Source organism: Narcine bancroftii, chromosome 14 (assembly GCF_036971445.1).
Source record: "Narcine bancroftii isolate sNarBan1 chromosome 14, sNarBan1.hap1, whole genome shotgun sequence".
NCBI lineage: Eukaryota > Metazoa > Chordata > Chondrichthyes > Torpediniformes > Narcinidae > Narcine > Narcine bancroftii.
The window spans coordinates 66,682,052-66,970,409 of NC_091482.1; the positions used below are offsets into that span (position 1 = coordinate 66,682,052).

The 288,358-nt window shown below is 43.5% G+C and overlaps 2 protein-coding genes and 2 long non-coding RNA genes across 5 annotated transcripts in view; 3 read left to right on the forward strand and 1 right to left on the reverse strand.

Annotated features, from left to right (window-relative positions):
- Positions 1–79,646: 79,646 nt before the first annotated feature.
- LOC138749289 (uncharacterized) lies at positions 79,647–153,427 on the reverse strand. Its single transcript, XR_011348538.1, has 3 exons — positions 153,362–153,427; positions 120,919–121,117; positions 79,647–79,733 (listed from the first exon to the last, which is right to left on the reverse strand). It is a non-coding gene; the product is annotated as an uncharacterized lncRNA (long non-coding RNA).
- On the forward strand, positions 108,749–239,600 carry slco3a1a (solute carrier organic anion transporter family member 3A1a). Its single transcript, XM_069910474.1, has 10 exons — positions 108,749–108,889; positions 128,683–129,148; positions 213,436–213,534; positions 214,335–214,604; positions 214,948–215,112; positions 216,962–217,160; positions 219,734–219,872; positions 232,294–232,469; positions 234,017–234,081; positions 237,532–239,600. The coding sequence occupies exons 1-10, from the start codon at positions 108,749–108,751 to the stop codon at positions 237,915–237,917; spliced, it is 2,106 nt and encodes a 701-aa protein (XP_069766575.1). The 3' UTR covers positions 237,918–239,600.
- Positions 239,601–247,118: 7,518 nt separating this feature from the next.
- On the forward strand, positions 247,119–257,411 carry LOC138749521 (uncharacterized). 2 transcript variants are annotated; one of them, XR_011348720.1, is made up of 3 exons: positions 247,119–247,222; positions 250,483–250,705; positions 256,849–257,411. It is a non-coding gene; the product is annotated as an uncharacterized lncRNA (long non-coding RNA). The 2 variants fall into 2 exon arrangements; XR_011348719.1 differs by having other exon boundaries at positions 250,595–250,705.
- Positions 257,412–268,053: 10,642 nt separating this feature from the next.
- Positions 268,054–288,358, forward strand: part of st8sia2 (ST8 alpha-N-acetyl-neuraminide alpha-2,8-sialyltransferase 2) — a 35,138-nt gene continuing 14,833 nt past the window's right edge. Inside the window, exons 1-3 of the mRNA XM_069912180.1 lie at positions 268,054–269,194; positions 276,691–276,750; positions 285,717–285,845. Coding sequence (XP_069768281.1) covers positions 269,097–269,194; positions 276,691–276,750; positions 285,717–285,845 — 287 coding nt within the window. The 5' untranslated portion in view covers positions 268,054–269,096. The remainder of the gene's footprint in view (positions 269,195–276,690; positions 276,751–285,716; positions 285,846–288,358) is intronic.

Below are 288,358 nucleotides of genomic sequence, written 5' to 3' on the forward strand. Positions count from 1 at the left end.
GAGTAGCTAAAGCAGTTACTGGAATATTTGAGAGATGAGCATGGATTTAGTAGATACTTATAGTCCCACACCTCTGTCTCAATACAGCACAGAATGGGTGTTGTTTGTGGTGGGATAGGAAGGATCTCACTGTCCCATGGGAGAAGGGTTCAAGCGGCGATCTGATTGAAGACTTTAGAATTGATCATCACAGGAAATTACTGCCAACTCCCAAGCAGGGCTCATGGACAATTTAACAAGGGGCCGTTCTTTTCTGGCATAATTTGCTAAAGGGGTCTGTCGGGGTAAGGGGCCTATCTCTCCCCAAGGAGAACACTTCAGGACTCCAAACCAGCTGGATTTCCCCTTTGACTTGATAGCACTGGTGTGAACTGACCACCCCTTGTTGAAATGGTGCTGGTAAGGTGCCAGTTTGATGTATCAGCTGAAAATCCCCTCCATCCCCAACCCCTCGCTGAGATCATCACCTAAAATTCACTGGAATCGCCAGACCTTTACATGCCAGTGACAACTCCAACATCACCAAGCAGGGATCATGGAGAGCAGAAGGCAAGAAGTCAAATACAGTTCATTTTCCAAACAATTCATACCAATGTCTTCAATGGCACAATAACTGTGACACAAGGGGTTCTGTATTAAATGATTGTATCCAGGAAATGAAATGTAAAAGAAATATCTGTGTTGTCTAAACGTACTTAGCCAGTCACATATTCACACGTCACTTGTTGCAGTATGAACGTTCCTAATTTATATGTGTCTCAAGATGTGCATGCTGGATTGTAGAGGCCACCTCCTTTTCAATGTTTCCTGCAGGACATGTCGGCCATTGAGAGAGGGGAACATTTTCTACATTTATCCATCCTGATCGAAGCCAATATCCCTTTTCCTTTCAATGTTTGCAATTGGGTCAGTAAGTTTTATGATCACTCATCGGGCAAAAGGCTTTACTTGCGATAGGCATATTATACTCCTGATGCCAGATCGCATTAATGGATTCTCGTTAAGTCTACCCGAAGCCCTGGGCATTGTTGATAAATATATAATGTTGCATATTCACTTCAAAGTGAGAATTTTAAAAAAAAAATTCTTTCACATTTCTCAATTGGATGTGCATTTAATTGCAACCTGGCCCTGTGATTTATTTTTCTATGAGCTTTCTCTGGGTGAAGAAAATGGGGCCATCACTGCTCTGTTTTGGACTTGTTATATTAAAACATAATGGATGTCTTTATTGCATTACCTGGATTTCATTTGACTAGATGAGAAAACCTTCCACCAGTTCAAGTTTATTTATCATCCGATTGTACTAGTAGAACCCAACGAAACAGAGTTCTCCGGTCCTCGGTGCAAAATTCTGCAAACACACGTACAGACATGACACACACGTACAGACAAATGATACATATGCATAGTAGATACATACAAATATTAAAAGAAAGAGATGCAGTAAAACCCCTGACATTTGGAATTCAAGCAACCAGCAAATAAATCGCAGAAAATAAATAGGTAAAAAATACGGAAGTTTAAAATTGGTGCACCTCACTGTTAGTTTGCCGATCCATGCCACACGCAATTTCAAGCAACCGTAAAATTCACTTATCCAGCATCTACCTAATCCCTATAGGTGCTGGATACCAGGGGTTTTACTATAAGTAAAGAGAAGAGTCACAGAGTTTGTATGAGCAGTTCATCAATCATTCAACAGTCTCACTGCCCGTTCCTCAGCATAATGGTTCTGGCTCTGATGCTCCTGTACCTCTTTCCCGATGGGAGTAGCTGGAAGATGCTGCATGCATGGTGGTAGGGGTTCTCCCTGATTTCTTGTCGATCTCTCTTGGCCTATTGTTCATGGAGTCACTGACCCTGTCAACACATTGCAGTAAATTCACTGACTTCCTCATTGGTTGCACATTTCTGTAACCCCCAAGACGTGGCTCTTGTTCAGAAAAACAAACAGCTGCTTGTCCAGTGCATTCCAGTCATAATTTTAAAGACGTTACTAAATTGTTCTCAGGGGAATCGATCAGTTTTACCGCTTGTACCGGAAGTTGAGTTGATGGGTGACAACTGTGATGGGTCAAGAGTTGGATTATCCAGAGGAGTAAAAGATAAATGTGGTGAGTTATTCATCATCTGCTTCCCTTCCCCTCCTGACCCATCTCTCACCTTTGTCCATCCCCAGAAAATTTCAGGGAAGTAGATTTAAGGCAGGGACAAGGAGCATCTGCTTCTCCCAGAGAGTAGTGGATCTATCAAACTCTCTGTCCAGTGAGGCAGAAGATGGTCCCTATTGAATGTATTTAAGATACAGATGGATAGATTTTTGAAGAATAGGGGAATGAAGGGTAATGGGGAACAGATGGGTCAGTGGAGCTGAGTCAATGGCCAGATGAGCCATTTAATAGTGGAGCAGACCCAATGGCTAAATGGCCTCCATGTTCCTATTGCTTAAATTTTAAATTTAATTGTTTAAAATGTAGACATTCAGCACGGTAACAGGCCCTTCTGGCCCACAAGCCCATGCTGCCAAAATACACTAATTAGCCTACAGATCCTGTTTGTTTTTGAAGGGTGCAAGGAAACTGGAGTACAGGCAGTCCCCGGGTTATGAACGCCCGTCTTACGGACAACTCGTACTTACAAACACATTCTGTCCCAAATCGCGCATGCACATAAGGTTACCTCATGAATGCCCCTTCCAGTACGCAAGACATCGATGGAATGAGAGTAAGTGTTAACTTTTAATCAAAATGTTTTCATTTTTTTGTCATAGAAAGGTAAAATATATACTATAATACCACACACTAAGACAAACATTTGACTAACCGCTACTAAATAAGAACCTGTTCTGACTTAAAATTTGACTTGAAGACCGACTTAAGGAACGGAACTCATTTGTAACCTGAGGAGGTTACGGGGAAAAGTACTAACTCTTTACGGACGGCCCCGGATTCGAACCCAGGTCGCCGTCTGCGAGAGTGTCAAGCTCACCGTTGTGTTGTCGTCCTCATATGACTCTCTCCTAAAATCAGCACCTCTCGCCCCTGATGAGGAATCAGCTTCATCGTAAAAGCTATTCCAAAATATCCCATCGGCATCAAGAGAATGAGTTCCTATGATGATAATGAACGACTCTTCACAAAAGTATTTCATTGGGCTGTTCAGCGCCTTGAGTTGCGATAGGACCATGCCTGGAGCATTGAGCGCTGTTCTCGTCACACCACTGGATGGATGCGATTGTGCTGGCAAGAATGCAGAAGAAAATTTCCTTGGATGTTATCCCATACCCCATCTCCTCTGGGTTCCACCCCCCTGCTTCTTGCCCCCGTAAAATCTAATCTTTTATCTTAGATCCAATAGAGTCCAACCCAAAATGTTGTGTCCAGCTGCCTGAACTGCTGAGATGCTCCAGCAATTTGTTGCTCTACCCCGGCGTGGCCATGACTCAAGCACTTCAGTGAGAAGGAGAGGCAGGATGGGTGAGCTTTGTTTCCCCAGGAGCAGAGGAGACGGAGGGCAATCTGATAGATGTGCACAAAACTTTCAGGTTAAGAATTTTGTGTTTCCTCTCATGGTAGGTGTCAGAAATAAAACTTCTCACACATGAGTCTCTTTCAAACTGATGACACGACAAGCTTTATTTACAAGTCTGCAGAGTTGGACTCAACTGGCTTCTCACCAGTTAAGCCCCGATACATACAGTGCATTGATTTTTATACCCTTGTTGTTTGCCCTTCCCCTTCTTATTAATACGGTTTTAATTGGTTAGTATTGCAAAAGCATTCTAAGTACAACTGCATTTTTAATGATCACGTTCGTTACGTACGCTGCGAACTCTACATACACTAAATTCTGTTTCTCACCCTTCTTATCAATCTTTTGTCTCCTGCATGTCTCTCACTATGACCATGAAAAGATAGGTTTAAAAAAACATATCCAGCTGAACCTTTTGTCCTTGGCTGCTAGTAAGCTCCCTGTCCGTTCTGGCTTCCCTTTTTATGATTAATCATCACATTTTAACTTCAGCCATTTTAACCTAAATTCTCTATCTCTAACAGTAGGAGTGTTCAAAACAAGGAGGCATTAGTTTAAGGTGCATGGGTTCAGTCGGAAATTGAGGGAGTATTTTTTTAAATTGTGGAATCTGAATTCCTCTGCCTTATGAGGGAGAGTCTCGCATCCTTGAAGAAGCATCTGGCCCAGCACTGGAAAAATAAGGGCAGATAAATGGAATGGTCAGCAGCGACCAAGGGCCTGTTTCTGTGCTCTACGACTCTGTGTCCAGAGCCATGAATGGTGCTGCTTCAGACAAAGCTGCGGCTTGTGTTAGCAAGAGCTGTGCACCATTGCCACCTGCTGGCGGCTCAGCATTGCAACATCATGGCTGCTCCTCCCATCATTTCCTGCAGGAGTTGGGGACGTTGATGATCCAGCCCGTGAGGAGGCATTAACCTACCGACCAACCACATATGGTTTGGAAAGAAAACCCAGCGCCGGATTCAAACCTGCGCCGCAGCCGCAGTAATAGCATGGCGCTGACCCCTCCGCTCACCACGCCACCACCTTCTCAGTGCGGATGTCAGGATTTCCTCCCTTTCCTGTGCCTGCAATGCACATAGGGACATAGGCTTGCAAGTGATGTATCGAAGCAGGAACTTGCCCTCACACTTGGGCATTGCAGGGAGGGAGTGGATGCTTCGGACAAGGGTCGAGAAGAGAATGAACACATAACCATGTGTTCATTCATTTCTCATCGAGTTCATTCATTTCTCATCGAGTTCATTCATTTCTCATCGACTTCATTCATTTCTCATCGACTTCATTCATTTCTCATCGACTTCATTCATTTCTCATCGACTTCATTCATTTCTCATCGAGTTCATTCATTTCTCATCGACTTCATTCATTTCTCATCGAGTTCATTCATTTCTCATCGACTTCATTCATTTCTCATCGAGTTCATTCATTTCTCATCGACTTCATTCATTTCTCATCGAGTTCATTCATTTCTCATCGACTTCATTCATTTCTCATCGAGTTCATTCATTTCTCATCGAGTTCATTCATTTCTTATCCAATCACACCAGTACAACCTGAGAAATCGGCGTTCTTGGAGCAAAACACTGCAAAGGTGTACACACAAAACACACAAGTGCTACATATGTACACACAAATGTCAAAATAAATAAATATGACTGTTACTGAGCTATGAATGTGTAGTGGAGATAGTGAGTCCGAGGGAGTGACAGTAGATAGATGGCTACTGTTGTCATCTGCAAACTTGACGCCTCTGTTAGAGCTGGATCTGACATTGCAGTCGTGGGTCAGTCATGCAAACAGGAGCAGGTAGAGCACACAGCCCTGCGGTGCGCCAGCGCTCAGCGTGCCACAGCTCCACCCGCACAGACTGCGGTCTGGAAGTTCAGAATCCACTGACAGGATCAGAGGATATGAACTACAAGGTCAGACAAACTTGGGCTGTTTTCTCTTAAGCATCAGAGACCCAGAGGAAATTTATAAAATTAGGAGAAGCGTTGATAAGGGAGATGGGCACACTTTTGCCAACTATTTGATCGTGACTGACTGGTCGGACGGTGACAGGCTCTTGTTGGAGGACAGTAAAAAGTTAATTCGATTGACAACTATCTGACCGTGGCAGGATAGCGGGGAGGTCAGCGCGGTTCGTCAGCGACCCAGGTTCGAATTTGGACCTGTCTGTAAGGAGTTTGTAAAAACTCTGCAAGGGCACATCTGGGTGCTCTGGTTTCCTCCCACCCTTCCAAAACATAGGGGGATTGTAAGTTAATTTGGGTGTAATTGGGCCGCGTGGGTTTAGATGGCTGAAATCAGCTTCTACCATATTGTAAATAAAATTGAAAAATTTCAATTTAAAAAATTTTAATTTTTAAAAATAATTAAAATACATCAATTAAATTGAAAGGCTATTGACTGAGGTGGAATCATGATCGAGTCTTTGACCAGAGGGCTACATGGCAGTGGTAGAATTCTGACTGTGGGCTTTCCCTCCACAAGCTGGCAACCTACTAATTGATGAGGTGAAATTACAATGGACTAATTGGATTCTTCGGGCAGTAGAGTGAACCATAGCAAATCGTGCTTATATGGTACATATTCAAGGAATACTCAGTGGATAACTGGCTGGGAACGTTTGGTTAACAACATTATTCTTCCCTGGAATTGGAAGATGCCTCATATTTGGACTTTATTCTGCAATATTTTAATTGAAGACTGCTCGTGGAAACTGTGACCGAGAAACATTTGTGAGAGCAGTGAGCCATCAGAAATCTGACAGGACAATGGGACCAAAGATCTATTTCTAGAGCCCACAAGATGTAAAGACACAAACACTGAAGAATTAAGGTGAATTAGAGCAAATTGAGCACTGATAAAAAAAAGAGAGAAAGAGAAGCAAGAAAGAGCAAAATAGATAAGAACAGAAAAGAATGGGAAGGAGAAATGTAAACAATAGAACACAATTGAAAAACAATCCAATAACAATTTATTATTTTGAGCACCGATTTTAGTTGCTCCCATTTCTATTCTGGAGAGACACACTTTGCAGGAACATCAATCTTATTACACAGGTTTGACTTGCTGGGGAGAGTTAATTGGATTTTAATGCATTAATTCAGCACCATTTTGGACCTCACAAGGAGGGGTGGATGCAATGTTCATAACGTGAAGGGTAGTTGAATTCAAAACATCCAGCAACTTGTGGACTGTCGCAGGGAGCCAGATAGAGTGAGAAAAGCCTTCCCTCGCACCTTCCACCGGTCGAGGCAAGTGGCCCATTTCAAGCTGTGTGTTACATGCTCGTAAAGTTCTAGCCCATGTGCCCCTCGTGGTTCTGATTTGCAAGACCGTAGTCCTAATTTGCGGACCGTCATTGCATGGCCCTGAGGTAAGAAGACCTTGAGGGATCTTGAAGTAAAAAACACAAAATGCTGGAGAAACTTAGCTGGTCAAAAACAGATATTCAAAGGAATTTCTTTCACCAGAGAGTGTTAAATCTGTGGAATTTGTTGCCACAGGAGGTCAAACCATTTGATGTATTTAAGGCAGAGATTGATAGGTTCTTGATTAGCCAGGGCATCAAAGGTTATGAGGAGAAGAGCAGGCAGTGAGGCTGAGTGGAAAAATGGATCAGCTCAGATTCGATGGGCTGAATGACCTATTTCTTCTCCTATGTCTTCTGGTCTTATGGGTATTAATTGGACACAAGCGAGTGGCATCTGCCTGTTAATTTATCCTCGTGTACTCCACGTCCTTGCCCATTGCAGATTACACTGGACAATGAAGTTTTTGCATCCTGAACACTTCTGGGTGTATTTTATGGACTTTGACATGCTGATCACCTTAAAACTTCCCAATTTAGCACCATTTTTTAAACATAACCTATTTTTGTGATTTCCTGTCATTTTTTAACATGCTTCACAAATACAAAACCATGAAGTGCTGCATGTCAGTGAAAACTTATTTTCTGTGTTCGCACTTGATTAATTTTTTTTAAATTTAGACATACAGCAAGATAACAGGCCATTTTGGCCCACACGTCCATGCTGCTCAATTTACACCTAATTAACCTACACCCCTGGTACATGTCAAGTGGTGGGAGAAAACTGGAGCCCACAGAGAAAACCACAAAGACACGGAGAAAACATACATACTCCTTTCGGACAGCACGGGATTCGAACCCCAGTCCCGATCGCTGGCACCATAAAGTCGTTGCACTGACTGCTACGTCAACTGTGCCACCAGTCAGTGACAAACACGGGTGAAATTTTTCACCAGGACATCACGACCATGGTAAAGCAATATCAGGGCAACTGGAATCCATCAATGCTAGCCGACTACTGTTGGACACTGACACGAGGCGTCATAGAAACATAGAAGATAGGAGCAGGAGTAGGTCATTCGACCCTTCGAGCCTGCTCCGCCATTCAACGAGATCATGGCTGATCTTAAAGTTCAGTGCCCCGTCCCCGCCTTCTCTCCGTAACCTTTAATACCCTTATACTGAAGAAATAGATCTAATTCCCTCTTAAATAGATTTAATGAACCTGCCTCTACTGCCCTCTGTGGCAATGAATTCCACAGATTCACCACCCTCTGGGTCAAGAAATTCCTCCTCATCTCGGTCCTAAAGGGTTTGCCTATTATCCTCGAACCATGGCCCCAGGTTCTGGATTTTCCCATCCTTGGAATCATCCCTTCTGCATTCATTCTCTCCAGTCCTGCCAGAATTTCATAGGTCATCAGAAGCTGAGTTCAAACGAAAATCAGCGGCAAAACAATTTTAGGTCAGTTGAACAAATGCAATGTGCCAGCGTCATTAACCTGCTAAATTCAATAAAAGTTCATTTAATGTTTCTCCAACTTCCTACGTGATGCAGCAAATCTGAAATTATCTTTGTGTTCAGTTTGAAGTTGTCTATTATAATCCCCAATTTCTCTTGAGGAAACAAGCCTTTTGAAAAACATTTGATGTCCAATGTATTAAGGATAGATTTCCTTTCATGCCAAAGGGTTGCAGCTGGTGGGGAGTGATGCAGGGCAGGATGGGTGGGTGGGCTGGTAGCTGGAGAATGCCAGTCGGGTTTTGGAGATAGTTCGAGGCAAGCTGAAGCAAGTTACATGAATCATTCAAACACTGGGTCATTCCAGTTTTTTGACTGATTGGGATGTTATTCATAAAACTGAGTAAATCTATAAAAAGACAAATAATGCATTGGAATCAGAGGCTATGCATTAAAGCTGCACTATTATGGATGTTTGAGAGAGGATCTCAAGATTATAATGGTAATTTATTGCTGTAATCTAGTGAGAAACAAGAAAGGTTGGGGGAAGGAAACAAGATGCACATTTTCCCGCTCGAGTGTTGAGATATTGAGACAGTCCTTTCTGATTTATGGTTGCTTTGAGCACTTAAACATACCCTGTGTTTATTGGCAAAACAGTATCCGTCGTTGACCTGTGTGGGGGTCACACCATTGGAGCTCTCAGCAAGCAGTCCGTCATCTGACCGTGTCAATTTGTTGAGCAAATGAAATTGTTTTCATGGGCTGAGGGAGCAGAACGGCAAAGCAACTCAGTTTGAGTAGCGGTCAGTACAATGCTGTGACTGTGCCAGCCACCCGGGTTCGAATCCAGCGCTGTCTGTATGTCCTCCTGATCATCCAGTTTCCACCCACCTTGCAAACAAGTACAGAGTGCGTAGATTAAATGGGGCGTAATTGGGCTGGTAAAGCCTTCTCCCAGGCTGCAGCATTAAAATTGTATTGGAAGAAACTTTAATTTTAAAAATGTTAAGTTAGGCATATAGCACGATAATAGGCCCGTTTAGCCCATGAGTCCATTCCGCCCAATTGACCTAAAATTGAACTAACACGACACGTCAGTATCATTATGCGATTAAACATACTAAATTGAATTAAAGTTAATTGAATGTTTCTCCAACTTCTTACATGATACAGAAAATATGAAAACGAACATCATAATCCACAATTTTTTTTCGGGAAGCAAAGCATTTGAAAAAACAAATTGTTGTCCAGTGTTATACAGTGTATAAGCTTAAGGTGAGAGAGAAGATTTAAAGAGAACTTGAGTGGCCCCATTGTCACACTGATACACGATCAATTATACAAAGATTGAAGTTACTGGAACTGAAGGGTTTTATGAGCAAAAGATGAGTCCGGCATCCCTTGGGTTACTGGGTCTCCCTGACCTGCATTCGAACTGGGGCCAGGCTTGTGGCATGACAGCCCTTATGGGGGATAAAGGGGAGGAGTCACGAGCCGGCCAGTGAGCAGGGTCAAACATAAGAGGTCATATCATTTGCATACACAAGAATGGTTTCACCACACACACAGAGGGCGATAGGCATGTGGAATGACCGGCAAGAAGAAGTGTGGGTGTGAGGATAGGAAAGAGGGACATGGGTCGAATGTAGCCATTGGGACCAGTTTAGGTAGGAAACTTGGTCGGTGTGGACACACTGGGGTGAAAGGTCCATTTCTCCACAGGAAAATTCCATGACTTCACGCCCCCTCCGTCTCCCCAAAACGCTCCCCGGAGTGTGGTTAATTGTGATGTGGAGAATGTATCCGTTTCTGCAAGTCCCAGAAATGGATTGGATCAGACGTCAGCACAGATCTAATGCAAGATCGTCAAATGGAAACATTGACTCTTTATTTAACGAGCCACTCAGCTCACTGAACTCTTCAGCATTGTGCACTATTTGACAACCCTCAGAGCTCATTTCTTCCCAATGATTCCCTTTCGCCTGCTGCCAACATTCATGGCTCTTTGTGAGGATTGGCCCACCCTGGCCTCTCAGAGATAATCATACATTGTCAGGACCTTGGACTTTGAGAACATGGGACACATAATATGTCTGATTTCCTGCGACAACCCGAGTTAATCCACTAGTTTAATTTCATTTAAACTTCGGTAGCCCCTTTGTAAAACCAGAATCCAGACCTCATTCATCACAACACCATCTTCACAATTCCTAACCTCAACAGAGATGTCGCTGTGGATCAGAAATATTCAAAGGAAAGTCATACCACCTGAATATTTAAAGAACTAACTAAAGAAGTCACAGCAAGTTGTGAGGCCATGGAGATAAGCAGCACGTTTAGGGCAGGGCTTAGCACAGCGCCAGTGACTGGGACAGGGGTTCAAATCCATTTCTGTCCGTAAGGGGTTTGTTTGTTCTCGCTGTGTCTGGGGGCTCTGGTTTCCTCCCACCCTTCTAAATGTACCGGGGATTTAGGTCATTTGGGTGTAAGTGGGTGGCACAGGCTCATGGGCCAGAAGGGCCTGTTAGAATCAGAATTCATCGTCATGACCAAATCACGAAATCAGGTGTTTTGTGGCAGCATCACAGGGGAAACATTCATATTATAACCATCTTATAATATTACCCTAAAAATAAAATAATAAAATCAATAATGGTGCACGAAAAGTAAGGCAGTCTTTTGCTCATTGAATATTAAAGAATCTGATGGCAGCGGGGAAGAAGCTGTCCTTGTGTCACTGAGTTCTCGTCTGTACCTTTTCCCCCGATGATAGCAGAGTGAAGAGGGCTTGGCCTGGGTGGTGGGGGTCTTTGACGATAGAAGCTGCTTTTTTCAGACACTGTCTCATGTCATGTCCTCGATGGAGTGGAGTCTGGTGCCTGTGATGTCGCAGGCTGAGTTAACAACCCTCTGGAGTTTATTCTTGTCCTGAGAGTTGGCGTCTCCGTACCAGGCAGCGATGCAACCAGCCAGAATGCTCTCCACGGTCCACCTGCAGAAGTTTATGAGTCTTTGGTGACATGCCGAACCACCTTAGACCCATCACAAAGTTTAGCCGCTGGTGAGCCTTCTTTGTGATTGCATCAATGTGGAGGCTCCAGAACAGATCCTTGGAGTCGCTGACACCAGGAATTTGAAGTTCTCGACCCTCTCCACTACTGAACCCTCGATTAAGGACTGAGTCATGTTCCCCTGACGTCCTCCTGAAGTCCACAATCATCTCCTGGGTTTTGATGACATTGAGCGTGAGGTTGTTGTCATTACACCATTCAACGAGCTGATCTTTCTCCCTCCTGTACACTTCCTCATTGGCTGTGTGTCTAAATTTTTTTAAATTAAAATTAAAATATTATCAGAGAGGTGAAATAATAGAGGATAGATGCCTCTGTGAACATCTCACCCTTTCACAGAGAGTCAAACTGATATCCATACCCCATGCCTCAATCTGCAGCAGTTCAGGATGCTTTAATACTTCCACTCGCGGGAGCTTAGAACCAGGCAATAAATGTTGGTCTCAGCAACCATTACACTGGCCACACTCCTACCAGACTACTGCAGGGGGCAACCACTGTACCTGCAGGTAGGCAACCTGGGAGGCTGGCCCCACCTAGCTGCTGTCAGTCACCGGCCTGTATAAAGACTCGAGCCGGCCCCTTTGGGGACAGTCAAGACACATGGAGACAGCAGTACACAGAAACCTGGTGTGTACAAGTTTAAGCTCATTAAAGCCTGTTCTACAGTCTGAGGACTTTGCGTCAGAATTATTCACGCAGCAGCGCTCACAGGTGCCCTCATTCCATAAAGAAGTAAAACTTTAACCAATGTAAAGAAAAACTGGCCAAATAACGCTAATCCCAGCTTAAATCTGCTGGCTGCACTTGTACCATTGTTTGCCCCAATGAAATAAATTTCAGATTTATTATCAGATCACATACAACCCTGAGATCCTTTTTTCCTGTGGGCCAGGCAGAATTACCACTTCTTGGTGGTGCAAAAAAAAATGTACACAATGTACACATGAAAACAAATAAAATCATGTAAACAAACTGACTGTGCTAAACAGTGAGGGGAAAAAAATAATGTGCAAAGCAAGGGTCCTTAAATGAGTCCAAGACTGAGTTTGTCGTTGAGGAGTCTGATGGCGGAGGGGGAGCAGCTGTTCCTGAACCTGGTGGTGCGAGTCTTGTGGCACCGAGACCTCTTTCCTGATGGCAGCAGCCAGAACAGACCGTGCTCTGGGTGGTGTGGATCCCTGATGATTGCTGCTGCTCTCCGACGGCAGCGTTCCCTGTTCCTTTAAAGCAGTTAGTTTTCTTTCCACTAATCTATTTTTAACCCTTGTCAGTGTCTCCTTGCAGGAAAACTTTATCATTCACTCTTTATATGTTTCGATGGATACCTGCTGATACAAAAGATAGAATTTTCTTTTTTCTTTAGAAGCAGAGGGGTATGAGACAGTAAGCATCGTTGCCCGTAGCAGCAGGCACTGAAGCCTGACCCAATTTCTTCCTCTCTCCAGACAGATGATAAGCTACTATCTCATACACTGAAGGCACAAAATAATCATTGAGGTTTAGCTTGGAAAGTTTACACCAAAGAAGTGAAATAAAAAGTGACATGTGCCTGTATACACCCGCTGACCTACGTCCCCCATTGAAGTGAATACATTTCCCTGTAAACTCATTTATTCTGAACCATTTTGGCTTGAACCACTATGTTTTCACTGAAAGACAAATCATAACTTATTTTCAGCCTCTTTTGATGCACCACCAGATTACTTTTCACTCCCGTACACATCTTCTAAGCCTCAAGCTAGGGACATGAATTTCTGTGACATTAAGACATTTCCGTAACTCAGTGAAGTGACAGTCCATCACGGTGGAAGTGGGGGCTTTGCATTAATGAATCGCTTGGATGGAGATGAGGTGCTAATAGATGGGACAATTTCTCATTTCTTTTGAATCTATCCACCACTCCCCACTACCATTCATAGATTCCCTAGTTGTAGAATTCCAACGATCCAGCATTTAAGGGCTGTGTTCTTCCGATGACAAACTCAGTCAGGGACTCATTTAAGGGCTCTTATTTGTGCACTTTGTTGATTTTTTTCTCTCTATGCTGCAGTCAGCTTACAGTTCTTTATCTCTTTACGTGTGTACGCTGAACGAGTTTTTTGTTGCACTATCAATAAGTGGTAATTCTGCCTCGCTCACAGGAAAAAGAATCGTATGTGACGTCATGAATGTACTCTGACAATAAATCTGAATTGCATAAATCCCTGATGTTTCAATCCTATGCGTGTTCTCAATCTCTAACATCAATCGTCCCATTCCTTCCCCACAGAAGCCGCTTGGCCCCACTGAGATCTTCCAACAGTTTGCCTTCTGCTCCAGATTCCAGGGCATGCAGTCTCCAGTTTCTCCTGATGTTTCAGGAATTCAGTCAGTGTCCATAACTGAACCAACTCGTTCCCGGTCCAGTCTGTCAATTCCCATCACACTGCAGGACACCGAAATCTTGTGCCAAACACCAATCTGCTGGAGCATCTGCTAACATTCAGGATCGGTGAACAAAACTCAGGCAAGGTGAAGCAATTGAGTTTATTTTGCAACTGTCTGCCAAAGGCTGGGCCAAACACAATAAATACATCACAGTGACACGGCTTATTAGAGCTGGGTGTTCTGTCCGTGCCTCTCACCGTAGGCGAGTGTCAGACTTACTGCGAGGCAAGTTTGAACTGGTACCAGAGTTCTTCATATGCACATAGGTAGAAGGCAAAGGGAGTGAAACAAAAAAAGTCTGCAGATTCGGCCCGGTTAGCATAGCGGTTAGCTCAATGCCATTACAGCACCAGCGATCTGGGTTTGAATCCAGTGTTGTCTGTAAGGAGTTTGTACGTTCTCTCCCTGTCTTTGTGGGGTTTCCCCCCACCCTTCAAAATGTACAGGGGTTGTAGGTTCATTGGGTTATTTGGCTCATGACCTGGAAGGACCTGTTTCCATGTGGTGTGTCGAAATGTAGAATTTATGCTGAGATTATAGCAAATGCATAAAATTGCTGGAGAAATTCAACAGGTTCTGCAGGAGGCAAAGATCTATAACCAACATTTCATGCCTGAAGCAGGGAAAGGGAGTCTGTTTTCCTTCGGCTCCCCATTTCCACAAACTCCCATTGCTACAGTCTAATATGAAATTGCAATCAATTTGCAACGGGATATGAAAGCTTCCTTCTTACGTGGGTGCAAAAGATCCCATTCCATCATCCTGAAGGAAAGTACGGGGCTTACCATAGGAAACCAAGGCAGCGACAGGGAGAACATGAAAGCAAATAGCAGCCAAGGGCTGGATTGAAGCCATATCACTGGATCTGTGAGGTTACAGCCCTATGAGCTACACCACTGAGCTGCATGGAATGTTCAATTTCAGTTCAGAAAATTGTTTATTTTGGCTCTAATAGAAATGAATTTCAGAAGCAGTGTTCAATGCATGTGTCAATCACACAACAGGGGATGAATTTCTAGTTAGCCTACTGTATAAAAAAATTATAGTGTCAAAATAGATGGCTTTGACTAATCTGGAGAATACAGGGACTATTGAGCTTTCACTCTCTCCTCTCACCAGTGAGCAATGTCTTATTTGATCAGATATTAAACTGACCCATTCACACAAAATGCATTGGAAAACAATAGTTGCAGAATAAGTGCAGATATTTACCATATATTTCGGCAAACTTCAGATAAGTCAGGTCCTCATTTTCCCAGTTTTATCACATATCGGGCGTGTAAGTCGACACCCCAAAAATCATGTTGACTGAGCTGTTGGGCGTTGCTGGAGGTGGTTGTTATCATGGATCCTCCAGGAAAATGACAAAAGTATGAGGTGAGTCTTAAGTTAAAAGTAATGGAATGGAAGTGGCCTAGAAATCTAGCAACTGTAAGTTGGGTCCTTTTGTGGTGTTTGGGTCGTCTTATATGTCGAATCTATGTCGAGCGACTTTTTGTTCCTGAGTTGAATTTAAGATCTTATTTTTGTATCTAGAGTATAGGTCGACCTCTGATTTTTGAGTGCCTTTTGAGGGTTTTAAGATTCGACATATGCCGAAATATACAGTAGCTGCCAGAGCACTAAAGGGCATTTTACTGCCTGATGCACATCGTCCCCTTTCTGGACACTGAGCATGATAGGAAAGGTTAATTATCAGGACCATTCCGGTTATGTCGCTGGTGGGACTGTCTGGCAAGATGCAGAGATCCCAAGTTGGTAAGAAGCAAGCACCCTACAGGAAGAGAAGGGTGTGGAATTTGATGGAAAGTAGGAATAACACTTCTGGTCGCTGGAATCATTCAAGGGGTTAGGTATCCAGTAAAAGGCATCATCACATTTCTGGGCAGGAATGAACCAGTTGAACAAAATCACCTCCTTCGTCTGCATTGTCTACACATCATTTCCCTCCCCAAATAGAAATTGTAAACTCAGATTTCATTCTGCTGCCCTCTGACAGATTTTTTTGGATTTGTTTTTACATAACACCTAAGGAATTTTCAGATAAGCATCTCAGCACCCAACATAGATCAGTCATATCTTCCCTCAACTGCAGTTGCAGATTTAATAGAGCAGCAATTTTTGTAAAGAATTTCAAACTGTTCAAGTTAAATTTAGTGACAAACAAGATTTGGATTTTTTTAATAATCAAGTCCAGCTGTGGGAATTGAAATGCTCAACATTGAAGAAGACAACCTCTGGAAACATTGTCAACGTCCCACAACTATCTTATGACTTCTCTTCAATTGTTTTGTATCAGAATTAAAAGGTCTTAGTTGCAAAAGGTTGCATTCCAAGGACCAAAGGTTTTTATATACTGAATAATGAAATGTACGTCAGGAGATAAGCTTACACAGAACATAACAACTGACTATAAACACCAGTAGATACGGGAAGGAAAATCGGATTATTGAAGACAAATGTTGGCTACTTACAATTAGAAATAGCAGAATTTATAATCTGAAATAAAGAAATTGCAATCCAAATAAATTCATACTTTGCTTCTGCCTTCAGAAAGTAGGAGGTGAATAACCCTCCCAAAAATCTCGGTGAACTGGGATTTACAAGTTTCTAGAATTGTTCGATAGTCTCACCACCTGCGGGAAGAAGCCGTTTCCCAGATGGGCAGTCCTGGATTTTATGCTCCTGGACCTCTTCCTAGAAGGTAGTGTCTCAAAGATATTGCGGGCTGGATGGCGAGGGTCCTCAATGATTCTCTGAGCCCTTTTAAGCACCACTCCCTGTAAATGTCATCAGTAGAGGGAAGGGAAGCCCCCATGATCCCCAGGGATGTTCTCCTGCTATTGTACAGAGTCTTGGTGTGACTGCACGTTGAGTACCAAGCTCCTAATCTGAGGAAAGATGGACTTGTTATGGACGGAGTTCAGTGAAGTTTCAGATGACAGATTCCTGGGATGGTTTGACTCAGCATAGAGTTTTACAACACCTTTCAGTCCAACATACCCGTCGCCACTTAACTGTTTACCTAAGCTAGTCCCACTAGCCTAAGTCTGCTCCATATCCCCTAAACTAGTGGTTCTCAACTTTTTTCTTTCCACTCTGTAAGGTAAAACATCATGAGACGGGAATGTGTAGGGAGTTACCCTGTACAGGGCTGTAACAAGAAGGGGAGGTGTCCTTGTACTCCTGTTAGGTAAAACATCATGAGATGGGAATGTACAGGGCTGTAACAAGATGTGAATGCATCCTTGTACTTACAAGATAAGAGAGACATTGATGGATTGAGAGGCAGGAAGCTAGCAGGGAAAGGATAGCAACAGTTTTAGTCATTGGACAAGTAATGATATGATGATGTTCTAAGCACATATCCAAGGGTATAAAAAATCACCATTTTGCTGATAACGGCAGAATGCATTCTCCGACTAACATGGTTAGTCGCAAGTGTTACAATCCGGTAATAAAGAACAAAGAACCCTGATTTCGACTCAGCCTGGTGTTTGTCTCACTCATTCATGAACAAAGCAGACCTAACAACTCACATACCACTTTAAGTATTCCCTATGACATAGGTGTTCTGTGATTAGTAAGGGATTGCTTAAGGTGGGATGGGGGAGGAAAGAAAACGTTTGAAAACCACTGTTTTAATCGTACCTAATTGACTCGTTATGTGCACGGTTTCAGAACTCCAAAGGAAATGGGTCAATGACAATATTTCTCAAGCAAAATATTCCAGTAACTGGGTCTAGAGCAATGGTTCTCAACCTTCCCTTTCCACCCCCATCCCACCTTAAGCAGTCCCTTACTAATCACAGAGCACCGATGGCGTAGGGATTACTGAAAGTGAGAAAGATTGAGAACCACTGATCTAAACATTTCCTGTTCATGTACCTTCTGACGGGAATATTACCAATTAGCGATTGATAGGCAGCTTTATTGGCTAGGATTGGAACAGTCCAATTTATGAGAAATTTGGCCATAATTCCAAACCCTCCCCCCCCCCCCAGAGATTACAAAAAGGCAAGGTTTACTCATTCTCTGAGCAGGTCTCGGAGACCTTGAGACATGGAGTGGATGCATGAAAAAAAAAACCCTGTTCCTTAGCACTGATACCACCTTCCATTCAAAAACAAAATTACAGAGTTATTAAAAATAAGTGGGCAATTTTGTTCTGATTTGTAGCTCTGAGAGCTACTGGAGTGTTTCTAATTGGATTTATCAATTCTTCATTTACTGCATTCAAACCCATGATTTCATCTGAACACTAAACGACATTATTGATGATTAAGTTGAGGTGGCCTAGTATTTGTGATCTTGATCTTTCTTTGGTTTAATCTCTTTCTTCCTATGTCGCTCGCAATAACCATCTGAGAAACTTAAATCTGATTTTGCTGGTGTACTCTATTATATAACATTAGGTCACATGCATGGGCGGATATCGCGGTGTTTCCACTACAAGGCCATAAGACATAGGAGCAGAAATAGGCCATTCAGCCCATTGAGTTTTCCCTGCCAGTTAATCATGAGCTGATCCATTTCCCCACTCCCCAGCCTTCTCCCAGACCTTTGATGCTCTGGCTAATTAAGAATCTATCAATCTCTGCTTTAAATACACCCAATGACCCGGCCTCCACCACCACCTGTGGCAACAAATTCCACTGATTCAACACCCTCTGGCTGAAGTTGTGCCCTATGTCCTAGACTCTCCCACCATGGGAAACAACCTTTCTACATCTACTCTGTCCACTCCTTCCAACGTTCGAACCACTTACTCCTCCTAAATTCCAACAAGTACAGGCCAAGAGCTGTCAACCTTCCTCATATCATAACCCTTTAATTCTTGGAATGCTCACTTGAACCCTCTCCAATGTTAGCACGTCCTTTCTTAAATGAGGAGCCCAAAACTGCTCACAGTACTCTGTGAGGCCTTATAAAGCCTCAACATCACATCCTTGCTCTTCTATTCCATTCATCTTGAAATGAATGCCAGCATTGCATTTGCCTTCTTCATCTTCTTCTCACCTTCAGGCTATCCTGCACAAGGGCTCCCAGGTCCCATTGCATCTTTCAATGCTCTCCCTATTTAGAAAATAGTTGTGAGAGTACAGATCTATCACCAATGTATATAGTGTATGTAGTTACAGTATCTAGACTGTGCTTACAGCAATTGGCTGAGAGCTAAGCCACGCCTACTGTCTGGGCCTTAAAGGGTTGTGTCCCGAGCCAGGTCGGATCATTCCGGACTGGTCGGCCACCTGTGAAGAGCTCCTGTCTTTTGCTAATAAAAGCCTTGGTTTGGATCAACAAGTCTTTGGTTCTTTCGACAAGCTCTACAATTGTCTGCCTATTTTTTAAAAAATTTAGACATACAGCACAGTAACAGGCCTTTTTGGCCCATGATCCCATGCTGCCCAATTACACCAAATTAACTTACACCCCCAGTATGTTTTGAGCAGTGGGAGGAAACTGGAACCCCTGGTGAAAATCCACGCAGACATGGAGAGAACATACAAAGTCCTTACAGAGAGTGGGGGATTCGAGCCCTGGTTCTGACCACTGGCGCTGTAACAGTGCCGCGCGAATCACTGCGCCAACCGTGCGGTACCATCAGATGGCAATAAACCTGAGCTCATGTCTTTAAGAACTGTTAAATTGGGAAATCCATCTGACAGCTCCAGTCATTTATCACTCAAGCCCCTAGTTCAAGAGCCCAGTGAACTTCCCAGTAGTTTTAATCTTGGAATCCAAAGTGATTTAAAAAATTCTGGAAAACAACAAGCACTCAGACTGATTTATTGTTACTGAGAATGTTACTTCCATTTTCAAAGGAGAAGCTTTAGGTGCCTGGTACGGGCTGCTAGAAATACTGGTGGAAGTAGATAGACATGCAGGGAACAGAGGGATGTGGATCATGTGCAGGCAGCAAAGTTTTGGTTTAATGTGGGCACGTTGTTTGGTGCAGACGTCATGGGACAAAGGGCCTGTTGCTGTGCCTCACTGCACCAAGTTCCAGGCCTGAAACACTGGGCACCCTTTACTTCCTACTGATGCTGCTGGGTTCTGTTGCGTTTATTCAGCACATTTGTGTATTGCATCTGTAGAATTTCTGGTTTAACTCCATCCTATGTACTGATGGATCTAAATGGCTCACACTTGTGACAACATAGGGATACAATACGTTTCCGATGATCCGAAAACCACTTATCTGAGACTCTGTTACCCCCCCCCCCCAAAAATTTGGCGGCGACATAACGTCACAAGTTGAAAACAAAATCATCTTTTCTTAAATTTATGCATTTATAGTCTTTTGTAAGCAGAGATCATGTTGTTCTTTTGGTAAAAATTAAACATTATTTCATGCTTGAAAAACCTATTGTTTAACCATTGATACAAGTTCTGCTGAACCTACTGGGCTTGGTTAAAGCAATTTCTCAGTTATCCGAGAAATCCGGTTAATCGAACAACGTCCGGTCCCAAGCGTTTCGGACCACCAAGTGGAATTTGACACGACTGGACAGTATTTAATCAAAACTGTGTATTTCATGTTGAGTGTTAATCAGGCTCCAGTAATCCCCAGTGTGGACACTTTATTATCAGGTAATCAGTGACCTTGCTTTGCAGTCAGCTGGAACGCCTTTGATTTACTCGTAGTAAAGTCGTGCTCTTGCTACCGATCTGATTCATTTGCATAAATGCCAGCACAAAAATCAGTGGCGTGCATGGGTGCCTTTCAATTTTCATAGCTTTTAATAGCTACTTTTGATTCTCCCTCACTCGTGAATATTATTGGCCACGACGCTTTTGTCCAGGAGCGTCGCTGATATCAGGCAATTCCTAATGAAGATCAATCTCTTCAGTGACTGCTGGAGGAAGAACCTATTCCCACAGACAGCTGTAAATGAGAGATTAGAGCTGGTCACATTCACAATGATGCTTCTCCTTTCTGTCGGTTAAATGGAAGATGCAGAGTGGTTCTGCTTGCCTGACAGCTCCAGTGACCCTAGTTCCATCGTGCTGCCATCCATGAAAACTTTGTGACCTCTGCATGTGGTCAAATGAGCTGCCCACTGTGACCCAGGGGCGAAGCTGGGGGGAGGGGGAAGGGGAGTGATCGTCCCCCCGAGGATATTTTTCAGAAGTGGCGCCGTTCCCCTCCTTACCTCCCAAACGCCACCACCCCCCTGCTCCACTGCTTTCCACCCATCGAGCTCCGCCGCCACCAGAAAAATCAGTATGGCTCACCATTCAACCACTGGCTCACCAGTGGCACCTTTTTTATGTGCTCGCTCCCCCTAACCTGGCTACGCCCCTGCTGTGACCCCATCCCCTGGATGCTCTGATTTCCCCTTATATCCCAAAGTTATACCAGTTTGCAGTCAGCTTTCCCGGGTGTGCAGGTGAGTGGTCCATACTGGGGAAGATTGAAGAGAATGTGAGGAGAATAAAGTGGGAAATCAGTGGAAATGGGAGAACATTGGTCAGTGACGGAGTTCAAATCTGGCTCTGTTTGTAAGGAGTTTGTACGTTCTCCCTGTGACTACGTGGATTTCCTCTGGGAGCTCCAGTTTCCTCCCACCCTTCAAAACGTATTTGGATGTAATTGGGCAGCATGGCCTTGTGGGCTGAAAGGACTGGTTAGCATGCTGCATGTCTAAATTTAAAATTTGTAACCATGTTGAAGTTTCATCACACATTAATTGATGAACTTTCCATATTAGATTGCTGCTCTTGAAAACATTCTGGGACTTTACTCTTCTCTCTGCAAATTGAAATCAGCCAAAACTCCATGAACCTTGCCCAAACTTTGTACCGTCTCATTTACTCATCATCAATGTGCTTGTCGACCAAGTTGTTCCTGGTTCAAAATTGCCCATAGAACCCCAATCCGCATTTTGAAATATCTTCATGAACCCACCCTAGTTATCTGTAATCTCCTGTAGCCTCTTTACATGCTGAGGACTTCGCCATTCCTGGACTCAGTGCTATCTGAATTTAATTAAAGTCCCACCATGACCTTGACTTCAGAGCTGGATATACCTTTGCGCATCGCTTCAGCTTGCAGACTTTGCAGGACCACGCCTGTACATAACATTATGGGGAAAAAATATGCCTTTTAGGATGATTATGGGGGATGCCTAAATCTCTGCTCCTCCTGATCCAATCAAGCTTCACTGTTCAAGGTTCCTTTTATTTTGATGTAATAATACATAAAAATGTCATATACATCATACACTAACTTTTAAATTTTTTAACCCTGACCCTAACAGGCCCTTTCAGCTCACGAGCCCATGTCGCCCAATTACACCCAATTAAACTATAACCCCAGTACATTTTTGAAAGGTGGAGGAAACTGGAGCCCCTGGGGAAAACCCCCGCAGACATGGGTGTGGTGATTGGGAGTTGGTGATCCTCCTGACCACTAAAAGGCGTCAGAGACAGAAGGTCCCACCTCAGGTTAGAGGCATGAGGTCATATGTTCTCTTTCGCCTCCCTTACTGATAGACTTTGTGGTTCTCTTGGAATATAAACTCCCTCATCTCCAAACCTTGGCTATTTTCGCTTTCATTTTACCATTCAGGCGAATTTATAACATGAATGTTGGGTACCAGAGGTTTTAATGCAATGAAATGAAACACACTTAAATATAATGAACTAATTCACATTTGTTTCATCTTTCAAAAACTCACTTAACTGAAACTCATGAAAAGATTCAACTTGAAGAAGCAACTATTCCACACTAAGACCTCCAAACAAATCCCCAGTTTGAAAAGTCACGCGAACACAAGGATGTTTATTTCCCTCCAAATTTAATTGAAGAGTATAATTGATATGCTGGTGTGTATCCCTTAAAGATTAACACTCATCAAATCACAATTTGAATAATGAAAATCTATGAACGACTATCAGGTTTGGGACTTAATCACATGATCAACATTAGTCTTTCCCCCAAAATGGAGTTGCTCATAATAAAATGTACAAATGATCAGCACATCCTGAGGAGCTGATGAATGAATCAATTAGGTCAAAGTGATCCTAATTCAGTCATTTCCTGACCTGCATTCCTGACAGCCTCGAGTCCATAATCCATTACTCGGTGACGGGTATTTGTTACAGAGCAAAAGGGTTATGGTGATATAGGAGCCATTTATGATTTTTACACAGAAATAAACCCAAAATTTCTGTTAAAAAAATTACTTTCTTATCTCTGGAGTCGTCATTTACACAGCACTTCTCCTAAGCACTTTTACATTTGCCTTCATGTGTTGTGGAGTTTGTCGGAAGGTCATATTCATTTCCCAGTTTCTTACAGAGTGCCTGCGGTCATTTAGACTGCAGCCACTTCCATAAAAATGTGTTGGGGTCTTGGTGGAAAAATTACGGGATGGAATTTAGCAAAAAAATTCCATCAGGACATTTTTACACTGCCAGCGGAGCATAAAATTTGCACAAATCAAATGCCATTTCATGCATCGTTGAGGGAGCAGAGGTGGAGAGGGTGAGCAAGTTTAAGTTCTTGGGAAGATCTTTCCTGGTCCCAACACACTCATGGCATCACGAAGAAAGCACGTAGGCGCCTCTACTTCCTCAGGAGTTTGTGGAGGTTTGGAATGACATCAGAAACTCTGGCAAATTTCTACTGATGCACAGTAGAAAGTGTGCTGACCAGCTGCATCATGGTCTGGTATGAGGACACCAATACCCCTGAGTGTAACGCCCTGCAAAATATAATGGACACAGCCCAGGACATCACAGACAAAGGCTTAGCCACGTTGGAGAGCTGCTGCAGTCATCAAGGATCCATACCACCCAGCACATACTCGGTTCTCGCTGCCGCCATCAGGAAAGAGGTATAGGTGCCACAAGACTCACACCATCAGGTTCAGGAACAGCTGCTCCCCCTCCACCATCAGACTCCTCAACAACAATCTCAATCAGGGACTCATTTAAGGCTCTTGCACTTTGATTTTTTAAAAATCTCTGTATTGCAGTCAGTTTGTTTACAGTTCTTTATTTGATAACATGTATACATTGTGTGTATTCTTTTGCACTACCAATTAGTGGCAATTCTGCCTGGCCCGCAGAAAAAAAGGATTTCAGGGTTATATGTGATGTCATTCATGTACTTTGACAATAATTCCAAAATCTGAAATCTGAGTATAGTACAATCCTTGAAACTTAAAATTTCCATCTTAAAATCCTATACAAAGGGTCTAAAATTCTTACCTCAGTGACAAAGTCTCAGCGCAGCCGCCATCTTCCTGCCGGCTCCGACGCCATCTCGTGCATGCCCCATTAGTGAATTGCGAAGTCCCAGCGCTCCACCGCAGGGTCCATCTGCCCGGTCCGACTACTGTCCACTCTGTACAAGCTTTAAACAGCCTGGTTCAGGAGCCAACAGTGGTTTATTTTTAAATTTCAAAATAAAATTTAAACCCTTGAATAATAATTTGTGATTAAAATATTGTGATTTGCTTTTAACAGCATCCACTGGTGAGCAGTCATTGCCAGATTTTGGGTGGGGGGGGGGGTCATCTTATTCAAAGGGTATTGCTCAAAACCAACATTTTATGTGGAATAAAAACACACCCAAATGCTGGAGGAACTCAGCTGGTCTTTCAGTGTCCACAGGAGACAAAGATCTATTTCCACGAAGCAAAATGAGCAAGAAACAGGAAATCTCGGATACAGACAGTACCGGCTGGGGGTGAAATCCAGACAACAAAAGGTGATCATTGGATATGATAAGAGGAGAGGGGAGAATTGATTATGTCTGTGAGAAAGGAGACCAGGAAAAGGGAAAGAGACAGAGCTGGGGGAAGGCCACAGTGGAAAAAGTGAGAGATTCGTGGTTTAACAAAACACAGAGAAGTCTACGTTGATGCCATCTGGTTGGAGGGGGCCCAGTCGGAAGTTGAGGTGTTGTTCCTCCAATTTGGAGGTGGTCTCAGTCTAGCAGTGCATGTGACCATGGAAAGACATGTCAGCAAGGGAATGGGATGGGGAATTGAAATGGGTGGCCACTGAAAGATCCACACTATTGGATGGATTTCGGGGTCATCCTAATCATGAGTCACCCCTGTGGTGGTACACCACCGGCCTAATGCAGGGGGCAACCTCTGTACCTGCAGAAGTGTAAGGGGACAGGACAACACCTGGCCGGCTGTCAATCAGTCGGCCTGAATGGATCAAGCCCCACCCGGTCGGGTGTCAGTCACCCCCTGGGATATAAGCCTGTGCCGGCCTCCAGAGGCCTCACTTAGAGTTGCTGCAGCCACAGCCAGCCTGGCTCTGTGGAAGTCTTTGTGGATTAAAGCCTGTTGTACAGTCTTTACCTTGTGTGTGTCTGATTCTGGCTAACAGCGCACTACAACCCCATACATTCCATGAGTTACAGAGAGGGGTGTTGAGTCCCGGTGAGCACAGCTTCTCCACCAGCCTCTTATTAAACCTCAAAATGAAATTAGTGAAAAAAAGTAGCCTGGCATTGAGACATTGTTCTCCAGGTGGGACCAGATGAAGTGGAGGAACAAGGCTATCATATTACCAGTGGTACGGTTCCATCTATAGACAAATTGAAATGGGATCAGTGTCTCTGGGAGGTATGCTTTAGTGTGTCCAATCACTTGACGAGTGAATGAATGCTTTGTATGGAGCTGGACAGCATAACTAGAAGTTGCCCCAATTAATCTTAAGAATGTAATTAGAGCTGCCATTTCATAATGGTGGAGGTCAGTGCCACTGGGCAATCGAAATTGAGGCCTGTTCCTTCCCCCTCCCCCCCCCCCCACCCCCCCACCCCTTTGGTATCGGGATGACGGCGGCTGTCTTGAAACCTGCGGGGACGATGCTACAGATTATTTGCTGCAGATTTAAAACTCTTCAGGACAATATTCATTCAAATGTAATTTTGAAATCTTTTTGCTTATTTTTCCTTTTCGTCCCTTTTAAGCTAACTTGCTCTTTACTAACATTATTGATCTAGTTTTAGCTGATGGTGAATGAATTCACCTTTTCATTTCTTTTCAGACCCTCTGCATTTAATGATCATGAGCTTATTGTTATTCAATGTACCCATGCACTGAAATTCTTACTTGCTGCACCCGGACCAGTACTTTGTTAAACAATGAAAATAGCATACATTAAATTGAGATAATAACTATGAAAATGGATGGATTATACATATTCACAGTTCAAATAGTCCGATGAAAAGAATGGTGGTACAATAGGGTCCTAATTGGCTACAGTGATGCCTGCTCCCACAGTTGTTTCTTCTGGACCTTCACCAGCTGCCGCTTTCAACAATGAAGTAGAGAATAATCTTTCAAGCAATCGAGGACAGGGTCAGGACTCTATGTTAACAGCTCATGCTCTTAATCTCTTTGCTGCTGTAGATTCTTGGGCTTCAAAATTTTCCAATTACTTTGTTTTTACATAAGTGTAGTTATTTATACACACACACACACACACACACACTCACACACACACACTCACACACACACACTCACACTCACGCACACACACTCACACACACACACACACACACTCACACACACACACACACACACACACACACACACACACACACACACACACACACACACACACACACACACACACATATATAAAATCTTTCATGTAGTTTCATGTAGTCCTTAAAATAGACCATATTTTATCAAGGAAGAAAGAGTTAAACATATTTTTTGGAACACAAATTATCAATGTTATCCTCAAAGGGTTAATTTCTCCTTGTTGCTTTAGTAATGAGAGCTACATTAAATTAACTTCTGCATAACTAGAAGTTGCCCCAATTAATCTTAAGATTGTAATTAGAGCTGTCATTATAACTTAGAATCATGCCTTATGTTGAGAATAGTCATCAGATTCAAGGCTGATGGTATTAATCTCGACCCCAGGGTTGCTTTACTCTGTACAGTCATCAGTATTTATGGGGACAGGACAACCGTGCTCTGCAATAAGTCTCTGCTCGTTTCCATTTGATAACATGCACACGGTGGAAAATCATTCAGTCCAGCTCCATTCAATCACTCGTCAAGTTGTGGGAGAGTCAGCCATGTATCTCAAAACACGTAAACTGCTTTGATACATCCCAGTGCCAGTCCAGAAATAGAACTTTGACATATATTCCTTATTTCAACAACTATCCCTCAAATACATTTCATTAGCTGAATAGTTATCTACAATGTCCAAAGGTTATGATAGATGCCATGTGAATTGTTCTTTCTACTTTGATAATAACAAAAAAATCTTTATTATTATAACTTACAATGTGTCATGTAATACTAGGTTGGAAAGGGTTGGAATGGATAGGAAAGGGTTGGATTGGATAGGAAAGGGTTGGAATGGATAGGAAAGGGTTGGATTGGATAGGAAAGGGTTGGAATGGATAGGAAAGGGTTGGAATGGATAGGAAAGGGTTAGGATGCATAAGAAAAGGTTAGAGGGAGGTAACCCATGCCTAGACAAGTGGGACTAATTCAAACAGGGAACTTGGTTGATGTGGATGAGTTGCTTCTAAGACTCTCTGACTGTAACATTGCAGTCCACACATCTGGTTGGACAAGAAGGAGTGAGGAAAAAAGATGTAATCGATGAGCACTGCCAGGGATGACGGAGTAGTGACTCCCCTTCAAAACATCTCTTTCCTCTCAAAGGAAGAGCAAATTTTCTTGCACCATTTGTATGATATGGCTTTGAAATGTAGCAATGCTGTAATGTACAAAATGAATTAGCCAATTTATGTACAGTAAGGTCCTATGAGCGTTAATATGAAAATTACTTAATATGACATAATGTTTTAATGATACTGAATGAGAGATAATATTGGACAGGACACCACCGAGAAACTCATCTATTCTTCTTTGCTATTAGACTAGGGGACCCTGCAATCCAAGAGAGGAGATGGGGAATTAGTTTGCTGCCTTCTCTGAAAGATGGCATCTCCAACAACACAGGAGTCCTCACGATTGTGTTCAGTCTATCTGGATATTATGCTCAAGTCCTCAGAGTGTCGTGGGAGAGAAAGTATAGGGTGGGGCAGTGGAAGCAGTAGGCTTGGATTTGCAAAGGGCAAACAGATATAAGAGTTGCCAAGGTTGAGAGGAGGATGGTTAGGAGATTAGTTAATAGACAAAACACAGAGGAAAAAAGTTTAGGTAATTTCCAACTCAGCAGGGAGGGAGCAACAAGGATCAGTGCTTCATTTTAACTAATTACCTCCATCATATTTACCATGAAAGATTTATAGCAAAGTGCTCCATTTTGCTGACAATGCAAACTAAGAGGGAAAGAATGATAAGAAGAGAATGTGTAGGTTGCAGGAAAAGAATAAGTGTGGGAGGGGAGTGGGGGAAGAAGGAGGCAGAGCCACACTTGGAATATTATAGGTATTCCTGGTCACCCCCATTTCAAGAGAAATTGTAGACTTTATAGACAACAGATCATTGTCTGAAGAGGGCACGCCAGATCATTGAGGAGCCCTTCCACCCTGCACACAGCATCTTTCAGCTGTTCCCGTCGGGGAAGAGAACCAGGAGGATCAGAGCCAGCCCCACCAGGCTGAGGAACAGCTTCTTCCCACAGGCAGTGAGAATGCTGAATGACCAAAGGAACTGCTCACACTGACCCTCCGAGACTCTCATATTCCTTAAACAACATCTATCTATTTTTTTATTTGTATAGATGAAATATTTATCCTGCATGTGTATTATTTGTCTGTATGTGTGTTATATCTGGTTGTTTTGCACCAAGGACTGGAGAACGCTGTTTCATCGGGTTGTACTTGTGCAACAAACTTAACTTTATAAAGGAGGTTGAAGAGATTTACCAGGATGCTGCCCAGAACTATGGGTTCAAGAACAGTTTTTTTCCCCAACAGCTTTTATTCTTTTGAATCTTCCTTTACACCATACCCAGAGCACTACTCCATGACCAAAGACCAGTCTGTGTTTTTGTTTGCAAAAAAAACATAACTGTGTATATTTATCCATCCTTTCAATATCGATTAACATTTTTTCTTGTGTGGTCATTTGTTTATATTTACTGTTTATTAGTGTGTTTTACGTACCTGGATAGCTACAGAAAGCAATAATTTCAGTGCATCTATACATTGTACTTTGTGTATGACAATAACCTTTCCTCATCGACAGCGTCACGCCTGAGGCAGTGTATTCCAGACCACAGCACTCCAGCCAAGCTAAGCACTCCTGCTTCCTCACTGGCTCTTTATTCAATGATCTGAAATCTCCATCCTGTGGTTTTGCTTCCTTCTGCCAGTGGATATAATCACTCCTAATGCTGAGTCTCAACTCAAAGTGTCCTTGCATCTTTTGCCTCCACAGGTACTCCTTGACTCATTGAATTCTGCAGCATTCTGGGTTTTTATCTGCGCCAGATTCCAGCATCTGCAGTCTCTCTTCTCTTCTCCTCACTTGCTTTACTAAAACCATGACAGTTTGGAATTTCTCTACTAGACCGACACGGTTAGCTCAAAGCTGCGATCGGGGTTCGAAATTTGGCATCGTCTGTACATTCTCCCCGTATTTGCATGGATTTCCTCCAGGTGCTCTGTTTTCCTCACAGGGTTCAAAATGTACTGGGGAGGATGCAGGTCAATTGAGTGTAATTTGGCAGCACGGAGACGTGACATCAATCTACTAAGAGCAGCATGGTCAGTGAGGCATTTAGCGTGGCACTAGTGCAGCCCCAATGACCCAGGAAAGGCCTGTTACCATGTCAGCATTTAAATTAAAACTTCCCCCTCATTGTTGCCCTAACCTAATTCAAGCTTCTGGTGCCTCTCTATCCAACCAAATTGGCTTGTCCCTGCTGCCACTCTCCCCTGCATCCTGTAGAGCGCGATGAAAGGCTTGTTGATCCAAACCAAGGCTTTTATTAACTAAAAGACTAGAGTGTATCACATGTAGGTTGCCCAGTCCAGATGATCTGGTCTGGCTAGGAGCAACACTTTACGACCTGCCAGTAGGTGGTGCTACACTGCCAATCACAGTCATCCTACACGACCATCTGTCCATAGACACATTGGTGATAGAATCTGTACTAACACACATCCCCTCAAAGGCACGAACTCACAGATACCCCCGCATTCATCCTGGTGCGTGGCTTGCTGACAGCCCCATAAAAGAAGTATTTGATTGCAGTGAATCGACGTTTGTCACCTTGCTGAGCGTTCAAAGTCAGCTTAATATGCGGTGAAAATTTTGCCCATCTTGCAAGGATCGGAGGAATATAATTGAAATACTTTTAGAATGTTTGACTGGCTCATAGAGCAATGAATGGTACATTAGCTTGACTCAGTGCTTATGGAATACTTCATTGATATTAATGAATCAGTCAGGAAAAGCCATAAACTTGCTTACTAAGGACAGAGAAGGTTAGTTAAAGTCAAATAAATGGTCAGATGGTACAAAGAATAAAGTGTTTCAGTTTATATAATCCCTATTTTAATTGTAGGGTAGGATTTTTTTCTATCACTTCCTGAGCAGCTGTTTTTCATATGCTGGACAGTTTGACTGTGGAAGCCCTCACCATGATGTCACACAATTAGCTGGCGGGAGGGTATCCCTAACCCTAACCCTAATGCTATTACAGCGTGTAGCGCAATCAATAACCACAAGCAGACTCGAAATGAGTGATTAAAGGCCTTAATAACCTGAAACCAGGCACGTCTTTACCTGCTGCTGGGCCAGCTCCAAGGCTGGCATGGAGGGAGGAGACACAGGTTATCAACCTTTATTAGGGGATATTGCGGGGAGGAGTAACAGGGTTGGAGGCGGGCCAGCCTGCACAGTGTGGTGAGGTCACCTCCTGCACTACTGTGTCCCACCACACAGCCCCTGCGACCTGGGTTTGAATCTGTCATTAACGGGTTTGTACATCTCCCCCACGGCCTGCATGGACTTCTTCTAAATGCTCCTTTTTCCTCCCAAGTTCCAGAGACATGTGGGTTAATTTAATTATTTTTTAAAAATTTAGACACACAGCATGGTAACAGGCCCTTCCGGCCCATGAGCCCAATTACCCCAATAACTGACAACCTCTGCATGTTTTGAAGGGTGGAAGGAAAGCGGAGCACCAAGAGGAAACCCACACAGACACGAGGAGAACATACTGACTATTTACAGACAGGACCAGATTCGAATCTGGGTTGCTGGGGCTGCAACAGTGCTGCGCTAAGTGCCTTGCTGACCTTGCCATCCTGAGTAGATTGATTAGTCACGTGGATTCATTTGGGAGGCGTGCGCACGTGGGCCGGAAGGGCCTGTTGGTTTGCTGAATCTCTCTGAAATATGAAATATCGTAAGCTCCAGCAACAATCACAATGGAACCTGGTGAGTTTCTCCAGCACTTTTTGTGCATTAATTACTTGCATATCAACAGGATAGCGCCCAGTTTAAGAGGGGATCAGAATTTCCTGAAGATTGAACTCTCGTGGTTGCCCTTCCTCACCCACTGTGGGGAATGGGCCACGAGGCACGGAGGTAAGAATGATAGCAGCACGCCTGTCTGTGTTGAGATACGCAGCACAAAGTTCAGATTTATTGTCAGAGAATGTGCATGACATCGCATACAGCCCTGAGATTCTTTTTCCTGTGGGCCAGGCAGAATTACCACTTATTGGTAGTGCAATAAAATGTACTCAACTTACACATGTAAACAAGTAAAGAACTGTGCAATTCAGAGAAAAAAAAAATCAATGAAGTGCACATGTAAGAGTCCTTAAATGAGTCCCTGACTGTGACTGTTGTTGATGGAGGGGGAGCAGCTGTTCCTGAACCCGCTGAGTGTCTTGTGGCCTCTTTCCTGATGGCAGCAGCGAGAATAGAGCGTGTGCTGGGTGATGTGGATCCTTGATGATGGCTGCTACTCTCTGACAGCAGCGTTCCCTGCAGATGTTCCTGATGGTTTTTTCCCTGTGATGTTCTGGGCTGTGTCCACTGCCCCTTGCAAGGCAATATGCTGGAGGAACTCAGCAGCATCGGTGGGAGAAAAAGAATGGTCAATGTTTTGAGTCAAAACTCCTCATCAGAACTCCTCAAATGATTTTCAAAGGAAAAAATGCAAAATAAATTCCTGTCCCTAAAGGAATTGGAGAAGATTAAAGTGTTTCTGAGTTGCAGTTTAATACCTTTGACACTAAGTAAGGTTTCATCCTCCTACACTGCATTTAAAGGTCATTTTATTGCTAAATCTGGTCGAGCAGAGCTGCAGTGGCTGCAAAGTAACATCACAGCAGAATGAATTACCTATATTCCCTGCCTGTTTCCACCCTGCCATCGATTTTCCGATGACTGTGCAATCCAAATAAAAGCATCACATTTTCTGCAAATCATTTATTTTAAAATTCATCCTCATGAGTTAATGGGCTATGTTTTGGAGGAAGGGGAGAGATTTTCAGGAGGTCACATGGTTGGATCAAAGCCAGGTGGTGTGTTTCAATCTCTGGGCATATTTTTGCTCTCAACTCGAAGCCAGCAGAGCCTAGTGACACGAGGGGAGGACAAGCTCCCTCAGCTGACCCACAGTCCTTCACCTGTGACTATAGCTGGCAGCTATTGCTGTTCCTTCCTGATCCCAGACCATCTCTCAACCCTGACAATGTCTGTGTGCAATTTCTCTCTGCATACATTTATGGCTCCACTCACATTATCCACTCTTTACACAGGAGCACCCATTCACAACATAAGCGCGCAACTAACCCCCCCCCCCACCCACACACACCACACACACACACACATATACTGAGAGGGACACACACACACACACACACACACACACACAAACACACACACACAGCTATACATGCACACAGACACAGACACACTGCACACACACATACTGAGGACACACACATGCACACACACGTACACACAAACACACACGCATGCGCACACACATGCAGATATGCATGCACACAGACACACACATGCGCACACACACACACACACACACACACACACACACACACACACACACACACACACACACACACACACACACAATGTGCGAATGCCTACATGAACACAAAACTTCCACTCATATACACTTAACTACATGCACTTGCTCAGATGTATATGTAAACATGTGTTTAGATTTCCGAGCAAGCTTTAGTCTGATGAATGTTTTTGGACTAATTCCTCATCAAGGCCAAGGAGCCTTTGAACTCTGGTGGAGAATTGCCAAGTGCCTGATAAACAGAAGGTGAGAAGACCTTTGCCCTTTCACTCAGCAGAAGTGGAGAGTAGAAGGGAAACAGAACTGGGCAGTTTAATGAATCTCTTCTTGCTGGTGTACATTGTGAAATGGCAAATTATATCAGCATATTTATAAACTTAAATTTAATTTTCATGTAAGGAGTACTGCCATGATAACGAGTAACCTTCATGCAAACAATCAAATGTAATTTGATTAGACTGAGAACGAGGAAATCCCAGAGGTACAGTTATTATTTGGATGGTTAATCATTGAGTAAACATGAAAAAAATTAGCTATTAAGCATGATGGATTATCTTTTATTTTATGCAGCAAAAAGGTTGAACTTGGGGAAGAAAATAAGAGGGTCTGTTTCAATGTGTGATGGAAGTAGACATTGTGTCACTGAATGGCAGGGATCAAAATGTCTCAGGATGCTCTGATCCTACCTCAGTGTATACCTGGGGAATGGACTCTCCAGTGCCCAGTTGCCCTGTCTGTCTGGCTAGAAGAGGTCATTTGGAACCTGCGAAGCCACTAATTACCAGCACCTCATGCCACACTGAAAACAGATGTGAGATTAACAGGAGATTACTAGAACACCTTGTGGGAGCGCCCCTTGCCATTATTTTACTGAACAACATTTATTTCCCATAAATATTTGCCTCTGAACTATACATGTTGTCAGGTCAGGAGCTCTAGTGGGTCTGGAATCACGTTCAGGTCAGAACATGCAGCAAAGACTTTCAAGATATTACTATATTTCTTGAAAAACATTAATTTTAGATTTATATTCAAGTTCAAGGTCAAGTTTATCATCATCTGATTGTATAGTATTTTTCCCAGAACCCGGTGCGCACACACACAAAACGCAGTACATAGTCATCCCATAGATACCAAAAGATATAATTTGAAATCGATGTATCTTGTGGTGGCTTGCCCATGCAACAGGTGAGCCGGCTTACTGAGTCATGGGCAAATCGGCTGCAGATTTCGCTCACTGCATGCCTAGTGCGCCTACAATATAAATATTTTGGACTAATTTACTCAGTTACAGGACACTGTTCATCAGTCTTACAGCCTGCAGGAAGAAGCTATTTCCCAGCCTGGCAGTCCTGATTTTAATGCTCCACTACCTTGTCCCTGATGGTAGTGGGTCAGATACTGCGTGCCGAATGGAAAGTGTCCTCTATAATTCTCTGAGCCGTATTTAAGCAATAATCCCAGCAAATGTCGTCAATAAAGGAAAGGGAGACACCAGTGATCTTTTCGTCCATTTGAGATTTGACCATATGAGTGGCAGAGAGGATCACTGAAATATCCCTTCCCCTCATTGATGTGATCTACCAGGATTGTTGTCTGAAATGAGTGCGCAGAATCATGGAGGGCCCCTTTCCACCCCGCACATGGCATCTTTCAGCTCCTTCTGTCAGGGAAGAGATCCAGGAGGATCAGTGCCAGCACCACCAGGCTGAGGAACAGCTTCTTCCCACGGGCAGTGAACATGCTGAATGACCAAAGGAACTGCTAACACTAACCAGCCGAGGCTCTCATTTGTACAAAACAATATTTATTTATTCATTTGTATATACGAATACTTGTCCTGCATATGTATTGTTGTCTATACTCGCGTTATATCTGGTTGTGTGTCTGCATGTTTTGCACCGAGGACCGGAGAAATCTGTTTCGTTGAGTTCTACAATCAGATGACAATAAACTTGACTTGACTTGATAATTATGAATAGAATTTAAATTCCCCCACTACCACCATCAGTTGGAGTTACAGATGTTGGTCAGAGTTACAAATGTTGGCCACCAAACCACACCAGCACCCACTTCTTAATCCAGGGGACATTCATTTTGTCCTTCTCATTTCCCCAAATCAGACAACACACATTTGGCCATTGTCGATAAAGCAGAGAAAACAAGGAAAATAAACAAGTATTCAACAGCGTTAGTTGTATCGAACTGAACAGCAGTGCCAGTACTGACTAATCTCATCTGAACCTCCAAGGGGGGATGAAAACACACAGCCAGCTGAGCTGCTAATTCAAGGTCCCATCCCTGACATTGACTGCATTTGGCTGCCAACCTCACCTTGGGGAAAAAAATCCTCAACTCAGGTAACAGTAAAAGAGAAACCTTGAAGGGCTCAAGCTCTCAATGTTGATAATGAATCTTTATATTTGCTGTATAAAGGACACTGTTTGACCTGCTGAGTTTATCGAGCATTGTGTTTTTACTTCAACCATGGACTTTCGTGTCATCTGCGGGAGGAGTGCAGTGGGAGAGAAAGAACAATCAATGATTCAGGTTTGTGAGCAGCATCTCCAGTATCGGGACACTGACTATCTGTCCTCCGCACTGTCAGTCTTGCAGAAGGCTTCTGACCTGACATGACAACCATTCTTTTGATGCTCCTGCAACTCCTTCTTGATGGTCAAAGATTCTGCATGCTAGATGCAAAGGACTTCTATAATTCGAGCCCTATTTCAACAACGGTCTTGGTAAATTTTGCTAATAGAGGAAAGGGAGACCCCAGTGATCTTTCGGCCATTTTGATGATCCTCTGATTTGACCTCCAGTCCAATGCTTTTCGGCTACCCTACCACGCAACGACGTAGCCAAATAGGGCACTCTCAAATTTGCTCCAGTGGAAGGTGGCCAAGATGGCGGCCAGTATCCTTGTCCTCCTTGATCGCTTTAGGAAGTGGAGGTGCTGCTGTGCCTTCCTGACTAATGAGGAGGTGTGGTGGATCAATGTTAGGCCATCCGCCAAGGAACTTTGTGCTCTCCGCTCTCTCAATGACAAACCATAGACATGTAGTGTGAGAATGGCCGACTTCCATCCTCCTGAAGTCTGCAGTCATCCCCTTTGTTTTCTCCATGTTGAGATTCCAGTTGTTGTTCACACACCATTTTATGAGCCGCTCAACCTCATCTCTCTCTGTAAGACAGCTTATTGTTGCCAATGTGGCCATCAACTGTTGTACTATTGTGGTACGCTGTTAAACAGAATCAGACACACACAAAGATAAAGACTGTACAACAGGCTTTAATCCACAAAGACTTTCACAGAGCCAGGCTGGGTATGACTGCAGCAACTCAGTGTGAGGCCTTGGGAGGCAGGCGCGGGCTTATATCCCGGAGGGTGATTGACAGCCGACCGGGTGGGGCTTGATCCATTCAGGCCGACTGATTGGCAGCCGGCCAGGTGTTGTCCTGTCCCCTTACACTCCTGCAGGTACAGAGGTTGCCCCCTGCAGTAGGCCGGTGGTGGACCACCACAACCATATGCAAATTTGATGATTCTGGTAGAACTGAAACTGGCAGTGCAGTTGTGGGATGGTAGTGTGACCAGTGGTGGGCTAAGCACAGAGCCTTGAGGTGCACCAGTACTCAGCGTAATGGGACTTGAGGTTTTGCTACCAACCCAGACTGGTCTTTTGATCAAGAATCCGGAATCCAATTGCAGGGAAGGGCGTTGAGTCCAAGTGAGGTCTGTTCATTGTAACTTCACAGACACACTGGAGGAACTCAGCAGGTCTCACTGCATCCATGGGAGGTAAAGATATATAACTGACATTTTGGGCCTGAGTCCTTCTTCAAGGTATAAGTTAAAAGCAGGCGGCCCCTGAATTAAAGGATAGGGCAGGGTGGAGACTACCAACCAATCAAGAGATGTTCAATGGATATGAATTGGAGGACAGGAGAGGAAAGGTGTGAATTGATTGGGGGAGGTGTTTGGTTCTGTGAATGTAAAACTGTAGGAAAGTTAGGGAGAGAGAAAGGAGACATAGAACATTACAGCACAGTACAGGCTCTTTGGCCCATAATGTTGTGTTGACCCATATATACCTAACAAAAATAACTAAACTCTCTATCTCATAACTCTCTATTTTTCTTTCATCCATTTACCTGTCTAAGAGTCTCTGAAATGCCCCCATTGTTCCAGCCTCCACCACCACCCCAGGCAATCCATTCCAGGTACCCACTACTCTCTCTCTGTAAAAAAACCTATCCCCGACGTCTCCCCTAAATGTTCCTCCCTTTGCTTTGCACAGTTGTCCTCTGGTGCTTGCTACTCCCACCCTGGGAAAAAGTTGACTGTCTATCTTATCTATGCCTCTTGTAGACCTATATTAAGTCATTTCTCATCATTTCATCACTCCAAAGAATCCCCTCCCAACCCCCAGCTCTGCTTACCTTGCTTCGTATTTCCAATCCAGGCAATTCCCTTGTAAATCTCCTCTGCACCTCTTTTGCTTCCACTTTTTTCCTGTAATGAGGTGACCAGAACTGAACACAATATTCCAAATGTGGTCTCACCAGAGATTTAAAGAGCTGCAACATTCCCTCATGACTCCTGAATACAGTCCCCCAACACACAGACTCCAGTTCAGACCATCGGCAACCTGAACTCCAGACCAACCTCCGATACAATCAGGAAGTCTTCAGTGCCCGAGGCCTTTCTTGCCCTCAGCCCTCACTTCCATCCCGATTCTGATACCTGGTTCCTATGAGCCAGTCTCCAGCAGCCCACAGCCTGTATGGGTCCTTCGACTGCAAGTTGCCAGCACCCGCAGCCTGATCGCCAGCAGACCGCAGACCAGGTACTTTCACTCCCTTGGGTACCGTGAGGATGGTGACTGTTTTGAATCCTGCAGGGACAGTGGAATGCTGCAGTGAGGTGTTGAAGAGGTCCATAGGGACATCATTCAGCTGAGCTTCACAGTCCTTCATCATCCATGTAGTCTGCTCCTGCTGCCTTGCACTGGATAGGGTCCTCCTCACCTCAGTCACAGCTATGCAGACTGCCTGTCAGTTACGATTTGCATACCCTGCCACGTGCGCCTCGTGTAACACAGATGACTGTGAATTCTCTGTGTGCACCCCAGTCCAACCCTTACCCAAACAATTCACACATATAGTGCACAATGTTTGATTCCGTCAATAATCTGGAAGGTGATTCTGATTCTGAAGGTGGCTGACATAAAACCCTTTATCATTTGGACCTTTATGCACAAAATGAAGATAATAAAAAGCCTCAATTAAATTTTAATTTAAAAAAAAATTGTAGACATACTTTACTTTAACAGGCCATTTCTGCCCTTGAGCCCGTATCCCACAATTAAACCCAATTGACCTACACTCGCTGGTATGTTTTTTTTGAATGGTGGGAGACAACTGGACCCCCTGGAGGAAACCAATACAGATACGGGGAGAACGTACAAACTCCTTACAGACGGCAAGGGTTTCAAACCCTGGACCCAATCGTTGGTGCTGTTTCAGCATTGCGCTTGCATTCTGCTAACTATGCAGCCCTTTTATATATTATTTACATAATGTGCGATTGAAAATATTTCACTTTTTAAATGCCTTCTTCAAGCCAATAGCTATAAGTGAATTGGAGATGGCCTTAGATTCTCAGCACACTACATTAAAATGTATTTAATTATGTCTCATTGATAAAAAGTATTATCTCAACTCTTGCATTAGTGACCCACAGTTCTGCTAGCTCAGACATTTCTTTGCCTACCAGATTTTATCTAAATTGCATCTCCTTGCCAAAGAATGGTTCTCTCCGCGCTCATACGTCTGTTCATGGCCTTGTGTACTATCCCACCCTGACCATCCGCAGATTGGAGGAACAACATCTTATTTTCCGACTGGGCCCCCTCCAGCCAGATGGCCTTAATGTTGACATCTCCACTTTAGGCTAAACTTGCTCACCTTTTCTTTCCAGTTCTCCCCTCCCTTCCCCCCACCCCCACCCACCCAGTCATCCCTCCTCCCCCTCATTGGTGCTGTCCCCTCCCTCCTCTCTCCATCTATCATCTCCTGCGTTTGCCAACACCCCCCCCCCTTCCCCCCAACCATTTTGTTCGGATGCCTGCCGGCATTCTCTCATACCTTGATGAAGGGCTCGTCCGAAACGTCGGTTATATATTTTTACCTTTGCTGCACGCTGTTTGACCTGCTGAGATTCTCCAACATTTTGTGTTTTTACTTCAACCAGGATATCTACAGATTTTTGTGATTTTACACAGAACTGCCCTTGAAACATCATGTCACTAATCCAAGTGGAGTCAGTGGGTCTTGGATTCGGCCACTCGGTCTATCAATCAGAGGTACAGGGGTATGAATAGTCAAGGGGGTCTCTTCTTGTGGATCACATTTCCACTACCAGATGATACGCCTGTGCATGCCTTGGTAAGACATGATCAAGCTCCTGTAATATCTTCATCAACCAGTCTTGACGGCCATTCTGGGCAGCACGGTTTTTGTGGCGGTTTGTGCAACTCTATTACACCGCCAGGCGACCAGGGTTCAAACCTGGCACTGTCTGTAAGGAGTTTTCATGTGCTCCCTGTGCCTGCGTGGGTTTTCTCTGAGTGCTCCGGTTTCCTCCCACCCTTCACAAAAGCATACAGGGGTTGTAGGTTAATTTTGGTGGCATGGACTTGTGGATAAGAAGGGCCTGTTACCGTGCTGTATGTCTACAATTTTGAAAAAATTCAATTCAAACCTTTTTTTAAATGCATTATAGCCATTTAAGGAACTGAATGTAGGAATGAACTTTGATTGAGCATTAAGTTTGCATATTACCTCCTGTCAATTAAGCGAGAGGGAAATGAGAACCATTAGTATCAGAAGAAAGTCATCTGGCAAGCTTGGTAATTAGCATGTTTTTCATCTGCGGCCATAGATTATTCAAATCAAATACGAAACTGGGCCACAGGAAATATTTTGTGCTTTGAACACAAGGAAATTCTCCTACAGCACTTCAGCGGAACAAATGTGCCAGGAAAATAAGGTGGGGCATCCCAGAGAGTGGCAGAGAGGTTAGTCTAAGGTGGTCAGTGTGAGCAGGTCCTTTGGTCGTTCAGCGTTCTCACTGCCCGTGGGAAGAAGCTGTTCCTCAGCCTGGTGGTGCTGGCTCTGATCCTCCTGTATCTCTTCCCTGATGGGAGCAGTTGAATGATGCTGTGTGCAGGGCGGAAAGGGGTCCTCAATGATTTTGTATCCCCTCATCAGACAACGACCCCACTAGATCATGTTAATGGGATGGAGGAAGACTCCAGTGGTCCTCTCTGCCACTCTAATTGTCCTGTGAATTGACCTCCTACCAATTCTCTACAGTAGTGGTTTTCAAACTTTTTCTTTCCACTCACATCTTTGGCTTGGCTTCGCGGACGAAGATTTATGGAGGGGGTAAAAAGTCCACGTCAGCTGCAGGCTCGTTTGTGGCTGACCAGTCCGATGCGGGACAGGCAGACACGATTGCAGCGGTTGCAAGGGAAAATTGGTTGGTTGGGGTTGGGTGTTGGGTTTTTCCTCCTTTGCCTTTTGTCAGTGAGGTGGGCTCTGCGGTCTTCTTCAAAGGAGGCTGCTGCCCGCCAAACTGTGAGGCGCCAAGATGCACGGTTTGAGGCGTTATCAGCCCACTGGCGGTGGTCAATGTGGCAGGCACCAAGAGATTTCTTTAGGCAGTCCTTGTACCTTTTCTTTGGTGCACCTCTGTCACGGTGGCCAGTGGAGAGCTCGCCATATAATACGATCTTGGGAAGGCGATGGTCCTCCATTCTGGAGACGTGACCCATCCAGCGCAGCTGGATCTTCAGCAGCGTGGACTCGATGCTGTCGACCTCTGCCATCTCGAGTACCTCGACGTTAGGGGTGTGAGCGCTCCAATGGATGTTGAGGATGGAGCGGAGACAACGCTGGTGGAAGCGTTCTAGGAGCCGTAGGTGGTGCCGGTAGAGGACCCATGATTCGGAGCCGAACAGGAGTGTGGGTATGACAACGGCTCTGTATACGCTTATCTTTGTGAGGTTTTTCAGTTGGTTGTTTTTCCAGACTCTTTTGTGTAGTCTTCCAAAGGCGCTATTTGCCTTGGCGAGTCTGTTGTCTATCTCATTGTCGATCCTTGCATCTGATGAAATGGTGCAGCCGAGATAGGTAAACTGGTTGACCGTTTTGAGTTTTGTGTGCCCGATGGAGATGTGGGGGGGCTGGTAGTCATGGTGGGGAGCTGGCTGATGGAAGACCTCAGTTTTCTTCAGGCTGACTTCCAGGCCAAACATTTTGGCAGTTTCCGCAAAGCAGGACGTCAAGTCACATACCATTTTAAATAATCCATACGCCATTGGTGCTCTGAGATTAGTAAAGGATTGCTTAAGGTGGTATGAGAGCGGAAAGGAAAAGTTTGAAAACCACTGTTCTACAGCAACCGAACCACACAATGATGCAGCCAGCCAGGATATTGAGATTCAAGAGATTACAGGCATGACCTGGTGTTGCGATGGCCAGAACTGAAATGGGAGAGAAATCTTCGACTGGATCAACTTATGGAGGAGAGAGGAAGAAAAGAGGGAAAAAAAATCATACATTATGTTTGCAACATGACTGCAGTGCTTTAAAGAAGCTCTCTGGACATGAGCTCCTTCTGCCCAAATACCCCAGTGAACCTACGCACAAATATTCTGTTCTTAACTCCTCAGAAATTAACATATCCCGTACCTGCAAAACCTGGACAATATTCAGGCAATGTACATAATATTTATACATACAGCAACAGTCCTTTCCGGCCCACGAGCTCGTGCCATCCAATTACACCCAATTGACCTATATCCCTGATAAGTTTTGAAGGGAGAGAGGAAACCAAAACACCGGGAGGAAGCCCACGCAGACACAAGGAGAACGTAGAAACTGCTTACAGACTGCGCTGGATTCGAACCCGGTTACGCTAACCGTGCCACGCATGAGAATGGATCACACAGGGAAAAGGACCCAGGAAACAATTTCAGGGATGGAACCTGTGGTTGTTGGAGAAATTACACCACTGTGTAATAACTGTATGTACTGGTCTCCCTTCCCTTTGACTCCTCCCAGGAGATTCCCTAATAAAGGTCCCAACCCAAGACTTTGACCCCAGATCACTTCCTGCTCAGATCCAGGCCATATGCTCTCTGAGCTCCAGCAAATGTCAACTCTAATAAAAGCCTTTGGACTCTGATCTACTGCCTCGTGGAGTCCCTTGATTGCCCATTAAAACCTACCGAAAGCCGGGCTGTTTATTTCATGAAAGGTGTGGCAATAGCTGAGATGATGAGAATCCCTCCACACTTTAATTCAGCCCTTGGTCAATGTCATGCATCCATTTGCGAGGCAATGAAAATGTTCAAGGAAACACATGGGAAATGTGTGCATCAGAAGTGGACTCATCTATTCTGGCTGATTTTATCTCAAATTCCTTATCATCTGTCTGTATAGATATTACAGTTAAAACAGCAAATCCCGCACCACGGAGCATAAACAATGCTAATTCCTGACCTCACAACTTTATGGATGAAACAAACAAATGGCAAGAATTTAAAAATCATGAATTTAAAATACTTCATGGTCATCTGTAAAGATTTTCTACTCACAGAATAACTTTGGCCTGCTGCTTAAACTAAGCTCATTTCAAGACTTCTGAATCCTTGCTTTCAAATCTGTTCACATTCTTGTTTCTATAGCCACCTCTATTTTCATTATCCTCATGAATATCAGTGGTCACCCAACAACTGGATTCTCCACTTTCCTCTCTGTAATCCCTCCATCTGTGGCAATAATGTCCTCAGTTTTCAAGGCCCTCGGTTATGGTATCTCTTCAGTAAACATTACCAGGTCCATGAAGGGCTCTGACCTCCCATCCCCTGCAGACATCTCTATGGAGCCCTGCCTCAAGAAGGCAGCCAGCATCATAAAGGATCCCTGTCGCCCTGGTCACAACTTCTTCTCACTGCTACCTTCAGGCTGAAAACCAGCACTTCCTGGTTCAAGAGCAGTTTCTTTACAACAGCTAATTGACTCTTGCACCTCCCCTTGGTTCACTAATCATGCACTGTCTGCAATATTACCAGTCAATTTTTTTGCATTTGGATTACTTATGTATTTATTGTTTCTTTCAATTAGTTTGTTATTTACAAGGGCCTGATTTGCCTCAGCAAATAAGAATCTCGGCGCATTTTGTTCATTGAACAATGTATATGACAATAAACTCATCATCACCTCACCAGTATCTTCTCTCTCTTCGTTCTCCTTGTCTGACTGAATTATAATTGTCTTAAAAACACACCTGCGACATATATCGCGATTACTTCCCACTACAAAAATCATTTAAATAAACGATGTACAGAAAAAATGAGAAAAATCAAAAAAACTGATATTCAGCCAACATGACAGCAAACTTTGTGTTCTCGTGTGTGTTAAAAATCTCTCCACATCCAATTGGAAAATATGGGTCTTATTGGCTTGAAGAAGTCTCTGAAGACTTCAGAGGTAATACAAAGAGATTTATTTTAAACATGAAGATACTCATTCCAAATTCTTCAACAATCTAGTCCTTTGGTACTGAGAAAAATATAAACCTCTTTCAATTCTTTATCTCAAATACTCAAGGCCAGCAAACAAATCAAAGAAATTGCTTCAGAAATTGTTCCTTATATTAATACATAATTTTAACACTGACTCAAGGGCTTGGGGAAACTTTTTTTTAAAGAACAATAAAATTTAAACCATAAAAATTGTTCCTTATTGAAACACATTGCCCAGCTCCGTTCTCACTTGTGAACAACATCATCAAATCAATAGGAACAATTAGGCCTGTCCATGATGGATATTACAAGGGGAAAATCAAGCTCCAAATGTTTAACTAGCAACTTCTCCTGGAGCTTATTTAAGGAACTTTCTGTTAGGTTGATGGACATTTCCATAATTCTAATAAGCTCTCCTTTCCTTTCAAAATTGAATTCAGGTTTCTTTCCCTCATGTAACAAACAGGTAATAGGTTGAGAGTAAAACTTGAAGGTCTCCAGACACTGTGATTGAAGTAAAAACACAATGCTGGAGAAAATACACAGGTCAAACAGTGAACTTTATAGAGCAAAGATAAAGATACATAATCAATGTTTCAGATTTGAGCCCTTCATCAAGGGATGAGTAGAATGTAGGTAGGCCCCCAAACAAAATGGTGGGGGAAAGGGACAAGGGGAGGAACACAGACCCACAGGCAGGAGGTAATAGGTGGGTAAAAGTGGGACAGCACAGCAGCAAACGGGGGAGGGGGATGGCTCTGTGAATGGAGAGGGAAGGGGGAGGAGAGCTGGAGGAAAGAAGGAATGGGGAGAGAAGGAGAACGGGGAATGATCTCGCAGAAACCGGAGAAGGCGACGTTAATGCCATCCGGTTGGAGGGTGGCCAGATGGAATATCATGTGTTCTTCTCCAATTTATGGATGGTCTTGGTTTGACATCACATGAACAGACATGTCAGCACAGGTGTGGGGCGTAGAATTGAAATGGCGGCCACTGGGAGATTCCTGTCATTGATGACGACAGAGTGCAGCTGCTCAATGAATCGATCTCTCAGTCTGCGTCCAGTCTCTCCGACATAGGAAAGGCCGCAAAGGTAGTTTGTAAATTTGATGACAAAAGAGAAAATTCACAAAAATAAAAAAACAGAGTGTTATTGGTCTAGGAAGGGGCTCAAGCTGGTCGGCCAACCCTTTCCCACACAGATGGCCCATGGGCTTGGTCTAAGATTTCTGCAGTAAATAAATGAATATTTAAGCTGGTTTGTAAGTTCAAGAGCTGAGAGCTACTGATCTAGAAACTGAACAGTAATGAGTAGCATTACAAGAATTGTCTGACATTATTAAGCCAGGATAGACATTTCAACATCGCAACTGTGAAATATTGTGTTTAAAATAAAAATTGCTTTTATGAAACATTGCCAAATTGTTATTCGCTCTGAGATAGTTTGTTGTGGAAGATTCAGCCCTCGTGGATTGAAGGATTGAAGATAGCATTAATTCTGTTTCATGCTTCACAAAATACAACTGGGATATCTGCCACCTGCTCCAAAGTTTGAGAGCCCATAACAATTTGAATCACGTTTCCCAGGAGAGGAAATGGTCACTGAGGGAAGGTGAGATCAAAACCAGAGGACGTGGGTTGAGGGGGAGCAGGGAAACGTTTAGCGGGAAGATGAGGAACCTTCACACAGAGAGTGGTGGGAGTGTGGAACGAGATGCCAGCTGAATTGTCGAGTCAGGCTGATTATCATCTGATTGCACAAGTGCAATCCAATGGAAGAGCGTTCTCCAGTCCTCGGGGCAAAACACACAACCAGACAGGACACTCATACAGACAAATAAATGTAGACATGATTTTGACATTTAAGAAAAATTTGGTCAGATACATGGATGGGAGGGCTATGGTCTGAGTGCAGGTCAGTGAAATGGGGCAGAAAAATAGTTCGGCACCGACTAGAAGGGCCGAAGGGCCTGTTTCTGTGCTATAGTATTCGATAGATCTATGATTCTGAATGTGGTTTAGCAAATAATTATTTAAGTTTGATCAAGTAAAGGTTAATTTTCTCCAGAGTGACACAAGACAGTACAGAGACAATTGTTATAGATCCTTCTCACTGCAGCACCTCACCCAGATGCACTGGGTAATAGGCTAAGAGTAAAACTTGAAGGTCTTGAAAAGCCAGGGAGATGTGAAATAACCGGCAAACTAACCTAAGAAATGGATCTCGTGCATCAGATGGAGAATATTTGATCAAAATGATGGAACCACATTGGCAATCTTTTTTATACTGTGGAGGAACAGTCATTGCACAAAAATCAGGGAGGGGGTAAGATCGTGGAATGAGGTGGTGGGTGTGGGATTAAGGTCAACATTTAAGAGAAGATTGGATAGGTACGTGGATGGGAGGGGTATGGTTGGGTTGAAGGGACTAAATGGACTTGATGGGCCGAAGGATCTGTTTCTGTGCTGTAGCATTCTATGGTTCTTTGCTTTTGTATCTTATTGTTTTTTGTTTTTCTCTCACCTTATTATTTCCTTTAATTTTAACTTTTCATCTGTGACGAACAAACCTCTTTAATGAAGGGCTCAAGCCTGAAACATCAGATATGTATTTTTACTTTTGCTATATAAAGGATTCTACTTGACCTGCTGAGTTTCTCCAGCTTTGCTTTTATTTCAACCACAGTGTCTGCAGATTTCCGTGTTTTAATTAAGCTTCTTCAAACCTCTCTCACTAGGAACTACCACCATTTGCATGGCAGTGTTTCCTGGTCTCGATCCAGTCACAGGCAGTCCCGTCCCCACACTTTTCTCCACAACTTACTAAGTGTTCACTTTCTAACGTTTTCTAGTTCTGGTGAAGTTCATTGACCTGAAACACTCACACGGTTTCTCTCTGCACTGATGATGACTAACCTGCTAGATATTTCCAAATATTTGCTCAAGTTGTGATGTTACTTGTGTTTTTTTTTCCTGGCTGCAGTCTGGTGGAAATGGAGATGAGCAGCACCGCAGACTTTACCCTGGGCATCATAGCCAATTTTAATGGCAGAGCACTTGCAAATCAGATCACAAGAGTTACCTTCCACTTTGATTCTCCAACCTGCTCTGACCTTCTTCTCCCTGTCCTGCTGTGTTGTTACAGTGAGGCCCTCAAGTAAGAGCAGATCAAAGCCACCAAGCCCCTTGAGCCGACGCATGATCCATGCTCACAGCATCAAGGGTTTCTGGGAGAAGGCGGAGGGACTAGGCCTGAGTGGGAGGATGGATCAGTTTATGATAAAATGGCGGAGCAGTCTTGATGGGCCGATTGGCCTACTTCTGCTCCTTTTTCTTGTGATCTGCCGATCATCTTCCTCCTATTCCACCTGACAACTCTTGCCTCACTCCTCTGCAGACCCCCAGCCCACACCACCTTCATGTACCAGCTCTCTTCCCTCTATTCTCTCAGTCCAGATGCAGGTTCTGACCCCAAAACGTCAACTTCCCTCTGCCCCTGACTCACTGAGACCTTCAGCAGTTCGCTTACTGCTAGTTTTGATCTTCTTTGATTGCGTATTTGTTCCTTTGATGCCTGTGTGGTCTTCCTGTGTCAATCCGTTCCACTGCTCTGCAGGAATGATGGCCAGAAAAACAAAAACAACTTTCTCACCTTTCTGATTTCTTTTTGAATAGAACCACGATACATTTCAAGTCATCAGGAAATTGGAACTTATCTGCTGGTTAGATCACAGTCATATTAAACACATGCTATCTTAGATTATGTGAATTCAAGGTAATAAACTCAACTGAATAGACACACGGTAATGAGATATTTTCAAATCAATTTGCTGGTTGTTTTAAACCCAGAACCTTGGCTATTTACTGCCACGGAGACCAACATCTATCTGATGGTCCTCTTCATGTACCCGGCCAAAGCCATCCCTGACACAGTGACAGCAAAATCAGACACCCAATGCAATAAAATCCCAGGCATCTGGCACCAATGGAGATTGGTAGATGCCAGATAAGTGTATTTTCCGGTTGCCTGAAACTTACTCTTACAATTCCTAACTAATACACCTGCATTAAGTATTAGCAGTTTAAAAGACAAAAATATCATACTGTACTTACACTGAACAAACTTCACTTGCATGAATAAATAAACCTTAAATTATTTTTCTTTATTTTCAGTCACATTCTTTGAAAACATTTAACCGTTACTGCATCTGCAGGTTTCTCCCCCTCCATAGAGCCGCCTGAAAGACAAACAATAACATTATAGATAATTAACCCCTCCACCGCCTCTCCTAAGTTTACAGAAAAAGCCTCTGGCAGGAGCAACTCATACTAAGCAGGGATAAGGAGACACTGTAAGAGAGTCACCCCAACAACGAGAGCGGCATCAACCATCCTGGGTGACGCCATCGCTGTTTCACATAAGACACTCCACTGGTTGAATATTTGCTCTCATCTTCACCAAAGTTTTATTATGTGTTATTTCAGAGAACTTTTACAATTTTAAACATACATATTTTTACCTATTTATTCTTATTTATTGAATTTTTTTTTAAATCCTCTATTTTTTTTGCCGGTTGCTTGAGTCTGCAGGTTGTTTGAATTCCAGATATAAGGGTTTTACTGTATTTCATACAAATTAGCTGCATTTCAGGTTCCCAGAGATTCTGACCTGATGATCTTGAGAGATGATGTGCCTTCATGATAACACATTCAGCATCCCATTCAGTGCACACTTGTACCACTGATGAAGTCAATTCCTCATTGCTGCAATCTTTGGACCCCAAGAATTAACTCATTCACTTCCAGTCCATGTAAAACCATAAGATGGTTTGCCCATAAACAACAATAATCCGGTTGAACGTCAGATCTGCGAAGGGCGATTAATCAAAAACACATTTGTTGTGCATTTTCCTTTTGAAGATTATTTTTGCCTATCCGCCTGCCGTTGATGTTTCTCACATGGTGCTACATTTATAATTCATGCAGCCATCAATTCTACGAACCCACTTCTTGATAATCACAAAGCCAAGATCTAGTCACAAGATTAATATCACCTTGACTGTTGAGCACAACTGTACATAACAAACACATCAGTTTCCAGAAAATTTAATAACTTCTCATACATTCAAATTTGAGCCAGTGGCGTTGGCCCATTTTTCTTCATACATTGAGCAGGCCCTTTGTTCCTGAAAACATGGAGCACCTCACAGGAGAAGACAGAAGAAAGCCTTTTCTGTTTTGGGAAATGCATGGACATTCCTCTGTTTGGGCTCGTCGTACAGGCTTTCTGTTCAATGTTCTGTCCAGCGAACATTCACGAAGTTGGTAGGAAGTCGAGGGCAAGAGGGCACAAATGCAGGATTGAAAGGCATCCATTTAAAGCAGATGCTGGAACCTTTGGCCCTTCTAGTCTGTGCCAAGCTATCATTCTGCCTAGACCCACTGATGTGAACCCAGTCCAGAGCTCTCCATACCCTTCCCATCCAAGTACCTGCCCAAATTTTGAACCTCTGGAATTTGCTCTCATAGACGCCTGAGGAGGCCAGGTTGATGGGTGTATTTAAGGCAGAGATTGATAAGTATCTGAATAGACAGGGTATCAAAGATTATTAGGAGAAGGCAGTGGAGATGGAGAATGGATCAGTTCATGATGGAATGATGGTGATAGCAGACTCAATGGGCCAAATGGCCAACTCCTCCTCCTGCGATCTTATGATAAAGAAATTTTCCAATGAGGACAGGTAGGATGTAGGAAAAATGTTCCCTAAGTTGACACAGTCCAGAAGAAAAGGATACAGTCTCAGGAGAAGAGGTAACTCATTCAGGACTGAGTTGTGGAGACAAGTTTACACTTGGGCAGTAGCAAACTCCCTACTTCAGAGAGCTGTTGAGGCCAATACACTTGATATATTCAAAGGGGAGTTGGATGTGGCTCAAGGGATACTATGGTGAGAGCAGAAATAGGGTGACCAGAAATAGATGGTTGGCCATAATCATACTGAATGGTGGAGCAGGTTCAAAGGGTCTCATGACCTTCTCCTGCTCCTAGTTTCAATGCTTCTACATTTATCATTTAATTGTTGATCCCGAGCAACAGTGCCTTGAGTGGAGCAAGAGAAGTTCCGAATGATTTCAAATCTAATTGCCCTGTAGGATATTCACGTCCATATATTTAATAGTTTTGCATAAAATAAAGTTCTTTCCATTTAAAAGAAAAGGATTACACAGAAATAAATGAACTATTCATATTTGTTTGAGATTTACCATCTCATGTTAGAAGCTGCTGTGCAGGTGATTTGTTTCAATGTATTTCTGATCAGAATGCCCCTTTAAGACAGCTGGATAGATTTCTATTATCTTCTGCTGCTCTGAGGATTTGAGCTTAATCTTCCAGCTTAGCATTGGCTTCTCGCAAATCTAAAAACGTAATAGCCATCCCAAAAATTGTACCCAGCAGACCATAGTGTAGCCAAGCAGAGTAAAGTGAAACGAGATTGACTGACTCCTCATTTATGGCCGAATGATGAATGTTTTAAAAACTCTGTCTGAGGTTCTGGCTTTCCTCTGTCAGGAGAGAGTGGAAAGGTGCTCAGCTGGCCTTACAGGCGTAGCATAGCTGGTCCAGTGATCAATCAATTGATGTTTGTCCACTAATGTGTCCACCTGTCCATCTTGCAACCGAGTTTTCTCTCTCACTTTAATCTATATATTTAGGTTTTTAGTAATTATAAAATTGACAACTCTGGCTGGGTTCTCAGTCTGAGAGGCAGCATTTTCTGTTACAATTAGTTTCCCATTGAAGTGTTTCCAGTGAACCTTTTGCACGTTGAGTAATTTTGTCTGAAATCACAGCAGCATCAATCACTCCTGGATATAAGGTTGGAGATAAATGTCTAATAAAACCTGCCCACTTCAAGGTGTCAAGATGCTTTTTATTGTTGTGGTAATAATACAAAACATGTTTATATACAACACACGATACACTTCAACTTTTGTCTGACGTAAAGGCAAACGCTGCATTGTCCGGCGACCCAACACTGAGAAGCCAAAGCAAGTCCCTTTAGTGACACTGAGTGCCCGTCGATTTGCCTCCAACGCTCCCGCAGCCTCCGCAGCTGCACGTACTCAAACCATTGGCAGCCCGAGGTCCAGACCCGAACCCAGGAAGCCTTCAGCGCCCGAAGCCCTGGGAGATTTCCTTGCCCTCAGCACCCTCTCGAACCCTGGTTCTGATACCTCTCCAGGAGCTGCAGACTGGTACGAGTCTTTGAAGGCAAGTCGCCAGCAGCCCACAGCCTGCGGGAGTCCTTTAGCCACTGAGCCCCTCGCTGGTCCGCTGCTGTGGCCACCTTCCCTGTAGGGTCATCTCCCATACTTCTCCTTCTCAAAAAGGGGAGTTCTCCCTGGTACTTCATACCAAGAAAGAAACTTTTGTTTGGAGGAATCCTTATGTAATTGCAAATAACATTTTTCCCCTTTACAATCTTAATCCATTAAATTGCGCAGAATAATTTAAAATAATGTCATAAGATGCATGAGAAGGGGGAGAGAGTAAGAAAAGGAGAAAGCAGATTTACTTTTAGGGACCATCTTATGCAACCTCAACCAACAGAAACTTTACTCATGAAAGTATATTAACAGTTGTAATTTAGGAAATGAGTGCGGGCAATTTGCACGTCGCGACCTTTCGTTAACAATGACGTTGCAATGAGTAAATAATTGAATTTTTAGAGGAACTCAATAGGTTGAGCACGATCTGTGGATGGTCAATATTTCAGATCGGTCACTGGGCGTCTATAAGAATAAGTTCCCACATTCCGGGTGTCACTGTGTGAACAAAATAGCTTGAAGAATAAATGTCGGTGATATATCTTTACCTCCTATGGATACTGCGAGACCTGCTGAGTTCTTCCAGCATTTCTGTGTTTTTACCACAATCACAGCATCTGCAGACTTCCATGTTTCACTCCTCACAAAATCTCCTGCAGTGCATTGGCTTCTAAAGAGTCTTTGAGTGATTTTCTGCCATATCTTGGCAATTTTCTTGGAGGGAGGATTTGATGAATACAGTAAAACGCCCAGTATGCAGCTCCTATGGGGATTGGTAGATGCCTGAGAAGTGTATTTGTGAACTAACGGTGAGACACGCCAATTTTAAACCTGTATTTTTAACCCGTTTACTTTCCTCGATTTTTTTGCTGGTTGCTGGAATTCTGGATAACAGAGATTTTTACTGTACTTGAAAATCTATCAAGGTAAATGAAGAAGCAAGAGACTTAAATGAACTGCTTGGCTCTTTCAAAGAGTCAGTGGAGGTACAATGCATCAGTCAATAATTCCTTGACTTTAATCATCTCAGTCAGATCAACTATTAAACTGATAACAGGGAACGTAGCAAAGTGTTTTTCATCACAGTGGAACAGCCATTAGGCTTTGCTGAACCACTTGGAGGCAATTAGGAATCAAACGTAGGAGTCACGTAGAAGCCAGACTAGAAAAGAGCAGCAGTTTTCCATCCCTGAACAACATAAGCAAAGCTAATGGTTTTTTAATGACAATCTGGCACTCTTATATTCTCTAGAACTAAAATTAGTCTTTCATTCAAGATTCATTTAATTATTTGAATGTAAAATTCCACAGCTACCACAGTGAGATTTGAACTCATGCCACTCAATCATTAGCCAGGAAAATCTAGAAAAACTCAGCAGGCCAGCAGCATCTGTGGAAAGAAAAAGCAATCATTTTCAAATCGTGGAACCTTCATAAGAACTGTTTTCTATAATTATTTATTTACCTTTGTTAAAAGAATTATTTCTCATACGTCATGTTTTCACTCGTAGGAATTTATAGATACAGGAACCCAGCATCAATCTCGCATCAACCTCTGTCTAGAGCAGCCATTCTCAATGGGGGCCACATTCCATTGAAGGGGGGCTCATGGACTGAAATCATAAAATATTATTCCTTCAACTAGAGGAAACTTCGATAATGATTTAAATGAGAGTTTATGGTCATTCCATCGAAGTGAAATGAGCAGATTCACCAAAGATCTGATTTGCTGCAGGTATGTAAGATATAACAATACAAATTATATTTACCACTTTATGCCCCTTTAAGTCCGCATCGGACTTGTCAGCCACAAACGAGCCTGCAGCTGACGTGGACATTACCCCTCCATAAATCTTTGTCCGCGAAGCCAGGCCAAAGAAGAAGAAAAAAAGAAGAGATATAAAAGTGCAGATAAATGGATAAACAAGAAAATTTGCAGAAGCTGAAGTCTAGCTGAGCTCCGAGAGGATGCTGAGAGGCCTTGGGCTCTGAAGGCTTCCTGGTCGTCTTGGAGGCCTGGACCTGGAGCTTGGGTGGCCGATGGATCGAACAGGAGTCCGTGCAGCTGCAGGACGCTGACGGAGCGCTGGAGGCGAATCCACGAACACCCAGTATCTGCGAAGGGTCCCTCTTTTCCTTCTCTTTCTCTCTTACTGTAAGGGGTACCGACTGGGCAACTCTTTGTTGCCCCTATGGCAGGCAGAAAGCAATTTTATGTAATATTACATATCCTGTACTATTACATGATGACGTTAAAGTGCTAGAGGAATTCAGCAGGTCACGCAGCATCCATAGGAAGTAACAGTTAATTGATAGATACCTTTCAGCCTGTTGCAAGAACTGAGGCTTTTCCATCAGCAGTATACTTTGATGTTTGCAACTAACTGAATGTGTGGAGACAAATGAGCACTTGGCCTAATCACCTTGATGCAACTAAGAGATTACAGACCTTTTTTTCAAGATAACCTTTGGTTTAGCAAAGAAGCAAATAAAAAATAGTCAAACTGGGAGTTGAACGAGCAGGGCTTCTGTATTCTATTGCTGCATGGAACAAAAATGGCTTAGTATCTTGAGTGAAACACAAAAGTCTGCAGACACTGTGATTGTAGTAAAACCACAGCAATGCTGGATTAACTCAGGAGGTCTCACAGTGTCCATCGGAGTTAAAGATGCACAGAGTATAACTGACATTTCAGGCTGGAGGTGAAGAAGGGCTCAGGCCCGAAACATCGGTTATTTATCTTTAGCTCATGAGTTCCTCCAGCATTTCTGTGCTAATACGGGTTTTTTTTTTGTATCTTACCAAGACAAGGATGTCAAAGATTTTATTTTTGCTGTCCACATACTCTCAAAAATGGGAAAGCTAAGAGAGAAATAATGGAAATATCCAGTGACACAATATAACAGGAGATCGTTCAAAGTAAAAGACAAATGTGCGCAGACATCATGATTGAAGTCAAAACACGAGGCTGGAAAACTCAGCCAGCCAAACAGTGGACTTTATATCGCAAAGATAAAGATACATAAGCCATGTTTTGGGCTTGAGCCCTTCATGGGCAAAATGTAGGCAGGAGCCCAAAAAAAATGGTAGGGGGGAGGGGTCAGGGGAGGAGCCCAGTCCCACAGGCAGGAGGAGGGAGGAAGGGATCACTAGCAAATGGGGGGGAGGGGTGGATTTGTGAATGGAGAAGGTAGGGGGTGGAGAGCTGGAGGAAAGAAGACAGAGGGGTGGGGAAGGGAGGGAGAAGAGGGAGTGGGCTAGCAGAAACCGGAGAAGTCGATGCTAATGTCATCTGGTTGGAGAGTGCCCAAATGGAAAATAAGGTGTTGCTCCTCCAATTTTGGGTTTGACTGTGCATGAGTCCATGGACAGCGTGGGAGTAGGGCGCAGAATTGAAAAGGTTGGCCACTAGGAGATCCCTGTCACTGATGCTAAAGAGCAAAGATGCTCAGTGAACCAATCTCCCAGTCTGAGTCCAGTCTCTCTGGTGTAGAGATAGCACCAGATACAGTTCTAACCTTCTGTGATAGTACAGATCTATCACCAATGTATATAGTTACAGTATCTAGACTGTGCTTACAGCGATTGGCTGAGAGCTAAGCCACGCCTATTGTTTAGGCCTTAAAGAGTTGTGTCCCTAGCCAGGTCGGATCATTCCGGACTGGTCGGCGACCTGTGAAGAGCTCCTGTCTTTTGCTAATAAAAGCCTTGGTTTGGATCAATAAGTCTTTGATTCTTTCGACGAGCTCTACACCTTCCTAACTGAAGGGCACTTGGCTGAGCTGTCCATTCAGCACCAATCCCTTCTTCTCTCCCTTAGAACCTTGTAAACTGGCCCTTCAATATGTATCCAATTTACAACATTGGTATTCATGACCAGCGCTCACTCAGTCAGCACATTCCCAAATGACAAACCTTGCCACGTTAAACACAAACAATACATTGCCAACACTCACCCCAATCAGATGGAGCTCATACATCAATTCTTTGCAAGGCTAGTTATTGAATAGCAAACAAAGTCAACATGCTCAGAAATGAGAGCCTATTTAAAGAGTGGAAGAAATGGGAGCAATTTCTTCTGATTAAAGCGGGGCAAGTTCCCTATAAAAAATGCAGTAAATGAAGGAAAGTTTACATGGATGTATTATGAACAAAATAGCTCCTGGTTATTTTATTACTGTCAAACTTGATTGACAGGGGAATTACCCAACATCCACATTTTGCTTTTGGCACTCTCGCAGTATGCAGCTTTCAATTAAATTCTCCTCATCTCTTCTGTTTTATTTTGCCGGTCTCCTTCACAACAGACTTTTTTTGTTCCTTTCTAAAATAATGTGAAATTATTATTCACAATCTCAATGGTAAATATGATACCACAGTACGTGGAAAAACTGCTTGAACCTAACGAAGTATTTTGGGGTTGGAAGCCTCCTCTGCCAGTGAGTGAGTTCAAAGATTATTATCCATGCCTTTCAACCGTGTTATTCCCACATCTGCCATTGTCCAACAACAAGTTATTTTTGGTGTGTGCAATGCCATACTTTTCCAATTGGAAAAAGGGAAAAGTTCTTTCTGCACATGGTTTGAGGTCACAGAGTTATACAGCATGGAGATATTCCCTTCTGCCCAACTTGTCTACCTGATCTAGTGCCATGTGTCTGAGTTCAGTCCATATCCCTCTCAACCTTTCCTATCGATGTCCCTCACTAAATGTCTTTTAAATATTGCGATTGTACCTACTTCCTGCCTCTTGCTCTGACAGCCCATTTACCACCTTCTCCCACTACTGTGTGTGAAGAATGTTCCCCTCGGATCCCTTTTAAATTTTTTTCCGTCTCACCTTAAAAATCTGTGCCCCTCTGATTTTGGACTCTCCTACCTTGGGAAAAAGAGTATGTCTCTTATGACTGAATATACCTCTCCAAGGTCACCCTGTCTTCTTTCTTCTTTCTTTCTTCTTTGGCTTGGCTTCACGGACGAAGATTTATGGAGGGGTAAGTCCACGTCTGCTGCAGGCTCGTTGGTGACTGACAAGTCCGATGCGGGACAGGCAGACACGGTTGCAGTGGCTGCAGGGGAAAATTGGTTGGTTGGGGTTGGGTGTTGGGATTTTCCTCCTTTGTCTTTTGTCAGTGAGGTGGGCTCTGCGGTCTTCTTCAAAGGAGGTTGCTGTCCGCCGAACTGTGAGGCGCCAAGATGCACGGTTTGAGGCGAGATCAGCCCACTGGCGGAGGTCAATGGGGCAGGCACCAAGAGATTTCCTTAAGTAGTCCTTGTACCTCTTCTTTGGTGCACCTCTGTCTCGGTGGCCAGTGGAGAGCTCGCCATATAACATGATCTTGGGAAGGCGATGGTCCTCCATTCTGGAGATGTGACCTACCCAGCGCAGTTGGGTCTTCAGCAGCGTGGATTCGATGCTTGCGGACTCTGCCAGCTCGAGTACTTCGATGTTGGTGATGAAGTCATTCCAATGCATCGGGCACACAGAGCTCAAAACGGTCAACCAGTTTACCTACCTCGGCTGCACCATTTCATCTGATGCAAGGATCGACAAAGAGATAGACAACATACTCGCCAAGGCAAATAGCACCTTTGGAAGACTACACAAAAGAGTCTGGAAAAACAATCACCTGAAGAAAAACACAAAGATCAGTGTGTACAGAGCCGTTGTCATACCCACGCTCCTGTTCGGCTCCGAATCATGGGTCCTCTACCGGCATCACCTACGGCTCCTAGAACGCTTCCATCAGCGCTGTCTCTTCTCCATCTTCAACAAGGTCACCCTGTAGCCTCACATGAAGCCCCAGTCTCTTCTTTCTTAAACATCCTTCAAAGTGTACTTTCTTTTTCCAACAATTATGTGACTCAAATAAACAGATCAAATATTTTTGTACCACTGAAACATTTATTGTTAATAGCAGCATCCATGAATCTTAAAAATTCCTGGAGATTCCAGGGATGCCTTTGTTTAGGCTGTAATGGGCATGGGTCTAAAGCAGCCATTCTCAACAGGGGCCCAACAACCCCCCCCCCCCACCCTGGGGGCCACAGGACGTTTAAGTAAAAGCCTTGAGTTGTTTTCATCCCACATAACAAAAATATCTTTTTTTATCGACAGCAGGAGAGAAGCACAGAAGAAGAATGCTTCACAGGGAAGGGGGCCCATAATTCTGAATGCAGTCCTAAGGGGGCCATAGCCAAAAAATGGTTGAGAATGGCTGGTATGAAGGACAAATCGGCAAATGTCAGAAATGCTGGTAAATACGCAGATTATATGGATAGGTACTTGTACAGTATTGAGGTTTGAAATGGGGAAACCATGAGTCATGGTTTGAATTCATTTTTAAATAAGGAACTTGCACTATAATTTCCAGCTTTTGTCAGAGCAGCGCTTGAACAAATTCCACTGATGAATGGAAAGTGTTTGGTCTGTGAGTTTACAGAGTATCAGAAGCAGATGGGGAAGTGCAGATAACGAGGCTTCTGAGAGATCGATAATAAACAAAACCACTGGCACATTTAACTGGACTGGTTTAACTCAAGGGAAAACTCTCTGAAAGATAGAACATCTACAATAATGGTTTATATTATCAAAACCAAATAAAAATGCTTCCCAAGAAGACAAAACACAGTAAAACCACTAGTATCCAGAATTCAAGTAACCGGCAGCCTGAAGTAACTGGAAAAAAAATTAAAATACATAATAGGTAAAAATATGCAAGTTTAAAATTGTAAAAGTAAATGTTCTTTGAATTAACACATAAACCTTTGGAGGAAGAAGGGCCTTGGTCGGGTTTTGCTCGTACCAGTCATTTGAATAAAGTTGTGTGAAAAAGGGATGGCATCGTCCAGGATGAAGAGGTGATGCTGCTCGCCGTTGGGGCGACACTCTTAAAGTGTCTCCTTATCCCTGCTTAGTGAGAGTCACCCCAATCAGAGGCTTTATCTGTAAACTTGGGGGAGGAGGGGCTATTTATCTATAATGTTATTGTTCGTCTTTTGGGCGGCTCCATGGAGGGAGAGGAACCTGCAGATACAGTGGTAGTTAAATGTTTTCAAAGAATGTGACTGAAAATAAAATGAAATGTTTTAAGGTTTATATAGTCATGCAAGTGAAGTTTGTTCAGTGTAGGTACAGTATGATATTTTTGTCTTTAAAACTGTTTCATTCTTAGTGCAGGTGTATTAGTTAGGCATTATAAGTCTCAAGCAACTGGAAAATACACATCCAGCCTCTACCGTTCCCCTTAGGTGTCGGATACCAGTTATTTTACTGTGTGTGAAACAAAAAGAGCAAGAAGGAAATCTTAAGTCTACAAGCACTTCAGTGTAGACAGGGATGTTGGTGGACACGTGAGAGGGAAGGTAGCTGCAGGAATAATGAGACGAGGAATGGGGCCACTATGCTGGGTCAAATGATCTCCCTCTGTGTAATGTTAATGAAATGTTCCTCCACACTTCGAAATAACGCAATGGGGATCTTTTACATGCATCCAGGAAGTCACTTTCCTATTCAAAACACAAAACTTCCAACAGAGCAGCATTCATTCAAATGTATATGTTTGGCAAAAAAAAGAGAAAAAAAAGATTAAATTGATAGATATTGTGTGATTCTGTTCCTTTAAGCTTGTAACTGGATGAATTCTATTGTCAGTCTTTGTTGGTGATGACTATTCAATGTGCATTCTTTTTACAATTCCTTTCCCCTGCGCAGTAAATCAACCTCCGATCTGTCAGTTGTGGTGTTAATGAATTGCTACATGCATTTATTAAAAGCCAAAATGATTTCAGCTCAGCACGATGTCTTTCAAAATAGCTTGTCTTGGATTAAAATCAATTGCACAACTTTTATATTGTAATGGGAGTTAAATGGAGTGGAACTTGTCCCTTTCCTCATAACGTTTGAAATGAAAATATCGAACATCATTAGTGAGTCAACAGTAGATTGATCCAATATATTTATTTCTTCATCAAGTTAATATTATAACAAGATTCGTCAGCTTCTGAGGGAGGGAAAGAGGCGGGAGGGAGTGACATGGGAGGTGCGATAAGTTATTCAGATCGGCGCAGCCTTTTTCCAAAAGGTGAATCTGATGGCTTTCCGCTCTGTTCTCACTGCTACCATTAGGAAAGAGGTCTAGGTGCCACAAGACTCACACCACCAGGTTCAGGAAGAGCTACTATCCCTCCACCATCAGACTCCTCCACAGTAAACACAATCAGGGACTTGTTAAAGGACTCGTACTTTTGTACTCTATTGATTTATTTCTCTTTGTATTGCACAGTCAGTTTGTTTACATTTCTTTATTCATGGTCATTGAGTACAGTTTTTTTGCACTGCCAATTAGTGGTAATTCTGCCTCGCCCACAAGAAAAAGAATCTCAGGGTTGCTTGTGATTCCATGTGTGTACTCTGACAATAAATCTGACATCTGAAGCTCATGGATTTGAAGGAAAATTAAGAAACAAGATCAATGGAATTTTAACTCGATTATTCTTTGAAATGGACTTAAGGGGCAAGGACAGAACTTGTTGTCCATCCGAAACTGCTCACAGTTTGATGCTGGTGAGCTGATTCTGTCCTCCAAATGCGGCCACAAATTGTAGTGATGGAGCCAAGTTATAAAAGCCAATTAGCCTGGCCTGTCCTCATTGAACTATTACATTCAGATCTGGACACCTCATCTCAGGATACATGTTCTGGCTTTGCAGAACGGGTGGCTTGAATGGGTACTGGGGACTAAAAATTTAAAAAAAAACTGCACATGTCAAAAATCTAAAACAAACCCAGAAAATGCAGTAAATACTCCACAGCTGAGGCCACCTCCGTGGGTAATGAAGCAGGGCTAGTGTTTCATTCTCTGCAATTTCTGTCACCTTTAAAGATATTCCTCCTTGCATCCCCTTTCTGTAATTCAAGTCAAGTTTATTGTACAAGTACAACCCGACGAAATAATAATCTCCGGTCCTCAGTGCAAAAACATGCAGACATACAACCAGACACAACACATACACAGGCAAATAATACATATGCATGGCAAGTATTATATCTTTAAAAATAAATAAATAAATATTATTTAGTACAAATGAGAGTCTTGACTGGTTGGTGTGAGCAGTTCCTTTGGGTGTTCAGCATTCTCGCTGCCTGTGGGAAGAACCCGTTCCTCAGCCTGGTGAGGTTGGCTCTGATACTCCTGCACCTCTTCCTCGATGGGAGCAGCTGAAAGATGCTGTGTGCGGGGTGAAAGGGGTCCTTAATGATATTCTGTGCCCTCTTCAGACAATGATCCTGGTAGATCACGTCGATGGGGGGGAGGGAGATACCAGTGATCCTCTCTGCCACTCTAATGGTCCTGTGGATTGACCTCTGATCCATTTCTCTGATGCAGCCGACCAGGACGAACTTGATCGAACTCCTGTAGAAGATTGACATAAAGGTAGCAGGTAGCCTTGCCTGCTTCAGTCTTCTCAGGCAGTGCAGTCACTGTTGTGCCTTCCTGACAAGTAAGGAGATGTAGAGTGTCCACCATTGGTCACTAGTTAAGAGAACTCGAAAGAACTTGGTGGTCTCCACTCTCTCTACTACAGAGTTATTGATGTGTAGCAGAGGGTGGTTGTTCCTGATCCTCCTGAAGTCCACAATCATCTCCTTTGTCTTGTCCACTCAGGTTGTTCCTCTCGCACCATCTCACAAGAATTTCCATCACTTCGCGACTCGTCGTTGCTGACGAGGCCAACGACTGTTGTGTCGTCTGCAAACTTGATGACACTGTTGGAGCTGGATCTGGTGATGCAGTCGTGGGTCAGTCGTGTGAACAGGAGCGGGCTGAGCACATGGCCCTGAGGTGTTCCAGTGCTCGACGTTCTGCTATCGACCAGGACAGACTGTGGTCTCTCTGTTAGGAAGTCCAGAATCCAGTTACAGAGAGGGGTGTTGAGTCCCAGGCAAGACAGCTTCTCCATCGTATTAAACACCACAGGCCATGCAACACATCTGTTCCTACCTCCAAGAAACGTTATTTCTAGGTGAAGCAATGGTTCAGTTGCACCTCTTTTCATCTCATGCACTGCATTTGTGGTCTTCTCTACCATGGAGAAACCAAATGCAGTTTAAGGGACCATATTGTGGAGCACCTGCATGAAGTCCACAGTGTTGGTGGGGGCTTGAGGTTCCTGGGCCTTGCCATTCCCACTCCCACCCTGATCTATGTGCCTCTGGTCACTGGTACTGTTACAATGAGGCCCAGCACAAGCTGAGAGAACCTGCATCTTCTGTCTGGGCACGTTGCAGCGTTATGGACTCAATACTGTATTCTACAACTGCAGTTCATTGATTTTGTGGTCTGCATCTGTATTTTTGATCTCTATTATGAAACTAAAAATAAAACTCAAATTTCCTTTATGTCGAAGGTTTGAACTGAGTAAGCCTCTGCAACTGATAACTGGAATATGCAGCTCTGAGGAAGATGTAAATACCAGGACCATTTCTCAATCCAAAGTGTTTAAACGATTTGGAATTGTTGGGAAATTTTCCTTCAGAAAGAAGAATATAATTGTTCAGCGTGTAAAACTCTGGAGTCTGCCACCAGTGGAAGTGGGGGTTCGTAATGAAACCGAGGGAGGTGGTTTTAAAATGGGTGGGGGGGGGCTGGCCTCTTCATCTGCCTTTCTCTTTGTTCTGTTAACGGATACAATGCTGTTTCTTCCCTTCATCCTTACTTTCACTCCACCAGAGCTTCCTCAGCTCAGCAATGGTACAATCTGTGATGTAGGGTTGCTGACTGCAGCAAAGGTGAAGTTGTGCAGCCATCGTAGAAGTCGCTGAAACAGTGCGGCGCAATAGCCTTTAAAAGCGATCTGTTAATAAAGACATATTGCAGGAAGCACTACATTCAGTTAAGTGAATGAAAGGTGCCTTACCTGAATACTGCAGGATACTGTGCTATGTAATGAATTGTGACCCTGATCAGTGTTATAGAATATTGTATAGAATTAGAACTCTGTCATTCTATTAAGAAAACTCTGGACAGGTACATGGATGGGAGGGGTATGGAGAGCTATGGACTGGGTGCAGGTCAGTGGGACAAGGCAGAATAATAGTTCAGCACAGGCTAGAAGGGCCAAAGGGCCTTTTTTCTGTACTGTAATGTTCTATGGTTCCAACCTTAGAACACTACAGCACAGAGAGAGAGAGAGAGATTGAGAGAGAGAGAGAGAGAGAGAGAGAGAGAGAGAGAGAGAGAGAGAGAGAGAGGTCCTTTGGCTCATCTAGTCTGTGCCGAACAATTATTCTGCCCATTCCCAATGACCTGTGTTACAGAGTTAAAAATGTGTTTTAATAATTTTTATTCTCAATTCTGCATTTGTGAATTTCATCTCAACAGTTACTTGTATTTGCTGTTATTTTAATAATGTTTCTGGAGGGAATGAGTTTGGTGATGCACACCTCTTGTTAAATGTATGATTATAGCCAGTTAATTTGTCTATGCAGTTCTTAACTCACCCACCAGGTGTCAATGTTTTCACCTTGTCAATAGAGTTATTTTTAAAAAGTTTGAAAAGATTTTAAAATGCAAAATGTTTTCCAGGGCAAAACTTAAAAGCTTTCAGCTAATACTATGTGCAAACTGAGGTGAATTCATACTGAAATGTTAAGATAAAGTATATGTGTGTAGTTGAAGAAAAGGATGAATGGGATAGATTCTGCTTGCTAACTTGCTAAGGGAGCAAAGGGGTGGGGGGGAGGGGAAGGAAGAGAACCCAAGTGGTTGTATTATTTTTGTCTTCTAAAGGGAGCAAATAAATGCTGGAAAACAAATCAGTGAGTCACTTCTTCTATACCCTATGCAAGCCTGTTACACCTGCACCTGGCCCATAGCCCTCCATACCCCTCCCAACCATGTACCTATCCAGATATTTTCTTAAATATAGTGTATGAAGTTGTGCAAGCATGATTGACAGTAAATATATATGTGGACAGTCATTAATTTGAATACAAAGGGTATTAAAGAAAACAGCTGTGGGAATGATAAGACTGAAACTTAAAACGTGTTTTTTTTTAAGCTTTATCCCTAATCTTTCTGAGTACTGATAATAGGCCATTTCTTCAGCTTTACAAAACCCTTGCTCAGACCTTAGCCAAAGTTGACTGTTGGCTGTTCTGGTCAATGAGGGACAGGAAAGATTTGGTAACGCTGCAGAGGACAATCTCCAAGGGTGTTCCTGGGGTGGATTGTTTCAGTTATGTGAAGAGACTTGAGAGGCCAGGTCTGCTCTCCCCGAGCAGTGGAGATTTGGTCATTCAGCATTCTCACTCCCCGTGGGAAGAAGCTGATTTTCAGCCTAGTGGTGCTGGCTCTGATCCTCCTGTATCTCTTTCCTGACAGAAGCATCTGGAAGATGCTGTATACGAGGTGGTAGGGGTCCTTAACAATGTTGTGGCCCACAGTCAACAATTCCGGCAGATTATATCGATGGTGGGGGGGGGGAAACGAGACTTCAGTGATCGGTACAGTTAGCATAGCGGTTAGCGCAATGCCATTACAGCACTAGTGATTCGAATCCACGCTATCTGTAAGGAGTTTGTACGTTCTCCCTGTGTCTGCATAGGTTTCCTCTGAGGGATTCTGTTTCTGCCCACCGTTCAAAACGTACCAGGGTTGAAGGTTAATTGGGTGGCATGGGCTTATGGGCCGAAATGGCCTGTTACCGTGCTGCATGTCTAAACTAACAATTTTTTTTTTAAATTATAAATTTTAAAATTGATCCTCTCGGCCACTCTTAAGGACCTGTGGATTGACCTCCAGTCCATTTCTCTGCAGTAACCGTACCTCATTGTGACGTAGCCGGCCAGGATGCTCTCGATAGAGCTCCTGTAGAAAGTTGAAATAATGGTGGCCGGTAGTCTTGCCACTTCAATCTTCTCAGGAAGTGAAGTTCCTGTTGCAACTTCCAAACAAGTGAGGAGATGTCATGTGCCTAGGACTACTTAAGTGAACTCCAAGGGACTTGGTGCTCTCCACTACACAGTTGTTGATATGTAGTGGAGGGTGGTCGTTCCTGGTCCTCCTGAAGTCCACAATCATCTCCTTCATCTTGTTCACATTGAGATTCAGGTTGTTAATCTCGCACCATCTCACAAGGTTTTCCACCTCTTCTCTGTAGTGCGACTCATTGTTGTGCCCGATGAGGCCAACGACGGTTGTGTCACCTGAAAACTTGATGACACTGTTGGAGCTGGATCTGGTGATGCCGTTGTGGGTCAGTAGCATGAACAGGATCGGGCTGAACACACAGTCCTGAGGAGCACCAGTGCTCAGCGAGATAGCGCTTGACGTTCTGCTATCGACCCTTTCTGTTACGAAGTCTAGAATCCAGTTACAGAGAGGGATGCTAAGTCCAATATGAACACATTAATGACCAACTGCTTTGCCCCTGAAAAAAATGAGACCATTTATTTCTTATTCTTTTTTATATATCTGGCAAATTGAAATTAGAATTAATATAACTATGGAGAAAGCTCCCAGACAACAAAGAAAAAAACCATTTTTTTATAGAAAATAGACCAGATGCACTTTGTAAACAACTCTTCTTCCCCGTCTGGTCTAGAATGTCTCCAATCTGGTGTGCAGTCTTAAATATTACTAAGGTTTTGAGTCATGTGGCTCTCAGATTATACATACATTTTATTAAGGCGGATTGAATAAATCAGAATTTATTGTCATATGTGTTTGTTGGCAGCATTATTGTACATTACAGGTGCAAAAATTGAAATAAATTACATTTAAAATATAGATAGATACATGCATTCAGGTTTACCCCATTTTATGAATATTTGTTTTATACAAAAATTTGCTTTTACGAAGAAACCTGTTTTTGCTCTCTGAAATAAATATGAATGGGTTTTTGCTTTTACGAAACTAGCCTCCAATATTAGTGGATGGGTCTTCACTTTACACCATTTCGGCTTATGAAAGGTTTCCTAGGAACGCTCTAGTTTTGTAAAACGGGGTCTACCTGTATATAGACATACACACAACACACGCACACACAAAAGCTGTTTTTGTACCACTGGGTGTTCATCTTTAGGCTCCCATACCTCTGTCGTGATGGTAGCAGTGTGAAGAGAACATAGCCTGGGTAGTGAGGATCCTTGAGGATAGAGGCTGCTTTCTTGAGACACTCCCTCTTGTCAATGTCCTTAATAGAGTGAAGACGAATGCCGATAATGGCGCTGGATGGGTTCACAACTCTCTGTCGTCATTTCCTGTTCTGTGTATTGGTACCTCCACACCAGAGAGTGATGCAACCTGTCAGAATGCTCTGTAGAAATTAGGCAAGTTCTCTGGTGACATTCCAAATCTCCTCAAACTCCTAATAGGGCAAAGTTGTTGTTGTGACACTATGGCGATTGCAGGAGCTGAAGGACACCACAGCCGCCAACCCTGATGGTCGTTAACGACTGTATTTTTTTTCATATTCAGCGCACCCCTTTAAGGGCATCATAAGCTCAGTCACCTGGTGCACTGTGACGTCATAATCCCTGCCCAGGGCGCGCGATGGAAGGGAAGATGGAGTCAGAGAGAAAACTCTGACGACGCCATTTCCCCATGGCTGCCCGGCCACGTGGCGATACAAGCGGGGCCGGTTCGCCATGAGGATGTGCGCCGCCACAACACCACTCAACTATTGCACTCCTGTATCAGGGTGATTGATTCCCTGTTGAAGCAGGTGGGAACCTCCAACTGCAGCAGTGAGAGGTTGAAAATGTCCGTGAACACTCCGGCTAGTTGGTAGGCGCAGATTTTCAGTACCCTGCAGGGTACGCCGTTAGTGCCAGATGTCCTGCGCGGGTTCACCCTCTTGAAAGAGTCTGACATTGGCCTCTGAAAGAGATATCACAGAGTTGCTTGTGCAGGGATTCTCGCTGGTATAGTTGAATTCTCCTTTTCAAAGTGAGGATAAAAGGTGCTCATCTCATCAGGTATTGAAGCATCACAGCCATTTATGATGTTCACCTCTGCCTTGTAGAAGGCAGTGCCCTGCTAGCCTTGCCATAACTGACGAGTATCTGATTCTCTTTCTAGCTTCACTCGGAGTTGCCTCTTTGCTGTTATGGTACCCTTCCGTAGAGATCTGGATCACTGATCTTAAATACCATCAACCTAGCGAATTCTTCGATTTATACACAGCTTTTTTTGGTTGAGTTACTCACGGTAAACTAAGCACATTAGTAGGGGCAATGAAATGCTACAAACTTTTTGGCCATCCCTGCTGCGGACTTTTCAACTGCATTCATCATGGGAACAGTTCCACAACTGTGCACTCTCTCTTGCAGCAGGCACAAGAGAGAACATTGCGTGAATTTCTGGACAGTGATTGATGGTGTGGATTTTCCAGCAGTGAGAAACTAAGAAAGAAGGCGTCTCAAACCTGCGGCACTGTTCAATATGAGCAAGGCTGATCAAAGCTGCCCCTCTTCTGTGCCAGGACCTCATTACACTCAATTCCTACATCTTTCAAATATTTATCCCTTGCCACCTTAATGACATCTCATAATCTGGCACCTACCACTTCCCTTGGGATTCAGCAGTCCTGGGAGAGAAGGCGTCTCACCTGCATTCTGCTGTCTCATTCTCAATCTGGCTATTTAACTCTAGTATTTATTTATAATATTTGTTTGTTTAATTTACGCAAATTAAGAGTAGGAGAGATTGAAACAAGAGGACATGAGTTAAGAGTTAAGGGGCAGAGGTTTAGAGGTAACATGAGGAGGAACTTCTTTACTCAGAGAGTGGTAGCGGTGTGGAATGAGCTTCCGGGAGAAATAGTGGCGGCGGAGTCAATTGTATTATTTAAGAAAAAGCTGGACAGGTATATGGATGAAGAGAAGGTGGAGGTTTATGGTCATTGTGCAGGTAGGTGGAACTAGGGAGGAGTGTTTGGTTCGGTGCAGACTAGAAGGGCCTAATGGCCTGTTTCCGTGCTGTAATTGTTATGTTATATGTTATGTTAAGACAGGCACAATAAAATGCCTGGTATCCAGCACCTACGGGTATTGGTCGATGCCGAATAAGCGAGTTTTATGGTTGCTTGAGACTGCATGCCAGAGGATGGAGAACGAAGGGTGAGGCCAATGTAGTGGGTCGTATAAATTTTGCTGACTATTCCACGGTAGTGGATTGTATATAAAAAAGGTGATGAGTCAACGTACAGGAGGGAGATTGAAAACTTGGCTGAATGGTGCACCAACCTTGCACTCAATGCCACCAAAATTTACTGTATATAGGTTCTGTGTATATGTATCATTTGTCTGTATGTGTGTTATGTCTTTTGCCTGTGTGGACCAGAGAATGCTGTTGCTTCAGGCCGTACCGCTACAATCTGATGACAAATACGCTTGAACTTGAACAAAAGATGCACAATGTTAATGCTTGCATTAGGGCTGTCCAAGCATTAAACCATGAATGTTGTGGGTTACTTAACTCTGGAGAGGAACTGCGAATCCTACAAGGCCAAATCTTTCCTGCTCTCTTTCAACACAGAACTTTTCCCCAACGGTCCTGCCTCTATGTAATGGTTTCCATTGTCACCCCTGCCAGTCATCGCCAGGTCTTTTTGCTCTGCCATACTATCCTGTGTTCTATGATCAGAATAGTTAACAGGAGAGACCAGCAGTCAAGTCTTAGGCTCCATAGATGCTACCTGTCTTGTTGGAACAGGTTGAGCAGCACCAATGGAGAAAGAGAAAAACCCTTCAGGCTGATGACCCTTCATTAGAGTACAGATCGATGATTCTGGGTAAGACAGTGGTTCTCAACCTTTTTTCTTTCCACTCACATCCCACTTTAAGTAATCCCTATGCCATAAGTGCTCTGTGATTAGTAAGGGATTGCTGAAGGTGGTGTGTGAGTGGGAAGGGAAGGTTGAGAATCACTGCTCTAGACCCAATTGTTACTGAAATAGTTTGCTTGAGAAAAATTGTCATTGGCCCATTTCCTTTGGAGATATAAAACCCTGCACATAACAAGTCAATTAGGTACGATTAATACAGTGGTTTTCAAACTTTTTCTTTCCGCTCCCATCCCACATTAAGCAATCCCTTACTCATCACAGAGCACCGATGGCATAGGGAATATTTAAAGTGGTATGGGAGTGGAAAGGAAAAGGTTGAGAACCACTGGGGGAAGAGATGCAGGAGGATGAGGGAAAGCATTTTACACTGCAAGTGGAAATAATCAGAAGCAAAAGGAGCAAAACTGCTGGAGGAACCCAGGGTCGAGCAGCATCAGGGAAGAGATCCAGGAATAGCAGAGCCAGCACCACTAGGCTGAGGAACAGGATGAAGATGGTGAGGATGCTGAATGACCAAAGGAATGGCTCATGTTAACCCTCTGAGACCCTCATATTCACAAAACTATATTTATTTATTTGTATATATGTATGTATGTGTTTGTGTGTGTGTATATTTGAATATTTGTTTATATGTGGGTTGTGTGTCTGCGTGTTTTGCACTGAGAACTGGAGAACGCTGTTATGTTGGGTTGTACTTGTGCAATCAGATGATAATAAATTGATTTGATTTTGGGTCAAGACCCTGCACCAGGACTGAAGTAGGAAGCTGACCTTCTGTGAATGTGATGGGAGCTGACAAAGTTCGAAAGGAAATTGATAGAAACCTTGACTAGAATAATCTTGAGGGTCCACAGGAACCCAAGCTACAGAATGGGATGGCTCAACATAGACCAAGCTAAGGCTCAATGGGCCAAATGGTTTCCTCCCATAACATACCATAATGATTCTTATGACCAGATATGAATGCATTTATCCATGCAACTTGCAGATATTCAGGAACCGATACCTAAGGGGATTAGTAGATACTGGATATGGGAATTTTTCGGTTGCCTGAAACTCACTTGTGCAATGCCTAATTAACCCACCTGCATTTAAAAATAAACAGCTTAAAAGACAAAAGTCAGTGCAAATGTAATTTGAATAAAGTCAGTACTGTAGTCCTTAATTATGTAAAGTTCACTTTAATCAGATAATTCCCGTAACTTACTAAATTTAAATTTGAACCCCGGTTGCTGGCGTTGTATCAGCGCTGCGCTAACCACTACACTAACCATGCCACCATCATAATTTTACCCCCTCGTCCAAATATACTTGCTAATATACTTAATTGTAGAGCACGTCGAAAGAATCAAAGGCTTGTTGATCCAAACCAAGGCTTTAATTAACTAGAGCATATCACATGTCGGTCGACCAGTCCAGAATGATCTGGTCTGGCTAGGAGCAACCCTTTAAGACCTGCCCGTAGGTGTGGCTACGCTCTCAGCCAATCACAATCATTCTACACTATAGAATTTGTACTATCACATTAATACTAATAAAGATTCTTACTAGACAGGGATAAGGAGACACTGGGAGAGTTGCCCCAATGCCAAGCGGCATCAGCTGGTTCTTCATACTGGGAGCCGCCATTTTATTCAAAAACAACTTTATTGACGCTTTATTCAAACAGCTGCTGGAGGTGGGACATGACTGGGGAACTCCGCTGGCTGAACATTTGCTCCCATCTTCGCCAAGGGGTTGTGATTGCTTCTTTTACAATTTCAAACTTTAATTAAAATTTTTATTTATTCTTAAACAATCGATTTATTTATTTCCTTGAATTTATTTTTGCTAATTGCTTGAATTCCAGACATTGGGGCTTTTGCTGTACATGGTTTAGGGTGGCAAAGTTTATCCTCACACAGTTGAGCAACTTCTAAGGTCAAGGACACTCCCCTTCTAAGGACCAAGTTAAACGAAAGAAGATAGTTTGGAAAAGATCTTCGCTGAGTTGTCACGAACAACCTTCTCCAGGGTAAAACTTTAATGTCTGCAGAGTAACATTCTGCTTTTTACCCTTTGGTTATGATTAAAATCTTTAATAAACAAGATTAGATGAATCCATTTAAAAATCAGGCACAAAATCTGTTTAATTGTGATAAATCTCTCGGCTGCCTGCATTCAATAATATTCCACACAGAGAAATAATAATGAGAAATGCCCAATAATCTGGACTAATCAACCCTCTACTCCAGATGAGATTATTGACAGCTCCTGTTTGGTTCTGTAAACGCCGTGCGCTGAGATCACCGCAGAGTCAAAAAGGTCAAATGGTTAACGCAATGCTGTTACAGCGCCAGCGATCAAGGCCAGAATTTGAATCCCGTGCTGTCTGTAAGGAGTTTATATGTTCTCCCTGTGTCTGTGTTGGTTTTCACTGACTACTCCAGTTTACTCCCACTGTTCAAAATGTACCAGGGCTCGTAGCTTAATTAGGTGTAATTGTGTGCCACAGGCTCATGGGCTGAAAGAGCCCTGTTACTGTGCTGTATGTCTAAAGAAAAAATTAGAATCAGCCTTGACACCAAAATCTCTGTCACTTGATTAATTAGAAAATTCACTGACCAAATAAATCAGAATAATTTTAGTAATTTTAATGGTCCATTTTCCATTGCTTCATTTCATATTCTGTTGGGGTTTCACCAGCTTGTTAGGAAATGGATAATAAATAATTCCTGCACTTCACCCCATCCACTGCCTGGAATCCAAAGAGGACCATTTGGCATTGTTGACCGTAGGAGTCTTCGACAGTTCATAGAATTTCTAGCAGCTCAGGAGCTGAGCCACAATGTTTTTATTTCCTCTCCAAAAATTTACTTTATTCACAATAAATTATTTACTAAAACAAAAACCATTCAGACTTTTTCTGTTTTATATACATTTTTTTTGTCTCTTTCAGAGGTTGTTTACAGCTATTTGTTAATGTACATTTACTTTGTAGCATAAATATCCTTACCTATCTATGAGCTTTTATCTCATGTCCTGAGGGTAGAATCTTTCTCCCAGGTTTACAATGTAAAATACCTATCAATGCCTCTGCTAATTTTATAAACTTCTGTCTCGTCTCCCCACTGGCCTCTGAAGCTCCAGTGAAAACAACCCAAGCTGCTCCAGCCTCTTAGAGCTCATTCTCTCCCATCCTGCACCCTTCCCATCTTGTCCTTCTTGCAATGGACTGACTAGAAATGCACACAAAACCCCAAGTGCAGCCTAACCAAAGCCGGATAGAGTTACGAATGCAGAGTCCTCTTGACATTGAGAGCATATTACAAGGTTAAAGCTGATCTAATGGGTCTGCCTTGGGCAAACTTTCCTCTGCTTTCAAGGCAAGTCAAAAGTGAATACTTTCAGATTCAACTTAACAGGGAATAAGAATGATGTAGGCCCTGCAGTGAGTCAATGCTCCTGCTGTCTGCTTCTACAATAAGAAAATGTACAAAACACACATTTTATTTCTTACAATGGCTTCCATCAGGCTTAAAACACAAAGTCTGCAGACACCGTGATTAAGCAAATACATAATATTGGAGAAACTCAGCGGGTCAAACAGTGTAATTTATATAGTAAAGATAAAGGTACATAGCCAAAGTTCATCGAGGTAAGAGCAAGATGTGGGAAGGCATCCAAACAAGGTGGTGGGGGGAATGGGGCAGTGGGAGGAACACAGTCCCACAGGTGGATAAGGGATGGAACAGGGGAGGGCAGAGGACTTTTTTTCAAAAGGAAGGGGGCAAAGAGGTGGAGGAGAGAAGGCAGAGGGATGGGGAAGAGAGGGTGAAAGGGGAGTGGGCTAGCAGAAACCGGAGAAGTTGATGTTAATGGCATCCAGTTGGAGAGTGCCCAGTACCTTCATGACACCATCAGTGTGTTGGGTCCAGGAATGATCCTCTGAGATAGTGACTCCCAAGAACTTAAATTTGCTCGCCCTCTCCACCTCTGATTCCCAAATAATCATTGCTTTTGACCTTTGGTTTTCTGAGGTCAATGGCCACATCCTTGGTTTTGTTGACATTGAGTGTGAGGTGGTTGTTGGTGCACTGTTCAGCCAAGATTTCTATCTCCTTCCTGTATTCTGACTTATCACCCCTTTTTAATACAACCCCACTTACCGTGGTGTCAGCAGTGAATTTGTAAATGGTGTGGTTGCCGTACCAAGCCACACAGTCGTAGGTGTACGGAGAGTAGAGGAGAGGCTAAGAATGTTCTGATACTGATGGAAATTGTGGAGGAGATGTTCTTACCAATCCTCAATGATTGTGGTCTGGTGATGTGTAAATTTGGAATTTAAATACAGTGGGTATAGAGGCCCAGGTCTTGAAGTTTGCTGATCAGTTTTGAGGGGATGACGGTGTTAAATGCTGAAATGTAGTCTTGATGGATGCATCTTTACTGACTTGGTGTTCTAGGGCTTTGTGTAGAGCCAGTGAGATGGCATCTGCCATAGACCTGTTGCTACGGTTGACAAATTGGAATGGATTCATGTCGCCGCTCAGACAGGAGCTGATATGCTTCAACACCAGCCTTTCAAAACACTTCTTCACTGTGGATGTGAGTATCTCTGGTTGATAGTCATTTAGGCAGGTTACCACACTCTTCTTGGGCACCAGTACAATCAGTGAATCTCACCAGAGTATATATTCCTCACAATGCCGATTACAAACGGTGTGGCCAGTAAACAAGAGATGGTCCACCCCGATGCACAACAAATCTTAGTCGGTAACTTTAACCAGGACAGTCTCAAGAAAACCCTGCCTATCTACTACCAGCCTGTAACATGCTGTACCAAGGTCCAAGCACACTCAATTACAGCTGCACCAAGATAAGGAAGGACTACCATTCATTCCCGAGACTGCAGTTTAGCAAGTCAGATCACCTAGTTGTGCTCCTTCTGCCTTAATACATACAGAACCTAAAAAGAGAGGCTCCGGAGATCAGGACAGCTGGAGGGTAGTTGCAGGACTTCCTCGAGTCAGCGGATCGGGTGACGTTCAAGGATTCAGTGAGGGTGGCCACATTTTATCAAAACAGCTGTGGGTGAGTGTGTCCCCTTCTATAATCATTCAGGGTTTTCCCCCACAGGAAGCCCTGGATGAATAATGAAATCCAGGACACAGGCATTTAAGTCCAGAGATCCAGATCACAACACAAGGAGCAGGTATGACCATCTGCCAAGTGGAGTTTCCAGATGAAAATGGAAACAATGAATGATACCTGACAGCTGTGGCAGGGCTTAAATCACATAACCTGCTGCAAAACCAAATCTTGTGTAGTAGGAGATGGCAAAGCTTCACTCCCAGATGAACCCAATGCCTTCTACACCCAACTTGACCACAAGAACAAGAACCACCATTGCCCCTGATGACCCTCTCCTGTTGTATCCAAGGATAATGTGTGGTGGTGTGATAGTACAGATCTATCACCAATGTATATAGTGTATATAGTTACTGTATCTAGACTGTGCTTACAGCGATTGGTTGAGAGCTAAGCCACGCCTACTGTCTGGGCCTTAAAGGGTTGTGTCCCTAGCCAGGTCGGATCATTCCGGACTGGTCGGCCACCTGTGAAGAGCTCCTGTCTCTTGCTAATAAAAGCCTTGGTTTCATCTTTTGATGAGCTCTACAGGGCTGCCTTCAGTAGCCAGCCAACCAACTCGCAAATGTATTCACGGATACCTTTAACAGCTCACTCCGGCAGGGTGAGGTACCCACCTGTTTCAAACAGGTCTCCATTGTGCCGACACCCAAGAAGAGTGTGGTAACCTGCCTAAATCATCATCAACCAGTTGCTCTACCAAGGAAAGCAAGGTTTATTTTCCAGAGAAAAGTTACATATAAATTACATGGATAAAGTTTATTTCAGTCATTTACAGGGAATGCAGTCATCAGGTTGGATTGGGAGGAAAATTCTGACTGCCCATTCTACACCTGCCATTGACTTCCAACAAGCTTCTGTTGATGCACCTTTGGAAGTTAGTGTGGTACAAGGCGGATATGCCAAACTACAAATAAAAAGGAGAGTTTAAAACCAGGAGCAACATAGAATAATAAACTGTAATGAATAATTCAGATGAAACCACTTCATTAAGATATAGAAATTGCTACCACATCAGGAAATAGGGGGGTGAGTAACATAATGGCATCATTCAGGGAAGATGGATAAATCATGGAACAGGAGGTGATTCAGACAGAATTCAAATTGAAATGAGTGCCTGAACACAATTGCTATTTAGATCAGTGTCTTGATTGACCCATTTATATAATGTAAATTCTATCCAACATTTCCTCAAAACCCCTTTCCATGACTTGATGTCAAACATTGACAGAAAGCATTGCCTTGAAGTACCTTGGAATCATTTGCTACATTAAATGGCATCTACCCTGCTCCTTTAAATTTTAAAATTAGACATACAGCATGGTAAAAAGGCCCTTCAGCCCAGGAGCCTGTGCTGCAAAATTGCACCCAATTTATCTATAACCTCCAGTATGTTTTGAACTGTGGGAGGAAGCCTGTGCAGACACCGGGAGAAGGTACAAACTCCTTGCAAATGGCACTGTAACAGTGTGGCACTCTTGCTATGTTAACTGTGCCTCCTCCTTCCTGACACCATTTTATTCAGGCGCCTGCCTGCTTTTTGGTCCTACCTTGACAAAGGGATCAGGCCTGAAACATTGGTTAGATCCCCTTTCTTCCTATGGACTGTTTTGTGCAGTTTTATGTAAATAATGCATTTGGTTTTTTGGAGAATAATCATTATAGGAGAGAGGAAAGAAAATTTTAATTTATTGAGAATATTTTAACCACTGATACTTAGTTAATTATCAAAGGTTTTCAACTAACAAGGTAGTACAGTGCTTTAGTGAACTCTGAATTAATTTAAATAATCGCTGAGCATTTCCTGCACTGCCTGCTTTCTTGTAGAACATGCATGTCATTAGCTTCCCAATTTATTGTATTGCAATACTGCCCATGGGGAGAAAGAGTGTGAAAGAACTCAAGGTGACATTTCTGCCGCTGAAGTTTCTGATGCATGGTAGTGTTTGTATAGAGGCCTTCTGTTCCATTTGTAGAGTCCAAAACAACATCAAAGGTGCCTTCTTAAATGCTCAGGTTTTCTAAAATTACCTGCAACTTCTAAGTGCCTCATTCCAAACTTCCCAAAATGCTTTTAATATCCGATAAACCATTCTGAAATACAGCTTTATGGCAACCAAGGGAACATGGCAGCCGATTTGGGTTCAGCATGGGAGCGACCAGGAGATCTGTTTGGTTCAGCGTTGAGACTGGTGGGGTGGGGAGATGAGTATTGGCCAGGACACCAGAGGTACCTTGGAGCGAAGCAAAAGTCTGCAGACGCAATGATTGCAGTAAAAGCACAGAAATGCCTGGTTTACAGAGAAATAATGCAAAAGGATCGTGTTCATCCTAAACATTTTGGTGATGTTACCCTCAACAGGGATTGCAGAATCTTAGTAGCCAGTGTGCATGTTCATTTCTTCGTTATTATTTTAATTGCAACTTTGGTGGCTTTGGCAACGTACAATCTTCCTTAACGACTGCAATGATCATCCACGCAGCCACCTTATTCAAAAGATGGCATCTCTCGCAATGCAGCAGTCCCTTACAGCCTAGATCTCGTGCTTAATTTTTTTTTCTTATATGCTGTACAGGTCAAGTACCCCTTATCCGAAATGCTGACTCTTTTCGGCTTTTGGAACAAAGGAACTAAGCATCCCAGTAGCACCAGCAGAATACGTGCATCAACAGTTAAACAGCAATAACAGCGGCCAGCTTTTTGAGCACCAACATGATGCCACAAATGGAAAATACACATGAAATAATGTTTTGTACTTACCAAAAGGATCACTGCTTACAAAAGAAGACCATCTCCCCACTGCCATTGCTGCCGCTACCCAACTAGGGTCCCCAATCCTGTCCGGGAGCCCGAGGCAACTTCTTCTGTGGACCCAGCTTCATTTGGCATCGTCCCGGCCAGAAGCAAAGAATCTGGTTTTTTTACTGCTATTGTAATCAGACTGGTACCAGACCCCCACGTGGAAAAGTCAGGTGTTGAATTTTTTTTCTACCTGTAATGTCATGTCAGCACAAAATAAAAATTTGATTTTTGGATCTTCAGATAAGGGTTACTCGACCTTTATTAAAAAGTTTATACAAAGTTTTTATTTCCAACAAAAAGTGTAAAATAGTTTTGTTTTCTACAGCCCCTTCCTATTTGCAGCATTGGACGAATCTTTTCTTTCTTTGGCTTGGCTTCGCGGACGAAGATTTATGGAGGGGGTAAAAGTCCACGTCAGCTGCAGGCTCGTTTGTGGCTGACAAGTCCGATGCGGGACAGGCAGACACGGTTGCAGCGGCTGCAGGGGAAAATTGGTGGGTTGGGGTTGGGTGTTGGGTTTTTCCTCCTTTGCCTTTTGTCAGTGAGGTGGGCTCTGCGGTCTTCTTCAAAGGAGGTTGCTGCCCGCCAAACTGTGAGGCGCCAAGATGCACGGTTTGAGGCGATATCAGCCCACTGGCGGTGGTCAATGGGGCAGGCACCAAGAGATTTCTTTAGGCAGTCCTTGTACCCTTTCTTTGGTGCACCTCTGTCACGGTGGCCAGTGGAGAGCTCGCCATATAACACGATCTTGGGAAGGCGATGGTCCTCCATTCTGGAGACGTGACCCACCCAGCGCAGCTGGATCTTCAGCAGCGTGGACTCGATGCTGTCGACCTCTGCCATCTCGAGTACTTCGACGTTAGGGATGAAAGCGCTCCAATGGATGTTGAGGATGGAGCGGAGACAACGCTGGTGGAAGCGTTCTAGGAGCCGTAGGTGATGCCGGTAGAGGACCCATGATTCGGAGCCGAACAGGAGTGTGGGTATGACAACGGCTCTGTATACGCTTATCTTTGTGAGGTTTTTCAGTTGGTTGTTTTTCCAGACTCTTTTGTGTAGTCTTCCAAAGGCGCTATTTGCCTTGGCGAGTCTGTTGTCTATCTCATTGTCGATCCTTGCATCTGATGAAATGGTGCAGCCGAGATAGGTAAACTGGTTGACCGTTTTGAGTTTTGTGTGCCCGATGGAGGATGGACGAATGGACGATGGCGGATGGACGAATCTAGGGAACCAGGATTTAATAATCAGTCTGTTATCTCACATTAAATTGCTGGATTCATTTCTAGTCACTTACAGATGACAACATTGGTGTGGATGATGGAAGGCATTTTTGGCCTAGAGTATGCCTTAGAAAAGTTAAAATCCCATGATCCCAAGGTTCTCAATAATTAGAAGTTGAATCATTCATAGGAATATTAGCAAGCTGATTTGGTGAGGTTGAAGACTAAAAAACTGGTCATGAATTCCATTGTGTGCTGTAAATGATTTTTCTTCTATTTTAAGTTCAAATCTTAAAGTTCCAATAAGATTGATAATTCTTGGGGTTAATTAAAATTTCTTGAATATTAATGATTTAATATCTATGATTTGAGCTAAACCAATTGGTTAAACTTGATTTTATTAGGTGGAAAAAAGTTTTACTTTCAAATAGAAATGGCAGGATGGGAAGGACCAAGGATGTGACAAGAATAAAAGTTTATTTTTACCAATCCCTTTCTCCTAAACCACCCTAAGACAATTGAAGGACCTTTAACACTCAATCACTTTCTCAAGAAGAAGGAATTAAGTTCCCTATGTACATGCAGAATCGGAACTTATCATCTTGAAAACGTCATGAAATTCGTTGTTGTGTGACAGAATTTCAGTGAAAGTTACATTTCAAAAATAAATGAGTGCAAGAAAATAGAGAAAGTAAGGTGGTGTCTGGTTCATTGTCCATTAAGAAATCTGAGAGCAGAGGGAAAGAAGCTGTCCTTGTGCCACTGGGTCTCATCTTCAGGCTCCAAAAACTGCTTCCCAGTGGTGGTAGTGTGAATAGGACATGGCCTGTGTGGTGGGGGTCCTTGAGGATAGAGGCTGCTTTCTTAAGTCACCACCTCTTGCAGATGTCCTCATTGGAGTGATGACTGATTTCATTGGCCAAGTTAGCAACACTCTAGGGTATTTTTCCTTTCATTGAGCTTTGGCACCTCCATACAAGTCAGTGATGCAATCAGCCAGAATGCTATCCACAGTACATCTGTAGAAATTTTCAAGAGTCTTTGGTGATATACCAGATCTCCTCAAACTCCTCATGAAGTAGAGCCACTACCGAGCCTTCTTCAACATGGAGGCCCCAGGCCAGATCCTCAGAGATGTTGACACCCAGGATTTGAAGTTCCAGTGCCGATCACTTGATGAGGACTGGATCGTGTTCTGATTTTCTTCTGAAGTCCACCATCAGCTCATTGGTTTTGCTAATGTGGATTGCAACGATGTTGTTGTGACACCGAATTAGCTGATCTCTGTCCCTCCTATCCGCTTCCCTATTGTAGTCAGTAATCCTACCGGCAACCATCGTATCACTGGCAAATTTGTAGGTGGCTTTTGAATTGTGTCTGGCCACACACATGGGTGTAAAGAATAGAGAAGTGAACTAATCACATGTCCTTGAGGAGCACCTTTGTTGATCATCAGTGAGGAGGAGATGTTGTTACTGACTGTGGTCTTCCAATAACAAAGTCAAGGATCCAGTTGCGGGGGTGCAGGGGGGGTACAGAGGTCCATGTTCTGGGTCTTGTTGGAGCGTGCCGGGCTGCGGACTGCTGGAGATTGGCTCAAACTGGCTGGAGGGATACCAGGTATCGGAACTGGGATGCAAGAGGGTGCCAAGGACGTTGAAGGGTTCATGAATATGTCGGAAGTTCAGATCTGGAGCTTGGGTTGCCAATGGTTTAGACTGGATTCCGCGGAGGCTGCAGGAGTGCTGGAAGCAAGTCTGCGGATACTCGGTGACTCTGGCAGGTCGGGGGGGGGGGGGGGGGTGGGGGAGGGACACTCTCTTTTGCTTCTCTCTCTGACTAAGAGGTACTTAGACAATTTCTGCCAGTGGCAAATCTGTCTGCCTTGCAGCAGGCAAAAAGGAATTTCATGTAATACGACACTGTTTTATTACTAAGGTAATAAATTGAAGTTTGAAATAATGGTGTTGAACACTGAGCTGGAATCAAACAAGAGTAGCCAGACATATGTATTGCTGTGGTCAAGGTGATCCAGAGCTGAGTGGAGAGCCAGTGATATTGCATCTGCTGTGGAGTGATTGGGATGGTAGGTGAATTACAGTGGGTCCAGATCTATACTTTGGTACATTGAAAATCTGGTTTCAATTTAGACCATGATCAACAACTCAAAGCATTTCATCACAGTTCATTCATCTACAAGAATTCTTCTCAATCTTTTGTTTGAGACTCAAACTTTGAGCAAACTCCTTCGAGATTGCCTTTAATTACTTTCTCAAATATTCACTGGATATTCATATAAAATTATTCGCCACATTCCTCTTGCCATAAAGAGAATTATTTTTAAGAAATAATGCTAAATCAACAAATATGGATGGATTATTTTGAATTACATTAAGATTAATTTGTGATATGTATAGGATATGACGTGCTTTTTGTTATATTAGTAGACTTTGCATGTAGGATTATTAGGTTAAACTCAATAAAAAAAAGAAAGATGGAGTGTGAGTTGGGGGGGGGCAGTGTGGGTGGGACATTTTGGCCTGTGTAGCAAGTGGGACTCCATGTGGGCCATTTTTGTGCAAATGTTATTTCACAACACATGCATACATTCACTATAAGATATAAATTTCTCGATAACCTGTCCTTCAATGAGCATCATGACAGGAGAGATTAGAGTTGATTCAACAACAATATCCTGTGGTCAAGCTTATTGCTGCCATCAAATATAGAGTTGTCAAAATACCAAGAGATGGATATTCATACTGATCACAGCTAAAGGCAACTAATGATATTCTAGTCACACAATGTGCCAGCTTTATTCCAGAAATTCTAAGGAAACCTTTTTAAAACAACACTCACAAGATTATCCAATTTTTCAGGATTCTCAAGGTTATAAGATCTGTTGTTCGTTTCACCAGCTTTATCATAACAGGACTTGTAGATTCCAAATTCTGAAAGAAAAATCCATTTTTGCTTTTTCACTTCTCTGAAATGGAACAAAAAGAGAACAAAATTATCAAAGAACTCAGCTTGAAGAGGATTTTATTTGAACACTCAATGGGATACAATCTACAAGCCGGGAAGATTGACTTAATCTTTCGAAATATTGTATAGAATCAGGAACTTTACTGCAATGCACCCTTCCCACACAGTCTCCAGTTATTAGTCCTGATACTTCCCAACAGCCCTGCAACTATCTTATCCTTTTTAAAGGGAACCAATTCCAAATTAAAAAATATTACTGAACCAGAATTTCACTCTGATTTATGGATTGTCATTTCAGTTCATCACAATTTGCTACTTCTTTTCACCATCCACCACATTCAGCACTATTTTGCTTTGTCAATCTTTACCTTTATTGCCCTGGTTTAAAAAATTTCTCTCAGTATTGCAGTTTGTTTACATTCATTACCTGTTTACAGTTCATTTGTTTACACATGTACATTGAGTAAAATATTTGCACTACTGCTGATTCTGCCTCCCCCGTGGGAAAGAGAATCTCAGGGTTGTATGTGATGTCGTGTATATACTCTGACAGTAAATCTGAAATCTGCCTCATGCTATACAAATAATTACTGTCTGCCCATCATACCTCCTCAATTAAATCTCTCCCCTTAACCCTCTTAGATCAGAGAGCATCCACCACTTTTCCATCTCACTATACTACCCAAACTCCTCATCCCTGGTATTCATTTAGCCTCTTCGAAGCTGCTCAGGTTGATACAGAATGCTCCGATAGAAGTCTAACCTGTGAAGGATTAAGATTTACCGAAATTAGCTTGTGTCTGATTTAGCAAGTTGGGCCAAAGTGCCTGTTTCCCTTATGGACCTGATGGGAGAAGGTGAGTGGGGGAACATCACCAGTCCCCTCTCTCAGACTGGAGGAGACACAGGCAACGAGGAATTCCCTCACATATTTTCAGAAGGAACTAAATTCAACATACCATAAAGGGTGCAAAAATTATCACTGCCAGTGCAAAGGACAAATGTTCTCTCTGCACTGCAATGCTTAAACACCAGCGTAGTTTAACAGTAATTAACCAGAGGCATCCAGATGGTGCATAATTCCCCATCACATCCTCTGCTACAAGACCACCTGCACAGCTCATCACACATCAATGAGCAAATCCAGCATCCAATCACCCTTCTGGCTTGCCGCAGTGCTTTCAGTAATGTGAAGCTCCTCTTGTGGAGAATTTCTGTCATTCCTAAATGAGTGGGGATTTGCACAGCTGGAGCCACTTCCTGCTAGGCTCTTCCTACAGTGTCCCTGACAGGTCTCCTGCTCCCCTTGGCACATTGGCTCTCCCTCCTGCCACTTATTTCATTTATGTGAAGGCCAAGTCTCTTTAAATAAATCATCTCCTCTGAAGCACCTCCCACCGCAGTAAGTGGCTGGATTCTTGCTGCATGGGGCATTGTTTGAAGTTGTTTTCAACTGTGCCTATTCCCCGAGAACCTCACAGCTCCTGTTCAGTGGATAATTATGGGCATTATCCATTAGAGTACCATCTCAAATAGGTTTGCCCAATGTCATAACTTTTGCCCAATGTCATAACTTTTGCCCAATGTCATAACTTTTGCCCAATGTCATAACTTTTGCCCAATGTATATTCAGCGCAGCAAAGAAGGGGGAAACTCAACTTCCAGGGATACGAATTTCATTAAAAAGGGAAAAAGCCACAAAGCTGGGTTAAAACATGAACAATATAATTAACCTAATTTGACCTAACTTGTGGTCAAACAGATACACGTTTTTGGTGGGGAAGCAGGAGTCGATTAATGCAAAAGAGAATTGCCATCTAGTATTTCTCTACAGGTAAGGTATCTAAAACAATGAGACAAAGAGGCTGAAGAAGAAAGTTCTGAAGCGTGAATAGGCTAATTTCCTCAGGAAGGGCCAACCGTGATTCAATTTATTGTCATTGTAGTAAACAGTTTTGCCTGCTGCAAGGCAGACAGATTCGCCACTGGCAGGAATTACTGAAGCGCCTCTTACAGTCAGGCTTTGACCTAGTCAGAGGGAGAAGTAAAAGGGAGTCCCCCAGAGAAACCGAGTGTTCATAGATTCGCCTCCAGCGCTTCCACAGTCCCTGAAAGCCAATCCAAACCATTGGGAATCTGAGCTCCAGATCTAAACCTCCAACATGGTCAGGGACGCTCCAGTACCCTTGGCACCTCCTCACTTCCCAGTTCCGATACCTGGTACCCCTCCAGCCAATTGAAGCCAGTCTCCAGCAGTCCGCAGCCCGGCGTGAATCTCCCAACAGCAGCCCATAGGGTCCTCGCCTCGAGTCGCCAGCAGTCCTCGGCCACAGAGCTCCCTCACTGGTCTGCTGCCGTGGTCACCATCCTGATGGTCTCCTCTGCTTTTCCTTCTCAGATGGTGCAAGATCTTCCCGTCCTTTTGTCCCCTGCTCCAGACCTCCACTTCCCCTAGAGTCTGCAGACCCACTGTAATTCCTCCAGCATTAGAACAACCTAACCCTCAATTACTTTGAATGAACTTTTGTCATTTCATTTAATGAACCGTGGTAAAATTTGGAAAATTGCATTCTCGTATATGTGTAATGTTGTGATGTAAAATTCAATTGTTCTCCTGCTTTTGATGTCTTGATTAATAAATTGTACATTTCTCATTGTTGTAATGTCATTCAGCACAGATCCATTGATTCAATGCCAAGCATCTATTTACATAAATCTTATGTTAATCTCATTTTATTCTCCACACATTCTCATTGGATTCTATCATTCAGCTCTGTTTTATTGCCAATTTATGGCCACCAATTATCCCAACAACTTAATATACAATTTATCCAAAGAGACTAGTACACACGCGGAATTACTTCAATGAGTTTTAACAAAGTGATTGAACTTTGAAGATGGACAAGACCACTGCTGAGTTTGTTACCATGAGGAACAACTACAAGGTGGGATGAGCCAGTTAGCTATACAAAGGTAGGAGGGGAAAATAATGCCTTTCATCATCTACTGACCACATGACCTGGGTGGACAAAACATGGAATAGGTGCTACCAGACCCTGATAATACCTCACACTCACAGTTAGAGCCAGGTTGTTGACTGAGCCCTGTATCTCACCTCTCTGTAGCCACATCAACTCACCAAAGCCCATCCAATGGGCAGGCCCTCATTTATCAATGGGTCACATTATGCTCCCAACGCAATATCATGTGAAAGCAGAGAGAGAGTAGGGTTTGGGTCAGAATCCAGGCACAATAGACCAGGAAACACAACAAGGAAGTCAGGGCTTCATGCCGACACAGCAAGACTGCCAGTTCTCCATCTTTCTATAGAGTGGAACACAAAAGTCTGCAGACCCTGATTATAAGCACACAGAAAATGGTGGAGAAACTCAGCCGGTCTCATAGTGTCCATAGGAGGTAAAGAGAGATTTCTGACATTTTGGGCCTCCAATCTTTACCTCCTATGGACGCTACAAGACCAGCTGAGTTCCTCCACCATTTCCTGTGTTTTTACTGCATCCTTCCAGAGCCAAGGTTGCAACAAACCCCTTTGCATCAATTCCATAAGTACTCTGATCCCTGGAAGCACACCCTATGAGCCTCACGCGGTATTAGTGTAATCTTCCCTAATGTCGCTGTTTGATTTTGCTCAATAGTTTGACACAATGGAAGGAAACATGCTAATATGAATATGATTTAGTCTAGTTCATTGAGCAATCTGTTGACTTTCGATTTAACTAGGCAGTTGCTATAGCAACAGGAGGAACAGTTTGTGGACTGACTAGCAGCCTATGGTGACTGCAATAAAGATTAATAGATATATCATCCTTCCTCTGAGAAGAAAGCATCACATTTTATGAAACTGACTTAATCACCTTGGCGAACAAACTTGTTTTTACTGTGCATTGCTTTAGTAGTTATGGTATGAACAACAAATAAATGTGACAACATTCATTCTGCATCATGAACACACCCTCCGCTAAGTTTTGCTAACACCTGTAATGTAGAAATGTGAACTCAGAAAAATTGCTCCACTGCCCAGTTTAACAGGAGATAAACGAGCAACAATTTCTTATGAAGTGCAATGCTCCAAGCATACTGTCAAGTCTATTGTCACCTGATTGCCAAGTGCAACCCGATGAAATGGCCTTTCCTCTACAAAGGTGAAGTCTTGCACTTCTGCGCTGTCCATACTCATTCCATCGTCACTCTTGTTGATGACAGAGGTTTTAATCTTATCATTTTGGGCAGAATTCAAGATCAAAATCATCCGTAAAGGAGTAATGTTTTAACTCCCTGTCAGATTCTAAATTGCTCGTGGGAGCAGAGTTGCTAAAAGTGGCATCTTGGAAGAAGCAACACCATCCACCCCAGTTGTGCTGAAGGGGCATTGTATTAAGCAAAACTGTTTAATATCAATGACAAACCAATCACTGAAAGTAATAACTGTTCAGTGCAATTCAGAGTTTGGTTTCAAATAAGAACCAGAGCTATTTAAACTCAAAACAGACCTCCACACCTCAGTGTAAATGTGAAATGAAGCAGATAGAGGGGTAATGGTTATTGATATTAAATATTACAATGTCATTTTACTCTTCATTACTCTGCGTGCTTTTACATTTTAAGCCAACTTTACATAGTTACCTGGAGAACCATTTTTACCAACTTTTTATTTCCACTCACATCCCACTTTAAGTAATCCCTATGCCATCGGTGCTCTGTGATTAGTAAGGGATTGCTTAAGGTGGGATGTGAGTGGGAAGGGAAGGTTGAGAATCACTGCTCTAGACCCAATTGTTACTGAAATATTTTGCTTGAGAAAAATTGTCATTGGCCCATTTCCTTTGGAGTTATGAAACCCTGCACATAACGAGTCAATGAGGGACGATTAAAACAGTGGTCTTCAAACTTTTTCTTTCCACTCACATACCACCTGAAGTAATCCCTATGCCATCGGTGCTCTGTGATTAGTAAGGGATTCCTTCAGGCGGGATGTCAGCAGAAATAAAATGTGATATTCTGGGATCGTTGTCTTAAAAGGGCAATCAAAATCATTAAGGACCCTTTTCATCTTTCAGCTGCTCCTGTTGGGGAATAAAATACGGTATCAGAGCCAGCCCCACCAGGTTGAGAAGCATCCTCTTCCCAGCGGCAGTGAGACTGCTGAACAACCAAAGGACCTGCTCACACTAACCATCCGAAACTCTCACACTCATGAAACAATATTTATTTATTTGTATATATGAGTACTTGTCTTCCATACGTGTTGTTTGTCTGGTTCTGCCTAGTTGTGTGTCTGTATGTTTTGAACCGAGGACAGGGGAATGCTTTTTCGTCGGGTTGTACTTGCGCAATCAGATACTTGATTTGACTTGTAACTGGCGGCACAGATTTGTGGGCCGGAAAGGCCTGTTACCATGCTGTATGTCTAAAAAAAAATAAAAACTGTCATCTGGAGCAAAAAACAATCAAGACATCTTGATGAAGAGTTCCAACCCAAAGTGTTGACAATTCTTTTCTCTTGTTGAACCTGCTGAGTTCCTCCCGCAAATTTTTCTCCTTTACCCAGATTCGACAAACCACTTACTTCCCCATCCCTCAAAGATATTTTTAACGTAATAAATTAAATTGATCAATAATGAAAAATAGTATCAATATTTGAGTATCACCATACTCTTCCTTAAGGTCCTGGTGCCATGGAAATTAATCTTTGATGACTGGAGCCCTCAAGAAATCTTTGATAAATTAACAACTCAAAGTAGAGTTTGCAGGCCTGATTGCATGGCTGCTCTCATTAATTCCATTCTAATTATTGTTCCTTGATCTTTCCCTGAACTCATTAATGTTTCTCTCCTTCCTTTTTTAGCCCCTTTTACAGGCAGCGAGTATTTTGTGGGATTATTACAAATCAAAGGAAGAGCTCATTCCTGCTAATTGGCTCATTAGTTTACATCCAATGGAGGAAGAGTTCCATTTCAATAAATGCAATTAGGTGACATTGAAACAGCTGGTTAGCAATTGGGAAGATGAGGCAAGTGCTTTGTCTATGAAGATGGAGGCAGGGCAAAGGCCTATTTAGCAGCAAGAGGAACCATCCCCTTTCTAGGGTTCATTTCCTGATGGATACTGGCTCCGAATTACAGGTTGGTGGAATAGATTGAGGTCCTGAAATATTGGCTGTCCATTTCTCACTGTGGGTCCAGCCTGGCCTGTTGTGTCCCATGGGCTTCTCTTTCTTTGCTCAAGAGCCCAGCATCTCCATTTCTTGTGTTTTCTTAGCTTTTCAGATTGGGGCTCCACATAAAGGCTCATCACTGTGACCTCACATCTCTCTGTTTGATGTATGTCTTGGTTTGGATGCTGCAATACATCCTCAGACCTGGGTTACACCAGTTATAAATAAAAGTTTCATTATTGTTATTTAGAATGTAATGTACATGAAATTCTTTGACTTATCTTGGCCTACTATAAGGCAGACAGTGAGTTGCCACTTTGTCTAGCGCCCTTCACAGAAACCTACAGCACCTGGTGTTCATCGATGGTCTCCCCTCCCAAGTACCGACAAGGCCTGTGCCTGCTTAACTTCTGAGATCAGACAATTTCATGCATTAGGCTTCTGTATAGATACACAAGGTGGGCAATACATGACTAATGAAGTTGGCTGCTTTGATTTGAATAATGAGTGTTGGTGTAGTTGGATACATCCAGAGAAGTGGAGGTGTTTTACTCTCTGACTTGTGTTTGAGGATGGGATTCAAGCAGAAAGACCAAGAACTCCCAGCCTTTGACCTCTTTCCCGGAGTAGTTTGTTTCCTTGTCCGGTAATCCATGTAATGTAAAGGGTGGCATTTACAAATTGAGCCATTGGTGGCCATCTTGCATTGCACTTCATAAGAAAATGTTGCTCGTTTGTCTCCTGTTAAACTGGGCAGTGGAGCAATTTTTCTGAGTTCACATTTCTACATTACAGGTGTTAACAAAACTTAGCGGAGGATGTGTTCATGATGCAGAATGAATGTCGTCACATTTATTTGTTGTTCGTACCATAACTACTAATGGGACATGGTGTAGGTAAACAAGCCCATACATCCATGCAGGGAGCAGGACAGGTGTACAAGGAGATTAACAAGGTATACACAGGACATTATTTGGTGAGACATAAAGAAGAGACCAGGGAGGACACTATTTGAGCCACTATGCACCGGTCTCAGAATCAGATTTATTATCAGACTACATACATGACATCACATATAACCCTTAAATTCTTTTCCCCTGCGGGCACGGCAGAATTACCAATAATTGGTAGTCCAAAAAAAATGTACACAGCGTAAACAAACAAAGAACTTTAAACAGATGATGAATGTAAACAAACTGACTGTGCAATACAGAGAGAACAAAAAGAAAATCAATAAGAGTCCTTAAATGAGTCCCTGATTGAGTTTGTCATTGAGGAGTCTGATTGTTTGGGGGGTGGGTAGCAGCTATTCCTCAACCTGGCGGTGCGAGTCTTGTGGCACCTACACCTCTTTCCTGATGGCAGCAGTGAGAACAGAGGTGTGCTGGGTGGTGAGGGTCTTTGATGATCTCTGCTGTATTGCGGGAACTGTGATTTCTCAACAGAGAAGATGAAGATACACCAGGACATTGCCGCGACAAAGATTTTAGTGATCAGATGAGATTGCATATGATGAGGTTGTAAGAGTTGGATTTGGCTGGGCGTTTTCATGGATGCATTGATACTAGGGGCTAACTGGCCCTCAGTGCTTTAAATTTCATCAATTCTCTGCCTTCAGCATAGGCTCCGCCAGAGGTTATAAATTTTGTTGTAATTTTCATGGACCATCTGAATATCAATCTCAAGCCTACAAGAAATGGACTCTTCAGTAAGATGATAGAGAATTGAGCTAGGACAATCCCATTCAGTGTGCTAGATGGAATGCAACTCCAACCTCACTGGTTTCAGATGTTGGTCCTGTTAAGGTCTGCTACTTTCTTCATCTCTGCAAACCAAACTGACCACAACTGCCTGAAATCCCCCCCCTTCCTTTCATTGCAATTCTCCAAGCATCTGGTCGCAGCTGAGGTTTCACATTCACGAATCTCTTCCCCCCCACCCCCCCCACCCCACAGGAATCTCAAACCCCACACTGTTTAGTTGGGAAATTCATTCAAATTACTATTTATTCCCTCAATCTACATTTTCGTACATCTGGATTTATTGAGGATAACTCAAAGACCATTAATACTGGACTATTAAGATTTTGCTTCATGAATGCTTTTTGGTATATTTTATGAATTTTGGGCTGCTGATCACAAAAATCAACTTAAATTTCCCCATCACATACCTTTTTTAATATATTGCCTATTTTAGTGATTTCCTGCCATATTTTAAGTCTACTAGTATATTTCCAACAAAGCAAGCTGCTTTGGTCAATCCAAGCATGGCTGGACATGCACTCAGTAAATGTGCTATGCAAATGTTGTCTTAGTCCAGATGGATGCAGACAGGCTACAAAAGCAGCTCACATATACAGATGCTGTGCATTACATTGATTATAGAATGAACACCTATTGATGCACATGTTCTTCAGGCAATAGCATAGTGCCTGTACTTAATAACAGCATTTATTGTCTTCAGGAGAATTCAATAGAGCAAAAATGTCTCGTCTTGGTGCAGTCAGTAACGAAAATGGTGAAAGGCTTCATCAGGACATTGCGACCATGGAAAAGCAGTATCAGGGGAACTGGAATCTATCAATGCTGGCTGACTATTGTTGGACACTGACACAAGAGGCATCAGATGCTGAGTACAAACGAAAATTAGTGGCAAAACATTTTTAGGTCAGTTGAACTGTTGCAATGTGTCAGCGTCATTATGCCATTAAACTCAATGCTAAATTCAATTAAAGTTAATTTAATGTTTCTCCAACCTCTTAGGTGACATAGAAATTCTGAAATTGTCTTTGTGTTCATCTTGAAGTTGTCTATCATAATCTCCAATTTATTTTCAGGAAGCAAACCTTTTAAAAACAATGTTGTCCAGGGTTAACTAGGGCTCTACCTTCTTTGGTTGCATTAACTATTGGATTTTTATTTTGTAGTTAAACAAGAAAATCTGCAAACACTGTGATTGTAGTTTACACAAAAATGCTGAAGAAACTCAACGAGTCATGCAGTGCTCTTCATGAAGCAAAGAGAAAGATACATAACAAATGTTTCTAGCCTGAGTCCTTCATCAAAGCCCCCTGATTAAAATGCTGGGGAGCAGGACAAGGACAAGAGGTCACAGGTGGATATGGGTGGGAGGGCACAAGAGGAAAAAGCTGAGAAGTGATTGGGGGAGGGGATAGCTCTCTGAATGGAGAAGGAAAAGCGTGGAGAGCTGGATGTAAGGAGACAGAGCGATGGGGACAGGGGAGTGGCCTAGCAGAAACTAGAGAACCCGCTGTTAATGCCATCCAGTTGGAAAGTGCCCAAACCAAACGTGAGGCTCCTCCAATTTACGGGAAGACTTGGCTTGGCAGCAAACGAAGCCATGAACAGACACTTCAGTGCGGGAGGTCTGACCTGCTCTTTGTCTGGAATCCTTACCACTCCTCAACAAGTCCAAGTGGAAGAGATCTCCTTTTTTTCTGCATGACCATCCTTTGCTTGTTGGACACCAAGATGAAAATATTTTGTAATATTAACATTCGCTTTTATCAGAAGTAGGCTTGCAAAGCTCTTGGTCTTGTCAACAGTGAGTTCAGCAGTGGTGTCAGGACCAATATATGGTATTCAGTTGTTATCATTTAGCAGCTCCATGCAGAAGCAAAGATAACTTCTAAGAGATCTACCATGTCCTAAAAGTAGATTTTTTCAATGTTCGCTGTAATATCAGAATTGCAACATCTAATATCTACACATCAAGATCCCATAAAGAAGATAATAAGAAAGTGATGGGTGTGAGGTAGGGAAGGTTTAGCTTGTTGAATCAAAATCAGAATTATTGTCATGAACAAGTCACAAAATTCTTTGTTTTCCAGCAGCGTCACGGTGCAAGTATTCAAATAAACCACTTAACAATGATAGATAAAAATAGTCCCCAAAAAGTCAAAGTGAGGCAGTGTCTTTGGTTGATTGATCATTCAGGAATCTGATGGCAACGGGGAAGAAGTTATCTTTGTGCCACTGAGTGCTCATCTTCAGGCTCCTGTACCTTTTCCCAATGGTAGCAGAGTGAAGAGGCCATGGCCTGGGTGTTGGGGGTCTTGATAATCGAAGCTGCTTTCTTAAGACACCGTCTCATGTCCTCGATGGAATGAAATTTGGTGGCTTTGATGTCGCAGGCCGAGTTAACAACCCTCTGGAATTTTTTCTTGTCCTGAGCATTGGCACCTCCATTCCAGACAGTGATGCAACCAGCCAGAATGCTCTCCACGGTATGTCCTGTAGAAGGGCGGCATGGTTGGCATAGTGGTCAATGCAATGCTGTTACATCGCCAGCGATCGGGACCAGGGTTCGAATTCTGCGCTGTCTGTAAGGAGTTTCTACATTCTCCCTGTGTCTGTGTGGGTTTTCCCCTAGGGCTCCAGTTTCCTCCCTCCATTCAAAACATACCAGTGGTGTAAGTTAATAGGGTGCAAATTTGGTGGCATGGACTTGTGGGCCCAAATGGCCTGTTACTGTCTAAAAAAAATTTTAATTTAAAAGTTTTCGAGAGTCTTCAGTGACATACCGGATAAGTTTATGAAAGTTGGCACAACATTGTGGGCCAAATGGCCTGTACCATGCTATGTTCTAAGATGACCATGGCCAGAAAAATTTCTAAAAATGTTGTCCGGTCAGCAGGAATAATGTAGCGGTCTTCTTCAAATGGGTACCACAGTATCTTTGACGTCCACTTGAGAGAGCAGTAGGCTTTGGTTGAACAACTCTTGAAGGACCGCACTTTCACCTGTACAACACTCCATCAGCATGGAGTTCAGTCACTGAAGATCAGACAAGGATTTTGTGAACGTCTATGATTGCTCACTCCATTCAGGCTACCCACTCAGCCCTCTCTCCTCCTTATTATCCAGCCAACAAACTGCCTCCTGATGTCCCCCCACCATGGTGGGACGTTGCCAATTTGAGCAGCTGCCGATTAATGGTTCACATAATTTGCAACAGCTACTATTCTTCCTGTAGATGCTGGCACTCCACTTGTTCAAGAGAAGTGTCACTGTCAAGGAGAACCAAGTCAACAGACATCCTGTTGAGTTGTGTTGAGGGAGATGTGGAACCTGACTGTAATTTTGAACCGAACTGAGTCACATTCAGAATGATTATGAGTTTCTAAGCTGGTGGAATATAATGACACCAAGGTGTGCCAGCTGTCACTTCTTGGTATAAGATTCATTCAGTTTATTTAGAAAATATTATTTGAAACATTTCATGCTCATAAATCTTCTCTTCTCTCTTTGGCTTGGCTTCGCGGACGAAGATTTATGGAGGGGTAAATGTCCACGTCAGCTGCAGGCTCGTTTGTGGCTGACAAGTCCGATGCGGGACAGGCAGACATGGTTGCAGGGGAAAATTGGTGGGTTGGGTGTTGGGTTTTTCCTCCTTTGTCTTTTCTCAGTGAGGTGGGCTCTGCGGTCTTCTTCCAAGGAGGTTGCTGCCCGCCAAACTGTGAGGCGCCAAGATGCACGGTTGGAGGCGAGATCACCCCACTGGCGGTGGTCAATGGGGTAGGCACCAAGAGATTTCTTTAGGCAGTCCTTGTACCTCTTCTTTGATGCACCTCTGTCACGGTGGCCAGTGGAGAACACATTAAATGGGTAAAAGATCCGATTCAATCTATTTTGGACAGAAATCTATAACCAACCTTCTGCTTTTGATTTTTTTTATTTATTTTGAGGCTTCAGTGTGATTTAGGCAATTTGAATGAGTGGGAAAACATATGGAAATATAAACACAATGCTGGAGAATCTCAGCAGGTACTTGACGTAGCATAGATAACCAACGTTTCGGGCTTGAGTCCTGCATCAAGGTACAAACAAAATGTAGGCAGGTGAGGGGCACAGTCCCATAGGCAGGAGGTAATAGGTGGATAAGGGAGGGAGGGGGTGGCTCTGTGAATGGAGAGGGAAGGGGGTGGAGAGCTGGAGGAAAGACGACAGAGGGGTGGGGAAGAGGGGGAGAACAGAGAGTGGGCTAGCAGAAACCAGAGAGGTCAATGTTATTGCCATCCAATTTTAGAGTGCCCAGACGGAGAATTAGGTGTTACTTCTCCAATTGGTTTGACCGTGCATGAAGCCAAGGACAGACATGTCAGCACGAGAGTGGGGCACAGATTTGAAATATTTGGCTGATGGGAAATCCCTGTCACCGATGCAGACAGAGTGAAAGTGGTCAGTGAAGTGTTCTCCCAGTCTGCATCCAGTCTCTCCACAACGGGAGGAATTTCCAAGTGGCCAACCATTTCAACTCTGTGTGCCACTCCCGCGCTGATATGTCTGTCCATGGCCTCGTGTACTGTCAAACCTAAACCAACCGTAAATGAGAAGGAACTGGTTTTCCCAGGGAGTAGTGGATCTGTGGCATTTTCTGCCATAGCATCCAGTGGAGGCTACATCATTAAATATATTTAGAGTTAGTCAGATTTTGACATAGTGGAGGAATTATGGTTAATGGGAAATGGCAGGTAGATGGATCTGAGTCCACGGCCAGTTTAGCCACAATTCTATTGAATGGTGGAGAAGGCTCGAAGGGCTAAATGGCCTGCTTCTGCTCCTATTATTGTTGCGCCCTCCCCCCAACCATTGTGTTCTTCCGAAACGTTGCTTATGTATCTTTGTCTTTGCTATATAAAGGACATTGTTTGACCAGTTTGGTTTCTCCAGCATCATGTTTTCACTTCAATCATGGTGTCTGTAGACTTTTGTGTTTTACTCCTAGTTCTATGTTACATTCTGAGAATCAACCATATTGGTGAGCCTTGGGTTTCATACAGGCTGGACCATGTACAGATATAGCTTTCCTTCTCCAAGGAACCGCATGGGTACCTGGAGCAGAAGGTTCTGACAGATATTTGATGGAGTAAGTAAATTTAATTTTTAAAAATTTAGACATACAGCACAGTAACAGGCCACTTCAGCCCACAAGTCCATGCTACCCAATTTCCATCCAATTCATTTCGAACAATGGGAGGAAACCAGAGCCCTGGGAAAAACCCACAGACATGGGGAGAACATACAAACTCCTGATAGACAGCGTGGGATTTGAACCTTGATCCTGATCGCTGGCGCTGTAAAAGGCGTTGCGCTAACCGCTACGCCAACCCTGCCACCCCAAAGAGGAACGAATGGCAGCACAAAAAAGGTCAGGCACCAGAGAACACAGATTCAAAACCATTGTTAAGAACTGGGGAGCTTAAGGCAACTGAATCGTAATGATCTGGAATCCTCTTCTTGAAAGAGTAGTGGAAACAGACTCAATGTGGCAAAAGTAATTGGATAATGGATAAACATTTTCAGAGTTCCCATTTGAGCTGTGATGGTCACACTTTGTCATTCTAATTGCTTGTGTACAGAAGTGTACAGGGCTAGCGACCCTGTCTTGCTTGCATTGGTTTATACATTGCCAGTCCTCATACATACAGTCCTCTGGTCTGAAATGTCGACCACACTTTTCTCTGATTAAATGCTGCTTGATCTGATGGGCTCTTCCAGCAGATTGTGTTCATCTACATCTCCCCGGTTTCCCTGGTCTCTGGTACGCAGATTTAAACACCCTCCTCCTGGACAATCCCATTGTTCATTCAGCAGGAGAAAATTGCATGTATCTACCAGTCAGGTGTAAAGTGGCCTTGATGTGATCCTGTTTGCTTGAGGCTCTTAATTATTTTGTGATAAGTCATTGCAGTCCTGCTGCAAAATCCCAACAGACAATTTTCCTCACCAAAAGAAAAAGCATAAAACTAGGAAATCTGATCATGAACACAGATAATTAACCCAGAAAAATGAAGGTTTTGCAAACCCAATTTGGCCAGAGAATTAAACATTAAAATGATTCACTATCCCAGGTTTAGTTTAAGATTAAAAAAAATTCATTAATTGCATTCATAATTACCAATTAGATGAAAACTGTAATCACTGGAAATGTTAATCAGATTTGCTATGAAACTGCTCGGTAGCAAAGCTTTGTGTTGCCGTTGACGTAGAGAGGTGTTCTGAGTGTTTGTTGTGAAGGGACATACGTGGTTTGAAGGTTCTTCTTTAGTTATCTGCTGGACAAGTTGTCTTCCACAGATGGGAGGGACTACCCCACCTCATCCATCCTTCCTTGGTTTCCACGCTGGGACTATGGAAAGTTGGCCGGTCACTTTGTGAACGCAACTCACACCAATACACAATACACCTCTCCCTACCCTCCATATACTCATCTACCCTTCCCTCCCTCAGACACGCAGCCAACATATTAAAAGACTCGTCACATCTGAGTCACGCTCTCTAACAAAAATTTGAACAGTACATGGATGAAAATAATGGCAGAGCTGCTGTAAGGGCAGAGCTGCTGAAGGTGCGGACCCAGGGAAAGCAAGGAGTGGAGACCCAGCGCACCCCCATGGGTTCCAACTGCCCATTCCTACTGCCAACAGCTCTGTATAGGCTTCGAGTGGATGCTGGGGCAAGAAGGGCTCCTGAAGGGCCCCGAGCAGAGAAGGTGCTGAAGGCTTCCTCATCGTGTTGGAGGTTTGAGTCTGGGCTCGGGTTTGAACTGAACTGGAGTCTGTGCAGCTGCAGGGGCTGCGGGACTGATGGAGGCGAATCCACAGACATTTGGCGACGGGGGGTGGGGGGGATCACTGGGCAATGCTAATAGTGAATCTTTGTCTGCCTTTTGGCAAACTAAAGGCAATTTCATGTAATGTTACATATGAAGAGTGAAAGGAAAGGAAGGGGCAAAATTGGACATCTCAAGGACCACATGCGAGGAAGGTGATAGTCTGGTTGCACAGGAATCTGACTGGAAGGTCTCCACTCACTGCCAGCCAGGCCAAGTCCTGGTGCTTATTTCTGAGCCGAGGCGATGGGGCATTCTTCCAGGTAACTTGGACAGTCACTCAGGGAACCATCCCAGGTATGAAACACATTGGGTCTAGATCCGAAGCCAAGAGTGAATGAGGAATCAGGAGCTTTGTCAGTCAAGAGAAGGAAAATGAAGATGTGAAAGAAAATTGCCATAATTCAAAATGAGACAAAACAAGAATTTTCAATAGTGTACAAGAAAAAATATTCTAAATGCAGTAAATACAGGAGTTAAAATGGCTGATCATGTTCAACTGATATCTCTCAGCTTTGTGAAGTCTAGCTGAAAGAGATAGTAAGCACGAGTGAGGTATAATTGATTTGTCTTGGTGCTAGGTAACAGTGAAAACAATGAATGAGACACACTTAATGAGCTGGAGGCACAATACAGTGGAATAAAGTGGGAGAAAATTGAACATACTCCACTGTAAGTATGCCCATATGCATTAAGTCTGGTAAGTGCTTGAATTATATTTAATACATGTGCCTGTCTCTCCTTTGGCACCATGTGACAAAAGCAATTTTCCCTCCTCTTTATGTAAAGAATAAAACTAAATACTTCTAATTTAAAAAAAAGATAATAGCCTTTCTGACAAGAGGACATGGAAACAGAAAACACTAAAGATCCAAATGTTTCAATTCAAAGCGCTCATAGATCTGGATCAGAAACGGATGGGGTAAGGTTCGTGGAGAATTGACCAGGGTTTTTAAAGTTACACTTCATTATAGAGACATTGAACCTGTGTTTCAAAGGATGCATTAATCAAAGAGTTATTTCTGGTGGTTTGGATGCTCATTAATGACTCTACTCCAGTCATTCTCCACCTACTTGTGGCACGCTTTAGGACTCTACTTAATTTATGGGCCCCTTCCCTGTAAAGCAGTCAAGTTTATTTAGTTTCTTCTGTACTGCTCTCCGACCGACTACATGAAAAATCATGATTTTTTTTTATAATTTCAGTCCGTGGACCCCCATAAATATGCAGTGGACCCTGGGTTGGGGGGGGGGGGGGGCGGGCACGTGGACCCATTGGAAATGGCTGGTCTACACCATCAATCTCTCCCTCGGTTTCGTTCCTCCACTCCTGAGGAAAGTTCATTGAACGAGAATATTAACCCTTCTTTCTCTCTCCATGGAGCTCGCTTGATCTGCCGAATGTGAACATTTTGCTTCCAGAGCCTCCAGAATTTTAGTCAACCTTCACCAAATAAGGCTGGGAAATAGCTTCAGGTTATGAGATTGATGAACCTGAATGAAATTGAGTAAATTATTCCAGAATATTTGTACATATTTATTTGATGCAACATGTATATATGTGATTGTTGTGTCTTGCAGTGGAAATATATTATGTGTGTGTACTACAGTCCGGAGATGCATTGTTTCATCTGATTATATGTATATATTCCCTTGGTTCTATTAAAGAGGTACAGCCTTGGAGTGGGTCTTGAGACTATAAAATGCTGGCTCAGAGATAACCAAAAGAACATGCAGTATGTTTCTCCAGTTACATAGACCCTGGTGAGACTGCATCTGGTGTACTGCGTACAGATCAGTTTCCTCACTGAGGAAGGATGTACCAGATTTAGGCAGAGTGGAACAAAAGGTTCAGCAATGATTTCTGGCAGGGTGGATTTGCTCTATAGGCTGACATTTCCTAGAGTTTATAATATCACATAGACATTGCCATCTCTTCCTTCCCCTCCACAAGGGTGCGATCTCTGGCTCAGTGAACCATTCCCCTCCCGAGCCCCAGCTAGGACTGTGTCTTGGGGCCCAGAGCCAACTTGAATGATCCTTGACACCTCCAACATTAACCACTTGGATCTATGGGATATGATGTCTATCATGTTCTCCATTCTATAGAAATGCACAGCTTATCATGTTATGGAACAGATCTAAGTCTAAAAAGGATTATAATAAATTGTAATTTTATTGGCCTCAGTTAGTAATTGAGGAGAATCATCCATAAAACACAGCACAGGCCCTTTAGCCCTTAATGTTGTCCCAACCTACACATACTTACCAAAAAAAACACTAAACCCTCCCTAACCTGTAACCCTTTTTATTTTTAATTCCATCCATGTGCCTGTCTAAAAGTCTCTTACATGCCCCTAATGTTTCAGCTTCCATCACTATCCCTGGAAAGGCATTCCAGGCACCCACAAAATGTTTAAAAAAAAAAAAAAAAATCCATTAATTCTCTCTTAAACTTTCCTCCCTGCACTATGTACAAGATGTCCTCCGTGTTTGCTATTCCTGCCCTGGTAAAAGGCTCTGGCTACCTTAGCTATGCCTCCAGAATCTTGTACCACCTTTCATTAAAAGCCACCTCTTATCATTCTTCATTCCAGACAGAAAAGTCCCAGCTCCACTATCCTTGTCTCATAAGACTTATTTTCCAATCCAGGCAACATCCAGGTAAATCTCTGCACCCTGACCATAGCTTCCACGTCCATCCTCCAATAGGTGACCAGAACTCAGAATACACTGGACAATTAAGATTTTGATTCCTGAACATTTTTGGATGTATTTTGTGGATTCTGAGCTGCCTTAAAATTTTCTATCTGGTATTGTTTTTTAGATATCACCTATATTTGTGATTTCCTGCCCTATGTTAAGTCTATTTCAAACATACAAAACCACGAAATGCAGCATGTCGTTGAAAATTCACTTTCTGCATTCGCACATGGATGTCTTCCATGCTGATCTTGGTGCAGTCAGTGACAAACATGGTGAAAGGCTTCATTGTGACCATGGAAAAGCGGAATCAGGGCAAGTGAAATCCATCAATGCTGGCTGACTATTGTTGGACACTGACATGAGAGGCATCAGATGCTGAGACCAAACGAAAATCAGTGGAAAAACATTTTTAGGTCAATTGAACTAACACAATGGGTTAGCGTCATTATGCAATTAAATGTGCTAAATTCAATAACTTAATGTTTCTCCAACTTCCTACGTGATACGGCAAATCTGAACATAACTTTCTGTTCAGCTTGAAGTTGTCTATCGTAATCCCTTTTTTTTTTGGAGAAGCAAACCTTTTGAAAATATTTATTGTCCAGTGTAACAAAAGCTGCACTCTATGAGAGTTTGTAGCAAGGCAGGCTTCCAGCTAATGGGCCTGGCACATAAGGAGTCAAGCTGGAGTAGGCCGTTCAAAGAGTACATCTGATCTTTAATCAAAGCACCACTTCTCTGCATGAACTTCATTTCCTTTGGTTCAAAGTCAATGTCAAAGTTTAAATTTATTGTCAGAGTACATACATAATATCACATACAACCCTGAGATTCTTTTTCCCATAGGCCAGGCAGAATTTCTAATTATCGGTAACTGTGAATTCTTCTCAATAAGAAATATGTCTTCAAAAATGTAATGAAAGAAAGAAATGTAAACAAACCGAATGCAAATGCACAAAAAAACTATTCAGTATTAAATAATGTACAAAGCAAAAGTCCTTAAATGAGTCCCTGATTAAGTTTGTTGTTTTTGGAATGTGATGGTGGAGGAGTAGCAACTGTTCCTGAACTTGGTGGTACAAATCTTCTGGTACATGTACCTCTTTCCTGATGGCAGCAGTAAGAACAGAGCATGTCCTGGTTGGTGTGGATCCTTGATGCTTGCTGATGCTCTCCGACATTAGTGTTCCATGCAGATGTTCCCAATGGTGGGGAGAGTTTTCCCTGTGATGTACTGGATTGTGTCCAATACCTTTTTGCAGGGCTTTCCGCTCAGGGGTATTAGTGTCCCCATACCAGACCATTTGGTATCTGGTTCTACATCTGTAGAAGTTTGCCAGGGTTTCCGATGACATACCGAACTTCCGCAAACACCTGAGGAGGTAGAGGTGCTGACATGATTTCTTCTTGATGGCATTGGTGTGATGGGTCCAGGAAAGGTCCCCCAGGAATTTAAATTTTCTCACCCTCTCCACCTCTGAATCCCCCAGTGATCACTGGTTTGAACACCTCTGGTTTTCCCTTCCTGAAGTCAACAATCAGCTCCTTGGTTCACAATCATCTCTAACATCCTGTCAATCTTTTTCTTAACTATATGCCATGACTGAAACTTCACAGTCACCTTGAATAAAGAATTCCAATGATTCACCCCTCCCTGGGTGGAGAAATATCTTTTCATCTCAGTCACGACTTTTAAGACTGTGACTGTTGGCCCCAGACATCACATCCTCTCTGAATCCACCCTGTCAAGCCTTGTAAGAATTTTCAGTTTTACAGAACATTGTACTCTTCTATGTTCTGTAAAACTGAAAGACAAAGGCCTACAGACATTGTGATTGTAGTAAAAACACACAGAAATGCTCAGTCGGTCTCGCAGTGTCCAAAAGGAGGTAAAGATATATTACTAATGTTTCAACCTGAGCCCTTCTTCCAGGAATAAGCAAAGAACATTAAGGTGTCAGAATAAAGACTTGGCGAAGGTGGAGTTCAGACCAACAAATGGTGTTAATCAGATATGATAAGAGGAGAGGTGAGAATTGATTTTGTCTCTGTGAGAGGAGGTAGAGAGAAAAGGGAAGAGAGAGAGAAAAACTGGGGAAAGGTGACCGGGTATGAAGAAGAGGGGAGGGTTTAACGGAAGCTGGAGAAGTTGATGTTAATGCTATGCAGTAGCCGTATGCCCAAGTGAAAAATGAGGTGTTCTTCCTCCAATTTGTGGGTGGTCTCATTCTGGCAGTGGATGAGACCATGGACTGGGAATGGCATGGGGAACTTAAATGGGTGGCCTTTGAGAGATCTACACTGTTGCGGCAGACTGGTGCTCAACAAAGCGATCTCCCAGTCTGCGCCCGGTCCCTCCGATGTAGAGGAGACCACAACCGGAGCACCAGATGCAGTAGACGACCCCTGCAGATCCACAAATGAAACGTTGCTCCACTTGAAAGGACTGTTTTGGGCCCCAAATAGTGGTGGTGAGTGAGGAGGTGTGGAACATCTCCTGTAGTTGCAGAACAGTACAGCACAGGAACTGGTCCTTCAGCCCATGGTGTCTGTGCTGAACATGGTTCCTAATTAACCTGAAGCCATCTGCCTGCACATGATCAGTTTTCATCCATTCCCTACCTGCTCATGTGCCTGTTCTTAAATGTCACTATTGTATCTGCTTTCACCACCTTCCCTGGCAGTGTGTTCCCAGTACCTCCCACTCTGTTTAAAAAAAAAACTCTTGTTAAACTTCCTATCTCACAACTTAAAGCTATGACCTTTAATATTTGACATTTTCAAACTTTCTCTGCCTTTCATAATTTTATAAACCTATCACGTCTCCCCTCAGCTTCTGATTCTCCAAAGAAAACAATATAAGTTTGCCCATCCTCTCCTTTTTGCTAATACAGTACACTCTAATCTAGGGAACATCCAGCCTGCACATGCTTCCTGCATATGGTGAACGCCACTGCACACTGTTGAGTTCCTCCACCATTTTGATGTTTTTACTGCAATCACTTCCATGCTTCACTCCAAATGTCTCTTTGGCTTGGCTTCGCGGACGAAGATTTATGGAGGGGGTAAAAGTCCACGTCAGCTGCAGGCTCGTTTGTGGCTGACAAGTCCGATGCGGGACAGGCAGACACGGTTGCAGTGGCTGCAGGGGAAAATTGGTTGGTTGGGGTTGGGTGTTGGGTTTTTCCTCCTTTGCCTTTTGTCAGTGAGGTGGGCTCTGCGGTCTTCTTCAAAGGAGGTTGCTGCCCGCCGAACTGAGGCGCCAAGATGCACGGTTGGAGGCGAGATCAGCCCACTGGCGGTGGTCAATGTGGCAGGCACCAAGAGCTTTCTTTAGGCAGTCCTTGTACCTCTCCTTTGGTGCACCTCTGTCACGGTGGCCAGTGGAGAGCTCGCCATATAACACGATCTTGGGAAGGCGATGGTCCTCCATTCTGGAGACGTGACCCACCCAGCGCAGCTGGATCTTCAGCAGCGTGGACTCGATGCTGTCGACCTCTGCCATCTCCAAATGTAGGCCTTACTCATAACTCCCAACATTTACACTTAACACTTGGGACTGAAGGAGTCAAGATTGGAAGTATAGCATGAGCTTTGGTTACTCGTGGTCCTATTTTTAAGGAACGAGGTATTGTAACTCACAATCATGTGCACATTTAATGCTCTAACAGGCCCAGCCATTTGCTTCATATGCTGCCCTCACTTTTGATCTCCCAAAGTGGTACCCTTGTGATGCACGGCTGCAGCAGGAAGCAGAGGCAAAACTCGAGAAAAACTGTACAACAGGCTTTATTCAGTTAAAAGTCTCTGCTACGATGGTAGCTGTACTGGTGGCTCCCGAGTGACTGGCTCAGGAGGGGCCAGCTCCGGATTATATCCTGGGCAGTTGATTGAGAGTTGGCCAATGGAGTTTGGTTTATTCAGGTTGGCTGATTGACAGCCAACCAGGTGTGGTCTGTCCTCCGGTGATCTTCTTGCAGGTACAGAGATCACCCCCTGCAGTAGGCTAGTGGTGTATCACCACAACCCTACACACTTGTTAAGCCCCCCCATCTACTATTTCTCTGTCCTTATCCTCAACTGGCCTGCATCCTGCTGTATCTTGCACAGTTTGTTTTTTTAATTTCCGCTACCATTGAGTGGTAATTTTGCCTGGCCCACAAGAAACAGAATCTCAGGGTTGTATGTGATGTCATGTATGTACTCGACAATAAACCTGAAATCTGAATCTGACAACCTTCCTCACTGCCCACAACGTGCCTTTTTTTTGGTTATTTGCAAGTTTACTAATCAGCCAGTGTACATACTCATTCAAAAGGTTTGAGGTCCCAGCATGGATCCCTTTGTCACAGACCTTCAGTCAGAGAAACTTCCCTCTACCGCGACCCTCTGCGTTCTAAGGCCAAGCTGATTTTGGATCCAATCTACCAATTCACTGTGGATCCCATATAGTCTTCTTGACCAGCCTCTATGAAGGACCTTGTGAAATAGCTTAAGAAGTCCACCCTCATCAATCATCTCTGTCACCTCTTTAAAAAAAAAAATCAGTCATTTTCTGCCCACACAAACCATGGGGGAATGGGAGTATTTGTATTGCAATTGAAAATTTTAAATAAAGTATTAAAAAAAATTTATAATAAGCCCATGCACTTCCAGACAATAACAAATCATACCCCTAAAAATCATTTCCACCGATGTAAAGCTTTGTTGAATTAATCATATTCATAAAAAGATCAGCTCTCATTCTTCCAAACTCTAAGGCTATAGGCCCAGCCTGTTTATTTTCTATGACGCATTCTCTCTCACGTTATATCAAATGCACAAAGTAAAATATATCATTTGAGGCCAGGAGTGAAACACAAATGTCTGCGGACACTGACATTGAAGTAAAAACTCAATGATGGAGAAACTCAGCAGATCAAACAGTATATTTTATACAGCAAAGATAAAGATACATAACCAGCGTTGTGGGCTAGAGACCTTCATCAAGGTATGAGCAAAATGTAAGCAGGTGCCCGAACAAAATCGGGTGGGAAGAAAGGCAGGGGGAGGTCCCACCTGCAGGAGGTAATAGATGGATAAGGGAGGGAGGGCACACCAGCAAAATGGGAAGGGATCGTGGTTCTGTGACTGGAGAGAGAAGGGATTGGAGAGCTGGAGGAAAGAAGACGGAGGGATGGGGAGGAGAGGGAGAATGGGGAGTAGGCTAGCAGAAACCAGAGAAGTCGATGTTAATGCCATCCAGTTAGAGAGTGCACCGACAGAAAATTAAGTGTTGCTCCTCCAATTTACGGGTGATCTTGGTTTGACAGTACATGACAGCGGGGAAATAGGGCACAGAATGGAAATGATTAGCCCCTGCGAGATCCCAGTCACTGAAGTGGACAGAGCGAAGGTTCCCAGTCTGCTCCCAATATTTCGGAGATGGGATTGGAGGGAAATGAGACCAGCAGTCAAAAAGTAAGTCGAGGCCTGGGATGATGAGTGGGATGTTGCAGCAAAGGCCTATTGGGGTGCCTGGGTAGGGTGATAGTTCAGTTAACCAGCAAATGGCACCCTTGTAGAGGGGAAGAAGGGGATTGAGTGCTCCATGGAATCAGTGAGTATCAGGGGTTTCTTGGCTGACATTCCAGTCCAGTAACAAGAGAGTGCTGCTCTGTCAAAAAAGCTGTCTTTTAGATGAAATATTACACTGCAGTAACAGAAATTCACCAAGACCATGCCATTTTTAAAACAATATATTTATTAACTACTAATAATATAACATATTAATGAACTTAACCCCAACTATGTGTGAATGTATGCGCGCACGCGCGCGTGTGTGAGATACCCAAACCATTACAGCTTAGGCACAATTCTGGAAAGTCAATCCCAAAGTTCAGCCTTAGAAATCCAATGTTGAAACTCAGATTTTGCAACTGATGTACAGAAGTAATCATGAAGGAGACTATTGATCAGACGGCAGAAAACTCATTAATTCTTATTGAGTTGCTTCCAGAGAAATGTCTTTTCATACGAATAACTGTCACGACTCCCCTTTTCCTTGCATATGGGGAAACGAAACATATGACTTTCATGATGCTTCCAAAACCCAGGCACGGGTCAGATGAAATGACTATCAAAATGGTCACAATCCAAATGCAGGAATTTGCCTGCTTCCTTTACCCAGATATGGGTGAATCAAAATGATCATTACATTGGACGTGGTGGTTCAACAATAACTTCCCAGAAAAAAAGAACCATCAGAATTGTCCATTTCACAGAGGCATTCCACCTCTGTGTTTTACAGAACAAAACTGAAAAACTGTATCTTTAAGTGTCCCAAACACATGACTCATAATCTATGGCCCCTCAAATCGTCATAAAAATTCCCATGCACTATTTCAGAAAGCAGCGGAGTTCTTTTTGCTTCACTGGGCAATATTTATTCCTTGCTCAAAACTGTTTTTTTTAGAAAGGTTTCAGATTCAGATTTCAGATTTATTGTCAGAGTACATACATGACATCACATACAGCTCTGAGATTCTTTTTCCTGCAGGCCATGCAGAATTACCACTTATTGGCAGTGCAAAACAAAACTGTAAACAAATACTTGTAAACAAATAAAGAAATGCAAAAGAATTTGGTTCGGTGCGGACTAGAAGGGCCTAATGGCCTGTTTCCGTGCTGTAATTGTTATGTTTATGTTTTTTATGTAAATACAGAGAGAAGAAAAAAAAATGCAAAAGTTAACGAGCCCCTGATTGAGTTTGTTGTTGAGGGGTCTGATGGTGGAGGGGTAGCAGTTGTTCCTGAACCTGGAGGTGACACCTACACCGCTTTCCTGATGGTGGAAGTGAGAACAGGGCATGTGCTGGGTGGTGTGGGTCCTTGATGATTGCTGCTGCTCTCTGACAGCAGTGCTCCCTGTAAATGTTCTTAATGGTGAGGAGAGTTTTACCCTTGATGTCCCAGGTGGCGTCCACTACCTTTTGCAGGGATTTCCGCTCGGGGGAATTTAACAGGGTTTTCGATGTCATGCCAAACTTCTGCAAAACTCCTGTGGAAGTATTTGTTGCATTGGGGATTTGCTTTGTGAACTTTGGCTGCCGTACTTCCCACATCGAAACGATCTTCTTCACAAAATTATTTAATTGGCTGTAAAACACTGCGGGTTGTCCTGAATGGGAGGTGACTGGCACTACAGAATTGCAACTCTTCTCTTCAACAGATGCCAGGTTGCTAATTGATAGTTGTATGAATAATGATTTACAGCTCTCTTTACTAATAACAGAAAAGCTTCCTTGTCATTCTGTGACACATTATGCAATTTGCTCCACCAGTATCCTGCCTCAGTAATCTCCAGTTGGATTAGAGATGATGAAAAGACAGCTGTGTTTTTGGAAGAGGTCCTACCAACAGCTGAAACCTACTTTGGATGTGGAGCTGGGCCATGCAGACCAACCCCTTCTGAGCTTCAGGTCCTGATCTGAGCTGTCGTTGAAGAACTCAACAATGCAATGTCTTCACTATTATTAAGCAATGAAAACATGAAAAATGGCATGTGTTGGTAACCTGTGATGAAAAAAAATCCTTGAAATGTTCAGCAAGGCAGGCAGCATCCACTGAGAGATAAACAGTTAATGTTTCAGGTCAATGACCAGTCACCATGACAATGTCATTCATTCTGCTTTCAGATTCAAACTTCAGATTTATTGTCAGAATACATATACAACCCTAAGATTCTTTACCTGCGGGTGAGGCATAATTACCACTTATTGGTAGTGAAAAAAATGACCCAACGTACACATGTAAAGAAATAAAGAAAGGTAAACAAACTGACTGTGTAATACAGAGAGAAAAAAATTAATAAAGTGCACAAGTAAGAGGCCTTAAATGAGTCCCTGATTGAGTCTGATGGTGGAGGGGGAGCAGCTGTTCCTGAACCTGGTGGTGCGAGTCTTGTGGCACCTGCACCTCTTTCCTGATGGCAGCAGCTAGAACAGGGCATGTGCTGGGTGGTGTGGATCCTTGATGATCGCTGCTGCTCTCCAACAGCAGCGTTCCCTGTAGATGTTCTCAGTGGTGGGGAGAGTTTTTCCGGTGATGTCCTGGGCTGTATTCACTATCTTTTCCAGGGTTTGACACTCGGAGGTATTGGTGTCCCCAGACCAGATTGTGATGCAGCCTGTCAGCACACTTTCCACCACACCTCTGTAGAAATTTGACAGGATTTCCCTTATCCTATTATTATTTTCTTGGTGCTTTGTTACCGCTTCCTTAATAATTGATTCGAACATTTTCCCTATTACTCAGGTCAGGATAATTGATATGTAGTTCCTAACAGCTCATCATAATATCAGTTTCTTACAGCTCATCATTCACCCGCAAACTGTTGAGTCCTTGACGAAGGGCTCAAGCCCGAAACGTTGGTTCTGTATCTTTATCTTTGTTTTATAAAGGACACTGTTTGACCTGCTGAGTTTCTCCAGCATCGTATTTTTACTTCAATCACGGTGCCTGCAGACTTTTGTGTTTTACCCTCGAATTGCTGTTCTCCACTATTTCTGTATGGTTTTCTGCTACTCCTTCCAAACCATTGCCCAACTCCATCCCGCTATTTTCTGCTCAAACGGTCATCTGTGACTACATCATCTCTGGACTTGTCTGCATCAATGCACCTCTGGCCGATCTCAGTGAACTTGCCACCCAAAACTCAAATGCCTCTGAGATGGATTTATACTTTGCAGTTAACTTGTCACACCTGTGCCTACTGACCTGTGCTGGTTTCCCAAGCCTTAATATTAAAATTCTGCATAATGTTCTCCAGAGAACCATGGAATGCAACAGCACAGAAACAGGCCCTTAGGCCCTTCTAATGCCCTAGAGAGGGGCAGTTTACAGTGGATCAATTAACCTTGAAGTCTTTGAGATGCAGGGAGAATGTGCACACTCCAGGCAGACAGTACCAAAGATCGGGATCAAAGCAGCAAACAGGACCTTTTCAACCAAATTATCCAGCCCTTCCATTCCTGACAAGGAAAGCATGTCAGTGGCCCATGGTTTTTTCAAAGCCTCTGAATGGGGGCAGAGCTGTGGTAAAGAGTTCAATTAGGTTTGTTAATTTTAAAAAACCATTTCAGATGATCCAAACTCCATTCAGATGATAAGGTAAGTCTTGTATCAAAAATAATTAAACAAGACCAGAGAATTCCAATTAGTTATTCTGCTCCGTTAAGGCGCCATCTCTTGAAGCTAAGTACCATTATGAAATATAAACGATGCTGGAGAAACTCTTCGGTGGACTTCACAGAGCAAAGATAAAGATACATTTTGGCTGGAGCCCTTCATCGAGGACACGGTCTGACCTGTTGAGTTTCTCCAGCATCGTGTTTCTACTTCATTCACGGGGTTGGCCGAATTTCGTGCTTTACTGCAATTATGTAATTGCCCATCTTCAGTTTAGGCATAATTTAGTTTCCTTGAGATCATCAATGTGGTTGTGGGTCATTTTGGCCGGGGGACTGCAACTCCTTCCACGCTCTTCTGCTCTGATCACTTGGATCCTGTGCACATTGTTCATTTTGCAACAACTTATTTGATTCGATTTCCTCCCCTCCCCTCCTCGTATAAATCTGGGGACAAACTCCAACAGACCAATCCTAATGGAGATCAATAATATTTAAGGATCAAACAGGTGTTGGAATGAACGGTGGAACATTCTGCAATTAGGAAACAAATAAAGATACGAATGATCATTTTCAACAAAAATTATTTCCAAAGAACAGCTTTTAAAATGCCGTTTGCAATGGTTACGAAGGATGGTTAATTTGCGTTCAGGGCGAAGTAGGTCTCGCGTTACGCAATGCAGAATTCACCCTGTTCCTCCTGGGGTTGACCTGGCGAGGAATTGGTTGGATTCGCTGTGGATTCACTTGAAAGAACTTCACACCGAAGAGTGGACCACAAACGTTGAACACGGGCACACAGCAGGCTTGAGCTCCCAGTGCGACGGGACACTGGCAACAGATTGCGGTTGCTCTTTGGAGTGGAAACAATTGTTCAAAACAAGATTTTGGACTTTTCCTTTAGGGAAGCTCGGGTTTGATTGTTGCTAAAATTGAATCAACGAGATTGAGACGATTTAAGGTTAAATTTTATATATATATATATATATATACACACACAAACACAGACCTACATACATTCGAATGTATTTATATATATATATATATATATATACACACAGACGTACATACATGTGTGTGAATATATATATACACAGAGACGTACATAGATGTGTATGTATGTATACACACACAGACGTACATAGATGTGTATGTATGTATATATACACAGAGACGTACATACATGTGTGTGTATACATACATACACACACAGACGTACATACATGTGTGTGAATATATATATACACAGAGACGTACATAGATGTGTATGTATGTATATATACACACACATATGTACATACATGTGTGTGTATACATACATACACACACAGACGTACATACATGTGTGTGAATATATATATACAGAGACGTACATAGATGTGTATGTATGTATATATACACAGAGACGTACATACATGTGTGTGTATACATACATACACACACAGACGTACATACATGTGTGTGAATATATATATACACAGAGACGTACATAGATGTGTATGTATGTATATATACACACACACAGACGTACATACATTTGCGTGTGTATATATAGATATATATATCTATATATACAGAGTATATCTCTATGTATATAAATATAATATATATTTACGTGGATGCAGACACACACAGAGGAGTGCGAGAGAGAGAAATACATATTTCTCTCTCTCTCTATACTACACACACACACACATAAGGAGTTTGCTGTATTAGGAGACTGTACGATTGATTCGAACCCCTTCTGGTCGACATCAATCCGACCTACCAGAAAGGAGAGAAAATGACAAGGCGCTTTCTAGCTTGAGCAGACTTGCTGCCCCGACATTTGCGGAACAACTCAGCGACCTCCCCCCTACCCCAACCCTTTCCACGCACACCCAGAACGAAACGAACCCCCTTTGTCGCCCAGTGCGTTCCAGGTGAAGGCGCCTGGTTGCATAATCCCCCCCACCCACCCCTTCCCTTCCCTGCCCACTCCTCCCTTCCTGGTCGGGAAAGCTACCGAAAGGATTACGGGGCGCCATGGAACCTCGCAGCCGCTGACGGCCTCCAGATCCCCGGCCGGGAGCCCGAGGAAGGGAGGATGAGAATGCCTCTGGCTGGCCCCAAGATGCGAGCACCCTTCCTGCGGGGAGGGCGAGGAAGGGATGGGAGGCTGCCCTGTGCGTTGGAGAGGAGGAGGTCCTGAATGAGGTGACAATGGAAGGACACCAGTGATAAGCAGAACATTGGAGTGGTGCGTCTGAGAAGGAGGGGGGGGGGGGGGGGATCCGGGCTCTCTCTCTATTCCTGTGTCTCAGAGGAAAGCGCCCGTAATAGAAAGAGAAGAAGATGCAGAGTGGACAACTGCGGAGTAGCGGCGCCAGCAATGTCCAAAAAGGCGAGAAGAAATCTTGTTTTTCTAACATCAAAATCTTCCTGATCTCGGAGTGCGCCCTTATGCTGGCCCAGGGGACCGTCGGGGCTTATCTGGTAAGACCAAGACCCTGTCAAGAGCAAGCCCTGGTGTTGCTATCCAATTTATTTTTTAAAAGTTGACATGAGACTTTGAGATCTTATTCATGAAACTGAACCCAAATGAGTTATCGTTTGACAGAAATACGGTTTTGTAAATTTGTTCAGGTACTTGCAGGAATCAGATCAGGTGCCTATTTAGAAGTGAGTCCGTGCAATAATGTGCTTGCACACGAGATGCAGAAGAGATTGGCCTGTCGGAGAATTTCATTTATTAATATGGGTAGCTGGGGTTATAGGTCCAGTGACCGATATTAAGCTTCTGGTCCAGCTGATTGAAATAGCACCTTCAAGGTTGAGAGCCCACCCTAATTGGACTACATTGCAATGTTATCTGTAAAGATCTTCAGCCTTCTACCCAGTATCCTACTGCAGTGAGGCTCAACTGATTCTCCCAGTCCGGGTAATGCGATTCATTTCGATTTTTACTGTGCGTGTGCAGGAACATAACGCACGTTTGGTTACAGACACACATACGGAAACACACGCATTTTGGAACAAAGAATTGGGATAATCGTTAGCTAAACCATGATAGATTGCAGTTTCTATGGAAACATACAGTGGTTGCCGGGGACTCTTACATAACTGTTATCAATCAGTTGCAAAGTATGATCTGTGCCTCATCAGTTTGTATCATTTTGCTTTCTGCTTGCATTTCCACAATTCACATTTGAAGAACCAAATCATGGGTTTATGTGATGGTCTTGTACTAACTTTATATTCAGGATTGTCACGTACCCATTATCTGTTCCTCCCCCTTCCCCTCTCTCTCCTCTCTCCCTCCCGCCCCCTCTGTCCATGTCTTTCTCCTCACCTCTCTCTCCTCACCCCCTCTCCCTCCCGCCCCCTCCCCACCCCTCTCTCTCTCCTCCCCTCTCTCACTTCCTCTCTCTCTCTCCCCCTGTCCATCTCTCTCTCTCTCTCACACTACCTGTAAACCCTTTCTGATTCACTCCTTATGTTCTACTCCTCGCATCTGTCCTTCTGGTCACCCAGAATTGTATTCCTTCCCTTCATGACCTTCTCTCTCTCTTTCTCTTCCTTCTCCCCCCCCCCCCCCCCCCCCCACCTAACTCTACGAAGCTGCATGAGCAATGCCTGCTATTTCAGGTTTGTCTCCCAGACCCCTGCAGCAGTTCATTTTGGCTCCGTGCACTGCTGTCAGGTTGAAGATGTCGCAGACAGCAGTCCCTGGCTTATGCTGGAATCCTGGAGAATTTGAACGCCTCAAAGGCCTGCGTGAAAATACCCAGAAGTTGCAGTGATAGCATGTGGCCCTAAGGCTGCATTTACACATCATTCACGTGCCTAATATTGGATTGCTTGTCCTTTATCCGGACTGATAATTTCACAGAGCTTTAACTATTATTTTCATGTCCTATTTCTGCTGCTGCTTTGAAATATTGAAATGAGATTTTTTTAAATCACAGAGATTCACTCCCCAGACATTACTTCTGTTCACCAAGGGTCAGTCAGTAGTGCTCACCCATCTACAAGTTAGAAGCTTGGGTACATTTTCACACTTAGGCTAAAAGAGTCAAGTCTTACAGATCCTAGGACTCACCATGTGCATGCACATCATTAAGTATCTCTTTATGTGGATCATTCCAATTCAAATGTTTATCTGAGAATTACCCAGAATATTACAGCACAGCAAAGGCTCTTCGGTCCTTGGTGTTATGCAGATCAATATATTCCTACCAAAACAAACTAAACCCTTCCTACGGTTCCTCCTGACCCTCTATTTTACTTTCAACTCTGCGCCCGTCTGAATTCCTCTAATGCTTCAGACTCCGCCACAATCCCAGGCAAAGCATTCCAGACTCTCTGTGCAAAAAAACTTACCCTTGACGACTCCCCTAAACTTCCCTCCCTTAGCTTTACCATGTGTCCTCTGGTGTTTGCTACTCCAGCCCTGGGAAACAGGTGCTGGCCGACCACCCTATCTTTGCCTCTCATAATCTTGTAGCCCTCTATTTAAGTCATCCTTCTTCGCTCCAGAGAGAAAAGTCCTAGCCCTGCTAACGTTACCTCATAAGACTTATTTTCCAATCCGGGCAACATCCTGGTACAGACAAGAGTTACCAGGATGTTGCTCGGATTGGAAAATAAGTCTTCAATCTTCTTCGACGTTGTGATGATCCTGAGCTGACCCATGCACGGGCTTCCCAGAGTCCAACCCCTCTCCAGCTGATGATCGCCTTCCTCAGATTCACTCAGCACCTTAATGAACAGCCCTGGCTTTATAAACATCTGCTAACGTTGCAGCTTGAGACTGTGGAACTCTTCACTGTTGGAGGTACTGTCTCTCAAATGACATAGAAAAATGTGGTTTCGTTTGGACTCTCAGGTAGATATCAAAGAATCCATGACACTGTTTGGAAGAAGTGCATGGAGGTTGGAAGAGTAAGGAGTGATTTTACTGAAATATCAAAGTTGTGATGTTTCTACCATTGAGTGAACCCTGATTCAAAAGACGCATCTACAAGAGGAGGGGAGGGGGGTCATCATTTAAAATTGAGGTGTGTCAGAATTTCTTGCAGAGAGACTGAGTCTCTAGAATTCTCTACTTCAGAGGGGTGTGGAGATTAGATCATTGGGGGAATTAAATGAGGAACTAGATTCACTCTTTAAATATCAGGTTATCAGAATTAATTCGCATGAAACATACCCATGAGATTTGTTAGTTTGGCAGCAGCAAATATTGCATTTCAAAAATAAATTTGTGCAAGAAAATAGGATAAAGTGAGGAGTGTCTGGGGTTCATTGTTCATTCAGGCATCTGATGGCGCCGAGAAGAAGCCGTCCTTGTGCTGCTGAGTGCTTGTCTTCAGGATCCTATTCCTTTTTCCCTGATGGTAGCAGAGTGAAGAGGGTGTGGCCTGGGTGGTGGGGGGTCCTTGAGGATAGAGGCTGCTTCTTGAAGATGCCCTTGATAGAGTGAAGACTGATGCCCATGATTTCACTGGACAGTGATACAACCAGATAAAATGCTCTCCATGGTACACCTGTAGAAATTTTCGGGTCTTCGGTGACATATCCGAACCTCCTCAAACTCCTCACAAGGTGGCCAGCCTTCTTTGTGACTGCATCGACATGGAGTCCGCAGGACAGATCCTCAGAGATGTTGACACCCCAGGAATTTGAATTTCTTGACCCTCTCCACTGCTGACAATGAGGACTGGTTGTTGAGGGCGATGGGGGAGTGGCAGAGAAAAGATGAACTTTGGGGCAAATCAGCCACGAATGTATTTAACAGTACATTGGTCAGACCATACCTGGAATATTGTGTGCAATTCTGTTTGAGAGGATGTGATTAAGCCTGAGGCTTGGGGAGGGGGTGTGGAGTGGGTGCAGAAAAGCTTCACAGTGATGTTGCTGGAACTGGAAGGTTGATTTACTGAAGGAGGATGGATAAGTTGGGAGTATTCTTCTTTGAATGAAGGAGGCTGAAGGTTGACCTTTTAAAATCTTTAGGGGTATATGGTAGATAAGATGGATTATCACAGACTTTTACCCAGGGGAGGGGAGCCTAAGAGCAGCTTGGTTAGTGTAGCAGTTAGTGCAACGCTGTTACAGCGCCAGCGATCGGGGCCGGGGTTTGAATCCCGCTCTACTTGTAAGAAGTTTGTCTGTTCTCCCTGTGTCTGGGTGGGTTTCATCCCACCCTTCAAAACGTACTGGGCGTTGTAGATTAATTGGGTGTAATTGGGTGCATGGGTTTGTGAGACGATAGGGCCTGTAACCGTGCTGTATGTCTAAAGTTAAAATTTAAAGATTAGAGGGTATAGGATTAAGGTGAGAGGGGACTGATTTAAAAGGGGACTTGAGGGGCGAGTTTTTCCATGAGTGAATGGAGAGGGCTGAGGACAGATGTACCTGCTGCAGTGTTTCAGACAAATGAGCACCATTACATTGCCAACTGGAGAACTCTTTGGCTGTGTGTTGTCTGCCTGACTCATTCCCTAATGTTTCTGAGGTGGATTAGCCCTTCCCTCCAGGGTCCACGTGCAAATTTCTTCATTGTGGTGTACAACTGTTTTACTCAGAGTGGTTAATGTTCACAATTGGGCTATTTACGTATTAGTGGTTTGGGCTTGCAAACCAAGAAAGTTATAGAACACAGAATACAAAACAATAGAGTACTGTATTCAGGAACAGGCCCTTCACCCCACAATGTCTTTGGTGACCATGATGCCCAATTAAACTAAAGCTCTGTCATTTCCACCTGATGCACATCTCTACCCTACATACTCATATGTCCATCGAGAAACACACCTACGGCCTCCCACTCTCTGCATAAAAGAACTTGCCTCACACATTTCCTTTAAACTCCCCCTCCCCATTTTAAATAATAATGTTTATCATCAAATATATTGTTCACATGCACCAAAATTCTTACTTGCTGTAGACAAACAGGTACCTGGTCAAAAAAAAAAGCTACTAAAACCAACTACAATAGTATACTTTATTACATTTGTGATATTTTTACTCTGGGAAAATGATTCTGGTTGAACCTATCATAATTTTATAAGCGTCCATCAGTTCTCTCCATTGCCCCAGAGAAAACTTTTTCCAAACCCTTCCTAAATGGGGCGGCCAGAATTGCCCACAGTAAGTGCGACCGAACTAACCCCAAGTTACCTAGAGCTTAGGATCACTCCTTTGGAGGAGGAATCAAAAATCCTGTGATCAGAATTTCCCCGTGGGTAATACTTTGTGAAATTGGAAGAAGGGCTCAGGCCTGAAGTATCGTTTATCTCCTTTGACATCCTTTGGATGATGCGAGGCCGGCTGAGTTCCTCCAGCATTTCTGTGTTTTTAGTATTTTGTATACATTGAGCAGGTATGTCCTTCTCTGAAGGACTTTCCAGACATTACTATTGGAACAATGCTTCGTAAAAAACATAAATTTTAGATTTATATTCAAATTCAGCATTTCTCCAGTCTACAGTGCACACACATACACAGAACATAATCACCACGAACATACCAAAAGATATAATTTAAAATAAATATATATATTAACATTTTGGGATGATTTGCTGGGTTACAGGACACTTTTCATCGGTCCCACAACCTGCGGGAAGAAGCTATTTCCCAGCCTGGCCCGTCCTGATTTTGATGCTCCAGTACCTCCTCCCTGATGTTAGTGGGTCAGATACTGTGTGCCGGATGGAAAGGGTCCTCTATAATTCTCAGAACCCTATTTAAACAATGCTCCCAGTAAACGTTTCAAACGATCTTTTCATCCATTTGAGTTTTGACCATAAGAGAGGATCACTGGAGTCTCCTTTCCATCCACCCCACCTCCCATCAATGTGATCTGCCAAGATCGTTATCTGAAGAGGGTGTGAAAAATCATGGAGGACCCCTTCCACCCCGCACACAGCATCTTTCAGCTGCTCCCGTCGGGGAAGAGATCCAGGAGGATCAGAGCCAGCACCACCAGGCTGAGGAACAGCTTCCTCCCATGGGCAGTGTGAACAACCAAAGGAACTGAACATCTGAGACTCTCATATTTATGAAACAATATTTACTTATTTATTTGTGTATATGAATACTTGTCCTGCATGTGTATTGCTTGTCTGTATGTGTGTTATGCATGCTTGTGTATGTGTTTTGCACTGAGGACCGGAGAACACTGTTTCATATGTGTGCAGTCAGATGACAATAAACTTGACTTGACTTGATTTGTTCCCGTAATCCTTTCCTTGCCACAAATTGCCAAATGATTAAATTCACCACTGTTTTGCCTGAAAACCTTTGTATAGCTTAAAGAAATGCTGCAGGGACATGGGCAACGATTCTGTCCCGATCCATTCAGTGGAGCTGAAAGACAAGCGGCATCTTCAAGAAATTGCTTCTGAAACTCTCACTGATTCCTTGCATATTGTAAATTTAAAATTTAAATTTAGACATAGAGCACGGGTACGGGACATTTCAGCCCACAAGTCTGTTTACACCCAATTAACCTACACCCCAGTACATTTTGAATGGAGGGAGGAAACCGGAACACTTTCGGGGGAAAACCCATGCAGACACCAGGAGACCATACAAACTCCTTACAGACACCACTGGATTCGAACCCAAATCTCAATTGCTGGTGCTGTGAAGGCATGATGGTATCCACTACACCAACCATGTGGCCCATGATAGAGTGAACACCCCATGCCAAAAGGGTTTGCTTTTGGTGCATTTTCTGGAACGGGTGAAGAGATGGGGATTTGATTGAACTTTGCACCAGCTTGTGGATCAGTTGAGTGAATAGGTGAAACCTTGGCAAAGGAAGCTTCGTGAAGACAAGCGCGAGGTCAGCCACTCTAGAAAGAGGAATCAAGTCAGAGTGTCACCAAAGTTGGAGAGTTTGAAGGTCAATGAACTGTCGAGAGATCTGACCATTCTTGTGCATGAAACGCAGAAAGCCAGCAAGCAGGTGGAGAGATTATTCCATTAGGACAGCAGAGCTTGATGCACCAAATGGCTTCTTTCTAAGCTGTAAAAATTTGGTGATCCTTTGATGCATCCGTGGGGTAAATCACTCCTCACCCCAGGAACTTTCCATTGCCTCACAGAGAGAATCAAAGTGCTAATTGCCGTATGACAGCTCCCATTAAAACCAGAACTTTGTGTTGCCCATGACAATGTTGTTTTGATCAGGTTGAAATAAACCCCATTAAGGCTACCACAGTCCCACTGTAGAATGGGGCTGGTGGGCTGAGGGTGGGGAAACTCCCAACTGTGTGGAATCCATGGACAGAGTGTCTCTGAAGGGACTCTCTTTTGCTTCTCATTCTCTCGTACTGGGCACTAGTGATGGGGCAGGCAGAAGGCATTTTTGTGTAATTTACATATTTTGTACTATTACATGACAATAAAGGAATCTTGAATCTTGAGAAGCATGCTGACAAAGGGCAGCTTTGCTGCGGGCTATCAGTCATTTTCCTGCATAGATAGATTACAGCAGAGGTTATATTTTTGAAGGTTTAATATAATGTGGATGGAGATTTTTTTTGTATCTTTCGCACTGGTAAATGTGGCCATCAAAGGGAAAAATTCTTCAAATCCTGTACCCCTTTAGGTAATCGTTATGTTATATGCTGATATCACTCTCATGAAGTTCTTAAAACCTACACCTCCCAGCAAAAGCCTCATGTTTATGCAAGATAGTCATACAATGTTCATTCTTGTATTAATGTTTATTCAGTAGTTTGAAGAATCTTTCTTTTGCTAGGTTTAAGAGTTGGCTCTTAAAGACAATAGGATTTGACCCTGTGGAATTTTAAGGAGCTCCTTGAAATTAATAATGGTTTGGCCTCAGGCCCTCAGTGGAGATAAAATGTAACCGTCGAAAGATTTCAACCAACTGTGTGGCACAGTTGGCGCAACGCCTTTATGGCGCCAGCGATCGGAACCGGATTGGGGTTCGAATCCTGTGCTGTCTGTAAGGAGTTTGTACGTTCTCCCCGTGTCTGCATGGGTTTTCTCCAGGGGCTCCGGTTTCCTCCCACCATTAAAGGCGTACTGGGGGTGTAGATTAATGGGATGTAAATTGGGCAGCATGGACTTGTAAGGCAAAATGGCCTATTACCGTGCTGTATGTCTAAATTTAATTTTAAAATGTAAAAAAATTCATTAGGAAGTGAACCATATGCAAGGAATAAAAATGAAAATTGTAATCACTTTGAACATAATCAGTGCTACCCTGTCACGGGCTGGTTAGTGTAGAAGTTAGTGTAACGTTATTACAGTTGTCTGTAAGGAGTCTGTACATTTTCTTCGTGACCGCATGGGTTTCCTCTGGGTGCTCAGTTTTCCTCTCACACTCCAAAGGCCTATGGGGTTAGTAAGTTAATTGGTCACAAGGACTTATTTGGGTAGCGTAGGCTCGTGGGCCGGAAGGGCCTGTACTGTGCTGTATCTCTAAATATTTTTTTTAAATGGACCAAGTTGAAATTTCTGCAGAAGTCTTCAACCATGGAAGATGGAACCTAATGCCAAGAAGTGTGAGATGATGTGTTTTTGGAAGTCAAATATACAGTAAATAGTAGAGCCCTAAGGAATGGTGATGAACAGAGATATTTGGTGGTTCAAGTCCATTGCTCTCTGAAAGTGGCCGCGCGGGTAAGTAGGGCAGAGACAGCCAATCCAGCTCAAGTACTGCTTATCCGAAAAACAAAAATGCTCCAAAATCCGAAACCTTTTGAGCACCAACATGACGCCACAAGTGTAAAATTCCATGTGGGGCTCTAATGCTCTGTTGGCGCCAATTTGTTACCAACCATCGTCACCGCTAGATCTACGTGCATTGCTCACTGGAATTTGGTGCTGCATTTATCTTCTTTTGTAAGTAGAGATCAAGTTTTTTTTGATAAGTACAAAACATTATTTTCATGTGAAATCTGAAATTCATCTCCACCTAAAATGCCATGTTTGAGTATAACGTGACCAGCAATATTAATGGATTGGAAAAAATAAAATCCAGTGTACTCAAAACTTTTGATCAAAGCACAGCATTGTAGGTGGAGACTGAAAGCCTGTCGTTGTTTAACAACTGATACAGGTTTCCTGCTGATGCTACTGGGCTGCTTAGTTACCCTAAACACATTAATCCAAAAAAATTCAAAATCTGAAACCTTTCTGGACCCATGCATTTTGGATAAAGGGTTCTTGACCCAAGCATGGAATGTAATAGTTGGGATGTTACGATGAAATTTTACAAAACATTTTTTCAATTGTATTTGGAGTATTTTGTGAATTGTGAAGTGTAGAGGTTAGTGTAACTTTGTTTCAGCACCAATGACTGGGGTTCAAATCCAGTGCTGTCTTTAAGGAGTTTGTATGTTCTCCCCATGTTTACGTGAGTTTTTTTCCAGTTTCCTCCTACCATTCAAAATGTGCCGGGGTTATAGGTCAATTGGATGTAATTGGGCAGCAAGGGGTTGTGGACCAGAAGGGCCTGTGACCATGTCCTATGTCAAAAAAAGCATACTGCCGGAGGGATGCGGTTTAACTGGAGAGAGTGCAGAGGAGATTCAGCAGATAGTTGCCTGGATTGGTGGTTTTAATTGTGGGGAGAGATTGGAATGTCTGGGGATTTTTTGGTAGAGGCAAGGAGGCTGAGAGGTGACCTTCTGAAGGTATATAAAACAAATTCTTGTCGAGTTTCTTCCAGAGAAAGATCTTTTTGTATGAATGGTTGTCACAACTCCCCTTTCCTTGCGTAGGGGAAATGAAATGTGTGACTTCCAAGATGCTTCCAAAACCCAGGTACAGGCCAATCAAAAGTGACCTTTCCTTTGGTCGCGGTGAGGTTCAATAATTCCCCTAACAGGGAATTCAGTCGAATTGTCCATGATCATTCCTGCTCCGTGTTCGATGGGGTGGCCACTGGTCACAATGTGTTGTTCCTTCAGTGTTCCACACACATGACCCTCTCACCACCTGTGTCCCTGGAAAAAGCAACAAATGTTCTTTCTCCTTGAATTTGGGTACAGCCTGTACTAGGTGGCCACCCACTCTCTCCACAACTGTGAATGGTTGCAGCTTGTACTAGCCCTTAAATGAAATGGGAGCTCATAATAGGGAGAAATGGGTCTCATATAGATGGGCAAACAGATTAGCAAGAATGTGAAGGACTAAAAGATCCCTTCTGTGCTGAATAGTCATGGCTATCCCTCAAGGTTGAGGCTGATGGGTTTGGTTCCATTTTCCACAGAGTCAAGACATGTATTTGTTTAACGTGTACATAACGTGGCACTCCAAGAAGCACACAATCCTTCACAAATCTATCAACCAATTCCAGTGGCGTGGAAGCCATGACATTTGGAGCTGATGGATTTGTTGCAACTTTCGTCCGCCTTCACAGGTGTAGAGTTCAAAGTAACTTCATCCGCCTGTTCCACCATTGAGGTCTTGGAGCTTACCCTTGATCTTACTGCCATGGGTGACTCTACTAAGAGCATAGCTCCAGACGGGATCTCAGGTCCACACAAGCTTCTCAAGGTGACAATCCACGGAGAAGGCATTGAATTACCCTTGTAAATAATGCAGCTTTTGTCCAAAGATTACTGTTGAGCAAAGGGCAATACAGAAGAGGCCCTTTGACCCATCAAGTCTAGGCTGACAGCGATATCTGTCCTGACCAATTCCCATTTGCCTGCACTATTAGTTGTTAATTCTTCATTGTTTTCTCTGCTCATGATATGTGGCTGTTCTTTCCCCCCACCCCCACCCCCCCACCGATTCCAATTCCTTTTCCAAGGCAATCATCATGTGAACTTGCCAGTGAGGGAGAAGGGGAGTTCCACGACACTTGACATAAATAGTAATATCAAAGGAAATTCTGATCCAATTTCTCATCACTTGTCTGTGGCCTGATAATCTGCTTCTGTCCTTTTCCATGAGTGGCAGCGAATTGTTCATTGTTTTCCAGAAGGCAGTAGCCTAGTAAATAACGCAGCTTTTGTCCAAAAATCACTGCTGAGCATAGGGCAGTACCGAAGAGGCCCTTTGGCCCATCAAGTCCGTGCGGACAGTGACACCAATCCCATCCGCTTGCATGTCCTCCTTTTCCCTGCCTGTTCATGTGTCTGGCTAAATACCATTTAAATCTGGCTATTGTATTTGCTTCAACCAGCTCTCCTGCCAGAGTATTTCAGGCGACGACAATTTAAAAGCCTTGCCTTACAAATCTCATTTTCTTTTAAAAATATTTTTATATATTGATTTTAATTAAAAAAACCTATGTACATAATAATCTCGTGGATTGCCTCATCCATAACATATAGTAATGTACATAAATTTTAAATCAAAAACATAGCCATAAATCATTAGTTAACTTAATCTTAACCAAATCATTAAATCTAAGATTGGATTGAATTAACAATTGACACTTTCTTCATAATATATCAACATATCTCCTTCAAACTTTCCCTCTGTTCACCATAAACCGATGCCCTCTAGTATTTGGCTGTTACGCTTGGGGAAATTCGTCTGACAATCTAAGCTATCTTTATCACTCACAGTTTTATAAACTTTTAAGAGATTGGATTGCCCAGGGTACTGAATTTTCCTCACTTTTGAGACGAGTGGCTCAATAGTACCTGACAGCACCTAGAGGTGCTCCCTGACAATCCTCAGGCACAACTTCCTTGGATGCACAACTATCTCTGGGTCTTCTGATGCCAGCTGCACCTATCCCATTATAGAATCAAGTTCAAGTTTATTATCATCCAATTGTACAAGTTCAACTCAATGAAACCGCTTTCTCCGGCCCGCAGTGGAAAAAACACATACAGACATATGCAGTACATATATAAAAAATAAATAAATACTGTTGAATAAACGTAGAGTCGTGGAGGTTTTGTATGAGCAGTTCATTCTGCCACTCTGCAGTCTCACTGCCGGTGGGAAGAATCTGTTTACAATTTAATTTGCAAGTTGAAGTGTCAACAAGAGATTTCTCAGATAACCTTGCCTTGTAACACTCCCACCACCACAACTCATCTTCTCCCCTACCTTTCCCATTGCTTCTGAATGATTGCAGAGTGATTACCTTCAGTTTTTGAGACAGGGTCTGCGTGCCACACCTGCCCTGTTTATTTTTAAAATTTAGATCTAACTTTAGGCATACAGCACGGTAACAGGTCCTTTCGGCCCACGAGCCCGTGTCGCCCAAATACACCCAATTAACCTACAACTCCTTTGCATCTTTTGCTGAAGGGTGGGAGGAAACAGGAGCCCCGGAGGAAACCCATTCAGACACAGAGAAAGGTTAAAAAAAAAGTCCTTACAGACACGTCGAATTCAGCGTTGCGCTAACTAGGACGCTGACCGTGTCCTGCTAATTGGCTTGTGATCTCAGTGCTCTGAGAGTTTTAGTGATTGAGATTAGTCAAGGCTGAGATCATTGCATTTCTCGACATGAATGGGAGTGGAAAAATAGTGGTTTGACTTAGCAATAGTGAGAAAGTAAATAAACTCACCATTCTCCACAGCGAAGTTATTTGTGCCTCTAATGGGATGAATGAAATTGTTTCTTGTGCTAACAGATCTTCTTAATGTTTGTGAATCTGGTGCCCTCTTTAATTCCGGCTGTGGTGAATCCAAGCGACAAATAATTTCCAACCTATCTTTGCTTCTTTATAACACTTGATTTTTCCGAAGTAGGTGTAATCATAGAACCTTTGTGAAAAAACAATGGCACCTTTTAGTACGTTCTTCAGATGAATTATTCTGTCTCCTAGTTTCTTTTTTAATCCAATGATCCATGGTTCTTAATATTGCACATGTGGAATATCTTTAAAATACGGCCAGCTTCACGCCAAAAGAAATCGGATTCTCCTTGGTTAAAAATGGTGCGCAGGGTTAGGGTTAGGGTCAGGCCTCATGATGCCATTTTATTTCCTTAGGGTGGAGGGAACTGTTAGCTTAATTCAACAAGTTGAATTAAAGACAGAGGTGATTTAAAGAAAAACAGGTCAATCGTTATTACTCCCTGTCATTTCTTCCGCAGAACCCAGTTTTGAAAACCCAGCTACACTAACCGTGCTGACATGAATTTCTATTCCATTATATGCTCACATCAAAATTTCAAACCTTGTCCTTTGCTACATGAACATTTTAGGTTTTACACTATTTATTCTTGACAGCATTAAAACTAGAAAATTGAGCTAATTTTGAATGATAGTGTGAAAAAATAGCCAAATTTAGTTCTCAATAAGTTATTTGATATCACCATGTCTAACTTTGATAGCTCAAAGCTCAAAATTAATACCATTATTGGGTACTCATAATTAGCAAGTGAACTAACTAATAGGGGTTACAAAGGCAGTTTAGTTACATCTCGATAATTCTCCATTAGTCACTTCCTGATTTAATTTACAGTTGAGATCAGTGTTCAAGACAGATATAAATTGGCGAGATTAATTTAGGATTAAACACTGCATACTGCTGATGTGTATTCGCCCTGATGGGAACATTAAGTTCTGTATCCTGGAAATCACTGGAGCTCACACAGTCTCGCCCTTGACTTGATGTCTCTAACATCTACAAATTCACTGACAATGCCAGTGGGTTATATAAAAAGGGGCAATGTGTCAGTATACAGGAGGGAGACAGAAAACTTGGTTGAATGATGCACCAACAACAACTTCGCATTCACTGTTACCCAAACCAAGGAGCTCATTGTTGACTTCAGGAAGGGAAAACCAGAAGTGTACAATCCAGTGATCATTGGTAGAGATGGTGAGCAAGTTTAAGTTCTTGGGAGTCACTATCTCGGATGGTCTTTTCTGGATCCAACACATTAACGACATTGTGAAGAAAGCACGTCAGCACCTCTACTTCCTCAAGAGTTTGCAGAGGTTTGAAATGACGATGGAAACCCTGGCAAATTTCTACAGATGTGTGGTGGAAAGTGCGCTGACTGGCTGCATCATGGTCTGGTTTGGGGACACCAATACCCCTGAGTGTAAAGCCCTGCAAAATCTAGTGGACACAGCCCACAAGCAAAACCCTCCCCACCAAGTAGAAGATCTACACAGAACGCAGCCGTCAGAGAGCAGCAGCAATCAGCAGGGATCCACCCCACCCAGCACATGCTCTGTTCTTGCTGCTGCCATCAGGAAAGAGGTGTAGGTGCCACAAAACTTGCACCGCCAGGTTCAGGAACAGCTGCTACCCCTCCACCATCAGACTCCTCAATGACAAACTCAATCAGAATCTTATAGTGTCCTTAAATGAGACTTGTGCAGTTTATTGGTTTCTTTCTTCTCTCTGCATTGCATTTTTATATTTCTTTATTTGTTTACATGTATTCATTGTGTATAGTTGTTTTTGCACCACAAATAAGTGGTAATTCAGCTTGGCCGACAGGAAAAGGAATCTCAGGGTTGTATGTGATGTCATGTATGTACCCTGACAATAAATCTAAAATCTGGAGAATGAGGAGATATGGCCATCTGCATGGGCTGTAGGCATGAGCTACTGGCAAAGCTTGGAGTTAAGCATTTTATTCCCTGATATGGCTCCTCCTGGCCGAGTATTGTGACATGGCTGCTGGAAAAACAGCAGGTCAAAGAGTGTCCTTTATGTGGCAAAGGCAAAGATACATCAAGGTGCAAGCAAAATGTAGTTAGGTGCCTGAATAAAATGGTGGGGGGAGGGGCATGGAGAGGAGCACAGGCCCATAGGCAGGAGGTAATAGGTGGATAAGGGAGGGAGGGCACAAGAGAAAATAGGGGGAGGGGGATGGCTCTGTGAATGGAGAGGGAAGGGGTGGAGACCTGGAGGAAAGAAGACAGAGGGGTGGGGAAGCAGAAACAGGAGAAGTGATGTTAATGCCATCCGGTTGGAGGATGCCCAGATGGGATAGTAGGTGTTCCTCCTACAATTTACGGTTGGCCTTGGTTTGGCAGTGCTAGAGGACATGGACAGACACATCGGCGTGGGAGTGGGGAGATGAATTAGTTGGCCACTGGAAGATCCTCATTACCAACACGGATAGATGCGGACAGAGCAAAGTTACTCAGTGAAGCGATCTCCCAGTCTACGTCCGATCTCCCAGTGCGTCCAGTAGAGAAGGTCACATTGGGAGCACCGAATGCACTGAGATGATTCCTGAAGATTCACAAATGAAGTATTGCTTCACTTGGAAGGACTGTTTGTGGCCCTGAATGGTGATGAGAGAGGAGACGGGGATGCAAGTGACAAGACTCTGTTTTCAATGGACAACCCGATGAGATTACCCTTCATATTCAAGGAAACAAGTTTGGTGAATGATTTGAGTTCTGAAAGATCTTCCGATCTTGACAATCTTGCCTCGGGTCTTGAGGAATTTTGCAACCAGTTTCTGTTCGATCCCTCCCTTGTCTCTCTATTCCTCCAGATCTCCACCTCCTTTTCTCTCCATTCAGAGAGCTACCCTCCTCCCTAATCATTTCCCAGCTTTTTTTTCCTCCTGCCCTCCCACCCATATTCCCCCTGCCCCTTCTTCCCACCTCTCCTCTCCTCTCACCTTTTTATTCAGACATCTACCTGCTTATACCTTGATGGAGGGCTCAGGCCCGAAACGTTAGTTACCCTTTGCTTTCTATAGGTGCTGTGGGGTCTGCAGCACTTTTGTGTATTTCAGTTTTTCACAACGGTAGCAACATTCATACTCAAAGGGGCCAAATCTGCAGTTTTATTTTGCTTATGGATTAAATTGTTATCTGGTTGTACATTTAAGAACAATTTCAATGAATGGTCCAAAACAGCCTCGCTCTTAAGGTGTGGTGGGAGGGTCAAATTCAGCTGAAGCCAAGTTGTGATGAAGCCTGCTATGAAACTGAAGAACAAGATAATCACAGAAGTTTCCATCCTTGCAACACAATGGAAGTTGCTACAGGCGTCAGCACTTCTCCAAGGCAGAAAAGCTTGACCACACCCTTACAACTTCCCAACAAACCATACACTCGCTCAAAGTTGTGGTTGGCGTTTCAGTGTAGGTAGGCATTTGTACAGAGGAGGATCCCACAAAGAACAAAAATGGTCAAATCTATTTCAGTGGCATAACAGTGGTTAGCACAACACTGTTACAGCACCAAGGATCAGGATCAGGGTTCGAATCCCACGCTGTCTGTAAGGAGTTTGTATGTTCTCTCCGTATCTGCGTGGGGTTTCCCTGGGGGCTCCAGTTTTCTCCCACAATTTGAAACGTACCAGGGGTATATTGTGGGCCGAAATGGTCTGTTACTGCTGTATCCTGTATGTCTAAATTAAAATAGCTTAAAAGTTGCATATATGTTATCAGGGGTCCTTAGAAAACTCACACACTGTTCTTGGCGTGAGATACTGCTCATTTTATCTTGATACTATGCTTCCTCAGTCGTACCTTGATTGATTGTTTAAAAAGTGAGAATCAAACCATGTTTCTCTGACGGAGGAAAGGAAACCGTGACAGATACCTTGGGGACAAACTTATCTAGGAGCAATCCAGGCATCGTGGCTGGGGGTAGAAAGAATAGGGAGTTTCCCAAAGGGCCTTGAAATGAGGATTGGGTTTCATTTGCATAGTCAGCGCAGTTGTCTCACGATGTTGACCCTCGGCAGCACCAACCAGTCTAACTCGCTGCGTTGTCCTGATGGAAACCATACAGTGTCACAATCCAGGTGTCCAACAGGCACTGCATGGCCCAAGGTCAGGTCTACTTAAGAGAAGGGATGTCAGCTGCATTAATGAGGGAAGAACTTTCTTTTGCTGGTGTTTTTATAGGATAAGCACTTTCCAGCCGTGGCTATTGAGACAAGAACACACTGCTGATGTTATTTTGTGATTGCAAGCAGAAACTCATTAAATTTGTCATTGAAATAGCACTATTAACTCCCATTGGACCTGATGTTCTAATAATCCACAGTAGAATCTCACAATAATTAAAACAAAAATGTACACAGAGTTTAACATATTATGATTTTAAAACAATTGCCATAATTTTATGTTCTCCCATGATGCTGTTTTGCAGAACAATTTGCTAACATGTCCTTTCAGAAAAGATGTTTAAAGCAATTACCCTGTTGGCATAAATTTCTACATAATGTCCTATTCAAATGTTCTGCTTACTAAGGTGTTCGACCTTTAGGGACAGAACAGTTCCCCATTTCAGTGACACACAACTTTTAAAGAGAGGAATGTCCAGGGCCATCATCAGGTAGATACCTCATCTGTGATCCACCATATATCTCAACCCAAGGCAGTGTGCCTCACCCCCCCCAGCTGTGCAACCCAAACCCTGGCCCAAGTCTGCCGATCTGTCTCTCAGTGCTGAGTATCTTACCCCTTAGTCAGTCCCAGGCTAAACATCTCACCCCCCTAACAAGTACCTTATACCAGTCCCAAAATAAATGTACTACACCACCCCTCAAGCCAGATATCTCACCCCCAACCTGGCCTTGGATTATATATTTTAGAATATTTTTCCATTCCCTGCATCAGTCATCCAATTCCATGCATTCCAGACAGTCGCCAAGAAAGGGGCATGTCATTTTTTTCATTGATGGTGTTTTGAATTAGATCCAAATATTAGTGGGCATGACATTGGGTTGAACTAAGTCTGATGGAAGCCAGCTCCAGCATTGCCCCTTCTGTTACCTCTCCAGCTTGGGTGTCGGGATTCAATCCTCAATCAATGACTACAGTTTGATGAATCAGAGATCAAATGAAGTTATGAAGACAAATTGTGCGATCATTTTAAAATCATCTACGGTGCATATATTGGCTGCTGTTCCCTACAGTTCAAGTTCAAGTTTATTATCACCGATTGTACAGCATTCTCCAGTCCATGGTGCAAAAGCATGCAAACATACAATGAAACATCCACATACAGACAAAGAATACATATGCAGGACAAGTATACACCTATAAAAATAAATAAATATTGTTTAATGAATAGTAGAGTTGCGGATGGTTAGTGTGAACGGTCCTTTGGTCGTTCAGCGTTCTCACTGCCCGTGGGAAGAAGCAATTTCTCAGCCTGGTGGTGCTGGCTCTGATCCTCCTGGATCACTTCCCTGATGGGTGTACTGAAAGATGCTGTGTATAGTAGAGGTCCTCAACGATTTTGGGTGCCATCTTCAGACCACAATCCTGGTAGATCATGTCGATGGGGGTGGGGGGAGGGGAAGGGAGGGACCCCTGCGATCCTCTCTGCAACTCATAGTCCTGTGGCTCGACCTCCAATCCACTTCCCTACAGCAACTGTACCACACCGTGATACAACTAGCCAGGAGGCTCTTGTCAGAGCTCATGTAGAAAGATGGCAGCCGGTAGCCTTGCCCACCTCAGTCTTCTCAGGAATTGCAGTCGCTGTTGCGTCTTCCTAACAATTGTCTGTCATAGGCAGACAACAAAAGTGCTTTAGTGTGGACTGCATGCTAAACTTTGAAATTGTCATGGCCAATTTGGAGTAAATTGTATCCAGAGAATGTACAGAATCCTCTTGGAGGCTAGCTGTGATATAGTCCTAGACATCATTTTCCGCTGACCACAACTTCCCACACAAGCATCACCAAGGTGCTGCGATTGGGAGAAACCGTCCTGTTCATTAAAAAAATTCTCCAGTTGTTCTGAATTACTTTGAAACATTTTAGGGTCTGGAGGAGAACTTTTAACTTTGATTTCAGCATTGCATGGCAGAAAGTTAAAACATGATGAAGACCAATGGAATTAATGGGTGGGACAATTGGCGTAGTGGTTAGAGCAACACCTTTATAGTGCCAGGAATCGGGACCAGCGCTGTTTGTAAAGAATTTGTACGTTCTCTCCTAAACATTCTCCCCATGTCTGCGTGGGATTTCTCCAGGGGCTCCGGTTTCCTCCCACTGTTCAAAATGTACTGAGGTGTAGGTTAATGGGGTGTAAATTTGGCACAGAATCGTGGGCCGAAAATGGTCTGTTACCGCTGTATGTCTAAATTTCATTTTTTAAAAATTAATAATGGCTGGATTATTTAATCACAATGCCATTATTTGGAAAATCGTTACCAAGTGCTGGTAAGATCTCTCTTCTTTTCTTTAAATACTGTGGTAGGAAGTTTTACATTCACCCAACTCAGAGGGATGAATATGCAAAGAGTGATATTTTTAATCCAATTCACATTGTTTGTCCTTTCAACACTGACGTCTTAGTTTGAACTGGGAATTAATTCACACACCTCAGTGGCTCCGCTAGTTCAGGTACTGCTCCAGGTTGCCAAAGGCCTGGACTCAATCTGATCTGTAGTGCTGACACTGTGGAATTTGCACGTTCTCCCCATGATGGTGTAGGTTTCTCCTGGGTGTTCCAATTTCCTCCAATGTGCGCTGGCAGGCTATTTGGGCCATTGTGAATTGGCCCAGGTGTGTAGTTATATGATGGAATCTTTGGGGGAGATGATGGGCAAATGGCGAGATTAAAATGTGGGATTTCAGATGGAGGACTTTCTGAAAACTAGGTCGTCATCAGCCTAAAGTATCAACTCTCTCTCTCTCCCTCAGATGCTGCCTGACTTATTGAACACTTTTTATTTTTTTATCTCAGATTTGCAGCATCTGTAGGTTTTTGCTTTTTAATTGCTATTTTTTTTAAAAAATTTTATTTGATGGCATTTTCAAGACACAATTCAGTGCTGAATGGATCCTTTTCAGAATGGATCGTGGAGGGATACATACTGATCAAGAACTGAATTCCTTTTTTCCATTGTTCCTTGGGATCTCTGAATAGACCCTAAGTATCTGGATCAGTTAGGAGGCAGGCCTTTGGCTTTGGTTCATATCAAGGAAAGCAGGTCTCACAGTGCAGCTCTGGAATATCAGAAATGAGACAAGGCTAATGGGCTTCATTCCACCATTCTAGGCTGGATGCCAAGTTACTGTGTTGCAAATTCATTAAACATTGTGCCAGTTCCATAATCCCAACACAGGACGTAAGGCCATTTCTTTAAGTAAGGGTGCTGGGGAAATTGGATGCAGCTTTTTGTAAAGTAGGCACCAACAGTTGGAGAAAGGGAGTGACGAGAGGTTTTATTCACTGTCCAATTTTGAATCGTCTTTGTTACATGATGTACCAGCTGTGACAATCTGGAACTTTCTCCTGAACTCAGATGTGTGATCCTTCAATCTGTGTCTCGATGCTACTGGCCAGTCTACAGAGCTTGGCTTGTTTGTATAACTGTGTTGCACTTTCCTGTTGAATGATTTGCTTAACACCTGTGTAACTTTGGATATTTCTGTAGGTGAGCGTCCTGACAACTCTGGAAAGGAGGTTTAACCTGCAGAGTGCAGATGTTGGAGTCATAGCCAGTAGCTTTGAGATTGGGAACTTGGCCCTGATTTTATTTGTGAGCTACTTTGGGGCTAAAGGCCACCGACCACGTCTGATCGGATGCGGGGGCATCGTGATGGCCCTGGGGGCTCTGCTGTCTGCTCTACCAGAGTTCCTCACCCACCAGTATGAGTACGAATCTGGGGAGATTCCCTGGGGACTGGAAGGAAAGGACCATTGCATTGGGAATGTATCAGCCAACAACCAAGGACCAGAGGCAAAAATAATCTGCAGGAACAGGACTTCTACCAACATGATGTACCTCCTGTTAATTGGAGCCCAAGTCTTACTGGGAATTGGTGCTACTCCTGTCCAACCACTTGGCGTCTCCTACATTGATGACCATGTTCAAAGGAAGGACTCTTCCCTGTACATCGGTAAGATATTTGGATATGAATGGTATCAGAGGTTATGAGGTGGTATGTGAGTCATACCTAATTGACTCATTATGTGTACGGCTTCAGAACTCCAAAAGAAATGGGCCAATGACAATTTTTCTCAAGCAAGATATTTCAGTAACAATTGGGTCTAGAGCAGTGGTTCTCAACCTTCCCTTCCCACTCACACACAACCATAAGCAATCCCTTACTAATCACAGAGCACCGATGACATAGGGATTACTTAAAGTGGAATGTGAGTGGAAAGAGAAAGGTTGAGAACCACTAGATTAAGATTTTAAACATGTCCTGATCTTATTGAGTGGCAAAATAAGCAGGGATGGGGTCAATCAGCCTACTCCTGCTTCAGTTTCTTATGAGACATACAGAAGTCCTAAAATCCGGACTGTTTGGGGATTGGATCGGTCTGGATTTTCTGAATTTCTGGATTCTCTGGCAGTACTTTTAAAATTCCAATATAAGGAGGAATAAAGAAAAGATGGAGAGGTAAATTTTGATTGTTTATTCATGAGCAAATACAGCGTGCTTCATTTATCAAAACAAGAAAAATGAACAAAGAAAAATGAAGTCAACACTTGACAAAAATGTAAACATCAAATTTTTTAATGAGAAAATTGAGAGGGTGTAATTCTTGAAATTATGTTGAAAAAAGAACATCGTAAAAGAAAAATACAGTGTACAAATGAATTTGTTTGTGATAAGATTACCTGTATTAAATGTGGTTGCTTGTTGCCACTTGGCATCTGTGGCACTTACACACGTATCAAAATCCTGCTAAATTTTAAAATTTTGAGTTTTTCAAAAAGTCTGGAATCTCAAGTGGTCCGAATTTCTGGCATCTAGATACTTGGACTTCTACTGTATTGAAGATGTTAAGTTCAATTGAAGATTTTGATGCTTTATAATCTGAAAATCGTGATCAGTTCTCATTGCCATGTCGTACTGTATAGGAGCGGGAGATTCGCTTGTACTGTTCATTTGTAGGTCAAGCATGCTCTTATTCAAATTGCACTTTTGAGATGAGGAAGGAGAGGGAGGCCCTTGTTGGTGTGTTATACACACACACACACACACACACACACACACACACACACACACACACACACACACACACACACACACACACACACACACACACATATATACACACACCCACACACACTTACACCCACACCCCACTCTCCTTCCTGCACAAAACGGGGCATATTTTTTGCAAACTTAGAAACTAATGAATCGATGTTCATTTATCACTTCTTGAACAACCCAAGATGAGAAATTGGTCCTTTCTGACATCACCAACCAATCATAATCATCTTTTGCTTCACAGATCAGGGTCTGGTGTTCTCATGCCTAAAGTATGCAAACAAGGTGATGTGGTGATGGTACTAGCAGGCCTGTTATCTCCATTGACTAGATTTCTATTGGTATATATTGCTTTGTATTATGTTACATGGACCAGGCCTGATTTATTTATTGGGGTATAAATACATTTTATCTTACATAAGCTTCATAGTTAGAACAAAACTGTTACAGCACCAGCGACGGGAGTTTGAATCCGGCGCTGCCTGTATATTCTCCCGTGAATGCGTGCATTTCCTCCAGGTGCTCCAGTTTCCTTCCACTGTTCAAAATGTACCAGGGTTGTAGATGAATTGGGTGAAATTGAATGGCAAAGTCTCAAGGACTGAAAGGGCCTGTCACCATTCTGTGTTTCTAAATGTAAATTTGAAAATTTAACCCTTTGGACTCGAGTCCTTTTAAACCTTTCATAATATATACTCCGGACTGGGTCCATGGGTAAACCAGGACACAGAGTATATGCACTTGTTAGTTGTCCTAGAAAACTAGGACATGGAGTCCAAAGGGTTAAATTGTGCTTTATAATATTACAAATTGTGCACGTGAGCCCTACAGAGTAGACTTATTTCAGTATTTTGATCTAGCAAAGTTGACACCTCTACAATAAGGTTTAAGAAATTAATACCTGACCTCTGTTTTGTGAACTGGGTCCTTGCCATTATGGAGGATTCTTGTTAATCTTATCCTTCAAGACAAAGAGTGAGTTTGCGGCATGGTTTGCATAGCAGTTAGTGCAACCCCGTTATAGCGCCAGCGATTGGGACCAGACCGGGGTTCGAATCCCATGCTGTCTGTAAAGAGTTTGTATGTTCTCCTCGTGTCTGTGTGAGTTTTCCCCAGGGGCTCTGGTTTCCTCCCACCCTACAAAAACGGACGGGGGGTTGTAGTTTAATTGAGTGTAATTAGGCAGCATGGGGTTGTGGGCCAAAATGGCAGTAAGTCTAATTTTTTTTTTAAATTTTAAATTAAACATTTAAATTTAAGGCTCTACTTTGTAGTTAGTCAGTGGTATGACCACGGTCTTTCATGTTTCTTTGAATGTTCTAAAGCGTTTTCCAAATTCCGCATGGAAGATTTAAGACTTGCAGTCCATTGACAGCAGGCCCTGGCTAATGTTCGCACGTTTTCTCCTGAAGTGCACGACACTGGAGTGTGAGGCTGGCCACTTGTCAGAATTTAGGCAGCTCTCTGAACAGGAACAAATTCCTGCTGTTCTCGCAATGGCCCTCAAACACTCTGGTGTTAGATCCCAAAGGTTCTTCAGCCGTCCTTTAAAATCTAAATCAGCACTGTTAATGGGGCCACCATCAGGACCTCTTCTCTCCATCTCTGACAGCATGAAGACATGGCCACCTGCAGAGCACACACTAATTATGGCGGTTGCCCTCCAGTACACGTTGCCTACACATCAGTTAGTACATGTCATGTTAAAACATGTGCATGTCATCTGAAAACATCGAAAACCTGAGATACAAGAAGCAAGGGAATACTTCCAAATGTTAACAAATTTAATGAATAAATGCAATAAAGAATGTTAAAATATTTAATATGCTTTACAGAACATTACCGGTAGTCCTTTGTTTAAGAAGACATGCTGTTACGCAGTTCATCTGTGGAGACAAAGGTGACTGCAGTCCCAGTCTGGTAGCGCAATGAGGGCACTGGAAGTCCATTGTAATAACCGTGGCTGCTGCTTTGTGACGCCGTGCACAATTTTCCATCAGTCTTCAAAACTGGTCCTCATAGTTATGAAATATAATGCTAACGTATCACTGACATTTGAACATTGCAGAAAGTGATCCCTAATTGAAATGTATCTGTCTTCTGAATAATGTCTGGCTCCAAGCATTCTGGGCCAGAAGTCTTCTGTATTTACATCAACTATCTATTCTATCCAGATGTAGCAAAAACAGAGCAATCGCGGGAGATGTGTGGGAGGTCGTCGGAAACACTGTTGGAGAAGGCAGAAGCGTGGAAAGTGAGTCAGCATCGGGGTTAGACTGAGAGTTAACCCCTTCAGACATGTGCTCCCAACAATCTTACTCTCAAATGTAAGATCGCTGGAGAAGAAAATGGACAACCTGAGGCTGCATCTGAACCAGAGAGGCCCACGGGGCTGCTGCACTCTGGTGATTACAGAAACGTCGTTCCAGGACACCATTCCAGGCTCAGTAATCCAGTTGGATGGTCTACAGGGCAGACAAAGACACTGTTGCTTCTGGCAAGACTCGAGGAGGGGGACTGTGCATTTACATCAGCGAGAACTGGTGCCAAAATGTCTCTTGTTGTAAAGACCTTATGCTCAGCAGAGATAGAATACCTGATACTGAAATGCAGACCCTTCTACCTGCCAAGAGAATTCTCGGCCACGCTGATTGCCACAGTCTATGTTCTGTCTTCAGCTAATAAGTGTGCATCCATGAAGATGTTGACGGTGACATCTGCAAAGCCAAGACGTCCCACTGTGACTGTGCTTTGATTGTAGCTGATGACTTCACCACGTCAACCTGAAAATAGTCTGACAATGGTTTCAACAATTTTGCCACCAGAGGAGAGAACACCCTGGATCAGATGGACACCAAAGTTCCAGATGTGTACAAGGCTGCACCTCATCCCCACCTTGGTTACTCAGATAACATTTAAGTCCTGCTAACCCTGAAATACAGACCACTGGCAAAATGAATGAAGCCAGTTTACAGGGACAGCAAGCCATAGCTGGGAGAGGGGGAATCATAGCAGTGCTTTGAGACCACGGGCTGGAGCTGGTTCAGGGAGGCGGCCACCTCCAATGGCCATGTAAACAGAGGAGTACACAAGCTCAGTGACTGGCTACCTCATCAAGTGCATTGAGGATGTCACCAAGATCATATGCTTCACAACCAGGGCTAACCAGAAACCGTGGTTGGATGCCAAGATCTGGGCCCTTCTCGGAACTTGTGATATGTTGATTTCAGGGCAGGGAATAAGATGCCACTAAGATCAGCCAGGACTGAACTCTCCCATGCAATCTGGAGGTTAAAGCGTGGCTACGAACAGAAAAGCCTTGGACGGCTGTGTGGCACCAACGACATGAGGCACACGTGGCAAGGGATCAAGACCATTACAGATCACAATTCTTTGGCTTGGCTTCGTGGACGAAGATTTATGGAGGGGGTAAAAAGTCCACGTCAGCTGCAGGCTCGTTTGTGGCTGACAAGTCCGATGCGGGACAGGCAGACACGATTGCAGCGGTTGCAGGGGAAAATTGGTTGGTTGGGGTTGGGTGTTGGGTCTTTCCTCCTTTGCCTTTTGTCAGTGAGGTGGGCTCTGCGGTCTTCTTCAAAGGAGGTTGCTGCCCGCCAAACTGTGAGGCGCCAAGATGCACGGTTTGAGGCGATATCAGCCCACTGGCGGTGGTCAATGTGGCAGGCACCAAGAGATTTCTTTAGGCAGTCCTTGTACCTTTTCTTTGGTGCACCTCTGTCACGGTGGCCAGTGGAGAGCTCGCCATATAACACGATCTTGGGAAGGCGATGGTCCTCCATTCTGGAGACGTGACCCATCCAGCGCAGCTGGATATTCAGCAGCGTGGACTCGATGCTGTCGACCTCTGCCATCTCGAGTACTTCGACGTTAGGGATGTATGCGCTCCAATGGATGCTGAGGATGGAGCGGAGATAACGCTGGTGGAAGCGTTCTAGGAGCCGTAGGTGGTGCCGGTAGAGGACCCATGATTCGGAGCCGAACAGGAGTGTGGGTATGACAACGGCTCTGTATACGCTTATCTTTGTGAGGTTTTTCAGTTGGTTGTTTTTCCAGACTCTTTTGTGTAGTCTTCCAAAGATCACAATAACCTTGCGACAATGATGCCTCCCTTCCAGACAGACTGAACATCTTTGCGGATGGATGAGAGGAGCAGACTGACGCTGAAATAAGTTCCATGTGCCCCTGATGAATAGGCGCCCTGCATACTCACGGCCAAGGTGAGGAGAACCCAATCCAAGGTGAACCCACACAAGGCAGAGGGACCAGATGATATTCCTAGTTGAGTACTAAAGACTGCATAGAACAACTGATGAAGATAGTTACCTTCAACACCTCTCTGCAGCAGTCCATCGTCCAAGGCATCATCCTGGTACCAAAGAGAGCGAGAGTAACAGGCCTCGATGACTACCTCCCATGGCATTAATCTCTCCCATTATGAAATTCTTCGAGTGTCTGGTGATAGAACCCATCAAAGTGCAATTCATAGAGACACTGGACCCACTTCAATTCACCTATGGAAGAAACCGTTTCACTCATGATGCTATACCTCGACCCTATACTCTGTTCTGACCCACCTGGAGAATGACGTGTCATACACCAGGCTGCTGCTCCTCAACCTCAGCTTGGCTGGTGATGAAGTTGTCCTCGCTGGGGCTCAACACCCCTCTCTGTAATTAGATTCCGAACTTCCTAATGGAAAGATCACAGTTTGTCCGGGTTGGCAGCAGAACGTTGAGTAAAGGCACATCTTATGGCAGTGTGCTCAACCCGCTCCTATTCACACTACTAACCCAACAGAGTCATCAAGTTTGCAGATGGCTCAACAGTCGTTGGCCTCATCAACAACAACGAAGAGTCACACTACAGAGAAGAGGTGGAAAATCTCGTGATAGGGTCCGAAAGTATCAACCTGAGACTTTCCCTGGACAAGACAATGGAGATGATCGTGGACTTCAGGAGGACGAGGAATGACCATCCTCTGCTACATATTAATAACTCGGCAATGGATGGAGTGGAGAGCACCAAGTATCTCGGAGTCCACTAAAGGAATGACCTATTGTGTGCACACAATATCTCTTCACGGATTAGGAAGGCACACCAGCATCTGCACTTCCTGAGGAGACTGAATCAGGCAAGGTTACCGACCACCGTCATGTCAGCTTTCTGCAGGAGCTCTATCAAGAGTGTACTGGCCGGCTGGATGGTTGTTGTAGAGAAGTGGATCGGACATCAATCCACAGGATGCTCAGTGACAGAAAGGATCACTGGGGTCTCCCTCTGCCCATTGACATGATCTCCTGTGATCATTGTCTGAAGAGGGTGCGCAAAATCATGCAGGACCCCTTCCACCCTGCGCATGGCATCTTTCGGCTACTCCCGTCGGGGAAGAGATACAGGAGGATCAGAGCCAGCCCCACCAGGCTGAGGAACAGCTTCTTCCCACGGGCAGTGGGAATGCTGAACAACCAAAGGAACTGCTCACACTGATCCTCCGAGACTCTACTATTTATGAAACAATAATGTATGGATCTCTGTTTGTCTGTGTGTGTGCTATGTCTGGTTGTGTGTTTGAACGTTTTGCCACGAGGACCGGAGAACACTGTTCCATCAGGTTGTACTTGTACAATTGGATGATAATTAAACTTGAACTTGACCCTCACCACCCAGGCCATGCCCTCTTCACTGTGCTACCATCAGGAAAAAGGTACCGGAGCCTAAAGACGAGCACTCAGCGGCACAAGGACGGCTTCTTCCCCGCTGCCCTCAGATTCCTGAATAATCAATAAACAAAAGACGCTGCCTTACTTCTCATGGACTATTATTTTAATTTTTTTTATAGTAATGTTGTAAGATGGTTATAATATGAATGTTTTCACTACGACGCTCCTGCAAACACAGAATTTCATGACTTGTTCATGACAATAAATTCTGATTCTGAAATTCTGATTCTGAAAGTACGTTTGCCTGTGTTTATACTTATTCTTAGTCATAAATCTTTTTTGAGTAAATGTCCTTGATGTGATTTCACATATAGCACAGAAATCCTACCTGCTGTCAGTGTTTAACAATATTTATGTTACTTGCTATTCAGATGCAGTGTTGAGATGCATGTATTTGCAAAATGTTCTTTATTTATGCCCAGAGGTTTATCCATATAAATCCAGAGGGTCCCAAGTTCAATATTTACTCAGTAAGCGTGCTGATTAACATTATCCAAGCTAATGGTAAATTGCCGGAGAAAGGCAAAGATCTATTTCTGATCACCACCCAGTGAGAAACTCAGGGGTGTGGATCTCATCTAAAGATTGGTCTTGGCAATGTCATCCCTTGTAGTTAAGGAGTATGAAATGACCTGCGAATGATGTCCACCTCTGCAATTCTCAAGCAAGGATAACACCCTCAGCAGAGGAGATGAGAAGAAAAGACTGGGTCGAGAAAAAAAGAGTAAAATGGCTGCTCATCCACTTAGACAGCAAACATCACTAGTACAGTACACTAATGGGCTGGGATTCTGTTCCACGAAAGAATTGGTGCGGATTTAATCTTCAGGAACCCACTTGTTTGAGTTTGCAGTCTTAGTTATATCATCAGGAATCTTTGGCATAAGATTACGATGCTGGAGAAACTCAGCAGGTCAAACAGTGTCCTTTATATGGGAAAGATATGTTTGCATAACCAACATTTTGGGCTCAAGTTATATAAAGAACACTGTTTGACCTGCTGAGTTTTTCCAGCATCATGTTTTTACTTCAATCACGGTGACTGCAGACATTCGTGTTTTACTCCTTTGAAGAATGGGATTGAGTAAAGGCTGGTGTCAATATAGTAGAGAGAAAAGGTTCTGACCATTAAACAAAATTTAGACATATAGCACAGTAACAGGCTCTTCTGGACCACGAACCCATTCTTCCCAAATACTCCAATTAACCTACAGCCCCATACATTTTGAAGGGTGGGAGAAAACTGGAGCGCTTGGAGGAAACCCACGCAAACACAGGAAGAATGTCCAAACTCAATTTCGAACCCAGGTCGCTAGTGCTGTAGTAACAATGCTCCGACTGCTGTAGAATTCAAGGGATGGAACAGAGTTGTAAGTACACAACGTTTCCGACAGCAGGGTTTCTGCAAAAATTTGGAGGAGCATTTGTTGGGATTTTAGAAAGAGGATGCTCAAATTAAAAAGATTGTAGAAGGTGGGTTTGTACCATGCTGACCTCTAGACCAGTGGTTCTCAACCATTTTCTTTCCACTCGCATCCCACTTTAAATGATCCCTATTCCATCAGTGCTCTGTGATTAATAAGGGATTGCTTAAGGTGGGATGTGGGTGGAAATAAAAAGTTTGAAACATGCTCAAATGACTCGTTATGTTCACAGTGTCATAACTCCAAAGGAAATGGGCCAACGACAATTTTTCTCAAGTAAAATATTTCAGTAACAATTTGCTCTAGAGCAGTGATTCTCAACCTTCCCTTCCCACTCACATCCCACCTTAAGCCATCCTTTACTAATCACAGAGCACCGATGGCATAGGGAATACTTAAAATGGGATGTGAGTGGAAAGAAAAAGGTTGAGAACCATTGTGCTACACTAACCATGCCAAATTGAGTTGGGTTTGCTTCTATCTTCACACTGACCCATACTGGGCAACGCAACCCTGAGCTGTATTGTGTAACATGCAATTCTGGACTTTCCTCAGAGATTTTTGTCTTGTTCTGCCTAAGTGAGGGTATCTGGGGTGGGAGAAGTCGAGTTGAAGGTGCAGGATAATTGATCCTCCTTCCCTCTTATCTCTAATGTGCCCAGTCTTGTGACTGGTCACGTGCTGGGTGCTGCCTGACTTCTGTTTCTCCTGAGTCTTATCTCAGCTCGTATGGGAGATGGCCATCCAAAAATGGTCCTCCAGCAGAGGTGAACTAAAGTAAAAACACAAAGCTGGAGAAACTCAGCAGGTCAAGCAGTGTCCTTTAGATCTTCTTCTTTGGCTTGGCTTCGCGGATGAAGATTTATGAAGGGGTAATGTCCACGTCAGCTGCAGGCTCGTTGGTGGCTGACAAGTCCGATGCGGGACCGGCAGACACGGTTGCAGCGGTTGCAAGGGAAAATTGGTTGGTTGGGGTTTGATGTTGGGTTTTTACTCCTTTGTCTTTTCTCAGTGAGGTGGGCTCTGCAGTCTTCTTCCAAGGAGGTTGCTGCCCGCCGAACTGTGAGGCGCCAAGATGCACGGTTTGAGGCGATATCAGCCCACTGGCAGTGGTCAATGTGGCAGGCACCAAGAGATTTCTTTAGGCAGTCCTTGTACCTCGTCTTTGGTACACCTCTGTCTTGGTGGCCAGTGGAGAGCTCACCATATAACACGATTTTGGGAAGGTGATGGTCCTCCATTCTGGAGACGTGACCTTCCCAGCGCAGTTGGATCTTCAGCAGCGTGGATTAGATGCTGTCGGCCTCTGCCATCTCGAGTACTTCGATGTTGGAGATGAAGTCGCTCCAATTTCCACCATCGAAGTCCTTTAGATAGCAAAGGTAAAAATACCATACATAACCAACGTTTCAGGCTTGAACCTTTCATCAAGGTATGGGAAAATGTCAGCAGGCATCCGAACAGAAGAGTGGGGAGGAGGAGGAGGAGAGGTGAGCTAACCCAGTACATTGTCAGACAACAGAGCCACCCCAATTTCTGCAGCCAAGTATCTCACTGACTGATGGAATCAATGCAAGCAGCCTCACATAAAGTGGTGCAAACAAACCTGAAATAGGACTTCAGTGACACCTGACTCGGCCCATAACCAAAGTCAACAGAAAACAAGCAACAAGTTGGTTCAGAAAAGGAGCCAACCCCTCACATTCCCTGCCAAAATATATTGAATTCCCTAAAGTCACATGAATACCAATGATGAAATCTCATTGATTAGTGCGGGTTTCACACTTGGATTGCAGTATAGAACATAGCAATCCACTGCACAGTGCAGGCCGTTTGGCCCACAGTGTTGTGCCAATTTATAACAATATAACCATATACAGCACAGAACAGGCCAGTTCGGCCCTACTAGTCCATGCCGGAACAAATCCCCACCCTTGTAGTCCCACTGACCAGCACCTGGTCCATACCCCTCCAATCCTCTCCCCTCCATGTAATTATCCAGTCTTTCCTTAAATGTAAATAACGTCCTTGCTTCAACCACCTCTGCCGGAAGCTCATTCCACATCCCAACCACCCTTTGCGTGAAGAAATTTCCCCTCATGTTCCCCTTATAATTTCCCCCCTGCAATCTCAAACCATGGCCTCTGGTTTGAATATCCCCCACTCTTAATTGAAAAAGCCTTTCCACGTTGACTCTCTCTGTCCCTTTTAAAATCTTGAACACCTCCATGAAATCCCCCCTCAATCTTCTACGCTCCAGAGAAAAAACCCCCAGGCTGCTCATCCTTTCTCTGTAACTCAAACCCTGACATCCTGTCAACATGCTCGTGAACCTTCTCTGCTTTCTCTCTATTTTGTTTATATCCTTCCTATAATTCGGTGACCAAAACTGCACACAGTATTCCAAACTTGGCCTCACCAAGATATCCTAATCCCTGTTAATATGTGATTGTGACCTTTATAAGAACAAGGGCTCGAGTTATCCAAAATCTCTCTGGACAAAGAAGATTTTGCTTTCTGAATACTTTTGGGTGTATTTTGTGGATTTTGGGCTGTTGATTATAAAAATCATCTTAACATTTTCCTATCATACACCATTTTTTTTAGCTATAAACTATTTTTGTAATTTCCTGTCATATTTTAAGTACTTCAAGCATACAAAACCATGAAGAGCAACATGTCATTGAAAATTCATTTACTGCGTTCACAGTACTTCCCGGCTGATCTTGGTGCAGTTAGTGACGAACACGGTGAAAGGTTTCACCAGGACATTACGACCGTGGAAAAGTTGTATCAGGATAACTGAAATCCACCACTTTTCTATGGCCGACTATTGTTGGACACAGACAGAAGAGGCATCAGATGCTGAGTACAAATGAAAATCAGTGGGGAAGCATTTTTAGGTAAGTTGAACTAACGCATCGTGTCAGCATCATTATGCGATTAAACAGGCTGAATTCAATAAATGTAAAAGTCTCAACTTCCTTCTTGATAGAGCAAATCTGAAATTATCTATCATAATCCCGTATTTTCTTCAGGAAGCGATCCTTATGAAAAAATATTGTGCAGTATAATCCGAGATTTTCATGTTGATTACAGCTCCAGATATTGGAAAATCAATTGCCATTCATGACTTGAGACCATTCCACTCTGATGGTGGAATGTCAAGGCTGATTTTAACTCCATTAATCCCCATGGTTCAAGATTCAGTCAGTCATACAGCTGATGGACACAATTACATTTTCTGTTGTCTCACTGGTGACCCTGCACAGTTTCTGACTGAATATTAATACACCAATCTAACAATAACTTCAACCAGAGGAAAGTGTTCCAGATAGTTGTGTCACCAGATGTCATATTGAATAGCTTTGTTCTAATTTCAAGGGTATGTTTCTTCATTAAATTTCCACCACTTTTGATTTATCCCTTCTATTACATTTTAATTGTCTTGTACATCTCGGTTTCAATCACCACTTATTCTTCATATTCTTTGCCACCACTCCTCATAATTTTATACTTTCACCCTGACTCCACTCTGGTGAATTACACGACACTCCCAGTGGGTTTGACTTTAAATTATTACTTTAAAAAAAAATTATACAAACAGCACAGTAACAGGCCATTTCGGCCCACAAGCCCGTGCCAACAAATTACACCCAACTGGCCTGGTACGTTTCGAATGGTGGGAGGAAACTGGAGCCCCCAGAGAAAACCCACACAGAGAACGGACCAACTCCTTTCAAACAGCTTGGGATTCAAACCCCAGTCCTGATTGCTGGCACTGTAACAGCATGGTGCTCGCCGTCCCGTCCCTACAATATCCATGCTGATCTTGGGAGCCTAATAAAGGAAATTTGTTCTGTCGGCTTGCTTTGCAGTTTTTCCAGGCCGGTGGATCTAAATCCTAATCCAAAGATAAAGGTTACTTTGTATAAAATTATCTTTCAAAAAAAGAATTCCAAATTTAGTGTGAAATCTGGCATCAGTAACTTTGCAGTTCTGGTGTAGATCACAAACCAGTTTCATTCTCTGTCCACTGGAAGAAATAATTCATCTGTCTGAATGGACAGGTAAGACTGATGTTGCACACATCTTTGACCATAAAGAACATCAGAAATAGGAGCAGGAGTCGGGCATCCGATCCATCTAGCCTGCTCCGCCATTCAATGGCTGATCTGATGATGGGCTCATCTCCACCCACCTGCCTTTTCCCCATATCCCTCAATTCCCTTACTATGTAAAAATCTATCCAATCTTGTCTCAAATATATTTTCTGAGATTGCCTCCACTGCTTCATTGGGCAGCAAATTCCACAGATTCACCACCCTCTCATCTCTGTCCTAAATCTACTATTCCGAATCCTGATGTTATGATCCCTAGTTCTAGTCTCCCTTACAAATGGAAACTTACCTTCCTCTATCTTATCTAAGCTTTTCATAATTTTATATGTTTCTATAAGATCCTCTGTCTTTCTTCCAGCAAGTATAGTCCCAGACGACTCAATCTTTCCTCGGGTTAACCCCATTATTCCTGGAATCAACCTCGTGAGCCTCCTCTGCACCACCTCCAAAGCCAGTACATCCTTCTTCATGTAAGGAGAGCAGAACTGTAGCACTCCAGATGCTGCCTCACCAGTACCTTGAGCATTTGCAGCATAACCTCCCTGCTCTTAAATTCAAAGCAATGAAGGCCAACATTCCATTTGCTTCACCTGCAACCCAACCTTTTGTGATTCATAGTCACCTTGAGTCACCACACATTGTTTTGCAGGAGGGTGTCTCTGGCTCATGATGGAAACCATTTCCTTTTAGCCTCAAAATTCACGCAGACGTTTGATATTGAAAGCATTTTAATCGCAGCTCCCAGAATCAACATCCTATCCAAAGCTGGTTGTGAGCTTTTAATCAGAAGTCACCCCACAGAAAATGGTTGCAGCAGGCTTTGAAGTGAATTCTGTTAAAACTAGAATTTTAACAAGGTTTTACACAATGCAAATGTACTTGGTCCTAATGATTGCAAATGAAAAGTGCAAAAAGCAGGGACCCTGCAGAATCAATTGGTCGCAAGGCTTTATATATACATAATTCGCCTGACATTCACTCACTAAATATGCAGTGTTACAAATATTTTCCAAATGTATGAATTAATCATACTTCACCATTGAATTATCCAGTAATAGGAACAAATTAGCACAGGTAACATCAAATATATGTGTTATTCTACTGCAGGTGTCCCCAAACCTTTTAGACCATTGACTATCATGGACTACTTGATGTCTCATTGACCCCGAGGCATGGAATCGTGGCACTAGTCTGCGGGGGGGGGGGGGGGGCGTGATGGCGGTGCTGGATGGGGGTTGGTAGGGTGGTAGCGCTGGATGGGGTGGGGGGGGGGGGTTAGTGCACAACCAAAGGTACAAAAAACACATACATCTTTCTTCTACTCTCCGTCCATCCTCCCGTTCACTCTCAACTTATTCAGAGGCTGAAGCCAGATATAACGTGGTGGCCACGAAGGCCTGCTCTCGCCAGAGGTTGGCCACCCCTGCCATAGGCGCTATTCTCTGTTGATCTGCCCCTGCTTTCCACCCCTAAAAGTTCAATCAACCCTCCCCCGCCCCCCCCCCCCCCCCCCCAGCGTTATCAACCCATTTTCGACTCCAGGGTAATTATCGGCCCCTTGAATAGTCCCATTGACAGCCAGGCATCAATATCGACCCCTGTTCTACTCTATGACTTAGGGACCATTGCTCTGTTGGAACTGACATCCTCTGGATTACTATCAAATTAAGGCCGCATTCATTTCTGCAGGTGGATTATTCGTTTCTGCAGGTGGATGATTTGTTTCTGCAGGTGGATGATTCATTTCTGCAGGTGGATGTATTTTAGGTGGGGTATCAAGTAGTTTGCAGTTTAATGCATTGTCAGATGCTTTTTAGTGATGTCATTTGACCTGTAAATATTGGTCAGACTATATGGGGGATAGTATAAACAACACAATGCTGGAGAAACTCAGCAAGCCAAACTGTGCAGCAAAGATAAAAAAATACATAACCAATGTTTCTGGCTTGAGGCCTTCAACAAGATGTGGGAAAATGTCAGCAGATGTTCGAACAAACTGGTAGTGGGGAGGGCTCCCAAAGGCAGGAGGTAATAGGTGGATAAGGGAGGGAGGGCACAGTAGCAGGCAGGGGGAGAAAGAATGGCACTAAGAGTAGAGAGGGAAGGGGTTGGGGAGCTAAGGGAAAGAAGACAAGGGGATAAAGGAAAAGGGAAGGGAGGGGAAGAGAGAGTAGGCTAGCAGAAACCGGAGAAGTCAATGTTAATGCCACCCAGATGGAAAATCAGGTGTTGTTCCTCCAATTTATGGGTCGTCTTGGTGGGGTGGCCCATGAGTCCATGGACAGACATGTGAGTGTGGGGGATAGTTCCATTGCACTTCAGTGCCAATGGCTAACTTTGCATTCACTAAGGAGCAGTGACAGTTTAAAATTTCTCTGGAATAGCAGCATTTCAATATTGCATGGAAGACCACCTGGGATTGTTTAGCTCAAGTGCCTGGAGTGGGTCTTGGGCTCTCAACTGACTCAGAGGTGAGAGGTATCAGGAAAAGATGGTGAGAAATTCCTGTGAATATCTCGTGGCACCTTCTCTCCCCTTGCTGCTCCACTCAGTGCTCCCCTCACTTGCTGCCTCCTCATTCCTCCACTCACTTCCCCTCGCTCACTGCCCCCTGGCTGTTCTACCCCCAACAACCCCACCCACCACCATCCCATTACTCCATTCCAAGCCCTTCCCACCATTGGGAACATCTACATGGAGCGCTGCCGTCAGAGAGCAGCTGCAATCATCAAGGATCCACACCACCCAGCACACGCTCTGTTCTCGCTGCTGCCATCAGGAAAGAGGTATTGGTGCCACAAGACTCACACCACCAGGTTTGGCAACAGCAGCTCCCCCTCCGCCATCAGACTCCTCGACAACAAACCCAATCAGGAACTCTTATAAAGACTTCCTTTTGGACTGTGTTTGATTTTATTTTTCTCTTTTGCACAGTCAGTTTGTTTACATTTCTTTATTTGTTTTCATGTGTACATTGTGTACAGATTTTTTTGCATTACCCATAAGTGGTAATTCTGCTGGGCCACAGGAAAAAGAATCTCAGGGTTGTACGTACTCTGATAAGAAATCTGAAATCTAAACTTTCTGATGATGACCACATAGTCCTTAAAAAGATGAATCGAACAGGTGTCTGTGCGGCTGCAGAGGCTGCGGGAATGCTGGAGGCAAATCCTCAGACTCTCGGTGACTCTGAAGGGTCTCGCTTGCTCTTATGGTGGGGGGTGTTGGGCAATGCGAGTGCCACCTCTTTGTGTGCCTTTAAGGCATGCAAAGACTAATGGATTTTGTGTATTAGTGCATGGTAATAAAGTAAGTAATCTAATCTATCTAAGAACATTCAGGCACCTACAGTTCTGGACCATTGATTCAAGGAGTTGAATACCACCCAAATAGCTGAGAATTCAAATTTAAGTAATTAAATATTCAATTAAAGCTAGTCTTGGAACTGTTGGACTGTTGTACAAAGCCCACCTTGTGCACAAATACACTTGGGAAGAACTACTGCCCAAAGAGAGTTCTGTGGGATTCTGTCTCACTGCTCCCCATCTGTAATCTCTGCTCTCAAGCTCTACGACCATGTACTGTACTCTTTGAGGGATGCCAACCCTGAAGAAGTTCTCCTTTCCCTGAATGTTCTTAGATAACTTAGATTAGATTACTTACTTTATTGCCATGCACTAATACACAAAATTCATTAGTCTTTGCATGCCTTAAAGGCACGCAAAGAGGTGACACTCGCATTGCCCAGCACCCCCCAACCATAAGAGCAAGCGAGACCCTTCAGAGTCACCGAGAGTCTGAGGATTTGCCTCCAGCGTTCCCGCAGCCTCTGCAGCCGCACAGACACCTGTTCGATTCATCTTTTTAAGGACTATGTGGGATTTTCTCTCACTGCTCCCCATCTGTAATCCCTGCTGCTCTCAAGCTCTACAGCCATGTACTCAAAGGAATAACACCTGATTTTCCATCTGGGCACTCTCCAGCCAGATGGTATTAACATCGACTTTTCTGGTTTCTGCTCACCTGCTCTCCTCTCTGCCCTTCCCTCTCCCTTCTCTTCCCCCTTTCACCCCCTCCCTCTCTATTCACCCAGCCTTCCCTTCTCCTGTTGCTTGCTGCTGTCCCCTCCCTCCCTTCTCCACCTATTACCACCTGCCTTTACGACCATGCCTCCCCCATTAACATTTTGTTTGGACGCCTGCCGACATTTTACCACACCTCGATAAAGGGCTCAAGCCCAAAAAGTCTATATAAAGGACACTGTTTGACCTGCTGGGTTTCTCCAGCATTGGGTTTTGCAGAACACCTGCCTTCCTCATCCAGTTGGTCACTAATATGGTTGACTCTTAACTGCCTTCTCATTTCAGGGGGGATTAGGGATGGGGAATAAGTGCTGGCATTGGCTGATATGTCCACATCCTGTGAATATTTTTTTAATCAATGGAATTCCATGGTGCTTTGGAAAGGATATCATTAACTGTCCGTGGCATTGCAGTGAAGTTAGAAGGATAACATGTTCTCTCTTCCCACTATGTTTCTGCCTTAACATTAATCTCAGCTAAGGATTATCAGGCTGCTTGCAGGTGAAGCCTACTCAGGTGAAGTCACTCAGCGTTTCACCAGGCTTATGGAACAAGTGAAGGGTTAGACCTTGCTCCCTGCTTAGGCAAAGCACTCTTCAGTATTACTTCTGGAGGTGGCAGCCTCTTGCACGCTTGCTGTCTAAACACTGCTCCTGAGAAAAGATGGTGCACCATCAAATTTCTACCGCTGTCTACCAACAGGTCTTGTAACTACGGGAGACACGCATTGGCTGATGCGGTGCATATTACGACGAGGAGCAGAAACCCCGACTAACATCACAAAAGATCACCAGCACCCTGGTTACCATTTCTTTACGCTGTGACTTTCAGACCTGAAGTCTAGCATCTCTAGGTTCATGAACAGTACTTTTTTTAAACCACAGCTATCAGGCCCTTGAATCTCCGCATACTACCTTAAACCAAACCATAAACTACATGGGACCACCAGAAGATCTAATTATGCACAGAAATGTTGGAGGAACTCAGCTGCTCTCGCAGCATCCATAAGAGGTAAAGATATATTACCAGAACAACTACCGAAGAATGGGAGGGGGAGGAGTCCAGACTAACAAAAGGAGTTAATTGGAGGAAAGGTGAGAATTGATTTTGGCTCTGTGAAAGGAGACAGGGAAAGGGAAAAGAGTGTGTGTGTGTGTGTGTGTGTGTGTGTGTGTGTGTGTGTGTGTGTGTGTGTGTGTGTGTGTGAGAGAGAGAGAGAGAGAGAATATCTGTCTGTACTATTGAAATGTCACTTTTTCATTGCACTAACTGCAACGTGATTTTTATTATCTCTTTTTATGTCCCATTGTATGCTGTGATAATTTAATTTATACTATTGGGTTGATCCATCTTCTATACATGCTATGGCAAGCAAGAACTTTGGTGCATCTATGTATTTTACTTATCTATATGACAATAAACTTATCATCTCATCTTACCCCATTGTCAAACAAAGGTTAACTGTGGTCCCCAAAGCTGTTGGTTTCCTGGATCCAAAGCAAACCAGGTGGTGTAGGCCATTATGTGACTGTGCTGAATTTTACCTAGAGATTTCTTCATCTCTATCTTCCCCTCCCCGCACTCAAGTTAGCAGTAGAATGTTAAGAGTTCTCTTGAACAAATAATGTGATCAAGAAAGACAACTGAAGTCATTGACAAATGGGCAGCTGGGTTAGTGGAGGGGGCACGGTTAGTGTAGGGGGCACGGTTAATGTAGGGGCAGCACAGTTAGTGGAGGGAGCACGGTTAGTGTAGGGGGTATGGTTAGTGTAGGGGCAGCAGGGTTAGTGTAGGGGCAGCAACCTGGGTTCAAATCCGTCATTCCCTGTAAGGGATTTATGCGTTCTCCCCATGTCTGCATGGTTTTCTCCCACCCTTCAAAATGTACAGGGGCTGTAATTCAATTGGGTGTAATTGAGTGGCCAGAAGGGCCTGATACCTTGCTGTATGTCTACATTTAAATATATATTATTTAAATGTAAAATTGTAATCAAAAATATTGCACACTGTGAGTTTCTATTCAGTTCTATGTAGTACCATGCAAATGTATGATAGTATTTTAGAAGGTAATTTCCTAAACAATTACCATGAGCATTTGATCTCTAGAATGAGCTTGCAACAAATACATTGTGGACAGAGGGCCGTGAGGAAGGTAAATCTCACCAAGAAAGCTGCAGGAATACGACACAGGAAACTGCTGCAAAGACCCGGTTGGCTAACCAATGCTATTTAAACAATGAAAGCTGACACATCTCTGCAAACATGTGCAGCAGGTCCTGGACTGTCTAATGTTATTCCTATTTCGATAATTCATGGCAATATCTTCTACTCACTCAGCTGCATTTTTAAAAATCTATCGATGCATTTCTCTGGATTTGGGTATTGCTGGCATTTATTACTCATCCCTAATCGCCCTGGAGACGGCAGTCTCGCCTGTGAAGGTATATCTACAGTGCTTTGGAGAGGGACTGGGTGCTGATGAAGAAAGAGGGATATCTTGCAAGTACACCACTTGGAGGGAAACCTGTGGGTGGTGGTGAGCCACCACCTTTGTCCTTCCCTGAGGCTGAGGCTGTGGGTTTTGGAGGATAGCATGGATAAAACATCTGGGAGATGTGCTGCTTCCCATCTCCAGTGATGCAGGGCCAATCCTGAACTCAGCTTCTGTCTGTGTGGAGTTCGCACCTTCTCCCTGTGACCACTAAAGTTTCCCTGGATGTTACATATCCCAATGACTTCAGCTAACTGGCCTATAGCTACCTGCATTTTGTTCCCCCTTCCTGTTTAAACAGTGGCTTAGTATTTAGTGTTTTTCAATCTGCCGTGACCTGCCCACGGTCCAGAGAATTTTGGTAAATTATCACAAATGAAGCTGCGACGACTTCTTCTATTTCTTTCAGAACTGTGGGATCCCTACCATCAGGGCCAGGGGACATCAACCTAGTGACCCATTTGTTTGCTTAGCACTGCCTCTTTCTTGATGGCCATCGCATCAGGCCCTCTCCACCCCTCACCTTTACCATCCACCATGAAGACCCTCACAAAATACTTGTTCAAAGCCTCAGCCACTTTTTATTTCCATTAATATTTCCCCTTCCCATTTTTTTAAGGAGCCTATGTTTACTTCATCGACATGTTTCTGCTACATACAGTAAAAACCCTGGTATCTGGCTCCCATGGGGATTGATAGGTTCCAGTTAAGTGAATTTATCAGGACTAGACTCAACCTTTTCTACCACTCACATACAACCTTAAGCAATCCCTTACTAATCACAGAGCACCGATGGCATAGGGATTACTTAAAGTGGGATGTGAGTGGAAAGAACCACTGCTCTAATCCATAAGTCAAGCTTTTTTGGGAGATCGTTCAACATCTAAATATTCTTTCAGTTCATGCTTGTACATGAATTGCAAAAGGTTGGGTCACAGGCATGGAAGGCGATCAAGAAGGCAAAGGGAATGTTGGTCTTCACTGCCAGAGGGATGAATTTTTGAGCAGGAAGGTTATGTTATAACGGTACAAGGTACTGGTGAGGTCACATCTGGAGAATTGCGTGTAGTTCCTTGAGGAAGGATGTGCTGGGTTTGGAGATGGTGCAGAGGAGGTTCACCAGGTTGGTTCCAGTAATGAGGGGGTTGGCCTATGAGATTGAGTCATCTGGGACTGTACTTGCTGGAATATAGATGAATGAGAGGGGGGTCTTATAGAAACAGACAAAATTATGAAAGGCATAGCTAAGTTAGAGATAGGTAAGTTGTTTCAAACTTACTTAGTGGAGGAGACTAAAACTAGGGGACATAGGCTCAAGATTTGGGGTAGTAGATTTAGGATGGAGATGAGGAGGAACTGTTTTCCCAGAGGGTGGCGAATCTGTGGAATTTGCTGCCCATTGAAGCAGTGGAGGCTACCTTAGTGGATACATTTAAGACAAGGTTGGATAGATTTTTACATAGTGGGGGAATTAAGGGATATGGGGTGATAGGTGAAGATGAGTCTATCATCAGATCAGTCGATCTCATTGAATGGTGGAACAGGCTAGATGGGCTGGATGGCTCCTTTTTCTTATGTTCTTATCTCCTTCTGATGTTTTGGCCATGGTTCTTGATTTCTCATCTATTTAAAACCCAAATAGGGTTTGCTGTAATTGCAAGCACCAATGTTGTTGGACAAAAGCAAAAGGGACTTCACTCCAAAAGACTCCATCTGCAGGCAGAAAGATGCGCCTATTAAATAGCTGACAGTGATCTTTGCAGTGGCATCATCTTAACCTGAGGGCATGCGACTGCCAAGAGGAATGTGATCCAGGAAAAAGGATTTTAAAAAATCAGCATGAACTGCTACTTTAGAACACTTAATGGGCTATTACATAATCCAATTAATTTGTGTATTTTATTGCTGATCAATGTTTCCAACTCACTAATGTACTCTTCCGAAACCGCAATTGGATTTCCCGTGTGCGTTGTTAGCTGTGATATGTTTACTGAGGTCTGTGAAACAATGAATGCATTTATGTAACAGCACAAAAGTCAAGACCAGTATCAGTCAACTCCTCAAGCCTGATCTTTCGCTCAATAAGCTCACATTTGACGACACCGTCTGCATCAACTCCACTTCCATTAGGCCCTGACCACACAACCTGAGCCTGTGAGGACTCAAGTCGAAGCATTGGGTTTGGGATCAGGACAGCTTGCCACAGATTTCTCCCACATCACAACGACCCTCCAATTATTGTTTGTTAAATTGGAACCCCCCCCCCCACCCCCCGTATCGGTGAGGGGTAGAATTTGTGCAAGTGGATGGGAATTTTAGGAAAATTAAATAGGAGGAGAGGAAATGGGTTCTTGATGGTCAGCACAGACTTGAGGGCCTGTTTCCAACATGTGTGACTTTTTGACTAAGTTAACTATTGATTAAATCAAATGATCAACTATTACTGGTTGGTGTGACTGGGGATTTATAAGCTTGTAAAAGTTTGCCAGAAGTTCAATCACAATCACAATTTGCACCCAGTTTTATTTAGTGGGCTCGACAGGTTCTGGGTGACTGTAAACTGGTACCACAAGGAGATTAGGAAGGCCAGGAGAACTGATTCACCTCAAAACTACTCTAGTGATCTTTCAGGAAGCTTGGACAGAAGGCATTTCCATGGTAAATATTCATATCCAAATTTAAATGAACCTCAATTAAATTTTGTAATCTACACTGAAAACCAGTTTCAGATGAATGTCATGGGGGGTGAAGATTAGGCAAATGTCTTTGGACTATTCCCCAATCTAGTGAAATCTCTGCAAAATCATTTTGAGACTGTTGAAGCTTTAAAAGACGGTGCTTGTCATTTTCCTTCCAGTTACCTAGCATCCCGAATAATGCAGAAACCTTTCATGCTCACAAGGAGAGCTCACACTTCGCTCTCCCTTAGAAAACATGAAGCAGGTTTGACCCTTGCTCTCACACTGTGCATTGTTGCAAAATATGGCTGGGTCACTGCTTCGACTTCCTCTCACAGTCTGAGTGGCTGTTCACGTTGTTAACCCTGTCATGGGTTACGGAGCTGAGGGAACGGGTGAATTGTGCTTGCCCTTGCTGTGGAAGAGTTAGGAGTTACAGAGGGAGGAGAGAAAAGTGGGAGGCTTTATCATCAGTAATCCCATCTGTGCATTTATTCACTTGACAAGCCCCTGGGAGATCTCAGTCACTCTTTCTCAGGTTCAAGTGCTGGTTGGTGGGAGAACAGACATGTTTTGAATAATGCATAGAGTTTCAAGAGCATTCTGACTGTCCAGTATTTTAATTCCTTTGGAGACGTTTTTTTTAAGAGCTTGTGTTATAATCCTTATCAAACATGTTCTATATATTATTCATATAAACCAAGAGGCCCTGCAATTTAAGGACCTACAGGCCATTGCACTGTTAGTTTTCTGATCAGAGTTGCCTGTTTCCACTTAGTGTGGGGCTGGATCCACTGGTTCTCTGGGTAAGGAGGAGAGTGCCATCCATTAATAGTCAGATCCTGTAGTCTGGATGTAGCAGAGACATCAAGGTTGTTAACTGTTAGCATCCATAATGTTATCTGCAGACGCTGGGATTGTAGTAAAAACACACCAAAATACTGCAGGAACTCAGCCAGTCTTGCAGCTCCCATAGGAGGTAAAGATACATCACCAATGTTTCAGGCTTGAGCCCTTCTTCAAGGTATAGGCAAAAAAAACAGGAAGGCATCTGAGTAAAGTCTGAAGATGGCAGGGGGAAGAGTCCAGACCAATGGACAAAAGGTGTCATTTGGATATGAGCACATCTCACCTTTCCTCTTGTCATATCCAATTAACACCTTTTGTCTGTTGGTCTGGACTCTCTCCCCCCTCTCCCCCACCCCCCACTCCGGCTATTCTTCTGTCTTTATTCAGATGCTGCCGGTTTTTTGCTTATACCTTGAAGAAGGGCTCGGGCTGAAACGTCACGAATATATCTTTCACTCCTATGGATGCAGTGAGACTGGCTGAGTTCCTCCAGCATTTCTGAGTGTGCTTGCACCACATGATCTTCCTCATGTCTGGGAGTGAAAGTTGTGAACCAAGCGTCGACTCATTACCCATTGGCTGAAGATACAAACAACAGAAATAGGAGAAGGACTAAATTACATGTATATCCTTTGAATAGTGAATAATAGCCTTGGTATTGATATCTGCATCATTTGTGTGAATGAAGAAGATTAGAAGTGTATCATGGTGTTTAGACAGGCCCTTCTGGCCCAATTACACCCAATTAAGCTACAACCCCCATACGTTTTTGAAGGGTGGGTGGAAACCGGAGCACCTGTAAAAAACCCACGCAAACACGGGGAGAATATACAAACTGATTACAGACAGCATGAGATTTGAACCTGGTGCTGTAACAGTGTGGTGCTAATGTGAGCACTGCTGTGCAATGAATTCAGACACAAAGTTCGTAGACTGTACGAACAGGCTTTAATCTGCTTAAGTTCATAAACACAAGGTCTCCATCACTTCCTGGGTCTGTGTGCTCAACTGACTACCAAAGGGGCCGGCACGAGTCTTTATACGGACTGGTGATTGACAGTGAGTAGGTGGGGCCAGCATCCCAGGTTGCCTACCTACAGGTACAGTGATTGCCCCCTGCAGTAGGCTGGTAGGCATGCAGCCAGTGTAGTGGTTAACGGCTACGCTAACCAAGCCATCCAATGAATAATGGCAGTGAGTTTATTGTCATACATATTGTACAAGGTACTCATGCTGGATTTCTTACTTCCTACAGCTGAACAGGTACTTGTAAAGGAAAACTATAACAGTAAACTGATTAAATGAAATTAAAATATAAGGTAGATAAAAAAATATTCACAATTATCCTGGTGCAAAGAAAGTGTCTTGTGTTCGTGCTGCCCTTTTTGTGCTAACCGTATCACCCCATTGACAGCATTTGCTTTTGTCCAGATCCCAACATCTATTTTGTTGCTTCTTGACCACAGCTCTGAGAGTCCTTGATCATAGAGAACATTTCTCTTCTCTCACTTCAGATCACCACCTGCAAGCCTCCGCCACTGTGTCTGATTACCTGACACATTTGCTTGAGTCTCTCTCTCTCTCTCTCTCTCTCTCTCTCTCTCTTTCTCTCTCTCTCTCGTCATGAACATGTCAGTTGTGTTGCAACAGCAGCACAGGGCAAACATTTGTATAAACTACCATACAAAATAAATAAAAATAATGCAAGAAAAACATCACTCACTTGAATGATGTTCTGACATCACCCTCAGAGACAGATATGACAGGGTCTTCAGCCTTTGCTGGGATTCTAGTAGACACGGTTTACTTCTTCTTCCTAAAGCGGACATGGAAGGTGTTCAGCTCATCGGGTAATGAAGCATCACAGCCATCTAAGGTGTGTTCCTTGCATTGTTTTATCTATAGTTTAACTTGGATTATTGAATTTGCTGTTACTAGATCACTGCACTTTTGACCGCTTGAAGCGTTCTCAATGAGACTACTGCTCTTTGCCTATGTAACAGCAAATGTTGAAGTATATCATATATATTCAATTTTTTTTATTATTAAATAACAATAAAAGGAACCTTTGATTAGCTGAATTTTATTATGGACCTGAGATATTATATCTTGTTAGATAGATTCCTACAAAGTGAACGTAGATGAATCAGAGTTGCATTCTTTATTAGCCAATAACATTTAATGTCTCTGGACTTTTTCATGAGAAAGACCTCTGCACTGACGAAAGGCTTTAACTTTTTCCCCAAATGCCCGTTTAATGCATTGATCCAATATGCAGGCAGTAATTTTCAGTGGAAGTACAGAAATAATTAGATGAAAGCTGTTTTCATTCTGGTTCTTGATTTCTTGCATGTCAGAAAGGTTTACATGACCTTTAGCTGGAAATGCTGAAACACCGAACAATCTGCAAATTCTGTCACTCACAGAAATTAAACCTTAGTTGATCACATGGTACACATAGTACCAGAAAATAATTTGTACCGGTTGATAAATTGACCTCCATTCCCCAACCTTTTAGAGACCTACGGTTTATCATGGTCGTGTACAAACAGGACTCACCTACTGAGGCTAGAAAGGTGGAGATGAGGAAGAGTATAAAGTTATGTGACCACATTAATGGGGTTGTATTACAGGCCACCCAGTAGTCGGACAGAATTGGAGGCACAAATCTGTAGGGAGATAGCAGACAGCTGCAGGAAAAAGTAAGTTGTGAGAGTAGCTGATTTTAACTATTGACTGGAACTCCCACACTGTAAAAGGGCTCGATGTCAAATGTGTTCAGGAAAGTTTTCTAAATTGAGGTGTTATCTACAGAGAGTTCAATTCTATCACCTGTTAGGGAACAAGACAGTTAACAGAAGTATGTGCAGGGGAACACTTTGGGTCCAGTGATTGTAATACCATTAGTTTCAAGATAATTATAGATAAGGATAGGTCTGGTCCTTGGATTGAGATTCTAAACAGAGAAAGGTCAGGTTTGAGGAAATGAGGAAGAATCTGGTATGTGTGGATTGGGTGAGGTTTTTTTTCTGGCAAGGATGTGCTCAGTATGTGGGAGGCCTTCACAGGTAAAATTTTGACAGAGTTTGTATGTTCCTGGAAGGATTCAAGGCAACGTTTTCGGGCAACAGGTATCTTTACGGGATATTATGGGTCTGGTTAAGAAGAGTGGCGTATAGCAGGTGTAAGCAACAAGGAGTAAATGCCGTACTTGCGCAATATTAAAAAATGCAGGAAATTATTTGAGGGAAATCTTGCTTTCAAAGACAAGGTGAAGGAAATTCCTCGGGGCTTCTACAGGTTGATTAAGAGAAAAAGGATAGTAAGTGGCAAAATTGGCCCTCTTGCATATCAGGGTGGCCGGCCATGTATGGAGCCAGAACAGATGGGAGAGATCTTAAATGGTTGCTTTTTGCCTTTATTTACTCAGGAAACTGGCACAGAATCTAAGGAAGTGAGGAAAACAAGCAGTGAGGTTATGGAACCTATGCAGATTAAAGGGAAGGAGGTGTTTAATGTCTTAAAGCGAATAGAGGTAGATAAATCCCAGGCTCTGAGAAGGTATTCCCTCGGACCTTGAGGGGGGTTAGTGCAGAAATTGCAGGGGCTTTGGTAGATATATGTAAAATTCTCAGCCACAGGAGAGGTGCAGAAGAATTGGGGTAATATTGCCCCTCTGTTTATAAAAGGCTCCTAAAAAAAGTCAGGGAATTGTAGGTCATCAGTAGCAGATAAGTTACTGGAAGGTGTTCTAAGAGATTCAATATGCAAGAATTTGAATATTCAGGTACTGATTAGACATAGTCAATACTGTTTTGTGTGTGGTAGGTCATATTTAACAAATCTTATAGTGTTTTGAGCATTGTTACCAGGAACATTGATGAAGGAAAGGCTGTGGATGTGATCTAAATGGACTTTACTAAAGCCTTTGACAAGGTCTCACATGGGAGTTTAGACAGGAAGTTTCAGGCGCTGGATATTCATGGATTCAATATTGGCTTTATGGGAGAAGCCAGAGTGGATGATTGTGGATGATTGCCCCTTTGACTGGAGGCCTGTGACTCATGGTGTGCCTCAAGGACAAAACACAACACCTCATCCACATGGATCTGAATGTTCCGGATGAAATATGGGATGCAAAATAGCAGATGGAAGTTAATACAGACAAGAATGAGGTGTTGTGTTTTAGAAGGTAGGTTATACATGGTAAAAGGTAGGGCACTGAGGAGTGCGGTAGAACAGAGCAATGTGGGAATTCAGATACAAAATTCCCTGAAAGTGGAGTCACAGGTAGGTAGGGTCGTAAAGTGAGCTTTTGGCATATTGGCATTCGTAAATCAAAATATTGAGTACAGGAGTTGGGTTGTTATGGTAAAGTTGTATAAGACATTGTTGAGGCCAAATTTGGCGTATTGTGTGCAGTTTTGGTCACCCAACTACAGGAAAGATCTCAATAATATTGAAAGGGAGCAGAGAAGATTTATAATGACTTCAGGAACTGAGTTACAGGGAAAGGTTAAACAGGTTAGGACTTTATTTCCTGGAGCGTAGAAAAATGAGGGGAGATTTGACAAAGGTGTACAAAATTATGATGGGTATCGATAGAGTAAGTCCAAATAGGCTTTTTATCACTGAGGTTAGGTGAGAGACAAGTCAGGCGACATGGGGTAAGGATGAAAGGGAAGACGTTTACGGGGAACATTGGGCAGAATTTTTTCACACAGAGTGGTGGGAGTGTGCAATGAGCTACCAAGTGAAAGTGCACTCAATTTTAACATTTAAGAAAAACTTGGACAGGTACATGGATGGGAAGGGTATGGAGGGATATGGAATGAGTGCAGGTCAGTGGGACTAGGCAGAATAATTATTTGGCACAGACCTTTTCTCAATGCTATAATGTTCTATGTTTCTTTCTGACTCTGGGACAAAATAAAAAAGCTAGCAGGGAAAATTATCCAGCTGAGGCTATCTAGAGAAATTAAAAATATTATTAGGTTAAAGCCAATATTGCCAAAGGAAGCGTTCAGCCCAAATGGTAGAAACATGTCTGAATTTTGCAAAGAACAACCAGGGCATGATTTTTTTTAAAATAAAGGAATGTGCAAATAGACTAGTTATGCCAAAAGCAGAAAATGTTGAAAACACTTAGTTGGTTTTGATGTGTCTTCAGTCATTGGGGGAAAAAAGAAAAGGCAGCAAAATTAAATATTCTGTGTCTGCCTTCAAGATGGAAGATATAGAAAACCTCCTGGGGAAAATAAATTAAGGTCTACAGGGTGAGATTAAACAGGAAGGCAAAAAAAAAAGAGCACTGTAGGTTAATTGGGTGTAAATTGGGCAGCACAGACTTGTGGGCTGAAATGGCCTGTTACCGTGCTGTTTATCTAAATTTAATTTAAAATAAATTAAACTGGCATTAGAAACATTAATGGGACTGAGGGGCAAAAAAAATCACTCGGATCTGAGATTGAAGAAGGCGGCGATGAAAATTGTAGATTCCAAAGAGTGGTTCACTAAGAACAGGGGGTAGCAAATATACTTGATGAAGGACTCAAGCCCCAAACATTATCTGTTTACAGTTCTTTTGATTGTTTACATGTTCACGCCGTGTGCAGTTTAATTTTTTTGCGCTGCCAATTAATTCTGCCTGGCCTGCAGAAAAAAGGAATCTTGGGGTTGTATGTGATGTCGTGTATGTACTCCCTCCATAAATCTTCGTCCGCGAAGCCAAGCCAAAGAAAGAAAACTCGACAATAAATCTGATACCTGAAATGTCTCTTTATCTTTGCTATATGAAGTCCGCTGTTTGACCTGCTGAGTTTCTCCCACATTGTGTTTTTCCTGGTATAAAATATAACAGCGGGATTTAAGAAAAGAGTAAAATAGAAAGCAACAATTTGTGGACATGTTAGCCAGATAACAGTTGTCTGAAAAATGCTTGGGACTATTTTTAAGGAAGTTGTGCAGGATTCAAGTTCATGTTAATTATCATGTGATTATAGTACAGCCCAATGGAACATTGTTCTCCGGCCATTGGCACAAACACATGCAAGCACACAACCAGATATGATTAGCATACAGACAAATGATACATAAGCAGTAAATACAGTAAAATCCCTGGTATCCGGCATCTATGGGAATTGGAAGATGGCGGATAAGTGTATTTTCCGGTTGCTTGAGACTTACTCTGACAACACCTAATTAATACACCTGCATTAAGAATAAACAGTTTAAAAGACAAAAATCCTAGACTTTACTTACACTGAACAACCTTCACTTCCATGAATATATAAACCTTAAAGTATTTTACTTTATTTTCAGTCACATTCTTTGAAAACATTTAATTGTCGCTGCATCTGCAGGTTCCTCCCCCTCCATGGAGCCGCCCCAAAGACGAACAATAACATTATAATTAACTTCCCCCCCCCCACCAAAGTTTACAGATAAAGCCTCTGACCGGGGCAACTCTTACTAAGCAAGGATAAGGAGACACTTTAAGAAAGTCAGCCCAACGATGAACGGCATCAACCAGCTCTTCATCCTGGGCGACACCATAGCTACTACGAGCAAAGCCCGACCAAGGCCCTCCTTCCACTGGCTGAATATTTGCTCCCATCTTCACCAAAAGTTTATTTGTTACTTCAGAGAACATTAACTTTTACAATCTTAAACTTGTGTATTTTTTACCTGTTTTTCTAATTTATTTTAATTTTTAAAATGTATTTTCCTCAATTTTTTTGCCAATCACTTGAGGCTCCAGGGTGCTTGAATTCTGGATACCATGGGGTTTAATGTACATTTATAAATATAAATAAATAATTTAAATTTTTTCTTAGAGCCTCAGAGGGTTTGTATGAGCAGTTCATTCAATGGTTCAGCATTCTCACTGCCTGTAGTAAAAAGCTGTTTCTCAGTCTGGTGGTTCTGGCTTTGTTTCTCTTTCTTTACAGGAGTAGCTGACAGATGCTCTAAGCGTGGGTGGAAGGGGTCCTCAATGATTTTGTGCTCCCTCTTCAAGCAAGGATCCAGTAGATCATATCATTGGGGTGGGGGGAATGGAGATCACAGTGATTCTCTCTGCCACTCTTATGGTCCAGTGGATTCACCTCTAATCCAACACTGTACAGCGACTGTACCACACACTGTGATTCAGCCAGCCAGGATGCTCTCGATGGACAGGATGGTGGCTTGTAGCCTTATTCTTTTAGAAAATAATGATAGCAAAGCCACCATGGAATTATGAAAAGGGAATCATGTTTTAAAGCCCTGCTGGAATCTTTTGAGGTTGCAGTAAAGACAAACCAGGTGATGTGGTGTTAAGTTAAGCACTCTGCTGGAGGAACTCAGCAGATCCTACAGCATCAATGGGAAAAAAAAAGAATGGGCAACATTTTGAGCCGAAAACCTTTATCGAAACTGGTTAAATATAGTTGAAAAGACAATGCAAGGAGGACAGAGTGGGAGGGTAAGACAGGAATCCCATAATTCTGCCTCGCCCAAAGGAAATAAGATGTCATGTATGTACCCTGACAATAAACCTGAATCTGAATATGAGAACAAGACCCACTCCACTGAAGCCTGATTACAGCCGGGGACCCTGTCCCAGTTTGAGAACAGCCTCCAACCTTTCATGCAAAATGCATGACTGAAACTACTTACCCTGCTCAGGACTTGGTTGTCTGGAATCATTCCAAGTTTTCTATCAGCATGTAATTAAAATGCTTTTTCTTTCCAAAACTTAATACATTGACTGACCATTTTTGCCCACGGTTGCGGTCTGACCTCCTGAATCTCTCCTGCACTTTGTCAGCTGAAGATTCCACCATCTGCAGCGTTTGTTTGTCTGATTCCAGTAGCAGTTAGTTTTGCAATGCTATGTTCTATAACCCTCAAATTAGGTGATTACTCACTTGGGGTAGGGCAGGTATATTTACAGGGAAAGTGTCAGTTGACTGGAACAGGTTACCAGGAATAGTGGTGGAAGTCGTCACGATTGTAGCATTTAAGAGGCTTCTAGGTGGATGCATGAATATTAAAGGAAAGGAGTGATGTTGGATCCTATGTGGGCAGAATTGATTTAGTTTAATTGGGCATCATGTTCGGCACAGATATTGTGGGCTGAGGGGCCTGTTCCATGCTGTAGTGTTATTTTCAGCTAAACAACCCAGAAAAGGTCATGTTTCTCTTCATTTTGGCTTTCATTATCTCAATCCTAAATTATGTGAGCAGTAAACAATGAACATTCATTCTCTTGGGAGGCTTGAGGTCAAAGTCTTGGAGCTGAATTAATTATAAAGTCCACCATCATTTGCAAAAGCTTTGAGTGATAATTCTCAGAGTATGGTGGTTAGCTTGCAGGGAAGCTTCCCCCGCTTAGCGTAAGGGCAGCATTACCAGGATCAACAAGACATAACAAAATTCAGGAACTGCAAAGCAAACAACGAGAAGCTGGAGGAACTGAGCAAACCAGGCAGCATCCACAGAGAGAAACGGAGAGTTGGCGTTTCGGGTCGAGACCCTTTCTCGTTACTGTCAAAGTTCTCCGTGAGTGAGGTGGTGACCACAGTTAACGATGTCTTGGTGCATTCTTCACTTCTCTAGTGAATTCATTCACTACTCTAGTGAATGAAGATTCTTGCCAACACACGTCAATGGCCATGATATCAATTTAGATCCTGTTCAAGAAATAAAGCATGAGTCATATAGGATAAAGAGACTGCAGAGTTGGTGCTGATGTTCCTCACTTGCAGATATTAACCATGTCATAGTCGTTACTTACCACATGAAGGACTTGTTCATCTGCACTGGAAATGAGAAAATACCCAGGGCTAATTCTTCTGAATTATTTTGGACCCTTCCACCTGTTGTCCAGAAGCTAGGTTAACCTTCCTTGGCTTCTTCTACTGAAAGAGTGAGCTAGAATCATGAATCAATCATGAAGAAGGCTCGCCAGTGACTGTTCTTCATTAGGAGTTTGAGGAAATTTGATAATGTCACCAAAGACTTGCAAATTTTCACTGGTGAACCATGCAGAGCATTCTGACTGGTTGTATCATTGTCTGGTATGGAGGAGCCAATGTTCAGCACAGGGAGAGTTAAGAACATCTACAATAGGTGGTGTCTCAAGACAACAGCTTCTATCATCAAGGACCCTCACCACCCAGCCCATGCCTCTTTTCAATGCTACCATCAGGAAGGAGATACAGGAGCCATCCACTCCGCCATCAGATTTCTGAATGGATCATGAACCCCAAACACTACCTCACTTTCTCTCTTCTTTTGCACTAATTTATTTATTTTTCAAGATGTAATTTATAGCAATTTTTCCAACTCGGATGCTGCCACAGAACAAATAATTCTGTGACACGTTCATGGCATATATGCTGTTTCTGAGAACCTAATCTTCCATAAAACCAGTGAAGAAATGTCTACTCAGAATCATGTGTGTAGGAACCTCAGCCTTGTGGTTATTTGAGTTTTTATTTATAGGAGTTTTCCCAGGGCAGCTTAGATTAACATTTACTCCTTGTCCTATGTATTTTGTATATGTTAAAACCAATAAAAAGATTGAAAAAGAAGAAAAAAATAACAGGTCAGTGAAGATTCTCCTGCTACAGGAAACATCTCAGCAGAGGTCTTGTGAAGCCTCCATAATGTCACCCTCTCATTCTTCTCTCCCAGCTATTCGCAACCTTGTTTTGGCTATTGCCCAATTAGGATTCAGCTCAACATTTATGGGTCCCATTTAGTTGGTTTCTTCCATACTTCTCTCCTATTCACAACATAAAAAACATTTAAAATATTTTATAATTTCAGTCCTCTTCCCCCACCCCCCACCCCCAACCACCTTAAATGGCATATGAGAATGGCTGTTGTAAACTATAAAAAGCCAACTTGTCCAGCCTCTCTTGATAGGACAATCCTCCCTGGAATCTCCATTCGACAACGCTGACATATCTTTTCATAGGTAAGTGGTCCAAAACTGGACTCAGTATTAAAGTGTGGTTGCACCAATATCCTTTAAATCCTCCCTATTAGCCCATGTGCGATAAAGGTGAATGTGCTAATTCTCAACTTCACTGCTCATTGGGGAGTCTTTGGGATTCATCCACTACAACACCCAGATCCCTCTGAACTTTACAGTCACTCTACATTTCTGAGGTGGATGATGAAACTCATACTTCCCCACATTAAGCTCCAGGTTTTCCCTCAGTCTGTCTGTGTCCTGTTACAGAATAATTGCAATACCCTTATCACCACATGACCTTAAATATTTCTTCTTTTTCAATTTTTTTATTGGTTTTAACATATGCAAAATACAGAGGTCCATCTGTATTAATATCAAGTATCAAATAGCAATGAACAAGGTTCATATGAACCCATGTTATTCAATGTAAAAAAGGAAAAACACCCCATCTATTCCTAAACTAAGAATCAAACAGCTGCTGGCCAAGTTAAGGAGGTCACACGACTAATAATAACTATGGGGTCATTAAAAACCAAAGATAATTAATCTACAAGTTTTGAAAGTAATTGAGAAAAGGACCCCAAAGAGAAAGGAAGATAAGATCCACTGCAGTAGTAGAACACCTCATTTGTTTTTACCAGAAGCAGACCTGCCATCACATCCAACAACCATTGAGTCTGAGTGGGAGGGACAGCAGCTTTCCAGCTCAGAAAAATGGCCCTTCCAGTGAATGAGAGAAGCAAAAGCCATGACGTGGGATTGTGAAACAGACAATGTTAAATCCATTGGTCCCACTCACTTCAAAAATAGCAATGAAAGGGCTAGGAATTAAATTAATATTAAGAACTAATGACAAAGTGAGAAATACCTCTTGGCAGAAATTAAAGAGAGGGACATAGACAAAACATATGATACAACTTACATTCCTCAGTTATGCATTTATCACGTTTAGAGGAAATGTTAGGATGAAATTTAGCAACTGAATATTGGAAAAATGGGCTTGATGGACCACTTTAAATTGTATTAATGAATGTCGAGCACAAAGAGAAGACGAGTTTCAAAATGGAATCCCACGTAGTTTTGGCAAATGGTTGTTGAAAGTCTTGTTCCTGTAATTTCTTAATCCGACCCAGGGAACAATCCCTGAATCTTAAAATAATTCATAATGGGCTGAAAGCAATCCTGTATGATGAGGTTTAAAATTATATACTTCCCACCTAAGTTCTGAGCAAGCTTCAACATTAATGAATTTAAGAAGCTCCTAATATGTAAGTGACGAAAAAAGTGATGTTTAGATATTTTAAATTTAATAGATAATTGTTGGTTAATATATAGATCTAGAAAAGATTGGCTACCCAAGCTTAGCCGTTGATCATAACCGATATCTTGGACCGAAGGGTGAAAGAAAAAGGAGTTATGTAGAATAGGGAGAATCAATAAAAACCTATGGTAATCAAAATGTTTTCTAAATTGAAACCAAGTTCTCAAAATGTGTCTGACAACCAAATTATCAGTTAACTTGGAAGCCAAAGAATGCAAAGGTGCTCCAAGTATTGAAACGAGAGAGTACCTTTTTGTAGACTTAATCTTGAAGTCAATCCGACTTGAAGCTCCTTGGTATACATAATGATGAATCCATATAGTGATATATCTTATATTCACTGCCAGTAATAAAATCTAAAATTAGGTCATGCCAAATCTCCATTTTTTTTGAAGGAAAAATTTTTGAGGCAGGGCACTTGACCCTAACTATTTAAAACAGGAGAATTTATGTAAATATCAACACATTTATATAGAAGTTTCAACATTATCAAACAAAATTTGATGCTACCCTATGTAAGGACACAGGAACAAAATCTTTCAGATGACCTTAAAAGAGGAGACAGGGAAAAGGACAGAGAGATTTAGTGAGGGAATGTCTTGGCAGCATGGACCTGATAGAGGTGGAATGGAAATAAGGTATGCATGAGAGCCACAAAGGTGACTGCAACAAAGGTCCCATAGGATTATAGGGTTGGAGTGAAATGCAGCAAATGGGAGGTGTTTGAAAGGAATTAGATTTTTAAATTGATGCTTCATCAGACCAGGAGCTAATTTAAGACAGAATAGTGCGTCCACACTCCAGCACCAACATCACTCACTGACTGTGTCAGGCGCAGGCCAATGCTGTATTTAATTTACCAGCTCTGACTATGACTGATTATTTCTGTCGTATCAATATGGAGATCTTTGCAGCAGTCGCCTTTGAAAGAACTGAATGTTTCTTCAGCTTGCAGTAAAATCTGAAGGGCATTGAGTCTCTGCTCAGTTCTCAGTCAGTCAATTAGCTTTCCACGTGGACTCTGCTGAGATGCTAGCTAATGGCTCATGGTGAGTGTGGCAATCCTTTCCTTCTTTCATGGGTTGTGAGTATTGGTGGCGACCCTCCTGTAATACTCTTCCCTAACTCATATTTAGATTTAGATATACAGGTAACAGGCTCTGTGGGACCACAAGCCAGTGCGTCCCATTTACACCCAAATGACCAATAACCCTCAATACATTTTGAAGCTTGGGAGGAAACTGGAGCATCTGGAGGAATCCCACACAAACCCAGGGAGAACATACCAACTCCTTACAGACAGTACAGGATTCGAACCACGGTCCCTGCCGCTGTAACAGCATTGCGCTAACTGCTACACTAACCGTGCTTCCGCAAAACTAAGGAGCTGATTGTTGACTTCAGGAAAGGAAAGCCAGAGGTATACGATCCAGTGATCACTGGGAGATCAGAGGTGAAGAGGGTGATCAAATTTAAATGCTTGGGAGTCACTATCTTGGAGGATCTTTCTTGGACCCAACATACCAATGACAACATGAAGAATGAACGTTAACGCCTCTACATCCTCAGGAGTTTGCGGAGGTTTGGTATGACATCGGAAACCTTGCAAATTTCTACAGAGGTGTGGTGGAAAGTGTGCTGGCCGGCTGCATCACAGTCTGGTATGGGGATACCAATACCCCTGAGCGTAAAGCCCTCCAAAAGCTAGTGTACACAGTCCAGGACATCACAGGCAAAACCCTCCCCACTGTTGAGGACATCTACAGGGAACGCTGCCATCAGAGAGCAGCAGCAATCATCAATGATCCACACCACCCAGTACATGCTCTGTTCTCACTGCTGCCATCAGGAAAGAGGTCTAGGTGCCACAAGACTCACACCACCAGGTTCAGGCACTCCTGCTACCCCTCCACTGCTCAACAACAAACTCAATCAGGGACTCATTTAAGGACTCTTGCTTTTGCATTTTATTGATTTTCTTTTGTTTTCTCTGTATTGACAGTCCACTGACCCCACCCCACTATTCAACTCTCTTAGACTGCGCCTTCTACTTCCCCAGGTCTCTGTGCTGGTTTCAGACATTCCACCTGCTTGGAGGTTAAATCAGCTGAGCTCTGGCCACACCTCGTGTCCCACTGTAGACAAGAGTGGCAACAACTCCCAAGCATCTGCAGAAATGACCCCGAGTCCCTCCCCAAGAATTTCTAGCATTGATCTATGCAGTCTTACATTGACAGCCTTGATCCTCCACTTTGTTTGTTACGTTTTAATTGTGTAACTTTACAACTGAGAGGAAAACACTATTTGTGCTGCAGTTTCTTCTCATCTTGAAAAAGCTGTGACAGCCCCTGAAGCATTTTGCAGCAACGCTTCAGAATTCTGTCACCATGATATATCACAATAAGATCACAACCAAATAGAGGAGCAGAAATATTCCCATTGGCCCTCCCAGTGACGGATTTAGACTTGGTGAGGCCCTAAGCTGTACAAAGCTTGGAGCCCCCTTGTTAAAAATTACGCCAGAAGGTCTCACAATATACTGAAAACATATATCCCTTTTAATTATTTCTTTTAAACTATTTTTATTGTTTAATAAATAAACTTGCAAATAAAGTTCAATGAGATATATAATCAGTCATCTCATATACATGTAAATAAAATCAGAAAGAATAATATCAGTGTTGGCCAGTTGCCTATTCATATGAAAAACAAAGCAATTGACATAGTCTTAATGTACATAATTAAATCCATTTACCAAATTATTTGGGTTAAAAAAAACCCTAAAATTAATCTACCCCCTCCCTCTAATCAGCGTGGCCGTTAGAAGTTTGTTATCAGATAGCGACCTCCAGGCATTGGACAGTGAACTCCCGAACTCTTCAGAGTTCTTCATTCTTCCAATCATATAGCATTCCAAGAACGGGGAATTAGTTAATAGCTAGGCATTTGAAGTGAAAAGTACAAAGTATTTTTAAATGAATTCATTTACTGATTACTTATTTATTATTTGGTTGGCTTGATTGCTATAATAGATTATTATATAGTTTAGCTTGGAAACAATCCTTAAATGTAATTTTTAAAATAATTTTAATGTATATTTAATCTATACACAAAATGCCCAGTAAGTACACATAAAAGGTTAAACCCCCCCCCCCAACAAAGAAAATTCTGAAAATTTTTGAGGCCCCTGCGGATTGTGAGGCCTCGTTTAGCTTATGCCTCAATCCAGCATTGGGCCCACCGAATCTGCCCCACTGTTCTAATCATGATCTGATCCATCCACCCACTCAGTCCCGCTCCCCGGCTTTCTCCCTGTAACCCTGACTAATTAAATACCTGCCAATCTCTACCTTTAATACCCCCAACGGCCTCACTTCCACAGCCGCCTGTGGCAACAAATTCCACAGACTCACGGCCCTCTGACTAAAGATTTTTTTCCCACATCTCTGTTTCAAATTGATGCCCTTTCATTGTGAAGTTATGCCTTCTTGTCCTAGACTCCCCGACCATGGGAAACATCTTTGCCACGTCTACTCTATCCAGGCCTTGCAGCATTTGAAATACCTCTATGAGGTCCTCCCTCATCCTTCTGTACCCCAACGAGTCCAGTCCCAAACGCCAACAATTGTTCCTCATACACTAACCCTTTCATTCCTGGTAAATCTTCTCTGAACCCTCTCCATTGCCAGCACATCTTTTCTCAAATAAGGCACCTGAAACTGTACACAGACTCCAAGTGAGGTCTTACCAGAGCTTTACAGAGTCTCAACATCACATCCTGCTCCATGATGTATGAAATGAGAGTTTTTCACATACAATGCACAGAGGCACTGAAATTCTTACAGGCTGCAGCCGCACAGGTAGGCAAGATACACCAGCAGCTTTGTGATAAATGAATATGCCATGCGATCGAAAAACAGATCATTAATATAAAAGGGTTATAGATAAATAAATATTCACAGTTGCAGTTAGTACACAAGGAGTGATGCTTCAATAGTGCAGACAGATCTTTTGATGAACCTGGATTAGTTTGTGATTAGGGTAGATTAGGGAGGTTTGAGAGCCTGACAATTTTTGGAAAAATACTGTCCTCCCACATCACTCGATTAGCTCACCTTGGTGCTGCAAATAAGCTCAACATTTGGGTACACAAGAGTCCCCAGATGTTGGAATCTGCTGGAGCAGCTCAGTGAGCTGACCAGCATCAGTGGGAGAAAAAGAAGGGTCAGTGTTTTGGGACCAAAATTCTTCGTCAAGATACATTCGAGGAGATGTCAGGGGTACAGAGAGTGGTGGGTGCGTGGAATGGGCTGCCAGCAACGGTGGTGGAGGCTGATACAATAGGGTCCTTTAAGAGACTTTTGGAGCTTAGAAAAATTGAGGGCTATGGGAAAGCTAAGTAATTTCTAAGGTAGGGACATGTTCGGCACAACTTGTGGGCCGAAGGGCCTGTAAGGTGCTGTAGGTTTTCTGAATACTCCCTTGTGGATTTCCATTCCTGAGCGCAAGGATCGATAATTTAATCCCCCCGGGAGATTTCTTTAAAGCTTCACAAACAAATCTGTTAGGAACTTTTCTGGAGTTCAATTACAGGGAACAATTAGACCATCTGAGATTGTGTTCTTGGAATTTAGACCAGCCATTCTCAACACGGGCCATACAGACACCCCAGGGGCCACAGCACATTTAAGGGGGGGCCACAGACTGAAATCAAAAATATTTTTGATTTATTTGTTATGTAGACGGTGGGAGAGAAGTACGGAAGAAACCAATTAAACTTGACTGCTTCACAGGGAAGGCGGCCCATAAACTTTGAGCAGAGTCCGAAGGGTTTTTAAGGTTGAGAATTGCTGGTTATGTGGAGATGGTTGAAGAAGAGGATCAGATAAATAAAAAATAATTCTGCTTGATGTAGAGTCTAGAACTGGGGGTAAATGTAAGATGAGCTTTTACAAAACTGAATTTGGGATACATTTGAAGCATAGTTGAAATTTAAATTCCTTTGGATACTGAGCTGGTAGTTAATATTTAATCTGAGATGGAAACATTTTCAATATTCTGTAGCACAGACAGATGTTCAAAGTTCAAAGCTCAAATTTATTGTCCAAGTACATACGTGACATCTCATACAATAAGATGATGGAGTCTACTGGCCAGAAAAAATTACCACATATTGGTTGTGCAAAAAACGGTGTTCAAGAAGATACATACACATGTAAATAAAATAAAGAAATTTAAACAAACTGACTGTGCAATACAGAGAGAAAAAAATCAATAATATGCACAAGTAAGGGTCCTTAAATGAGTCCCTGATTGGGTTTGTTGTTGAGGGGTCTGATGGTGGAGGGGTAATAGCTGTTCCTATACCCCCAGTACGTTTTGAGCAGAGGGAGGAAACCGGAGCCCTCAGGGAAAACCCACAAAGACGCGGGGAGAACATACAAACTCCTTACGGATAGCGCGGGATTCGAACCCCATTCCCGGTTGCTGGCGCTGTAAAGGCATTGCGCTTACCGCTAAGCCAACTGTGCCGCCCTAATGTTGCAAGGGCTGAGCGGCTACACACACCCATTTCGCAGGCCCCTATATTCATTTTATTTAGTTCTTCATTAAGAAAAGGCTTCCGACCCAAAACGTTGACCATTTTTCTCTCAAATGGTTCTGAGATCATCCAGCATCTCGTTGTTCCCTCAGAACTCAACATCTGCCAGCCTCTTTTGTGTCCCACTGATTAATCAGAATGGTTTTGGCAGATATACTTTATTTTAGGACTGATATTAAATTCTCCAAAGTTGATGGAAGTCCAAATAAGAAATGAAATAGTCGGGAGGACACTTGTGCTTTCTTGAAAATTCTGGAACATAGATTCAAATGGCCAAAGATATGAAACGGCTTTTTAAACTCTGTTACTAAAAGCCAGTGGTAATAGAATGTGAGGAAGACAAGCTGGCGAAGATAAACTCAATATTCATCCAGTCTTCCTTTCTTGCATCTGAGGATGAACCAGTTTACACCATGTCTTTGACACTGTTATCTTACAGAACTTGCAAAGTCTTTGCAATCTTCAAAACTCAAGGATGAGATTTCATTCTTTTGCTTTTAAGTTACTCAGCACTGATATCAGAATCAGGGTTTATCGTCATGACCATGGGTCATGAAATTGGAGCTTTGCAGCAGTAGGATTGTACACCACAGGTGCAAAAATTGCTATAAATTACATTTCCATGAATACATGGTTTAAATAAGAGAAAAAGTGAGGTCGTGTCTGTGGTTCATTGTCCATTCAGAAATCTGATGGCGGAGGGGAAGAAGCTGTTTTTGTGCCGTTGAGTGCTCATCTTCAGGCTCCTGTATCTCCTTCCTGAAGAGGGCATGGCCTGGGCGGTGAGGGTCCTTGAGGATAGGCGCTGCTTTCTTGAGACACCCCTCTTGTAGATGTCCTTAATGGCATGGAGACTAATGCCCGTGATGCTGCTGGCCGAGTTCACAACTCTCTATTGTCCTCTGCTCTCCACAGCACACCTGTAGATATTTGCAAGTCTTTGGTGACATACCAAATCTCCTCAAACTCCATCCGATTCTGTTTCTTTCAAGCATCTTGCTTCTTGTGGTTAGCGCAACATCTTTATAGCGCCAGCTTTCAGGACCGGTGTTCGAATCCTGCACTGTCTGTAAGGAGTTTCCACGTTCTCCCCGTGTCTGCGTGGGTTTTCCCTGAGGGCTCCGGTTTCTTCCCACCATTCAAAATGTTCTAGGTGTGTAGGTTAATTGGGTGTAATTGGGCAGCACGGACTCGTGGACTAACATGGCCGTGCTACCCAATTGTATGTCTAAATTTAAATTTAAAATATTTTAATTCTGTTGAATTTTGCCATGAGTCTAGTGGGCAGAGGCCCAACTACTAGCCCTTTAACCCTTCAGACTTGGAAAGAATTTGGTTTGAAGACATTTTTTGCTTTAATAAGATGATGGAGTCAAGTGCAATGCACAAACTTGCTGGAGAAACTCAGCAGGACATGTAGTGTCCGCAGAGGTAAAAGGTAACCAATGTTAGGTACATGGATGTGAGGGGATTGGAGGGTTATGGTATGGAAGCAGGTCAGTGGGACTGGGAGATGATGGTTGGCACAGCCTAGAGGGGCCAAATGGCCTATCTTCTGAGTTCTAGTGTTCTATGGTTTCAGGCCTGAGCCCTGAGCCATTCCCAGTGAAGGGTCCAGGCCCAAAATGCTAGTTTCTTTTCAGTTCCATGGATGTTGCATGACCTGCTGAATATGCCCAGCGCTTTAGTCCATTGCACGCGACTCCAGCACAAGACTGAGGCTGTACTTGCCGAGATGACACATGCACCTGCAGGGGATAGAGGGATTACAGATCACGCACGAGAGGCAGAGCCTTAGATGCAGTTTTTCAGGTGTTGATGGAAGAACTGTCTTTCTCTTCTTTAAGTAGAGTCATGGAATCTCTTTTACCAATTTGAAACTTCAGATAGGGCCTTTATTTAACTTCTCACCTCAAAACAGGAATTGTTTGTTTATTTATCATCCAATTGTACAATTACAACCTGACGTAACAGCGTTCTCCCGTCCTCGGAATAAAACACTGCAAACACACGTAACAGCATGCAGACAAATGATACTTGTGCACAAATACTGTAATAAATAAATATTATTGCTAAATAAATAGAAGAGCCATGGAGGGTTTGTACAAGCAGTTCATCAGTTGCTCAGCATTCTTACTCTCTGTAGGAAGAAACGTTTCCTCAGCCTGGTGGTTCTGGCTCTGATACTCCTGTATCTCTGCCCAGACAGGAGTAGCTGGAAGATGCTGTGTACAGGGAGGTAGGGATCCTCCCTGATTTTACCAGTTTCTAACCCACCATCTCTAATAAAGCAGTGGTCTATCAGGCCTGAACAAGTGTGTTCACTCCCCATAAAAGAAAGCACTCTCAACAGGCAGGTCTTCCAGATACACACAGTTATAGTTTGACAGCGCACAAAGCCAGTTGATATCTTTCCTTCACTCAGAAGCAGCATTCGAACACACAACTTTCTGATTTAGAGTAAAAACACGATGCTGGAGAAACAGCGTACTTTATGTCAATATAAAGATCCATAACCTGTTCTCTCTCCACGGTACATGTAGAAATTTGCAAGAGTCTTTGGTGACATACCAAATCTCCTCAAACATCTTGCATCTGTTGAATTTCATCATGAGTCCAGTGTGCAGAGGCCTATCCACTTGTCCCTTAAACCCTTCAGACTTGGAAAATATTTGGTTTGAAGACATTTTATGGTTTGGTTAAACAAGAAAATCTGCAGATGCTGGGGTCAAGCCCCCAATGCACAGTCGTGCTGGAGAAACTCAGTAGGTCACACAGTGTCTGCAGGATGGGCCTGAGCCCTTTATCAAGGTATCATCTGATTCAGAGGTTTGAGAAAGTAAAGAAATAGCTTGGTTTGCAGTGCTGTTGGTTCTTGCCTGTTTAAAATGCTTCCTGCAGAATGAACCCTCCAGGATGCCAACCATGATTTTGACATTAATTTTAAAAAAGAAAAAGATTCAGTTCCAAACATCAGACAACAAAAGATTTATTTTCGTAATGATCTGCACCAGTATCCCTCTGGAGATCATTAAGAATCTATGAACTAAGGCTCTCAGACAAAGGTGGTCATTTGGCCTCTTGAACCTACTCAGCCACTCAGTCAGGTTACAGCTGATGTATCGCTCAGCTCAGCCACCCCCTCCCTTCGAACCACATCTATCGATAAACTTAAAATAGAGTAGGAACAATCGGGTGATTAAATTTACCAAGCAGGCAAGCTCAAAGAGCCCAGTGTCCTTTCGAACGGTATGTAATTTCTGATCCTGAAGCTAGTTCAAAAATAAATGCCTAAGTTCAGAAAAATTGGCGTTCCCAAATTGACCATAAGCGCAATGGAGTAAAAATAAAACTGACAACAGTGAGTTAGATGCCCGTCGTTTGCTCTTTCCTGAGATCATTTTCAGCCTCCAGTGTGTTTACTAGCTTAATACATCCAACTGTCATGTCCATACGACTGGACAAAGGTGAAATCACTGTGGTCCGTTATTTTGTTCTCTTGGCATTAAACTGCAAAGGGTGAAGAAAAGGTTTATTGAGGATGTTACTGGGACAGGAGGGTTTGAGTTAGAAGGCTGGGTTATTTTTTCCCCTGGTGTGCAGGAGATTGAAGTAGGAAAAAAATCATGAAAGCCATCTGTAGTTTATGCTGCAGACCTATGCAGCAGTGAACTAGGGGGTGAAACACGAAAGTCTTCAGATGCTGTGATTGTAGTAAAAACGCATAGAAAATCTGGAGGTTCTCAGCAGGTCTCGCAGCATCCATAGGAGGTAAAGCTATATCACCCACAACCTTTATCCATTCAACCTGGCTGTGTACAAAGGTGAAATCCTTCTGGGAGGACATTCTGAAAAAAAATCACAAAGGTGGATTTTCCACAGGATCCTGAATTACACCTTCTGGGAAACATTATGGATATGTGTTTTAAACTGTCCAGATACCACATTCAGTCCGTGATGGTTGCCTTGTCGGTAGCCAGGAAGTGTAGAGGTCACATGGAGGTCCAACTCCCAACTAAACATCACATGATGGAATACAGAGATAGAGTTGTATTCCCCTGGAGAAAATCATGTACAATTTCATGAGAAATTATGACACATTCGTTGGGGTATGGCAGCCTGATCTAAATAAAATAAAAATAAAAATCCGTACTGATAGTGGAATGGTTGAGATAAATGAAGTGGGTCTTGTTTCATAATTCTTTCCTTTTACTCTGGGTTTATATTTGGTTCCTTGTGACTATCGATTTTTGGTTCTTTATGTTTGTTAATTTACATCACCTTTTCCTTGTGGTATTAGGGTATGGGAGGGAAGGGAGAGGGGTGGGTGGTGGGGGGGAATGTATTGTTGTTTTGGATTTGTGTGAGTCTTGGAAAATCAAAAATAAAATATATTTTAAAAAAAGATTTACTAACATTTTGGGCCTGACCCCTTCTTTAAGGTATAAGCAAAGAACAGGAAGGTGTCAGAATAAAGACTGGCAGGGGGAGGAGTTCAGACCCACAAAAGGTGTCAATTGGATATGATAAGAGGAGAGGTGAGAATTGATTTTGGCTCTGTGAAAGGAGACAGAGGAAAAAGAGTTGACAGAAAGACAGAGAGAGCTGGGGGAAAGACGAGAGGGGGAAGAAGAAAGGGGGGTAGATCAATGGAAACTGGAGGACAATGTTAATGGCATCCAGTTGGAGGGTGCCCAGATGGAAGATGAGGTGTTGTTCCTCCAATTTGTGGGTGGTATCAGTCTGGCAGTGAATGGAACCATGGTCAGTTATGTCAGCAAGCGAATAGGTTAGGCATTTGGAATGGGTAGCCACTGGGAGATCCATTGCAGTGGAACAGAGCTGAGATGCTCAATGAAGCGATCTCCCAGTCTGTGCCCAGTCTCTCCGATGTAGAGGACACCACAATGTAACCCCGACCGGATGCAGTTGTCCAGGTTAATCTGTATCATTACAAAGGCAGGTGATGTGAATCCTCTCACACTGAAAGGGTTTCAGAACCTGATCTGTAAGGACAGTGCCCCGTCCTCAGACCAAGCATCCTTAACAATGATGAAGGGCTCAAGCCTGAAACATCGGTTCTGTATCTTTTCCGTTGCCATATAAAAGACACAGTTTGACCTGCTGAGTTTCTCCAGCATCGTGTTTTTACTTCAATCACGGTGCCTGCAGACTTTTGTGTTTCACTTTTATCCTTAACAATGACATCGCTAACAATTTCAGACATTCCTTTGCTACCTAGGCCAGCCAGTTTCTTCCTACTTCATCCCATTCCCCAGGACAATAAAAGGAATAGAGTGCGACGAGCACAGCTGAGTTACAGCACTTCTCAGTTCACTCACCAGTCTGATTTATGTCAGGGGACAGGGTAGGGAAGGGTGGGGGGGTGGGGTGCTCAGAGGGGAATAACAGCATGAAGTGGGGATGGGGTGCCGAGGCATCAGCACTCTATAAGAAAATCCCTTTGGGTCATTCTGCCCGCGGCCCAGAATCTGAGAATGATCCGTCAGGAATTCAGGAGGTGACATTGTGGGGCCAAGCAGGAAAGAAAGGAATCCTGCTTAAGGATAATTCAATTGCATTGGTAAAGATGTCCTTGCAATCGTCCGCATTTACAAACCTTTCAATATGGCTCATGAAGACAAGAGGTCTTTAAGCAAAGCATAACTAGTAATTAAATTGAACAATAGTATTTGTTAAATTAAGATTTTTGCAGCTGATCTCTTCAATGCCTATGAATAACTCAACTAATTAACATCATGCACAACAATATAAGCTTTACCAATGAGCATCACATTATTTATTGGCCACATTTCTTTTCAGTAATTGGATCCTTACATAATGCTTCATTACTGTTTCCAGAGAAAAACCACCTAGAGCTCACAAAGACATCCTGCAGAAGCTACATGGTGGCCTACGTGGGCTCTGGAGTTTGTATTAGAGTGAACGAGTCCTTGATAGTCGCAGAACGTTTGACACCTAACAGAGAGGCTCAACGTCACCGCAGCAATTATTACAAATCAATCCATCTATCCCCGACACTTCAGCAGCATTTCAAGCTCTTCATTCTCCAGGGACTTCACTTAACCAGAGTGGAGAGGAACATTCCCCACTTGACCAATAGATACAGCTGCAGTATTGTTCGAGAACAGCCATTTTCAACATCAGCTTATATGGGGGCCTCAGCATAAGGGGGAGGGAGGGGACAAGGACTGAAATGATAATTATTTTTCAATATTTTTATTGAGTTGGTAGAAGTGTGGAATAAAATGACTAAAAAGGGCAGGGGGCCCATCAAGTTTGAGCGGAGTGCTAAGGGGCGGGGGGTGGGGCCACAGCCAAAAATAAGATTGAGAACGCTGGTCAAGAAGATCAATCCCATCCACCATCCCTTCCATTCATTCCCCCATCACAATATACTGTAGCTGCTGTATCAATGTACATCAGCGCGCAAGGCTAAGTAAATCCTAACAGAGTTTCCAAACATATTAAAGGGAAACAAGGAACTGGGAAGGAAGAGGACCACTTGAAGATCAACAAGGATATTGAAGTGTGGGGTTCTCAACCAGTATTTCTCATCTGTATTTACCCTGGAGTAGTGGTTCTCAAATCTTTTTCTTCCTTCTCACATACCACTTTAAGATGTAGGTGGAAAAAAAGTTTGAAAACCACTGTTTTAATCGTACCTCATTGACTCGTTATGTGCATGGTTTCATAACTCCAAAGGAAATGGGCCAATAACAATTTTTCTCAAGCAAAATTTTACAGTAACAACTGGGTCTAGAGCAGTGATTCTCAACCTTCCCTTCCCACTCACATCCCACCTTAAGCCATCCCTTACTAATCACAGAGCACCGATGGCATAGGGATTACTTAAGGTGGGATGTGAGTGGAAAATAAAAGGTTGAGAACCACTGCCCTGGAGAAAGGCTTGGAGGTTTGGAAATTGGGGGTTACACAGCGATATCTTTGAGAGGGTTCACATTTGACAAGTAGAGGCATTGAGGGTCTTAAAATGGATAAAGATAAATTAAGCCCCGCAACCTGATCAAGTGTATCTTTCAATTGTTTTTAGACGTACAGCACGGTAACAGGCTATTTTGGCTCACAAGTCTGTGCCACCCAATTAACCTATACCCCCAGTACATTTTAAATGGTGGGAGGAGACCAGAACCCCCCAGGGAAAATCCACGCAGACAAGGGGAGAACGTATAAACTTACAGACGGCGTGGGATTCGAACCCAGGTCCTGATCGCTGGAGCTGTAAAGGTATTGCACTAATCACTACTCCAACCATGTCTTCACATCCTAGAACATTATGGGAAGCTAGTGAACAAATTCCAGGATTCTAGACAGATATATCTGTATCATCATTCAGTGTGGGTGAGGCTCTGTAAAACTGAAGGGTGGTTAATGTGCTTTTATTTTAAGTACAACTTGCCTGGTGAGATTAAAGTCAGCCGTGAGTAAATTAGTACTGGGGACCCTGAGAGCCAAGATCTACTTATATATGGAAAGGCAAGGACTTGGCAGAGATAGTCTACATGGCTTTGTGCAAGGGAAATAGTGTTGCACGAATGTTATTGCTGTTTTGAAGGGCAGGGTGATAGATGGGGTCTGTACGGACTTCAACATGGCTTTTGGTAAAGTAGGCTGGTCTGAAGGGTCAGTTCGTGTGGGATCCAGGGGAAGCTAGCCAATTGGATCTAGAATTGACTTGATGAGAGGAAATATAGGCTCATAGTGGAGGATTGTTGCTCGGTTTGGATACCTGTTACAAGTGGTTTACTGCAGGGATCAGTGCAGGGATCCACTGTTGTTTATCATCTACATTAATGACTCTTGAAAGACACTGATTAGTAAATTCGTGAATGACACCAAAATTAATGGTACTGTATAGTGGACAGTGAGGAGGGGTATCTGAAGAAGGATCGAGATAACTGGGAAAGTGGGCTAAGGGCAGGCAGATGGAATTTAACTCATAAAGGTTTATTATTTTACTTTGGTAGTTTAAACCAGATCAGGACTTACATGATGAATGGTGGGGTCCTGGAGAATGTTATAAATAAAGGCAGGGGGTGTAGGTACATAGTTCCTTGAAGGAGGTGAAGCAGATAGATAGGGTGATCAAGGGGTTTGACACAGTTCCCTTGGTCAGTCAGGGCAATGAGTACAAGGCCAGGAACATCCTGTGGGAACTAGATAAGACATTGATGAGATCACATGGAGTATGTTGCACATTTTTTGGCATGCAGAAATAGGAACGATATGATTAAACAGGATGCAGAAAAGGTTCACAAGAATCTTTCTGGCACTGGTAGGGTTCAACGATGGGGTGGGATATTTCTCCCTGGACCCCTAGAGGTAAGGAGTGGGAGGGTGTGGGGATCTTATAGAGGTTTATAAAATCACGAGGTTCATAGGTAAGATAAATGGTTACAGTCTTTTTCCCACAATGAGGGTATCTACAGTTTTCATTCTAAGGCATAGATCTAAAGCAGTGGTTTTCAACATTTTTCTTTCCACTCACATCCCACCTTAAGTCATCCCTACGCCATCAGTGCTCTGTGATTACTAAGGGATTGCTTAAGGTGGGATGTGAGTGGGAAGGGAAGGTTGAGAATCACCGCTCTAGACCTAATTGTTACTGAAATATTTTGCTTGAGAAAAATTGTCCTTGGCCCATTTCCTGTGGAGTTATGAAACCATGCACATAACGAGTCAATTCGGGACGAATAAACCATGGTTTTCAACCTTTTTTCTTTCCACCCACATCCCTCCTTAAGTCATCCCTTACTAATCACAGAGCACCGATGGCATAAGGATGACGTAAAGTGGAATGTGAGTGGAAAGAAAAAGTTTGAAAACCACTGATCTGAAGGAAAGAGATAAAGACATAAGGGATATGAGGGGCAACTTGTTCACACGGGGGTGCTGTAAATAGAATAAGCTGCCTGGGGAAGGGTAGAACAGTGCAATTGTGACATTCTGGAGACATTTGGATTGATGGATGGATGGATAGGGTCATGCCCCAAATAAGAAATAAGAGCAGGAGTCGGCCATCCGGCCCGTCGAGCCTGCTCCGCCTTTCAATGAGATCATGGCTGATCTGATGATTGGCTCATCTCCACCCACCTGCTTTTTCCTCATATCCTTTGTATGTAAAACTCTATCCAATTTTGTCTTAAATATGTTTACTGAGGTCGCCTCCACTGCTTCGATGAACAGAGAATTCCAAAGATTCACCACCCTCTGGGAAAAGCAGTCCCTCCTCATCTCCATCCTAAATCTACTCCCCTGAATATTGAGGCTATGTCTCCTTGTTCCAGTCTCCCCCACCAATGGGAACAACTTGCCAACCTCTATCTTATCTTAAATGCAGGCAAATGGGACTAGCCTGACCAGCATGGACAAGTTGGGCCAAAGGGCCTTTTTATTTGCTGCAGAACTCTGACTCTAAATCTCATTAAAAACTGATATCATCACCTTGCTGTTAGCTGCTGTGTTTCATACACTACTGGCTGTAAAGTGCCTTCACCTTTCACTCCAACAGGAACATGCTGTCATTGATCACTTCCTATATCTCTTTTTACCTGAAATCACCCTCACCTATTCGACTACAGTAAAAACGCAGCTGGCAGCCTCAAGCAACCAGTAAATAAATGGTGAAAAATAAATAGGTAAAGTTCCACCCTGCACACAGCTGATCTAAAAGTGTTTTACTGCTGGTTTTCATTTGTACTCAGCATCTGATGCCTCTTGTGTCAGTGTCCAACAATAGTCGGCCAGCATTAATGGATTCCAGTTGTCCTGATATCATTTTTCCATGGTCACAATGTCCTGGTGAAACCTTTCACCGTGTTTGTCTCTGACTGCACCAAGATCAGCAGGGAACAAGTCCAAGTGCATATGCAGAAAATTAAGCTTCAATGACATGGTTTGTCTCTTGAAACAGACTTTAAATATGTCATGAAAACACAAAAATTGTTTATATCTAAAAGACGGTACGTGACAGGAAAGTTTTAGGATGATATTTGTGATCAGCAGCTCAAAATCCATAGAATATACCTAAAGGTGTTCAGGAAGCAAAATCTTTGTGTCCAGTGTTTTATAAAGGGTGGATCTCCCTTCCACAAACTAGACTTTTTTCCAGTTTCCAGCCAATTACTGTAATCTGCAATGCTTTGTCTGGAATGAGAATGTCAGGAAAGGAATAAGATAAATACTCGAAGAGGAAAATTTAGCAAAGCCACGGGCAAGCAGCTGTGAATTTGCAAGAAGCCAACACAGAACTGATGGAATGAATGGCGTATTTTGTACTTTATTAAGATGATACATGATGGTTATTGCTTACTGGAAATGTTCCTTTATAATACTAAAATGCTGCTGGTGTGGGTATATAATCTGTGTGGCAAGTAATTGGTATTATCACTGCCTCGAGGAATTTTATGCATAGGTCTCGAAGTCTACAAGGCTCTGAGAGGCATAGATAAGCCAGTGTTTTTTTTTACCCGGGGCGGGAGTAGAAATTACCAGAGGACGTGTACAAAGTAAATGGAAGAAAGTTTAGGGGAGACATCAGGGGTAACTTTTTTACCCAGAGTTGTGGGTGCCTGGAATGTCTTGCTAGGGGTGGTGGCTGAAACATTAGGGGCATTTAAGGAATTCTTAGACAGGCACATGAGGTAGAAAGGGTTTACGGGTTTTTTTGGTGGGAATATGTAGGTCGGCACAACATTGAGGTCTGCAGGGCGGGGATGTAATGTTCTATATTCTAAGACTTCAGGCTCAAGTTCCAGTCTGAGCCTTGCGGACAAAATTCTCAGGTGGAGAAAATCAGCAGGTTAAACAATGTCCATAACATAGCAAAGGTAAAGATACATAACTGACATTTTGGGCTTGAGCCCTTCATCAAAGTATGAGAAAATGTTAGCCTACAACTGGTGAGAGAGAATCCCATAGAACTCCCTTCAGAAAGCAGAGGAGAAATTCTTCAGGGTCGGGGATCCCTCGAAGAGATTTCAGTTTTACAGTAGTCAGAAGTAAAACACAAAAGTCTGCCAGCATTTTTCCATAACCTTGCTGAAGGATTCAAGCGTGAAACATCAGATATGGATCTTTATCTTTGCAACATAAAGGACACCGTTTGACCTGTTGAGTTTGAGTTTGAGGGTTTTTACTTCACCGACGACATCTGCAGACTTCCGCATTTTACTTTTCAGTTCAACTGTGCTTGCAGATGCTGAGGATCAGGCACTCTACCAACCTCAGGTGGGTGTGATGACTGGAATGGAAAGGACAGTGATAGTGGGTCATTCTTCCAAAATCACTGTAACAGATGATTTGGTTGTCCCCACATTCCCATTGGGAAGATTTTTATGTGTTCAAAATTACGGTTGGGTTTGCTGTGTTATAATACTGATGCCATATAACTAATTCATTGCTGTTAAAATGTTAAAAAGTGGGTGAAAGTCATTATCTCAGTGAAGATATTTATGTTTTTTTCACCATAATAAAACTTGGGCAACTTTTGTACAATTGTACATGGCCTCTGTTTTCTTTCGTCTCCTGGACGACATCTTGCTGGATGAAAGATTTCAGATTGCAGAATTATTGTCAGACATTACACACAACCCTGAGAGTCTTTCTCTAGAGGGTGAGGTAGAATTACCAATTTTTGGTAGTACAAAATAAACCACTCAATGGACACCTGTAAACAAATAAAGAAATGTAAACAAACTGACTGTGCGATACAGAGAGAGAGAAAAATCAATCAAGTGCACAAGTGAGAGTCCATAAATGGTTGAGTTGGTTGTTGAGGAGTCTGATGGTGGAGGGGGGAGCAGCTCTTCCTGAACCTGGTGGTGCGAGTCTTGTGGCACCTACACCTCTTTTCCTGATGGCAGCAGCGAGAACAGAGTGTGCTGGGTGGTGTTGATCCTTGATGATTGCTGTGTTCCCCATAGATGTTCTCCAATCTTAAATTCCTAAGGCTGCAAGGAGATTCAACATTAAGATGATCCTGAATTTAATATTGATTTGATCAAAGAAATGAGTTTTCCAAATGTTGCCTCAGGGGCTGCTTTGACCTGGAAACACAGTCTGTGGAAGTGTGATTCACCCTTTTTACAATTCAGAATTCAAGATTCAGCTCCACTCCCATAAGGTAGGGAAACACTTCAGGATGGAACAATCACGCAAATTCTATGTAAAAAACATATAAAATTAAATGGGCTTTGTGGTATTTGAGCAGAAGTGGCTAGCTTCCTCTGTTTAATAATATTGCAATCTGTGAGCAAGAGCTTTGTAATCAATAGGTATGAGGAACTGATTCCACCAGCAATACAAGGAGACATTGGTCCCACATCAATAAAACCCTGATGTATGGCTCTGTCACTTCTAAGCTCAACATCTGTTCTCTGATTTCCTGACATCCAAGCTGCTACCATTCAGAGCTCCTTGACAGAAATTTCTCCTTGACTCAAATCTATTGGCAGCCCTTCCTATCATATACCGGTAAAACCCCTGTTATCCAGAATTCAGGTAACCAGCAAAAAAATCACGGAAAATAAATAGGTAAAAAATACGGTTTAAAATCAGAAGGGCTCACCGTTCATTGTACAATCCACACAGCACGCAGTCTCAAGCAATTGGAAAATTCACTTATTCAGCAAAGCCCAGAGGTGCTGGATACCAGGGGTTTTACTGTACTAGGTTTGGAATCTCTCATCTCATTCAAGAGGACAGAACTTCAGAAGAAGAGTTAGCTATAAGGATGGTCTAAATGTTTAAAAACTTAAAAAACTTAGAGATACAACATGGGAACAGGCCCTTCCGGCCCACAAGCCCATGCCACTCAAATACGCCAAACGGTGTACACCTTTGGAATGTGGGAGGAAACCAGAGCACCAAGAGGAAATCCACGCAGGCACAGGGAAAACGTACAAGCTGCTTACAGACGGTGCTCGACTGGAATCAGGGTCACTGGTGCTGTAACAGTGCAGCACCTCTTTCGTAGCTGCATCCTCTCCAAAAGTTAATACAGGCGGAATACCAAAGGTAGAAGAAGTGTAAGAAATCCACTTAAATTAAGTGGTTTTTAACCATCATGTGTGGCTTGGAGATTTTCCTAAGTTGCATTTTCACATCCTGTGCATGACTCTTTATCTCTCACAACCTTCAGTAAATGCTCTCAGATCTTGGATCCTTCTCTCAGTGTTACTTCTAGTGATTGGATCCCCATGGAAAACAAATGTGGCCATGCCAGCACTTTTGCTTCCTCATTCCAATTGCTTTATTGCACAATCCACCATCATGATAACAAACGAAAGTTCTGCTTGATCCTGGCATTGTGCAAGCACCACTCAAATGAACTCAATCTCAACCAGCTTCACTAGGAGATAAAACACAGATGTCTGCAGATGCTGTGATTGTAGTGAAAATTGCTGTAGAAACCCAGCCGGTCTCGCAGCTAGGAGGTAAAGATATCGTGTATATATCCGTCCTTGCAGCATTTCTGTGTGTTTTTACAACTTTACAATGGGCTTGATCACATGGCCTCAAGAACCCAGTGGTGAAAATTGGGCCGGGGAAGAGATGCAGGAGGATCAGAGCCAGCACCACCAGGCTGAGGATCAGCTTCTTCCCACGGGCAGTGAGAATGCCGAACAACCAGAGGAACTGCTCATACTAACTCTCCGAGACTCTCATATTCATGAAACAATATTTATTTATTTGTATATATTTACACTTGTCCTGCATGTGTATTGCTTGTCTGTATGTGTATGAGGTCTGGTTGTGTGTCTCCGTGTTTTGCACTGAGGACTGATGAACACTGTTTCGCCGCGTTGTACTTGTGCAATCAGATGACAATAAACTTGACTTAACTTGATCACACGTGTTTCACATGTTAAGTGTGTGAGCAAAATGTCACAATTCTGACGTGTCTAAAAGAAAAACAAGAGAGTCCTGGATCATTTTAAGCTGAGAGGGTCATTTTCTTTACATAAGTGAAGCAAGCATCCCCAGAATTCATGTTGGTATTGGCAAAGATTAAAACTAGTGATTCCTTCTCTACTTCCAATAGAATCTCAGGGAATGAACATTTGTTAATGTTCTTGTTCACCTTTTAACTCCCCTGGAAGGCTTCGGTGATGCTGCGAAGTCTGGCTCTCGAGCAAGCAAACCATCTTAGAGTTGTCTTTTTCTTTTCCATGGGAACAATCTGCCTCCTGGAGCCCCTGCAGTTTGTAGCTCAGCAGTTGAGTCAGGCGGTTCTTCAAACGCATTCAACCATTGCACTCTCAGCCGACAAGGTTCTGCAGCCTGGACGAGCAAAATGTTGCTGTAATTTTCCAGGGTGACTCACTTTGGATCTTTGTGAAATTGAAAAAGAAACTGCTTTATTTCCTTTCAAAGGACATCCACTGGGATAATTCTCTCAGATTCTAGTCTGTTTGTCTTCATGTTGGGGTGTAGTTCCTGCAAGGATCTGCTGCAGTAAGTGTTCTCTGCATCTCTACTGCATGGGGCATAGTGGTCAGCGCATCAATGTTACAGCGCAAGCGATCGGGACCGGGGTTCGAATCCCGTACTGTCTGTAAGGAGTTTGTACATTCCTCCCGTGTCTGCGTGGGTTTCCCTCAGGGGCTCTGGTTTCCTCCCACCTTTCAAAATATATGGGGTTTGTAGGTTAATTGGTTATAAATTGGGTGGTACGGACTCATGCGCCAAAATGGCCTGTTACCATGCTGTACGTCTAAATTAAATTAAAAATTAAATAAATTGGTGATCCTTTATAATTCTACTGAGATTCAGCATGAATCTGTCTGTCTTGAGAAAACAGCCAACATATTAAAGGGCCCATTTATCATGAGCTTGAAAACTCAAACCTCCAGATTCAAGGATAGGTTTGTTCCTGCTGTTATCAGTGCCTTAAATGGGCCTTTTATTTGTAAAAAGATGATGCTTCTGAACTTTTGAACTGTACTTTTCTCCACACCATGCACTTCGTATCACTACACCCTACACTGTATCACTACACCCTACACTGTATCACTACACCCTGCACTTTGTATCACTACACCCTGCACTTCGTATCACTACACCCTACACTGTATCACTACACCCTGCACTTCGTATCACTACACCCTACACTGTATCACTACACCCTACACTTCATATCACTACACCCTACACTGTATCACTACACCCTGCACTTCATATCACTACACCCTACACTGTATCACTATACCCTGCACTTTGTATCACTACACCCTGCACTTCGTATCACTACACCCTACACTGTATCACTACACCCTGCACTTCGTATCACTACACTCTACACTGTATCACTACACCCTACACTGTATCACTACACCCTGCACTTCATATCACTACACCCTACACTGTATCACTATACCCTGCACTTTGTATCACTACACCCTGCACTTCGTATCACTACACCCTACACTGTATCACTACACCCTGCACTTCGTATCACTACACTCTACACTGTATCACTACACCCTACACTGTATCACTACACCCTGCACTTCGTATCACTACACCCTACACTGTATCACTATACCCTGCACTTTGTATCACTACACCCTACACTGTATCACTACACCCTGCTCTTCGTATCACTACACCCTACACTGTATCACTACACCCTACACTTTGTATCACTACACCCTGCTCTTCGTATCACTACACCCTACACTGTATCACTACACCCTGCACTTTGTATCACTACACCCTGCTCTTCGTATCACTACACCCTGCACTTTGTTCGTAAGGTCAGCTAAAGGTGAAGCTAATCGAAACTATACTTTCCAACAACATTGTTCCCGTAACTCTACAAGGGTGTAACTGGTCCACGTGAGGAACCATTGGAAACTTGGAGGAATAACCACTGATAACAGCCTAGTTTTCTATGTGCTGGGAATTCACACATAAATTACAATTAAGAAGCTCGTACTGCAGTCTTGGTAATCAATAATGAAATGCCAAACCTGGTTACCTCTGACAATTTAATCTTGTAGTTCAAATTGCTGCTTCTTAACATTTGCCCACTTCCTGTTGCCGAGGAAAAGGCTACCACTCATGATAAAAAATGAAATTACGAATGCTGAGTTGGCCAGTTTGTAAGATTCCCGGGAGAAAATTGCTTGTGGGAGAATGAAGATTTATTTTCACTAAACAACCTTACTTTGAAATTCCTGCAAAGCATTCTCTGCAACAATACCCATACTGTTGGAAGTCAATAGTTCAGTTTTAATCTTCTTTCGATTCTCCAGGTCAAAACTTCTGCTCAGGTGAATGGAGTTTCTAATCCCCTGCCGAGCCTGGCCTATGTAGGATCGCAATGGCAGAATTCCCTGCCTTATGCGAGGAATCCATGTGTGACTCGGATCCATTGGGATTCCAGCCCAAGAGCAGGATATGATGGTTTGTTGAGCACCTTTAGAGTTAGGTTAGATTTAGATTTATTGACAAACATGATATACAATCCTGAGATTCCTTTTTCCTGTGGACGTGGCAGAATTAGCAGTAACTGGCAAAAAATAAACTGTACACAGCGTAAAACGTAAGAAAACAAAGAACTGTAAACAGATAACGAATATTAAAAGACTGAGCAATACAGAGAGAACAAAAGGAAAATCAATAAAGTGAAATAATAAGTCCTTAAATGAGTCCCTGACTGAGATTGTTATTGAGGAGTCTGATGGTGGAGGGGGAGCAGCTGTTCCTGAACTTGGTGGTGTGAGTTTTGTGGCAACGAGACCTCTTTCCTGATGGCAGAAGTGGGAACATAGCATGTGCTGTGTGGTGTGGATCCTGAGGATGGCTGCTGCTCTCCGATAGCAGCATTCCCTGTAGATGTGCTCAGTAGTGGGGAGAGTTTTGTCTGTGATGTCCTGGGCTGTATCCACTATGTTCTGGGAGGGCTTTATGTTCAGGGGCATTGGTGTCCCCATGCCAGACCGGGATGCAGCCAGCCAGGACACTTTCCACCACACATCTGTAGAAATTTGCAAGGTTTCTAATGTCTTACCAAACCTCTGCAAACTCCTGAGGAAGTAGAGGCCTGACGTGCTTTCTTTACGATGCCATTGGTATGTTGGGTCCAGGAAAGATTCTCCAAGAAAGTAAATTTGCACACCCTCTCCACCTCTGATCCCCCGATAATCACTGGATCGTCCACCTCTGGCTTTCCTTTCCTGAAATCAACAATCAGCTCCTTCGTTTTGGTTACATTGGGTGTGAAGTTTTCTATCTCCATCCTGTTTGCTGATTCATCCCCTTCCTTTATACAACCCACTACTGTGGTATTGTTGGCAAATTTGCAGATGGTGTTATTGATGTACCGAGTCGTATTTATAAAGTGGTGCTCTGGTACTGATGGAGATTGTGGAGGAGATGTTCTTACCAATCCTCACGGAGAGTGGACTGGAGGTGCTCTGTCCACTGCAAAAGCAGGGACCTCCCAGTGGCCAAACATTTCAATTCGGCGACACCACTGTCCATGGCCTCATGCACTTTGATCTAAAGATCAAAACCTGCCTTAGCATGCTGCTGGCTCAAGTCCAAGGGCAGGTATGAGCTCTCGGCCTTTATTAGCGGTCTTGGGGGGGGGGGGGGGGCTACAGGTTCCGCAGGCAGGCCAGCCTGCCCGGCACAGTGGAGAACGTGACCGCAATACCATGGTCCACCACACTGGCATGTGAGTGGAAAAAAAAGGTTGAGAACCAGTACATTAGGCCAAGGAAGTAGTCAAGAAGGAACGAGGTGGAGATGTGAGGGAGGGGATTCCAGAGCTAAGGGTACAAGGCATCAATTAAATTTTTCATCAGGCCCAAATTCTCTGGACTGCCAGCTTTTTAAAAAATCTCACTGAATCTTTCCTTCACAAGTTCAATGTACGATGATAAATTTTACACTGATGCTGTTGGTAAGAATTTAACCCAGAGGAGCCATGGTTTGGCAATTTGCACTCTCTAATTGCTGTCGGTTACTTTGCTGAGGGAAAGCTGCAGAATCACAACATTGAAAAAGCATCCTGGGCCAAAGCACTGGTGAAACCTGCTGAGGCCTGTAGAATGAAGGTCATGGAGAGATTTGAAATCAGGGTTCGCTAGCTACTTTAACCATTTCTGCAGCATTCACAAGCTTGGCTTCAAATCAGACTCAGGTTAAACTGGGATACAGAATTCTTAGGTGCTTTCACACTGCCCATGAAAGGGTAACCCTTTTCACACTGGATAACCAGTAAATTATCTGTTCAACGAACCGGTTAAAGAAGCCGTTTTTGCTGTTGATACTGGACCACTGTTAACCGGTTCTCTTTGTCCTTTTACACTCACCACCAGGCGTCCCCGGGAAGAGGGGCCACCTATCCTCCACTGATGACGTTTGAATGATGCATCCAAATGATCTTGTACTTAAACAAAATTAATCATGCCTAATTAGAACATAATTGAGCATTATGCAAAGCACAGTATGAGCCCTTCAGCCCCCGTTGTTGTGCCAACCTATATAAACCTTTATAAATATATAAAGGACATGGGAAAGTGGTAGCAGCAATAAAACACATCAGTGCACAATTTATAGTCTGTGGGAAAGTCACAGAGGGAGAGAGAGAGAGAGAGAGAGAGAGCACGATGGCAGACCTGCTCCCAGAATTCTGTGTGGCAAAGAAAAGGCTGTTTGCACAGAGCATGGAGCACTGAACACTCATGGAGGGATTTCTCTGCTGCACAGAATTCTGGGAAGGGCAGGTCCGCCATTACTCTCTCTCTCTGCAACTTTCCCATGATCTTTATAAATTGTGTGCCAATATTGCCTTCATAGTTTTACATTTCTCTCTTTACGCATTCACTTTGTTAATCGGCACACATGCATCACATCACATGAATCATCCTACCTAGGTGGTTCATCACCGGGGTGATCTGACGCCTGCGGGCCACTTCATGAGCATTCATACTGGCATGTTAACCGGTATTTTGGCAGTTAATTACTGGGACAAAGTGCCAGTGTGAATGACCACACTACCATGAACACACGGTATGGTCGGCCCAGTACTTATCCGCCAAGGTAGGCAGTGTCAGAGCTGATGTGTTTCGCATTAGCTCCAGTGTAAAAGGGTCACTCACCTTCCCAGGATATGTTATAACGCTGCAGGTCTCACCTCCTTTTGCACCGAGATGCCAGGTCCCTATGTAAAAGGTCACACTGAACCAGCTTTTCTTGATTCATTGTGAACGCACAGATCCAACCTGACCTGGCTTTAAACATTGGTCGTTGACACACCAATTTATTGGGATCCCAATGTGAATGCAGCTTTAAACTGAATGCCTGAGTCACAGGTGAAAGCAGAGGTAATCATTCACCACAGGTAGAAAGTCACGTGCGATCTGGTATTCTTCTTCTTTGGCTTGGCTTCGCGGACGAAGATTTATGGAGGGGGTAAAAAGTCCACGTCAGCTGCAGGCTCGTTTGTGGCTGACCAGTCCGATGCGGGACAGGCAGACACGATTGCAGCGGTTGCAAGGGAAAATTGGTTGGTTGGGGTTGGGTGTTGGGTTTTTCCTCCTTTGCCTTTTGTCAGTGAGGTGGGCTCTGCGGTCTTCTTCAAAGGAGGCTGCTGCCCGCCAAACTGTGAGGCGCCAAGATGCACGGTTTGAGGCGTTATCAGCCCACTGGCGGTGGTCAATGTGGCAGGCACCAAGAGATTTCTTTAGGCAGTCCTTGTACCTTTTCTTTGGTGCACCTCTGTCACGGTGGCCAGTGGAGAGCTCGCCATATAATACGATCTTGGGAAGGCGATGGTCCTCCATTCTGGAGACGTGACCCATCCAGCGCAGCTGGATCTTCAGCAGCGTGGACTCGATGCTGTCGACCTCTGCCATCTCGAGTACCTCGACGTTAGGGGTGTGAGCGCTCCAATGGATGTTGAGGATGGAGCGGAGACAACGCTGGTGGAAGCGTTCTAGGAGCCGTAGGTGGTGCCGGTAGAGGACCCATGATTCGGAGCCGAACAGGAGTGTGGGTATGACAACGGCTCTGTATACGCTTATCTTTGTGAGGTTTTTCAGTTGGTTGTTTTTCCAGACTCTTTTGTGTAGTCTTCCAAAGGCGCTATTTGCCTTGGCGAGTCTGTTGTCTATCTCATTGTCGATCCTTGCATCTGATGAAATGGTGCAGCCGAGATAGGTAAACTGGTTGACCGTTTTGAGTTTTGTGTGCCCGATGGAGATGTGGGGGGGCTGGTAGTCATGGTGGGGAGCTGGCTGATGGAGGACCTCAGTTTTCTTCAGGCTGACTTCCAGGCCAAACATTTTGGCAGTTTCCGCAAAGCAGGACGTCAAGCGCTGAAGAGCTGGCTCTGAATGGGCAACTAAAGCGGCATCATCTGCAAAGAGTAGTTCACGGACAAGTTTCTCTTGTGTCTTGGTGTGAGCTTGCAGGCGCCTCAGATTGAAGAGACTGCCATCCGTGCGGTACCGGATGTAAACAGCGTCTTCATTGTTGGGGTCTTTCATGGCTTGGTTCAGCATCATGCTGAAGAAGATTGAAAAGAGGGTTGGTGCGAGATCTGGTATTACCCCTGACTTTAATGCAATACCATACAAGCCCCGGTATCCAGCACCTCCAGAGATTGGTAGATGCTGGATAAGTAAATTTTCCAGTTGCTCGAGATTGCGTATTGCATAGATTGGTAAACTAATGGCGAGGCACATATTAAACGTCCATATTTTCACCTATTTATTTTCCTTGATTTTTTTTTTGCCAGTAGCTTGAATTGCAGATAACAGGGGTTTTACTGAATTTTTTTTATTTCTTGTCAATGTATTTGATCTCATGAAGTCTCAATCTGAACCAATCCCATTTACCAGGTTTTTGTCATACAGCACAGAATCAGGCCATTCAGCCCAACATGTTCATACTGACCAAATTCTCCAACTGAGTTAGTCCTGTTTGCCTGCATTTGGCCAACATCCCACTCAACTGTTTTTTTTCGAAGCATCTTTAAATGTTTTTTAAAACATCATAATTGTATCTGGCTTCCATACACCCACTGTCCTCTGTGTGAAAGCTTGCCCTTCAGATCATTTTTAAATCTTTCCACTCTCACCTTAAATTATTAATTAAATTAAATTGAGACATACAGCACGGTAGCTGGCCCTTCCAGCCCACCAGCCCGTGCCACCCAATTACACCCAATTGACCTACACACCTGGTATATTTTGAAGGGCGGGAGGAAACTGGAGCACCCGGAGGAAACCCACGCAGACATGGGGAGAACATACAAACTCCTTACAGACAGCATGGGTTTCGAACCCATGCACTAAGCGCCACGCCATCTGTGCCAACCCTCCAGCTCTGATCACTCCCTTATCCTGGGAAGACAGGTTTCTCCCTCTTTAGATTCAGTCTCTCATCCTTGAGATGCATGTCACCATCCAGAGATTGAGTCGCTAATTGGTGGATCATAGGGTCTCCCCAACATGGCTGGTGAGCTTTAGTCCTTTGGATGAGATGCTGGCATCAGAAGAGGTAGGGAATTTATCAAAGGAATGTTCTCATTTCTAATAAAAGGACAGCCAGGAAAGTCTAATAAACCACAGGGATGGGTGATTATTTTTAAAAAAAGCAAAAGAAGTGCCATGTGCTGGAAATGTGAAATAAAAACAGAAAGGGCTGGAAACTCTCAGCAGGTCAGTCAACATCTGCAGAAGGTTCAAGTTTGTTAACATCTGAAAAACAGCATCTCTCCAGACACGTTAAAAAATGCACAATACACAGTACATAATGATGACATAAATTATCCAAAGAAATGTACATTAAAAATGACTTTCCATTGGAGTATTTGTTGTTTGACAGGCGCATGCACACACGCGCACACACACACTGTATACATGAAGAGGAATTCTCAGCCTCAAAGGAAATGCCACAAACCGCCCTTCCTCTCCATGAACAACAAACTCAATCAAGGACTCATTTCAGGGCTCTTATTTTGCACATTATTCATTATTGAATATTTATTTCTTGTATTTGCACAGCTTCTTCACAGTTCTCACTTTTGTATACGAATCTGGAGTACGATCTTTTGCACTAATACTTACTGCCTGGCCTGGAGGAAACAGTATTAGAGTTGATGGGATGTGATGTATGTGCTCTGACAATGAATCAAAACTTGAACTGAATTTGAACTGCAAGAGATCATCTAGTTTATGAATAATTATAAATATCCAACACCTAAAGGACTGAGAGGTTAACTTCCAGAGAGGGCTTTGGTATCTGCCCCTGGCCTGCTGTTCAGCAATGCCTGATTTTCACACAGACTGGCTTTGTGTCCCTTGCTGAACACAAAACAGAAAGGAGCCAAAAAGCAGTAAATATTATCTGGAGCCGTTTCTGGTTGCCTGCACAATAACCCTTGAGTAACCTATAGGTGTTGGGGACTGTTCCTCCAAGCCATCTGTAAGGAGTTTGTACGTTCTCCCCGTGTCGTTACCCCCCACCCCCCCAGGGGCTCCAGTTTCCTCCCACCACTTGAAACGTAGGCTAATTGGTTGTAAATTGGGTGGCACGGACTCAAGGGCCGAAATGGCCTGTAACCGTGCTGCATGTCTAAAATTATTTTTAAAAATTAAGTGTTACCAGTATTTATTCTCAACTCCTTTATCAACTCACATCGTAACCTTCTCTATGCTGGAGAACCTCAGCTTGGGTCTCGCAGTATCTCTATACTCATACATAATCTTCTCTGGTGCATAGAGAGCAAGTAAACCCAGATTCTCCAAATAACTTAAGTTACTCATTCTTGGAGCCAGTCCAGTCGCTTTGCACCGATCCTTCATGTCTTTTTGCTAAGTTACTTCTTCAAGCCTGTTGATTCTAGAATCCCTTAACTGATGACCATTGATGTAAAAGATTTTTAACAAAAGTCTGGGAAGTTCAAGCTGACAATTACTTTAATCCCAAACTTATTTTTCATTCAAAACCGTGGATTTAAATCCTGCAGCTGGCTGCAGTTGATTTGAACATCTGTCCCAGAATCTATGATGCAGATATCTAAATTACCCTCTAGATTACTCTGCTCTGGCAAGTAGAACTACTTAGATGCCAGGCCAGCTTCTACTAAGATTTGGTATTGCTTTGGTCTGCTTAATATATGCAGGACTACTGGCTGTGAAGCTGGGATTACAGATGCTCATGAAACATCAAAGTCTGCAGGCGCTGTGATCGTAGTCAAAATGGCCAGAAGTACTGGAGGAACTCAGCCGGTCTCGCACCATTCAAAGGAGGTAAAGATATTTTACTGAAGTTTCAGGCCTGAGCCCTTCTTTAAGATACATTGAAGAAGGGTTCAGGCCTGAAAAGTTAGTAATAAACTGTGGTGGGACATGGTATTGTAGACAGGACCTCGCTGGACTGGGCAGGCTGGCCTACCTTCCATCCCAGTAGCTCTTCCCTGTAAGATCCCTAGTTTCCTCCCTCTATACTTGCCCTGAATGTGAGCCAACAGCATGTTGAGGCATGCTGAGGTTTTCTGATTAATAAAGCCTTTGACTACTTGCTTTAAGTCTGTGGATGGTCATTGATTGTACTACGTAAACCTCCTATGCGAGACCGGCTAAGTTTCTCCAGCATTTCTGTGTTGCCAGTGGTTAATGCATTGCAGCATTGTATTTCTCTGAGACCAGACTCAAGCTCTGTTGGTGGAAGTCCATTCTGCTGCGTTTGAGTTCCTCTAATTAATTAAGTCAAATCATTTTTCATTTTTAAAAGGACTATTAAATCATACCACAGTCATTTATTTGCTATCTATAGTGCCATCAATTCAGGCTCAGCGCATAAAGATCAATAAATGGCTCTTCATCAATGCAAAAAGTGCAGGTGGAGATTGAAAATTGAGTTGCATTTTTGGAAGTTTGTGGGTGAGAAGCCAGATACAGCTACAACTTAACTTCAGGGGAATAAAATGTGGAGATGTGGCTTTTAACCAGCACTGGAATCAGTGGCATTTTCATCAGATGATGGGTTCTGAGTCCGATCCATTTTCAGCTCATCTGTTGCTGTAACATCCACCCATGCTTCCGTTACTTCTTGATGTGACCATCCCAGCATAATTCACTCATTCTATTCACTGTAAACTTGAGGGTATCCATACCTCTGCCGCCCCACAACCTAACATGCACCGTTCCATTGCTTGATGACTTACACCAGCTAAGCTTCCTGTTTTCAGCTCTCGCCTCCGTTCTTATCTTCTTAATCTCTTCCAATGCTATAAGCCTCTGAGGGACCTGCACACTTCAATTTTGGCCGAGAGTGACCAAAACCCTATAACCACAGAATATTCAGTCCTTCTAATCTCTACTGAACTATTCATCTACCTCGCCCCACTGACCTCTCACTTAATTGCTGCATCGTTGCCTACCACTCACTGCCTGGCACTAGAATTCCATCTGCAAACCTCTCTGCCTTTCCTTTCCTTCTTTAAGATTCCCTTTAAAATTCAGGTGTTTTACTGCACTTTGGCTTCACTTCTTTTCTATCTCCCTGTATGGTTTTGGTTTGAGAATGAGTGGGCTGACCTCTCACGATCAGCTAACAAAGTTGGATCCATATATTTTGAGCTTGAGAAGATATTGTTGGAACATGCAACATTCTGGTGGGGGGGGGGGGGTGAAACACAACAGTCTGCAAATGCAGTGATTGTAGTAAAAACAAAATGCTGGAGAAAGCAGGTCAAACATTGCACTTTAGAGAGCAAAGATAAAGATACAGAACCGACGTTTCGGGCCTGAGCCTATCATCGAGGTGCGAGCAAAATGTAGGCAGGTCCCATAAAAAAACGATGGGAGCCCAGTCCCACAGGCAATAGATGAATAAGGAAGAGGGAGCACAAGAGAAAACAGGGGGAGGAGTGGATCTGTGGGGAAAGGGGTGGAGAGCTGGAGGAAAGAAGCAACAGGGAACAGGTGAGTAGTCTTGCAGAAGCCGGAGAAGTAGATGTTAATGGCATCTGGTTGGAGAGGGCCCAGACGGAGTATTAGTGTTGCTCCTCCAATTTACGGGTGGCCTTCTTTTGACGGTATATTAGCCCATGGACAGACATATCGGCATGGGAGTGGGGCACAGAATTGAAGTGGTTGGTCACTGGGAAATCCCTGACATTAATGCAGACAGAGCGAAGGTGCTCAACGAATCGATCTCCCAGTCTGCGTCCCGCCTCTCCGATGTAGAGAAGGTGTAAGAGCCATAAGCTCATTACTTACCTCCAGTTACCAGCTGTGTCCTGTGGTCTGTGAGCCCCTTTCCGTGGTGTTGGGCTTTACCTGGCTCGCATGGTGGTTGGGGCACACACAGCAGTTTGGCAGCGTTTAAAAGGAGGGTGAGTTAGGGGTCTATCATTTCTATTGACTGTTTTCAATATTGTTTAATTATCAATTGAATATCTTTAAATGTGTTGTTAAGAATAAAGGATTTGAAACGGAACTGAATTTGTGTTAGAAATGATTGGAAATGCTTCACGGATAAACGCTTAATTTAGCTCCAAGCCACTTCAAGCACAGGATGACTGTAAACAGTAGGTGACTCCCGCAGATTCACGGATGAAGTGTGGTTTCACTTGGAAGGACTGTTTGGGGCCCCGAATGGTGGTGAGGGAGGAGGTTGACAGAGTAATGTTGAGAATTCAGACTGGGGAGAATCTCAGACGAGAGCGCACAGAACCAAAATGCTGGGTCTATGTCTTGACCCCCCCGATGGGTGTTATGGGACCTGCTGAGCACCTCAAGTATGTTTGTGTTTTTACCATAATCACAGTGTCAGCAGACTTTTGTGTTTCTCCTCCTCATATTACAAAGAGTTGATATGACGTTAAAAACATTCACACAGCGGTTAAATGACTGTCTCTTCATATTTTGTCTTTCACACTGTTTATTCTTAATGCAGGTGTATTAGTTAGGCGTTGTAAGAGTGTGTCTCAGTGTGGTGTGTTGTCGTACAGGAAAGCAGACACAAAACTTAAAGACTGATCAACGGGCTTTATTCCACTTAAGGACCCTGTTGCAGTGAGCTGTGGTTAGCTGTGCTAGCTCTGTGTGACTGACCTCAAGGGACCGGATGTGGCTTATATCCCGACTGGGTGGGGTTTGGTCCATTCAGGTCGGCTGATTTACAGTCGGCCAGGTGTTGCCTTGTCCTCCAGTGTTCTTCCTGCAGGTACACAGGTTGCCGCCTGCAGTCGGCTAGTGGTGTATCACCACACTCAGACAACCTGAAAATTTGCATCCCCAATCCCCACAGGTGCCAGATTCCAGGGATTTTACTGTAATTTGAGTGCGGCCCTTTTAGAATGGGGAAAATATCTGTAAGGACTTGGTTGTTCTGTGAGTAAAGACCTTCCAAACAGCCCACTGAGATTATAAATCTCACCGCCAATCTGGTTTTTTTTTGTGTTTCATTAACATTGATGGCATTTCGAGGAACTTAGAAAAAAAGTTCCTTTCCAGAGCGAACATAAATCACTCCAGAAACAAGGAGACAAGATTCCCAATAGACATGAAGACAGTCTGAAATAAACACGATGCTGTTCTCTGAGTTACTCTAAATGAATTTTCAGACCAAGGTTCAGATTCCACTCTGACGGCTGTTATAAAAGGAGAGAACACATACGAAAAGAAATGGTTAATAAAGATTCAGGGGCTTTGACGAGTGTCTTCTTGCTTAAATTGTTCTGGAAGGAAAATTCCAAGCAATGCATTATCAGTTGAACAGAAAAGAGTTTATATTTTACCTACACCTGGGTCATCCACACCAGAACCAGCTTGCGTGCGGAGAGCATCCATGAAACCTTAATGCACCAAACATTCATCCTTGCAGAAGGAAACACTTCATCACAGCCTCTCCCATTAATGGATTGTCGGATTCTTACACTGCACCCTGCAGCCTTACAATGGGAATAAGGATTTATCAGAAACAAAGTGTAGCAAATACGCCGCCTCATTCGTGTGGCAGACAGACTCGTATGGAGCCAGTCCACATCATCAGCACGAACACTTGCCCATCCATGGCTGCTCATTACAACTGGAAAACGCAACAGGTTTCAAACAGGTGAGAATACAATGGGGAGGGAAGAATGAGAGAGGAGGTCTAGAGAGGAAGAAAGAAAGGATATCGCAGCTGGTAAAGCCACTGTCTCATAGCATCAGAGGCCTGATCTCAGGTGCTGCCTGTGTGAAGTTTGCAAGCACTCTATGTGGATTTCCTTTGGATATTCCAGTTTTCTTCCAAATCTCAATAATGTGCTTGTTGAGAGGTTAATTTGGCTGTTGTACTTTGACCCTAGGCTTGTGAGTGGGAAGATTAGCGTAGTGGCACAGTTGGCACTTAGCACAACATTCTTACGGTGCCAGCGATCGGGATCGGGGTTCAAATCCCGTACTGTCTGTAAGGAGTTTGTACATTCTCCCCGTCTCTGCGTGGGTTTTCCCCAGGGGTTCTGGTTTTCTCCCACCGTTCAAAACCTACCAGCGGTTGTAAGTTAATTGGGTGTAATTGGGCGGCATGGACTCGAGGGCCAAAAGGGCCTGTTAGTGTGCTGTATGTCTAAATTAAAATAAATTTTTTAAATCCTGTGGGCATTTGAATTGAGTGGGGAATGGACCAGGGCATTGTTGAGTGGTGGTATCTGGGTGAAAATGATGAGAATGTGGGGAGAATAAAATACAGGATTAATCTAGAATTAACATAAATGATGGTAAGCATGGTTGATGGACCAAAGGGCCTCTTTCCATGCCAAATGTCCCTGTGACTCAAAAATTGAAAAAGGGGTGGCGACGCAAGGTAAAACAGGCAGTGGTAGGAGAAATAATGAAGAGAGACAAGTATTATAGTAGATTCTTCACCAGCAGTGGCTATCTTCACAAATGGAGGCTGTTTGTCTCATGGAAAATGTTGAACTCAAAGTTTAATCCAGGAGGCTGTAAGGTATCCATCTAGAATTTGAGGAGGTTGAACCTTTAGCTCCATAGAACCAAAGTTTGTGGGAAAGAGCAAAGTGGAATTGGGGTGGAGAATTAAAATGAGTGGAAAAGCAAGGTCAAACCGAGGAGCTGAACAGAGATGTTCAGCAAAGTGGTATCCGAGCTCAAACTCGAGGAGATCGTGAGTTCTCATCATAGCAAGAGGTGCTTTATGCTAAAGTTAAAGGAAGTAGTTTGATGTTTGTTCCAGATATAGGGAGAGCGTACAAACTCCTTACAGACAGCACGGGTCCCGATCACTGGTGCTGTAACATCAATGCACTAACCACTACACTAACTGTGTGGGAAACTGAATTGATTGGGGAATGGGCCATGGCACTGGTGATTCATCCCTTCTGACCATTGAAAGGGACTGGATGGGGAAGGCACTTGGTGGGCACTGGCTGAATGAAGAAACAGATGAAGGGAATTCTATCACAGTTCAGGGAAAAGCTGTGTGCGTCTCGCTCCTTCCCAGTGATAAGGCTGACCTTCCCCATCCTCACGTCACCACCTCATTGGCAAATGCAGAGAGAACCGATGATCAAGTTGCTCGAATCTTTGGCCATGCACAACTTGGACACCAGACTGAAGTTGAAAATAAATTTCCCAAATTACCACCCCGTCCACACTCATTCTCCTGACATCAACATGACCCTCCAAAGTTTCGCGTCAGAACTTAAAACCCTGTCAGATTTATGCCCCTGGGGAAGATAAATACAAGAGGGAAACACGAAAGTCAGCAGACACTGTGACTGTAGCAAAAAAAGGCAGCACGATTAACGTAGCGGTTCGCGCAACATTGTTGCAGCGCCAGCGATCGAGACTGCAATGTCTATAAAGAGTTTATACGTTCTCCGAATGCTCCAGCTTCCTCCCACCTTCAAGGCTGTTGGTCCCTTGGGTGTAATTGGGCGGCATGGATTGGCCTGTTACCGTACTACATACAGGAGGAACTCAAGTGGTCTTGCAGCGTATAAATCTTTATCTCTTGCAAGTCCAGCTAAGTTCCTCCAGCATTTTGGCATGTTTTTATTGAGATGAATACAGACTCTGTCTCCATCCTTAGAGGATAGATGCCTTCTCTGACATGTGAGTCACCAGGCTTGGCCTGACCTGCAGAGAACCGTGATTCCAACTGCATTCCTTTCTCACAAACAGGTCTGGATATTCATGGGGATGCAAAATCATCTCCGTTCCCATTGAGCTCAGGGAGAGCAGCAGTAGTACTGCAAAGCATCACTGCATCAGTCGATGGCACATTGGTGAAAGACGCTCCTTAGCCAAGAGATGACTATCACTGCTCTTTGCAAGGGAAGTTCATTCTGGCTCAGTCTGTAGCTATGATTAATACTAATGGGCAGATTCACAGAAACAAAACTGAGATTACCATCACCTGGAATAAATCCAGAAGTTCCAATCGTAAAAGTTCTGTGTTGAGTAATTTCATGCAATGCATCAAGGAAATTGCTGATGCATTTAAGGAAAGGGGAATCTTCATATCTTGAGTCAATTTTTTAAAGTAAACATCATTTGGACAATGACGAGACAATCACCTTGATAGGACGAGAGTCACATAGAAGTGAATCTAGTTAAAAAAATAGCTCATTTGTTTCCCTGAGAGACATTAATAAATAAGAAAGGTTTTTACAACAATCCAGGAGATTCACCATTACTAAGATTAAGTTTTTTTTAAATTCCATATTTATCTAATTAACTCAAATGAAATTCCCCACTGACATGAACCCATGTCTCTGGAACATCAGTCCAAATATCCAGTCCTGTCAGGTAACCACAGTGTTTGTGTCTCCTGGAGATTGCCTTGTGTTAGCTGAAGTTTTTTGGGTATGAGTTTTCAAGTCAAGACAATTCAAGCCAAGTTTGTTGTCATCTGATTGCCCACGTACAACCCGATGAAACAGTATTCTCTGGTCCTCGGTGCAAAACACGCTGACACACAACCTGACATTACACACATACAGAAGACAAACAATACATATGCAGGACAAGTATTTATATGTACAAATAAATAAATAGATGCTGTTTCATGAACATGAGAATCTCAGATGGTCAGTGTGAGCAGTTCTTTGGTCATTCAGCATTCTCACTGCCCGTGGGAAGAAGCTGTTCCTCAGCCTAGTGGCGCCAACTCTAATAATCCTGTTTCTCTTCTCCGATGGGAACAGCTGAAAGATGCTGTGTGCAGGGTGGAAGGGGACCTCAGTGATTTTGTACGCCCTCTTCAGACAATGATCCTGGTAGATTACGTCAATGTAGAGGAGGGAGTCTCCAGTGATTCTCTCTGCCATTCTCATGGTCCTGTGGATTGACCTCCGATCTATTTCTCTGCAGCAAATGTACCACTCTGTGATGCAGCCGGCCAGGATGTTGTCGCTGGTGCTCCTGCAGAAAGTTGACACGATTATGGCCAGTAGCCTTGCCCACTTCAGTCTTCTCAGGAAGTGCGGTCACTGTTGCACCTTCCTGGCAATGAGGAGATGTTGTGCATCCATGAGAGTTAAGTGAACTCCAAGGAGCTTGGTGATCTCCACTTTCTACTACAAGAGTTGTTGATGTGTAGAGGAGGGTGGTCGTTCCTGGTCCTACAGAAGTCCACGCTTGCTCCCTCTCCCACTGAAGGTCAGAATGCCTCACCTGAGTTCACATTCGTCCACATGTAGGAAAAGAGCAGATAATTCCTGCCATATTCCTGCTCTCCCTTTCTGGAGAGTTTTAGTACATGTGTGGCTTTAGCAGAGGCCTTCAACTGCCATAGAATGCGGTTTTGGTTCTTCTCATTCTCCATCTGCAATGTGGAATAGACAGTAATGATGAGAGAAAGGACGACTGAGGAAGACTTGTAATTTTTGTGACCCTTTCAGATTGCTTTTCATTGATGATACCTTTGCCTTCAATACCATGGTCCCAAGTAAACTCTAGGATCTTAGTCTCAGCACACCCCTCTGTAAGAGGATAGCTGACTTCCTGTTCTGCAGACCACAATCAGTGAAGATTGGAGACGACACCTCTCCCATGATAATCCTCACACAAGTGCCTTGAACAACTGCCATTACACCTCTTGTAAACCCAGGACTGTGCTGCACCAACTCCACCTATAAATCTGCAAATGACACCACCGTTGTAGGCCAGGTCTCTCACCATGACAAGACAGAGTATAGAGTGGAGATCAAGCTTCAAGTGGCACTGTGCCAGGACAAATAAAATCTCTCAATGTCCATAGGACTAAGGACCCAGTCATAGACTTCCAGAAGAGGGGTGCTCTTCACTCCCCTGTCCGTGTCTGTGGTTGATATAAGGTCTTGATATAAGGTCTTAGGTGTAAATATCTCCAGTGAGCTGCTCTGGTCCAACCATGTTGATGAGATGGCCATGAAAGTTCACCAATGCCTCTACCTTCTGAGAAGCCTGAAGAAATTTGGCATGTGGCCTGCATCCCTCAACACCTTTAACACGTGCACCATCCAGTTAGGGAACATCACAGCTTCAAACAGAAACTGATCCACCCAAGCCCCCAAGAAATTGCAGAGTGCAAATGCAGCTCAGACCATCACACAAACCAACCAACCTCCCATCCACCCACTCACCCACCCACCCCCATCAATTCCAACATCACTTTCCACTGGCTCAGAAAGGTTACAGATATTAAAAGTCTTATCCACCTGGCCACCCTCTCTCCATTCTCCTCCTGATGGTGAAATCAAGTACCATGATGCCCAAGGACAGGTTCTTTCCTGCTGTTATCAGACTCCTGAACAAGCCTCACATGAGTAAAATAATCTCAACCTTGGTTCATTCTAATTCAAGTTTTTAAAATGTAATCTCTCTCTTTCCCTTCTTTCTCCCCCTCTCTTTCTCTCTCTCTCTCCGTCTTTCTCTCACCTCCCCTCTCTCTCCCCCTCCCCCCTCTCTCTCTCTCTGTCACTTTGCAGTCTGTGCAATGCTTTATTGTATGGTATGGGTTCATTTGCTGGATCCCATGCAAAATGACGTTTTGTTGTCCCTTGATGCACCTGACAATAAACTTAAAATGATCAGAAATGAGTAGGGAAAAAAAATTTTCAACATAATCACATAGGTTAGGATATAAGAAGCCTGTTTTTAAAATGTCTTAATTTAAACATGCAACACAGTCACAGGCCCTTCTTGCCCATGAGTCCATGCTGGCCAAATACACCAATTAACCTACAAACCCCATACATTGTTGAAGGGTGGGAGGAAACCAGAGCACCTGGAGGAAACCCACACAAATACAGAGAGAATGTATAAACTCTTTACAGACAGCACCAGATTCGAACCAGAATCACTGGTGCTGTAATAGCAAAGCACTAACCATCCGACCCTGTTGATGTAAAGAAACCTCCACAAATCGCACTCATTTAGTGATGTCAGTCAGGAGGTATCCTCCGAAGTTGACCATCAATCTTAAGTCAAAAAGCTTCTCAGTTTAACTTTAACTTTAATATCTGAAAGTTGGACCCTCAAACAATGCAGAGGAAAAGAAAAACAAAACAGAGAAGGGAAAAGATGAAGGATTCTATTACATTTACTGCAGGATGTTGCAGTGAGGTTTCTCATTGATATAAGTGTTGTAAGCAAGTCAACACTGCATTAAAGACCACTGGCTCCAAGCCTTGAGAAAGGCACAGAGGAACACCAGCATCTGGGAATGCATGTCTGAGGATCCTTAACTCGGAACAAGATAGGCCAATAAGATCATTAATATGAAATATAGGATTTTTCCCTTTATTTTGAGGCATGGAATGAAAGGGCTGCAAGCTTAAGTAATAAAAGTGTACAAAACTAGCTCAGCCAGAGTTAAATACAGATCCCAAACTTCATGGAAAGATGAGGTTGCAATGGAGAAGGTGCAGAGGGAATTTATAAATGTTGGAAGGACTAGAAAATGGAAATGAAAGGATTAGGTCGGACTTGTGGTTTCTGTAGCCCTCATCCCCTCTCCCTCCACTTCCAATATACTCTTGAGTTACTGCAACACCACTCCCTACACAGTTATTTTATTATTGTACGACATGCTGAACTTAAGTGTAGATTGTCTTCCTTGGAGGGCAACCTTTTCAGTGAATCCCGTATATGCGACAACAAACAACAAGCAATATTTGGAGGAAGGATTAAGTTTAAGTTCACATCTATTTATCATTCAATTGTACTAGACCAGTGGTTTTCAAACTGCCCCCCCTAAACTCACATTCCACTTTAAGTATTCCATATGCCATCAGTGCACTGTAATTAGTAAAGGATTATTTAAGGTGGGCATGTGAGTGGAAAGAAAAAGTTTGAAAATTACTGTTTTAATCATCCCTAGTTGACTCATTATGTGCAGGGTTTCATAACTCCAAAGGAAATGGGCCAATGACCATTTTTCTCAAGCAAAATATTTCAGTAACAATTGGGTCTAGAGCAGTGATTCTCAACCTTCCCTTCCCACTCACATCCCACTTGAAGCAATCCCTTACTAATCACAGAGCACCGATGGCATAGGGATTACTTTAGGTGGAATGTGAGATTAAGGGGGCAATTTGAAAACCACTGTACTAGTGCAACCTGACAAAACAACCTTCTCCGGTCCTCAGTCCAACACACTGCAAACACATATACAAACTATACATATGTACAGTGTATATTAGTTGAGCCACAAAGGGTTTGCATGAGCATTTCATCAGTCATTCACTGCCCGTGGGAAGAAGCTGTTTCTCAGCCCGGAGGTTCTGGCTCTGATACTCCTGTATCCCTTTCCCAATGGGAGCATCTGGTAGGGGTCCTAACTGATTTTGCGAGCCCTTTTTAGACAACGATCCCAGTAAATTATGTCAACTGTTGGGGGTGGGGGGTGGGTGGGGGAGGGTGGAGAATGATCCTCTCTGCCGCTCTACGGTCCTGTGGATTAACCTCCGATCTAATGCTCTACAGCAAATGCACCACACTGCGATGTAGCCGGACAGTATAGGGCTCCTATAGAAAGCGGACAATAGCCTTGCCCATTGTAGTCATCGCAGGAAGTGCAGTCGCTGTTACGCCTTCCTGACAAGTGTGGAGATGTGTGTCCAGGACAAGTCACTTAGTGGGGAGATGAGCAAATTTCTCTTTGTCTGGAACTCACCTCCTGAAATGATGAAAGAGTTAAAGACCCACATAAAAAGTAACTAGGTGTACGTTTGTCGAGCTGTAACTGCAGGGTTACTGCTCCAGTATCAGAATATTTTACAAAACTAGAGCGTACCTATGAAACCCTTCATAAGCTGAAATGGGGTAAAGCGAAGACCCATTCACTACTATTGGAGGGTATTTTCGTAAAATCGAAAATCTATTCAAAATTCCTTTCGTAAAAGTGAACACGGCTTTGTTCATAAAAGTGAATTTTCGTAATTGGAATATGCGTTGGTGTTTTTAAACTAACAAGGATAAGATGGGCTGAATGATCTCCTTCCATTTCTTAAATCTTCTCCAACTCTATGAATGACTGGCAGATCTGTTGCCTCGCTGAAGACAAGTTGCCACATTATGGAACTAGGTATTGTTGTGAAGTGCAGTACAGAGCGGTGTTGAAAATAGTAACCTGTGCAAAATGGTAGAGGATTGATCCCATTTCTAGTGAATTACAATGGAAAAGTATAAACAAGTCATGTGCCACTCTGTGGATTACTGTCCTTCCAAAGAAGAAAGCTCTTCGCAGAATAGATCGATTTCATGTTGCATTCAAAGCAGTTAGAAAAGCTTTGATCTCAAGTCTGGATAATCTCTGAATATTAAAATCTGTCATTTTTAGGTCAATCATAATGAGAAGGCTGGGGTATCTGAAACAGCTGGTTTCCTTATATTTCTTCATTTAGGCAAATCAGAGCATAATTTTTGAGATGACTGCACTACCTGAGAGGTGGAGAGAGGTTGGGGGTAATGATTCAGAGAATGTCCTGATTCAAGGACAAGCAGTGAGTGATCCATTCCAAAATTCTCAGCATTTAATTTAACTGCAATATATGAAGAAGGTTTTATGATTAAATGGAAGAGAGGGAGAGAGAGAGACAGAGAGAGAGTGTAAGCGAGAGACAGAGGGGAAAAAAGACAGAAAGATTATTCTTCAAATTTGAATTTAAAGATACAGTCGCAATCCCTTCCAGCCACAAACCCATGCTGCCCAAATACACCAATGAACCTACAAACCTCACATTTTTGGAACGTGGGAGGAAATCGGAGAACTCAGAGAAAATCGACACAGACACGGGAGAACATACGGACAGACAACCGCCGGATTTTAACCCTGGTTTCTGGCACTGTATAACTTTGCAGGAGAGAGAGAGAGAGAGAGAGAGAGAGAGAGAGAGAGAGAGAGAGAGAGAGAGAAAGAGAGAGAGAGAGAGAGAGAGAGGTGCGGACACGGGAGAGAAAGAGATGGGGTGAGGGGGAGAGTGAAAAAAGGAGAAAGGGAGGATTAAAAGAAACATGGGAGAACTCGTGAGAGGAAGGAGAGGAGGAGAAAAGGAGGGGGAGAGAGAAAGGAGAGAGAGTGTTAAGGATGCAGTGAAGGAATTTTTAAAAATGCAGTGATGTAGAATGAAAAATGAAAATGCTGGGAACACTTTATTACATTTTATACTTCTGGTCTGTCATTATTATGGTTAGGCCGTTAAATGTGGTTATAATACATTTACTTTATGCTGTTTTAGTGCCTTTTACAACCTCACTGTGTCCCAAAGTGTTTCATAGCCATGGAAGTACTTTTTGAAGTGCAGCCATTTTTGTCACATTGGAAATTTGGCAGGTAAGAGGCTCTGATAGCTCAGTGTTAGAACACTGGCCTTGTAAACTAGGGGTTGTGAGTTCATTAGTCACAGGGGCCTCATTCCTGTGAGGGGCACTGAACAAAGTGGAAACTCTCTGTTTTCCTTATGGAAGACAAAGTTAAAGAATGTCATGTATGTTATATTCTAAATGTAGTATCATGTAACAATAATGGAACCTTTAACTCACTAGTTCTCAACCTTTTTCTTTCCAATCACTTACCACTTTAAGAGATCCCTATGCCACCGGTGCTCTGTGATTAGTAAGGGATTGCTTAAGGTGGGATGTGAGTGGGAAGGGAAGGTTAAGAATCACTGCTCTAGACCCAATTGTTACTGAAATATTTTGCTGGAGAAAAATTGTCATTAGCCCATTTCCTTTGGAGTTATGAAACCGTGCACATAACGAGTCAATTCGGTCCAATTAAAACAGTGGTTTTCAAACTTTTTCTTCCCACCCACATCCCACCTTAAGCAATCTCTTACTAATCACAGAGCACTGATGGCCTAGGGAATACTTAAGGTGGATTGTGAGTGGAAAGAAAAAGGTTGAGAACCACTGCTTTAACCTTTAAGTTCATACACAGAAAGATCCCACATTACCATTGCTGCAGGGGTTTTCATGGTTGAAGCTTACTTATTGCCTCAGGATACATAGGAGGTCCTGAATTCAAAACAGCACCATGGAATCCCTTTGTCCACGAGTGAAGAAAAAGAAGATTCGGTTTAATGGCAGGAGTGCTGTAAAAAAAAACTAGAGGTGCTGGAGAGGCGACAAAGAAAATTTGCAAAGCTAAAACCAGAAATATTACACTAAATACACTAGGAAATGATTAGACTGGGTCTTGAGAGCAGAAGGCCAAGGGATCACCAAAGAGAGGTAATTTAAATTATAAATGGTTTTAGCAGAGAGCTGCAGAGAGAATGTTTCTCAAAGATGAATCGGGATGGGCAATAAACTCTGCCTTTAGCAGCAATACTCACTTGAATGAATACAAACAAGGTATGGCCCATGTACATGTGAGGTCATTATATAAATTAAAATAGGATAGGAGAAGGCCATTCAGCCCTTCAAACCTGCATAAGGCGGTAATCAATTCCTATCTTCTGTGCCATCTCCAAAGCCCTTAATTCCCTCAATTAAAATGTTCCAGTTTCCTCTTCCAATTATCTTGTCCCAGAGAGTTCATGTTGATCACCTTGTACCCGTTTCTGTCGCTCCTGTAGGGAAAGGCATGTGGAGGCCATCAGCTTACATAGTCACTGAAATATAACTGAGAATTTTTACCCACAGGTCTGTGAAATACAATAAACCCCTTGGTATCTGGCACCTATGGGGATTAATAGATATTTGGATAAGTGTATTTTCCAGTTGCTTGAGATTGCATGTTGTGTGGATTGGCAAAGTAGCCACTAGGGGGTGTTAATTTTAAATGTTCATATTTTTTACCAATTTATTTTCTGCATTTTATTTTTGCCAGTTGCTTAAGGCTGCTGGTTGTTTGAATTCTGGACAACTGTATGTGAAACTTTATCCCAGTTTCCTGAAGGAAATAATGTTTCTGGGGAGAGGAGGAGAAGGGAAGAAAGGATGATGCTGATTGACTTAAATAAGGAAAGACGGGAGGAACCTTTATAAATACTGGCATGGGCTGCTTGGATCGAATGATCGAGTTCCCTCCTGTATATTCTGTGCAATGCATCAGTGGTCTGGAACCTCTGGAAAAGAAAACCTTGGGGTATCAATGTATAAACATCTGGCAGTTGAAAATGTCCTGTGACCTTGCAACAAAACATGGTGAAGTCGATTCTTCAGGCTCAAATTATGGCATGTCCCGCAGGTAGGATTTTAATGTTCTGAAAAGTCAGATTTCAGATTTATTGTCAGAGTTCATACATGAGATCACAAACAACTCTGAGATTCCTTTTCCTGTGGGCCAGGCAGAATTTCTACTGACTCTTCAGAGATTGGGAAATGTTGTAGTTTAAAGAAACCTGGATAAACTTGATCATAAGCAGGACTGAAAGCTAATACGCAGGTACATAGGCAGATGGTGTCGTGTTGAGAAAAGTATCAGGTTCAGTGGGTTCACAGAGAGATGAGTCTGGCCACGTATTACAATCACACAACTTTAATTAACACATGGGAGACAAACAGGAGAAAGTTAAACGGTACTCGATTACTATTTACGATATAGACATTCACCTCGGACCTAGGTTGGACTCCAACAATAGTGAACCTATACTCAACACAGTCACACACTTGAGTACACACACTACAAGAAGGGATTCTTACATACACCAGGTTCTCTGCAGCAATGGGGTTGTGGCTCTCTGCAAGTATTGATCTATCGCAATACTACGGTTCAGATTCACTGTAGTGCACACCTTACCCACAAAGCTTCCAGTGATGTCCACAGTGGCGACCTGGCATGGAATGATGTCCAGAGCTTGGACCAAGAGGCAGAGAGGAAGAATGTGCTGTGCATCTGTGTTATATACAGTGCTAATCTATGCTTCTAGCCAATAATGACCCTAGGTAATTTAAATTAGCCAGTGGCAATGTATGTACTCTAATGGATGGCCAGAGTCCAACTTTGATTGACAGGTGATGTGACTTCCAAATAAGTTTCAGAAGGGAAGGAAACGTGACTACCCATAATACACACACTCCTATGGGAAGGGAGGCCCCATTTCTTCCACATACACAGATGGAATGTTGGCCTTTATTGCATGAGGACTTCAGTACAAAAGTAAAGATGTCTACTCATCATTGCTGTTAATAGCTTCTAAAAGTTCCGATTTATTGTCACGGTACATACATGACATCACATACAACTCTAAGATTCTTTTTCCTGCGTGCGAGGCAGGTATCCCTTATTGGTAGTGCAAAATAAAACTGTACTCAACATGTATATGTAAACAAATAAATAAATGTTAACAAACTGTGCAATGCAGAGAAAAAAAATCAATAAAATGCAAAAGTAATTGTCCTTACACAAGTCCCTGATAGAGTTTGTTGAGGAGTCTGATAGTGGAGGGGGAGCAGCTGTTCCTGAACCTGGTGGTGTGAATCTTGTGGCCCCTACACCTCTTTCCTGATGGCAGCAGCGAGAACAGAGCATGTGCTGGGTGGGGTGGATCCTTGATAATTGCTGCTGCTCTCCGACAGCAGCATTCCCTGTAGATGTTCTCGATGGTGGGGAGGGTTTTGCCTGTAATGTCCTGGCTGTGTCTACTAGCTTTTCCAGGGCTTTATGCTCAGGGGTAGGTGTCCAGTAGATGAAGGTGGAAAACTTATCCTTCACAAGAGCAGATTGCCATCACCACAGTACAGTATAGAAACAGGCATTTGGCTCCATGAGTTCATGCTGAGCATCTTGCACACACTTATGTCAATCCTGCACCAATCTTATATTGTCCACATCATCCATCAACTGCCCACATGTTCCCCCGCTCACACACCAGAGGCACACAATCCACCACTCACACACCAAGCTCACATATACCACCACTTTCCCCAAGGGCTATAAATGTTGGCCTTATCTGTGACATGTACCTCTCCTGTCCGAAACAAAATATTGTGATCCTTCTCCAGTTGAGACCATCACTAAATGCCAGCAAGAAATAAGTAACTAATTGGAAAATTTCCCATGGAAGTTGATTAAATAGATGGCTTTCCCTCTGGCTATGAATGCTGGGTTAGCCAGGCTCCTTTACAGCACCTCCAATCGACAATTGAGAGAGGAGAGAAAGAGTGAGAAATGATGAAAGGGAAAGGCAAGGAGGGAAGGAAGGAAAAATGTCTTCTCAATGAAAACAAAGTTCATCTCTGGCGCTTGTGGGCAGCTGATGGATAGTGCGGACAGTATGAGATTGGCTCAGGATCGACAGAAACGGGAACAAGGTGATCAACATGAACTCTCTGGGACAAGATAATTGGAAGAGGAAACTGGAACATTTTAATTGAGGGAATTGAGGGCTTTGGAGATGGCACAGAAGATAGGAATTGATTACACCACCGGATGCAGGTTTGAAGGGCTGAATGGCTTCTCCTATCCTATTTTAATTTATATGATGACCTCACATGGACATGGGCCATACTTTGTTTGTATTCATTCAAGTGAGTATTGCTGCTAAAGGCAGAGTTTATTGCCCATCCCGATTCATCTTTGACCCGTGTGACCTCATCAAGAGCCGAGATTCTGTGCTTGACCCACCCACGGGATCGAGCAGACTGACAGAAAAATGCAGATGTTAGAAATCTGAAACAAATGCTGGAAATTGCTCAGCAGGTCAGGCAGACTGTGCAAAGTGTGAGTCAGAGCTATCGTTTCAAGTCGATGATTTTACACCAGTACGGAGGGAATGGAACTCTTGTTTCTCGAGAAGGTAACAGTGATTGGGTTTTTGTGACACACAAGTAGTTCATTATCAGTACACAGAGCCCAACTTACTTCTCATTTAAAGTATTGATTCTCCTTCTCCACCTCTGGCCTCCAGATGTGAGTGATAAAAACCTCACCACCATCCTAATGGGTCGTGTGCCAAGATAAAATCAAATTAATGTAACAACATAGCACCATTAGTATAGCAGCAAGCGCAATGATGCTACAGCGCCAGCGACCAGGGTTCGAATCCCGCGCTGTCCATAAGGAGTTTGTGTCTGCGTGGTTTCTTCCCATTGTTCAAAACATACCAGGGATTGTTGGTCAATTGGGTGTAATTGGGTTCATGGGCCAAAAGGGCCTGTTAATGCGCTGTGTGTCTAAATTTAACATGAGTAACATGGCAGTTTGTGACCTGCAAGCTCCCACAAACAGCAATCAAGCAGATCATCCTTCTTGGTGACGTCAAGGGATATCTATTAGTCCCAGAGAGGGAGAACAGCTTTCTTCAAAAGAATGCATGGGAGCTTTTAAGAGAGGGAAACAAGACCTAAATTTAATGTTCTTGCAAGTGGCTGGAGTGTCAGATGAGATTTTGTGCTCAAGCATCAGCTGTGGAATCTACAAGCTTTCGACTCAGGTGAGAGAGCTACCAATAGTTACTGTAATTGAACTGTGTTCTTGTTGTGGGTTAACACCTCATCTACATAACCCTCATGACCAGGGCCAATCCAGCACTGACATCTCTGCATGAAGTGACTTTAATAAGCCTGTTCATTCAACACATGCTGCCTTTGACATATGGAGTAAAGTTCTGTCGAAATGGGCCGCAGTGAGCAGCGGGGGTAGTGACAGGACACCATCAGATGCTGTTAGGCATCCTCGGTGAGTCGTCAGCCCTTTCACCCAGGAGGGATCTGAGATATACGGAAGCTGCTTCAGTCAGGATCACTCCCCAGTGCACTTAAAGCAAGAATTGACTCAGGAGGGACAGCTCCAAGAAGCACTGACACAGCAGACCTGCTGCCTCACAGCTCCACTTTTAATCTAGAACTCCGGTGACGTTTTATGTGAAAACACACAATAAATGCTGGAGGAACTGCGAGATGCTGTGAGACGGGCTGGGTTCCTCCAGCATTTACTGTGTGTTTTCACTACAATCACAGCGTCTGCAAGCCAAGCACACTTTGTTTGAGAGGAGGGTTTTGATACTTTAATAAGAAACACTCCAAATTACATTTCCATTTACTTCAAGTCACAGCATATTCTAAAGCATCTTTTCCAACCTCCTGAGGATACACTGGAACATCAGAGAAACACTTCAGCCCATCCTGACTATTCCGACCTAGCCAATTCCATTTGCCTGCCCCTCGAAACCTTTCCAATCCATGTGCCTGCCTAAATATCGTTTGAACATAACAATAATCCACACTTTTACTACTGCTACTGGCAGCTCGTTCCATTCTCCTACCACTTTCTGTGTGAAGAAGCTGCCCCTCAGGACCCTTGTGAATCTTTCTCCTCCTACTGTAAACATACAACCTCTGATTTTAGATTCACCAACCAAAAGATCTGAGTCAGGTCGCTGTGGAAGTGAATCCACCCTCTCTATAGCTTCCACATCCTTCCTATAATGAGGTGACCAGAACTGAACACAATACTCACCAGAGATTTGTACAGTTGCGACATGACCTCTCTACTCCTGAACTCAATCCCCCTATTTATGAATCCCAGCATCCCATAAGCCTTCTTAACTATCCTATCAACCTATGCAGTTACCTTGAGGGATGTATGGATTTGGACCCCAAGGACCCTCTGTTCATCCACACTCTTAAATTACCGACCATTAACCCTGTACTCAGCCTTCTTGTTCGTCCTTGTTAAATCCACCACCTCACACTTATCTGGATTAAACTCCATCTGTCACTTTTCTGCCCAACACTGCATCCTGTCTAGATCCTCTTGTAATCTTCAACAACCTTCAGCTCCATCCACAACTCCTCCAACTTCGTGTCATCCGCAAACTTACTAACCCATCCTTCCAGCTTTTCATCCAGGTCATTTATAAAAATCACAAAGAGCAGGGTCCCAGAACAGATCCCTGTGGCCCCTCCACTAGTCATCGACCTCCAGGAAGAATACTTTCCTTCCACTACTACTCTCTGCTTTCTTCCTGCAAACTAATTTTTTTTATCCACACAGCCAAGCTTCCACTGATTCCATTCCTCACGGCTTTCTGGATGAAATGCCTTGCTAAAATCCATGTAGACCACATCTACCGCCCTACCCTCATCAATTAATTTTGTTACCAGGTAGCAGCGAGAAGAGACAGTAACCAGGGTGATGGGGTCCTTTATGATATTGGCTGCCATCTTGAGGTACTTCCTCCCATAGGTATCCTTGGTAGACGAGAGGCGAGTATTCATGATGGATTTGGCTAGGTTTGCCACTTTCTGCAACCTTCAAATCCTTGATGCAACCTGTTTCCTCAGTACATCTGATCTTTTCCTGGACTGAATCTTAGTCTATCATGTGGATGGATGTGGGGAAGTCTGTGGAATTCCAGAAATCAATACACAGCTTGTCAAATTTGTCACCTGGAGGAAGCTTCCGGCCGTGGTCACAACCTCTTCTCACCGCTACCTTCAGCAGAAGGTTCAGAGCCTGAAAACTAACCGTTCTACAGCCCCCCCCTCCCCCCCAGGGACCACAGCATATTTAAGTAAAAGTCTTGTTTTCTTTCCACCTCACATAACATAAATATTTTTATGTCTTTCACGTAGTCAGTAGGAGTACAGAAGACACCAAAACTCGACTATCTCACAAGGAAGGCGGCCCCATGGGGGCCATAGGCAGAAAAAGATTCAGAATGGCTCGATGGTTCAAGAACCAGTTCTTTCCAACAGCTATCAGACTTCCCTTTGGTTCATAGACTGCTCTGCAGGATCACAAGTCACTTTCTTTGCACCAGGATAATTGTGAATATTTTTTTATCTACCTTATATTTTAATTTCATTCAATTAGTTTACTGTTATAGTTTTCCTTTACAAGTACCTGTTCAGCTGCAGGAAGTAAGAAATCCAGCGTGAGTACCTTGTATAATGTGTATGACAATAAACTCACTGCCATTACTCGGTTAGCGTAGAGGGGGCTCGGTTAGCACAACGTTATCACAGTGTCAGTGACTAGCATTCGAATCCAGCACTGTCTGTAAGGAGTTTGTATGTTCTCCCCGTCCCTGAGTGGGTTTCCTCCAGGAGCTCCAGTTTCCTCCCACCCTTCAAAACGTACTGGGGTTGTAGGTTAATCAGGTGTAATTGGGGGGCACAGCCTCGTGGACCTTAAGAGCCTGTTACCGTGCTTTATGTCTAAAATAAATTGTCTGAAGATATCAATTTTCACTGTTGTTAATTCCTAATACAAAATTACAAGGGTTATACCTTGAAGAAGGGCACAGGCCTGAAACATCGGTAATATACTTTTACCTCCTCTAAGGAACGCAACAGGACGGGCTGGGTTCCTCTGTGTTTTTACTACAATCACAGCGTCTGCGGACTTTTGTGTTTTGCACCTTACAGAGGATGACCACTGGGTGCCAGCAAAGCTCCAAACCAACCAGCCAGGAGAGGCGATTGGTGATTACAATAACCAGGGCTCCATGACAGCAACCACAAGAGGGCACAGCTCTCCACAGCGCTCTGCACACTGTTAACGTGGAGTATGGGCCAGGCGAAGAGCAATAAACCTCAGGGCGTCGGGAATACTGGGCAAATCGAGATACAGGGGACTGGGCAGGAGTACGGAATGGCTATTGAAAGATATTGGAATCAGACAGGAATGTGTTGATGAAAATAGGAGGATATTCGGATCAAGTCAAGTTTATTGTCGTCTGATTTCACAAGTACGACTTGATGAAACAGCGTTCTCTGATCCTTGGTGCCAAACACGTAGACACACAACCAGATATAGCGCACATGTAAACAATACATGCGCAGGACAAGTATTCATCTGTATGAATAAATAAATCAATATTGTTTTGTGAATATGAGAGTCTCGGATGGTTAGTGTGAGCCGTTCCTTCGGTCTTTCAGCATTTTCGTTACCCGTGGGAAAAAAGCTGTTCCTCAGCTGGTAGTGCCAGCTCTCTTTCTCGACAAGAGGAACTGAAAGCTGCTGTGTGCAGGGTGGAAGGGGTCCTCAATGGCTTTGCGCGCCCTTTGCAGACAACAATCCTGGTAGATCCCATTGAATGGGAGGAGGAAGACTCCAGTGATCCTCTCTGCCACTCTTTTGGTCCTGAGGATTGACCTCTAATCCAATTCTCTGCAGCAACTGTACCCACCCTGTGATGCAAACGGCCAGGAGGGTCTTGATAGAGCTGCTGTTGGAGGTTGACATGATGGTGGCCGGTAGCCTTGCCCGCTTCAGTCTCCTCAGGTAGTGCAGTCACTGTGGCGCCTTCCTGACAAGTAAGGAATAGTGGTTGAATACTTCATCCAAAATTTAGCGCATCTGACAGTGTGGGCGCTTCTGTCGAATTGCCGCTAGATTTAAAAGCAGGATCTCCAAGGTAGGGCTTGAATCAGGGGTGAACCATTAAAAAGTTGTCTAAGATTGGAGCCTCTGGCCTCTGCTGAGTCTATGTTTTCTCCCGATCTTTAGGAATTCTCTTCACCACCCTGGTCTTTGGTCCTGCCTGCGGCTTCATCCTGGGATCGCTCTGCACCAAGGTCTATGTGGATGCAGTGTTCATCGACACAAGTAGGCAAGGTGCATTTGTGCATGTGCATGTGCAGAGGAGGGGGGTGGAAGGAGAACAATGTCCCTTATAACCCCTCCACAGCTAAATGATTAAAGAAGTTCAACGGGGTAGCAAATTTAGTGTAGCAGTTAGCACAAGGCTGTTATGATGCCAGTGACCACATGCTGTCTGTAAGGAGTTTGTACATTCTCCTCCTGACCTGCGTGGGTTTCCTCCGGGTGCTCCAGTTTCCTCCTATCTTCCAAAAACTTGCAGGGGTTGTAGGCCAATTGGGAGCACGGTCTGTGGGCAGATCATATTACCATGTTGCATCTCTAAGTTAAAATTATATTAAAATTAGATTAATGTCGGGTCTGCATTGTTTGGAGTTTAGAAGACTGAGGGGCAATCTCATTGAAACAAGGTTTTAAGGGGACAGGGGCTGAGGTGTTTGCACCTGGGGCGGCAGGGTTGGCGTAACACTGCTACAGCACCGGTGATCGGGACCAGGGTTTAACTCCTGTTCTGTCTGTAATGAGTTTGTATGTTTTTTCCGTGTCTGCGTGGGTTTTCCCCGGGGGCTCCAGTGTTCTCCCACTGTTAGAAACGTACTGGGATTGTAGGTTAATTGGGCTGTATGGACATGTGGGGCAAAGGGCCTGTTACCGTGGTGTATGTCTAAATTTAAAAAGGAAATTAAAACGAATGTGAGCGTTTCAAGCAAGGGGACGTAGTTAAAGGAGTTGGTGATTTAAAATTGAGGGTGTGGGGGATGTTGGACGGATTTCTCTCTCAGTGGTTCCTCTCCCCCACTCTGCAGGTAAACTGGACATTTCACCAGAGGACCCTCGTTGGATTGGGGCCTGGTGGGGAGGCTTCCTGCTCTCTGGCGCTCTGCTCTTCTTCTCGGCCCTCTTCATGTTTGGCTTCCCGCAGTCCCTGCCCGTGAAGAGTGACAGGATGCCCGAGGATGAGTCAGCCACACTCCCACCCAGCCTTCCGCTGCCCTTCGAGAGACCCAAGCCAGGCAACGGGGTGGTGGATCCACTCCAGCCTACCCCTTCCTTGTCCTGTTTCCAACAGATGCGAGGTCAGTCACCTTACGCTTGCCCTCCTATCCCTCCTCATCTCTTTGACCCTCCACTCCTTCCCCCTCCCTTCGGCTTCACCCCCACCTCCTTACTCCCTTCCCCTCTATCCCCTCCCCATCTCTGAACGATCCCACCCCTTCTGTATTCCCATCTGCCTCACCCCCACTTCCCCACTCCCCTCCCTCTCTCTCCCTTCCTTCTCCTCACCATCTCCCCCTCAACACACTGCCTCACCCCCTCCCCATCCCCCTTCCACTCCCCTCTGCCTCATCCCCACCTTCTGCAGCACCTCCAGTTTTCTCACTGCTGGTGGGGGGTGGGGGGGTTGCATTTGTGTTGCAGTGATCCCGAAGGTCACCAAGCACTTGCTGTCCAACCCTGTGTTCACCTGCATCGTTCTTGCCGCTTGTATGGAGATTGCGGTGGTCGCTGGGTTCGCAGCCTTCCTCGGCAAGTACCTTGAGCAGCAATTCAACCTCTCTGCTTCCTCTGCCAACCAACTGCTGGGTAAGTGGGTCCTCAAACTTGCCCGGCATACTAGAGTAAGTTGAGGCGCAGTCAGAGGGTTAACGTACTGTAATTGATCACTGCCCTCTGTGGTGTAAGAAGGCTGCTTAATTGGAAAATAAAACTTTAACCTTCCCTCAGCCAAACCCAAGTAAAACATGGAAGTCTGCAGACAACCAGGGGTGCAGTGCTGCTGGAGCTCACTGGAGCGCTGCTCTGGCCCCTCATGGGGCTGCTCCAGCGGGTCGCCTCAGTGAGCTCTGGCAGCACTGCACTGCTCTGGCCAACCACAGCTAAGCACTGTTCTGGACATACAACGAACCTGTTTCTTTCACGACCTGTCGTCCTCCTCCCTCGTCCTACCATTCGCTCTCAATTATACAACACTAAATACCACATGATTCTATGAAACCTATTAGAACAAACACGATTCAAATATGGGCTAAGTAGACTCTTGCCTTCCACATCTATTCACTGCCTGTCATTCTCAACCTGTCCGTCACTGTCTGTCCTCTCTCTACCTGTCATTCTCAACCTGTCTTTCACTGTCTGTCGTTCTCTACCCGTCGTTCACTGCCAGTCATTCTCAACCTGTCCTTCACTGTCTGTCCTTCACTGCCTGTCATTCTCAACCTGTCCTTTATTGTCTGTCGTTCTCTACCTGTCATTCTCTATGTCCTTCACTGCCTGTTGTTCCCTAGAGGTCCTTCGCTGCCTGTCATTCACTGCCAGTTCTTCACTGTCTGTCCTACACTGCCTGTTGTTTCCTTCCTGTCATTCACTGCCTGTGGTTCACTGCTTGTTTCTCTCTGCCTGTTGCCCCAGTGCCTATTGCTCTTTGGCCCGTTGCTCTGCCTGGTTCTTGTGGCTGCCCCTTACAAACGTGCAGAATCGCAAGGCAAATATACATGTGCCAGCCTTTGAACCACTGTCATGTGTTCATTCCAGCCAAGCAAAGTAGTAGGGAATATTTCCTCATGTTTCTGGAATAAGAACCTCACCAGCCCCATCTTATCTGGTCACAGGATTAAAATGCCAACTGATAAAAAAAAACAAATCAGATCCAAGAAATCATGATAGAGTGGAAGTGGGGAGAATGTTTCCTCTTGTGGAAAAATATAGTAGAGGTTCTATCTTAAATTGGGGGCCTACACTCTTGCTGATGTCCTTTAGGGAAAGAAACCTGCCACGTTTATTGGGGCACAAGAGAGACAGCAGTTGCTGGAATCTGGAGCAAAACAACATCTGCTGGAGGAACTCAGTGGGTCAAACTCTGTGTCTCAATCTAGCGACCTCCTGTTCAGCCAGGCCTCTGCAGTCGGCCCTTGCACAGGTTCACCATCCTCTTGAGGGCAGAAATTAATCTTCATCTCAGCCCTGAATGCTTCAACCCGTGCGCCCTCGACGAATAGTCCCAGTGAAAAAATTTCTGCATCCCACCTCCTGATTCGCTCGGTGGGAATGCTCACCACCCCAGGAATAATGAACGTCCACTGCACGTGCTCAGTGGGTGAGTACTGATGGCCACAGGCATCAACCACACGAGTCAGAGTGCAAGTAAAAAGCTAGTTTTAATAGGCTAATATATACAGTTCGGCCTTGCCTCTGCGCAAGCCTAGGCCAGAATGAAGGCTAGGCCAGAATGAAGCCTAGGCCAGAATGAGCTGCAACTGGTTTATATAGACAAGGTCGCCAGGTGGTGGCCCCCTGGTGGCCTAGTCATGTAATAACATACCTCCACAAATATATCCCTTCCTAGGTAAAGAGAGCAGAACTGCCATTGTGCTCCAGGTGTAGTCTCATTAAAGCTCTGTGTAATGGTGGTAACGTTCTTCTCCCTCTCTCACAGGGATGACTGCTATTCCCTGTGCATGTCTGGGAATCTTTCTCGGGGGCCTGCTAGTGAAGAAGCTCAGTTTGTCGCCCCTTGGTGCTATTAGAATGGCCATGTTGGTGAACCTGATATCCACCACATGCTACATTTCCTTCCTCTTCCTTGGGTGTGACACGGGACCTATAGCCGGAGTCACAGTCCCATATGGAAACACGTGAGTACGAATCGTGAAACCTGGTGCATAGGGACTGAGGAATTTGGAGTGAAGCATGAAAGTCTACAGATGCTGAGATTGTTGTAAAAACACACAGTAAATGCTGGAGTAACTCAGTCAGTCTCGCAGCATCCTTAGGAGGTAAAGATATATTACCGACGTTTTAGGACTGAGCCCTTCCTCAAGGTATAAGCATTAATTTGGCCAAAATTTTAATTAAAGACTAGAGAGAAAGGGGGAAGAATGGGAGGGGGAGGAGTCCAGACCAACAGCCAAAAGGATATGATAAGTGAAGGTGAGAATTAGTTTTGGCTCTGTGAGAGGAGTCAGAGGGAAAAGGGAAGAGAGAGCAAGAGAGACAACTAAAGGAAAGGAGACACGGAAGAAGGGAGTTGGGTTCTTAACAGAAACCAGAGAAGTCGATGCTAATTCCATCCAGTTGGAGGGTGCCCAGATGGAAGATGGGGTGTTGTTCCTCCATTTTGCAAGTGGTCTCATTCTTACAGTGCTCGAGACCATAGGCAGATATGTCAGCAAGGGAATGGGGTGGGAATTGAAATTGTTGGCCACTGCGAGATCCCCGCTATTGCGGCGGACAGAGCCAAAGTCTATGCCCAGTCTCTCCGATGTGGAGAAGACCACACGGGAGCACCTGATGCAGTACATGATCCCCACAGATTCACAAGTGAAATGTTGAAGGACAGTGTGGGGCGCCGAGTGGCAGTGAGGGAGGAGGTGTAGGTGCAAGTGGAGCATCTCCTGTGGTCACAGGGAAGCAACATTTTTCAGAATCAGAATTAATTTCATGAACAGGTCACAAAATTTGTTGTTTTGGGGCAGTGTCACACATGTGCAAATATTGTGATAAGTCATATTTTTAAAAAAAATTTAAAAAAAGAGAAAGCGAGGTAGTGTCTGTGGTTTATTGTCCGATCAAAAATCTAAAGATAAAAGTTCCATTATTGTCACATAATACTACATTAGAATGTAACCTACAGGAAATTCTTTAACTTGGTCTACTGGAAGACTGAGAGTCGCCACTTTGTCCAGTGCCCCTCACAGAAACCTAAAACGCCTGGTGTTTCTAGGTGGTCTCCCCTCCAAGTACTGGCCAATCCTGAACTTCCGAGATCAGACCGCCTGGGAACACCAGGTGCCGCAGAGCCTAACACAGAGGGGAAGCAGCTTTTTTTTTTAATCATTGTGTGTTCGTCTTCAGGCTCCTGTTCCTTCTTCCTGATGGTAGCAGTGAGAAGAGGGTGGTATGGATGCTTGAGGATAGAAGCTGCTTTCTTAAGATGCTGCCTCAAGTAGATGTCCTTAAAGGAGAGGTCTGATGCCCATGATGGGTTTGGCTGAGTTTACAACTCCCTGTAGTCTTTTCCTATCCTGTGCATTTCTTTCCCAGATTTGATGGACAATAAACAGATAAAATTCTTCTGCAAGTAAATGCATGTTTGGAGACATACCTTGATGCATGCAGGGTTGGAATTATGAGAATTATGCCATTCACTCTTTGGGCTGTGAGGATTTGATGTTTTTCCTCCATAACAAAGAGCACTCCACAAACAACTCTCCACAAACAGAAAAACCTTGTACCAATTTGGGTTAGGGCTAAGGTTGGGGTTAGGGTGAGGTTAGGGTAATGTTAGGATTAGGGTTAGGTTAACGTTGGGATTAGGGTTAGGGTGTCCCCAGAACACATTCTGTAAGGCTTTTCCCATTCCTGAATTTTTGCTTCAATAAAATGTTTACAGGAACACATCCCATTGGTAAATTGAGGAATGGTTCCCCCATCAGTGCCCTCCTGAAGGCCTGAAGAGAAGGGAGAGAAAGTGTTAGGTCGAAGAATGCGAAATTACAAAATCTTAGCTCAGGTCAGGCACTTGAGCGAAGTGTTTGGATTAAAGGAGACCAGGTATAATGGCTTGAAGTCAGCAGAACAGCTGGCGGTCGTCACACTGCGCACGGTTCTCCACCTGAAATAGTGGGTATCAGTGACCCTGACAGCTGACGCACATTCCTTGTAACGCTGGAATGAAGCAGAGAGTTCAGGGGTTACACATTTGTCCGACTCCACATCTGCACAGTTGTGACCCTCAGTCGAAAAATCTTGCATGATGCCAAGGTGGGACAGTGTTTGGAACACCCTGAGATGAGGAAACTTTCAGCCCACCTCTTCCGTACCTACTGTGATGCCCAGCTACACTAATCCCATTTGGATGCTGCACCCAAAATTTGGGAAGGCTGCCTCTGAGTTTGGTCAATAGAGTGGGGTTTTGAATGCAGAGGAGATGACAGAGGCCCAGATTTTTCAAGGCATCACCTCTGCTGCTGGGAGAAAATGAGCAAAACCAAAAAGGATTGGAGGGCTCTGGCAGAGCAGGAGGGCTGGAGGGGACAGAAACCATGAGGAGATTTAAAATGTAAGCAAGAAAATATTCATTTGGATTTTTCGATCAGTAAGGGTTAGACTGAATGGAGAGTAAGGATACCTCCTTTTTCAATCTATTACAGCTGTACAGGTGAGCAGACAGAGGAAGGACAATCTATTTCTCTCCTTTATGTTGCAGCACTGTGTCGGATGCAGATTTGGACCCTTACGCTCCTTGCAATAGTGACTGCAATTGCAAGACGACAACTTACAATCCAGTGTGTGGATCAGATGGAGTAACCTACTTGTCTTTATGCTTTGCTGGCTGTTCCAACGTGGTAAGTTCAGTTTATTGCTCAGTTACATTCTAGCTGCACTGAATGAGCTAGAGGCAAATCAAACAAGCTCCTCTTTAGTTTCCGTATATTTCGGCATATAAGTCGACACCCCTTTTTTAATCCTCATTTTAATGGTTTTATGGAATAGCCGCATATTAGTTGACCCCCATTTTTCGGGCTGTCTGGGCCTCCTAAAAACAACCCAAAATTTTTTTATAATCACAAGTAACAAAGCTGTAAATGAAGTGGGCAGGACAACGGAGCTGGAGCGTCGACATCGTGCTCCTGGCAGGAGCAGGAAACTCGGCCTATCAGGCAGGAGAGGCGACGTCAGGGTCCCTGGTATGAGCGGTTATGGCAGTGCCCAGTGGGTGGGGAGGTGTCGGGAGCGTCAATGCCAGTGGTGGAGAGGTGCTTCCAGCATCGACATACGCCAAATCGACCTCAATCTTGTTTTTATCGGTGAATTTAAGGTCTCAAAAGTATATCGGCGTATAAGTGAAACCCCACCCCTTGAGAAAATTTTTCGGATTTCACAACTGTTGAAATATACGGTTGTTATCTTTAAGATGTAGAGTTATGACATCAGAAATCTTGGTGAATTTCTACAGATGTGTGATGGAAAGTGTGCTGACGGGCTGCATCACGGTATGGTATGGGGACACCAACATCCCTGGGTGTAAAAATGCTTGAAGGGCTCAAGCCTGAAACGTTGGTAACGGACCTTTATCTTTGCTATATAAATTACACTGTTTGACCTACTGAGTTTCTCCAGCATTGTGTTTTCACTTCAACCACGATGTCTTCAGACCTTCGTGTTTTATCCCCGAGTGTAAAGCCCTGCAAAAGGTAGTGGACACAGCCCAGGGAATCACAAGCAAAACCCTCTCCACTATCAAGAACATCTACAGGGAATATCGGAGAGCAGCAGCAATCATCAAAGACCCTCACCAACCAGTACACACTCTGTTCTCGCTGCTGCCCTCAGGAAAGAGGTATCGGTGCCACAAGTCTCGCACCACCAGGTTCAGGAACAGCTGCTACCCCTCCGCCATCAGACTCCTCGACAACAAACTCAATCAGGGACTCATTTAAGGACTCTTTTGCACTTTATTGTTTTCTTTGCTCTCTATTACACAGTCAGTTAGTTTATATTTCTTTATTTGTTTATATGTGTATGTTGAGTAGAGTTTTGCTTTTGCACCACCAATAGGTGGAAATTCTGCCTCGCCTGCAGGAAAAGGAATCTCAGGGTTACACTCTGAAAGTAATTCTGAACTTTGAAACCAAGACTACATCTTCCATCTTGGGTAAACTTAAAAATATCCCATGGCACTAATCATAGAAGGCAGTCGTAGAGCCATGCTGAACACCAGGCCCTTCGGAACACCAGGCCCTTCGGAACACCAGGCCCTTCGGAACACCAGGCCCTTCGGAACACCAGGCCCTTCGGAACACCAGGCCCTTCGGAACACCAGGCCCTTCGGAACACCAGGTCCTTCGGAACACCAGGCCCTTCGGAACACCAGGCCCTTCGGAACACCAGGCCCTTCAGAACATCAGGCCCTTCGGAACACCAGGCCCATGCCAAACTGTCTGCACTCACTCCCTTTGATGACACCAGGTCTATAACCCACTTGGTGATTCAGGTGCACATCAATGTTGCAAAAGGACCTTCCTCCTCCACCTCCTCAGGCAGCGGGAGCCAACCTGCCATGAGTAGAGTTCAACACATGCCCACATAAGTGCAGAGTTACAGAGAGAGATCAGTTAGTGCAAGGCAAAGGCAACATAAGTTTGCAATTGAGAAGATAATTCAGGAGTCTGGGTGACTGTTTGGAGAGGGAAGGGGAACAGGCAGTCAGTGCAGAGCAACCCTGTGGCTGTGCCCCTCAACAATAAGTATACTATTGGGGGAGACTATATCCCAGAGATATAAGTAGTAGTGGACAGGTCTCTGGAACAGAGTTTGGCTCTCTGGCTGAGAAGGAAAGGGGGAAGAAGAAGAGAGCTATCATAATTGGGGTTCTGAATACATAGGAGGCTCTGTGAACAAGATCCAGACTGTCAGATGGTATGTTGCCTCCAGGTGCTAGGGTCGGGGATGTCTCTGATTGAGTCCACAGTATTCTCAAGTGAGAGGGGGAAGCAGCCAGATGTTGAGGTCCATGTTGATAAGGGTAGTGATGAGGTCCTAAAGAGGGAATATTAGGAGTTAGGAAGGAAACTGAGAAAAAGGACCTCATGGGTGGTAATTCAGGATTGCTACCTGTGCCACACGCCATTGAGGGTAAGAACATGGCTGACATGTTGATGTAATGGGCAAGGGTTCAGATATGTGGATCATGATGGGATGAGACAAGAACTAGTGAGAGTAAATTGACGTCCTGTTTTGTGGAAACTGCAAAAATGTTTGGCCTGGAAGTCAGGTCCTCCATCAGCCACCTCCCCACCATGACTACCAGCACCCCCACATCTCCATCAAGCACACAAAACTCAAAACGGTCAACCAGTTTACCTATCTCGGCTGCACCATTTCATCGGATGCAAGGATCGACAACGAGATAGACAACAGACTCGCCAAGGCAAATAGCGCCTTTGGAAGACTACACAAAAGAGTCTGGAAAAACAACCAACTGAAAAACCTCAGAAAGATTAGCGTATACAGAGCCGTTGTCATACCCACACTCCTGTTCGGCTCCGAATCATGGGTCCTTTACCGGCATCACCTACGGATCCTAGAACGCTTCCACCAGCGTTGTCTCCGCTCCATCCTCAACATTCATTGGAGTGACTTCATCTCCAACATCGAAGTACTCGAGATAACAGAGGCCGACAGCATCGAATCCACGCTGCTGAAGATCAAATTGCGCAGGGTAGGTCACGTCTCCAGAATGGAGGACCATCGCCTTCCCAAGATCGTGTTATATGGCGAGCTCTCCACTGGCCACCGAGACAGAGGTGCACCAATGAAGAGGTACAAGGACTGCCTAAAGAAATCTCTTGGTGCCTGCCACATTGACCACCGCCAGTGGGCTGATCTCGCCTCAAACCATGCATCTTGGCGCCTCACAGTTCGGCGGGCAGCAACCTCCTTTGAAGAAGACCTGCAGGGCCCACCTCACTGTCAAAAGACAAAGGAGGAAAAACCCAACACCCAACCCCAACCAACCAATTTTCCCTTGCAACCACTGCAACCGTGTCTGCCTGTCCCGCATCGGACTTGTCAGCCACAAACGAGCCTGCAGCTGACGTGGACTTTACCCCTCCATAAATCTTCGTCCGCGAAGCCAAGCCAAAGAAAGAAAAAAAGAATAAACAGTTGAAAAAACAAAAATACTTACGCTGTATGTACACGGAACAAACTTCACTTCATATATAAACCTTAAAGTATTTTACTTTATTTTCAGTCACATTCTTTGAAAACATTTAACCGTCGCTGCATCTGCAGGTTCCTCCCCCTCTACGGAGCCGCCTGAAGGATGAACAGTACATTATAGATCCCTCCCCCAAGTTTACAGATAAAGCCTCTGACTGGGGTGACTCTTACTAAACAGAGATAAGGGGACACTTTAAGAGAGTCACCCCAACGGTGAACAGCATCAACCATCTCTTCATCCTGGGCAACGCCATTGCTGTTTCACACAACTTTATTCAAACAGCTGGTACAAGCAAAGCTCGACCTTGGTTAATGAGTGGGTTTGCATGCTACAGAATACTAAGCTGACTGAATATTTACCCCCATCTTCACCAACGGTCTGTGTATTTCCTCAGAGAACATTTACTTTTACAATTTAAGCTTTTATTTACATTTTTATTTATTCTTATCTATTTTAATTTTTATTTATTTATGTTCCTTAACTTTTTTTGCCAGTTGCTTGAGGTTGCTGTTTTCCCGAATCCCGGAAAACAAGAGGTTTTACTGTACTTCGGAATCTGGGGCACTTCTTGCTGTCATATTGTCTCACAGTTCTGAAATTTATTCGCTGTTATAAAATAACATTCACAAGTATTCAGAAAATTAATGAGGCATTTTATATTAAATTGCAGCTCTGTGAAATTTGGTTAAAAAAAAATTCCCTTTGTTTTTATTGTGAAGTGCAATACTTAATTTCGTTTTTATTTTGTTGCCTTCCCTCAGATTAGTATTCTGTAGCATGCAAACCCACTCATTAACCAAGGTCAATGAAGAGTTTAAGGCTAATATCAGCTTGTGGCAGACAAAAATGTTCATCCCGAAATTACACTAACAGGTTATTAACCATCATTCTACCTGTTACTCAATATGAGAAGGTTTACCACAACAATTGCAACACTTAGTGCCTTTAATACAGTAAACTCTTTCTGAAGCACTTCATTGCAAGGTACAATCAGCCATAAAAAAATTGAAATGAAGTAAAATGCCTAGAATTCGTCACCTATGGAGATTGGTAGATGCTGGATAAGTGTACTTTCCGGTTGCTTGAGACTTACTCGGACAACACCTAATTAATACACCTGCATCAAGAATAAATAGTTTAAAAGACAAAATTACTACACTATACGTACTTACACTAAACAAACTCACAAATATAGAAACCTTAAAGCATTTTACTTTATTTTCAGTCACATTCTTTGAAAACGTTTAACCGTTCCTCCCCCTCCATGGAGCCGCTCGAAAGACAAACAATATCTTTGGCTTGGCTTCGGGGACGAAGATTTATGGAGGGGGTAAAAGTCCACGTCAGCTGCAGGCTCGTTTGTGGCTGACAAGTCCGATGCGGGACAGGCAGACACGGTTGCAGCGGCTGCAGGGGAAAATTGGTGGGTTGGGGTTGGGTGTTGGGTTTTTCCTCCTTTGCCTTTTGTCAGTGAGGTGGGCTCTGCGGTCTTCTTCAAAGGAGGTTGCTGCCCGCCGAACTGTGAGGCGCCAAGATGAACGGTTTGAGGCGATATCAGCCCACTGGCAGTGGTCAATGTGGCATAATTACCCCCCCCCCCCCAATCTCCTGTTTACAGATAAAGCCTTTTATTTGGGTGATTCTTACTAAGCAGGGATAGGGAGTCTCTTTAAGAGAGTCACCCCAACGGTGAGAGGCATCAACCAGCTCTTCATCCTGGGCGACCCCATCGCTGTTTCACACAACTTTATTCAAACAGCTGCTACGAGCAAAGCCCGACCAAGGCCCTCCCTCCGCTGGCTGAATATTTGCTCCCATCTTCACCAAAGGTTTATGTGCTACTTCAGAGAACATTTACTTTTACAATCTTGTGTATTTTACCTGTTATTTTATTGTCATTTATTTTATTTTATTTATTTTCCTCCATTTTCTTTGCCAGTTACTTAAATTCTGGATACCAGGGGTTTTACTGTAGTTAATAAATATTTAAGACATGGATATCTGTAGGCCCCTTCCAAACAATTCATGACATGCCAAGCAAGACCTTTTATCACCAATTAAGTATTCCTAAATTACTGTGTTGTAAGTAAGAGGGCAGTCATTCTGGACATTCCCAATTGGATGAGCAGTAACAGTTGATTTCCCCTAAAGTGAACTCCCACCAACAATGAGATATTCCATTTCAAGAGTGAACTGGTTCCTGGGATTTAGGTTTACCATGTGAGGAGAGAATCAGAATCAGGGTATATTGTCAAGAACAAGTCATGAAATTTGGTGCTTTGCAGCAGCGTCCTGGTCCAAACATTCATATTATCTTAAAACATTATTATATAAAAACATATAATAATACTGCATGAAAAGTATGGCAGTGTCATTGGTTCATTGATTATTCGGGAATCTGATGGCAGCGGGGAAGAAGCTGTCCTTGTGCCTCTGAGTGCTCGTCATTAGGCTCCTATACCTTTTCCCTGATGGTAGCAGAGTGAAGAGGGCATGGCCTGGGTGGTGGGTCTTTGAAGATAGAGACTGCTTTTTTAAGATACCGCCTCGTGTAGATGTCCTCGATGGAGTGAGGTCTTTTGCCTGTGGTGTCGCAGGCCGAGTTAACAACCCTCTGGAGTTTATTCTTGTCCTGAGAGTTGGCGCCTCTTTACCAGACAGTGATGCAACCAGCCAGAATGCTCTCCACGGTCCACCTGTAGAAGTTTAAGAGAGCCTTCAGTGACATACCAAATCTCCTCAGACACCTCACAAAGTATAGCAGCTTCTTTGTGATTGCATCAACTTGGTGGCTTCAGGACAGATCCTCAGAGATGTTGACACCCAAGAATTTGAAGTCTTGACCCTCTCCACTACTGAGCCCTTGATGAGGACTTGGTCGTGCTCCCCTGACTTCCTCCTGAAGTCCACAATCATCTCCTTGGTTTTGTTGACATTGAGCACAAGGTTGCTGTCGTTCGACACACTTGTAGATTGCATTGGAATTGTGCCTGGCTACACAGTACTGAGGGTGTATAATGAGTAGAGCAGTGGGCTAAGCACGCATCCTTGGGGTGTTGATGATCAGTGAGGAGGAGACGTGGTTTCCAATTTGTACTGACTGTGGTCTTCCAATGAGAAAATCAAGAATCCAGGTGCAGAGAGGGGAACAGAGGCCTAGAGTTGGGAATGGAGAATGAATCCCTTTTGATTTCTGGCAACTCAATATTCAAAGACAAGTCAAATTTATTATCACCCGATTGTACAAATACAACCTGACAGCGTTCTCTGGTCCTTGGTGCAAAACACACAGACACACAACCAGACATAGCACACATACAGACAAACAATACACATGGAGGACAAGTGTTTCATACATACAAACAAATAAGCAAATACATAAATATTATTTCATAAATATGAGAGTCTTGGATAGTTGGTTCCTTTGGACGTTCAGCATTCTCACTGCCCGTGGGGAGAAGCTCTCTGACTCTATGACTCCATATGTGTGGTACGATTTCTGTATTCAAAGTCAATCCCACAGGACCATAAGAGTGGCAGAGAGGATCACTAGAATCTCCCTCCCCACCCCCCACCCCCCGCCAATCAACTTGATCTACTGGGATCATTGCCTGAAGAGGGTGCATAAAAGCATTGATGACTCTTTCAGCTGCTCCCATTGGGGAAGAGATACAGGAGTATCAGAGCCAGGCTGAGGAACAGCTTCTTCCCACAGGCAGTGCTGAACAACCAAAGGAACTGCTCGCACTGATCATTCGAGACTCTCATTTGTACAAAATAATATTTATTTAATTTTAAATTATAATACTTGTCCTGCATATGCATTATTTGTCTATATGTGTGTTATATCTGGTTATAGGTCTGCATGTTTTTGCACCAAGGACCGGAGAACGCTGTTTCACCAGGTTGTACTTAGGTACTCGGATGACAATAAACTTGACTGGCTTCATTGTACCTCAAATGAAATTTTAGGCTTTTATTGAACTGAATCTTTGGCTGATGTGGTTTCAACTCATTAAAGTCAAAAAGAAAACTGCAGATGCCAGAAATCAAAGGCAAAGACAGAAACTACAGGAGATTCTCAGGCTGCTGAGACCCTTCTTCAACCTGAAGCATTATCTCTGTTTCTCTCTCCTCAGGAGCTGTCTGTTCTGCAGAGTATTTCCAACATTTGATCTCCAGCTTCGGGATCATGTTTTTTTAAGAACTCTGAATTACTAGTGCAGTAATATGCAGTAAAATCCCCGTTATCCAGAACTCAAGCAACTGGCAAAAAAAAAACTCATGGAAAATAAATAGCAGTCAATTCGCCAATCCACGCAGCACACAATCTCAAGCAACCGGCAAATTCACTTATCCGGCATCTACCAATCCCCATAGGTGCCAGATAACCGGGGGTTTTACTGTAACTATTACACTACCATATACAAAGACAAAACATTAACAATGATTTTGCTCGGTGTTTATAAAAAAAAGTTTAATTGGAGATCTGCTCTATAATTATTTAGGCTAAGAGATACCGGGACCAATGCCTGAAGAGGGCGCACAAAATCAGTGAACTGGTGCGGACTCGAAAGGCCAACATGGCCTGTTTCCGCTCCGTAAATGGTTATATGGTTATATGGTTATATGTGATGAAAAACAGTGGTAGCTTATATAATTACTGGCTATTCACTATTGAAAGCTATTATTTCCATGTCTCAGCCAGTGACAGATTCACAGTGGGCTGTTTTAAAGGATAGCATGGAGAACATTCAGCTGAATAGCTCCCCTTTGTTGCGTTGATCAGAGTAATGCTCTTGTTCGGTCAACAACACGAATGTGCCATGCTGCGCAGGAATCGCTGTCGTTTGCTATTCTAACTTTAAATCCTGCTCTTTGCAAAGTATCAGTAATGCGTCAGAAAAATATATTGCACTGCTCTTCCAAATCTCCAAAGAGTTTGGCCTTGTTGAAGTTCCTCAGCACTTACACAGGGGAATCAGCTCTTGGCTCCATCGATTTTAATGGGGATGGTTGGAATGAGAAAGAGGTGTTGCTTTCCTAGTCAGCACAACATAAAGGACCGAAGGGCCTGTACTGTGCTGTCGTGTTCTGTGTTCTTTATTAATTTGGACTTGTTTAATATTTAATAATTGTTTAATATTCCATCAGCCTCCATTTTTGAAAATTACATTTATTCTTCCTCAATATTTAGTTTTCATACTTCAATTATCTCTGAATTTTAGAGTTCAGGAACATTGGTAATTTCGACTCCGACCACTGGCAATGCTTTGTGAGTGCACTTTGCCAGCTTTGTGCTTTTTATCACGCAGCTAGAGGCTCTGCTATGCTCAGAATAACCCTCAATAGTCCAGGAAGGTTAAGTCATAAGAGAAACCTCCCCATACCTGAAGGAACTGCATTGTGCTCTGGGTGTCAACTGGCAGGGGACCATGACAGCAAACACTTACCCAATGCAGAAGAGTTTCTGTTTCTGTGAGGTGTTTATTATAATACAGAGAATTGTAGACATTTATAGCACTAAAGTAAGGCCCTTGCTTGGTGACAAGTTGAAACTAATATCACTTCACAACTTTGCATTTGAGTCACATACAATAAAACCCATTATCCAGAATTTAAGCAACCGGCAACCGGCAACCTCAAGCAACCAGGAAAAAAAAAAGGAGGAAAATAAATAAATAGATAAATACATTGTAAGATTTAAATTGTAAAAAAAATTTCTCTGAAGTAACACATAAACCTTTGGTGAAGATGGGAGAAAATATTCAGCTAGTGGGCCGTGCTTTGCTCTTAATACAGTTGTACTTGGGTAAAATGGTGGCACCCAGGATGAAGAGCTGGTTGACGTTGTTCACTTTGGGCTGGCTCTCTTTATTTCTTTTTCAAGTTCCACTTCGAAAAATATAGAGAACATAAAGATACATATTAAAAGTCAAAAAAATAATACATTACACACTTCGATCATTTCATCCACATTCTCAATTAAACAAATTATATTAAGGCAATATTTTATTATTTTATTTTAAAAAGAAAATCTAAGCCCACTACCAAAATGAAGATGTTTGGCAGAGAGAAAATAAAATCAGAATTACCTTATTAGTTAACACCTCAGCATTAATACCAAATCAAAGATATTGAAAGTAATTCAAAAAGCCCCCCCCCCCCCCACAGTGTTTGAAAATTTAAATTCAAATTGGAAATTGAGCATCTAATCTCCAAATTTAAACATGACATGGCATCGCATAGATATTGAGCACAAATAGGTGGGGTAACATCCCTCTGTTTGAGCAACACTTCCCGCTTGGCCATAAGAGAAATAAAGGCTAATGCATGCAAGTCAGATGCTGTTAGAGTTATGTCACTCTCTCCAACAATACCAATTAACTGTAAAAAGTTTGAAATACCATTCCAGTATTTCCTAAGACACTTATGTGTTCAAAACAGGGAGATACATCCACATAAAAGCAAGATAGTTTAACTTTGGTCATGTAAGCCCTATGGACTACTTTAAGTTGTAGGAGGGAGTGGCAGGCACATAAAGATGAAGTATTAACCAATTTAAAAATTGCATTCCAAGTTTCTTCAGAGATTAAAAGCTGTAGGTCCTGTTCCCAGGCTTTTTAAATTTTATTTAAAGGAGCCACTTATTCCCAACAACATGTTGTAAATGTTGAATACTGAACCGTTATAAAAAGGTTGTAAATTAAAAATTACATCTATTGGGGTGACTCTCTTAAAGTGTCTCCTTATCCGTGGTTAGTAAGTTTCTTTATCTTTATTAGTATATTATTAAGTATATTAATAAGGTTTTATCTGTAAACGAAGAGGGGATGGGCTAGTTATCTATAATGTTGTTATTCATCATTCAGGCAGCTCCATAGAGGGGGAGGAACCTGCAGATACAGCGACGGTTAAATATTTTCAAAGAATGTGACTGAAAATAAAGTAAAATGCTTTAATGTTTATATATTCGTGCAAGTGAAGTTTGCTCAGTGTAAGTACAAATATAGTATTTTTATATTTTAAAATGTTTATTCTTAAAGTAGGTGTATTAGTCAGGCGTTGTAAGAATAAGTCTCTAGGAACTGGAAAACTCATTTATCTAGCATCTATCAATCCCCATAGGTGCTGAAAACCAGAGTTTTACTCTATAAGTGACCCACAAAATGTAGGGTCGAAATGAGACCTCCTTTCACCTCCTTTCTAATTGAAAATGAAGACCAAACAGGGCCAATTTTGCAAGATTCCAGCATCATGAACAACAACCATTTATAAAGCACATTTTCAATAAATTCTCCCAAAACCTTTCACAGAGGTATCATCAAACACAATTTGTCATCAGGATAACATCACTACAGTTGACTTGAAGAGGTAGGTTTCTAAAGAGCACCTTGAAAGAGACACAGCTTAGAGAAGGAATTCCATCCTGATATACTGAGTCCACAGTTTCCAGTCTCCTTGAATGGTCCTTGAAAATAGTGTGCTTTCTTTTCCCCAGGCAACAATTCTTCCAAGGTATGCCAAGACATGCATTCCCCTTTCATCCTTATCTCTACTTTAGCATAACCCCTTCCTCCAATCACCATGACACGTCTCTCCCGATGACTTACCTGAAAGTTAATCAGCAGCTAATCCGTTCAAGTAAACGCAAAGTACTGTCTTTTATTTGCTGGATACTCAAGACAATCATGAAAATGAGACCCAATTTTGGATGAGTCTCAAGTCTCACAGGTCAATTACTCGTCAGAATTTGGTTTATCCCCCAAATGTATCATTTGCAATCCTTGGCAATCTCCCAGGAATAAAACTCAAGCCATCTTGCTTCGGCCAGTGGCAGATGACTTGTACTTTAGAATTCTGCTTGACAAAAACCCTGAGTCCAGAAGCAGGCACCAAGAATCGGTTGAGGACAACACTCTTTCGTTTCTGCATTCAGTAACAAGCTCTCTGTTTCCCATTGTGTCATCTTTGATCTTTTGTGAAAGCTTAAAGAAAATAATTGTAGTTTTGGTGCCAAGGGACCGATTGAGTCCTCCAACACAGTTTGAAACCTGTCTTGCAGTTCATTTCTCTGTGCTAGTCAGAAGGGATCAGGCCCGAAATACCTCCTGTGGACGCTGCGAGACCAGCCGAGTTCCTCCAGCCTTTCTGTGCATTTTTACTACAATCTCAGCATCTGCAGACTTCTGTAATTCACTTCAATCAGAATCACTTCTCACGCATTGCTTTTTTGATTCTGGTGTCCTGCATGTCCAGTCTTAACCACCCCACCAGCAGCAGCCTAGTCTGTAACTAGCGGATCCCTGAGCTCTGGGCTTCAATGTCCTTCCTTCCTTTTGAAGTGCTCTTTAAACCCTATCCTTTAATCTTTAAAATGAAATATTGATTCGGTACAAATTTCCACAAATGAGAATGAATAAATCAGAGACCATCAATACTCACTCCATGGTCACCAAAAAAAGGCAGAGGAAATACTTCATCCTGAATGAAATGTCAAATTCACCATCTGATGTTTTCTACCAGACAAGTGACTGCTTTGCAAAAATATTTCATTAACTGGAAAATGCTCTGATTTAACCTCAAGGGACAAAAGGTATGATATAAATTTCATAGAGAATGGTTAAATCAATCAAATTGTTGGAGACAATTGTCATGAGAAGGCAGATCGAGCTATATATTGGTTTTTACATTCTCTTTTCTTTTAAATATTTTTGTTGAGTTTCACATATAAACTTACATGCAAAATTTTAAGGAAAACACATAACAAGTCATCTCATATACCTACATGTACAGAAAAAAATGGATGGAACTACATTAGACAGTTCCTTAACCCACATGAGAAACAAGCAACTGAATTAATTTATGATAACCATGTTGAAACCCATATTTGGTGAGTTTTTACATTGCCTTAATTCCTGCTGGTTTGGGTGAGCAGCCATATGTGTCCTGGATCATAAGGAGGTGGCTGTTGCCTTAGTGATGATTCCTTGCTGCTGTGGTACTTCCCGTCTTCAAAAACTGTGATTCGTTTTTTTCAGAATCTCACTTCCTGTGCTTGTCTGAACACTGGCCTCATTAAGAACGCCACGGTCATCCCTGGCAAGTGCCCGAGCCCAGGATGTCAAGAGGCCTTCCTGACCTTCATGTGTGTGATGTGCATTTGTAGTCTCATTGGAGCCATGGCCCAGACACCAGCCATCATTATACTCATCAGGTAGGACCCTCACTTCTCCACCCCACGTTACACAAGCTTTCATCGTGAGTATAATTCATTCTACTTGGTCTTTTGGGAAAATCACTAATGTTTGACATAATGCTAAACCTCAAAGATGAGCAAATTCCAACCTTGGCCCATCGTCAACAGTTTGTTGCGTGTAATGGGAATGGTTTATACATAAAGCCTCAACGCTATAGTTCATCCCTGCAGTAGACCTCACATGGTACACACCAACACATATAACAACCATATAACAATTTACAATTTACAGTACGGAAACAGGCCATATTGGCCCTTTGTTAATGTGCCCAAGTTGTTCACCTTCAAGATATTACACTGTCGGCTGTAAATGTTGTTACACTTCAAGCCACTTCACAATGTCGAGGCCAAAGAACTTTGTGGAAAAATAATTCAACATTAATTCAAAAGTGTCTGAGTCTGAGTAATGGAAGAGCAGGGATCTTGATGCATGGTGCTGGCAGGCTCTTTGTTCAGCATCTATTTCATGCTGTGCCCGAGGTGGAGGTCAAGGTTGTTGCTAAGTCCCTGAAATTGAAAAGTATTCCATTCCTTCAGAACAATTACCTTCTTGACAATGAAAGCAATTCTAACACTAAGATGTAACAATTGCACAGAAAAAGTCTTGTTGCGATGTTGAAAGTGTTGATAGTCGTAGTACAAAGGTGTTGAACCATGTCATTGCTTTCTTAGTTTGAATTTATTATTGGTCCTTCCTTTTAACACACCCACGCACACGCTCCTTTAAACAGAGATGCACACTGTAGCCTCTTTTAAACAGCAGTACCTGGGTAACCCTTCTGGGATACAGGTGCAATTACTGGAGCAAAGGTCCTGGAAGCACCTTTTAAATTGCAGGAGGATCGACCCATTAAATCGACAACCTGGCGATTTAAGGGGGATCCCACCCCCGCAATGACGCGTCACGTACTCACCTGAAGTGCCGCTGGATGTTCGGATTCTGGCTGCCCGGTGACGCACACGCACAAGTGCTGACGCCACCGGAGTAAGCGGATCGGCCATTTTTGTTTTCAAATCCCCTGTGGGAGTGACCTGGGTAAGTTTAAATGGGTTCCCTGACTACCTCTGAGGTAGGTCAAGGACCTGGTTGGATTCCGATGGGGTTGACCAGTTCAGACCCTTTCTAACTGCTGCGTGTCTGGGGCGCTAACCAGGCAAATTGTCTGGTTAATCCTATTTTACATGGCAGATTGAAAGGGCCCACTGATTCCTTCACACACACGCACACGCACACACAAAACCCACGTGCTCATGTCAAAATCTTCCATTTTGTAAAACAAAATCAGTGACAAAAAAAGTATCATCGGTGGAAATTAACAATTTAGAAATCAACAAACATTCATTCAAAATATTTTTATTCCCTTTGGCTTTGAGTCATTACGATGAAGTGGTTTGCAATTGGCAGAATGGATATAACCAGTTTCTCTGCAATTGCAGGGTAAGTTGATGGTGCACGTTAATTAACTTCCATTCTGTCAGTCACAGTATTTCCTGTTTCCTTTCAGGGCCGTTAATCCAGAGCTCAAGTCGTATGCACTGGGAGTCCTGTTCCTGCTCCTGCGGTTACTCGGTAAATTCCCTGCATTTCTGCACTACTGTATCAGGAAAAAAAAACCCAAAAGCTAGTGTTGAACCAAGGCTGTAAAAGATATTCTTCAGAAACTTTAAGAATAGTTGAAATAATTCAGAGAGCACCGGTCCTCGTTGCAAAACATGCAGACACACAATCAGATGTAACACACATTCAGACAAACAATACATATGCAGCACAAGTATTTTATCTTTAAACATAAATAAATAAATATTGTTTTGTGCATATGAGAGTTTTGGATGGTTAGTGTGAGCTGTTCCTTTGGTTGTTCAGTATTCTCTCTACTCATGGGAAGAAGCTGTTCCTCAGCCTGGTGTTGCTGGCTCCGATATTCCTGTATCTCTTCCCTGACGGGAGGAGGTTGATGAGACTTCACCTCAGTGAAGAACAGGATATTGTGCAAGAAGCTTTTCACGCACAATTTTCTACATCCTCCCCTTCCCGCATTCTGTAGCGACCGCTCCCTCCATGACTCCCTCACCCACTCATCCCTTCCCACCAGTTGCCTCCCTTGGCATCTTCCCCTATGACCGCAGGGAGTGACAACTTGCATCTCATATCTCCTCCCTCATCACCATTCAGGGGCCCTAAACAGCCCTTCTAAGTGAAGCGATACTTCACTTGTGAATCTGCAGGAGTCATTTGGTGCTCCCATTGTGGCCTTCTCTTCATCAGAGAGACTGGACACAGTCTGGGAGATCGCTTCGCTTTGTCTGTATCAATGATAGGGATCTCCCATTGCGCCCCACTTCTGCTCTGACATGTCTGTAATTGGTCTCATGCACTGCCAAACCAAGACCACCTGTAAATTGGAAGTGCAACATTTAATATTCCGTTTGGGCACTCTCCAACCAGATGGCACTATCCTAGACTTCTCCAGTTTCTGCTAGCCCACTCCCTGTTCTCCCTCCTGTCCCTTTCTCTCTGACTTCTCTCCTCCAGCTCCCCACCCCTTTCCTCTCCATTCACAGAGCAATCCCTTCTCCCCCTGTTTGCTCTTGTCCCCTCCCTCCCTTATTACCTCCTGCCTGTGGAACTGCTGCTCCCCCTGCCTCTCTCCTCCCACATTTTGTTCAGGTGCCTGCCTACCTTGATGAAGGGCTCAAGCCTGAAACATTGGTTCTTTGCAGTACACTGCTCGACCTGCTGAGTTTCTCCAGCATTGTGTTTTTAGCTTTTCGTGCATCTTGGCTGGAAATTGCATAGTAGTTAACGTGAAATAGAATTGGTTTTTACAGCATAGAATTGCCAAGGGGCAAAAAAAAATCCCTTGGTCAAATTGGGAGAAAGATTTTTGAAGTTAACCTAAAGTTTAAAAATATATATGAGAGTAGTGGGGGTGTGGGAGAAAAGTGAAGCACTCACAGAGAGATCACATATCACCATATATCACCAGAGTTCGGGATCGAAACTGAGTCACTGGAACTGTGGCAGCAACTCCGCGAGCTGCGTCATTTTTTCTCTCTTAAACTCTTCGACGTCAGTTGCTTTATTTTCATCAATTGGAAGTGCCTTCCCCTTTTATCAGCATTCAGTCACCAATCTCACACCTCTTAGCTCGACCTCATTGAAGATTCCATCTAGTTGCATTCTTAAATATGTTTGGACAAATTCCCTAGAATCCAATGCTTCGTTGAAGTGCCACAGCACCCCACACAGTGGAATGATGGGGGTTGGGTTGTCTGCAAGAGACCAACTCCATTTCTATCCTTCAACAGCCTCCTCATGGTTCAACTGGTAAAAACTCGACAACAGGTAGAATTGAGAAAGAGATAAGGTGGGGTACTCGGTGCCTTAAATCACATCAATGCCTCTTGGCAAATTTTTTTTTTAAATCACCCAGAAATTCACCCCCTACTTTCATCCCCAGAGACTAACCTCAGAAATAAAAACAGAAAATACTTGAAACACTCTGGGTAGTCATCCAACATTTCTGAAAAGAGGTCAAAGACACTTTGTCACCACTGGGAAAGATAGAATACAAACTAGTTTTACGTTGCAGAAAGAGTGGGAAAGAGATTGTAGAGTCATAAAATCCAACAGCACAGAACTGGCGTGTTACAGCCTGTTGCGGAGAAAGAATCAACTACCGACACCAGGGGGTTGCTTCGGAAGAGTTTTATTAACAAGATATCTTGGAGAGCATGCCCAGCACCCAGCCTGAGCTTGCTCTGCTCACAGCCAGTTTTAACACTGTTTATATACAATAAATGGCAGTGCATTCCTGGATGTGGACTTCCAGTTGCGGTCAACCTGACAATAGTTTATCATGGTCAACATTGTTTCATAGAATTCCAAAGCTTATCATGTCTGCAGATAAGCAGATAAATCACAACCTTGAGGTTCCCTGCCTCCACTTAAGCAATATGCAACTGACTCTTGTATGTTCTTGTAAGCAACTTATGGGTGAACCCTTAACCCTTTGTGTTCAGATTTTCCTCCACACAGCCCCATTGTGCCAAATGTGCTGCCTACCTACACTCAACCGACTTGCCTAAATTAAGCTCACGTCTGTCTGTTCCTTCTGTATCCATGTATCTATCCAAATTCCTTTTTCAGCATTGCAGTTGTATCTGACTCCACAACCTCCTCTGGCCGTTTGTTCCAAATATTCACCACACACTGTGTGGAAAAATCAAACCATCAGATCGCCTTTAAATTCCTCACCCCCTCATCTTAATCCTGTGCTCTCTAGATCTAGATACCCTTGCCCTGAAAAAAAAATCTGACCATCCCATCTTTGCCTCTCTTAATCTTGCCACCCATGGTGATAAACTGTCGATAAAGCCATTTGATTGGTAGATTAATGAAGGAAATTGGAAAGAGCGGAAACAAAGACAGATGGGAAATGCCCAGCCAATCAGAATAATGAACAGGATGGAAAAAACAGAGGAGGTAATACAGGTGGACAGTAGAACACGAGTGGTGTGAAAATATGGAATCTGTCCTATAAAAGGATGGTTCATTTTGTACAATTTTTTTTGAAGGGAGAAAACAAGATGTAATGGTGCCCAGACTTTTCAACAAAAATGTGATTCTCTTCAGTTTTTGACTGCAAGCAAAGAGCAGGGCGTAAAAAAAGATTGTGAACTAACTATGAAAAACATTGTAATGTGAGGGAATGGGTTACTCAGTATTACCCAGTGATCTTTTGACAGGGGTCACAATTACAACTAATCTGGTTCTGACACAAACAGATAGCCTGACTGTGGTGGATTCTACATGAGTCCATAGGGCATCAACTTGCCTAATCAGAAGATGCTGTTCCTCAGTTAATCTTGGGTCTTGTAGAAATAGTGGAGGAAACTCTGGACAGAAAGATCGGAGTAGAAGCTCTGCCTAAGTCTAGCTACAGTGGAGTGTCAAACCATTTATATGCAAGACCAGTTTTTTCCTGTTCTCATGTGACACCTTGCTTCCTCTCGACAGGTTTCATTCCTCCCCCTCTCATCTTTGGTGCTGGGATCGACTCCACATGCTTATTCTGGACCACAATCTGCGGGGAGCTGGGGGCGTGTATGCTGTATGATAACGTGGTTTATCGCTACCTCTACATCAGCATTGCCATCACCCTGAAGACCCTTGCCTTCATCCTGTACACAACGACCTGGCACTGTTTGAGGAGGAACGCCAGCAAGTATATCAGAGATGACGAAGGGAACCTTCAACCACTGACAGCCAGCGATCTCTTTGCATCGACCCTAACGCTGGACACTATGGGAAGGGACTCCAGCCATCATCAGCCACAAAAGGCCAAATTTATCTACAATCTTGAGGACCACGAGTGGTGCGAAAATATGGAATCTGTCCTATAAAAGGATGGTTCATTTTGTACAATTTTTTTTGAAGGGAGAAAACAAGATGTAATGGTGCCCAGACTTTTCAACAAAAATGTGATACTCTTCAGTTTTTGACTTCAAGCAAAGAGCAGGGCGTAAAAAAGATTGTGAACTAACTATGAAAAACATTGTAATGTGAGGGAATCAGTATTACCCAGTGATCTTTTGACAGGGGTCACAATTACAACCAATGTCTTGCTCAGATGCCTTTGCTTTGAGAGGTGGGATTGTCTGTACCATGGAGTGATGAGGTGTGAGTCTGGTCCTGAGGCCACACTGTACCGAGACTTCATTTCAATCATGCTTCTGGGGCCCTTGCCAAACAGAGGTCAGGCAGTTGCCCTTCTGTCAGTCTGTAGAACCCATGGTTCAACCTTAATGGAGATCCTTCAAATTACGGACTGGGATAACTCAGCGCGTCTTCTCTCCAGGAAAAGGAATGGGGACAGCGCACAGAGTCCCAGTTGAATGGCCGGGCTGCAAGTGGAAGTCCATTGGAGCCAAGGTGAACCACCAGATCTCCATCCCCAGTGATGGAGATCCCCAGCCCAAGGCTGACATCACGTGTAGTATATTTGAATGGAATAACTTTTACAGAATAAAGAACATAGGGCACCCAAGAAATGAGATTCTAACAAAGTCTTTGAACTCTCTGTCCTCTTGTAAATAAATTTGTGGACCTCCCTGCACTTGGCAGAAGACAGGAGAAATAATTGGCCTCTTTGATATCACAAACATTTGATTTCATTCCTTGACGATAAAAGAATTTCACCTTGATACACTACATGTTCCCTCTAAAGCAGTGGTTTTCAAACCTGTTCTTTCCACCCACATACTACCTTAAGTAATCCCTATGCCATAGGTGCTCTGTGATGAGTAAGGGATTACTTAAGGTAGTATGTGGGTGAAAAGAACAGTTTGAAATCTGCTGTTTTAAATGTACCGAATTGACTCGTTATGTGCAGGGTTTCATAACTCCAAAGGAAATAGGCCACTGACAATTTTTCTCAAGCAAAATATTTCACTAACAATTGGGTCTAGAGCAGTGATTCTCAACCTTCCCTTCCCACTCACATCCCTCCTTAAGCAATACCTTACTAATCATAGAGCATCGATGGGAGAGGAATGACTTAAGGTGGGATATGAGTAGAAAGAAACAGGTTGAGAACCACTGCTCTAAAGCAATTGGTATCTCACATTTTGCAACTCTACCTTCTCAACAACAAATTAATCCTCCAAAAGTTATGTTTCAGTCTTTAAGTTTAAAAGTCGCAAATTGTGGAGCCTCTCGTCGGCTCACAGCCTATACAATATTCGGTTCCCTTTTATTTGGGTCATGCCACTCAGAAATCATTATTGGTTTTGCAAACAGAAAGGGCTGAGAACAATTGGGGTTAACACTTCAGGAAAGTGACTTTTCATGTTCAAGAGAAAGATCATCAGCCTGATATGTTAACTGTTCCTCTATCCACAGGGTGCTGCCTGATCCGCGGATTTCCAGTACTTTGCTATGTTTTTGTAATCATCTGTGTGTGTGTGTGTGTGTGAAAGAGTTCCAATTTGTTGATCTTTCTTGTAACTTTTTAGATATATTCTGATTCCCTTTTAAAAGATACGGTGAATCTGCTTCCGCTGACCCTTCAGACACCATATTCTAAAATCACAACTTGCTAAGTATTGTCCAGTTGACTTTGATTTGTTTCCTTCGATTATCAGATTATTTGGTTATTGACCTGTCTGCTGATGCAAAGAGTTTCTCCCAAGTCTTGAATCAAAATCTATTTTTATTCATCTCTTTTCATGACGATTTAATCTTCAAGAACTCTGCAGAGGGAGAGATTTGGTTTGTCTAATGTGGAGACCACTCTTCTCCCTGTGAGAACACAACTCTTATACCCAATCCATTGTGGAAGCAATGTAACTCAGCAAAAGTCAAGGTTTGGGATCAGAGGACATGAAGGTGTTGGCTTGCTACTCTTTTCCAACACTGGGGCATCACAATTGTTCCTAATTTAACTAAAACCTGGCATCACACACATGCTTATTATCTACAATGAGTTATGGATCAGTGTTGGAAACCCAAATCCACCGTAGCCCAGAATTACTCAACAAGTAATTCCCTGGTTGCTATCAACTTGCTCAGCATTGATGGGGATCGTACTCAGCCACTTGCTGGTTGGAGTATTCCCAAGTGGAGTCATCAAGGCATTGAGGAGAAAATTGCCAGGTGCTCATTTTAATGGTAAATGTGATTTCTGTGATGCAAATCTGAAGGGGCAGCTCATAGAGAATAACAGTTTGATCAAGGAAAGCAGTCTATTGCTTTCAGACATCTTCGGAGGGCTAACCCTTCAATAAGCAACCCCTTGACTAAAGTGTAGTGAAGTGCCCAAATGGCAACTGTGTGAATCCATGGGTGTCATTTCATTCAGAAAAAGTTCTTCTGAAACCATCCCAACATGTTATTTGCTTTAAAAGAGTCTAGCTAAATGAATCGTAGATCAGAGAAATGGCATTAGCCCATGCTGAAAGATTGTTGATTTACCCTTGGTTGAAACTCTTGCCTGTGAGGAGACAAGGGTTTAAGATCCACTCCAGAGACTTATTCACAATACTCAAGCTGACACACAGATGGAATTCTGAGGCAAAGGTGCCATGGCAGAGGATCGATTCATCAATCTGAAGCTGTGACTGCCATCACACAATATTACTGAGCCTGAGGACGCTACTTAACCTTCAACCCATTTCATTCAGATAAAACTGGACAACTTTTTTCAAAAGGTTTGCTTCCTGAAAAGAAATTGGGGATTATGCTAGACAACATCAAGCTGAACACAAAGATAATTTCAGATTTGCTTTATCATGTAGGAAGCTGGAGAAATATTAAATTAACTGTAATTGAATTGAATATGTTTAATCGCATAATGACGCGGACACATTGCGCTAGTTCAACCAACATAAAAATGTTTTGCTGCTGAATTTCATTTGTACTCAGCATCTGATGCCTCTCATGTCAGTGTCCAACAATGATGGCCGACATTGATGGGTTCCAGTTGTCCTATACCACTTTTCCATGGTCGCAACGTCCTGGTGAAACCTTTCAGCGTGTTCGTCACTGACTGCACCAAGATCAGCAGGGAAGACGTCCAAAATGCATTTTCATCCGCATGTGGCACTTCATGGTTTTGTATGCTTGAAGTAGACTTAAAATAGTACAGGAAATCACAAAAATAGATTATATCTAAAAAAAAGGAACATTTTAAGACAATTTTTGTGATCAGCAGCCCAAAATGCATCCAAGTATTCAGGAAGCAAAATCTTCGTTGTCCTGTGTTATCTGTTCATTATTGCCATAGTTTTGTGGCAACTTGACAAAAGTAACTTGGCTCCTGGTTTAATTTTTATTTTACACAATCGCTAAATGGTTCCCCATTCCACTTAACTGACGATTCAGTTGGTCAAAAGAAGGGCATTATTTTCCACCAACCGTCCTGTCACAGTGAGGTTTTTTTCCCCCCCCCCCACATCACAGGCTTAGCTACCTCCTCCTTTCAAACAATTCTCTCACTTCAGCTGAATGGCAAAGAAGGGAATGGGTCTGTGAGAGTGCGAGGGATAGATGGAGCAAGGAAGGAGTTATCAAACACATTGAGGAAGCTTCAACCCGGATCTCACGATACCTAGAACAGAGGCCAGGGATAATGTCTCTCCTCACGGACTCAGGGTGTGTGTAAAGCTGGAGAGAACAGAAGAAAGAAAGCTAAAATGATCTGGGGAGATAAGAATGATGTAAAAACACGATGCTGGAGAAACTCAGCAGGGAAAACAGCATCCTTTATAGAGCAAAGATAAAGATACATAACCGTTTCGGGCTTGAGCTCTTCATCAAGGTATGAGCAAAATGTGGGCAGTTGCCCAACAAAATGGTGGAGGGGAGGGGAAGGGGGAGGAGCAGTCTCACAGGCAGGAGGTGGATGAGGGAGGGAGAACACCAGCAAACAAGGGGAGGGGGAAAAAAGGGTCCGGAAAAATGGCGGCACTGCCAGAGTTGCTTTAATGGGAGCACCGCCGCTGCTACAGACCCGTGGAGAGCAGGGAGCAGTGACACAGTCCAACCGCCCAGCCCTATTGTCGTCAGCTCTGTACAGGCTTTAAACAGCAAATTAAAGGAGCTGACAGTTTTATTTAAAATCCCACAACTGCTGGGTCTATGCCCAAGATGGTGGCACCTGTGTTCAGCGGCAGTCAGGAAGGGTTACAGACTCTGGGGAAGCAGAGATCTGGTGCAGGGCATCAGAAGAATGGGGAGACCACCAATGTCTGAGGAGATGACCTACAAGGTGGAGAGCAAGTGGACCAGTGAGAGTTTCTGAGGCTGAGTATCACACAGGCGGTAGGCGAGGAACCCAATGCTGGCTTTGGGCAGCTGGAGGCTCTGGTCAAGTGACTCACACCAGGCAGTGGACTGCTGGAGACTGGCTTGAAACTAGCTGAAGGGGTACCAGGTATCGGAACCGGGATGCGAATGGGTGCCGAGGGCGCTGAAGGGTTCCTAATTGTGCTGGAGGCTCGGATCTGGAGCTCGGGCTGCCGATGGTTTGAACTGGACTCTGTGTGGCTGTGGGAGCACTGGAGGCAAATCCACGGACACTCGGTGACTCTGGGGGGGACTCTCTTTTGCTTCTCTTTCTCTGACAGTAAGTGGCACTTCAGGCAATTTCTGTGATGGCAAATCTGTCTGCCTTACAGGAAATTTTGTGTAATATGACACTTTTTATTACGTGACAATAAATTGAATCTTGAATGGCTCTGTGAATGGAAAGGGAAGGGGGTGGAGAGCTAAAGGAAAGAAGACAGAGGGATGAGGAAGAGAGGGAGAACGGGGAGTGGGCTGGCAGAAACTGGAGAAGTCGATGTTAATGTCATCAGATTGGAAAGTGTCCAGGCGGCAATTTAGGTGTGATCCTCCAATTTACGGTTGGTTTTTGTTTCACAATACATGATGTAATGGACAGACATGTCAGTGCAGGAGTGGGGAGCAGAATTGAAGTGGTTGGCCACTGGGAGTTCCCTGTCGGTATCTCTATTATATACTTATCTCAACTTCTGATAGAGTATGATGTGAGATGAATATATTGCATTTGCCCTAGCAAATGCAGGAGAGAGTGGAGATAGCTGTCCTTACCGACATTTAGGGTGAGATTCATTAAGAATTTCCTGCCCTTACAAACTATCAGTCATCTTTATGAATTCTTCCTTTCCACGTCCTTCATTTATCCTAAGCGTCAGGTGGACTTGTAGCCTGCATCTCAATAAACGGTACTGGTCATTTCCCACAGATGATCAAAAAGCCTTCACAAGGTCATGAAGGTAAGCCTGCCCTTCCAAACAGCAGCCGTCTGAAAGTCCTGCACGACACTACCCTGAAGGCAGTTGGGGGTGAGTCCAGCCTGAAAACACCACAAGGTTGAAGATGGCATTTATTGTCTTGTCCACAAAATGCACAGAAATCTTTCCTTTGGCTTGTAAGGACACACAAATAAGGCACTATTAAAATAATGCCACTATCGTCAAGAAAGAGAAGCAAACAAGAGTCTCATCAGAGACCTCAAGTTCCCACCTGATATGTGTGATCAAATCAGGTTTGGCGGGCAAAGAATTTTACTGTATTTTCAGTCACATTCTTTCAGGGGTGCAGTGCTCATTTTGGAGGTGCCAGAGCTCACCAAAAACAATCAAATATCCTAATGTTATTAGTGGTATTTTTTTTCCCCCATCAGCCACCACCCCAACACTCACTTTTGTAAAATCCCCTGTAATCAGAATCGGTGTCACAACAAATCTAATCAAGGGGCATTAGGGTAACCGCAGTGGGGGGGGGGGGGCGGGGCGCACCAGCATATCTATGCAAATTAGCGCCTATGGCAGGGGTGGCCATTGCATCAAAATAAACGGCAACAAGGAGGTCTCACGAGACCTGGCCTTGGTGGCTGCCATGTTGTATTTGGCATTGTATATTTGAGAGCAAATGGGAAGATGAGGAAGGAGGATGTGAATGTACCAGTTGTGGAAGAAACAGGTTCCTTGTATGTCTAGAATAGCGCTCAGCTGGTTGGTGGGGGCATGCGGGGTGGGGGAGCCATGACACCGACCTTACCTGTATTTATTATGCGGCCACTGTTAAATTCCCCACTAGTTAAAATTTCCCTTGTTTATTGTGCCTATTTTACAGAGGAGCCGGAGTATGCCCCAGTGAGTTCCGACAGCACTCACCCCTGCGTTCCTTGAAAACATTTAACCATTGCTGCATCTCCACACCAAAAGGTGAACCATAACATTATTGATAATGAACCCCTCCCCATCAAGTTTACTAATATAGTTAATAATATATTAATAAAGGTAAAGATTTACTAAGCAGGCAGTCAACAATGAGCGACATTAACCAGCTCTTCATCCTAGGCGATGCCATTTTATTGTTACGAGCAAAGCACGACCAAGACGTTCCGCTGATTGAATATTTGCTCCCATCTTCATCAAAGGTTTATGTGTTACTCAGAGAACATTTACTTTTGCAATTTTAAACTATTATTCTAATTTTTATTTTTTTTGCCAGTTGCTTGAGGTTGCAAGTTGCTTGAATTGCGAATAACTGGGATTTTACTGTATTTGCATACAGTGTGAAAAGTAGAGGGCCCAACACCGACGCCTACAGAACATCAGTAGTTCCGGCAGCCAGACAGAAAAGGCTCCCTTTATTTCCGTTCTTTGCCTTCTGCAGCTAATTTTCTATCCATGCTGGTACTTTTCCTGTAAATCCATGGGCTCCTATTGTGTTTTCATCCTCACATGGAGCACCTTGTCAAAGGCTTTCTGAATATCCAAGTGAACAACACCCATCTTTTCTTTTTCTGTCCTGCTCATTACTTCCTCAAAGAACTCTCAACAGATTTTTCAGGCGAGATCTCCCCAACCACCCTGACCTTGGCCTATTTTGTGCTTTCAAATACCCTGAACTTCATCTTTAGTAATGGACTCTAGAATCCTGTCAACCACTGACGTCATGTTAACCAGCCCATAATCTCCTGTCTTTTGCCTCTCTCCCTTCTTAAAGAGTGAAAGTTAAATTTGCAATTTTCTAGTCCTATGGAAAAATTCTCCATTCTTTAGGAATTCCTGAAATATCACTCCTGATGCAATCACAATCTCTTCAGTGACCTCTTTCAGAACCATGGCGTGTATACCACCTCCATCTTCAGCCCCCTCAACTTCCACAACACCTTCTCCTCAGTAATAGTGCTGACACTCACTTCCGCCTCCTGACTCTCCCCCCAAATTTCTAGCACATTATTGGTGTCTTCGTCAGTAAAGACTGATTTAAAATATCTGTGCCTCTCAGAATCTTTTAGACCTCTATTAAGACATTTCTCATCCTTCTGCACTCCAAGAAGAAAAACCATAGCTCTGCTGACCTTGTCTTATAAGGTATATTTTCCAATCAATCCAGGCATCATCTTCTGCACTCTCTCCAAAGCTTCCTCATCCTTCCTGTAATGAGGTGACCAGGACAGGACACAATACTCCAAGTCTGGTCTCACCAGAGATTTGTAGAGATGCAACATGACCTCTCTCTATTCTTGAACTCAATCCCTCCATCTAATGAAACCCAGCATCCCATAGGCCTTCTTAACTATCCTATCAATGTGGTTGGCAACCTTGAGAGATGTATGGATTTGGACCCCAAGCACAGTTAGGTATTCATCCATTGACTCAATACTCAGCCTTCAGGTTTGACCTTCCAAAATGTATCACCTCACATTTTTCTGGATTGAACTCCATCTGCTACTTCTCCACCTGACTGCATCCCGTCGATGTCCTTCTGTAACCTACACAACTTTCAGCACTGTTCACAACTCCTCTAACCTTTGTATCTTTCACAAACATGTTGACTCACCCTTCCACTTCTTCATCTAGATAATTTATAAAAATCATAAACAGTAGGGGTCCCAAAACAGATCCCTGTGGAACTCCACTAGTTACTGACCTCTATGCAGAATACCTTCTGTCCACCACTACTCTCTGCTTTCTACCAGCAAGTCAATTCTGAATCCACACAGGATCCCATGCCTCATGACTATCTGATCGAGTCTCTCATGCGGAACCTTGTAACCCACATACACCACATCTACCACCCTACATTCATCAATTTGTTGTCACCTCAAAAAACTCATTAGGCTCAGGAAGCATCACCTTCCCCTCACAAAGCCATGCTGACTATCCCTGAGAAGACTGTACTTTTCCAAATGCTCAGAAATCTTTCACCTTAAGAATGATCTATGATGTAAGAACCACCAGTCTATGGTTCCCAAGATTTTCCCTATTAACCTTTTTAAACAAGAAAACCATATTCAAATCCTCCAGCACCTCTCTGCGGTAAAGGATGATGCAAAGATCAGCTCCAACACCCCAGCTATCTCTTCCCTCCTTTCCCAAAGCAACCTGGGGTATATCTTGTCCAGGCCGAGAACCTTTCTATCTTAATGTTTTTAAGAAGATCCAGCATTTCCTCTTTTCTGATCTTAACATGGTCTCAGATATGTTTCCTCTGGGTGCTTTGGTTTTGTCCCACGTTCCAAACACACGGGGTTAGAAGGTTGATTGGTCACGTGGGTGTATTTGGGAAGTGCCTGCAACCGTGCTGTGTCTCTAAATTAAAAACATGACAATGCCATTGACCATCAGCAGTCGATGCAGCCATTCTCAACGGGGGCCTGATGCCACCCCCACATCCTGGGGACCACAGCACATTTAAGTAAAAGCCTTGTTTTTTTCTTTTCACCTCAAGAAACATAAATATCTTTTTATGTAGTCAATAGGAGAGAAGTACAGAAGAAACCAAAACTTGACTGCTTCACAGGGAAGGGGGCCCATAAACTTTGAGCAGAGTCCTAGCTGAGACAAGGTTGAGAATAGTGAGACAAATTGGAGATGGTCATTGTCTGGAACCTTGTGGGCTGATTATTACTTGCCTTCTCAGATCTCCCTTGTTCAGGTCTTGATGCACACCGGCAGGGTCAGCACCAAGGGGGGGGGGCATTCACAGGCATTGCTCCCCCCCCACAAAATGAGCTATTGTGACACCCCCCACTCGCTCACAGCCATATTGACCCCAGATCTCTAACGTCTAGCTTGATGCACACTAATGACACTAGAGACTCTGCACGTAATATAAATGGGATGTTCGCCTGCTTTGTCGGAGGGATGGAGGATGCCATGGTTGGCAGGTAGGCACCACCATCCCCCTTCCCCCTTCCCCGCTAAGCGAGTTTTTGAGTGTTAGACTGTGCCAGCCCCCTCCCCATTGCCCTATGCTTTCTTAAGACATGTAGATGTCCTCAATGAAGTGAAGACTGATGCCCGTGATGCCACAGGTAGAGTTAACAACCTTCCAGAGTTTTTCCTAACCTGAGAGTTGGTGCCTCCATACCAGACACTGATGCAACCTCTCCGCGGTACACCTGTAGAAGTTTTTGAAAGTCTTTGGTGAAGTACTGAATCTCCTCAAACTCCTCACAAAGTCATGATTGTATCGACGTGGAGGCTTCAGGAGAGATCCTCAGAGATTTTGGTGATTGAGAGTAAGCTGACTGAGCAGGAATTAGATTCAATCTGTCTCGCTTTTTTGTGCCCAGAACCCACCTGGGCAGGTATCAACATTCTTGGAGAGATGCTAGCGCAGCGGAAGAGTTGGGCTGGGGTTGCGGTGAGTCCTGGGTCCTTAGCTTAACACAGCTGCGATCCTGTCTGCTCCAACAGCTTTTGCTACACCACTTATTCATGGCCGCTGTTTTTACATCAGAAAGAGTGAATCAAATAGGGCGTGCTGGTGGGGAGCTCGGGGTGGGGGTGGGGGGTGGGGAGGCTGGCCTTCTGTGCCCAGCCTTGTCTAAATCAATCCAAAGCTCTGAATATAATCACTCATGCTTTCTCTCCCTGTCACAGAGCATGCATATTCCCTCTCACAACCTTTGGCAGTTCTCCCAAAGTACAAATGCTGATTTGTCCTTATCCCTTAACCCTGAGGTTTTCCTATTTTTGCAGCTGCGGCCCTGGTGTCGGCTGGTAATTTATCCAGCCCACTTTGATTGATGATCTCAGGGATCTGGAGAATTCCACTTCTTGAATGATGCCCTCTAACTGATCCAAGCAGTTCCACTCTCGTTGCACATCTCATCTTTGAGCACAAATTCTCAAAGGCCTCCAACTGCTTGACAGCAAGGATTCTCTATCACAGAGTCAACAGCAGGGAAACAGACCCAACAGCCCAACTAGTCCATGCTAGCCATGCTAATCCAATTTGCCTACATTCAGCCCATTTCCCTCTAAATATTTTTTTCTATTCATCTACCTATATTCTTTCTTCTTTCTTTCTTTGGCTTGGCTTCGCGAATGAAGATTTATGGAGGGGTAAATGTCCACGTCAGCTGCAGGCTCGTTTGTGGCTGACAAGTTCGATGTGGGACAGGCAGACACGGTTGCAACGGTTGCAGGGGAAAATTGGTTGGTTGGGGTTGGGTGTTGGGATTTTCCTCCTTTGTCTTTTGTCAGTGAGGTGAGCTCTGCGGTCTTATTCAAAGGAGGATGCTGCCCGCCGAACTGTGAGGCGCCAAGATGCACGGTTTGAGGCGAGATCAGCCCACTTGCGGTGGTCAATGGGGCAGGCACTAAGAGATTTCTTTAGGCAGTCCTTGTACCTCTTCTTTGGTGCACCTCTGTCACGGTGGCCAGTGGAGAGCTCGCCATATAACACGATCTTAGGAAGGCGATGGTCCTCCATTCTGGAGATGTGACCTACCCAGCACAGTTGGATCTTCAGCAGCGTGGATTTGATGCTGTCGGCCTCTGCCATCTCGAGTACTTCGATGTTAGGGATGAAGTCGCTCCAATGAATGTTGAGGATGGAGCGGAGACAACGCTGGTGGAAGCGTTCTAGGAGCTGTAGGTGATGCCGGTAGAGGACCCATGATTCGGAGCCGAACAGGAGTGTGGGTATGACAACGGCTCTGTATACGCTAATCTTTGTGAGGTTTTTCAGTTGGTTGTTTTTCCAGACTCTTTTGTGTAGCCTTCCAAAGGTGCTATTTGCCTTGGCGAGTCTGTTGTCTATCTCATTGTCGATCCTTGCATCCGATGAAATGGTGCAGCCGGGACAGGTTCGACGAAAACAGCCAGGAAATCCAGGAGCTGCTAGCAAAGAAGCGAGCTGCCCACCAGGCTCACCTTACAAAGCTGTCCTGGCCAGAGAAGAAACAAGCCTTCCATCACGCATGCAGCCATCTTCAGCGCAAAGTCCGGGAGATCCAAAATGAGTGGTGGACTAGCCTCGCCAAACGAACCCAGCTCAGCGCGGACATTGGCGACTTCAGGGGTTTTTACGAGGCTCTAAAGGCTGTGTACGGCGCCACACCCCGTCCAAAGCCCGCTGCGCAGCTCAGACGGCAAAGTTCTCTTCAGCGACAAGATCTCCATCCTCAACCGATGGTCAGAACACTTCCAATCTCTTTTCAGTGCCAACCGCTCAGTCCAAGATTCCGCCCTGCTCCAGCTCCCTCAACAGCCCCTAAGGCTAGAGCTGGATGAGGTCCTCACCCGGGAAGAGACATATAAGGCTACCTGTATAAATGTCTTTTAAATGTTACAATTGTCCCTGCATCAACCCTCTGGCGCCATTATGTGAAGAAAATGCCCCTCGGGTCCTTTTTAAATCTCCCTCCCCCCTCCCACACCCCCCCCCCCTTCACCTTAAGCCTGTGATCTCTAGTTTTAGATTGTTGACCTACATATACCTTAAAAAAAACTAAACCCTCCCTACCTCATCACTCTCTTTTTATCTTTCATCCATGTGCCTGTCTCAATGCCCATAATGTTCCAGCCTCCATCACCACCCCTGGCAAACGGCTTGGATTTTCAGGATTCTTTTAAAATTCAAATTTCAGGAAAATAAAGAAGGGATCAACAGGTAAACTTTGATAGTTTATTAACAAAAAAAAAACATATAAAATACGAGGTACAAAAAAAATGTATTTGTGACCACTGTGTATCTGTGGCGCTTATGCATGCACGCACACACATAAAAGACCGCTAAATTTTAAAAGTTGGAGTTTTCGAGAAGTCCAGATTCTCAGGTTTATTCAGAATTCTGTCATCCGTATTTTTGGACTTTAACTGTAATTTCATACTTCAGTTATCACATGAATTTTTTGGCACCATCTCCAGTGCCTAATGATCCCTTTATATTAAAAAAAATATATAATCAAATTGTTCACAGTCCATCACATGGGCTAACCAAAGTTCAGTTCAAAACAGCACCATCCCTCAAAAAAATATATAGCCCCTGTTAATTAGCCTTTTTAAAGGTTTCACATAGAGCTTAATTATCGACACGTAATTTGTCTTTAACTGAAGATACTTCAGCATTGACTGCAGATAATAATTTGCTGTCATTATCCTACTGGTCACCTATTTCTCCTCCTGATCCTTTCAGGCAAGGCCTCCCCCACCCCACTGCATTGTAAATGAACAAAGGTTTCCCATCAATTCACCCCACATTTGCATTAAGAATCTCTGGTGCCGATCAGTCATTCTCCCTTTGCCAGAGGTGACCATGGAGGGGAATTCAGCAGGTCAAGATGAATGATCCTGACGGCCTTGCATTCTGGACCAGCCAGCAAACAGTCACTTCAGCTAAACCCAGAATCTCTTCCAAGGTGAGATCCTCTGACTGGCTACTCATGGTTTTTAGACTGTAGGCATGTAACGGCACAATCAGGGAATGTTGCCGCTACACGGGCTGTCTAAAAAGGAATATGCAGGAATTATATGGCAATTCCTGTCCCGCAATTTATCCTGCAGGACCCCTACAACTTTTTGGAGGAAGCCTGCAGTGTAAAATGTACTGGAAAAATTCGCTGACAGTCATCCACTCGACTGCACGTTTAACCCCCGGGACTATTACACTCAGGTACTTGCAGTCTACAAAGGCGCCCAGTGTGAACGACCAGATGGGCAGTAATTATGTTAATTTTTTCCGTAATTTTCCCGACGATGCAGTCTAAAAACCATAACTGTGATGTTTCTTTTATTGCAATAAAGAAACGGGTTCCTTTGAAAACAATAGATATATTAACTAAGCAACCAGCACTAAAAACAGAACACACACATGCAGTCCTCATGGAAAGGCATCCATCTTGAATCCATGCAGATGCTGCACACTCCATCTCTGACCCTTTCTGGTGGTAGCACTCTATCACTACAGTTACTTCCCTCGTCCTTACAGTAAAATCCGCGTAAACCAGAATTCAAGCAATCGGCAATCTCAAGCAACTGGAAAAAAATTGCAGAAAATAAATAGGTAAAAAAATATAAAAGTTTAAAATTGGTTCACCCTAGCAGTCAGTTTGCCAATCTCGCAAACACAGCCCCAAGCAACAGTAAAGACCCTGCCAGCCCACAAACCCCTGCTGGCCAAATACCCCAATTAACCAACAACTGCAGTGCATTTTGAAGGGTGGGAGGAAACCAGAGCACTGGAGGAAACCCACACAGTCATGGGAAGAACATACTGCTTGGGCAATTTTCTCTGCATGCCCACCCAGTTTCTGTCAGGCAGGCTGGGTTCAAACTACTCCCAGTGTGTCTGCATTGCCATTTGGTATTCAGTATTTTACCATTTACGTCAATACCATCATCTCAGCTTCAGGTGCCCCAATCTAAAGTGACCCAGTCAGCATCCTTGAGAAATGTCTGGCCATGTCCTACAGTGATTAAACAAGGGATGACCACTGATTCCGCTGGCCATAGGATCTGAAAACACTGTACTGTTAGTGTAGCAGTTAGCACAGCGCTGTTACAGTACAGAGCGATCGGGACCGGGATTCGAATTCCATGCTGTCTGTAAGGAGTTTGTATGTGCCCCCTGTGTCTGAGTGGGTTTTCTCTGGGGGCTCCAGTTTCCCCTACCTTTCAAAACATACTGGGGTGTAGGTTAATTGGGTGGCATGGACTCATGGGTTGAAATGTCCTGTTACCGTACTGTATGTCTAAATTATTTTTTTTAATTAAAAATTTAACAATTAAAAATAAAAGATTGGGGAGTGGAACAGAAATGCTGGGCTGTATTTCAGGAGTAAAGAGGCCTGTTTCCTATCCATGCTCTGCATTGCCAGATTGACCCAGTTACTTGATGCCCAAGTGCATTGAATCACTAATTGTTCCCAATGCTTTTCTTCCATGACATTCCTGCAGGTGTTACAATGGAATAGACCTGCATTAAATTCTGCACGACACTCGATATTAGTCATAATGACATATGTTACTAAGACATCTCTCCCTAGCTGCAAGCCATCCTGCCTGTCACTTAAACACAAATGCAAATCCTTAATTAGCTGTCTGTCACACAGTGTGCAGCATAAATGTAGGATAAGTCTTAGATTTAGGCACCTAAAGGGCACTGTTGAGTTTCTCCAGCATTGTGTAGAGTTATACAGCAGGGAAACGCCCTTAACCCAACTCAAGGGTCCTGTCTCAGCTGGTTTCACTTGTCTTCATTTAGCTCATATCCATCTCAATCATTCCCATCCACGTTCCTGTCCAAATGTTCTTTAGACATTGTAACTATCTATGGATCTGCCACTCTTCTGGCAGCTCCTTGCACATATGCACCATCTGCTGGGTGGCAAAGTTGCCCCATGTGGCCCTTTTAAATCTTTCCCCTCTCACCTACCTATCCATTCCCTCTAATATGAGTCAGATTTCAGAATACATACAATGGCATGAAGTTTCCTTCCCTGAAGTCAACAATCAGCTCCTTAGTTTTGGTGACACTGAGGGCAAGGTTGTTGTTGGTGGTCCGTTCAGCCAAGTTTTCTATCTCAATTCTGTATGCTGACTCAATCCCTTCCTTTATACACCCACTACCGTGGTATCGTCAGCAAATTTGTAGAGTCCTTTTTACTTCAGGCGCAGCAGGTAGTGCAAAAAAAAACTGTACTCAGCGTATACATTAAAATAAAGAACTATGAACATAACAAATGTAAATAAACTGGCTGTGCAATACAGAGAGAATAAAGAAAAACAAAGTGCACAAGCAAGAGTCCTGAAATGAATCTCTGATTGAGTTTGTTATTGAGGAGTCCAGTGGTGGAGGGAGAGCAGCTGTTCCTGAACCTGGTGGTGCGAGTCTTGTGCACCTACACCTCTTTCCTGATGGCAGAGCGTGTGCTGGGTGGTGTGGGTCTTTGATGATTGCTGCTGCGTTCCCTGTAGATGTGCTCAATAGTAGGGAGAGTTTTGCCTGCGATGCCCTAGGCTGTCCACTACCTTTTGGAGGGCTTCATGCCATTGGTGTCCCCATTCCAGACCGTGATGCAGCCGGTCAGCACACTTTCCACCACACCTCTGTAGAAATTTGGCAGGGTTTCTGGTGTCATACCGAACCTCCGCAAACTCCTGAGGAAGTAGAGACACTGATGTGCTTTCTTCACGATGCCATTAGTGTGTTGGGTCCAGGAAAGATCCTTCGAGATAGTGACTCCCAAGTATATAAAATTTCTCACCCTCTCCACCTCTGATCCCCGATGATCACTGGATTGCATACTGCTGGATTTCCTTCCCTGAAGTCAACAATCAGCTCCTTAGTTTTGGTGACACTGAGGGCAAGGTTGTTGTTGGTGGTCCGTTCAGCCAAGTTTTCTATCTCCATTCTGTATGCTGACTCAATCCCTTCCTTTATACACCCACTACCGTGGTATCGTCAGCAAATTTGTAGATGGTGTTATTGTTGTACCGAGCCACACAGATGTAGGTGTAAAGTGAGTAGAGCAGGGGGCTAAGAATTTTCTTGCATACATGTTCTGAGGAAGAACTTTTGCTCTCCACCAGTTAGGGGTCTTTGGATTGATCCCACCCAGGGAGTGGTGGTTGAACTCAAAGGCTGAGATAGATTTTGGATTGCAGGGGAGTCCTGGATGACTGGGATCAGGCTGGGAGGAGGAGATTAACAGCCTTTTGAACACTGAAGCATTTTGGATATCACGTGGCTCCTGTTGTTGATGTTCTCAAACAACTCAGGATGGGTCAGCTTTGCAGAGGAGATTTACCACTCTCCCCAAAACCCTTGTCCTGCATTAGAGCAAGGTGATGTAACTGACTTACACCATTAAGTGGACAGTATTGTCCGCTCTGTAAAGTAACAAGATTAGAGATGCATTCAAGGAAGGTCTAAGATACAAGTTGAAGGCCTACCCTCATTGTTACCTGAGAATGGAGTCCTCAGACAATGTACAAGGTGGCTGAAAATGATAGAATGATTGTAGAAGCTAAATTTTAGTATGCCAATAAAAGATTTTCCCTTTCTCGTTTATGAAGTTATTAAAATGAATAATGATGCCTCAATATCATATATTCATTGCATGTGAGATGCATAATGACATAACGTGATAAAACATTAAATCAAGGTCAGTAATGCTCAAAAGAAATCTGACAGGAGGATACAAATTAACTTCAGAATCTTGTCACCCTTGAAACAATGGTCTTTGCTTTCATACCCCATAAAAGTTACATTGACTTTGCAGTGAAAATCCATTTTAACTTCCAGGTTTATAGTCACTTGCACCGAGAAAATGTGTTTTTGGGTGCAATCCAGCTAGTTGACCCACACATAGTATAGCAATAGAAACACAGGACTGAGTGCAGCGTTACAGAGCAAGGACATCTCTTCAACCTTCACACAAACCCCACCTTCCCTCCCTTGACCCCATCTACATTTGTCGCAGCTTTGGAAAAGCAGCCAACATTTTAATATTTTTAAGAAATGTGGACATGCAACACCCCCCCCCCCCCCTGTATTTTGAAGGGTGGGAGGAAACCAGATCCCCTAGGGAAAACCCATACAGACACTGAGACAACGTACAAACTCCTTACAGACAGTGCGGGATTTGAACCCTGGTCCCAATTGCTGGTGCTCTAACATACAAAAGGACTCAATCCACCCTGGTCACACTCACTTCTCCCCCCTTCCATCATCCCATGATCACTTATAAGTAACATCATGAGCCCCCAGATTCAAGGACAGTTTCTTTCCTGCTGTTATCAAACTCCTCAAGGAACCTCACACTTGTAATGTTGCATTTGCTCTGTTCCAACTGATCTTTCTCTGTAAATCAGAAAAAAACCCAGCAGATGTTGGAATCTGAAATGAAAACAACAATTGCTAGAAATACTCAGCAGGTCAGTTCAAGGTGAGGTCCAAAAAAAAGCTGACCGTTTTTCTGCTCATGACTGGATGAGCACTCCCACAATTTTCTGTTTTTATTTGAATTTGTTGGAGCATTGTGCAAGCCAGCCATCTTACACATTTTTTTTGGCTCTGCCCCCCCCTCCCCTATCCCTCCCAGGATTCTGCTCAAAGTTTACAAGCTCCCTTCCCTGTGAAACAGTCATGTTTTGATTGCTTCGTTCTTGTCTCCTACCAACTGCATAATTTTTTTTTAAAATATTAATGTTACGTGAGGTGAAAAGAAAATAAGGCTTTACTTAAATGTGCTGTGGTTCCCGAGTAAGAGGACAGGGGCGTAGAGCCTCCCCATTGAGAATGGCTGATACAAGCCACTGTCGGCTGAATGTCACTCGGGTGTTTTTAATTAACAGTGGGAAATAAGACAATGAAATATCATTTATCTCAGTCACCCTTTCTGGCATTCTGGAGAATAAAAACTGGGCCAAATGTACTCCTGATATCACAATAAACATTCAGTTCCTTGTACATCCCCAGCCTGTGCTCATTGACAAGCCAAATGCAGAAATATAGGTCCCAGATGACCTCTGCTAGCATTTATGTTCTGCAAAACTTCCTTCCATCCCTTCCCACCTAACCCTATCAATGTAGCTTTCAACTCCTTCCATGAAGTCTCCCTAATATTCCCTTAAATATGTTGATGTGATTTACATCAAGTATTTAGTGGGTGGACAATTACATAGGAGCTATTGGTTTTTAATTAATTTATTATTTAAATTAACGCAATCCCTGGTACGTTCTGAACAGTGGGAGGAAACCGGAGCCCCCGGGTAAAACCCATGCAGACACGGGGAGAATGTACAAACTCCTTACAGACAGCGCGGGATTCGAACCCTGGTCCCGATTGCTTGTGCTGTAACACTGTTGCGCGAACCTCTACGCCTGCTGCCCTTTTATTGGCAACTCTCTTATTTTTAATTTAATTTTGGATTTCCACAAGTGACAGCATCTTCCCAACACTATTCAACACTGCCTGGTATCTGGCACCTCTGGGAATCGGTAGATGCCAGATAAATGAATTTTCCAGTTGCTTGAGATTCAAAGTGATGCAATGTGTTCACATGTCCAAAGATAAGCTGGCTTGTATCTTTTCTAATATTAACCCTACTTGTGACAGATGCAAATCTGATATTGCTACATTTACACATATATTTTGGTCTTGTCCATCCTTATAAATTTATTGGAAAGAAATTTTGAATAATTTTTCAACTGCATTTCAGGTGGAGCTACAACCCAATCCAATAATGGCTCTTCTAGGGGTTATTGAACCAGATGTAGGGAGTTTTTCTGTACCTGCTCAATGGGTTGTGTCCTTCTCTACATTGTTGGCTAGAAGAGCCATCTTATTCAAATGGAAAGACTCTAGACCAGTGGTTCTCAACCTTTTTCTTTCCACTCACATCGCACTTTAAGTAATCCCTAGGCCATCGGTGCTCTGTGATTAGTAAGAGAAATAAACATAATTTCAGCTAAAATATCACCTTTATCTCCCTTTCCACAGATGCTGTGGAAAGATCCTGTCTTTATTAATTACTAATAAATTGTGCTTCCATTTAGAAGAAGAGCAACTCTTGATTTCTTGGCTAATATTTATCTCGTGTGCAATGTCATTCTAAGACCAGCAGATTATGTGCTTGCTTGCAAAATGAAGTGGAAAGAACTTATTGTGGACGAATCTGCATTAAGCCACACTTCAAAAAGTAATTAATTGGCAGTAAACCAATCGCTTCCTCTACAAAGGCAAATCCATCATGAGAATTCAAACCTGTGGAGGTCCTCAGGAATCCAACCATTGCATTACAACTCACAATTTTCCCCAACCTAGACTTGGTGTCCTCCATCTGCTTTCAGGCCCAGAACTGAATCTGTGTACTGTATGGACATCCTGAGAGAGATCAAGGCGTCCATAAACAGCCTTATGCTGGACCGAATACTCCATTCACAGGGACTCCTCAGCCAACACAGCTTTCGGGAGAACTGAGTTCAGGTTGCTGGCCTTCTTGAGAGTGCCCAGAAGGAAGTATTATCATAAGAGGGGAAGAAGGATGGGTATGCATGGACTACAGCAGGTACCAGAAGGAGCCGTTCCAATTTTATATTAAAAGTCCATGATGGAGAAACCTGAGTTCTGTTGGACTTACCTGAGGTCCTAAGGTAGACGGGGGTGACATGTCTGTTTTAGAAGCTTGAGTTTTGGCTAATGCAATAACATGCAAAAACAAAGTGATGCATCTAAACTGGTAAATGGGATTGGTGTCAGTAGGTTCAAGGGAAGGGATAGAGGCATGCTCGGTCAAATGGCCTGTTTCCGTGCTGTATAAATCTACAATTCAATTCATTCCACACAGATTCCATTAATGACTATCCACAGTCAAACAACCGCAGATTACACTAGACAACTTTAAGCATAACACAAAGATTTGCTGTATCACATATAGTAGGATTTGGAGAAACATTAAATAAATTCTGATTGAAATTAGCATGTAAAGATGCTGACGTATTGCATTAGTTCAACTGACCAAAAAATGTTTTGCCACTGATTTTCATTTGTACTCTGCATTTGATGCCTCTAGTGTCAGTGTCCAACAATAGTCGGCCAGCATTGATGGATTTCGGTTGCCCTGATACTTATTTTCCATGATTGCAAGGTCCTGGTGAAACCTTTCACCGTGTTCGTCACTGACTGCACCAAGTTCAGCAGGGAAGACGAACGAGTGCGAATGCAGAGAATGAATTTTCAACGACACGTTGCACTTCATGGTTTTGAACAATTAAAGTAGATTTAAATATGACAGGAAATCACAAAAATAGGTTATATCTAAATAAAAGGTATGTGATAGGAAAATTTTAAGATGATTTTCATGTTCAGCAGCCCAAATCCATAAAATACACCTAAAAGTCAACTTGTGTGGCAACTTTGAGGGGTGTATGATTTGGACCCCAAGGTCCTTCTGTTCTTTCACACTCTTAACAATTTACCCTGTACCCAGCCTTGTGGTTTGTCTTTCCAAACTGCATCACCTCACACCTCACCAGATGGAAGCCTATCTGCTACTTTCCTGCCAAACTCTGCATCCTGTCTTTATTCTCTTGTAACCTTCAGTTCCATCCACAACTCCTCCAATCTTTGCATCATTTGCAGACTTACTGACCCATCCTTTCTCTTCATCCAGGTCATTTATAAAAATCACCAAAAGCAGGGGTCCCAGAACAGATCCCTGTGGCACTCCACTGCTCTCTCCTTTCTTCATCGAAGAAAATTTTTATCCCCAGCCAAAGTGATCCTGATCCCATTCCAAATGGCTTTCTGGACAAGTGTCTTGTCAAAATCTTGCTGAATTCCATGTAGACCCCATCAACCACCCTCACCTCATTCATCCCTCAAACAGACTCATGAGACATGACCTACCCTTCACAAAGCAATGCCGACTGTCCTTGGAGTCAGTATTTCTCCAAATGCTCATCGATCGGATACTGGTCTACAATTCCCAAGATTCTCCCCTTGATCTTCAATCAAGCCGACTGCATTTGCCATTCTCCAGTCCTCCAGCACCTCCCCTGCAGCCAGAGGATTCAAAGATCAGAGTGACTGCCCCAGCTCTCTCTTCCCTCCTTTCCCACAGCAGCTTGAGGCCAATCAAGGCCACCCCTGGGAACTTCATCTTTTGTTTTTATTTTCTTGTATTTTATTGTTTAATATTTTCATTGTCACCTGTAATGATGCAATCAAATATCCATAACCAAAGACACAAAAAAGTCCGTGTATATTTTCTCCTGTTGCGGAGTCCAGAGGATCCCAACATCAGCAGCAAATGGATCTGTACAACACGGGGCAACTTCAACAAAAAAGTTGGTCTTAATTATATTTCAACAAGAAAACAAACTTATTACTGAACTTACCCAACTACTTCATCCCCCTATAATACTAAGCACAGGTGTGTGTAATGTATATTGAAGATTAGAAAAGTTCTTTGGATCACAGTCCAATCTCACTGGTTGTAGGCAATCCTTGGACTGTGCACAGAAGTTAGCATGAACAAAGTTCACTCGTCTTTGGTGCTGAACAGGCAAATGGTGACCACTCAGGAGGGTTCTTGCTAGTTTTCAGAGAGATTCCTTTTCCAGGACATTCACAACTGATTCCTTCTCAATCAGTCTTGCTGACAAAACTTGTCCCCTTCTGAGTTCTCCAGATGATCCTCTTTCTTTCAGGTCACCTGTCAGATTGCCAGTCTTCTCCTTGGACCAGACAGCCTCCCAAAGTTGGCCAGCTTTGTCCTTCTGGAAAGCATTTGTGTGTGCAGTTTGGGTCACCAAATGAGAGGAGGGTGATAGACAAAATCGAGAGAGTGCAGAGAAGGTTCACGAGAATGTTGACAGGATGTCAGGGTTTGAGTGACAGAGAAAGGTTGAGCAACCTGGGGCTTTTTTCTCTGGAGCATAGATTGAGGGGGGATTTGATGGAGGTGTTCAAGATTTTAAAAGGGACAGAGAGAGTCATCGTGGATAGGCTTTTTCAATTAAGAGTGGGGGAGATTCAAACTAGAGGGCATAGTTTAAGATTGAAGGGGGAAAATTATAAGGGGAACATGAGGGGAAATTTCTTTACGCAAAGGGTGGAAGGGATGTGGAATGAGCTTCCGGTAGACATGGTTGAGGCGGGATCATTGGTTACATTTAAGGAAAGACTGGATAGTTACATGGAGGGGAGAGGATTGGAGGGGTATGGACCAGGTGCTGGTCAGTGGGACTAGGAGGGTGGGGATTTGTTCTGGCATGGACTAGTAGGGCCAAACTGACTTATTCTGTGCTGTATATGGTGATAAGTGTTTGGGAAGCAAAATCTTTGTTGTGTTAATTTGGCTACTTTTATTCCCTCTTTGATAGCTCAAGGTAAGTTGGCTTCTATTGGTGGGCTCCAATTTTGATCACTCTGTCGTTGGTCTTAGCCTGAAGACCTTCTCCAGGATAATTGCTTTACCCGCAAATCTTTACCATTTGAGGTTAAATAAAAAATAAGTCACGACTGGTTAACGAACAGATCCCAAGACACTGTTTAAAGCATGCATGATGCCTTCCTGGTTTCATGACTAGTATGCAACTCTCCCTTTTATTGTCAACTGGTTGATGTTGTTTGTGGAATTAAATGGCCACTCTGTGCTTCAGATGTCTCAAGTACTTTAAATATATGATGAGTTGCTATGTAAATATTCTCCTCTTTCTTGTCTGTTATGTATCAAAATTATCAACTTTTGATCCTTCAATGCTTGACTGACTGAACACTTTAAAGGTTTAAAAGGTTTCACGGTTAATTATATCCCTCCCCACATGTAACCTTTCAAATATTGTAGCAAGAAATTACCAAAATGTAGTTCATTTTTAACACAACAGTGAATTGTAGGAGTAAATAGCTTGTGGATATGATTTAAATTTGTAATTTAACAGCCAGACAAAAAAAATTTTTAAAATTCCAGATAATGTGATTTAATCTTTCTAAGCACATGTTCAATAGACCTGAGCAATGATGAATGGAGAACATAATTGAATTGTTTATTGTCACATTAGTTCTATTCTTTACACTGCCACCTTCCCTCTTTATACTGATTATCTTCCCTCTCCACATTCAGTCTTGATAGGGGTCTCAATCAACTCAAAGCATCAATTCTCCAGCATAGATGCTGCCTGACCTACTGAGTCCTTCCAGCAATGTTCCTTTTGTGTGCCCTCTGTTCTTGCCACCATTCTCTGCAACTTGTTTTCTCACTTTGCTCCTGACAGCGGGCTATGATTTGAAACATCAAATGTTCCTCTCTCCCTGACCTCTTGAGCATTTTCACCATTCGCTGTTTATGTTTAAATTTTCATCATCTGGAGAACAATATGGAGAGGGGAGAGCGAGACATATGAAAGACAGAGAGAGTGAAAGAAAGAGAATGAGAGGAATGAAAAAAGAAATACAATTTGTGGAAAGTTTGCAAATGCTGGATTGTCAAGTCCACTTAAGTTTATTGGCATCTGATTACACAAGTACAACCCAATGGAACAGCGTTCTCCAGCCATCAGTCCAAAACATGCAGATGCACAACACAGGTACAGAAAAATAATACATTTTCAGTATTCATACGTACAAATAAATACATTTTGTTTCATAAATATGAGAGTCTCAGAGTATGAACAGTTCCTTTGGACGTTCAGAATTCTCACTGCCTGTGGGAAAACAAACAGTAAAAACACAAAAATGCTGCAGGAAATCAGCAGGTCATGCGGTGTCCACAGGAGATAAAGACATATAACCAAAGGTTCGGAAGAAGGGCGCAGGTCTGAAACGTTTGTTAGATATCTTTTCCTTCTATGGTCACTGCGTGCCCTGCTGAGTTCTATCTGCATTTTCGCTTTTTTTCTTAATTTAAGTTTCTCCAGGACCATGGCAATCTCATCCCATGATGTAGCTATCAGATTTAGAGGCCAGTCCCTGTCAGCTTGCAGGCGCGTGCAACAAGGCTACAGTCACACGGCAGAGCGGACTGTTGCACGATTGAAATCAAAGATTTCCTGTGTTGGTATCAGACAGTCCCACTGGAGCAGAATTAGATGCAATGAAATCCTCGGAGGAGAGCCAGTCATCAGGTGTAACATTCCTCAATGGCCCCCACAAAACACCAGGTGAATGGTAAAAGAATGGCCTTTTTGTTGATGGTCCACACCTGTTGGGGGATGGATTGAGACTCCACAGACTCTGCTCCAAGAGGAACGAGTCAGGAATCCAGATGCACAGAGCTGAGCTAAATTTGCTGGGAACATGTAATTGCTGAGGTTGCACCTAATGGGGATGAATACTTCAGGTACCCAGATGGTACCTGTCCTGTCCAACTCCTTCAGCTTCTAACCATTCACTACATGAACTCCATATTCCCTCAGTCTGGGATGAACCTGAAGCAGTTGCAGAGAGAAAAAGCAAATATTTAGCGAACCAGCCAAAGCTGCTCAAGTGATACAGTTGTAGAATTGACTGGAGTGATTCTTACTAAGTAGGGATAAGGAGACACTTTAAGAGAGTCAACCCGTCGGCGAGCGGCATCAACCAGCTCTTCATCCCGGGCGACACCATTGCTGTTTCACGTGACTTTATTCAAAGAGCTGCTATGAGCAAATCAAAGCCAAAGCCCTCCCTCCACTGGCTGAATCTTTGCTCCCATCAGGTTTATGTTTTACTTCAGAGAACATTTACTTTTACAGTTTTAAACAGATGTTTTTTTAATAACCATTTACGGAGCAGAAACAGGCCATGTTGGCCTTTCGAGTCCGCACCCGTTCACTGATTTTGTGCGCCCTCTTCAGGCATTGGTCCCAGTAGATCAAATACTTGTCCTTCTCACTGTGTTCTTCAAATGAGGTTCTGGAATTACCCAAGTTGACCATGTCTACCTGACCTTAATACTACTCTTTCCTGCTAGCTTAACTCTATTATTTTATTTTAAAAATTTATTTTCCACAATTTTTTTTTGCCGGTTGCTTGAGGCTGCCAGTTGTCTGAATTCCAGAGTTTTCTTATATACGCAAGCATGGGCAAATATTCATAGACATACCTACACCATAAATGCAGATACAGATGCAGACATTGTAAACACATGCACACAGGAGACTGCAGATGCTGGAATCTGAAGATAAACACCCTGCTGGAGGAACTCAACAGTTTGAGCAACGTCATTGGGAAGACATATGGCCTCCTGAAAATATGTTTGCATTTCACCCCACAACAAAAACACACGATGCTCCTAAAAAGCCAGGAAATTCAGACAATTACAAGCTAACCCCAACCTACTTCAGTGAAGAACCCCTCCCACTGCAGCCAGTGATATGTTCATTGCCCAACCCACACCTCACACCAAACACCACACGACCCACATCCCCCCCCCAACACATACACACATGCAATATGCTCGCATTGGACGCAACTAACAACCGTTAATCACTACAAATTGCAAACTATAAAATATAGTGAATAAAGACACGACAACAGTACCTGCCACCCCTTGACCTGGTGCAGGTATGGCACCCTTGTTAGTTGAGAAAGAATTTTAAATGATTGATTTGTAAACAATCACCTCAATAGCCCCCAACCCTTTACAGCTACACATCTTGTAATTAATTCCCTAGGCTCACAACCTGCAGTGGAAACCTTCATTCCCAGGGGAAAAGAGACCCAGCTGCTCCATGTGTTGGGCTTTATACCCCCAGCCAGCCAGTGGGACTTGCTGAGGAATGCCCAAAACAGGGCCGGTGATTAAGGGAGTCAGTGGTGAGGTGTGTCTACTTCCAAAGGGGCCAGTGGCAAGGCATGTTCCTGCTGTGGTGGTCTTCACCTTGATTGGCAGGTGTGGTGGTTTCTGACCAGGTTCCCACCAGAAGGATCACATGACTTCTCATTATGCACCCAGTAATTCCCAGTGAAAGTCAAGGACAGGTATGGAAGGTGGGCGGTGACCATCCTGATTCGTTTCAGAGTGCAAAATTTCCTGTAGGAAAGTAGAGAGTATTTATTTTGTACAGGGGAGGATATAAGGAGGTGAAGGCTGGACTCAGTTAAAGTAGTGTGACTTAGCTGGTGGAGAAATTCTAAGATTGGTTAATTATGGTTCACAATAGCAAATATTGAATTGCTTATTCATTCACACCAATCTTGGCATTAGGCTGAAGGGAAGCTTGCAGTTTCAAATTTAGAAATGAATCATTGTTTCAGTGATGGGGGAATTAACTTCTTTGTTTACCCAGGTATCCTAGAGAGATGCTCCGGTCCTTGGGGAGAGGGGGTTGTAAACCTTCAACAGGAGTAAATGCCTTGTATTCCCTCATGAAAGGTAACCACTCATGAAACGTTTAGTTCCTTGCGTTGTTTCCACAAGGTTTAAAATGCTGAAAACAATTAAACATCAATAATCTACCACCTTATTTTTTGGAAATCTTCATCTTTCCGCATCTGGCTACCTAATTCTGGATACATTCTCACCAGGACCCCAGTTCACACATTAATCTCCCTCGGCCCCAGCTCCACTGTGGCCTTTAAACTCACCAGGATCCTCTTCCCACACTGTTTTTTGATTTACAATAAAATCCCTAATATCTGGAAAATTCAAGCAATCAGCAACCAGGAAAAAAATCAAGGAAAATAAATTTAAAAAATAATAATAAATTAATAGGTAAACAATATGCAAGTTTAAAATTGTAAAAGTAAATGTTCTCTGAAGTAACACATCAACCTTTGGTGAAGATGGGAGCAAATGTTCAGCCAGCGGAGGGAGGGCCTTGTTGAGCTTTGCTCGTAGCAGCTGTTTGAATACATTTGTGTGAAACAACAATGTCCTCACCCAGGATGAAGAGTTGGTTGATGCCACTCACCCGTTGGGGTAACTCCCTTAAAGTATCTCCTTATCCCTGCTTAGTAAGAGGCTTTATCTGTAAACTTGGGGGAAGGAGGGTTATTGTTCATCTTTTGGGCAGCTCCGTGGAGGGGGAGGAACCTGCAGATGCAGCGACGGTTAAATGTTTTCAAAGAACGTGAGTTAAAATAAAGTAAAATGCTTTAAGGTTTATATATTCATGAAAGTGAAGTTTGTACAGTCTAGTATTTTTGACTTTTAAACTGTTTATTCTTAATGCAGGTGTATTAGTTGGGCATTGAAAGAGTAAGTCTCAAGCAACTGGATCCAGCAACCCATAAGTACAAGATACCAGGGATTTTACTGTATTTTGTTTTAACGATTCAGCCCAGTTGAAAACCCTTCCAGCTCATGAATCCCGGGATGCTCAATTATACCCAATTAACCTTCCAAACATTGTACATTTTAGAATGAGGGAGGAAATTGGAGCACACAGAGAAAACCCACACAGGATATGGAGCGAATGGACAAACTCTTTACAGGCAGTGTGGATTCGAACCCAGGTTGCTGGCACTGTAACAGCACCGTGTTAACTGCTATGCTAATCTCTTTAAATTTACCAGGGTCTTCTATCTTGTCTTCCCTTTCACCTCACCTGATCCATAGTAAAATTTAATGACATCTAATGAAAGTGAATAAAAATGTATCCGTGTGTTAATAAAAGTGATATTAAATTGTCTGGAAAAATCAGCCAGTCTGGCACCATCAAAGTCCTGAGGGTGCCACATTATCAGAGTCTTGCAGTATCTCCCAGAAGTTAAATACAAGTTATTATTCTCAATGGCACACAGACCATGTTATCATATTCCCACTTTCCAAAGTCTGGGCAACAAACATGTTTGGGGAAAGTTTAAAATGCCATTATAATTAATAAATGATGAGAGGGGAGTTGATAACAAAGGAACAATGTGATTGGTTGTACAGAGGCCTTTATTTCCAAAACAATTTACTTCGAAAGATGCTCATTTCAACTTTTAATTAGGTATTTTCTTAAAGGAGACTTCTGCCGTGTTGATATTGGAGTTGGTTGTGTGGGAAGTGATAATGCTATTTGCATGGTTATTTTCAATTCTGCATTCGCATTAGATGCTCCAGTATCTTTAATCATCTCCTTTTTCCTCTCCTGAGTCATATCGAGCAATGATGAGATTACACTGCAAGTCTACCAATCACAGTGGTAAGGTTGAATTTGCTTTTGTAGATGGGTCGATTGCAATTTTTGTTGGACAGTGTGGAAACGGATCTACCTTGGGACATTTTGCTGTGTAAAAGGCAATAGTTTGTAGCGTGCGTACTACCAGGAAGAATGATACACACCCAAGAAGTTGAATTCGAAAACTGGTTTACTGCTCTGGAAACTTGACTTATATTCTCTCCTCGCCTCTCCCTGCCACTGACGACAGGAGTGATGTCACGGCAGCGCTGGCCTCAGATTGGTCAATGTTCCCACCATTGCTCAATGCTTCCCGCCGAGCAGGTTGTTATCTGGGACAAAGGTCGTTGGCCCCTGCAGGGTCTGCGCGGTCGCCGCGTTCATCAGCCATCTTGTGTACCAGGTCATATCTTGGTTAGCGGGTCACTGTGTTATTACAGGTGAACGTTTTAGGATGTGATGTAGGGTTATAAGTTAAATTATTCTTGTTGAAGAAACATGTGAAATAGGAACCATCAAACCTGCCCCTCCATTCAATATAATTGTGGGTGATCATTCAATGGACATGATTTTAAATAAGCCCATGTGTGTTTTCAGACTATCCAAGGGTCCTGCAGCACAATACCCCACCCCCAATTCTATGATGGCCATGTTGCACCCATTTATCTTAATCTTATGCTAATTCCACTCCATTCTCCCCTTAAATTCTGCTACTCATCTGCATTCTGGGGTCAATTAGCCTATGTCCACTTTTAGAAGGTGAATAGTTAAGGGTTATGGGGATAAGGCTGGAAAGGGGTACTGATGGTAGTGATCTGTAAAATGGCGGTGCTGGCTCGACGGGCTGAAGGGCCTACTCCAGTTCCTATTGTCTATTGTCTATTGTTTATGCCATGAGGAAAACATGAAAGTCTGCCGATGCTGTGATTGTATTTAAAGTTAAAACACAATGCTAGAGGTACTCATGCAGATCATACAGTGTCCTCTATACAGCAAAGATAAAGGTAGGAACAAAACCCATGCAATCACTGGCAGGATGTGCAGACTTCAAACCAGGCAGCACCATTATGTATCTTACATTCTGAACTTTAAATGAATGGGAGGGGAGGTAGGGAGGGTGGGATGGGAAGAGGGAGGTGGGGGAGAAAACGACACTGTATATATTTGAAAAGGAAAATGTATGTATCTTGATCAATGTGGTTTATAGTGTGAAAAATAAAAAAATAAATTAAAAAAAACAGGCAGCACCGGAGGTCAGGATTGAGCCCATGTCTCTGAAGTTCTGAACAGCAACTCTACCAGCTGAGCTGCCTGTCCATCCTATGAGGCAGTCTGGGAGATCGCCTCGCTGAGCACCTTCTGTTTGCACCAGTGGCTACCCATTTTTATGCTGCACCCCACTTCCACGTCTGTCCATGGCCTCAGACTGTCACACCAAGACCACCCCTCAATTGGAGGAGCAACACTTAATTTTCCATGTGGGCACTCGCCAACTGGTTGGCATTAACCTCACCTCTGGTTTCTGGAACCCTCCTCCCCGTTCTCCATCCTCTCCCCACCCCTCTGTCTTCAGCTCTCCACCCCCTTCCCTCTCCACTCACCGAGCCATCCCTCCTCCCCCTATTTGCTGCTGTCCCCTCCCTCCCTTATCCACCTATGACCTCCTGGGCCTGTTGGACTGTGCTCTTCCCCCCTGCCCCTTTTCCCCCTACAATTTTCTCCGGGAGGCTGTCGACACCTTGATGAAGGGCTCAAGCCCGAAACGTTGGTGATGTCGCTGTATAAAGTGCACTGTTTGACCTGCTGAGTTTCTCCAGCATCGTGTTTTCGTTTCTGTGGTGCTGGGTGTGAGATACAAAGCAAGGCTGCAAGTCAAATGTTAACCCAGACTGAATGTTAACAATGGACAAGAGTTCAGCAAACCTTTCTGGACAGACCCCTCCAAGACATTCTTTTCTGCAATGTCCCATGAGCTGTCGTTCTCAATGAACTAAATTGCAAGCTGGATAAATGGTGCAGCGTGTGGGTCAATCCATGATTTTAAAACGAGCTTCTATTCCCCTTCAGAAAGTAACCCCCGTCCCTTTTCCATTTGCTCCCAGTGAAGGACCCATTCCCGGACCCGGACCGTTGACTGACCATTCCTGCCCGTGGATGGTGCCGGACCTCTGCTCAGTTCCTCTCGCAGCTCGTTTGCTTCAAGCGGTCGTGGGTGCCGAGCTGATTTGACAGGGAGGATTTTCGCTTTAAGAGCGGCGTTTCTTGGCCATGCCTTCGGAGAGGCGTTCAGGAGAAACTTTACTGCGGCGACCCCCTCACCCCGCTGCTCAGCGCTATGCAAGTACACAGGAGCTGGGATTCTAGTCCCACTCGACTTGGAGGAAACCTTGGAAACGCGAGGAGGGGAGAAGAAAGAAAGGCAGTTGAGATTTAGGCAGTGGATAAGTGGATTCTGCTGGACTTGAACGGAAGGAATATCACACAGTGAAACAGAGAGGGGGCGGAAAAGAGACAGAGTAACGGGTCAGACACAGAACCGGTGAAAAACAGAGAGAGACACACAGAGAGAGAGAGAGAGACACACACACAGAGTCACAGAGAGAGACACACACACATACAGAGACACACACACATAGAGACACACAGTCACACACATAGAGAGAGAGAGACACACAGACACACACGCACAAGGAGGGAGGGAGAGAGAGTGAAACAGAGAGGGAGGGGCGGAAGAGAGACAGAGTAATGGGTCAGACACAGAACCGGTGAAAAACAGAGAGAGAGAGAGAGAGACACACACACACATAGAGAGAGAGAGAGAGAGAGAGAGACACACACACAGACACACACGCACAAGGAGGGAGGGAGAGAGAGTGAAACAGAGAGGGAGGGGCGGAAGAGAGACAGAGTAATGGGTCAGACACAGAACCGGTGAAAAACAGAGAGAGAGAGAGACACACACACATAGAGAGAGAGAGAGAGAGAGACACACACACAGAGTCACAGAGAGAGAGACACACACACAGACACACACACACAGTGAGAGAGAGACAGTGACACACACAGTGAGAGAGAGACAGTGACACACACAGTGAGAGGCACACACGAGGAGGGAGGGAGAGAGAGCGAGAGCAGTGGTTCCGGAGTAGCACGGTACAGGAGGGTCCCTCTGCCCTGCCAGGTGCCTGGAACATATCTCCAAGTGGGACGGAAGAATGCGCCTGGAATTCCCCAGCTGGATGTTCGGACTCCTCACACTGCTGGCAGTCCTTCTGCTTCTGGCCGATATTTCCGAAGTGGAGATGGAATTCGGGTAAAGCTCTTTGTATATTTGGTAGCGGGGTGCCTTCATTCAGCACGACCCATCCCCCGGCAAATCTCCCCGGAGATTTCACTCCGGACTTCAAATCTGGCTGAAAGGTTCCATCCCTTCAATGTTTGGTGGCTGGGGAGAGGGAGACTCGCTGTTGACATCCATACCCCATTCTGTAGATTTCACGAAATAAAAGAACAGAATCGACTTTGTGGCAGAGTCAGAATTTATTCCCACCCGACTCAGGACCAGTTTCCCACTCGCCCCCCAATAACCACAAACGACGCCTAGTTTTTTTTTCTTTCTCTCTTTCGGGCTTGCCGCTCCTTCATCCTCAGCCTCTTCTCCATTCTCTTTGTTTAATTCCCCCCCCCCCCCCACACACACACACACACCCACACCCCTGTCTTCCATGTTTCACACCCCCAACAATGGTTAGAGATATTTGTTAACTGGCTTTGCCTCCCTCTCTCAGTCTCTGACCTCTCTCTCTCTCTCTGTCACAGATCCCCTTTTAATCTTTCAGTCCATCTCACTATTTGCCTGCCAGTTCCTTTTTTCTTGTTCTATTTGCTTTATTTAGTTTGTTCTGTCTCGACCTCCCTTTGTCTGTGTGTGTGTGTGTGTGTGTGTGTGTCTGACTATATGTATAGCTCCATCTTTATAACCCCTATCAGTTCTCCAGCAATGCCTCAATTGTAACTTACCAATGGACATTACACCCTAATGTCCAAGAGGACTTAAGAGTCCTACAGTCTTTATCTATATTTTCATCCTTGCAAACATCTGTGCAAGCTCACCAAATTATAAAGGAGCCAAAAGTCTGAGCAGGAACCTCTGATCATCAAAGAAATCGTTGAATTTCACAAATTATCCCTTTTATTTTTGTTATTGTTATTACCAGAGGTTTTTTTTAAATCTCATTGTAAAGTGGAGCCACAGGGTTGATGACATCACTGTACATTTATAAAGGATTGAGTAAAAACACACGGTAACTGCTGGAGGAACTCAGCATCCATCGGAGGTAAAGATGCATCACCCACGTTTCAGCCTGTTAAGATCACTGTAAAATGTGTGTAATACATTTTTTTTACATTTTATTGCCCTATCTTCTACCTTTGAGAAAAATCTGGCCATTGGCTCACCTGGTCCAAATGATATTCCCAGTAATATGTTTTTGCTTCCCTTCCCTCTCTGCCCCAGCTCTGGGTTCCTGCTTATCCCCTATTTCCCCCACTGCTCTTAATTTGCCATACTTCCTGTCAAAGGCATTAACACAAAGGGCCACAGCCTCAAGATCAAGGATAGTAAGTTTAAGATGGGGATGAGGAGGAACTGCTTTTCCCAGAGGGTGGAATTCTCTGCTTATGGAAGCAGTGGAGGCGACCTTAGTAAATCTATTAAGACAAGTTTGGATAGATGTTTTCATAATAGGGGAATTAAGGGATATGGGGAAAAGACAGGTTACTGGAAATGAGCCTATTACCAGATCAGCCATGATGCTATTGAATGGTGGATGACCGATTCCTGTTCCTATGTTCTCGGTTCTTATTCCATGGGATGGTTTCAAACCAGAGAAGGGGTCATCTCTCCAGCCAATATTTATCACTCAGTCTTGATTGAAATATCTCCTTTCCAGAGAGGTCTTGATGGGGTAGGTATGGAGAAGATATTTCCTATAACTATGGGTCACTGTTTAAAAAGAGGTAGCATGTCTTCATTGAAGACATACTTGAGATAACTCTGTGGGACACGAGCTCTCTTTGCAGAAGACAGTGGAAATAGTATTGCTGAATATTTTTAAAGAAAATATAGCTAGATCCTTGATACTCAAAAGGTTATCTAGACAGTCGAGAATGTGGCAATCAGCCCTCTTAATGAATGGCTAGAAGGGCTGAATGACCTCCTGTTTCTAATTCAAATGATCTCCTGTAATCAACAGCATTTTGCAAATAATGTGTTATTATCATATTGTGGGAGCTTTCCTCATCCAACATGGCTGTTACTTTTCGTATGTTACACTAGTGGCTTGGAAAGGAAGCCTTGCAGTGCTGGTCATAACATGAGTATCACAAAGCCCTCAATCACCAATGATCACCACAGTACACCTGTAGAAGTTTTTGCATTTTTAGTGACATTCCAAATGTCCTCAAACACCTCACAAAGTATCATCGCTGGCGAGCCTTCTTTAGAATTTCATCGACCTGGAGGCTCCAGGACAGATCCTCAGAGATGTTGATACCCAAGAATTTGAAGCTCTTGACCCTCTCCACTACTGAGCCATTGATGAGGACTGGGTTGCGTTCTCCTGGAATCCACAATCATCTCCTTAGTTTGGCAAATGTTAATTGCAAGGTTGTTGGGGTGACACAACTCAATGAGCTGATCTCTCTCCCTCCTGTACACGTCCTCAGTGCTGTTTGTGATTCTGCCATTAACTGTGGTGTCTTCAGCAAATTTGTAGATAGCTTTGGAATTGTGCCTGGCCACACAGTCATGAGTGCATAGTGGGTTAAGCACACATCCTTTAGGTGTGTCTATGTTGATAATCAGTGAGGAGGAAACTTTGTTTTCAGTTTGTACTGACTGTGGTCTTCTGATGAGAAAGTCAAGGATCCAGTTGGAGAGGGTTTGGAACTTGTTGACCAGCACTGAGGGAATAATGGTGTTGAAGGCTGAGCTACAGTGATATTGCATCTGCTGGGGAGTGATTGTGACGAATTGCAGTGGGTCCAGATCTTTGCTTAGGCGCATGTTAATTCTGGCCATGACCAACCTCTCAAACCATTTCACCACAATAGAAATGGACAATTGATAAGGCACTCTTGGATGTCCCAAACTTAAGAAAGGCACTGTATTTAAATTACACTATGTACAATATTTCAAATGCCTCTATAACACTGGACAACAAGTTTTCAAAAGATTTGGTTCCTGAAAAATATTGGGGATCATGATAGACAACTTCAAGCTGAACTCAAAAATAATTTCAGATTTGTTGTATCCCATAGGAAGTTGGAGAAATATTCAATTAACTTTTATTAAATTCAGCACATTTAAATGCATCACGCTGACACTTTGAGTTAGTTCAAATGTCCTAAAAATGTTTCACTGCTGATTTACATTTGTACGCAGCATCTGATGCCTCACGGGTCACTGTCCAAGAATTGATGGGTTCCAGTTGCCCTGGTATCACTTTTTCATGGTTGCAATGTCCTAGTGAATCCTTTCATCATGTTCATCACAAATGAACGAAGATCAGCAGGGAAGAAGTCCAAGTGTGAATGCAGGAAATGAATTTGCACTTCGTGGTTTTGTAGCTTGAAGTAAACTTAAAGTATGACAGGAAATCACAAAGAAATAAGTTATAGCTTAAAAATGGTACGTGATTGAAATATTTTCAGGTGATTTTCCTGATCAGCTGCCCAAAATTCATAAAATACACTCAAAAGCGTTCAGAAAGTGTTCAAAATCTTCATTGTCCAGGGTAATTGCACGTCTTTGAGCATTGGATTCATCCTTCAGTCTATGACTTCCTTACTTTGGCCTGTGCTCTTTCGTTCACTAATTTAATTTTCAGTGTATTAGCATCTCTGGCAAAGTGAAGAAGGTAAACCATTTGAATAGTTCAATTTCTTCTGCTAAATATGCCCCCATCATGATGTTGAGCAGGTATCTCAGGGTGGAGACTACGCCAACACAATAGAACAGTGAATGTACTTTCAAGTCATGAATCTTGGAGGAGAACATGCAGATAAGTGTTTCCAGGTTCCCACTGCTCTGGTTCTTCCTGGTGGGAGAAGTCACAGGTTTGGGAGATGCTCCCTGTAACCAAGATGAGCCAGTATAGTGATTAGAGGTGGATAGAGCATCAATCAAGCAGATTATTTTGTCATGTATAGGGTGGAACTATTTAAGGGCTGTTCAAACTGTGTTCACCCTTGCAAACAGAGATTATTCCATCCTAATCTGCTGGCTGTAGACAATGGGAAAAGCTTTGAGGAGTTGGGAACTGAGTGACACACTGCAGGATTTGCAGCCACTGGCTTGCCCTTGTTAGCAACAATATTTGTGAGGTTGCTTTTGTTAATTTTCTAGTCAACAACCCCAGCCTTGGTCCCCCAGCCAAAGAAAGATGTAGAGGGCAAGGAACTCAATGATGCTAAATGCTGTTGAATGTCACAGTTCCGCAGCATTCCCCAGCTTGAATTATGTGGTGTAAACAGATCAATTTATTTTTATGGGATGTCACCTGACATTTGCTGGAAGAGACCCTGGAAAATTTTCCATGAAAGCTAGACAGAACAAGTTTGCTTTTCTGCCAGACATTCTTGAAGCTGGCAGATGGAGATTTTAATATAGCTGGACCCAGTGGTAACGCCTTGAAACCAACACATCTGCCAAGGGCTCTTCCAGTCTCATTGTTTTAATCAGTTTGACTTTGATTCATCCACTGTCATCACTGACAATTAATCATCTGCTAGGTTTACAAATCTGTGCTGTTCATCAGGACAAATGACTGACTTGGCAAGGAACTGGAGAGATGTATTAGTGAGCCACAGTTCCATGGTATTTGACTTAAGAGTCAGAAAGTATCTGGTTCAACCAATGCGTGGCCTTGAAGATTAAAAAAATGTCTGCTGTTCCACCAAAATTGTCAGAAGGAGCATTGATGTGTTGAAAGGGCTGAGGTTAGGTTTAAAGGTTAAACCAAGGTCTTCACTGCCCAAATGTTTGTGCCTAGAAATTTTTGCGGTACTCCTTTGTGGGGGAAAAAATATTATTCCTGAAGCCTGCTAAAATTTATCACCTTTCTGTTCAAATTCTTATTGGTATGAGCTTGATCTGTATCATTTGACTGCTTCATTTTTCATTGGATCACCCGCTAATTGGAGGAACAACATCTCATCATCCATTGGGCACCCTACACAACAGGATAGCATTAACATTGTGTTCTCTGGTTTCCCTTAAACCTCCCCCCACCTTCCCCCTTTCGCCTTTCCCCCAGTTCTATCCCTTTTCTATCTCTCTCACCCTTTTTATGGTGCAACCCCATTTTAAGCTTGCTCAACAAAAAACAATAAAGGTGAAAATACCTTTTCTGGAGAAGGACTATAAGGCTGATCCAGTGTTGCCTTCAAACTGAGCAGTGTCGGGAGCTGTCTTCTGGAGCTGAAGGAGGTGGGGCAAGTGGTGCTGTAGCACCGTCCATCACCATATTGTCAAACATACAATGCCGAGAAGGGATAGCGGCCTATACCCGAAATGGTGACTAAAGAGCAGGTAAGGGCGCTTTATCCTAGCTTGTTGATATAAATGTACCCGGTCTTGTGGTGGATTCACTGCTGAGTTCGCATACTGGATTTTAAAAAGCGCACTCCTGGATCGCGGGCTGACGACATCATCAACCCGCCCTTTTGTAGCCGCTTTCAGCGGCATTGCCTTTATGGAGGATGTAGAGCAACCTCGCTCCACCTCTGAGTGTACCCTCCAGACAGCTAGGATCGGAGTTCGCCTGCTGAATCCACCTTTGGAGCTTTCATGAAGGTAAGTGAAGCAATGTAAAGGTCTTTACATTCACTTTTTTTCCACTAGAAAAAGGCCTTCTCCTCTCTCTTCTCTCTCCCCTTTTCCCTCTGTCTCCTTTCACAGAGCCAAAATCAATCCTCACCTCTCCTATTATATCCAATTAACACCCTTTGTTGGCCTCCCCCTGCCATTCTGCAGTCTTTATTCTGATACTTTCCTGCTCTTTGGTAATGCCTTGAGGAAGGGCTCAGGCCCATAACTTTGCAACCTGTGGACGCTGCGAGACTGGGTGAATTCCACCAGTAGTTTGTGTGTGTTTTAGTAACATTATAGTCAGTCAATGTGGAGAAAACTTCCCGGATCATCAGACACAAGCAAAAAAAATTGATTTTTCATGTGTATTTTTATTTGAGAAAAATTATCCTGCCTTCAGTGGGAGAAGCTGGCTGAAGCCTTCTGTCACATCTGCGCCTGAAGTCAACATTGTTTTCTAGGTAACCTGTCCGTGCTTGATGTACAATCAACTTGTTGTGAGTCATATAATCCCTCCTTCCAATCTCCCACACATAGGCTAACGTAATGCTGTCAATCAATACTGTTTCCACATTACAAAATGGAATATTTTAAAGAGTGCTTAATTGGCTGTAAAGTACTTTGCGACATTCTGAAAGGGATGGGGAGCAGCATAAAATTCATGTCTCTTTTCTTTATATCTCAGATTCAATCCCTCGTGGTCGGATAATCCAGCAATCTGACTGCACAAGTACAACCCAACAAAACAGTGTTCTCTGCTCCTCAGAGCAAAACACGTAGGCACACTACCAGACACAACTAGGCAAATTATACATAGGCAGGTCAACCGTTCATATATACAAAGAAATAAAGAAATATTGTTTCATAAATGTGAGAGTCTCAGATGGTTAGTGAGAAGAGTTCCTGTGGTTGTTCAGCATTCTCACTGAGAGTTTGGATTTAGAATTGGTTTGAATTCAAGTGCCAGGATAGTGGTTAATATAATTTAGGAGGCTTTGATAGATGTAAGAACATGCAGGGATTGCAGGGGTATGGATCATGTGCAGGTAGAAGAGATTTTGTTCAATGCGGTGTTGTGTTTGGCACAGACAATGTGGGCTGAAGGGCCTGTCCTATGCTGCACAGTTCTATTTTCTAATCCTCATGTGGAGATGGTTTCTGATGGGGCATCAGCTATGGCTGACAGCATCCTTCCTCTTAATGCACAATGTACCAGTGTCACCACACAAAGGGGAACGTCCTGAGAGAATGAGACCAATGTCTGCAGTAAATCCTCTGGGACTTCACACTAATTCATGGTCTGGAGAAGGTAGTAGGCACAGCCCAGAATATCACAGGCAAACCCCTCCCCACTATCGAGAACATCTACAGGGAACGCTCCCATCTGAAAACACAACAATCATCAAGGATCCACACCACCCAGCACACGCTCTGTTCTCGCTGCTGCCACCAGGAAAGAGGTGTAGGTGCCACAAGACTCGCACCACCAGGTTCGGGAACAGCTGCTTCCCCTCCATCATCAGACTCAATCAGGGGCTCATTTAAGGACTCTTACATTTGCACTTTATTGATTTTTTTTTCCCCTCTGTATTGCACAGTCAGTTTGTTTACATTTCTTTATTTGTTTCCAGGTGTACATTGAGTAAAATTCTTTTTGTACTACCAACAGAGGTTCTGCCTCTCCTGCAAGAAAAATAATCTCAGTATTGTATGTGATGTCATGTGTGTACTCTGTAATAAATCTGAATTGTAAATCTAACTCATCACCCTCCTACTCCTCACCGCTTAGTACCCTAGTTACAGCAAAAGAGAGGAGGCTTCATCAAACCAAATATTTAAATAAAGCCTGAGAAGGGAGCAATTTCATGTTTATTCTGCTGCAAGATCAAATATAATCTTTCTTTTGGTCTTGACGACTGACGATTCTCTTCCTGCAGGTTTTCAGAGGGAAGGAGAGCAGCGAAGGCAGCCAAAGGTCCGCAGGACAAGTGTTGGAGGTGCGTAAGTGGTGATGGGATCCTCTTTCTCCCCCTCTCATGAGGAGAGTGTGATTGCTTTGGTTTCCTCTCGCATATGCAGGCTGGTATGTTCCTTGTAAGTTGCTCCAACGTGTAGCATCTCAAGGAGTTTGGGAGGTTGTTGGCAAAACAAAATGGGCTTGAATAGAATTAGTGCCAAAATGGCTTGGTTCACAAAAGCGCTTGAGAGACTCAGCAGGTCATGGCATTTCAGGCCTTCACCATTGTTCTGGTGTGCCAAGAATCATCCTTCAGTTTCCACACTCTTCTGAAGAAATTACCCTGCTTTTGTTGAAGAAAGTTATCATATAGTGCAGGTTCCTTCTCGATACGAATTAAACATTGCATTCTGAGGAAATTGACTTTAGCAAGTAATGCTGTCCCCTCCCACCTTCATCTCATTGGCTGGTGTGGTGTTGCCAAAAACTCTTCACCAGGGGCTGCCTGAGCCCAACGTGACCCATCAATGTTTCTCAGGGCTGCGCCAGGTCAGGTATCATGTCGTTTGGCTCAGATGGGCCATGGTTAATTTCCATTTTGATTTAACCTCATATACCACACCGCCCTCTGCCCTGTTCACTTCAACAGAGGTCATCTGTTCATCGTTAGAACACTGGCACTGGGTTCAAATCTTCAGGTCCGAATGAGAAACAAGTTGAAAGGAAATTCAAGAGAACATTTACAAGAGAGTTGTGAACCAAGTTATCGGGGAAGGAAGTTAATGATCACAGTATGAGTCCACTCAAGACCAATAAATGTCAAGAGAAATGATTGAGGAATGTTATAAAAAAGTGAGCAGATGGAGATGACGTGTGACAAAGAGGTAAACAATGTGTACGGCTAAGTGGAGCTGAAGGCCAGACACTGGCTTCATATTTCAGCAATATACAGCTTAATCCAGGCCAGACATTAATGCCGAAGGCATTAATTTACTCCAGTCCCCACTGTTCTAAATTGCTGTAATTGAAGATTAAACTGTACGAGCTCTGTCATTGAGCCTCCCTGATTTGGATTTTAAAAACAGATTCAATAGACTTAAATAATTTTTTTAAAAGTTCATGAAATCACAATATCTAGGAGCAGAATTCGGCCCATTAAGTCTGCACCACCATTCTAATCATGAGCTGATCCATCTTCCCACTCAGCCCCACCTCCCCAGCTTTTTCCCCATAACCTTTGATACCCTGACAAGGGTGGCATGGTGGGTACAGCGATTAGCACAATGCCTTTACAGGACCAGCAATCGGGACCTGAGTTAGAATCCCGTGCTGTCTGTTAGTAGTTTGTACGTTCTCCCTGTTTACATGGGTTTTCCCCCGGGGCTCCAGTTTCCTCCCACCGTTCAAAACGTACTGGGGTTGCAGGTTAATTGGGTGTAAATTGGGCAGCGCAAAACCATGGTCTGAAATGGCCTGTTACATTTCTGTATATCTAAAAAAAAATTAAATGTAATCAAATACCTGCCTTAAATAAACATAAGGACCTCACTTCCACAGCCACCTGTGCCAGCAAGTTCCACAGACTCACCACCCTCTTAAAAAAGTTGAAAAGTACATTTGATTAAGTAAAAAGATGTAAATAACCATAATGTTAACTTGAATGTCACTGTGTGTGGTGGTATGTTATTACACCACTAGGCCACCAGGCCTACCGGCCTCTACCGGCCTCTACCGGCACCACCTACGGCTCCTAGAACGCTTCCACCAGCGTTGTCTCCGCTCCATCCTCAACATCCATTGGAGCGCTCACACCCCTAACGTCGAGGTACTCGAGATGGCAGAGGTCGACAGCATCGAGTCCACGCTGCTGAAGATCCAGCTGCGCTGGATGGGTCACGTCTCCAGAATGGAGGACCATCGCCTTCCCAAGATCGTATTATATGGCGAGCTCTCCACTGGTCACCGTGACAGAGGTGCACCAAAGAAAAGGTACAAGGACTGCCTAAAGAAATCTCTTGGTGCCTGCCACATTGACCACCGCCAATGGGCTGATAACGCCTCAAACCGTGCATCTTGGCGCCTCACAGTTTGGCGGGCAGCAGCCTCCTTTGAAGAAGACCGCAGAGCCCACCTCACTGACAAAAGGCAAAGGAGGAAAAACCCAACACCCAACCCCAACCAACCAATTTTCCCTTGCAACCGCTGCAATCGTGTCTGCCTGTCCCGCATCGGACTGGTCAGCCACAAACGAGCCTGCAGCTGACGTGGACTTTTTACCCCCTCCATAAATCTTCGTCCGCGAAGCCAAGCCAAAGAAAAAAAAAAGAAAAGAAAGGCCACCAGGTGTCTCACCTGGTGACCTTGCATATATAAACCGGTGGAGACCTATACCCCCTCATTCTGGCCTCGGCTTGCACAGAGGCAATACCTCAAGACCTAGCTGTATATATTAGCCTATTAAAACTAGTGTTTTACCTGCACTCCGCTTCGTGTGATTTGATGCTAGTCGCCATCACTGTCTATTGTGTTCAGTGGGCTTAATTTCTCAGCTCAGTACAGTTTGGAACTGTTGCTGGATGCAATGGTGAGGCCAACATCTGACCTCCAATGTGCCTCCTACCTCTTGTGTCCCAGTGCAAAGGTGCACAGTAAAAGAGGCATAGTACCTCAGGAGGTGGATGGCCCACCTGTCTTTTGGAACCGTCACATGCCAGAACTTGATCCGGATCAATCTTGAATTTGATCAGGTCAGTGAATTCCCTAGTGCAAAACAGTAAAGAGCAAATGTCCTGAGTTTAGACCAGTGGTTCTCAACCTTTTTCTTTCCAGTCACATCCCACCTTAAGCAATCCTTTACTAATCACAGAGCACCGATGGCATAGGAATTACTTAAAGTGGGATGTGAGTGGAAAAAAAAATGTTGAAAACCACTGATTTAGACTAAAGTCCATCAGTCAATAAGGATTCTGTAATTAGTCTCAGGGTGGCACAGTTGGTGTAGTGGTTATCACAGCACCATTACTGCATCAGCGAACGGGACTGGACCACGCTGTCTCTGAGGAGTTTGTACGTTCTCCCCTTGTCTGAGTAGGTTTTCTCCAGGGGCTCCCTTTTCCTCCCATTGTTCAAAACATACCAGGGGTTGTAGGTTAATTGAGGGCCTGTCACCATGAAATATGTCTTAAAAAATATTGGAATTGGAGGAGCAAAAAAAAGCAAATTAGTCAGGATCTGCATCGATGTTCACTAGCAAGTACTGGGTGTAAGGAAAAGGGAGGCCTCCCTGTGAATTTCTGTATATCAGGAGTTAATCAACCGGTCATGGGTAATAGGTTTCCTTCCCCAAAGGGCATCAGTGAACCTGATTAGATTATCCAACAATCCTACAGTTTCTCATTATCTCAATCGGTTCTGGTCACCCCATTACAGAAAGGATTTGGAAGCTTTGGAGAGAGTGCAGAGATTTACCAGGATGCCTAGTTAGGAGAGCATGTCATATGAAGCAAGGTTGGCAGGGTGAGGGTTTTTCTCTTTGGAGTGTCAAAGGATGAGAGGTAATAGAGTTATATACCACAATGAGGGGCTTAGCTAGGGTGGAGTTACAATAGTAAATACCAGGGACATCTGTTTCAGGTAAACAGAGGAAAGTTTAGGGGAGATGTTAAGAGGTAAGATTTTTACATAGAGTTGTGGGTGCCTGGAATGCATTACTAGGGGTAGTGGTGTGGAGGCTGGTAGGGACATTCAGAAGTCTCTTAGAGAAGCACATGAATGATGGGTGTGAAGTATGGAAAAAATAGATTATTGTGGAATAGGTTTACATAGGTTGGCACAACGTCATGGACCAAATGTCTGTACTGTGCTGAAGTGTTCCATGTTCTACCAGCATTTTGCATTTAATTAATGGATTTTTTTAAAAATTAGACATACAGCACGATAACAGGCCATTTTGGCCCACGTCCATGCTGCCCAATTACACCCAATTAAATTGCAACACCTGGTATGTTTCGAACAGTGGGAGGAAACCGAATCCCTTGGTGAAAACCCATGCAGACAGAGAGAGAATGTACAAACTCCTTACAGACAGTGTGAGATTCGAATCCAGGTCCTGATCACTGGCGCTTTAACAGCGTTACGCTAACTGCTACGCCAACTGCCATCCTAATGTCACCTTCCCTCTGGCATGAGTTAGTTGCCCTGAATTTTGATCATTTTTGATTTCCATTACACATTGACAACTCTGTAATGGAGAGAGTGGAGAACACCAAGGTCCCTGGAGTTCATATAACTAGTGACCTATTGTGGATAGACAAGATTTCCTCACTGAGGATACTGAAGTGGGCAAGGCTACAGGAGTTCCTTCTACAGGAGCTCTATTGAGAACATTCTGGCCAGCTGCATCAGTGTGGTATGTTTGCTGTAGAGAAATGGATCGAAAGTCAATCCACAGGACCATAAGAACGGCCGAGAAGATCATTGGAATCTCCCTCCCCGCCATCGACGTGATCTACCAGGATCGTTGTCTGAAGAGGGTGTACAAAATCATTTGAGGACCCGTCAGGGAAGAGATACAGGAATATCAGAGCTAGCACCACCATGGGCAGCAAGAATTCTGAACGACAAAAGGAACTGCTCACACTAACTCGCCGAGACTCTCACATTCACAAAACATTTATTTATTTATTTATTTGTATACATGAACACTTGTCCTGCACATGTATTGTTTGTCTGTATGTGTGTTATGTCTGGTTATGTGATTGAGTGTTTTGGACCGAGGACCGGAGAACGCTGTTTCGACGGGTTGTACTTGTGCAATCAGATGACCATAAACTTGACTTGATTTGATACAGTCATTGATACTGTACACTAGCTGGTGAGCCAGAGCATGTGCAACCATTGACCAAAGGATGAGAGCCATGAGGAGCCCAGAAGACATGCCATCAGGATAGGAGCAAGAGGATTAACTCCAGCAGCCAGTTTGACTGAGGTGTCAATTTCACCGTTGCCCTGGGAAAGGAAATGCTTCAACAGCTGAAATGATCCATCCGTTTACTTGACTGGTGGAGAATGCCCCACACCCAGTCTTCGGCTGGTTTTAAGTAGCAGCCGATCTCCGTTTAATGAGTTTACTGTGGGTAATCATCCCCCTTCTCACTTACCTTAACATTCTTGCAGATGATTTACTGAACAGCAGCAGATGTGCTGCCTTGAAAATCTGCTCCAGCCCCTGATCCTGTCATAACTCAGCCGATAATGGGTGGTGGTGCTGCGTAAATGTTGCTGGAACCAACACTCGCCCGAGCAGGGAAGCTAACCCCAGGGTCCGATCCCAGCCACGAGGAGTTTAGGAGCATGGCCAATCCCTGGGATTGAGTGAGAAACCTGGTAGCAGGATGATTGACAGTAATGGCAGGCAAGAAGCACCGCAGTCCAAAGGAGATTTGTGCTGAGAAGGTTTCGCACTTCCAATCCCTGGAGAAATTCTGTGGGCTAGAAATTTGAAAAAGAGCATGTCGGGGAATGTTCTGTGCAGGGGCCGAATACAACTCCATAGCACTGTGTTGGAGAGCCAGGCATATCCAAACGGTGATTAAAAGGTCTTGTTCATCAAGTCTTTTTGTTTCATTTAGATGGACAGAAGAGATAGCGTCGAGGTTGACACAACCCTATTACAGAGCTAGAGATCAGAGTTCGAGTGTGTGAAGAGTTTGTACATACTCCGTGGGTTTCCTCCCACCAGGTCAATTAGGTCTCCCACCAGGTCAATTAGGTTTAATTGAGTGGCATGGGCTCGTAGACGGAAAGGGCCTATTACCGTGCTCGATGTCTAAATTTTTTTAATTAAAAATTCGAGTCAAGTTTTTGGTCATCTGACTGCACAAGTACAACCTGATGAAAGAGTGTTCTCCGGTCCTCGGTGCAAAACATGCAAACGCACAACCAGACAGAACACACATACTGACAAATAATACATATGCAGGACAGGTATTCATATAGACAAATAAATAAATATTGTCTCATGAATATGAAAGTCTCAGATATGAGACTCATGACAAGGAAGGCAAAGGAAAACAGGTGGTCTGCTCCTGAGGTCTGTCGGTCATTGCATATTGAGGGCCAGGCTGGTTTGAGGGTCGGGATATCACTCAGACTGGAGGGAAACGGTGAGGATCTCAATCGGCTGCAGGGTGTTTCAGGGAAATGAACAATGGAGGTGGTGGAGGGGAGGGGTAGGGGAAGACCTAGACAGTATGTTGGGATAATATTGGGATGGGATTTGTGAGTTGCACTCGAGGGAAGAGCAAAGAGAAACTACCACATTGAGTAAGCAGGCACCAGCCTGACCCCAAGTCTCAGCACCAGACCCCTGGGCTGGGTTTTCCTGGAGAAGAGCTGAATTTTGACAATTCGGACAAGAACACACAAAGGTGTGTCACTTTGCAGGTGGCACCAACATTGGTGGCATGGTGGACAGTGAAGAGGGTTGTCTAAGGTCAACTGGGCAACAGTGTTATGCTGTGTGCTGTTTCCTTGCCATACGTTTGCATTCCAAAGCACAGCAACAAGGTCAAACACGCATGGCACATTAACAATTGATGTCGCTGCTGCTGTAGCCCCTTGACCTCTGTGCATGGGCTTGTCACGGGCACAAAATCATCTGTTTGGCAGTTGGATCAAGCACAGAGAGAATGCATTGCATTTGGCTTTCAATTGAACACTTCAGTCCCATTGAGAATAAAACCTGATTTTTTGGGCCCAATGTCTGAGGAGAAATGCACGAGTTTTATTTCTTTTTCTGAGATACAACATAGAAACACCCTCTTCCATCCCATGAGGCCCAAATACATCCATATGACCAATTAACCTGCTAACTCAGAATGTCTTTGGAATGTGGAAGGAATCTAGAGAATCCCACATGGGCACAGGCCAAACGTGCAAACTCTTCATAAACAGCGGTGGATTTGAACCCAGGTTGCTGGCAGCGTAATAGTGTTGTTCTAACCACCATAATAAATGTGCTCTCCCCATAAACAAAGTTTTCGTTATGAGCCAGGGGTTACTGCTCCTGGGCTGTTGGCAGGAAACCAATGCAACATGAGAGAAGCTTGAGAGGCTGTATGAATAAATAATTATTCCTGGCAGTGGAGAACCGTGATAAGGTCCATGTGTCAGCCCTGCAGAATGTAAACCAGCATCAAACACAGCAGCAATCTGCCTGCAATCAAACCATAAGCTGCAAGGAGTGTGGATTGATACTGATCCCTCATCCAGAAATTCGAACTCCTGCACCCATCAATCAGTCTGATCCCCCACTTAGAACGTTCACAGACAAACTGGAAGTAACAGGTTTTTTGTATTTCTCTATTCCAGCTGTTTGGATTTCACTCATGACCCTGATGTTCGACTGAATAATCAAAGAATTTTTATGGATAATCTGCTTTATTTTTGAGGACAGGGAGAGGTCCGATCTAGAGCTCCTTTGCCTTTTTATCTAATCCAGGCACGGCAAGCGAGTGGCCAATGGCGGTTTGGGACAGGATTCCTTCCCTCGACCTCACCCTCCCACACTCCCTTCGCGCATTTGGAGGCTGAAGAGAGCATTGAGGCCGGGAGTGGAAGAGGGGAAGGGCATTGGTTCAGGAGTAGGGAGTTCAGCATTTCATATCGATTGGGATCAAGACAGGGATTGTGCATGGGGTTCAGGAAGGTCTCATATAATTGGGAGTGGGGCGGCTGGCTGGAGATGGGTAGGTGTTGGGGAGTGCCAGGATGATGCAAGGCAGGGTGCAGACAGATAATTTACTTATCTCGCAAGACTCCAGGCTTGGGGCTGCTACGCAAGGACCATGTTACCTCAAATGTCACCCCCATCCTCCTCTGCCGTGCTCCAAAAGAAGTGTTGCACAAGGACTGACATCGTTTCATGCATCTAGAATATTTACACTGGGGTCAGGAGTGTGACTGACGGCAGGAAAGGCACAGCTAAATTCGGTGAACAGAAAGGAGCTATGGCTTGGGGAAAATCAGCCACAGTCATTCATACTGAATGGTGGATCAGACATGAGGAGCTGGCCGGACTACTCCCGCTCCTATTTTCTGGTATCTGATGTCAAATTTATCAATTGGCACACTGCAATCTGGAAATGGCTGGAATGAAGTGAAGACAAACTTCCAGCAAAATACAGTAAACCCCCTGGTATCTGGCACCTATGGGGTTTGGTAGTTGCAGGATACGTGTATTTACCAGTTGCTTGAGATTGCGTGATGCGTGATTGGTAAACTGATGAGGGGGGGGGGGGCACTTTTAAACTCCCGTCTTTATTACCTCTTTATTTTCAATGATTTTTTTTGCCAGTTTTTTTGAAGCTGCCGGTTGCTTGACTTCCGTATAACAAGGATTTTACTGTACCTTGCATTTTAGTCCCAGCTTAGGGAATCAGGCATTTTGGTCTGACATGAGGAGAAATCTTTCTCTTCAGAAGGTTGTAAACCTTCTGCCAGGGGAGTGTGACTGTCTGGTCGTTTATAGTCCAGGCTGGGAGTGATAGAGTGCTGAGAAGGTAGTCATCTTCTCATTGAAAGATGGAGCAACTTTCACAAGGTGTTTGGCTGTTCCTGCTGCAGTTTTCCCCAGGTTTATTTAGCAATTTATCTCCAAATGTACAACTAGCAATTGTGAAATTTACCATTATTGTGAAGCACAAAGTGCAGGAAGCCATTTCTGAACAGCAAACTCCCATAAACAATAATAATGATTGTTTAATCTCTCTTTAATATTTCTTAGTCCTGCTGCAAATCTGTGAGCCTTAAGGCATGATACAAAATACAATATTTTCAGTGCTGCTTTGATATTCCAGAGGTTGGTCTAATCCTAAATTATTCTGCCTGCTGTTTCCCTTAAGAAATTTCTTATCAGTTTCATGGTGTACAGTTAATTTTTAAACATGCCAATAAAGGTTCTGTTTCAGAGGGCAACACGTCACATCAGTCTTTATGGTTCTTCAGGGGGAAAATGATCACAGACATCTCATCCAGTAAACTTCAGCAGAAGAATAAGGAGGGAATCGAGCCTCAAGCAAGGCACCCTGAAGAACCAGAGTGGAAACTTAATGCCACACTAACAGCGAGGATAAGGTAATGCTCTGCCGCCTGTGACAGGTGATCTTTCAAACATCCCAGTTCTGAACACCAGATCTCACATTTAATGGTTCAAGTGAGTAGCATACTCGAACAGCAGGTTGTCTTGCTGCCTCACGAGGTTCCTTAATTGTCATGTAATGAAAGAAGTGTAAGATTATACAAAATTGACTTTAGTCTGCCGTGAGGCAAAGATTCACCATCAGCAGAAATTGCCCGGTTCCGCTTACAGAAGTAGAACCAAAAGAGAACCCCCCCCCCCCCCAAAGAGTCACTGAATATCCATGAATTTGCCTCCACAGCCACACAGTTCAAACCATCGACAACCCGAGTTCCAGATCCAAACCTCCAACACGATCAGGAAGCCTTCAGCATCCTCGGCACCCTCTCACATCCTCGTTCTTGTACATGGTACCCCTTCAGCCAGTCTCCCGCAGCCTGCATGGGTTCTTTGTCTCTACCCCCCCCCCCCCCACCCCCACCCCCAACAGCCTGCCCGGCTCCTGTGTGTTTTTAAGGGATCCTGGTGCTGATTGTACATTCTCTCTGTGATCATCTCTATTTCAATCTTCAATGCATGTTTATTGTCATATAGATAAGTAATATATACAGATGCAGCGAAATTTTTACTTGTTACACCCAAACAGGTACATAAGATACCTGATAAGAGTCCATTTTTAACTTATCTCAAATATTAGACAGAAAAAGAGATCATAAGTATTAAAAGATAAATAAATATTCACAGTTGCAGTTGGTGCAAGACATTTTTTTTTCAATTGTACAGACAGATCTTTTGGTGGTTTATGTTTTAAGTTGTAATAAGCAGCCTCTATCCTCAAGGACCCCCACCACCCAGGTCATGCCCTCTTCACTCTGCTACCAATGGGGAAAAGGTACAAGAGCCTAAAGACGAGCACTCAGCGACAAAAGGACAGCTTCTTCCCCGTTGCCATCAGATTCCTGAATAATCAATGAACCAAAGACACTTCCTTACTTTTCGTACACTATTTTTCTTTATTTATTGTTGTAAGGTGGTTTATATGAATGTTTGCACAGGGATCCTGCTGCGAAACAATAAAGTTTGTGACTTGTTTATGACAATAAATTCTGATTCTGATGTTAGGGGTAGAGAGGTTCAAAGATAGGGGTTGAATAGAAATTGTTCTTGAACCTGGAAGTGCTGGACGTCTGGCTTCTGTACCTTTTCTTAAGAATCTTAATAAAATGTTATGGCCAGGGTGATGGGAGTCCTTTATGATATCGGCAGTCTTGTTGAGATAACACCTCACTTAAGTGCTTTCAATGGACCAGAAGTTGGTGCCTGTGATGGACTTGGTCTTTTCTACAGTCTTCTGTGTTCCGGGGCACAAGTTTCAAACCACGTTCTGGTGCAGCCAGTTAGTATATTTTCCACAGTTCATCTGTAGAAGTTCAATAGAGTATTCAACAACATAACAGATCTCCTCAGACATGAGAAAGCAGAGGCAATGATGTGCTTTCTTCATGGTTGACTCAGTGTGCTAGCTCCAGGAGAGCTCCTCTAATCAGGGTAATTAATATATTTTTACATTTGTTGTACGATCTGGTTCAGAAGAAGAGAGATACATAACAGGTATAGGCATCATGGAGAAAATGAAGTACTTGAGGAGTATATAAAATGGAAGAAAATATCACGAAAGAAATCAGGAAGCCTAAAAGACATGAGGTTGCTTTGGCAGACAATGTGAAGGAAAATCCTAGGGGTTTCTACAGGGGTATTAAGAGAAAAAGGATAGAAAGGAACAAAATAATCCAAATCATTAATATACAACTTAAAAAGGAGCGGCCCATCACTGACCCCAGTGGGATACCACCAGCAACTGGCAGCCAAACAGAATATGTTCCCTGTATTCCGACTCTCTGCTTCCTGCCAATTAGCCAATGCTCTACCCACGTGAGTATGTATTGTGTACTTTTTATCTTGTTATGTAGCCTCATGAACGGCACCTTGTCAAGGGCCATCTGAAAATCCAAATACACAACACCCACTGTATCCAGCCTGCTTGTCACTTCCTCAAAGAATTCGAATAGGATTGTCAAGCAATATTTTCCTTAAGTAAACCATGCTGGCTTTGGCCTATCTTGTCATGTGTCTCCAAATATTCCTCAACTTCATCCTTTACAATTGACTTTAACATCTTCCCATTATTTTCTTTTCTGCTGCCTCACTCCTTTCTTGAATAGTGAGGTAACATTTGTGGTTTTCCAGGCCTCTGGGGTCCATACCAGAATCTAATGATCCCTGACAGATCATTATCAATGCCTCCACAATCTTTACTGCTACTTCTTTCAGAACCCGAGAGTATACTCCATCTGGTCTGCCAACTTTTTGTTGTTTCCTATATCTCATTTTCTGTTTATATGTGTGGACACACACTGAGGTTACGGTTATGACTTTGTTTTCGCTGGCTTTTGCACTATCACCAAACTTCACGTGCTGTAGAGCTAAATCTTCACAGCTCAAGCTAAGT

Bases quoted from the DNA above. Each gene is read 5' to 3' on its own strand.
- slco3a1a (XM_069910474.1), top strand. From the start codon at position 108,749: ATGCAGAGTGGACAACTGCGGAGTAGCGGCGCCAGCAATGTCCAAAAA. The intron at 108,890-128,682 runs GTAAGACCAAGA...ATATTTCTGTAG, and splicing joins GGACCGTCGGGGCTTATCTG to GTGAGCGTCCTGACAACTCT. The intron at 214,605-214,947 runs GTCAGTCACCTT...TTTGTGTTGCAG, and splicing joins CTGTTTCCAACAGATGCGAG to TGATCCCGAAGGTCACCAAG.